Consider the following 288,358-nt stretch of genomic DNA (forward strand, 5'->3'; position numbering starts at 1 on the left):
GCCTGTAGATGGGATTAGAGCTGCCTGCTGTGATGCTTGCATCCCTGGATGCCAGGGATTCTTTGCTCCTCTAACCATGTCCACAGATTGGAGCGTAGGCAATTTTTGAATTCCTCCAATAATACCACCTCACGCAGCCCCTCGTGGGTGAGTGGGATATTGGGGATCTTACCCATCGGATTTGCTTCAGCCGTTCGGACTCGATGTAAGTTAGTGTGGGCTTCTTACGAGCGTTCTGGAATTACTAATGAAATGCCTCTGGGATTAACTCACAGACACTGAGGATGGCAGCCTTGGTCTGCTTGTAATTCATAGACACATCGGAAGGCAGTAGACCCTGCGGGCTCTCCCTCAGAGCTGCCCTTGAATTAAAAATATCCAGATTTCTGATGGCTGCCCTGCTACTTTCTCAAAAGTGGCAAAAAATAAGCCTCTGCATCATTCTCTTCGAGTTTGGAACGTAGCTAGCATGCTTGAAGGTCTCAGAGATAGGTTCCAGGGCAGGGTGATACATTGTGCTTCCAGGTAGAGAGCTTTTCCCTTGCAGTTTTCAATTGTCTGGCTTCTCCTTCTCCGCCTCTGAGGTGCCACTTCCAATTTTTGGAGCTGGAATTTTCCTCTCTCTTTCTCCTGTTCCCTTGTTCACTTTCTCTTTCCTTAAATTCTAGCTGCATTCTCAGCTATTCCAGTTCGATTTTGGCTAGGGAGGGGATTTGGAGTCATGGATGGGTTCTGCATCTCACTGCTATATCGGTAATGTGAAATCCAAGTGTTCAACCCACAACTGGATCACTTCACTTTACTGGGCAACTTTAACTGTGGCCTCCCCAGAGCCACAGCTTTCTGTTGCTCTGTGTTAAGGGAAGCTAACGTTCCATTGTTCAAATTCCCCTGCTGGACAAACACCTGGGTATCAAAAGTTGCCATTTTTGTAATGTTAGGAAAGGGAATTTCCTGTAGTAACTTGCATATGTCTTAAAATATCACCAAGGTTTCCTCTTAGTTTCAAACTGCCTCTTTTGTAACAGGTTTGGCTCATCTCTTAACTTTGATTTTGCTCAAAATCAAGTGGGTTATCCCAGATTTGGGTTCCCAAATTTTCATGTTCAGGAGTGGTCCTGATTTTTCCTCTTACCACCTGAGTTCCTGAGATTGTTAATGCTCCACCAATTAAGTCTTAATAGGAGATTGTGAGTCGGCTCTGATTGATCAGTCTTGGCTTATGACGTGCAGATGGCCTTCATATAATTCCTTTTGAAATTTGTCTCTGTAGTTCACAGGGTCATTAACGAATCTTCAGGGATTATCAGGTGAAAATAAAGGTTTTTTGATTTTTCCCTTTATAAGCAGTGGTGCATTTCCCAACCCCTTGGTTTCCATGTAATCCAATTTCTATCAATAACCCCACAGCAAACTCGTGATAGGATGAACTCAGAGGGTTCGTTTATGAAATGCAAGAGAGAGGGTAGCAATGTTACCTCCTTTTCATACATATAATAAAGGTGGGACAGAGAAAGAAAGATTTACAGCGCAAAGACCACAGAGAAAAGAATTATTGTTTAACATGTGTCCAGAATCAAAGTCCAATGGTGTATTCCTTCACGGAGGTCAGTAGGCTGACTTTATGCTGGATAATTCACTTTTCCAGTAAACCTGACTTCCATGATAAGATAGGGACGTAGAGATGAATCAGTGTTGTAGGCACTGATTCAGAAGTTCCAGTAGAAACAGTGTAGATGGGCCAGGCATTCAAACCTCTTTCCGCGCTGCTGTTGTTTGCTAAGTTGAATGATGGCAGTCTGAGCTTTGCAGCTCCACAAGGCAGTATTGCAGGTTCCACCAGCTTGGGTGAATGTAACATGCCTTCCACTTCCCCACTTCTGCTTTGATAAAGAGTATGACAAACCCTTTGTCTGGGTTCCTGAGATTGTTGATGCTCTACCTATTAAGTCTTAATAGGAGATTGCAAGGTCCTACGTCTAAGCAGATGACTCGGCTCTGGTTGTTCAGGCCTGGCATATGAAGTGCAGATGGCCTTTGTATAATTCCTTTTGAAATTTGTCTTTGCAGTCCACAGGGGTCATTAGCATATCTTCAGGAATAACGAGGTTTTTGAAGGAGGTGCAGACAGAACCAGATCTGGATCCTGGAACTTTTAAAAGGAGTTATTAACATTGGAAGATAGGATGATTTGACCTTTTTTATAAGAATGTTGTGGGTTGCACTATTTAGACTGTTTTTTGAAGGGGTAACCAAGAAGGTAGATGAGGGCAGTACAGTTGATGTTGTCTACATGGACTTTAGCAAGGCCTTTGACAAAGTAGGTTGTTGCATAATGTTAAATCTCAAGGGATCCAGGGTGAGGTATCTAAATGGATACAAAATTGGCTTCTTGAGAGAAGCCAGAGGGTGGTTGTAGAGGGTTGTTTTTCAAACTGGAGGCCTGTGACCAGCAGTGTGCCTCAGGGATCAGTGCTGGGTCCACTGTTATTTGTCATTTATATTAATGATTTGGATGAGAATATAGGAGGCATGGTTAGTAAGTTTGTAGATGACACTAAGATTGGTGGCATAGTGGACAGTGAAGAACGTTATCTCCAATTGCAACAGGATCTTGATCAATTGGGCCAGTGGGCTGACGAATGGCAGATGGAGTTTAATTTAGACAAATGCGAGGTGATGCATTTTGGTAGATTGAACCAGGACAGGACTTACTCAGTTAATGGTAGGGCGTTGGGGAGAGTTACAGAACAAAGAGATCTAGGGGTACATGTTCATAGCTCCTTGAAAGTGGAGTCACAGGTGGACAGAGTGGTGAAGAAAGCATTCGGCATGCTTGGTTTCATCGGTCAGAACATTGAATACAGGAGCTGGAATGTCTTGTTGAAGTTGTACAAGACATTGGTAAGGCCACACTTGGAATACTGTGTGCAATTTTGGTCACCCTATTATAGAAAGGATATTATTAAACTAGAAAGAGTACAGAAAAGATTTACTAGGATGCTACCGGGACTTGATGGATTGAGTTATAAGGAGAGGCTGGATAGACTGGACTTTTTTCTCTGGAGCGTAGGAGGCTGAGGGGTGATCTTATAGAGGTCTATAAAATAATGAGGGGCACAGATCAGCAAGATAGTCAATATATTTTCCCAAAGGTAGGGGAGTCTAAAACTAGAGGGCATAGGTTTAAGGTGAGAGGGGAGAGATACAAAATTGTCCAGAGGGGCAATGTTTTCACACAGAGGGTGGTGAGTGTCTGGAACAAGCTGCCAGAGGTAGTAGTAGAGTCGGGTACAATTTTGTCTTTTAAAAAGCATTTAGATAGTTACATGGGTACGATGGGTATAGAGGGATATGGGCCAAATGTGGGCAATTGGGATTATCTTAGGGGTTTTAAAAAAGAAAGGGCGGCATGGACAAGTTGGGCCGAAGGGCCTGTTTCCACACTGTAAATCTCTATGACTCTACGTTAGCAATTTGTTTTAGTATATTGTGGGTTGTTCCAGCTGCTGGGGTACAACTTGTCACAGCTGTCAATGTGAGGGCAGCTTTCAGAGCAGTCTCCGCACCCACTTGCAGGATATCAGAGCACATTGTTGGATGTGGATTGGCCTGATTCCTCCTAATTAGGATGGAAGTTCTTCACAATAAAAATATTTATTCAGCTTTGCAGTTTACAGAGCATCGGCCAGTGTGTTTTATATTGTGTCCAGTTAAATGGTATCAAGTGCAAAAAAAAAATCAGTTGCGAAATTAAAATAAATAGAAAACTAAAATGCTTCAATTTTCATTTCTTCAGGCAGGAAAGTTTGATATTGTCCCAACAATTATCAATATTGCTGCAGCTCTCACATCTATTGGAATTGTAAGTACTTTCTGGTTTTCTTTACATTATATAAACCATACTAGTCGATCCTCTGAGGCATTGATGTACAGAGTACATTCTACATTGTGCATCATGTGAGCTAATACTTCTGCCAATGTATTACTTTGCTGTTGAGGTGAAACTGTGTTTAAGTAGGCCTGTAAAGCCTAATTGCTGTAAGTAAACATACCCACAGGCCACTCAGAGTTCAATTGCTATACGGGACATTTGGAGACTGGCGGGTGTCTGTAATTTCTGGGTCCAGGTCAGAAAACATTAAGTGCTCTATGACCATAATCATCTGAAATACTGGGGGAAACTTGTTCTACCCAAGAAAGAATCAGGTCTAACTGCTCTCTATGGTTGAGTAATGTCACTGTCCAGCCTCATGTATGAAGAATAACGACTTGGGAGCGGCATTAGACTAACCTACCCCATGCAACTGTATCCCAATGTATCTGCATTAGGTGTCGAGAAAACTGGAGCAAAAAACATGTACAAACAAAATGCCATTATTGCACTGGGCGGGTAATAGCTAATGCATTTATACTTTTTATGAAAATTGAAGTTACTTTTGGATTATTTTGACCCCGTGGCTCTAAATTGTGTCATTGTAATGCAGATTTACCTTCCACTCATCAAGGTAATTAAGATGCCATTGTTCTTGTGTTCCTTCCCAAAGGCAGGTCCATGGCAATTAGTTGCTGAAACATGGCAAAGTGCTGTGACATTTTACTATAAGTAGGACGAGAAGGCAGGCCTTTATTCTACCTCAGCTGGAAGAGGGATTGAACCCCATGCTGTTACCGATAATCTACACACTAATTGTCTAACCAAATGAGTTTACCAGTTCCCCATGCTGAACATAAAAGCCATATTTCAGGATTGCCAATCATTGCCATATATAAACCACAACAGCATGTCAATAATCAGAGTTGTACATAACATTTATTGTCTAATTAATTTGTCTTTTCTCAATTTAGGGCTCATTCCTGTGTGACTGGATCTTGTTAACCTTCATGAACAAGAATGAAGTCTATAGTGCAAAGAAGTTTGAAGAGGTGAAAATTCAACTAATCAGACTCAGGGACATTTTCTGATGGAATTCATTGAGATTGTTTGTATCTTTCTCATCTTGGGACTTAGCAGCGGACCTCTCCATAGCTGCTGTGGTCAGCTGGCAGAAGGCGTACTTCTGGGTGGAACGGATTTTGCCCCATCCAGGAGCGCAGCTCAGAATTGACAATATTCTGGTGGCCTCAATGGTATAGCACAACGAGCTGTATCACAAAGATGGCACTTTCCAGCTGAAAAGTTAAATTAAACTCCATCAATCACCGTGGGTGAACATGAAAGATCCCATGACACTGTTTTAAAAAAAACCCTCCTGTTGTGTTGGTCAATATTCTTCCCGCAGCCAAAAGATAGATTGTCCAGTTATTCAACCATTTGCTGTCAATTGGAGCTTACTGTGCACAAATTGGCTGCTGCATTTACTTAACAATAATGAGTCTACTTCAAGATTAATTAAACAGCTGATGAGTATCTTAAGACATCTTGAAGACATGATAAGTCACATTATGTCTTCAAGAAATTTTTTATGTTTATCTGAACTAGTAGATATGGTTTCAAGTGTAACTTTATTTGGAAGATTGTATCTCCAACCATGCAGCATTCCTGCAGTACAGCACTCATGCAGTACAGCACTTATGCCAATCTGGGCTTTGTGGAGATAGAATTGAGATCTGTTCTCCTAATCCACCACATAATAAGGTATACCAGGTGACAATGAATACCCAGGTAGCAGAGAAAGAAGTCTTGGTCAGGCTTCAGAGGAAGGTGCAAAGGGCAGATGAATACCAGAAAGTGATCTCCAGGTTACCCATCTTGTACAACTGGTTACATTGCATGACTGATAGTGGTCTTTGTTAATCAAGGTGCATGGCATAGGGGAAGCATCAGCAAAAAGGAAACAAATGGCCCATATATTGAAATGGCGAGAAGATGAAAAAGCATCAAATGTTAAAAGGCCATTGAATTATTCCTGCTATAGAAAGTCAACAATCTGTCCTACTGTAGATACTCAAATACCTTCAGGAAGTTCAGCAAAACTTCTCCATCTCTCATAAGTAATCAAGCAAACCTCTATACCACAAATCGAAACAGAAAGTGCTGGATAAACCTCTAGACAACGTATCCATCACAGTACTGGTGCCAAGTACAGCACAGTTTCCTGTGCTGTACTGTTCTTTGTTCTTTGTTCTTGTTTTCCATGGGTCCTAGCAGCACACAGTATTGTGTTCCACGTGTACTTATTATTTATCTTTATCTCCTAGTCTATACACCTTCAATCCTTTTGTTAATTAGCCATTTAACTAAGTTAACAAATGCAACATTGCTTCTGAGGGTCTGTTCCACATCTATAGGAGTTTAAAATCTCATTCTCTCGTTCATATGTTCATTTTATATATGTCTGCTAGCCTAACTCAGTCTCCTTATATCCAGATTAACGATGCTTTTTGTAATTTAAACACTTTCTCCCAATAAAAAGTAGCTGTAGATCTGTGAAACTCTCCTCATAATTTGAAATCCTGGTAAGTTCCTTGATGATCATGCTGCTTGCAGGTCTCTCAAGGTCCTAAAAGTACGGAGCTCAACTTACCATGCAAAGTTGCAAACATGTAACCACTGATTTTAAGTTGTCGTGAAATTTTTGATGCATTGGATTACCAGGTCATCATCAATAACAGCTTCACAGCCAGGTGTTCACTTTCAAGGAATAGTCAGTAGTCAAATCTTGATCCTTTTCTTTACAAATTTGCTGTATAATTGTTTTAATTTGCGCCACTTACATTTACCTGCATTTAAATGTTATTTCTTACGCAGTTGTTCAGTATTTGTCCAGATACCTTTTAATGCTGTCATTCCTCCTTTATGCTTCTCATCTGACCCAGTGTCATCAACAAATTCAGCAACATTATGACAAGTACCTTCTGTGATGAATCAGAGATCATCCCTTTTCATGTATAGTAAGAATTCTCACAACACCAGGTGAAAGTCCAACAGGTTTCTTTGGAATCACGAGCTTTTGGAGCGCTGTTCCTTCATCAGATGAGTGAATTCATCACCTAATGAAGGAGCAGCACTCTTTATTTGGAATCACAAGCTTTCAGAGTGCTGCTCCATCGTCCCTGTCCTAGATAGAGAAACAAGTAAATGTCAACTGCCAGATCTCAAACACCAATGTTGCTTACCTGTCTGCAGAAAAGAAACACAGTTGCTAGTTTGTTGCACAAAAAGATCCTTCAAGAAATTGCTTTCCCTGAAAGGGATGAATGGCCAGTAAAGGGATTGTAGGAAGCCAGTTTGAAAGGTTGTGCAGATGTCTGTGTGGGAAAAAAATCAGCCTATTTTGCTTATTTCCCTTATCCACGCTTTAGCTCTCTTCCAAAAGAATTTTCAGTAGAGTTATTGCTTTTAGCTTCTTGCTGACGACTCCTTTTGCTCTTTGGGTAAGCATAACATTTGAGCATTTTCAACTTTCAGATTTAGATTAAATGGAGCTATAATTACCAGACTCGAGGGAAATCTTGATTCCACTTTCCCTATTCATAACGTCACTGGAGCGGAACCTCGATGTCTCAGGCAAACTTGCACAAAAAGTCTGCTCCCATGCTGTTTCTAACAATTAATGGGACAATAATGTCCATACAGCCACCTCCTTTTACAGTCTGCAAGAGTATGCATGCAATTCCATGAAATGTAATTTAAATTTGAAAAGCTTTGAAACTACTTACAAAGATTTAGACATTTATTATCTCACAAAATTAAGACAGCCTTTTCATGGTACAATGTGCAATCGTTCTATTTGCATTTACTACTTAGGACATGATTATGAAGCACACACAGACCGACTCATTAACCCTTTTTTTACTACATAGGTTCTTAAAGAAAGAATTATACTGGCAGTCAATGAGCATGGAGCTTCAGAACAAGAACTGAGAGCAATTCAACCAGAAAATTGCAAACATTGTTGATTTCCTTATTATGTTATCCATCGTGAAGTGGGATGCAGATAAGGTATTCAAAAAAAAAACTGAATGGGCCTTGGGGAATTAATTAAAGTAGAAAATCTCCCTGAACTTTCTTGGTTTCGCTGACTGGGTGAAAATTGTTGACACTATAAGACTCTTTAGATAGATGATGATGCTTGCAATCATTTTAATATTTATAACACATCTTCACCGACCATCTCATTGAGAAGTCAAACTAATGCAGCCCTGAAACAATCGCATGCTAACACCATCGTCAAGATTCAATAATAAACATGATCACCCAATTTTAACACTCTAGTATTGAAGGGGAATTGGTACTTGTGCTAATACCTTATAGGATAGCTTATTAGGTATGTAAGATAGGAGTGAACAAAGATACCAATTTTTTTTTAAGTAAAATACATAATTTTACAATGTATAAAAACTCTCCATGCTGCAATGTTTGCTGCTGTCCAGTGGTCAGAATGACAGTGTCTGAAGAATGGGCTGCTTTAGGCTCATCATGGAATCCATACAATGCAAAGAGGCTATTTAGCCCATCATCATTACACCAACTCGCTGACAGAATATCTTTTCCAGCCCCCCGCCCCCTCATCCCGGTAACCCCACACATTTCCCATAGCAAATATATCTAATCGAGGAGGCGGACATTTGGCCAATCGAGTCTGGACCAACAACAATCCCACCTAGGCCCTATCCCCGTAACCCCATGTATTTAACCTGCTAATCCTCCTGACATTAAGGGGCAGTTGAGCATCACCAATCAACCTAACCTGCACGTCGTTGGACTGTGGGAGGAAACCGGAGCATCCGGAGGAAACCCACGCAGACATGGGGAGAATGTGCAAACTCCACACAGACAGTGACCCAAGGCTGGAATCGAACTGGGGTTGCTGGCGATGTGAGGCAGGAGTGCTAACCACTGTGCCACCCCTACACATCTTTGGACACTAAGGGGCAAGTTAGCGTGGCCAGTCCACCTAACCTGCACATCTCTGAACTGTGGGAGGAAACCGGAGCATCCGGAGGAAACCCACGCAGACACGGGGAGAATGTGCAAATTCCAAACCCCACACAGTCACCTTAGGCTGGAACTGAACCCGGGTCCCTGAGCTTTGAGACAGCAGTGCTAACCACTGTGCCGCTCTTCAAAAATTGACAAGAAGGGAAAGAGCAGCTGATCCATCAAGCCTGCCCTGGACTTCATGATGACACAACCATCTTAATTAGACACTTCCTTATCCCCCTTCCCACAGCCATGTAAGCAACGAGAGACCCAGGGCCAATAAGAAAAAACTTACTCCGGAAAACTCCTCTCCAACCCTCTCAGATGATTAAAACTATTGAAGTGATCACATGGATCAAGTGCTATCTAGAAAGACACTTAAAAATGATACAATCTCTGCCTGCAGTTAAGAATCAGTTTCCCATTCCTTAGAGATGAACAGAGAGCCAGTACCCACCACAGCAGCTAGCAATGTATTCCAGCCTCATTACTCTGGGGAAAGACGAACCCTTAACATCCAGTCTATTCCATTCTTGCATAGTTTAAACTCGTGTCCTCTCCTATTAAGTTACAGTATTTCCAATGTGTGTGCTACTTGTGCTCTGCTTACTTTCACCTCTGCAATAACTTGAAACACCTTCCTGAATCTTGTGATCGATTTATTGGCGACCAGAGAACTAAATTAACCTGAGCTCTTATTCAAGTGAATACTCGGCATTTTACTCTGGCCCGTTTGGCTTCTGTGCCAAATGACTACGATCATCAGAGTGTAACTGAGGAAAGGGATTACCAGAGGGATTGGTATTGGGGCAACTGACCTTTTTGATATATATTAATGATCTGGACTTGGATACTAGGGGTACAATTTCAAAATTTCCAAATGATCCAAAAATTGCAAATGTAGTGAACAGGTAAACTGTAGCAGACATTAGGACAACTTACACGGATCAGTGAAACGGACAGACATGGTGGACGGAGTTCAATAAGAAGTCTCACAACACCAGGTTAAAGTCCAACAGGTTTATTTGGTAGCAAAAGCCACTAGCTTTTGGAGCGCTGCCCCTGAAGGGGCTTGTGCTACCAAATAAACCTGTTGGACTTTAAACCTGGTGTTGTGAGACTTCTTACTGTGATTACCCCAGTCCAACGCCGGCATCTCCACATCAGGACGGAGTTCAGTGCAGAGGAATGTCAAATCAGGAATTTTAAAAGAAAAAATCTAAATGTTTTAATTTTAAAAGCGGTGCAGGAACAGAGACACCTTGAGGTTCACTTATACAAATCTTTGATCATGGCAGGACAAGTTGACAAAGCTATTTATAAAAAAAAGTGTTATAAATAAGGACAGAGCACAGAAGGACCAAAATTATTTTTAAACTTCATAAATCATTGATAAGGTCATTGCTAGATATTGGGTTAATTCTGGGCACCACAGTTTAGGAAAGACATCCAAGATCTTGTAGAGGGTGCGGATGAGATTTATCAGAATTATATCAGGCATTGGAGACAACAGTTACGTGAAGAGAGGAAGGAATTGATCAATTAAGAGTACAGAAGACCAAGTGGAGGTTTAAATGAGGTAATCAAAATCATGAAGCGATATTGTTGAGTAAATAGGGAGAAACGGTTTCCATTTTCAGTTCTGGGATGACCAGTAAGCAAGGGGACAGATTTAAGAAAATTGTCAAAAGAACAAGAGGGAAGTTTAGGTTTTTTTTAAGCACAGTATGTCGCTATGATCTGGAATGCGCAATCCTGAAAGGGCAGTGGGAGCAGATTCAAGATTTACTTTCAAGAGTGAAATGGGTACATACTTGTAAAGCGAAAAGAAAGCTAAGGCCTTGGGGAAAGCAGAGTAATGGCATTAATGGGATAGCTCTTTTGAAGAATTGGCACAGGTACAATGGCCTGAATCGTCTCCCTTTGTACTATAAGGTTCTATGATACACTGAAGCAAAATGAATGCTTAGTCTTGTCTGTTGCTTGTTTGTCAGAGAATGTGAGATAAAAATAAATTGTTTGTTTCTTTATTTTTCAAAATAAAAATACAAATCAGATAAGAGTAAATTACTTTCATTTTTCACCATTGCTCCATTCACCATTGCATGTGTATCACAGCAGCAGTTAACCACAAATCCACACAATCCTTTGAGGGAAGCACTCCACCTCTAATTCAAAGACATATGTTTAAGATCACTAACACCACATTATTCAAAATAATACGTTTGAAAATATTATCTTTTCTCAATTATGTCTGTTTTCAAAATATTCAAAAGGTTTCACATTACACATTTGTGTGGCAACCAGAACATCTTTTTTGCTGGATGGCAGCATCCTGTTCGGGAAAATAGCACTCGTGTGGTTGCTCTCCTTTTATACACTTATAAAATCAATGACAATGTTTTTATATTCCTGGTTGGTTTACTCTCATTCCAGTTTTCTCCTCCTTATTAATCAACATTTTGATCACCTTTTGCTGTCTTCTAAAACTCTCCCAATCTTCAGCTTACTATTACTCTCTGCAATATTGTGTTTCTTCTTTTTGTTGAAATTTTGATCTTTAATGAAACATATTTTTGTTGAACAATTTGAATTTCTTTAAATGTTTCTGACTTTTATTTATTGCTATGCCATTTATCCTATTTACCCAATCAAGCAACTCTCCCTTCTTACCTACATAATTGGTTTTCCTGTTTGGAACAAAAATTTAATTAATTAATTTAAGAAAATTGTCAAAAGAACAAGAGGGACATTGGATAATGGTGGATCCAACATAGATTTATCTCGAGTGGGTTCTACAACTTATTGTCCGAGGAAACTGTCACAAAAGCATTCAACAGACTCATCTTCCAGACTACCTTTGACAATTGACTTCCTCCGGTTAATAATCATGGTGTGCTTTAAATTGTCTTTGTTACAACCATTCATTATTTCTTACTTAATGTTGCATTCAATTGTATAATTACAGTTATGGAGCTGATAAACTGCTTTGAGCAGTGACCTCTGGCCTTTTATTCTTAATCTCCCCCTATACTGATTCTACCAACTGATTTTGCGAGCCAAGGTTTTTCTTACTAAATCCTGATATCTTTTATAACCGGAGCTACTCCTCATACTTTCCCATTCTGTTCGTCTTTTCAAAATGTTAAGAATGTTTATTTCCTAACTTCATTCACGTGCATCCATGTCTATGTCATGGTGGTCAATGGGCCAAATGGCCTCCTGCGCTGTAGGATTCTATAATTCTGAGAGAAAAGGTAACAGCACATTTTACAACATCTACTAAATTAAGCCTCCCCCACCAGTACTACACTGATTAAGCATAAAGACAACAAAGAAGTCCAGCCTTTTCCAAATTTCCAAAACCAGTAAGAGGATGTTTCAACTCAGCACCACCGACATGAGTATCGGAGGAATGAATGCTTAGTGCTAAAAGGGATATTTACATGTTGAAAAATTAAGAATGACATTGGTCTTGCAAGAAACAAGATCAGACTGGCTGCAGCAGGATGAGAGAGGTTGTTTTCAATATATTATATACATAGGGCCCGATTTTACCAAAATTTCCAGGTGCGAATTCATGGTAAAGTTGGGCGTTGGGCCTAAAACGCGGTCCAGACCCGACCCAAGGCCAATCGCGCCGTTACCAACGGCCGATCCGGGCGCCGATCCGGCACGTGTGCGAATCAGCCAGCGGGCCGATTTAACTGCATGTGCATGCATTTAAATCAGCATAATGAAGCCCGCGCCCAACTTACCCAAGGATTCCCACTTTACGAGGCTCCGATCCGATCGGCGCCCGCGCATTTACTGTGTTGCTGAATTCAAGTCCGATAGGGTTTCACCTCAGCAACTGAACCTCCGAATTGCCCCCGACCACCCTTCGCGGACCGTCGCCGCGAACCACCCCGGCAGCCCACCGCCCCCCCCCCAGGATCGGACCACCCTGGGATGCAGGCCCCGCCAGCAGGCACCCCCCCCGGGATCAGACCCCCCGGCCCCCGACCTACCTTGATCGCTGGTGTCCGTCGAAAGCATCTTGTGATCCTGGATCCTGGCCTTGCTCCAGGGGTCCTGATGTAGGATGACGTCTCTTCACTGGGGGGGGGGGGGGGAGTAGGGGGGGGATGTGACATCTCTTCCCTGAGGGGGCGGGGGTAGGGGGGGATGTGACGTCTCTTCCCTGAGGGGGCGGGGGTAGGGGGGGATGTGACGTCTCTTCCCTGAGGGGGCGGGGGTAGGGGGGGATGTGACGTCTCTTCCCTGAGGGGGCGGGGTAGGGGGGGATGTGACGTCTCTTCCCTGGGGGGGGGGGGTAGAGGGGGATATGACATCTCTTCCCTGGGGGGGCGGGGGGGGGGGGGAGATGTGACGTCTCTGCCCCGCGGGGGGGGGGGGGGGGGGGGCGCGGAGACGTTACATCCCCCCCACCCCCCCCAGGGTAGAGATGTCACATACCCCCCCCCTCAGAGAAGAGATGTCAGATCCCCCCCCACTCAGGGAAGAGACGTCACATCCCCCTCCCCCCCTCAGGGAAGAGACATCACATCACCCCCCCCCCCCCCCCCCCCCTCCCTCAGGGAAGAGATGTCAGATCCACCCCCTCCCCCCTCAGAGAAGAGATGTCACATCCCCCCCCCCCCCCCCCCCTCAGGGTAGAGATGTCACATACCCACCCCCCTCAGAGAAGAGATGTCAGATCCCCCCCCCTCAGAGAAGAGATGTCAGATCCCCCCCCACTTCCCCCACTCAGGGAAGAGACGCCACATCCCCCTCCCCCCCCCTCAGGGAAAAGACATCACATCCCCCCCCCACCCCCACCCCCCGCCCCCCCCAGGGAAGAGACATCACATCCCACAAGTCAAAAGTCTCTGTGCACTGTTTGAGAGCACATTTCCACTCCATCTGACGAAGGAGCAGCGCTCCGAAAGCTTATGGTATTTGCTACCAAATAAACCTGTTGGACTTTAACCTGGTGTTGTGAGACTTCTTACTATCTCATAGAAGACAGAGGGTGGTGGTGGATGGAAAACTTTCAGACTGGAGACCAGTTCCCAGTGGTGTACCACAGGGATCAGTGCTGGGTCCTCTGCTATTTGTGATTTTTATCAATGACTTAGAGGAGGGGGCTGAAGGGTGGGTCAGTAAATTTGCTGATGACACCAAGATTGCTGGAGTAGTGGATGAGGTGGAGGGCTGTTGTAGGCTGCAAAGAGACATTGATAGGATGCAGAGCTGGGCCGAAAAATGGCAGGTGGAGTTTAACCCTGATAAGTGCGAGGTGATTCATTTTGGTAGGACAAATTTGAATGCAGATTACAGGGTCAACGGCAGGGTTCTGAGGAATGTGGAGGAACAGAGAGATCTTGGGGTTCATATCCACAGATCTCTGAAAGTTGCCACTCAAGTGGATAGAGCCGTGAAGAAGGCCTATAGTGTGTTAGCGTTTATTAACAGGGGGTTTGAGTTTAAGAGCCATGGGGTTATGCTGCAACTGTACAGGACCTTGGTGGAACCACATTTGGAATATTGTGTGCAGTTCTGGTCACCTCACTATAAGAAGGATGTGGAAGCATTGGAGAGAGTGCAGAGGAGATTTACCAGGATGCTGCCTGGTTTGGAGGGTAGGTCTTATGAGGAAAGGTTGAGGGAGCTAGGGCTTTTCTCTTTAGAGCGGAGGAGGATGAGAGGTGACTTAATAGAGGTTTATAAGATGATGAGGGGGATAGAGTGGACGTTCAGAGACTATTTCCTCAGGTGGATGTAGCTGTTACTAGGGGGCATAACTATAAGGTTCATAGAACATAGAACATAGAACATAGAACATTACAGCGCAGAACAGGCCCTTCGGCCCACGATGTTGCACCGACCAGTTAAAAAAAAAAACTGTGACCCTCCAACCTAAACCAATTTCTTTTCGTCCATGAACCTATCTACGGATCTCTTAAACGCCCCCAAACTAGGCGCATTTACAACTGATGCTGGCAGGGCATTCCAATCCCTCACCACCCTCTGGGTAAAGAACCTACCCCTGACATCGGTTCTATAACTACCCCCCCTCAATTTAAAGCCATGCCCCCTCGTGCTGGATTTCTCCATCAGAGGAAAAAGGCTATCACTATCCACCCTATCTAAACCTCTAATCATCTTATATGTTTCAATAAGATCCCCTCTTAGCCGCCGCCTTTCCAGCGAAAACAATCCCAAATCCCTCAGCCTCTCCTCATAGGATCTCCCCTCCATACCAGGCAACATCCTGGTAAACCTCCTCTGCACCCTCTCCAAAGCCTCCACATCCTTCCTGTAATGTGGGGACCAGAACTGCACACAGTACTCCAAGTGCGGCCGCACCAGAGTTGTGTACAGTTGCAACATAACGCTACGACTCCTAAATTCAATCCCCCTACCAATAAACGCCAAGACACCATATGCCTTCTTAACAACCTTATCTACTTGATTCCCAACTTTCAGGGATCTATGCACACATACACCTAGATCCCTCTGCTCCTCCACACTATTCAAAGTCCTCCCGTTAGCCCTATACTCAACACATCTGTTATTCCTACCAAAGTGAATTACCTCACACTTCTCCGCATTAAACTCCATCCGCCACCTCTCGGCCCAACTTTGCAACCTGTCTAAGTCTTCCTGCAAACTACGACACCCTTCCTCACTGTCTACCACACCACCGACTTTGGTGTCATCAGCAAATTTGCTAATCCACCCAACTATACCCTCATCCAGATCATTAATAAATATTACAAACAGCAGTGGCCCCAAAACAGATCCCTGAGGTACACCACTTGTAACCGCACTCCATGATGAATATTTACTATCAACCACCACCCTCTGTTTCCTATCCGCTAGCCAATTCCTGATCCAATTTCCTAGATCACCCCCAATCCCATACATCTGCATTTTCTGCAGAAGCCTACCATGGTGAACCTTATCAAACGCCTTACTAAAATCCATATATACCACGTCCACTGCCTTGCCCCCATCCACCTCCTTGGTCACTTTCTCAAAAAACTCAATAAGGTTAGTAAGGCACGACCTACCTGCCACAAAACCATGCTGACTATCACCTATCAATTCATTACTCTCCAAATAACTATAAATCCTATCCCTTATAATTTTTTCCAACATCTTGCCGACAACAGAAGTGAGACTCACCGGTCTATAATTCCCGGGGAAGTCTCTGTTCATGGTGGGAGATATAGGAGGGATGTCCGAGGTAGGTTCTTTACTCAGAGAGTGGTTGGGGTGTGGAATGGACTGCCTGCTGTGATAGTGGAGTCAGACACTTTAGGAACTTTCAAGCAGTTATTGGATAGGCACATGGAGCACACCAGAATGATAGGGAGTGAGATAGCTTGATCTTGGTTTCGGACAAAGCTCGGCACAACATCGAGGGCCGAAGGGCCTGTACTGTGCTGTACGGTTCTATTTTCTATGTTCTATTTTTGGTTCCAGCGTGTTGAAACATAAAACAATTGCCTCAGCCCCGCCTCCGCTCTAAGTTCCTGATCCGAAAAATGGTGCATCTCTGGAAGAACTAGAATTACTTGCACATTTTCCAGTGGTCAGTATGGAATGCTGGAGTCAAATCCTGGGAAAAGTTGCAAAGGAACATAATAAAGGAGCATGATGGAATATAATGCTTGCAAAACTAGACACTCGCTACAATAAGCTGGTGAACTGCATTAAACTGCCAGCTCAATGCAATAAGCCTGTGTATGCATTCCTTTAGTGAACAGAAATTGGTCTAAACACTAACTGGTTCATCTTCCTCAGAAGTTAAATACCATGAATTACATTGTGTGTCGCAGTATTCTTCAGGATGAACATTCAAACACCCAAAGCATCAGTTTCATTTGATTGCTATTGGCACGCAGCCGGTTTTCAGCCACAGTTTTGTTGATTTAAGACAATAACAGGACCTAGTTTGTTACTAATCTGGCAAAAGAAAATGCACTCAGATGGCAGAGAGTGACAGAACAGAGCTTCATATGCAAGACTCTTCCCGTACAATCTTGTCGAGCAACAGCCTGTCAGTCATAATCACCAAATCAGACGTTACAATCAATGTCCTGGACTCCTCCAACATTTCGTTGGTTTGGTCCTATTTACAGTGGCACAGTGGTTAGCACTGCTGCCTCAGTGCCAGGGACCACGGTTCGATTCCCGGCTTGGGTCACTATGCTGAGTCTGCACAATTGTAATAATGTTGGTGGAGGTATACACTCTGAGTGACCTCTTCCCTCGTTGCCCAAGGGCGGAGTTTACTAGCCGTCAGTGTCAGAGTTTGCAGCTGCTAAATTAATGCAAATCGTAACAAGTTACATCGAAAGTCAAGAAAATAAACAACTTCTGCCTCCCCCAAGGGCAAAACGCAAACAAGTTTCTCCAGTCAGTTTCAGTGAGTTTTGAAACGAAGTTGCTGGAAACTTGCTCTATTCAGCTCCTGATATTGATGTTTCAATAGACTCCTAATGCCACAGTAGCTGCAGAGTGGTTTCTATACTGTACACCCGGTAAATGCAGTGAGAACAAGCAGCACAGAGTGAGGTGAAGCAGAGGAAGCAGATGAGAGAAAGATAGCAGAGGGATTTCCGAGTGAATGAACAAGGGAGTGGATGATGCATGAGAGAGAGAAGGAATGTGAGGATCTGTCATTGCAAACCTTCTCGCATGTAGCCTTCCCGGAGATGTCTTGTGTACCCCCAGAAGTTCCCAAACTGTGATTGGGGGCCCCAATCACAGTTTGGGAACTTCTGCACTCAATAACTTATTAGTACAGAATATTATTCAATTGCGTATCTATTAGTGTTCGCATGCTTAAAAGGACCAATTTAATTTTAAAAGTCTCCCTCAAGTGGATGCAAAGAATTGAAATGGTGATTAATTTGTTCTGGAGTGTCGCCAGCTTTGTGGGTAGGGTCAGTTTCTCGCACATAGTTGCCTAGACAAATACAGGAGATTGTGGAAATTTGATTTGTACAGGATGTGATCTGTGTTTGAAATTCTGCAATCTTTTGCACAGGTTTGGACAATTTTAAGCAAAATCTGCTAGAAATAGCAGCATAACCGTTCGAACTTCCTTCTCTATTTGTGTCCTTTGCCACCTGTCCTGTTACTCACTTCTGCTCAGAGGAGAATGTGTTCAACGATACACCAGGTCATTTTCAAATCCGATGGGGCTCCCTTGGTGCTTTGCAAGGTAAAACTGAGTGATATTGTCACAAAGATTTTCCTTATTCCCCTTCCTGGATTCTAACATCTGGCAGGTCCAAGAGAAAAGACAAAGGATAAAGATTAAGAAGTAACTGGTATGCCAAATACATGCCAGGTCATTTTTTTTTGTTTTGCAACGAGTGATGTTCAGTTCCTGAAGTGATTGCAGTGAATAAGGGATAGAATCATACAGTGGAGAAGAGGCCCTTCGGCCCATCGAGTCTGCACCGACAGGTGTGAAACATCTGACCTCCCACCTAATTCCATTTACCAGCACTTGACCCAAAGCCTTTAATGTAATGATGTGCCAAGTGTTCATCCAAATACTTTTTTAAAGGTTGCGAGGCAACCCGCCTCCACCACCCTCCGTGAGAAATCAAGAAGTCAGCTACACGGGGTGGCACTGCTGCCTCACAGCGTTAGGGACCTGTGTTCGATTCCCAGCTTGGGTCACTGTCTGTGCGGAGTCTGCACGCTCTCTCCGTGTCTGCGTGGGTTTCCTCCAGGTGCTCCTGTTTCCTCCCATAGTCCGAAAGTCGTGCCGGTTAGGTGAATTGGCCATGCTAAATTCTCCCTCAGTGTACCTGAACAGGCGCCAGCGCGTGGCGACTAGATTTTCACAGTATTTTCATTGCAGTGTTAATGTAAGCCTACTTGTGACATTAATAAATAAATTTAAAAACACTGTTAGCTTGGATGAGGTCTTCCACATCCTGATTTTGTAAATTGTACAGCCCTACGATTTGGAGAGGGAGTCGAGGATATTGAGAGTGTGGTCTGGGTGGCTCTGGGGCCTCCTGTGTGGCTGCAACTCCCTCATATATACATTCTTCTCCTCCAAGAAGAAATACAATAAATAAAAGACCTGAGCAGGAGAGTCTGGTAGCCACACTCTGATACCAAGTGTGGGTATCAAACTCATTCACAGACCCATGTAAATGAGTCTGATACCCATACTTGGGACAATGACATGAACACACACTGGGCTGTTGTAATAAACGGCAGGCTTTGACAGGGGAGCAGTTATATAGAATGAAGTGTAAAGAACAAGGATGGTGCGGTCTTCTTGCTGTTCAATAGCCAAACAGGTGACGTTTCCAAAGTAGTGACATGACATGTTCTTCACAACAAGAGATATATTGGCATTTTCTACTATAGCATGGCTGGTGAGGTTCTCTGTTTCTTTCAGCACTGCGGGCCTATCGTGCAGTTTTTGCTGCCGGAAACCTCTTTGTTCATATGAACTGGACATTTCTCCAACACCAAGCTTGATGCAACAAAATTTCCATGACCATATTCCTAAACTTGATCCTTCTGCCACTTTCCACTACTCGTTGGTATCCTTCTGAAACTCCACACAATTGTCGCTCCTTTTGCGGTCAGAAGAAGTTCCTCTAAGTTTCTTGCAGACCTTATCGCAGCTCCTTGCAGGCAAGCCTCTCATCTGAGGCACTACTGACATGCGCAATTGATCCATAACATGTAAATGGTGCTGAACCCAGAATCTTTGCTGTTTCAGCATTGGGAAACTTGGGTGGATGCTCATTCTGTCATGACTAAATCGTGCTGACTCAAAGCTGACAATCTAAAATGATCATTCAGAATAAAACAATTGAAATAACATTCACAGTAGGTCATCTTTCTTTTCGTGGCAGTTTCTTGCTTAACTCTGACTTTTTATTATTGAAAATGCAAAGCTTCATAGGAAAGTAGAGAAAACTGTAACTTTGTGATAGTTTAACACTACACCATGTTGCAAAGTTCTATATTAAACTACAGAGCAAAAAGTCACCTGGTTTAGTCTGAGTAATCCTTAGCTCAGGGCATAAAACACATTCCATTTGTCTGAATTATCTCGGATTGAAAAATTTGAAAAACAGTACTCTAGAATCACACCCTTCCCATTAACCCTTGAAGCAATTAAAGCGAATCCATCAAGCATTACTCTTTTAATAGAAACTGCCACGAAAAGAAAGATGACCTACTGTGGATGTTACCCAACTATCACCTAAGCCTAGCCCAATAAAGGGCATCTCCAATCAGTTGCACAGTAATTTAGCCTTACTCTTCCAAAGAAACTCCAGTTTAAAGTTTATTTATTAGTGTCACAAATGGGCTTACATTAACACTGCAATGAATTTACTGTGAAAATCCCCTAGTTGCCACACTCCACCACCTGTTCGGGTGCACTGAGGGAGAATTTAGCACGGCCAACGCACCCAGCCAGCACGTCTTTCAGACTGAAGATATTGAAAATAAGCAAAGTAAAGCAACACTTTACTTATCAATTAACAAAATACTTTTCAATTAATTAATAAAAAGAAAACAGAAGTATACCTGTGAATAATGCGTGATGGACTTCATTACTTGAAATGGATGGCCAGTCCAGAAGAAGCAGAAAACTACTTTGGTCCCTTGTGCCAACAGGGGTTTCCCTTTCTGGCTCTTTCAGACTGTGGGAGGAAACCGGAACAGCTGGAGGAAACCCACGCAGACGTGGGGAGAATGTGAAAACTCGCACAGGTAGCGACCCAAGCCAGAAGGTCCCTGGCACTGTGAGGCAGCAGTGCGAACCACAGGCAGTTTATAAAAACCCTTAGCCTGCAATTTCTACAATTATATCAATAACTTGCAATTCTTTCATGGTTTCAATTTAGTATAACATCCCACAGTGGTTCACAGGAGTATTATCAAACAAAATTTGATACCTAGCCATATAGGCATCTATTGGGACAGATGACTGAAAGCATAGCCAGAGAGGTATGTTTTAAGGAGTATTATAAATGAGGGAAGAATCTAAGGAGTTTAGGGAAAGAATTCCAGTGTTCAGGGCCTTGGCAGCAGAAGGCATGAAGCCAGTGGTAGAGCCATTCAAATTGGAGATTGGGTATAAAAGGGGAGAATTGAAGGATCCCATGGAATTGCTGGGCTGGAGGAAATTATAAACTTGGGAATTGGCAAGGCCATAGTGGGATTTGAAACAATAATGAGAATTTTAAAATGAGAAGTTGCCAGCCTTGGAGCCAATGCAGGTTTGTAAACATGGGGTGGGATTCTCCCAAAAAAACTTAGTTCTGAATTTGTGTAAAAACTGGAGTAAATCCTGCTGGTATTTTCAGCGGGATTTATCTCCCACACTCGGTGCTCTGAAGAGGTCACTAGCGTGAATTCATTAAAAATCAGTGGGCAGGAAATTCCTGGTGGAGGGGTCGACGGCATAGCGCTGAGTGGGCCACTGCGCATGCGCCAAACTGTCATAGTGGAGATCGGCGCATGCGCAGTAGCCCCGCACTGCCAGCCTCCTGATCGCTGGCCAGTCCCACAAGGCCCCCTCCACCCGATCACTGGCCTCCCTGACGTGTCCGAGACAGACTCGACCCCCCCCCCCCCCCGACCCGGCCCGCCTCTCACCACCCCACCCCCCGCCTTCCCCACCATGTGCAGAGTGCTAGCGGGACCACCCACCCCCACCGATCTCCCTCCTAGAGGCCCCACCCTCTGGGAGACCCCACCCCCTTGGGACTGCCCGATGCCTGGTGGGCAGTGCCAAGGTGTCCCCGGGCATTGCCACTTTGCCCCTTGGGCAGTGCCAGGGGACCAGGCTGGCCGCAGCCAAAAGATAGATTGTCCAGTTATTCAACCATTTGCTGTCAATTGGAGCTTACTGTGCACAAGTTGGCTGCTGCATTTACGTAACAATAATGAGTCTACTTCAAGATTAATTAATCAGCTGATGAGTATTTTAAGACATCTTGAAGACATGATAAGTCACATTATATCTTCAAGGAATTTTTTATGTTTGTCTGAACTAGTAGATATGGTTTCAAGTGTAACTTTATTTGGAAGATTGTATCTCCAACCATGCAGCATTCCTGCAGTACAGCACTCATGCAGTACAGCACTTATGCCAATCTGGGCTTTGTGGAGATAGAATTGAGATCTATTCTCCTAATCCACCACATAATAAGGTATACCAGGTGACAATGAATACCCAGGTAGCAGAGAAAGAAGTCTTGGTCAGGCTTCAGAGGAAGGTGCAAAGGGCAGATGAAGACCAGAAAGTGATCTCCAGGTTACCCATCTTGTACAACTGGTTACATTGCATGACTGATAGTGGTCTTTGTTAATCAAGGTGCATGGCATAGGGGAAGCATCAGCAAAAAGGAAACAAATGGCCCATATATTGAAATGATGAGAAGATGAAAAAGCAGCAAATGTTAAAAGGCCATTGAATTATTCCTGCTATAGAAAGTCAACAATCTGCCCTACTGTAGATACTCAAATACCTTCAGGAAGTTCTGCAAGACTTCTCCATCTCTCATAAGTAATCAAGCAAACCTCGATACCACAAATCGAAACAGAAAGTGTTGGATAAACTTCTATACAACGTATCCATCACAGTACTGGTGCCAAGGATGCTTGTTTTCCATAGGTCCCAGCAGCACACAGCATTGTGTTCCACATGTACTTATTATTTCTCTTTATCTCCTAGTCTATACACCTTCAATCCTTTTGTTAATGAGCCATTTAACTAAGTTAACAAATGTAACATTGCTTCTGAGGGTCTGTTCCACATCTATAGGAGTTTAAAATCTCATTCTCTCGTTCATATGTTCATTTTATATATGTCTGCTCGCCTAACTCAGTCTCCTTATATCCAGATTAACGATGCTTTTTGTAATTTAAACACTTTCTCCCAATAAAAAGTAGCTGTAGATCTGTGAAACTCTCCTCATAATTTGAAATCCTGGTAAGTTCCTTGATGATCATGCTGCTTGCAGGTCTCTCAAGGTCCTAAAAGTACGGAGCTCAACTTACCATGCAAAGTTGCAAACATGTAACCACTGATTTTAAGTTGTAGAGAAAATTTTGATGCATTGGATTAAGACAGCCTTTTCATGGTACAATGTGCAATTGTTCTATTTGCATTTACTACTTAGGACATGATTATGAAGCACACACAGACCGACTCATTAATCCTTTTTTTACTACATAGGTTCTTAAAGAAAGAATTATAGAAAGAAACCCTACAGTACAGAAAGAGGCCATTCGGCCCATCGAGTCTGCACCGACCACAATCCCACCCAGGCACTACCCCCATATCCCTACATATTTACCCACTAATCCCTCTAACCTACACATCCCAGGACACTAAGGGCAATTTTTAGCATGGCCAATCAACCTAACCTGCACATCTTTGGACTGGCAGTCAATGAGCATGGAGCTTCAGAACAAGAACTGAGAGCAATTGAACCAGAAAATTGCAAACATTGTTGATTTCCTTATTGTGTTATCCATCGTGAAGTGGGATGCAGATAAGGTATTCAAAAAAAAAACTGAATGGGCCCTGGGGAATTAATTAAAGTAGAAAATCACCCTGAACTTTCTTGGTTTCACTGACGGGGTGAAAATTGTTGACACTATCAGATTCTTTAGGTAGATGATGATGCTTGCAATCATTTTAATATTTATAACACATCTTCACCGACCATCTCATTGAGAAGTCAAACTAATGCAGCCCTGAAACAATCGCATGCTAACACCATCGTCAAGATTCAATAATAAACATGATCACCCAATTTTAATGCTCTAGTATTGAAGGGGAATTGGTACTTGTGCTAATACCTTATAGGATAGCTTATTAGGTATGTAAGATAGGAGTGAACAAAGATACCAATTTTTTAAAAGTAAAATACATAATTTTACAATGTATAAAAACTCTCCATGCTGCAATGTTTGCTGCTGTCCAGTGGTCAGAATGGCAGTGACTGAAGAATGGGCTGTTTTAGGCTCATCATGGAATCCATACAATGCAAAGAGGCTATTTAGCCCATCATCATTACACCAACTCGCTGACAGAATATCTTTTCCAGCCCCCCCGCCCCCTCATCCAGGTAACCCCACACATTTCCCATAGCAAATATATCTAATCGAGGAGGCAGACATTTGGCCAATCGAGTCTGGACCAACACCAATCCCACCTAGGCCCTATCTCCGTAACCCCATGTATTTAACCTGCTAATCCTCCTGACATTAAGGGGCAGTTGAGCATCACCAATCAACCTAACCTGCACATATTTGGACTGTGGGGGGAAACCGGAGCACCCGGAGGAAACCCACGCAGACATGGGGAGAATGTGCAAATTCCAAACCCCACACAGTCACCTAAGGCCACAGTCACCTGAACCCGGGTCCCTGAGCCTTGAGGCAGCTGTGCTAACCACTGTGCCGCTCTTCAAAAATTGACAAGAAGGGAAAGAGCAACTGATCCATCAAGCCTGCCCTGGACTTCATGATGACACAACCATCTTAATTAAACACTTCCTTATCCCCCTTCCCACAGCCATGTAAGCAAAGAGAGACCCAGGGCCAATAAGAAAAATATTACTCTGGAAAACTCCTCTCCAACCCTTTCAGATGATTAAAACTATTGAAGTGATCACATGGATCAAGTGCTATCTCGAAAGACACTTAAAAATGATACAATCTCTGCCTGCAGTTAAGGACCAGTTTCCCATTCCTTAGAGATGAACAGAGAGCCAGTACCCACCACAGCAGCTAGCAATGTATTCCAGCCTCATTACTCTGGGGAAAGACGAAACCCTTAACATCCAGTCTATTCCATTCTTGCATAGTTTAAACTCGTGTCCTCTCTCTTCTATTAAGTTACAGTATTTCCAATGTGTGTGCTACTTGTGCTCTGCTTACTTTCACCTCTGCAATAACTTGAAACACCTTCCTGAATCTTGTGATCGATTTATTGGCTACCAGAGAACTAAATTAACCTGAGTTCTTATTCAAGTGAATACTCGGCATTTTACTCTGGCCCGTTTGGCTTCTGCCAAATGACTATGATCATCAGAGTGTAACTGAGGAAAGGGATTACCAGAGGGATTGGTATTGGGGAAACTGACCTTTTTGATATATATTAATGATCTGGACTTGGATACTAGGGGTACAATTTCAAAATTTTCAAATGATCCAAAATTTGCAAATGTAGTAAACAGTGAGGTGAACTGTAGCAGACATTAGGACAACTTACACGGATCAGTGAAACGGACAGACATGGCGGACGGAGTTCAGTGCAGAGGAATGTCAACTTAGGAATTTTAAAAGAAAAAATCTAAATGTTTTAATTTTAAAAGCGGTGCAGGAACAGAGACATCTTGAGGTTCACTTATACAAATCTTTGATCATGGCAGGACAAGTTGACAAAGCTATTAAAAAAAAGTGTTATAAATAAGGACAGAGCACAGAAGGACCAAAATTATTTTTAAACTTCATAAATCATTGATAAGGTCATTGCTAGATATTGGGTTAATTCTGGGCACCACAGTTTAGGAAAGACATCCAAGATCTTGGAGAGGGTGCAGAAGAGATTTATCAGAATTATATCAGGCATTGGAGACAACAGTTATGTGAAGAGAGGAGGGAATTGATCAATTAAGAGTACAGAAGACCAAGTGGAGGTTTAAATGAGGTAATCAAAATCATGAAGCGATATTGTTGAGTAAATAGGGAGAAACGGTTTCCATTTTCAGTTCTGGGATGACCGGTAAGCAAGGGGACAGATTTAAGAAAATTGTCAAAAGAACAAGAGGGAAGTTTAGGTTTTTTTTTAAGCACAGTATGTCGCTATGATCTGGAATGCGCAATCCTGAAAGGGCAGTGGGAGCAGATTCAAGATTAACTTTCAAGAGTGAAATGGGTACATACTTGTAAAGCGAAAAGAAAGCTAAGGCCATGGGGAAAGCGCAGTAATGGCATTAATGGGATAGCTCTTTTGAAGAATTGGCACAGGTACAATGGCCTGAATCGTCTCCCTTTGCACTATAAGGTTCTATGATACACTGAAGCAAAATGAATGCTTAGTCTTGTCTGTTGCTTGTTTGTGAGAGAATTTGAGATAAAAATAAATTGTTTGTTTCTTTATTTTTCAAAATAAAAATACAAATCAAATAAGAGTAAATTACTTTCATTTTTCACCATTGCTCCATTCACCATTGCATGTGTATCACAGCAGCAGTTAACCACAAATCCACACAATCCTTTGAGGGAAGCACTCCACCTCCAATTCAAAGACATATGTTTAAGATCACTAACACCACATTATTCAAAATAATACAATAACTCAATCAGAAGTTTGAAAATGTTATCTTTTCTCAATTATGTCTGTTTTCAAAATATTCTATTTTACGTGTTAAATAAATAAAATTGGTTGGTCGTACAGAATATGCCTTGCTGAAAAAAAGAGACATGCTCTCAAAGCTTTTCGACTTGCACTCATTGGGACAGGTGCAAGAATGCCAAATTTCAAAGTGTGGAACAATTAAACTGTATGAAGAATGAATGTTGATTCGTTGGCAAGTTAACTCTGATCAGTTGAGGCATTCCCATGAAGAACACACCAGGGAGTTATTGTCTCCTATCATTTAAAAAAAGATACAATGCTTGATCAGATTCCTTTTGCCTGCAGCGGACAGATTTCTGCATATGAATATATGCAGCTTCCAACAAGCATGAGTTTGTTGGGTACGCTGAACGTCCGACTGATAATCTTGAATTGTGTTATTTAGTACACTCAGGATTGTTCAGCAAGTGTTGCCCAATCATGTAATCGTATCGAAAGTTAGACATTATGTTCTGAGTTTTGTAAGCACGGTCTGCTTGAGTACAGTCAATGCTCTGCCTATTGCAAATAGTCAAAGAAATGTGCTGTTTGATATGACCTGCCAGTTGTTGAGATGGATGGCTTACACACGTGTTATTGCACCTGTGGTGAAAAACATATCCCATTACACATTTGTGTGGCAACCAGAACATCTTTTTTGCTGGATGGCAGCATCCTGTTCGGGAAAATAGCACTCGTGTGGTTGCTCTCCTTTTTATACACTTGTAAAATCAATGACAATGTTTTTATATTCCTGGTTGGTTTACTCTCATTCCAGTTTTCTCCCCCTTATTAATCAACATTTTGATCACCTTTTGCTGTCTTCTAAAACTCTCCCAATCTTCAGCTTACTATTACTCTCTGCAATATTGTGTTTCTTCTTTTTGTTGAAATTTTGATCTTTAATGAAACATATTTTTGTTGAGCAATTTGAATTTCTTTAAATGTTTCTGACTTTTATTTATTGCTATGCCATTTATCCTATTTACCCAATCAAGCAACTCTCCCTTCTTACCTACATAATTGGTTTTCCTGTTTGGAACAAAAATTTAATTAATTAATTTAAGGAAATTGTCAAAAGAACAAGAGGGACATTGGATAATGGTGGATCCAACATAGATTTATCTCGAGTGGGTTCTACAACTTATTGTCCGAGGAAACTGTCACAAAAGCATTCAACAGACTCATCTTCCAGACTACCTTTGACAATTGACTTCCTCCGGTTAATAATCATGGTGTGCTTTAACAACCGTTCATTATTTCTTACTTAATGTGGCATTCAATTGTATAATTACAGTTAAGGAGCTGATAAACTGCTTTGAGCAGTGACCTCTGGCCTTTTATTCTTAATCTCCCCCTATACTGATTCTACCAACTGATTTTGCAAGCCAAGGTTTTTCTTACTAAATCCTGATATCTTTTATAACCGGAGCTACTCCTCATACTTTCCCATTCTGTTCGTCTTTTCAAAATGTTAAGAATGTTTATTCCCTAACTTTATTCACGTGCATCCACGTCTATGTAATGGTGATCAGATCAAATTGTGCTGTCAGTTCATCTGTGGCACAGCAGCACAGTGGTTAGCACTGCTGCCTCACAGCGCCTGGGACCCGGGTTCATATTCCCAGCTTGGGTCACTGTCTTTGGGAAGTTTGTCCGTTCTTCCGTGTCTGCGTGGGTTTCCTCCAGGTGCTCCAGTTTCCTCCCACAGTCTAAAGACATGTAGGTTAGGTGGATTGGCCATGCTAAATTGCCCCTTAGTGTCCAGGGATATTAGCTAGGGTAAATGCGGGGTTACGGGGATGAGGCCTGGGTGGGGTTGTGGTTGGTGCAGACTCGATGGGCCAAATGGCCTCCTGCGCTGTAGGATTCTATAATTCTGAGAGAAAAGGTAACAGCACATTTTACAACATCTACTAAATTAAGCCTCCCCCACCAGTACTACACTGATTAAGCATAAAGACAACAAAGAAATCCAGCTTTTTCCAAATTCCCCTGCAGAAACCAGTAAGAGGATGTTTCAACTCAGCACCACCAACATGAATATCGGAGGAATGAATGCTTAGTGCTAAAAGGGATATTTACATGTTGAAAAATTAAGAATGACATTGGTCTTGCAAGAAACAAGATCAGACTGGCTGCAGCAGGATGAGAGAGGTTGTTTTCAACATATTATATACAAAATGTATTTCAAATGTGGGAAATGTGAATTATCAGGACATTAATATTAACTTTATATATTCTGAATATAGAAAAAAGTTATGAGGGGCATAGATAGAGTAGACAGGAAGAAACGTTTCCCCTTGGTGGAGGGATCAATGACAGGGGGTCACAGATTTGAAGGTAAGGGCAGGAGGTTTAGAGGGCATATGAGGAGAAATTATTTCACCCAGAGGTGTTGGGAGTCTAGAACTCACTGCCTGAGTTAAGAAGTATTTAGATGTACACTTGTGATGCCAAGGCATACATGACTATGGACCAAGTGCAGGAAAATGGGATTAAATAGGTCATTGGTTGTTTTTGACTGGCACAAACATAGAAACATAGAAGCTAGGAACAGGAGGACATTTGGCCCTTCAAGCCTGCTTCACCATTCATCATGATCATGGCTGATCATCCAACTCAGTAGCCGAATCCTGCTTCCTCCCCATAACCTTTGATCCCATTCGCCCCAAGTTCTATATCTAGCCGCCTCTTGAATACATTCAATGTTTTGGCATCAACTACTTCCTGTGGTAATGAATTCCACAGGCTCACCACTCCTTGGGTAAAGAAATGTCTCCTCACCTCCGTCCTAAATGGTCTACCCCGAATCCTCAGACTGTGACCCTGGTTCTGGACTCCCCCACCATCGGGCCAATGATGGGTCGAAGGGCCTTTTCTGTGCTGCTGACCTATATGACTCTATGATACAGATATTTTTGTCAAGTCTTCACACACAGGATTCCTCCAGCTGTATCAAATGTGTTCACTTTTTGTGGGGTTTGGACTGCCTGGAATCTGCCAACAGATACATGACCATATATGAAGTTTCTGGGCAATTTCTGTGTTAGTTACTGATACATCAACATTTTTGGTTCCAGCGTGTTGAAACATAAAACAATTGCCTCAGCCCCTCCTCCGCTCTAAGTTCCTGATCAGAAAAATGGTGCATCTCTGGAAGAACTAGAATTAGTCGCACATTTTCCAGTGGTCAGTATGGAATGCTGGAGTCAAATCCTGGGAAAAGTTGCAAAGGAACATAATAAAGGAGCATGATGAAATATAATGCTTGCAAAACTAGACACTCGCTACAATAAGCTGGTGAACTGCATTAAACTGCCAGCTCAATGCATTAAGCCTGTGTATACATTCCTTTAGTGAACAGAAATTGCTCTAAACATTAACTGGTTCATCTTCCTCAGAAGTTAAATACCATGAATTACATTGTGTGTCACAGTTTTCTTCAGGATGAACATTCAAACACCCAAGGCATCAGTTTCATTTGATTGCTATTGGCACGCAGCCGGTTTTCAGCCACAGTTTTGTTGATTTGAGACAATAAGAGGACCATTGATAATCAATCCTAATTTGTTTCTAATCTGGCAAAAGAAAATGCACTCAGATGGCAGAGAGTGACAGAGCTTCATATGCAAGACTCTTCCCGTACAATCTTGTCGAGCAACAGCCTGTCAGTCATACTCACCAAATCAGACGTTACAATCAATGTCCTGGACTCCTCCAACATTTTGCTGGTTTGGTCCTATTTACAGTGGCACAGTGGTTAGCACTGCTGCCTCAGTGCCAGGGACTAGGGTTCGATTCCCGGCTTGGGTCACTGTCTGTGCTGAGTCTGCACGTTCTCCCCGTGTCTGCATGGGTTTCCTCCCACAGTCTGAAAACATGCTGGTTAGGTGCTTTGGCCGTGCTAAATTCTCCCTCAGTATACCTGAACAGGCGCCAGAGTGTGATGACTAGGGCATTTTCAAAGTAACTTCATTGCAATGTTAATGTAAGCCTACTTGTGACACTAATGAATAAACGTAAACAAAAATCTATTTCACCAGAACGACTGTCCCATGTTATGAACAATATTGTTAAGAAAAGTAAAAATAGTTTCAGTTTCATTTTGTTTCTAAACCTTTGTGCCAGGAGTCTGGATAGACTTGTGACTCAAAGGTTTCAGGTCTTTTGGGTTTGTTTGTATTTAACCATTTTTAATAAGGTCTTACAACCCCTGAAGTTAAAGAGATGGGTTAAAAGGGATTGCAAGTTGTGATTCTGAAAACAAAATGTAGAAAAGCTTTACTCTTGTCTAGCAACAGTATCCAGTGACACACAAAAGGCAGCAGTTGAGAGGGGGCGGGGGGGGGGGGGGGGGGGGGTGGCACGTGGGTGTTCATCTATCTCTCACTAATGCATTTGTCCATGAAAGCATTGATTGGAGGGACCACTGCAGTGTCCTTGTAGAGACAAAATCCTGTCTTCACACTGAGAACAATCACCACCGCGATGTCTGGCACCACCAGTTTGCTAAATTTAAATTCAGAACAGATGCAGCAGCTCCAAACTGGACATCCACGAGACCTGGGGACTATCAGCAATATTGTATTCCACCACAACCATAGCCCGGCATATCCCTCACACTACTATTAGAAAAAAAACAGGGGATCAAACCTGGTTCAATGAAGAATGTGGGACAGCATGCTAGGAGCAGCACTTGTCATATCTAAAAATGAGGAGCCAATCTGGTAAAGATACAACACAGGACAAAACAGAACAGGACACAAGCTTTAAACAGAACTCCCGATCCCACTACCAAAAGGTCAGATCAAAGCTCTGGAGTCCTGACAGATCCAGTGGTGAATGGTTAGTGACAGATAGTCAACTACCAGAGGAAGAAGGGCCAAGGATATGCCCCCCCGCCATCTCAATAAAGCATGTGGACAACAGAGGATAGCACTGCTGCCTCACAATGCCTGGGCTTGGACAGGGTTTAATTCCAGTCTTGGGGACTGTCTGTGTGGAGTTTCCTTATTCTCCCTGTATCTTCGTGGGTTTCCTCCGGGTGCTCTTGTTTCCTCCCACAGTCCAAAGATGTGCAGGTTAGGTGGATTGACCATGCAAAACTCCCACTTAGTATCCCAAGGTGTGTAGGATAGGGGGAGTAGCAGAATAAATGCATAAGGTCTAGGGCAGGGTGCGAGCCTGGGCAAGATGCTGTTGGAGAGTTGGTGCAGACTTGATGGGCCGAATGGCTTTCTCCTGCACTCTGTGAATGATGAGCGCAAAAGAGTGGATGTCCCATTTTGGTCTCATCTTGAGTTCCCCATCATCATAGATGCCAGTCTGCAGACAATTCTACTCACCTCACATGATATCAAGAAATGGCTGAAAGCACTGGACACAACAAAGGCACTGGGCCCTGATAACAATGAGCTAGAATATTCAAGGAATATTTCAAAGCTAGCTGCGTATTTAGCCAAGTCATTCCAGTACAGCAAGAGCACTAGTACACACCAATGTGCAAAATTCCCCAGGTATATCTGTACACAAAGCAGATGTAATCCAATCTGACCAGTTGTCATCCTATTAGTCTACTCTCAATTATCAGCAGTGACGGAATGTGTCATTGATAGTTCTATTGAGCAGCACTTACTCAGTAATAACTTTAGTTTAGGTTCTTGGCTTCATTACACTCTTAGTCCAAATATGAACAAGAGAGCTGAATTTCAGAGTGACTTCCCTGGACATCAAGGCAGCGGTTGAGTGTGACATAAACTAGCCTGATCAGAATTGAACTCAATTGTAATCAGGGTTGACTCAGGAGGTTAACAGGTTAACCTCCTAACAGTTAGAAAGGCAAGATCATAAAGAGCAGGTAGGCTGAAGTACTGGGGTCTCAATGTTTTTTCCAGCTAGAAACAATAGTAGTTCCCCAAAATTAAGGAATGTTTGAGCTGTGGAATCCAGAGTCATGAGGTCAGAAAAGAAAATGTGGAGGGTCACATAGACAAAAAGCTAATGGAAGGACACCCTGTAGAATTCGGCTTTGAAAGAAAAAGTAGAACTGAGTTTACATTTGGGTTTCCATGAGCAATAGGCTCAAGCTAATAGTGTTTAATTTATTTAAATGTTTTTGATATACAATAAAGTTTGTTTTTGCTGAAAAGTGTGAAATCTTGTAGTGCAATTTTGTCAGTTAATTGATGGGTGTTTGGATTTCTTCTTTAAATGTTAATAGTCCCCAACAGGACTGTAGCGCTGCAGTCCACAGTTCTCTACCTCATTTTTAACACAACCATTTTTCTATCATCTGCAAACTATTTAATCATGCCTCCTACATTCAAGTCTTAATCATTGATATATAACACAGTAAGGAAGGGATCTTCTATAGTCCTATCAATCCCACTGGATTTCAATCACAGAAACACCCAATGACTATTCCCCTTTCCTTCCTGTAGTTTGCCTACTCCCCTAACCATAGAACACAGTAGCTGACTAAAAGGTTGACCTTTGACAAAGGGTCATCTGGGCTTGAAACATCCGCTTTTTTCTCTCCTTACAGATGCTGCCAGACCTGAGATTTTTCAGCATTTTCTCTTTTGGTTTCAGATTCCAGCATCCGCAGTAATTTGCTTTTATTAAAAGGTTGACCTATACTTCACTCAGCTGACTGCACAATTGCGTTGTTTATTTTGTTCATTCACGTTTGCAATATTAGAACATAGAACATAGAAAGCCACAGCACAAACAGGCCCTTCGGCCCACAAGTTGCGCTGATCATATCCCTACCTCTAGGCCTATCTATAGCCCTCAATCCCATTAAATCCCATGTACTCATCCAGAAGTCTCTTAAAAGACCCCAACGAGTTTGCCTCCACCACCACCGACGTCAGCCGATTCCACTCACCCACCACCCTCTGAGTGAAAAACTTACCCCTGACATCTCCTCTGTACCTACCCCCCAGCACCTTAAACCTGTGTCCTCTCGTAGCAACCATTTCAGCCCTTGGAAATAGCCTCTGAGAGTCTACCCTATCCAGACCTCTCAACATCTTGTAAACCTCTATCAGGTCACCTCTCATCCTTCGTCTCTCCAGGGAGAAGAGACCAAGCTCCCTCAACCTATCCTCATAAGGCATGCCCCCCAATCCAGGCAACATCCTTGTAAATCTCCTCTGCACCCTTTCAATGGCTTCAACATCTTTCCTGTAATGAGGTGACCAGAACTGCGCGCAGTACTCCAAGTGGGGTCTAACCAGGGTCCTATAAAGCTGCAGCATTATCTCCCGACTCCTAAACTCAATCCCTCGATTAATGAAGGCTAGTACGCCGTACGCCTTCTTGACCGCATCCTCCACCTGCGAGGCCGATTTAAGAGTCCTATGGACCCGGACCCCAAGGTCCTTCTGATCCTCTACACTGCTAAGAATGGTACCCTTCATATTATACTGCTGCTTCATCCCATTGGATCTGCCAAAATGGATCACTACACACTTATCCGGGTTGAAGTCCATCTGCCACTTCTCCGCCCAGTCTTGCATTCTATCTATGTCTCGCTGCAACTTCTGACATCCCTCCAAACTATCCACAACACCACCTACCTTGGTGTCGTCAGCAAACTTACCAACCCATCCCTCCACTTCCTCATCCAGGTCATTTATGAAAATGACAAACAGCAAGGGTCCCAGAACAGATCCCTGGGGCACTCCACTGGTCACTGACCTCCATGCAGAGAAAGACCCCTCCACAGCCACTCTCTGCCTTCTGCAGGCAAGCCAGTTCTGGATCCACAAGGCAACAGCCCCTTGGATCCCATGCCCTCTCACTTTCTCAAGAAGTCTTGCATGGGGGACCTTATCGAACGCCTTGCTGAAGTCCATATAGACCACATCCACCGCTCTTCCTTCGTCAATGTGTTTGGTCACATTTTCAAAGAACTCAACCAGGCTCGTAAGGCACGACCTGCCCTTGACAAAGCCGTGCTGACTACTTTTGATCATACTAAACTTCTCTAGATGATCATAAATCCTGTCTCTCAGGATCCTCTCCATCAACTTACCAACCACTGAGGTGAGACTCACCGGTCGGTAATTTCCCGGGCTGTCCCTGTTCCCTTTCTTGAATATAGGGACCACATCTGCAATCCTCCAATCCTCCGGAACCTCTCCCGTCTCCATCGACGATGCAAAGATCATCGCCAAAGGCTCCGCAATCTCCTCCCTCGCCTCCCACAGTAACCTGGGGTACATCCCATCCGGTCCCGGCGACTTACCAACCTTGATGCCATTCAATAGTTCCAACACATCCTCTTTCTTTATGTCCACATGCTCGATCCTTTCTGTCCACCGCAAACCAGCAGTACAACCACCCAGATCCCTTTCCACCGTGAATACCGAGGTAAAGTATTCATTAAGCACCTCCGCCATTTCTAACGGTTCCGCACAAACTTTTCCCCCTTCACCTTTTAAGGGTCCTATGCCTTCACATCTCATCCTTTTACTCTTGACATATTTGTAGAAAGCCTTGGGATTCTCCTTAATCTTACCCGCCAAGGTCTTCTCATGACCCCTTCTCGCTCTCCTAATTTCCTTCTTAAGCTCCTTCCTACATCCCGTATACTCCTCTAAATCCTTAACACCTCCTAGCTCTCTGAACCTTCTGTACGCCTCTCTTTTCTTATTCACCAGGTTCATCACAACCTTCGTGCACCACGGTTCCCGTACCCTACCAACACCCCCGTCTCATCGGAACGTTGTCATGCAGAGCTCCAGACAAACATTCCTTGAAAATCCTCCACTTTCCTTCGGTACTTTTCCCCAAGAATGCCTCCTTCCAATTTACCCGTCTAATTTCCTCCCTGATGACACTGTATTTCCCTTTACTCCAGAGAAACACTTTCCTAGCCTGCCTGATCCTATCTCTTTCCAATGCTATTGTGAAGGAGATAGAATTATGATCGCTATCCCCAAGATGCTCACCCACCGAGAGATCCTCCACCTGTCCAGGTTCATTAGCCAGCACCAGATCAAGTACAGCCTCTCCTCTAGTAGGCTTATCCACATACTGTGTCAGGAAACTCTCCTGGACACACCTAACAAACTCCTCTCCATCCAAACCCCTAGCCCTAGGGATATTCCAATCTATGTTTGGGAAATTAAAATCTCCCATCACGACAACTCTGTTATCCCTACATCTCTCCAGGATCTGTTTCCCCATCTGCTCCTCAACATCTCTGTTACTATTGGGCGGCCTATAGAAAACACCCAGCAAAGTTACCGACCCCTTCCTGTTCCTAACCTCCACCCACAGAGACTCCGTAGTCAATCCCTCCACGGCGTCCACCTTCTCTACAGCCGTGACACTATCCCTGATCAACAGTGCCACTCCCCCCCCTCTCTTGCCTCCCTCCCTGTCCTTCCTGAAACATCTAAAACCCGGCACCTGAAGCACCCAGTCCTGTCCCTGAGACATCCAAGTCTCCGTAATGGCCACCACATCACAATTCGAAGCAGCAATCCACGCTCTAAGCTCATCCACTTTATTCACTACACTCCTGGCATTAAAATAGACACATCTCAGACCTTCAGCCTGAGCACTTCCCTTCTCCATCACTCGTCTAACCTCCCTCTTACCCTGTCTACATTCCTTATCTATTTGCGAGCTAACCTCCTCGCTCTCAGTCCCCTCATTTCGATTCCCTCCCCCCAACCTTTCTAGTTTAAAGTCTCTCCAGTAGCCTTAGCCAACCTTCCCGCCAGGATATTGGTCCCCCTGGGATTCAAGTGCCACCCGTCTTTTTTAAACAGGTCACACCTGCCCCTAAAGAGGTCCCAATGATCCAAGTACCCAAATCCTTGTCCCTTGCTCCAGTCCCTCAGCCACGCATTCATTCTCCACCGATTCCTGTTCTCACTCTCCCGCGGCCCAGGCAGCAATCCCGAGATTACTACCTTTGCATTCCTCTTTCTCAGCTGTCTACCTAACTCCCTATATTCTCTTTTCATGACCCCTTCCCTCTTCCTACCTATGTCAGCAGTACCTATATGCATCACGACCTTCGGCTCCTCTCCCTCCCCCTTCAGGATTTCTGGGACTCGACCAGAGACATCCCGGACCCCTGCACCAGGGAGGCAAACCACCATCCGAGAGTCCCGTCTGTGTCCGCAAAAACGCCTATCTGACCCCCTCACCGTAGAGTCCCCAATTAGCACTACCCTCCTTTCCTTACCCTTTTGCACTACTGGGCCAGGCTCAGCTCCAGAGACACTGCCACCGCTGCTTCCCCCAGGTGGGCTGTCTTCCCCAGTAGTACTCAGACAGGAGTACTTATTATTAAGGGGCACATCCACCGGGGTGCTCATGTACTGCATTACTACGCAGTTTGATTTGAATAAAAGTCATTCATTTGTCACATTCGCCACTCTGCTTTTATGTGTTGCTAATTGCCACATACAACCACAGATAATTTATATCAAAGATGCCACACGTGATAATTTTATCCACAATTCCAACATCAAGTCCCTTAGCAATTGATCAGATACTACCCAATCAGTGATTTAAGAGTAAATGTTAAATACATGAAGTCGCTAATATTTGTAGAGAACAATAATCTTTTCAATTGTTCACAGATAATGTGGGACTTAGCACGTAGCTTGTGAGTAACTGATGGGCTTGAGGTCAGCAAGTTAGGAAGTGATACTTTCTCAAGCTTATAATGACACTGGAAGGTGATGCTTGCAAGTCATCACTTAAAGCTGAACAAATACATAACTGATCAATTCACTTGACCAGAACCGATAAGGAACTGTCTGATGGAAAGGTGGATCAGTTGTGGGTGCAGTCTTGGGTTTTAGATTTTATTTTAGTGGTGTTTAGGTTGTCTGCTTAATGTGACCATTTTATTTTAAAGGCTTTTTACAAAAAATGGATTCTGCAATAATCCACCTCGGTCAAGTCGTCATTTTTACCAACACATTATCAGAAAAAAGGCCATGTTAATGTTGCTAACCTTTTACAACAAAATAACTTAACATAATGCTGTGAAGTAGTCACTGATCAGCAACAGATGAGTGTATTCGAAGAAAGTACCTCAATTATCCTGTAATTGAAGGATAGGTATTTAATAATCAGTTAATGAGACAGATTATATTTATGTCTGCATATCTTTCTAATATTCCTGTATTAGGATTAAAGTCGGAAACTTAAAAAATGCTGTAATAATAGCTGTGAGAAAGGAACTTAAACTATCGAATAGTGGTCCCTATCAGGACACCCTGTCCTTGGCCTAGCCCCAGTGCTAGTGCAATCTTGAGGTAAAGAATACATCTAGAAATAATCCATTGTCTTGGGTTTAATCAATGTGAGCAAATGGCTAGAAACAATGGAATTAATCTGTACATTATTGACCAATCGACTATTATCAACACCTTTGATCAAGGTGGAGTGATACCAGAATTAGGTGTAAAAGGTTTTGGGAACCATTTTGTTTGTTTACACCAAGTAGAGGGAAACCAGTTTGATTGACAGATCCTGGCGGCGAAGGAAGGTCCTGTTAACACAGGGATCAGTAGTGTAGCATCGGGCTATGAACAAGACAAAATTCCTATCAGCATGGAGCCCGAATAGTGGAGGTTCCTTTGGAGCCAGAAAGGGAAACACCAGTTGGCACAAAAGACCAAAGTTGCTTTCTGCTTCTTCTGGACTGGCCATCCATTTCAAGTAATGAAGTCTGTCGTGCATTATTCATAGGTATACTTCGGTTTTCTTGAAAAGTATTTTGTTAATCAATAAGTATACTGCTGCTTTACTTTGCTTATCTTCAATAGCTTCAGTCCGAAAGACGTGCTGGTTAGGTGCATTGGCCAAGCTAAATTCTTCCTCAGTGTACCCGAACAGAGTGTGGCGACTAAGGGATTTTCACAGTAACTTCATTGCAGCATTAATGTAAGTCTACTTGTGACACTAGTAAATAAATAATCTTGGGTATTATTTGCTAATTCAGTGTCTGAGTCTTTGCCTGATGGTTATATCTCTGTCAAATTTAATCAGTTTAAAGAGTTAACTTGGGATCCAATAATCAGGCTGTATCCAACTAAATTATATCAAGTCTAAATGTATCAAAACACCCTTTTTAAACATTCATTTGGTAATTTAAAACGTCATAACATCGAGTAAGGTGAGTAGATTGGTAAATTTAGAAGACCTTTATTTCTGTTCTATTTAAACCATTCAAACCATTTACATCTGGAAAAAAATAGATCCAAATCCTCCAGTATACCTCAATAACATCAATGGAAACTCAGTGTAGGGGTTCAATAAAAGTGTAAGGAATCAGTACATCAGGCAATACAATAATACTGCCTCAATGTTTGTCTTAAAATCTGTTAAAATTAATCTGATTAGCATATTGTCCTATGATAAGTATCCTGCAAGAAAGTCTGCAAAAGGGAGAGACACTAAGTTTCAAGATAACAGTCAGTAATTTAAGTTTAGCTCTGATTAGTGGGTGAAAAAAATCAGAAATTGGAAATTCCTGACTGCCATATTAAACAACCTCCCATAGCAAAGAAAATACAAGAGCTGAAATGCAAATCAATTCTTCCCTTCTTTCACAACCCATTAAAATTGTTAACTCCATTCCAAAACTGGCATGAAAACAGCTGGTTAGAAACCCCTGACAAAACTCTAATTACCCAAGCAAACTCAGCATCATCCAGTGAAATTTCAGTTGATATCAGGATTGGATTGGATATCCTTTCCCTGGCTACTTTCGAAACACGCACAACACAGGCAGTGGTTCTCTAACACAGTGGACTTAGAAAAGATCATTCCAATTCTGAGCGAGACCAGAAATAGGGTCATAAATATAATCACCGGTAAATCCAATTGGGAATTCAAGAGAAACTTCTTCACTTGGAGAGTGGTTAGATTGTGGAACTTGTTATCATAAAGATTAGTTGAGTCTAATGGCATAGTTGCATTTGAGGGGAAGCTAAATAAAACACTTGAATGAAAAATGAACAGAAGGAAATATTAATGACGTTAGGAGGGGAGTTGGGAGCAGGCACACCTGCAGCATGAACACCAACTGGGATGCACAGGGTTGAATGGCATTGTAAATACTATTTGATGCCAATGAATTGCTCCATTGTCACTAAGTACCACTGATGATTGGTATACAAGTTGAAAACAAACCACTCTGAAAGTGTGAGGGTGTCCCAAGTTTCACAGAAGTGTTGATATTTTATTTGTATTACACTGTTAAAATATTCACACAATTTCAGCATAAAGTTCAATCACAGTGAAATTAAAATTGTCCTTGCTGTGTTTATCAACTGCAGCACTCTTTACTGTAAACAACCCGATAGTAAAAAAACTGTATTTACAATTATAGCCAACTAGCTCTCTGCAGACATTTCCGAACATCAAGAATTCAAACAAAGATAGAAAAAGGTTGGAGATTCTGCTTACACATCAAGATATAAAATTGTCAATATGACCCGATAAAGAACAAGGACTCTGCCTTCAAACTCTCTCTCTCTGTTGGGATCATCTTGCCCCAAGGAAACATGACCAAGTAAAACATACCCGGTTAAACTGCAAGCTGGTGGGTTTGAAACCAGAATATAAATAAAAAAGACAGTGATTAATTTGGTTTGTTTAGAAATGCTGCTTAGGTTGAAATATCAACTCAGACAAAGCAGCAAAGATTGTGCCAGTAACAGAGATTAATTATTCTTCTAACCAATGGTTCTTCTTAATAACAGCACAATGCTTCCAGCAAACATACTTTAAAACGTTTGGACAAAAAATTAAAAATTCTGCCCAAACATTAGGGGCTGTGCCATAAATAAACTTGCTTTCCAGCCACCTAGTCTGTCTTCAGAGTTAAATGTCACAACGCCACAGGCCCAGATGCATAGGTCTATTAACATTAGTCTGCATTATTGTTAATCACAATTAGTCAACTTTAAAAAAAATGCTGCCATAATATTTTTCCTTACTTAAGCCTCATGTTCAAGGTGATTTTCCAGCTTATGTCATGCAAGATTGGAGGGGGAAGGTCATTAACTTCTACATAACTCATTATAATTTTTGACTTTAAAGAAATTGAAGATTAGAAAATACTTAAGACTGACTGCTACGCAGATTGCAACTAATCATCAGTCTGCAATATGATTAATGAAATATTTGAGCCACATAAACAGAGCACAGCTAACAGCGATGTAGACACTCGCAACCTAATTTAAACAGAAAATGTTGGAAAATCTCAGCAGGTCTGATAGCGAGAACAGAGTTAATGTTTTGAGCCTGGGTGACCCTTTGTCGAAGCTCTAATGAAGGGTGATCCAGACTCAAAAGATTAGTGCTGTTTTCTCTCAGACCTGCTGAGATTTTCCAGCATTTCCTGTTTTAGATCCCAGCATCCGCAGTAATTTGTTTTTATCATGGCCTAATTTAGTCTGGTTACATAAATCAATTAGCAAACTGAACCTACTGCAAACTAAATTATTCAATTTTATTCACTTCCTCTTGAACTCTAAAAAAATGATTTCATGGCTTTGTGGTGAAAAATATGTTTGTGAATATTTTTTCCACAGTATTTTGCTTTTATTTGAAAACGTAGACCAGTTGTAGGAGTTATTAGCAACATCTTGTTCAATGCTGGCTGTGCGAATAACTAATCTAACCACAGCTATCACGATGCACGTGCTGGTGCATCAGCAGATATGATGAACGCATACTTGAGAATATCTTTTCACAGTTGAATTATTAGTATATCTAATACAATTTAAATCTACAAGATCACAAATGAGAATACTGGGCAATTCCATCGCTGCTGCCATTTTTCAGCGGTTTACCTGGTGACTATGTCTAGGTGGACTCTTTTGATTTCTCACATACAATCGATGGCTCACCGCGATAAAATCAGATGATCCTTGGTACATACATTACTTAGAACTAGCACAAGGGCATACACGAGCTGATCATAATCTACAGTTTGGAAATTTTCCCATCAGCTCCTCCACACAAAGTATGACTGATCCATGATCTTTTTATAAACCTGGGTTGAATATTTTGGAAAATGAGGAATAATTCCTGTGAATGTTATTTGAAACTGAAATTCCCTCCAGTATTTCCACAAAAGGTCTCCATGAAGCTTTACACACTATATAAATTAGACAGCATATACCAGGGACAGCATTCAAACACAGAACTTCTGTTCCAAGGTTCAAGTGAAATTTCTTGAGCTTAATCGAAACAATTTGAGACTTAAAATGCTTTTGAATATATTACAATATGACAATACGGTGACTAGAATTTTCCAGCTGTTCACGCCAGCGGAATCTTCTGGTCCTGCTGACAGCACCCCCTCCCCCCGCTGCAGGTGTCCCAGTGGCGTAGGCTGCAGTCAATGGGAAATCCCATCAACAGAGGTGGGACCAGGAGATCCCACCAACAGCAAACAGCACACTGCCTCCCGATATCTTTATCACCTACCAGTGGTGTAGTACTACATCTAGTAGTTAGTGAGCTAACACGGATGTGAACTGCAAGCTACTTAACTAGGTAATTAAGTTAATTTACCAGGATCCAAGCTCAAAGAAACCAGGTTGTAGCTTAAGTTAGATACTCAATCTCAAAAACCCCATTTTGTGATCCAACAGTTCCATGGAGAGGATAGTTTTGTCTGTAAGCAGTAATTGTTGTGTTTAACTTGTACCCTCCCAATCAGCTGATTGCTACTCAAACCATGTCAGCCATTAGAATGGAGAAATGCTGAGGTTGTGCTGGGATCAGGGAAACAGATTTAAACAAGTACTTCAATGTAGAAAGGGTTAACTCCGAATGCACCTATAAACACTGATGTCCATAACTTCATTCAAATTTGTTCATCTTGGTAATGCTTCATGGCTTCAAGTGTGTATTCATCCTAAACATCCAATCAACAGTCTCCAAAAGGAAGGGCATGTTGTAGTGTCTGGCAATATTTCGGAATACCTGGATTTGCTCCATAAATCCCTATACACAGAATAAACAAAATGCATGTATTAAGCCATTTTATTATATAAACGCAAGAGGGTTTACAATACAGTTAGATATTCAGTTATATTTTGGGAATGTGTGGTGATTGGGAGTAAAGGACCGCAGCGACAAAATTAAAATAAGTCTGGAGATGCTGAATACAAATTCTAGTAATTTTTAGATTTTTCCAAAAACTCTTGGGGAAAAAAATCAATCAGATAAGAGGAAAAAAAGGTAATTATTTTCAACCAAAACCAGCTAAAACATCTGACACGTCCGCCCAACTTTGATCCAAACAACATCATAAAATGCTGGTTTGGAATGACGCATACCTTAATGGAAATGGTCAAATTGAAGTCCCGGGCACAGCTGCAATAAATTGGCATGTTGGCTTCTTTAATGCCTTTACATTTTGAACAAACCTAGAAAGAAAACAAACAGGAAATTAAATTTTTGCCCAACAGTTTTTTAAAAAAAAGCTTAGTACATTAATTGGAAGATATGGTAATTATGATTTTGGTTTACATTTAGTTCCCACAGATCAACAACAACTGCATTCAAATAACAAAGAGATTCAATGCCAAAGTGTAAAGCAGCGCAATCAATCAAAATTAAAATGCAAGGTTTTCGAGTGAAGCCCAGAATAAACACTTCTTTCTCCCGTGCCACCGCCACTAACAGACCACATCAACTAAATCTAGAAGAGACAGTCTGGCTCAAGTTCAGTGATATGTCTTCCAGTGGATTAGGTAAAGAGACAAACTGTACAAGAGTTGGAATAGCAGACTGGGGTGGGGTAATACGGAGCAGGTCACCCACAAGATTTGTGTTGGGACCACGACTGTTTCAATTTATATCCACGACCTGGACTCAGAAACCCAGGTGGGGGAGGAGGAGCAGTCAAATCAGCTCCCAAATTACAGAATTAGTTGGCAAAAATATGTAAATGGGCAGCTAAACAGGTGTAAGTTAATTCTGATAAATATACTGAACATAGGGTTTATGCTTATCTCTCCTGGATGTTGAATTGCTTAAAAATATTAAACCTATAGCCTTGCAAACTAAACAGGTTATTTGGTGTTATCACCGTTGGATTATCACCAGGTTTCTGGCGCTGGGTTTCCATTCAGATTCCCAGATATGTATAATTCAGGATTACTGTGCATGGTCAAAGTGAAAAATATAATTTACAACATGTTAGTTGACATCTATTCAGAAATCAGCAAGATTGCGCCAACCCTTTAACTAGCGGGTGTGGATTCCATTATTTGATGCAGGTAGAATTAAAACAATGTAAAGATGACTCAGCCATGGGCTACTTCATAAATGGACATGCATTAACGTACCAAATCCTGAAGGGTATAGGCCATCATTTTCTTCTTCAGTGCTTCTACTAATTCCATTTCTATGGAATCTGAGTCATATTCAGTCTGGCAATTAGAGCAGCACCACTTTGGTAATATAGTGCCATCCTGCCAAAAGTAAGAAGAGTTAGAATCACTGTCTGCTAACTTGAAGCTCAAGCCCCCAAAACACAAGGAACAAGAGCTAAAGCATTTAAGGACATAATGCAGATAATCATAATTCAAAAACAACTTCCAAAAGAAAACTGAAATTTTAATCTTGAACAGAATCACAAGAGTTAGGATCTTTAAAGCATTTCAAATTAGAAACTGTATCTTCAATTATTTTTAAATATTAAAATGGAGAAAAGAAAACATGCCTAAATGACAGCATAGTGAGTCTGTACATAAATAAATTTTAAAAAGATATGAATCATTAAAATTTTTTACACCTGAGCCCTACCATATTTTATACAATTTAGAAATAAACTGTACTATCCATGGTCAGCAACTGTTATTGTTACTGCATCACTGAACCAATTTTAATGTGGAAAAAAAAATTGGGTTACGGTGCCACCAGCAATTGCTAGCATTTATTGCTTATTCCTAGATTCCCTTGGGAAGGTGACAACGAGCCATCTTCTTGAACTGCTGTAATCCATGTTTGGAAGATACTTCCACTGCTATTAGGAAGTTTCAGGATTCTGACCCAGTGAGGATGAAGGAAAGGCCAAAATCAGGATGGTATCAAGCTTGCAGAGGGGAACTTGGAAATGATGGTTTTCTCATGCAACTTCTGTCTGTTATTCTAGGTGATGGGGTTATGGATTTGCTGTTGATGAAGTTTTGCAGTGCATATTTAGATAATACATACTGATGTGCCATGTTGTGCTGCAGTGAGGGATGTTTAAGGCTATGATTGGGCTGCCAATCAAGTGAACTGCTTTGTCCTGGATGATCAAACTTCATCAGCATCCACCCAGGGGAGTGTACCTGATCATATTCCTGATTTGTGTCTTATGGAAAAGCTTTAGGGAATCAGGTGGTGAGCCACTTGCTGCAGAATTCAGAGCTTTCAGCTTTTTCGGGTAGCTATGGCATTTTTGTGGTTGGTCCAACTGAGTTTCTGTTCAATGGTTAGGACTTTAGCAATGGTACTGCCACTGAATGTGACGGGAAGGTGGTTAGACTTTTGTTAGAGATGGTCATTAGTTAGCATTTGTGTGCAAATGTTACTTGCCAGTCCGAGGGGGGGGGGGGGGGGGGGGGGGGGGTGGAGGAGGAGAGAGAGAGAGAGAGAGAGAGAAAGAAGGGGGGGGGGGGGGGCGGGTGTGGAAGGAGGAGGAGGAGGAGGTCACTGACCAAGCAGATGGTTAAACTCTGGATACTGCCTTGTAGGGACTCCTGCAGCAATGTCTTGGGACTGAGGTGATCAAGCACAACCATCCACTCCTGCTAGTGGAGTGTTTCCTTCCTGATCTCCTTTTACTTCTCTTTTTACTAGAATTCTTTGTCCCATATTCTGTCCAAAGCCGCTTTGATATTATAAAGTGCTGTCACTTTCACCTCTGGAATTTAGCTCTCATAATTGGACTGATGCTGTCATGAGATCTAGAGCCAAGTGGTCTTAAAACCCAACTAAGCATCAGGGAGCAGATTATTGCTGAGTAAGTTCCACATGCTACACCTGTAGTTGACCCATTTCATTTTTCTGCAATGATTCAGAATAGCCCGATAGAGATGGCTGCATTAAAAACACCTTTAGTTTGCAGGGAGAAGTTGACAAAGCTGTTACAAAAAAAATCACACAGGATCCTTTGCTTCCTAAGCATAAGCAAAAGCAAGGAAGTTATGCAAAAACATTCACAAGTCACTGGGTAGGCCTCTGTTAGAGATTTTTAGAAAGAATATCAAGGTTTTGGAGAGGGTGCTGAGGAAATTTACCAGACTTATACCAAGGATTAGACACTTAAGTTATATAGCAAGACTAAAGAATTGAGATTGTTCTCCTTGGAGCAAATTATGAATGATTTCAATAGAGGAAATAAAGATAAACTGTTTCTACAGGTAAGAGACCAAATTATTCAAAGGAACCAGAGAGATTAGAATATGTTTAGAACTCAAGTTAGGATCGAATTAAATTGCTTAAAAAACTTGGAAACATATTCAATAGTAACTTTCAAACGAGAACTGGATATACAAATAGAAAATAAAAAAATGGAAGAGCCTCTGGAAAGAGCAGCGGATTTGCACGAATTGGATAGATCCTTCAGTATGCAGATACCCATTGAGCTGGACAGGTTTTTTCTGTACTGTATGTTTCAATAAATTTCATCAACATTGGATGATTTTTCCATATCACCTTTTTAAATTTTGATTTTTAAAAATGCAATAAGCACATTTTATAGAAAAAACAGCTTTTTAAACAAAATATGGCTTAATAAGTGTGACCCTTTACTTCTGAAAATACAACACTCTGCACTATATTGCATACAATAGTTCAGATGTTGATGAAAAAGTAATCAATTCCCTCCATTGTTCATAACTGGGTTACGTCAAGATCAGACTCTCAGTTGCCTGCTTACTGTAATAACAATGCAAGAGATGTTGAATCCCTCCTTACCTCCTGCAAGATGGAAGGGTCTTTACAAAGGTCCAGGTCATGGCAAAAGTTGCAATTCTTGCAGATAATCTCAGGTAGTATGTAGGACTGGCAGGGGTCCTTAAACTGAGCTTCTTCAGAGAATTCCCCTACATCAATTAGACGTAGAAGATCCCGTTTCAACTTGTTAACCTGGTTAGTTATGTTCGAATCCAGAGACAGTATCTATTTGAAAACAAGAGTACATTGCAATAGTGGTGTTTGTATCATGTACATATAGCAAAGAGCAATGCCATTTACTGTCATTTAAATACAAGATCACTGATACTTAGGCAAACATGGTGCTATAAATGAAAACACAGGAGAATGAAATATTTTCAATTTCATCTTCTGACAATCTAATTCCCGGTTCCTGTTAATATTTTAGAGGTAATGTTTACTTCTGGGAAGGTTGTTGTTGTGCAACTAACTGAAGAGTTGGGTTTTAGAGATTTTCAGAACATCTAGAAGAAAATGGCATTTCAGAAGGTTACCCACGTTTGTTCATTAGAATCAGAATAGCAGAGACAGAGCTGTAAAACAGTAGGTGGCTTTACTTAGCTGGAGAACTGGAGATGTGATGTCTCCACTTCTTGCTTGAAAAGGAAAGCAGTACAGAGAGACATTATTTTGGGAATTAGACCTCAACAGTTTAAAAGCATTCAGTGAATCTTGAAAAGCTACCTCCTCATGCAGATGGGTGGAGCTTAAGAAGGTTCTTTGGTTTCAATTGATCTGTCTGCTTGTTGGGAGAGGGGGTTGTTTACATAATGGACTGAGTGTTGTTTGCATTTTACAGAGAAGCTCCAGACAGTTAGGGCTCAGAGAAGTTCTGGGGAATGGAGGTGTTGGAAGGTCACTGATTCTGTGCTAGAAAGTTAGGGCTCAGAGTAGCCCTGGGTGTTACTGATAGCTTGGTGCAGCCAGGAGATGGATGTTTGGAGAAACCCAGGAGCAATGCTAGCTTAGCAAGCTGGTGGGGCACAAGAGTTGGAAATAAGCCGTTATTTGGGACTGGGGATTGCAGCTTTGTGAATTCCAAGGAACAGTCTCAGGAGGAGAGATTGAACCATCGGGAAGTGAGCAATCATTGAGGCAGTCTAAGTCAGAGCGGCTTTTGAGGGAATTCAGACGCTAGATCTTTGAAGGTAAAGAGCTCAAATCCCTTCCAAAGAATACAGGGTAAATGAGATATTATGACTCCCAGTCAAGGATAGCAGAGTTAGATTCAAGTTGCCCTGCAAAGATTTGAGGACATAATTGAGGCTGGCATCTCAGTGCAGTCCAGAACCATAAAAGTTGCTGTCTTTCAGACAAGATATTAAACAGAGGCACATCCACCCGAGTGTGGACTACTAACGTTTTCCAGGCGCCATGGCCGAAGATTATTGCTTAACCAACATCAATAAAAGTAGACTACTTGGTCATTTATCATTTTACTAATTGTGGGACCTTGCTGCGTACAGACTTTCCCTTGCATTCCAATAGCTTACCATACTTTGAACGTACTTTACAATATGTTATAATTTTTAGCAGTTAACAAACTTGTGAGTTCCAAAAGATACACAGTTCTCAAAAAGGATAATAAGCAGTTTTGTGTAATTCCTAAAATCGAAATGAAGGCAGTTCTATTAAAAACGTAATTGTTTTGTCAAATTTTGATCTGTGGCATCAGTTAGAAACTGATTTTGAGCAGGTTAGGTCTATACCCATTGGGATGTAAATCCAGGGGATTTTCACACTAAGTTCATTGCAGTGTTAATGTATGACTACTTGTGACACTGATAAATACATTTTATTGCTGTTTAAAAAAAATGAGAGGTGAACTTATTGATGCATGCAAGATCCTGAGAGGGCTCAATGCTGAGAGGACGTCTCCCCTTACAGGGTAGTCTAGAACTAGAGGACAGTTTAAACATTAGGGATTTCCCATTCAAGACTAAGAGAAGATTTTTTTTTCTCTCAAAGGGTTATTAAGACTCTTCCCGAGAGAGCAGTGGAGACTAGGTCATTGAACATATTCAAGGCTGAGTTAGATTCAAGGAAGTCAAGGGTTATGAAGGGCAGACAGGAAAGTATAGATGAATCACCCACTCCTGCTCTTAATTGCAGGAGTTCAGAGACTCACTAAACCCAGGAAAGAAATAAAGAACAAAGAACAGTACAGCACAGGAAACAGGCCCTTCGGCCCTCCAAGCCTGTACCGCTCATTGGTCAACTGGACCATTCGTTTGTACCCCTCCATTCCCAGACTGCTCATGTGACTATCCAGGTAAGTCTTAAACTATGTTGGCGTGTCTGCCTCCACCACCCTACTTGGCAGCGCATTCCAGGCCCCTACCACTCTCTGTGTAAAAAACGTCCCTCTGATATCTGAGTTATACCTCGCCCCTCTCACCTTGAACCCGTGACCCCTCGTGATCGTCACCTCCGACCTGGGAAAAAGCTTCCCACTGTTCACCCTATCTATACCCTTCATAATTTTGTACACCTCTATTAGGTCTCCCCTCATTCTCCGTCTTTCCAGGGAGAACAAGCCCAGTTTACCCAATCTCTCCTCATAGCTAAGACCCTCCATACCAGGCAATATCCTGGTAAACCTTCTCTGCACTCTCTCTAAAGCCTCCACGTCCTTCTGGTAGTGCGGCGACCAGAACTGGACGCAGTACTCAAAATGTGGCCTAACCAGCGTTCTATACAGCTGCAACATCAGACTCCAGCTTTTATACTCTATACCCCATCCAATAAAGGCAAGCATACCATATGCCTTCCTCACCACCTTCTCCACCTGTGCTGCCACCTTCAAGGATTTGTGGACTTGCACACCTAGGTCCCTGTGTTTCTATACTCTTGATGGCTCTGCCATTTATTGTATAACTCCCCCCTACATTAGTTCTTCCAAAATGCATCACTTCGCATTTATCTGGATTCAATTCCATCTGCCATTTCTCCACCCAATTTTCCAGCCTATCTATATCCTGCTGTATTGTCCGACAATGTTCATCGCTATCCGCAAGTCCAGCTATCTTCGTGTCATCCGCAAACTTGCTGATAACACCAGTTACACCTTCTTCCAAATCATTTGTATATATCACAAATAGCAGAGGTCCCAGTACAGAGCCCTGCGGAACACCACTAGTCACAGACCTCCAGCCAGAAAAAGACCCTTCGACTGTTACCCTGTCTCCTGTGGCCAAGCCAGTTTTCTACCCATCTAGCCACCTCTCCTTGTATCCCATGAGCCTTAACCTTCTTAACCAACCTGCCATGTGGGACTTTGTCAATTGCCTTACTGAAATCCATATAGACGACATCCACGTCCCTTCCTTCGTCAACCGCTTTTGTCACTTCCTCAAAAAACTCCACCAAATTTGTAAGGCACGACCTCCCTCTTACAAAATTAGCTTTCTTTAAGTTGATGATACACCTGAAAAGACTGTTGCAACATTATAAGAGACATCCACCCTCTCTGACCATAGAATAAATACTCTTCTTCCTTTGCTATTGATTGAATTTGAACCTGGATCTCTGAAGTGAAAAAGAAAATGTTTTGAACGTTATACTTACCTGTCCCATCCCTCCCCATTTCAAAACAGTAAATCCTAAACACTTTTATACTATTCTTGGTACCTTTGCAGCTCTATTTGCCTTACCTTACAGACTGATTTGATGAATTCCAGTGCTGGGTTGTTGAATGGAAGGTAGGACCCTGGCAGAACTGGGAACATCTCAGAGGGTTCAGTAGAGTGTCTATTGCCGCTTACCTTCTTCTGAATCTTCTGAGTGATAGTGAAAAAGTTTTGTGTGAGCTCATTAGATACATACTCCTGAGAGAAGGTGATCATTCCTGCAGAACAAAATAAAACATTGATGTGAAGTCAACAACACAGAAATAAATAGATCACATGGTCCAACTGATCAATGCTGCTATTAATGGTCCATAAGACATAGGAGCAGAATTAGGCCACTCGATCCATCAAGTCTGCTCTGCCATTCAATCATGGCTGATATTTTTCTCATCACCATAACCCCTGATACCCTTATTAATCAAGAACCTATCTTTCTCTGTCTTAAAGACACTCAATGACCTGGCCTCCACAGCCTTCTGCGGCAATGAGTTCCACAGATTCACCACTCTCTGGCTGAAGAAATTCCTCCTCATCTCTGTTTTCAAGGATTGTCCCTTTAGTCTGAGGTTGTGCCCTCTGGTTCCAGTTTTTCTTACTAGTGGAAACATCCTCTCCATGTCCACTCTAGTCAGGCCTCGCAGTATTGAGAGTTTCAATAAGATCCCCCTCTTCCTTCTAAACTCCAACGAGTACAGACCCAGAGTCCTCAACTGTTCCTCTTACGACAAGTTCTTCATTGCAGGGATCATTCTTGTGAACCTCCTCTGTACCCTTTCCAAGGCCAGCACATCCTTCCTTAGATACGGGGCCCAAAACTGCTCACAATACTACATGAACCTTTGCCTCCCACCCATGTTCATTTCACCCAATTAACATATCTTCCTATTCATTTCTTGCCCATGCATGGATTTCGCTATCCCCTATGCAATTCACCTTAATTACTTCTCATGGCGGGAAATTCAACATTCTCACCACTCTTGGGTAAGGGTTTTTTTTCCCGAAATTCTTATTGGATTTATTGGTGACCATCTTATATGGACAATCAATTTAGTCTATTAGAATTGTATTGTGGCTGATCTACACCTCAACCCACTTTATCTGCTTTGTAAAACATCAAGATCCCATGACCTCCAAAGTGCTTTACAGCCAATAAAATATTTCACAAAATATAGTCACTGTTGTGAGGTTGGAAATGTGGCAGCCAAATTGTGCAGAGCAAGGGTCCACCATAAGCAATGTAACAATAACCAGATAATGTTTTTGTTAATGATGTTGACTGAGGGATAAATCTTGGACAGGATATCATGGAGAATTCCTTGTTCTTCTTGAAATAATGCCACAAGATTGTTTTATGTCCAGCTGAGTGGGCAGATGGGGCCTCAGTTTAATTTCCCTTTTTGAAAGATCACAGCTCTGACAATACAATATTCCCTCAGTACTGTACTGGACTGTCAGGCTGGAATGGAACTTGAACCCACCAAGTCCTTGACTCAGAATTAAGTGTGCCATCATTCAGCTATATCTGGCACCAATAATTGAGGGTGGGTGGGGTGGAACCCACAATAATACTAAAACCACTAAAGCTACTGGATGAAAAATGTTTATCTGCATAGAAATTTTAGTCAAAAATAGGATGTTATTGCAATTAATGTCATTTATAGACAATTTCTTTTTGCTCTTTTCAAGTTACATTGGGGCGGCACGGTAGCACAGTGGTTAGCATTGCTGCTTCACAGCTCCAGGGTCCCGGGTTCGATTCCCGGCTCGGGTCACTGTCTGTGTGGAGTTTGCACATTCTCCTCGTGTCTGCGTGGGTTTCCTCCGGGTGCTCCGGTTTCCTCCCACAGTCCAAAGATGTGCGGGTTAGGTTGATTGGCCAGGTTAAAAAAATTGCCCCTTAGAGTCCTGGGATGCGTAGGTTAGAGGGATTAGCGGGTAAAATATGTGGGGGTAGGGCCTGGGTGGGATTGTGGTCGGTGCAGACTCGATGGGCCGAATGGCCTCCTTCTGCACTGTAGGGTTTCTATGATTCTATGATCCATTATTTTTCATACAATTTAAATATCCACGCTAAGGCATGTAGACTTATAGAAAAAAATATTCACCTTAAGGTTATTCTAGCTTAAAACATATATCTATTGATTAAATTGCAGTTTGTTTAATTTGCATTCCTCACATCTAACAAAGGTTTTCTTTTTTTCATTTTCCATAGGTCAAATCATTAAAGCTATTTTAAAAACCAAATAAATTTAACAAATGGTACTGAAAACTAGTGGTCGCTCTGAACACTACTTTCTGCACTTTTAGATTCTCCGGCCATTCATGCCCAGCCACCTGCTACAGGTGAGATCTGAGAATCTGGTTCCTAGTTTCTCACCTGCTGAAGCACCAGTTTCTCCTGCTGGCTCCTGAGAGATCTGGCTGGCTCCTCGTCGCTTTATAGGGGTACATCCTGGAGCATTGCGTCTCAATTCCTCCTTCATACTGTGGTATACAGCTACAATATAAGCTGAAAGAGTTTGATGTGATGAGCGCATACAACAGCAGAAAGAAACTTTGTAACAATAGTCGGCTTCCAGCATTACTTTAGTGATTTTTATTTAGTGAATGAGGACAGGGAATAAATCAGTTACAACAATGGGGAGGGAAAAGCCATAGGGTGGGGCAGGGCCATGAAGGACTCAGAACTTAAACACATGGATGAGAAGTACCAGCCTTAAAAAGGAGTGGATAGTTATCAGCTGAACTTCACAACTGTACTCCAGGCTACAGGTTGTTCATGAGCATATTAGAGAGGATCGGGTAACATTTACTATAATTGTTGCCTAGCTGTTGGTCAGGGGACTGCACTAAAAAAAACCCCCAAAATTATTAATAGTAAAGGCACAATACACTGAATGAAGGTTTATCCTTCTAAGCAACATTCTATCCTTTGTCCCTTTACTCATGGTTAGCTTTGAACACATTACCATTTGAAAAAGGGTGATGCTACATTTGGAAGCAAGTTTAAAGTCTATAATTAGTTAACTTCGCTTGCCTCTTTGATAACTAAAGCTAATCAAATAATTGAACATCGGGAAGAAAGCTGGTGGAAAAATAGAAAAATAATCCCAAAATGTCAGTAATGCAACTTGAGAATGAACATCTGATCAACATGTTTAGCAAATGAAAAAAAAAATTCCACTTTTGGATTTTCAAATTATCTAGAGTTTAAAATGAAAAATCCTGCCAATTTTATACATTAAATACAGGTGTAAACCATGATTCAATCCATATAATATAAACTTAAGTTTAGCTTAAATTTGCTTTAGAATTAAAAGTGTACAAGAAAAGTTGTGCTCAAATATCTAATGGCTATATTTATCAAGTAATGAGCCAAAAAGATCAGGTGCAAAGATAAATTTTGGATGACTGAAAAGGCAAGTTTGGGCTGAAATAGTCAGTCTACTGATACTGTCTTACAGCAGCCCACACAAAGATAAGCCATTTGGGTGAGGCAAGAGAGAACTACTGATGTCCACAAAACTCTACCCAACCTTCAGGCAAGGAGGGATGGCCAATTTAAAGAATTCCCACTTAGCATTGTGCAGGTTCAGAGCATGCATGAGCAAAGTTTGCTAGGAGGTGTGGTTCTTCAGGTTCCGGGTGCTCCAAACAACATACTGCAGACACAAACAGAAAATGCTGGAGAAACTCAGCAGGTCTGACAGCATCTGTGGAGAGAGAGAATAGAGACAACGTTTCGAGGATAACCCTTCGTCCTGACTCAATGTTGGCTCGACTCTCTCTCCACAGATGCTGTCAGACCTGCTGAGTTTCTCTAGCATTTTCTGTTTTTGTTTCAGATTCCAGCATCCGCAGTATTTTGCCTTTTAACACACTGCAGAAGGTTGTTTGATGGGAGCTATAACTCCCACAATGCAGGACGCTCCCATATTAACAGTGACAACAGTGTGAATGAAACATGGAAGGGTGACAGCAACTGCTGATAATCCAGCACAGGCTTGCCTTTAGATCTCTTGTTCTGCTGTCAATATTGAATTCAGACTGAGTTTATGCTCAGTAAGGAACCAGCGTGGAATAGAGACGACTGTAAGTTAGGATGAGACAATTGATAAATTTATTACTTTTTTGCCAATGTACTTAATAAATGACATTTTAAAGTTAATTTTGCATGATGTCTGAGCTCGGAATTCAGGGGCCACTTTATTTGCAAAGGGAATTGGATTAAAATACATTACAAGTCAATATACTGAATGTTTATGCTGTGTGGGGTCTGGGTTTTTATAAATATTTGCACCTTCAACGCTTCATCTGCTGTTCCTGTGATTGTGCCCGTCAACAGCAGGGCTTGCCCGAATCTGCGAGGTTCATTAACTTATCAATTGAACAACCTATCTGGATGCTGTTGCAAGCAAAAAATTAATCACAGCCCAGTTCATGTTGTTACAAACACCAAATAAAACAGGATTCTTGCCAATCAGATTTTTGGCAAGTGGAATCTACTGCAATCAGAGCCAGATGATGACGAACTGGCATGAAAGAACTCACAAACTTTTATTTTAAAAAAAGTGCATGTACGTACTTGTCAGAATCAATTAGCTGCTTTATAGTCATGAAAATAATTGGCAACAGCATTCTTCAACAGCAAACAAGTTATTCGTTCAGTGCTTGTGTGTATGATGTAGATCAGTAGACAATGAATCAGAGAAATAAACCCACAAAGTTAGAAGGCCAGATGTCCAGTTTTGAACCAGACAGTCCAGTTTTAGCCAGTCCGGCCACTGTCTGTTACCAGATGGCTTCACATCCAGTATCTTGATTCTTTGTCCACTTACCGCAGTACAGCACCCGCATCTTAGCAAAGCCTGTTAATTTCTCAGTTTGCAGCAGCCTCATTGTGACGGGGATGCAAAAGCCAGATTTGTTTTAATACAAGGGCGTTTGGTTTTGATGGCCTCCAGCGCTGGCCACCCTACATAAGGTTGTAACAAAAACAGAAAATGCTGGAAAATCTCAGCAGGTCTGACAGCATCTGTGGAAAGAGAAAAGAGCCAAGGTTTTGAGTCAGGATGATCCTTCGTTAGAGCTCTATTCTCTCTCCACAGATGCTGTCAGACTTGCTGAGATTTTCCAGCATTTTCTGTTTTGGTTTCAGATTTCAGTGTCCACAGTATTTTGCTTTTATCTACATAAAGTTGTGTTGGGTTCGTAACTAATACATCAATTATCTTGTTTCAAAAAAGATCTGGCAATTTTTAGGCCATGTTGCAAATTTTGAATGATTATAGCAACAGCTTAAAACAGATCTTGAGGAAATACCCATATTAAATATGCAATTAAAGCCAAGATGAACACATTTTTTTAAATCACAAAATTAATCATAATTTTAAAAATCATGTGACTTTCTAAAGCGATTGCTTATATAAAAATAAAGCACCTTGGGCAGCACGATGGCACAGTGGTTAACACTGCTGCCTCACAGCGCCAGGACCCGGGTTCGATTCCTGGCTTGGGTCACTGTCTATGTGGGGTTGGCACATTTTCCCCGTGTCTGCGTGGGTTTCCTCCGGGTGCTCCGGTTTCCTCCCACAGTCCAAAGATGTGCGGGTTAGATTGATTGGCCATAATAAATTGACCCTAGTGTCAGGTTATTAGCAGGGTAAATATGTGAGGTTGCGGGGATGGGGCCTGGGTGGGATTGTGGTCGGTGCAGACTCGATGGGCCAGATGGCCTCCTTCTGCACTGCCGGGATTCTATGATTCTAAAAATGTGTTGATAAATACACATACATACATAGCTGGCCTATAGATCTGAAATTTGCAGTACCTGAGACAATCATGAGGAAGTAGCTCTGACAAGAGGATGCTTGTGGCAGGTAATGCATGATATTCCAGTTATTGTCCAAAAGGTCTTCAACATTAGTGCCACCTTCCTCATCTTCAGAATGAATCTCTTCATCATCATCGTTGCCATCTTCACCACGTTCCTTTGTTTCTTTCTCATTCCCCACCTTGACATACACATTATTACATGTTGCCCATTTTTATCGTGACAATGAGACTTAAAACAGAGCATTTACTGTTCTAACGAATAATTTTGTCATAATTTAGACATTTTCTTTACAGCTTAATTGCTGATTATTTCTTGCAATACAGGATTACCCTGGACATATTTTTTTAAAAGCAGTTGCCTGGGTTCGTTCTCTCTTCTGTAAGGAAGCATCTGTTCTCTAATTTTTACCTACCCATAGAAGTTTAGCAATTTCCTTTAATACCTCATAAGTACGGACGAGGACGACCATTTTCCCTCACAATTGCTCTTATTGAAACCAATACACCGCTCAAAGCATCCAACCTCCTCTTGAATTATTCCAGATTTTTGCCCACCATAACTATACCTAGAGCCCATTTAGATATCAATCACTGTGAGCAGAGAAATATGCCCCAACACCAATCTTGAATTTGATTTCTCGAGCTTGTACTTACATCTGCTTGCCTTGCAGTCATTTCGTCTAGAAATCATCCTCCAGATTTGCCTTTTCTATTTCACTAAATATCTTACATCTCTTTATAAAGGATCCCTTTCATTCATCTTTAATGTTGACGAGTCAGAATTTTTTTCCCCCCATTGGCCAAGTGCTTCTTTTCTACACTGTTTTCAGAGCTTGGATATTCCTCTGGTGTTTTAGTGACTGTAAGCAATGTGGGAGCATTGCACAGCTCCAGCATGGCAACCTCATTTATAATCCACTGGATAGGTAATATAGCTCAGCATTCTGCTTGCTTTATTGCTTGAGACAAGGCACGGCCAGTGTTGAGCCCATCAGATGTCTTTCAATTATTCCTTTGGTTTTGTTCTGATGTTGAACAACTTGCATGTCTCAGTCCTAAATGACATTTGGCACAGTTCTTTCAACTTGCAAAATTTGTGTTCTTCTGTACTTTTTTCACTGCTTCATCAGATTTGATTGCTGTTCTCTCCTAATTTATAATTTCTCAATGCAAGTTTATGAATCCAGGTCACTTATGCAAATAAGAAACAATGGACTAATAGCACTGATCCCTGGTACACTTCACTCTGTGTATCTTTGCATTCAAAATCACATCCCTGATAGTTATTACTTCCACTCTTGCAACCAATTCTTCCCTCACTTCCCTTCCCAAGCATATCCAATGCCATACATTTCTGTAGCAACCGTTAATGCAAGACTTTCATCAAAGACTATTGCAAAGCCCAGGTATACTACACCATGAGGCTTTCAAAGTCAAAAGATAGCAACCATGTCTTATCAACCTATAGTTGTAAACCTATATGTAAGCCATTAGGTTATTTTCATATAGGTAATCTTTAAACTGGTTCCTAATGATCAGTTATGTTGATTTGACAATTAGTGATACAATACTCACATACAGGCATTAATATGGTTATGTTTGCCATCTTGATTGAAAATAAATACACTAACATACTTCCAAAATGTGGAAACTTCCTTGTATTCATATGCTTTGTTGCTTTTATCCTAGTTTTATGTGCAACACCCAAGTGCCAACACCCATAAAGGATCTCAAATTTCCTTTGATAATCCTATTCCTATCAAGTTACTTTTGAATTTGGCTTCTATAACAATTGTTCTTTTCTGGATGTTCTAATATTCTTCCTACTGAATTAAGTAAAAGTTCCTACCTCATTCTCTTGAAACTGCCTTTTCAAAATTGTATATCTGGTTAATCGGCAAATTTGGCCGCAAAATCATTATAGAGTGGAAGAAAGCCAGTCAGCCCACCAAGTTCAGCAGCTTTCTATAGAACAATCTAATCAATTCCATTCCTCTGCTCTACCCCTCAGCCCTGCAAATTTATTTTCCTCAAGTGCCCATCCAATTCTTCATTTGAATTCAGTGATTGTCGCTGCTTTCACCATCCTGGTAAGCAGCATGTTCCAGGTTATTACCAGTTGCTGCATGATTTGTCTTCTTGCTCAAAACCTTAAATCAGAGTTTCCTCATCCTTTCATTGTCAGGTAATGAGAACAGCTTTTCTCAGTCTATCTGATCTCAGCCTATTATAACTTTGTATATCTGCATCAAATCTTCCCTCAACCTCCTTTGCTCCAAGGAGATCAACCGCAGCTTCTCCAACCTACCCTTGATTGCTTCATCCCTGGAAATGTTCTGGCAAAAATCCCTTTGCAACTCTTGACACAGTTGCTAGTGTGGTGACTATAACGAGATGCATATTCTAGCTGTGGTCTAATCAGAGTTTTAGTAACATCCAGCATAATTTACCTGCTTTTGTTCTCAATACCATCACTTGTGAAGTCCAAGAAGCCATTTTCTTTATTAATTACTCTCTCAATACCTCCGGCCACCTTCAGAGATCTGTGAAGACCCAGGTTCCGGCGTCCCTGCACAGGCCTTAGAATTGTGTTACTAAGTCTATGATATCATTCCTTACCCGTCTGCCAAAATGCATCACCTCACACTTTTATGCCAATTCTGCTAGCCTATGTCTGTCCTGTTGCAGTTGATTGGTATCACCCTCACCACTATATAGGAATACAACAACAGTAGCTGTTCTGGCATTGACTCCAAAGGAACACCAGTGTCTAATATGCTCCAGTCTGAAAAGCAACCATTTATCATGACTCACTGTTTTCTGCACTGAAAGCTATTTTTCGTGCAAGTGGACACCAATCCTCCTGTTCCATGAGCTTCAATTTTGTTAATCAGCCTGTTATGTTATACCTTGGCTTAAAATCTTCCCATCACCAGCCTTCTGTTACTTAATTTAAAATTTAAATTAGATTAACCAAACATGATCTGCCTTTTACAAGTCTGTGCTGGATTTCCTTAGTTAACTCAAATCTCTCCAACTGCCTGTTGACTTTACCCCTGATAATTGTTTTGAAAACTTTACCCATCAGTGATGTTAACCTAACTGGCCTACATTGACTAGGAAGGTATTTATGCACCAAGATATTGAGAGTATTAGTTGTTTGCTTAGGAGGGACTACATACAGCATAATCTTCAAGACCAGTGTTCTCAAATTGAACTAACTCAGAGTCATAATCTAATTTGAATCCAGCTATTGCAATGCTGTTACATTTCCTATATCAGGTTACTGTGCCATTAATGATACTCTGACAAGCAAATGTATAGTTAGGAGACTAAAGGAAGGTTGAGAAATACAACTTTGTACCCATTCATTTTATGATCTTGGTAATTGAAATGTTAAATGGTTTTCAATCGATACTGCACCTTATTCAAAACAACTGGCTTTTGATAACCGTAATGACAATATTCTGTCCATTTTCAGGTTGGTGTATATGGGACCAACTGATAAGGAGCTAAATACAGCATCATATATTTAAAACACTGGACATTTTACAGGTTCCATACACTGTGCATATTGTAATATTAGATTTTCGAGCTTATTATTCCCCCTAAGAAGAGTCTTAGAAGATTGAACATCTAAGGTTTAGGTTCAAGATGTGCATCCCTACAATAATGGTGAACAGATCCTGAACCCTGCAACACATCTAGCAGTGTGACTGCAGATGTTTTGCGTCAGTCAAATTGTCACACCGCTCCCCTTTACTTACCTTAGTTAGGAGCTGTACATTTCATGCCTGACCTTCCGACTCGGCTTTCCTCAAATGTGCAGCGCAATGGGTTTCCATAGTCCAGTGCATCAGTGTTAGTGGAAAGGAAGCCCGATTCTCTTATTATGGCACTAGCTACTGTTAGTTTACAGATCCCAGCCACATTGAGAATCCAGGGAAAAGGTAAGGTAAGAGAAGTGTGTAAGCCCCATGCTTCTGATATTTGGTCAGCCAGTGTGGAGATGGGTAGAGAGGGAGAAGGACCTCCTCGTGGGGGCCTGGCCAAGGTGGCCATTAACAGCTTCAGGCAGTGGGCAGTCCCATAGAAGAGGTGATGGCCTAGTGGTATTATCACTAGACTATTAACCCAGAAGTTCAGATAATGTTCTGGGGACCTGGGTTCAAATCCCACTGCGGCAGATGGTGGAATTCAAATTCAATTTGTTCTTTTCTAGATAGCCACATGAACAGACTGGGAATAGAGGGATACAAACGAATGGTCTAGTTGGGCACATGAGCGGCACAGGCTTGGAGGGCCAAAGGGCCTGTTCCTGTGCTGCATTGTTCTTTGTTCATCCGACCCGGCTGTTTGCTCCACTGCTGCAGTTATGTTCATGGAGGGTGGCCCCAGAGAGGAAACACGTGGTGTCTACACACCTTCTATGACAAGTGGCGCCGCGGGGGTTGGGTTACATCACCTCTAGAAATGACGGAGGCGATTCTCCCATCCTGACCTGCAACTTTTCTGGCGGGTCGGGGTGAGAGACGCGCGTTGCCGGCCTTGTTCCGGGATTTGCACGTGCATTGGGAATGCATGCGCATCTCCCCGAGCCAGAGAACAGTTGGAGACCAGACCTCGCTGGAACCCGGCGGGAAGACAGGTAAGTCATTGGAATCTTCTTTTAATGTATTTTAAATATGTTTTACATTTCATTATCGGGAACTTGCCGGTCCCGATTGAATCTCTCACCCTGCCAGGAATACTTCATTCCAGTGGGGTTTAGAGTAGCTCCCCACATTCGGGGAACTAACGGGAGATCCCGCTGGAATGAAGGGGGGGACAACTGGGGCCTCCCAGGGAGTCGTGCAGCAGGGGGTGGTGCCCCCTGGGCATGGGCACCCTAGCAGTTCCAGCTTGTGCCCCCAGCACTGCCCAAGGGGAAAGTGCCCATGCCCAGGGGCACCTTGGTACTGCCCATCGGGCACTGGGCAGTGCCAAGGGGTGGGGCCTACTGTGGGCGGGGCCTTGGGGTGATCGGTGGGGTGGAAGGGTCCCGCTGCCACTTTGCATGCGATCGGTCTGGGATGGAGGGAAGTGGTGGTCTGTCGGGGGAGGGGGGGGTGGGGGAAATCACCACTGCTAGGTGCGGGTGGCTGGACATTGGGGCGCTCAGAGGCGGGTTGGGGAGTGGGGGGGGGGGGGGGGGTTGGAGGAGCAGCACTGCAGGGGTCCTAGGCTGGCCAGTGATCAAGCTGGCCAGCAATCGAGGAGACTGACAGATCGGGGCCACAGCACATGCGCAGAGTTCCAGAACTGTCAGACTCCAGCGCGAACAGCCCCTCGGGTTTTTAATGATATTCATGATTGAGACCTCTGCAGTGCACAGAGTGGGGAGATTCTAGTGTGAAGTTGAACTGAGAAAACAGTCGTGATCTAAAACAGTTTTCCCACCAATTCAGCACCTTTGGGAGAATCGCCCCCGACATTTTTGTTTCGTTAGTCAAGTTTGTTTTGAAGTTTTGATTTTTTGTTAACAATTCCCCATCAGGTGTTTCCGATGGGCAATTCCGCTGCAGTCCTTGCGTGGGCCTCTGGAGAGGCCTCATGGGTACAAATCCTCAGGAAATTTGGAAGTTCTGGATCTTAATTCTTTTGGTAAATAACCTGGCACATCTAATAATGCAAGGGTTGAGCTTGGTGATTATAATGTTGTCAGCAATGGTGGGAGCAATTTGAGGAGATCAATTAAAAGGAGCACTCAACCCTAAAGAGCAAACATGTCTTATTAGAAAGTGCATCAAAACTAACATTCTTAATAATCTTTGAATACACTGAGTGCAGATCTTTGAAAAGTCGATTCACTAAATCACATCTTTGCGCACAACTTTTAAATTCCTACAAGTGTGACTATGAATTACAAATACTACTCAGCAACTTTAAAACAAAGGAATAGTCCCATACCTCTTCACTGAGAATGCTGGAGGGAAGTTTACCCTTAATGCCACCGTAATTGGCTGGATCCATCCAAAGCAGAAATTCCCAGCAGCGAGAAAATGAGATGGAGAGGGAGTGGAAAATCTCACGGGAATGAATGCTGCATTTTTGAAAACAAAAAGAATGAATTACTCAAACAACCCATTTATTTCATGCATGGCACCCTGATTCTAGCACCACTCACTAGAGCTGGAATCTTATCACCGTTCAGCCCGGCGAGATTTTCCCACCCTGCTACGGTGAATGGAGATTTGGCTGGCCGCCAAATTTTCCGACCTCGCTGCATCAAAAGCGTGGCGTGAATGGCAAGCAGGCAAGATCGCGCCCTGGAACTCCAAACCCAAAGTGCTAGAATTCTCAACCTGAGTGGTTTTGAAATTTCCCAGACATCTATCTCAGGTAACCTGTTAGTTTAATGCCAGCTTTTGGAACTATTTTGTTTTACTGAATCACATATTCAGCCCAGTAAAAAAAAAATCAGTAAAGGCAGCCAAATCAGACACTTCTAAATATATAATTACTGTCTATGTAAAAAGAAAATGTGAACAATTACTGCTAAAACAATTGTTTTTGCAGGTCTACACAAGGGGTTCATACAATATTACATTTCATCTCCACTTGTCCTCATTTACACCATAGATAATGTCGGAATTTATCATTCAAATCAGCGCGAGCATTGAGCGAGTATATATTGGGTCTGCTCAAGGCAAAGATAACAGACATGTAATTATATCACACTGTCTCATATACACAGGGTGTTCCAAAGCCTTTTGCAAATAATGCATTGTTTTCGAAGTGCAGTCCCAGTTAATTGGGCAAATGTGGCAGCCAACGGTTCACAAAAAGTAAACAGACTAATGCTTATATGAACCATTTGTGGTGGCAGATGAGGAATTAATATTGGATCCTTCCATCTTTTACTTTGACCTGAGCAAGCAAACCTGTCAATAATGAAATAATGAAGTGCCTGTGACAATTCTCTTCTGCTCTGAACCACAAGTATAGATTCTGTATTTAAATGCAGTGGGTTTGACTGAAAGCCATCTGTCTCAGATGTAGAAGTACGACCAAGTGAAACACCTCAGCCAGAAACAATGGGAGCTTCGGAATTTGGGTTAGGGATAATTAGATCAACTACAAAACAGGACAATGATACCACCCAAGTGGGAAGAATGTCACACAGTATAAAATTAATTTTTTAAAAATGCAACATTTTTATTTGCCAGATTTGCAGCAGAAAATTACAAAATTAATGATTTTATCTTCAATTTAGAAAGTACAAGGTCTTTAAAAGGGAAAAATATTTTCCAGATTTAAATAGGATTACTGACTGATATCTACCCTAGATTTAATCTCAAGACGCTACCCAAGATAATTAAAAAATGTCCATTTCTGTAGGAATGCAGACATTACCTCTTTGTGATGTATTCCACATATCCTACTGAATCCTCAATCCGCCGCTTCTTAGTGCACAGCATTATACGGTTGAAATTGGCATAGATCACAGATGAACCCAACCTTTTAAACTCTGCTACAAGCCTATGTAAAATAAAAACACATAAATGAGGCAACCACTGTACCAAATCACATCTAAACCATTTGGATGGGATACTCTGTTGGTTGTGCTTTTTTATAACAATAGCAGTAATTGAACCCGGGTCCCTGGCGCTGTGAGGCAGCAGTGCTCACCACTGTTTTCCTCTCGATTTCCACTGACTCCAGTTTTGCTATGGCTCTTTGATACCGCACTCAGTCAAAGACTGCCTTGAAGTTTAGAGCAGTCACTCTCATCTTCCTTCTGGAATTCAGCTCTTTTTTCCCCCATGTTTGGATTAAGGATGTCATGAGGTCAGGAGCCAAATGGCTCTGGCAGAACCCCAAGCATTGGTGAATAAGTCACAGTCCAGAGCAAGTGCTGCTTGACAGCACTATCAGTGACACCTTCCAACACTGTACTGATGAATGAGAGTAGTCTGAATTTTGCCTGGACAAGATATACCAGGGCAATTTTCAAAATTGTCAGGTAGATGCCAGTGTTGGAGCTAGTCTAGGGGTGGCTAGTTCTGCAACACAAGACCTCAATATTACAGCTGAGGATTTGTCAGAGCTCACAGACTGAATACACAGTTCATTCAGCTGTTTCATGCATTAATATGGAGTGAATCAAACTGGCTGAAGATGGGTAACTTGTGATGATGGAAAGGCAGAGATGGGCCATCCACCTTTGGCTGAAGATGGTTGCAAATGGTTCAACATTGCCTTTGGCACTCACGTGCTGAGCTCTGCCATGATAGAGGATAGGAATGTTCATGTCGTCTCCTTCTCCAGTTAGGTATTTAATTTTCCACAACCATTCACAAATGGATATGGCAGGGACTGCAGAGCTTTGATATGATTCACTGGTTGTTGGATTGCTGAGCTCTGAGTGTAAAATGTTCTTTTCACTATTAAGCATGCATGTGGTTGCAAATTCACCAGATTGACACCTCATTTTTAAGGTGCTGCTCCTGGCATTATCTCCTACACTCCTCATTCAACCAAGGTTGGTTCCCTGGCTTGAAGGCAATGATAGAGTAAGGAACATGGCAGGCCTCAAGGTTAATATGATCACGGTGCCGTTTATGATCCTTGGCCAGACCTCCAGGTTGTTGGTGAGATCTGATAAGATTGAGATTTAAGACACTTGTTCAGTGAATAAAGCTCAAGAATCCATGAGTTCTGAACAAACAAAAATAGACTTTACTGCACAAGGCCAGAAAGATAAAACAATTTACAATATGTATCGAGTTACTCTAACATTCAGGATTATGAATTAACAGACAAATTGGTCCAACACACCACATTGCACAATGAATGTCAAACGTAACCAAAACAGTCTCCACAGATTTCTCAACAACTCATCCAGTAACACAGTCAACAATCTCACTCAAACTCTGTCTCTCTCATAAGGGATTCCAATCTTCACCTTCAAAGATCTTGCCTTGGAATTCTCAAAGTCACTTCAACTCAGACGGTTTCAACAACGGCCCACTGCAGGATTTCAATCCTGTCTCCTGAAATTCTTTTCACCTGGATTGCTGAGTACTCACTCAAGCACCAACTCACAAGTGCAACCTCAGCTTTATGGACATGCCATGTAGGTAGAACACTAATGCTCCAAAGGGGAACCTTTGCTCCAACAGCCCTATTCAATTACCAGGGTTTCTCCAGAGCCCTCTTTACTTAAAGTCAGTCACCTGTAGCCTTTTCGCAACTTGAAGTCTGTTTCTCTGCCCTTCTCTTAACTGAACTTTAGTGGGAGTTTCTCTTCCCCATCTCTGTCCCCTTCATGGGAGACTTCCTTTTGGAACTTTTCCCTACCGTTTCTTCCCTTTTGGGATCTCTCCTTGCACTGACTTGAGGCACTACCCTTGCACGGCACTTTGCTCCCAGTCACTGGACGTGGGCTTTCACACCTTTACTCCCCTCTCTCTCTCTTTCGGTGCAAGCATATTGGGCCTGTTCTGGACCCAAAGAAATTACAAATTGCAGCATTATGCATGTGCAGTCCCCCTTTCCTGCACAGAAAGTCTGCAATCCGTCAGAAGTTGAAGTTTCTGATCTCTGAGCTTACCATTATTGGATTTCAGAAGTGTCACACAACACAACGGAGATGGCCCCATAGTGAAGATGGGATTTTGCCTCCAGGAGAACTGTGTGGTGGTGACTTCTAACAACATTTGGCTATGATGCTACTGCTGGTATCAAATCAGCATTTCTCAGAATATCACTGACCTCATCTTCCTGGAGCGTTTCCCTAAATTATCTCCAAACTCACACAGGCGGCTTCCATCTCCTTCCCAACATTCACAAACAGGACTGCCCTGATAGACTCAGCATTCTAACCTGTTCCTGCTGCAAGGGACTGAGTTCTTCCAATCTAGACTCTATTTCTCTCCCTTTTGTCCAGTATCTTTCCAGCTTCATCCATTCTTCCAAAGTCCCCCACCAGTTTAAAAGCAAATTACTGCGGGTGCTGGAATCTGAAACCAAAAGAGAAAATGCTGGAAAATCTCAGTGGGTCTGGCAGCTTTGACAAAGGGTCATCTGGATTCGAAACGTCAGCTCTTTTCTCTCCTTACAGATGCTGCCAGACCTGCTGAGATTTTCCAGCATTTTCTCCTCCACCAGTTTAACAGTTTCAAGTTTTCTATCTCCTACAAAGGAGGCAAACGGGGAATATGCGAGATAGCAGACAGTGGAATGAAACTCTCCAGGCTGAAGAGGTCAGTGACAGTCTGGGAAATGCTGATTTTATACTCGGCAGTAGTATCATGGTCCAAGTGTTGTAAGGAGTGACCACCACACAGTTCTCCATCGCGTTGTATAGCACTGTTCTGAAACCCAAACATGCTGAGCTCAAGAAGTCAGGAACTTCAACACCTGACGCACCTCAGACATTCTGTGCATGCACAGGCTGGGAGCAGATTCTTTTCACCATGGATGATCAAACCCTCTACAACTCCATCCCCAATCAAGGCAGCCTGAGGGTTTTTTGTTTCTTCTTTGAACAGAGGTCCAATTAATCTTCATTCACCACCACACTCCACTAACTGGCTTAACTTGTTCTCACATTGTACAACTTCTTCCTTTGCTCCACTCACTTCCTCCAATTGTTGCTATGGGAACCCCTGAGTTCTAGCTATCCCTCCCTTTTTGCAGAATATGTTGAACATTCTTTGCTCCAGTCCCAGGTCTCCTCTCTCTTTGTGCCATTTGTATTTGTCTCAACCTATATCATACAACATCGGCTTTTAATAATAGCACTTGCCAGTCAGTACAACATATAGAATTTTGATTTTTTAAAATTATAACCACATTGGCTTCAAGTGCCAGAACACTGCAACCACACCTTTGCTAGCATATAGGGTACAGGAATCTTATGAAACATTTATTCTGTGCTTTCATTAGCGATCTAGAGAGAGAACAGAGTATGCACTCAGTGACAGCTTGAAAGCAAACATTCAAAATTTTAAAGGAAAGAATGTGTACATACATAAAAAAAAACCTATAATTTTCAGAAAATGCGGATGGGTTTCACAAGATGCTTATACTTTATTCTTAAGGCATCTGTTCTCATACCCTGTTTTTCAAACTTACTGCAGAAACAGCTTCTTCATCATGTTGTGGAGAATACGGTGTAATGCAGGGTCATACAGCAGTGATGAGGGCGATCGCAGCCAGCGGTAGAAGTGCATCACTTGGTTATCAGCATACACATTCTGATAGTGAGTAATCTCTTTCACCCAGCCAACAACCATACTTTTCAAAATTCTAGGAAAACAGGAATACACTCATTAGCAGTGAAACTAAGGTTTAAGCTGGAACAGTAGCAAAAGATTCAATACTAAGCTCACATCACTGCTTTGATCCTCCATGTTGCAGCGAAACCATTAAGAAATTACTAACTGGTGGCTAGAGGGTTGTGGAAAATAAAGCGTTATGATGGTGTCAGTGTGACCTCCCCGGAGTATCAATGGCAGAGGGGCACGAAGGCGCCCAGTCAACCGCATGTTTAAAAATTGTAAAGCCCAAAAGGAAGTTCCCAATAGGCATCAGATCACCCACCTTCATTAGCTGTCATTGCTGGTTGTTTGCAGTTTAGAACACCACTACAGTAAATACTGCACAGTCTTGTACAAGGGAGAGTACCAAGAGTTGCAGTTCAGTGCCTTCAAAAACTGTTAAATATTTAGTGTTCAAGTAATAACCCACAGGGTACAGAAAGAAACTCACATAAGACTTTATAAGATCACCCCCAAGCCTCTTAAATTCTTACTGCCTTCTCTCCTGTCATCTTATAGGCCGGTACGAATAGGCAATAGTAGGCTTATGTCCCATCAACACATAAATCAGTATATTATTGAACAATTTTCATCATTTACCTTTCAATGAGCTAACACTAAAAGCAATAATTTACTTAAACATCTGAAGAATTAAGATATATGCAAATTAGTTTTTTGACCAAAAGAATATTAGATTGATCAGGGTCCCAAACCCTGATATAGGGACCCAGTGAAACTGCTGACAACCTGCCTGCTCTGCACAGAAATACCTGAAAGTGTTGGAGCACAACGCTGCCTCATCATAGCTGGCCAGTGCATTAGCTGCCTGGTTACCAGCCATCATGTCTTCGAGTGAAGCTTGCTGGATAACATCGAAGCTGACACCAATACTGGATGCTCCCTCCATATCGTTAATGTGATGGGACTGAAGGATAGTATTCACAGCCAAGCTCTGAATATCCAGCTCCACAGAAGCTAAGGAGAGAATGTTTTAAAAGTTACTATTAAGGGGAGCCACTATGTCAATATAACAATATTTAAAGTGTCATAAAATTCACAATAGTGACTGAATTCTATTCCGAATTAAAACAGAGCAAGGTTTTAAGAAGGTAAATTCTTGGAAAAAGGCTGGTTGCGCCCCTTCCAGATAACTGAAGAGTTGCAATGTAAAGGTTGCAACACTCAGCACCAGGAAATGCAGTTTGATGATGTCTTGACAGGGATAAATAAATAACTGGTGGAGGAGAACATTTCATACTACTTTAAGAAAAACCCACAAAGAACAATTAATAGCGAGAGATAAACAGTTACAATACTGCAAACTACGGGCAATAATGAAAATCAGTGGAGGCAAAACAGGGCTCCAACACAAATTTGGTAATCTATTTGATAATTCTATGCAGAAATGTCAACAAGGCCTCCAATCATGGAGAGTAATTTGCATTATACAGGCAACTGAGCTACATATATACAGGGGTATGGTAGAAAATGGTTACATGACTGAACTAGAAATCCAGAAGGCTGGACTATTGTACAGTGATAGAGGTTCACAGCATGGAAACAGGCCCTTCGGCCCAACTTGTCCATGCCGCCCTTTTTTTTAAAACCACTAAGCTAGTCCCAATTGCCCACGTTTGGCCCATATCCCTCGATACCCATCTTACCCATGTAACTGTCTAAATGCTTTTCAGAAGACAAAATTGTACCCGCCTCTACTACTACCTCCAGCAGCTTGTTCCAGACACTCCCGTGTGTGAAACAATTGCCCCTCTGGACCCTTCTGTATCTCTCCCCTTACCTTAAACCTATGCCCTTTAGTTTTTGACTCCCCTACCTTTGGAAAAAGATATTGACTATCTAGCTGATGTACGCCCCTCATTATTTTATAGACCTCTGTAAGATCACCCCTCAGCCTCCTACGCTCCAGAGAAAAATGTCCCAGTCTATCCAGCCTCTCCTTATAATGCAAACCATCAAGTCCTGGTAGCATCCTGGTAAATCTTTTCTGCACTCTTTCTAGTTTAATAATATCCTTTCTATAATAGGGTGACTAGAACTGTACACAGTACACATTATCTCAAAACAGGAGTTGAGATTTGTAATGACTCAGGAAGCTCAATTGTGAAGGAGGGAGGGAAAGATGGGTAACTGTCTGCAGTTTTGAACAACTTAAAAGAAAAGGGTGAAACTATCCACGCAAAGAAATACGTGTTGCTGCATTGCAGTCTACGTACTTGTAGAGTAACATCCTGGATTGTTAATCTCAACTGTTGATCTCTCATCAAATTCCATCACCAGACGATTATCGTCTGCCTCTTTCCCTCCCAGATCTGGCCGAGATGTTGGGGAAAGCCACAGGAGATGGTTGTGTCGTCTAAGATGTCTGGAAAAGAAGAGATCTGATCCAAAAGTTGAGATGTCATCTGGAAGGTTTCCAATGGGAATGTGGTAATATCTGAAAAGGAATTATACATTTTGTGTTAAACAGCATTTGGTTCCTACATAGCAATTTGCTCACAGCCTTCAACGCTCTTATTCCATCAGACTTTTCCAATGCCATATTAACATCTTCAACCAAATAGATAGAATCTGAATAGATCGCATTCTGCCAGCATCAATTAGTCATCTTTGGATATACACAAGAAATCTGAGTGTATTTTTTTCCTTTTGAATTTTTGTTTTAAAGTTTCACCTTTCAACTTTGAAAAGTATCTCTCCACCTTTGGATGTCCCTGAACCATGCAGCTCCCAAGCTAAAAGGGCCATCGAGGAGCTTTCTCCAATGTTATTGTATAACTGGCACTTGGGAGGTGTACAAGAGCAACCTAGGATTACACGTGCTCAGATTTTCTCAAACATATGGACAAGATGGCTAAATCGTTCTGGCAAATTCCACCAATATATGGTAGGTTCGAACAGGTTTTCCTCTCCAACCTTCTCTGCTTTTTGCCTGATGACACAAATTGATGTGTAGTAATTTATTCACATGGTCATGAGCCTTGACAGAGTGTCAGCAAGCCATTCCATGTTGGGGGTGCAACAGCAAAGAGCAATCATATCCTTACGCAACATCTACACAACCACATGCCTCAAAAGGTCACTGGATGGGTAGAGTAGAAGACCTCTTGATTTTCACCCCATCCCACACTATCCATCCTGCCCCAACCTTGAAATGCTGGGGCAAATTGTCGACTCTGCTACAGCTGTCCTGCCTGAGTCAGCACAGTGCAGAGATCTCCTTTATCATCATGGTACTGGGCTTTGAACTCACTCAAGTTCCATGCCAAATTTTAGTTCGTAAATGATAAAATGGGGGAAAATAAGCAATGTTTTCTGGTGGTTGTATGTTTAAAGGAAAAACAAGCTATTTTTAAAATGTAAATTGGAAAAAAAGACAGATTGGCTGGGTGGGTGGAACTAGGGCTTTGATATGCTGATTAGCCTAGCAACACTGCATGTCAAAAGTTAAAGTTGAGATGGTATGGTAAAAGCTCAAATGAAAAGATAGGGTGAATTTCACATTCACATTCTAAAAGGTGAGCTATGTAATAAAGGTAACTAAATGGAACATCTGAGAAGGTTAGTTCAGGTAAGGGAAAATCAAAAGGAAAAAAGCGCACATCAGAGGCAAGTTCACCAATGCATGGTTGTTGTTTTGAGAACACAGTCCACACAGCAGGAAGTTGTGTCCACTTCCAACAAGCTGTGCACGGAGAAAACCTATTTTTAGATGCCAGCGGTCTCCAGTCTAAATCAGAAACAACCCCAAAAGACGCAGGTACCTGTTGTGTGGCAACTATTGCTGGATTTTGCTTATGCTTTTAAAATCTATGGGATGTTGTTTGGGGAGATTTACCTCTGGGTTAGGAAAACAGAGGGATTTGCAATTGGGTATATTTAAATAAATTGTGGATAGCTATTAATGTAGATAAGCGTAATTTTAGTTGATGTTCTTGTCTGTTTTACTGTTTAATACACATACATTTCGTTTAGGATCACCACAAGAGAATCAGGGACACCCTTCACTGGTCTTCACATCTTTCCTCATGTTATACGAAATTGAAAATACAGCTGAGAGCAGCCAATCCAAAGTTCCCTTCTGGGTCTTGGAATATTCTAGTATTTATCAGCTATGCCCTTAACATAAGCCACTGAAAGAGCTTGACAGGAACAAAATCAATTTCACAGACATGTTGCATTATCTATTCACTTTCAGGAACTATAAATTCTCTTACCTGGCCATCTCAAATGCCTTGGACAGAATGCTATCTAGGCTGAGGTAGTGTCTGATCATTCTACGAACACCATGACGCTGCCAATCCAATACACCATAGCTAATATCATCATTCACATGAACAGGCACCAATGGAAACTCATCCAGAACTGGCATTCCATTTGTCAGCCTCTTCAGGTCCCACTTCGATTGTACAGCAATGAGAGTTGGACCTCTTCTTTCATCCTTAAAAATACAAATTAAAATCAAAATCAGCTTCCTTCCACTCCTGCACAGACTGTTGCATTAAGATGAATCTTTAATTATCTCCCATCTCTATTTTTAGTAAGAGATACAGCAGCAGGTAACAGATCGTCATTTTATTATCCTTTCTGGAACTTACTGCAGCAGCACACAGCTGAGTACAGTTACCATACTATGCAAAGGAAGTCACAAGGTTGCAATTAAATATTTAGAATGCACAAATATATGGATAATAGTGTGCAGCTTTGACCTATTACTAAGTAAAAATCAAAATGATTCAAATTGGTATCCATCCTACAAAATTGCTTTGGAATAATCTGTCTATATTGTCAATTTGTAATGTTAGGAAAACAAAAGGTAGTTTAGGGATTTATATTTGTATTGGCAAACATTAGAAATAAGGTATATAGTTTTAAAGTGGGTTTAATTTAATGTTTCTTTACAATGGAGAGTGAAACCTATAGTTAGATTCATGATGGACAAAGGGATTTGTGCGTGTGGGGTTGGTCAAGTTCCAATTGTGTTTCTGTTGTGCTTAGAGAGGGCTACAGTGTGAGGAGTAAATAAACTAACAGTGGTTGCTCAGCAACTGGGGTCCTCATAAGGTAGAAAAGCTTTTAAAGTTTTAGTTGAATATGTAGCAGTTGAAAGCAGGACACCAGGGAGTGAACATCTCTCAACTTTACCAGAGCATGGTAACTGCAAAAAGGAAGGATTCCTAAAGAACCAGGGAATTGGGACGGAAATAATGTCTTAAGATGACTTGAGAACAGAGATCAAGGTATTGTTGAGGAGAATTCAAGAAAGTGTAAACAAAGTGTTCTGAGTTAAAGAGACAATTACAGTAATCAGATTTAAAGTGGAAAAGCAGACTTGAGGTAAATCAAACATTTGATGCTTTTTTTAAAGAGTCTGGAAATCCAGAGTTAAAGCAATTGCGAACAGTTTTAATAACTGGTGCTCAGTTAAAAATCACACAAAACAAATGCATTTAAAATACCGGAACACATGCACACAACATTTATTTTAAAAAAGGAAGTGTGTTTTCTGTTTTAAATTTGGAACTCCAACAGTGGGAAAGAAAACCTACTTTTTAAATTGGTGTTTTTCCAACACTTCATCCCAATAGAAGTCATTACCTTGTAGCTCAGCAGAAGCCGTTGAATTGCTCTGTAGACTAACTTTGGGTCCTTTTCTGCCTGAACTTCAAACGTGTGCTTATCAGGTGGCAGCAGTTCTTCATCCAATTTCTCCAGCATAGCAGTACGCTCAGCTGCGTACAGGTTATTCAAGTTCGGCATCTGATTACTACGCACCTTTGGTAAGATTAGAAACAGCAGCCACTGAACAAAATTGTATACTCCATCAAAAACCTTCATACTTTTAAACAATACAAAGAAAAGGCCTACTATTTTTTCAGAAAGCAAGTGACTGCAACAAGTAGTCCCTGATCAAATGCAGCACAGGGCATTTCTGTGTACTCTACAGTCTTTTGTATCAATGTGACATTTTGCACACCAGTTATCAATTTAGTGATAATTAGACTCATTTTAATGAGAATTTTGTTTGAGATCCAAATAGCAACCACTTTTGTTACAACACTAAAGCAGTTCAGTTACTTTGCTGAGCTGCAATGCAAGTAGTTACAGATCGCAATTTGCAAGCAACCCTGATCGCCAATGCAGCACAGGGTCAGATGGTGATGCCCATGCAATATTAAATCTTAAAACCTTCCTGGCTCTCGTCCCTCTCCTCCTGATGCATTTCCCCACCTCTCATCCCACTCCGCTACCTTGATGTACCTCAGCCTTCCACTGTTGCTCGTTGCATCTTCCCAGCTTGCAGCATTGATTAAAGAATCATAGAATCCCTACAGTGCAGGAGGCCATTCGGCCCATCGAGTCTGCACCGACCACAATCCCACCCAGGCCCTATTCCCGTAACCTCACATATTTATCCCCCTAATCCCCAAGACACTAGGGTCAATTTAGCACAGCCAATCAACCCGACCTGATGTTAAAGTTTTTCAAGTTCCTCTTGTAAACATCTTGAATTCCAGCCAAGGTCAACCCAACAACCTTGAAACACATTAAAGTTCCTGATACAAGAAGTCTTTTGGAATATACTCAACTTCCATCAGATATAAATGATTGTGCCTCTGGAGGCATTTACGTATAAGACTTTATTAGACTTGCTTTTCTTAAGTACTTTGGTATTCATCACTTTTGCTTAAGGTACTAGAGACTTAATAATGCCTGTGGCACCATACCTTGTAAAGAGGTAGAAAATTCTAGAATGTAGTCTTGAAAGATATAGGGGTAAAGTCACTCTTCTGTCAGGAGGAAGGAAAACAATATACCATGGATGGAACTTTCCCTTCCCACCTGATGTTTTTTAAAAATATATAATGGACAGTGGGTGCAGGGAGAGTTTAGCTTTCTCAAGCCAGGTGCTGGTGATCTTGTTGTCATGGACACACATTTCTCTCAGCAATATTTTGGTGCCTGATGCTAATTTCCTATTATTCCCACAAATGTTTTGTCAAATAGTCAAATATGCATGGTGAGCTGCATGTGTGAATTTTGTTAGTCATCTCGAGGCAAATTAACTGTTAAGATTGATCCTAGTGGAGCTTGTGTACAACTTCTCACAGGGCACTTAAACCTCTGGTGCAATCCACACAAATGGTTAATCTTTAATTTGAATGTTAGTGAAGTCAACTTTTCTGGATCAGTAGATAAAATGAAGGCCCAAATTAATGTTCTCCATTAATTTAGTTGCCACCATAAACAATCATATCTTCTCTACACGCACTCTCCACCTTTCACTAAATACATTTCTGAAAGGAAACAAAGGATGCTAACATTGATTAACCAATCAACTGAACAGAATCCTCAAGCTAGTGGCTTATAACTGGATCATGAATCCACATTTGCTTTTATTATTCCCACCTCATTAATTTTAAATGCACCCAGATTGTTCCACAAGTGTTGTCCCCTTCTTTAGGTCTCCCACCAACAACAAATGGTTGTCTTTCAGCTCCATTATTATTACCCTATAACCAGCTTCCAGGTTTATGCACAGCATAATTCCAGCCATCAGCTTCTGTTAAGACGATCCTCAATACAGACTGCAAGGGGATGACATATTTGAAAATGTCCATTGTATTGAGATAGCAACAACTGCTGTAAACTCAGAGGGAACAGAATATTAGTTATTAGTTTCATGGCGCTGGCAAAGACACAATATCCATGGTATATTGTTTGCCTTCCTCCTGACAGAAGAGTGACTTTACCCCTCTATCTTTCAAGACTACATTCTGGAATTTTCTACCTCTTTACAAGGTATGGTGCCACAGGCATTAGTAAGTCTCTAGTACCTTAAGCAAAAGTGATGAATACTGGCATGAAAGTAGAGTCTTAACATGTGCACGTTCAGTGGGAGTCACTGCTAACAGTTAGGAAATAGTGGTCATTTTTACTCTCAATAGCCCAAGTGTGCAATAGTTGACTGTCCTTACCCGAGATCAGCTAGTACAGCATGGAATCAAATATGATCCATTTTTGATCTTTATAATATATTTAAAGCAAAAAACCTTGGTTATTTTATGGAACAAACATTCTTTCTTGTAGTAATCTGTAGTTATCTAGAAGGCTGATTCCCTTAGAATGACTTACAGTATCAAGAACAAATATACAGGCCTTCCGTTGAGAGGGGATGAACAGGCCAAACAGGGCTTTATTCCCTTGAGCATTGTGATAAAAGTACATGTGTCGGATGCTACCTGCAGAAACAAGGAGGAAGAGATTATTTTGACTGTAACCATAATGGAATTTGTTTTTTTCTCACCTGTAGATACCCAAGACCCCAGCTATTTCACTCTGTCAATGGAACACACAAATGACTGGCTATCGGCATAATCATGGTTTTCCTTACAGAATCAAGTTGATTTGAAAATTACTATTTGGGCTTTTTGTTTTTAAGGAGCCACAAGTTGCTGGTGTTTTGGGTTATTTCAGGCCACCAGGTTTGAAGGAGTGCAGTTTAAGATGGAGCCATATACTCAGGAATAGTCCCTGCGAGTATAAGTCAACAAAATTTGAAATAGGAATGTGTGCAATGGGCTTATAAAGAACTCTGTTATTCTAGACAGATACTATATCTATAGTTTGAATAAAAGATGAGGAACTATAGTCAATCACTAGCTGAGGCAAAGAAAGAAGCTCTTAATAGACTTTTCACAACCTCAATGTTCCACAGTACTTCGCTGGTTGCGAAATGCAGGGTTGGATTATATGTTCAGTAAGTAGTCTCACAACATCAGGTTAAAGTCCAACAGGTTTATTTGGTAGCACGAACTTTCGGAGCGTCGCTCCTTCATCAGGTGAAGGAACGACACTCCGAAAGTTCGCGCTACCAAATAAACCTGTTGGGACTTTAACCTGGTGTTGTGAGACTACCTACTGTACCTACCCCAGTCCAACGCCGGCAACTCCACATCAGGATTATATGTTGAGGGAGAGAGCTCCCCACACCCTAACTTGACTTTTGGGGACAGCCCACCTCTGTTTGGCTCGCTTTCCTCACTAAGTTTTTTGAGCAATGGTTCCTTACTTAGTACGAGTCGGGATTTCCTTCCGTCTCCAGGAGGAAGTCTCACCTCAGAGCTGTCGGCCAATTGAAGGCTAGAGAGTCTGCGTCAGACAAGGATCTGTAGCTACTGTGGCTATTTTAGGAGTCCTGGGAGAAAGGGGAACCATGGATGTCCCCAAATCCTGTTAGGTTACTGGTCCTCCTGGGGCTAGGTTGGCAGGCCAAGGATGGGAGGGAAGCTGTTCTGATTTGATACTGTTCTGAGGGTATCCAAAGGGCTACTAGAAGTTATAAGCTGAGAAGTCAGGGTTTCAATTCTCCAACCGAAGGACTCAGTTCCAATATCACATGAGCATTAGTCTTTGCTGCATTAAACCTGTGGAAAGGGCTTCTTTGTTTATGGGGAGTTTTGTTTGAAACATCTTAGATATATTTGTTATCGTGGTTGTTTTGTTTTTGTTTGTAATTGATAAAGGTTATTACTAAATTTCTTTCCATACAGGTTAACTATATTCTTTGTTTGATAAAAACTCCCCATGGGTCATTTGAATCATACCCGAGGTGAAACATATCATGCTGTCCTAGCCAGATTCAAGGTGCAAAACCTATGATCCAAGCGGATTCCATTAAACACTTGAGTTTCTGACCTGAACCATACCAATACATACACAATAACCCTAATTTAGATTTTGTTATTCTGACTTCACCTATTAACTTACTATTCTCCATACTAGTCTCTCCCAATATTGTGTGCATCCTGGGATTCCTCTAGAATATTCTCTCTTGGTTCCCACACCCCTGCTGAGTTGGTTTAAAGCCCACTTAAACAGTATTAGCAAAAGACAAGGAAGTCAGTCCCAGCTGTGTTCAGGTACAATCCATCTGGCTTATACAGGTGCCATCTTACACAGAGCCAGCGTCCCAGGAATCTAAAGCCCTCCCTCCTGCACCATCTGTTCAGCCATACATTCATCTGCCTTATCCTTCTACTTCTGTACTCACTTGCATGTGGCACTGAGTGTGATCCGGAGATTATTGCATTTGAGGACCTGGTTGTGAATTTCCAATCTAGCTCCCAAAATTCTGTTTGCAGGACCACATTCCCATTTCTTAAGTCATTGGTACCAAAGCAGACAATGACCTCTCCCCCAAAATGTCCCGCAGCCACTATGTGACACCCTTTATCCTGAAATCAGGGAGAACAAACAAAGAACAAAGAACAGTACAGCACAGGAAACAGGCCCTTCGGCCCTCCAAGCCTGTGCCGCTCCTTGGTCCAACTAGACCAATCGTTTGTATCCCTCCATTCCCAGGCTGCTCATGTGACTATCCAGGTAAGTCTTAAACGATGTCAGCGTGCCTGCCTCCACCACCCTACTTGGCAGCGCATTCCAGGCCCCCACCACCCTCTGTGTAAAAAACGTCCCTCTGATGTCTGAGTTATACTTCGCCCCTCTCAGCTTGAGCCCGTGACCCCTCGTGATCGTCACCTCCGACCTGGGAAAAAGCTTCCCACTGTTCACCCTATCTATACCCTTCATAATCTTGTATACCTCTATTAGATCTCCCCTCATTCTCCGTCTTTCCAAGGAGAACAACCCCAGTCTACCCAATCTCTCCTCATAGCTAAGACCCTCCATACCAGGCAATATCCTGGTAAACCTTCTCTGCACTCTCTCCAATGCCTCCACGTCCTTCTGGTAGTGCGGCGACCAGAACTGGATGCAGTACTCCAAATGTGGCCTAACCAGCGTTCTATACAGCTGCATACCATCCTGGAGTCATGTCTATGGTCACAGAAACGCCTGTCTGTTTCCCTAACTAATGAATCTCCTATCAATATTGTTCTTCCTTTCTCCTTGCTTCTCTCCTATATAGCTGAGCTCCTTGTGATGCCACGCACTTTCTTTTGTTTAGTTTTAAAATAATCACTGAAATGCTGAGGGCAAACCGGTTTCCAACCAGTACAAGTGAAGATGTTACTCATCAATCAAACAGCTCACCAACTAATCATTAAAGTTTTAAAATTCACATGGCTACTTTGACAATCGTCTTCAGTTACAAAGCCGATTAGTGTTATTCCACACGAGCTAGAGAGTCAGTTTCTAGACATTTAAGCACCTTTTAGAGCTAAGAAATTTAATTTTGGATGTTTTCTGCTCCCTCTTGGTAGATATTTAACAGCCTTACTGCTATTTATCAAGAGACTAATGCCACTTAGGCAGATACTTGAAGAACAAATACCTTCAATGCTGCATTTTAGCAATGCATTAGGTTAAACTCGTATCAGAAGGCTCATTAATTTTTTAAAAATAAAATTACAGTCATCACAGTAGTGAAATTGATCATTTATTCAGGAGATTTCCCTCTGGCTGTGGAAAATCCATTTCAATATATCAAGTCTAATTAAATTCACTGCATTCCTTGTGAGTCAATTATCTACATAAAATCTTCAACAGAAGAGATTATGGGTTGCTACTTTGATTCCAGGAGGTATTAGGGCAATGGGCAGCATCTAATCTTCTGAGCCAAAAGCTCCTGATTCAGGTTCCAAGCAGGTTGAGTATCAATCTGAAAATCCTTCCATAAAGGCAGCACAGTGGTTAGCACTGCTGCCTCACAGGGCCAGGGACCCGGGTTCAATTCTGGCCTTGGGTGGCTGTCTGTGCGGAATTTGCACATTCTCCCCGCGTCTGTGTGGGTTTCCTTTGGGTGCTCTGGTTTCCTCCCAAATATGTGCGGGTTAGGTTGACTGACCATGCTAAACTGACCCTTACTGTCAGGAGGATTATCAGGGTGAATGTGTGGGGTTACAGAGATGGGACCTGGGTGGGATTGTTGTCAGTGCAGGTTTGATGGGCCGAATGACCTCCTTCTGCACTGTAGGGATTCTATGACTCTCTGACTTCTATGCCAATGGTAGGGGCTAAGAACAGGAGAGATTACTGGTTAGCCATACAATGGAAAGAACTTTGCAGTCTCCAACATCACTATGCACAGCTAAAGACTACAACATGAATGCAAAAGCAACTCAGACTACCTGAGGGAACTATGACACACATTACCACTTTGATTCCAAGTAAAGACTTCTGTCAAAAGCCTGCTAGAAGGCAGGGATAGTTTCTAGAGACAGGATGAGGGCTGGGTCGTGAGTAAAGGAACAGGGCAGGGCAGGCAAGCAGAATAATCTAAGACGCTGAATCAATATAACTACCAAAACAATATATGCATTGTACAAGAACTGTTCAAGATCCACAAAAAAACCAGACAGCATTTATCATTACTACTTGCTGTATAGGTATCCATTATAAAACCTACTTAGAGCCAAGTCGTCTTTTATCCTTTCCTTCCCGTACAAAAAAGAACAGGACTTCTACTGTAACCTTTCCCAGCTGTCTCTGATGAATCTATTCACTGCGTAATTCTGGGAGCCAAACAGATGATTCAACACATCACAGAAAGTGCTGGAAAATCTCAGCAGGTCTGACAGCATCTGTGGAGAGAGAATAGAGCCAACGTTTCGAGTCTGGAGTCCTTTCTCCCAGGACTCCAAAATCTGCTGAGATTTTCCACCATTTTCTGTTTTGGTTTTGGATTCCAGCCTCCTCAGTACATTATTTTGATTCAACACATTCACAGTTTTCCACATACCAAATGCATATTCGAAGGTTTGCAGTTTGCTTACTTTGCCCATCTTCAGAATTGAAATGAAGAATCAAATCACTAATTTTTCTTAAATGGTACGAGACACCAAACAAATTAAACCGCACTATAATCTCGATATAAAATGCTGCACTTAAAGTTTGAAGCACTAAGGGAAAAAAAAAGAAATATACAGATACAAATCTGTGCCTATTCCACTTACTTTGGGCAATGCTTTCAATTCTATATCGCATGTAAAATCCATAATTGAAAGTCCAGAATAAAGAAACATTTATCTGCACATCATACAAGAACCGTCCAGTAACAATGGAGAAAACGGATACCATTTACCCACACAAGTTGACAATGTTAAAATAAGTTACCCTCAAACACCAGCACAATGTACCCTACAACAGCTCTTGTGATGCAATAAATGGTAATGTGCATGAGTTTATAGTGGATTTGCACGAATTACAAATGATAATTACACACACACTGTTACAACCTTCCTCTCCCAGTGCAGAAACATTACAAATCTTACTAAATTATCTGGCATTTTTGAAGATGAGTAATTACCTGGTTCCAGATAATTAAATTGTGCTAATGAGCGCATTTCCAGTTGTTCCAATTCAAATGTTTCTGCTTCTCGTCCTGCAAGATAGAGTGATAGCTGCCTATTGACCATACAGACGCATCCGAGTTGGACGAGGGCACGAAAGAGCAGGGGAACCTAGGAAAATACATCGGAAGAGTCTGGATAGTAAAATTAACTTTGCTTATCAATACCACAACTATTTGTTAAAATCAACTTGATTGTGATATTAGCAGGGAATTAGATAAACACTTGAAAGGCCAGGGGTAAATTGGGTTAAAGTAAAGAGCACTATGATGGAGACGGCACTGGGATAATGATGGGACAGCCTGGCTCTTTTTTGGTGTTGGACAATCAGTATTGCTCGAGTGATTGAATTTTTTTGTTGCATGACAACATTCCACACATGATAGATCACTTTGCCAACACCTAGCTCCAAATACTTGAATATAGCCCAGAAAAGCTCACTCCAGATACAATTGCAGAAAGTCTCCATTCTGATCTCCACTTTTGCAGTCTTATAGAATCATAGAATCCTACAGCACAGAAAGAGGCCATTCAGCCCATCGAGTCTGCACCAACCACAATCCCACCCAGGCCCTATCCCCATATCCCTACATATTTACCCACTAATCCCTCTAACCTATGTATCCCAGGACACTAAGGGGCAATTTAGAATGGCCAATCAACCTAGCCTGCACATCTTTGGCAAGCAGTGCACTGTTGTACCAGGTCCATGTTCCTCTATTGAGCACTCCTTTCATGCTCCATTGAAGGTCTTGTCAAGATAAGCATGCACTTAGATCATAGAAAGATCATAGAAACCCTACAGTACAGAAAGAGGCCATTCGGCCCATCGAGTCTGCACCGACCACAATCCCACCCAGGCCCTACTCCCATATCCCTACATATTTACCCAACTAATCCCTCTAACCTATGCATCTCAGGACACTAAGGGCAATTTTTAGCATGGCCAATTAACCTAACCCGCACATCTTTGGACTGTGGGAGGAAACCGGAGCACCCGGAGGAAACCCACGCAGACACGAGGAGAATGTGCAAACTCCACACAGACAGTGACCCAAGCTGGGAATCGAACCCAGATCCCTGGAGCTGTGAAGCAGCAGTGCTAACCACTGTGCTACCGTGCCGCAGAGGCAAATTCTTACAATCCTATGAAGGTTATTATAACATGCAGTGCTTTTGTTCGGACTATACAGAACATTGAATACTAGATCTGGAAACATTGAGTTGGAACTATTAGCCTGTCTTTCTCTTTACAAATGCTGATTATGTCAACATTTTCTGATTTCAGTTTTTGAGGCTTTGCAGATTTTTTTTTCATATTGAAAGTGTTCACGCATGCTACCTGGCTCTTCTGGTGCACCAATCTATTTGTGCTCAATTGGTGCGTACACATGGTTTGCAGAATTTCAAATCAAAAATTGCAAATTTATTTTTTGTAAATCAAAGTGGCTCAAGCCCCACTCAACTCTCAAAATGTTAAAATCTCTTCAAAATCAAAATTGCACAATTGATAGTTTTAAAGGTAATCATTACTTGAGATAGCAATTGGAATCGAATTATTTCATTGCTTTATTGAATATTCTACAACATTTGCTGACTTCAAGCAGCTTTCCTTAAAAAGCTAAAGCAGCAAAGAATGTGAGTCCAGATGGCTGTTGCCTGCCTGGTGCCAGGGTTCAGGACATCTGCTCAGGGCTAGAGAGGAACTTGCAGTGGGAGGGGGAGGATCCAGTCGTGGTCCATCCACAGGTAAAGCTAGGAAAGAGGTTTTGCACAGAGAGCACGGGGAACTATTGTCAAGAGTATGAAAGTGAGTGTTGGTCCTCTGGAGAGTAGAAATGGGGAGTTAATGGTGGATAATGAGGAAATGGCGGATGAAATAGATAGATACTTCCTTCAGAGGTAGATTGATTCTTGTAGGGCAAGGGAATCAAAGGTTATCAGGGATAGATGGAGAATGTGAAACTCAACACAAACAGATCAGTCATTATCTCATTTAATGGCAGAGCAGGCTCAAGGGATCGAATGATCTAGTTCTCCTGCTATTCCTTATGTTTGTATGTTCATAAAATAGGCACTATTCCAGACATCACAGCCTAAGGACGTAAAAAAAAATCACAGAATACTTGTGGACATCTGGTTGAGTTTTGTCTGAAAATACAGTGATATCAAATGAAAGACAAAACAAGGGATGTAACGAACACAAAGATTAAACTAACTTGCAAAAATTAAAAAAGCCTAATTTCTACATATAAATATGAGCATTCATTACTCAAATCCCCATTATCTACCAGAATTCTCACAGGACAAAGCATTGCATGAGACGTTATCGCAATGCACAGCATTTTATGCATTGTATCGAATCTTGGTGCTTACAGAATAGGTTCTTTCTATTTTATTGGTTTTAATTTCCAGACCTAGGGCATTGCTATGCCAAAAATGCAAGCAAAATGTTTAATTATCTCCTTAATAAATCCCCTCTGGTGGATAATGGAGTTTGACTACAATACTGTACTTATTTTCCTCTTCACTATCCAGCACCTTAAACAGAATGACACAAATAAGAATTTGTTTAATTGGTTTACATAGTCAGGTTTTGGAGAAAAGCTCCAACTGCAAGGCACAAGTTCGAGCTACAATATATAAATTCCATCCATCACCAAAAACTATTCAGACCTGTGTTTCATAGACTCCCTCAATGTCTGGGGCAGAGAGGTCAGCATTAATCTCATTGATGTGCTCTTGGTACATATCTTCCGGCACGGAATATTCATAGAGGTTGTAAACAATATTGGAACGAGGAAGGATACGGTTAACCTGCGAACATGGAAATAAATTTAAATAAACTGGGGGAAAAATGTGCTAACATATAAACTAGTAAATTTGGCAAAAGTTACTTCTCAAACTGTCCAATTAAATAGCACTTGCATACTTAATCATTTATTGCTTCAGATGGTGATGAACCCTTTCAGTACATTTTGTTTTGAAAATACGTCACTAAAAGCTTAGCCCTCCACTTTATTCAATATTTTCAATTCTGATACCATATATGGAAAGTAAGATTTGTTTGGCGAAAAGTGAAGGAGGATGAGGAAGGAATATGCTATACTTACTTTCTTGTAAACAGCACTATCATCTGCCTTAGGGATGCGTTGGTTGACGTAGAACACTCGAGGGATGTTGAGTTTGATGCAATGCAAATCATTACCAACAACAGCCCACAGTTTGAAGAAACCAGGCTGACTTGTTTCTGCAATCTGAACCATTGAGACACCAATTTTACTTAAGGTACTACAAGAGCTTTTCATACCATGATCACACGATTCAACCAAGAATCAAATTTTTTTTTGTTCATTTCATGGGACATGGACATTATTGACAAGTCCAGTAAGTGGAGCTGAATCCACGAAAAGATCAGCCATGATCTTGTTGAATGGCGGAGCAGGCTCGAGGGGCCAGACAGCCCACGCCTGCTCCTAGTTCTTATTTATTACCCATTGCAAATTGCCCTCAGGAAGGCAGTAGTGAGCTGTGTTTTTGAACCATCTGTGTGGTAAAGGCATTCACACAGAACACTGTTAGAGAGGGAGTTCCATAATGCCGACCCTGAGGCAAAAAGAAAATAAGGATTCACAGACTAAATTAACTACACAGAAAGAGAGCCAACAGGATGAAAGGTGGGCAGTGGGAAATTAACAACTCGTAATTATCTAGGGGATTTTCACAGTAAATTCATTGCAGTGTTAATGTGAGCCTACATGTGACACACATTGGTATAAACGACATAGGTTTAAAAAAAAAGGGGCGAGGTCCTAAAAGCAGAATATAGGGAGCAGGCTGAAAAGTAGGACCTCAAAGGTAGTGATCTCAGGATCTGCCATGTGCCAGTCAGAGTAGAAACAGCAGGATACATAGGATGAATATGTGGCTGAAAGGATGTTGTGAGGGTGAAGGTTTAACATGGCAGTGGGATGGGAACCTTTGCAAGGATTCAGAGCAGTGGAAATTAAGAACGAGAGGAAAAGACAGTGTGGAGAATAAGGAAAGTGACAGACAGAGAAATCAAGGGCCAGAGTCAGACAAGGACCGAGTAAATAATAGTACCAAAGGGAAAAGAAACATCAAAAAAGTTCACCTTAAGGTTTTGTACCTGAATGCTCGGAGCATTCAAAACAAAATGGATAAATTAGTTGCACAGATAGATGTAACGGGGTATGATATAGTTGGCATTACGGAGACATGGCTCCAAGGTGACCAAGGATGGGAACTAAACATTGAGGGCTATTCAGTGTTTAGGAAGGACAGACAGAAAGGAAAAGGTGGAGGAGTTGCATTGTTGCTCAAAGATGGTATTGATATGATATTGAGAAATATTTAGCATAGATGATGTGAATCTGTATGGGCCAAGTTAAGGAGCAAAAAACATTGGTGGGAGCAGTATACAGACCACCAAACTGTCGTGGTAATGTTGGGAAAAGCATTAGACAGGAAATCAGAGATGCAGGTGTTAAAAGAACATCCGTGATTATGGGTGATTTTAATCTGCATATAGATTGGGAGAGTCAAATTAGTCACAGTACAACAGAGGAGGAATTTCTGGAGTGCATAAGGGATGGTTTTCTGGAGCAATACGCTGAGGAATCAACAAGGGAGCAGGCCATATTGGACAGGGTGGTGTGCAATGAGAAGCGAGCCCTTAGGGATGAGTGACCAAAATATAGTAGAATTCTTTGTCAAGGTGGATAGTGATATAGTTGATTCTGAAACTAGGGTCCTGAATCTCAATAAAGGTAACTATGATAGCATGAGGCATGAATTGGCTATGATGGACTGGGAAACATTACTGAAAGGAAAGACAATGGATATGCAATGGCAGGCATTTAAAGAACGAATAGATGAACTCCAGAAATTGTTTATTCCTGTTTGGCACAAGAGTGGTCAGGGAATTGTGGCTAAACCATGGCTTACAAGGGAAATTAGAGATAGTATCAGATTCAAGGAAAAATACAAATTGAAAAAGCAATAAGCCTGAGGATTGGGAGCAGTTTAAAATTCAGCAAAGGAGGACCAAGGGATTGATGAAGAAGGGAAAAATAGAGTACGAAAGTAAGCTAGTAGGGAATGTAAAAACTGATTGCAAAAGTTTCTATAGATATGTAAAGAGAAAAAGACTGACAAAAACAAATGTAGGCCCGTACAGTCAGAAACGGGAGAATTCATAATGGGGAATAAAGAAATGTCCAAGGAATTAAATTTGCACTTTGTTTCAGTCTTCACAGAGGAAGACATGATTAACGTATCAGAAGTGCTGAGAGGAACAAGTTTTAGTGAGGTGCTGAAGGAAATGAGCATTAGCAGGGAAATGGTTTTGGGGAAATTGATGGGCTTGAAGGTGGATAAATCTTTAGGCCCTGATAATCTTCAACTCAGAGTACTTAAGTGGCCCTGGAAGTAGTAGATCAATTGGTGATTATTTTCAAAATTCTTTGGATTCTGGACTAGTTCCTACAGATTGGAAGGTAGCTTATGTGAGCCCACTATTCAAAAAGGGTGGAGTAGCCTCCTCCTTCTGGGTCTAATGCAGGGAGTGGTTTCTTCATTCATAGTCAAGTACAACCTTAAATTGTTTCACAACCCAACAGATCCCAGAGATCCAATTGTACAAATTTAACAGCACTTTACCTGAACGATTTGCCATGGCATATCTAGAATGGTACGGGCAGTTCGACGCAAAAAGCTGCTGAGGCTGGTTGTGGGACCACCTCGAATGGGTCTACCTGGTGCAGCTGCCCCATCATCAAGCTTTCTCCTTTTTCTGCGGGCCCGTCTTTGTTTTGACTGTAGCTCCCATTTCTTCTTCTGGTATCTCAGCCACACTAACCGTTCGTTCTGGTTCAAAGTTTAATGCAAGTTGGGAAGTTAATTTTAAATTTGCAAGGTTATGTGAAGTCCTAGGCAGTGTTATCAATCTGAATCAAATTCAAACTTCAACTCTGCCAAGCACAAACATACTTTCCAATATAAAGCATGAACTAATCCCCACTAATCCCCATCTTCTGTAAACTTGAAGTTCCAGGTGGGCTGACTCTCAAGTGAGATGCTGTTTAGTGTATTTCAGTGATAGACTTCAGCAGAGTGCATGGTTTTACTGGGCTGTTTGAAAATCAAAGAATCCTGCATGCCAATGAAACTCTAACTCAAAAGCAGAAAGAGGAGATCCATTCCAGTAACACTGGAAACAGAAAATGTTGGAAACACTCAGCAGCATCTCAGAGACAGAAACAGATCTTTTAGATGACTTTTTCAGCAGAATGTTTTCTCTCCACAAACGTTGCCCAATCTGAGTATTGCTCGCATTTTCTGTTTCCATTTCAGGTCTCCAGTACTAGCTGAATTTTGCTTTTGTAACAGAAATTCTGGAAATATGGCTTGGAGAAAAAATAAATGGAAAAATATTATAACAGACAATACCTTTCTATCTTTAAATAGTGTCTAAAGAAAGTGTAGAAATAAGGGAACAATTTCTAACTTTGATTTTACAGTGTAGCGGAACTTATCCAAGACATCAAGATAGACAAGAGAGCTGTTCATTTGATTTTACACAAACAGGTGCCTCACACTAATCTTAGATCTTAAAATAACAATGTTTAGGAACACAGATTAACAGTGGCAAACCGTTAGTGGTAGTTGCAACTGAACAATGAAAAGAATTTCCCAGGAAGAGTAACATCGTCTAACAAAGAATAAACTGACAGGTTTGTCGAGTACATATAAACGGTTGAAGGTCAAACATATAGTTGAGGGTCATTGTGAGGATATGAACTCATGAGGGTATAGGCATTCCAAGTGTTAAATAACTAAAAACATTTTGTTAGAACAGGTGTTTAGCGAAAAACAATGGCTTCCTGACTGATGACAACTGATTAATGTTCAGCACCGTTGAAAACTCCTCAGATATTGAAGCAGTAAACGTCTGTATGCAGTAAATCCATATGCAGTAAACAGTCAGGCTTGGGGTGATAGGTGGCAAGTAACATTCGCACCACCAAGTGTCAGTGACCATCTCTAACAAGAGAGAATCGAACCATCTCCCCATGACATTCAACGGCATTATCATTGCTGAATCCCCCACTATCAACATCCTGGGGAGACCACTGACCAAAACGGAACTGGACTGGCCATATAAATGCTGTGGCAACAAGAGCAGGTACAAAGCTGGAAATTCTGGGGTAAGTAACTTACTTCCTGTCATCCCAAAGTCTGCCCACCATCTGGAATGCAGAAGTCAGGAATGTGATGGAATACCATCCACTTGCCATGTTGATTGTAGCTCCGACAACACTCAAGAAGCTTAACATTGTTCAGGACAAAGCAGGCTGCTTCATTGCACCCCATCCACCACATTCAACATTTACTGCCTCCATCACTGATAGACAGCGGCAGCAATGTGTACTGTTTGGAAGATGCACTGCAACAACTCACCAAGCAGCTTTCAACAGCACCTTCTAATACCTCTACTGCTTAGAAGGACGAGGGCAGCGGAGGCATGGGAATACTACCATCTGTTAGTTCTCTAAGTCACACACCATCGTGGCTTGGAACTATATTTCTGTTCCTTCACTGTCGCTAGGTGAAAATCCTAGAACTCCATTGCTAACAGCACAGTGGGGATACCTACACCACATGGACTGTAGTGATTCAAGAAAGCAACTCACTACCGCCTTCCCCTGTTGCCCATCGCTAACTGCAATTAGAGGTGGGCAGCAAATGCTGACTTTGTGAACAATGTAAACATCCCCAAAAGGATAAAAAGAGGGACGGTGTATGATCACAAATGACCTTGTTATTACAAAATGAAGTTACTGTTAGAACAGAAAGGATAAATAGCATCTACAACATTATCTCTTGACTCTCCAGTTGGCAGCAATGTGCTGAGAACTTCTAATATTTGTTGAAATATAATCAAATATAATGCCCTTTTTGCTATTTTTCAGCATTGCGTTTTGCAAGATTGCAATTTAACATCAAGGTTGCTAATCCAACGGTTTCCACAGATATATTTATTATGTTAAACTTAATGAGAATTTTGCTAAAATCTAGATTTTAAGTACAGTTGGAACTTTTGTTGTCCTCAAGGTCCTGAATTGTGTTATCAACAATGGAAAAAGAAAATAAACCCAGAAAAATGCTGTGCCAAGGCTGAAAAGGAGATAAGGTCAGCCCAGGCCTCAACACAGAACTTGCTGAATCCATGAGTCTCCAGTTTTGGATTTTCCCCCTGTATAAAATCCTGGTGGGTTTGAACCATCCTCAGTGCAGAATGGCCAGGGGCAACACCAGACAGCTCCAGATGCACACGTGAGCAGAAGGAACAGTAAATGACTCATCCCTTTTAGTCAAAGGACAACTGCTGCGTGAATACTGAAATGCATCAAGTTTCACTTAAGCTTAAATAAAATCAAAGCTGACTCCACATCAGTAACATTTGAACACAGTCCAACGGAGCTTCAAACTTATTACGCTATGTATACAGGGTCTCCCTGGAAACAGATTTAAACTTTCCATGCAAGCCCCAAGGCTCATTTATAGAAAGGTTCCAACCTGGCTCACTCAAATATTAGTTCCTGGCAGACAGCTGCACTAACTGGAATTCACACAGATGAGGAGATATGAAAGCACTTTCAAGTTTTTAATATTTTCTGAGATATTAGTCCTGATCAAAGTCAGAGGTATCAAATTTGGAGATTAAATTCTCAGAGAAAACGCTGGAAAATCTCAGCAGGTCTGACAGCATCTGTAAGGAGAGAAAAGAGCTGACGTTTCAAGTCCAGATGACGCTTTGTCAAAGCTTTGACAAAGGGTCAGCTGGACTCGAAACGTCAGCTCTTTTCTCTCCTTACAGATGCTGCCAGACCTGCTGAGATTTTCCAGCATTTTCTTTTGGTTTCAGATTCCAGCATCCGCAGTAATTTGCTTTTATTTTTATTAAATTCTCTGACTCTGGGAACCCCCGAGCACATCAAATTATAGTGCAATAAAGTTCACTCTAATCCGACCCTAATTTACTAGAAGACCCACTATTGCAAGTACATGCAACCTACAGTCCTGGCAATTCAGCATTCAAATCCTGGGTAACTCAATTCTGTTATTATTTGCTGGTTTACCTGTTAGAAAGGCCCCATTGGCGGATCCTAAATCCCAACAATAAGACCTGTTAGTATGAACAGTTTTGATGTTCATGTAAATGAAAAAGAGCCCTAATTTAAACTTCCTGTGCAACCCCCCCCCCCCCCGCCTCTCTGCACCAACCACCCCCACCTGCAAATATTTCCACCTCCACAGTTGCCAACACAACCAACCGGAATTTCCTGAGCATATCCTGAAGTGCACATGTTCAAAATTGAAGATTAACCCTGGCCAAAAGGGATATCATGGAAAAATGTCATAAATGATTAGTTGGGCCTGGTAAGCTTATTTGATTGGCATGTCAACCCCTACAAAGTTTGAATTCCTCAAAGGTTTTAATTAATTTTCATTGGAACAACACTACAATTTATTTGCTCTCAAGAGCCACAAGTTCAAACAGTAACTTGCTCAAGGGCCATGCACCAAAAGTCTCCAACTTGCAGGTTGGTATCCTATGTTTGAGGTGGTAATTGCCTGGTTTCAGTCATGCTGCAATGACTATCTGCGAAGTGGCCCTTTTGTGCTATGGATCTTAGAAAAGCCACATCTCTTAATAGCACAACGTAAAATAGAGAGGAGAAAAAGGCTTTACACTCCAGTCATAATAAAATTGCAGTGGCAACCGGACTATGAACAAAGGCCAGGGACAGATGGATTAGAAGATTTGCCAAGGGTTAGAGCTGATACATAAGCAGTCACAAACTGTTGTGCTATAAGAAAGTAGTTTTCAGATGGATAAAATGGAGGGAGATTCAGTGACCTATTGTAAATTGCGACATTCCATTCAGATTATTTTAACACAACTTGAGGAAAATCTGCAAGCAGGTTTTTGAGAAAACTTAGAAATACTAGTTAAATAGATGTCCAACCTGTCAGCAGAAGACCAGTACATACATGGATGTACAATGGACCTACTGAAAAATGTGACAGCATAATTATTAGCAAGTGTTAAAGTTATCATTCCAGTTCTAGATTACCTTTGTAGTTCCCAGTGGTGGAGGGGGTCCCAATATCTCTCTCCAAGACTGGGTTAATTCCAGGTCTTGTGATATCTCCTGACTCTCATCATTCATACCACGTCTCCTCTTTGTGCTGATGGGGATAACTGGCTGTCCTTTACGTTTGGAGACACCAAAATCTTCCAGATCACCAATCTCTGATTGTTGGTCATTTCTTAAATGCTGATTGGATGTCACCTGAAACAGAGAGACTATATTTAGAACAAAATTTAAAAACTGGTTTCAGCTCCACCATATTCTCAACCTAGAGAAACACACACACTAACCAGCCCCATTGAACCTGAACTAAACAATTCCAGCTTCAAGATATTTGATTTCTTAAAGTGATGAAAAGAAAGACAAGGAATCAGAAACTTTAAGAACATTTAAGAAGCTATTGGATAGGCACATGGAGTACTTCGGGATGATAGGGAGGAATTAGCTTGATCTGGGTTTCAGACAAAGCTCGGCACAACATCGTGGGCCGAAGGGCCTGTTCTGTGCTGTACTGTTCTATGTTCTAAGGAATCTTAAATTAACGACGTGCTGAAGGTACATAATAGGACCACCACTTTGGAGACATAAAGAAGATAGCGATTGGAGAAAAGATCACATTGACATTTGTAGAACACAAGCTAAATGCTCTTGCTTATTAACTAACAACATTAATTGGAGAATACAAACCTGCCTGACTCCAGTGTTAGTGAAGAGTTCATTAATTTTCTTTTGTTTGTAAATATCGTTCTTTTCTAACAGTTTCTTGTGAAGCCAGTCAGGATGCCGGACCCGTGGAACTGGATTCTTCACCTGGAAGGGAATGACACCCATTTGTCCCAAACTGAACAAGGATAAGATCTTAAGTATCGCTGAACAAAGAGATATGCTCCCCACAGTTTATGTTCCCACCAGTTATCATCAGTAAACTATGTTACATTATTTTCTGTCTCTTCGTCAAAATCACTATATAGATTGTAAATAGTTGAGACGCCAGCACGATCCTTACAGCACTCCACTAGTCATTGCCTGCCAACTTGAAAAGGCCGTTTATGTCCATTCTCTGCTTTCTATCGGTTAACCAATCCTCTACTCATGGTAAAATGCTACCCTAAACTCCAGGAGCTCTTATCGTGCCTGTTACCCTTTTGTGTGGCACTTTATCAAATGCCTTTTGGAATCCAGGTATACCACATCCACTGGTTCCCTTTTATCTATCCTACTAGTTACATCTTCAAAAAGCTCTAAATCAGCTTAAGTAAGTTTATTTATTAGTCACAAGTAGACTTACATTAACACTGCAATGAAGCTACTGTGAAAATCTCCATGTCACCACACTCTGGCACGTGTTTGGGTAGACTGACTCACCAACTTTTCCAGATGCACCATAGGAAAGCATTCTTTCTGGTTGTATCACAGCTTGGTATGGCTCCTGCTCTGCCCAAGACAAGGAACTACAAAAGGTCGTGAATGTAGCCCAATCCATTATGCAAACCAGCCTCCCAGCTATTGACTCTGTCTACACTTCCCGCTGCCTCAGCAAAGCAGCCAGCATAATTAAGGGCCCCACGCACCCCAGACACACTCTCTTCTACCTTCGGGAAAAAGATACAACAGTCTGAGGTCATGTACCAACCGACTCAAGAACAGCCTCTTCCCTGCTGCTGTCAGACTTCTGAATGGACTTATCTTGCATTAAGTTGATCTTTTTCTACACCTTAGCTATGGCTGTAACACTACATTCTGCACTCTCTTGTTTCCATCTCTATGAACGGTATGTTTTGTCTGTATAGCACGCAAGAAACAATACTTTTCACTGTATGTTAATACATGTGACAATAATAAATCAAATCAAATTGAGGGAGAATTTAGCATGGCCAACGCATCTAAACCAGACATCTTTTGGACTGTGGGAGGAAACCGGAGCACCCAGAGGAAACACACGCAGACACGGGGAGAATGTGCAAACTCCATATAGACAGTCACCCAGAGACTGGAATTGAACCAGGGTCCCTGGCACTGTGAGGCAGCAGTACTAACCACTGTACTACCGTGCCAGATCCTGTACCATTCACTAAATATTGCTCATAAGTTGCATAAGGCACAGTCTGCTCTATATGCTAATTAACTGTAGCTTATGAGGACAAATATAGAAGTAGCTGGCTTCAATTTAATACATAAATTCATAATTCCAATAAAAGCTAGCCAATGTCTACGTTTCAATGGTAAAACTGCTTTACCATTAACAGCAATGATAAATTGGCACTTAACTGTGAAAGAACTTGCCCCCTCCCTTTGCCATCACTAGCGCTAACCATCACAAGCTTAAAATACAGAAATTTTTAATGTAAATAAATGTAGAATTTCAAGTAATTAGTAAATAAAGCAGGAGAATGAGAAGTACTAACCTGCTGAAGGGCTGCAGGGATGGTGATAATCTTCTGGATGGCGCTGCCAAGTCGCTCAATGTAATAATCCCAGTCCAGAATCTAGAAGAAACAGACCTGTATTGTAATATAGGTGGATTCTGTTGACAAATTGGGAGGGTGGGTAATTCTATCGGTTTATACTCTTTCCTACCCTTTGCCCAGCTTCCTCGTCTATTTTATTTGCCATGGCAGTGTTATCGTAAATAATCCCAATTTCTCATCCTTTCTCTACCTCTCTTTTCTGCTTGTACTTCCAAAGTATCCATTGCCCTTTTGAACATTTCAATTGGCTATCTATAGCTTTCTGGGACAGTGCTTACAAATTTTTATCCCTTTGGTTTGAGCAAGTTCTCTACATTCTGGTGGACATTGCATCTCATTGTTCAGGATTATACTGATAGAGAAGCAGTTGTTTCCTTGTTGAATCTTTTCAAGATGTCAAACTTAGCTTGCCCCTTTACTTAGTCACTTACTCATCACAGGAAAATCTCTTTACCCCAGGAACCATTCTGACAATCTGTCACTGCCACAGTGCTTCAATAAAGGCTAACCAATGCCCTGTACACCTGTGCTAATACTTTGCTTGCTTTTATATTCTATACTGTATGCCAAAACTCAGCAACACTTGTCATTTTGGTGTCTGCAAGTTAGCTTTTAATTGCATGCACATACCTGGACCCCAAAGGCATGCCCTCATTTAGAATGGATTCCAATCAGCCATTCTTAAGCATGGTGAATTGCCTTACACTTTGAAAGATTGAACTATATCGGCCATCATTCCTCCCACTTATTTAATCTATGTATTTTCAGTTTTTGTTCTTTTCATGACAATTTGCCAGATTTTCTAGCTTGATGTCGCTCATGTGCAAACTTGGATGTACCAGAACTTTAGATATTGAATTCAGCATGTTTAAATTTAACATTAGCAAAATGGTTACTTGGCAATTACCGAATACTTGGAATAAAAACTCAAAAATTTCAAAGCTCAAAGTAAATACCTAAAATTAACGTGATAAAGAAGAAAGTTTTCTCTAGGGAAACTTACTAATCGAATGTCCAGGTCCTGCAAGGAAGGACTCTTTAACCACTTCCTCAGATAGTGCTTTTTAACACTTGGTTCGGCTTGGAAAATGGCCAGTGGAATCGCTCTGCAAGGGAGAGTAAGTATTGCACTCAGACTGTGTCTTTCACATTCTCAAAATGTCCCACAGCATTTTACAACCAATGGATCACTGCCCACTGATCCTACAACAATTGAATTATATTTTTGGTTTGATTTTAATTGAGGAACATGGGAGTAGGAGGCCGTTCAGCCCATTGAGCCTGCTCCGCCATTTAACATAATCATGGCTGATTATCCCCACACTATTCCCAATGTCCCTTCATGTCACTGACATTTAGAAATCTGTCAACCTCTGCTTTAAACATATTCAATAGCTCAGCTTCCACAGCCCTCTGGGTTCAAGAATTCCAAAGATTCACAACCCTCCAAGTAAAAGTATTTCTTCTCATCTGGTTTCTAAGTTGCTTCCCCTTATCTGGAAATTTTGTTCCCTGGTATATACACCCCAACCAGAGGAAACATCACATCTACCCTGTCGATCGCTTTAAGTATTTTCTACATTTCAATGAGATCATCTCTTATTCTTTGAAACCCTCGAGGATACAGGCCTAGTTTCCCCAATCTCTTTTCACAACAGTCTCGCCAGCCTGGGGACAAGTCTGGTTAACTTTTTTTGCATTCCATCTGTGGCAATAATATCCTTCCCAAGGTAAGGGGACCAAAACTGTACAATGTACTCCAGGTGCAGTCTAACCAAGGTTCCATACAACTGAGACAGGACTTTGCTGCTCCTGTACTCAAAACCCCTTATAATAAAGGCTAACATATCATCAGCCTTCCTAATTGCTGCACCTGCATGTTAGCTTTCAGGGACTTATTGATGAGGACAACCAGGTCCCTTTGTACGTCTACACTTTTAAAATCTTTTGCCATTTAGGAAATATTCCGCGCATCTGTTCCTCCTATCAAACTGGATAAGCTCACATTTTTCCACATTATATTCCACCCGTCATGTTCTTGCCGACTCTCTTGTCCAATCTCATCCAAAGATTGAATGAAGCCATTTTGCATCTTCCTCACAACACACATTCCTACCTGCCCATTAACTAATCCTTAATCCATGCCAGTATGCTACCTGCTATCCGATGTGCTTTAAATTTTACAACTAACCTCCTGTGGGGGAATTTTATTGAATGTCTTTGGAAATCCAAGGACACTACATCCACCAACTCCCCTTTATCAACTCTGCCAACAGATTCGAAAAGTACGATTTCCCATTCATAAATCCATCATGGCTATATCCAATCATTATTATCCAAGTGTCCATTTATCACATCCTCTATAACAGATCCTATCACTTTTCTTACTACTGATGTAAGGTTAACAGGTCTGCAGTTCCCTGTTTCCCCCTTCCCTCCCTTCTTAAATACCGAGGTGCCATTTGTTATCTTGAGGAAGGAACGCTGCTCAAGACACTGGATAAAAGCTTTGACAAAGGGTCGTCTGGACTCAAAATGTCAGCTCTTTTTTCTCCTTACAGATGCTGCCAGATCTGCTGAGATTTTCCAGCATTTTCTCTTTTGGCTGCTCAAGACACCTTGTTCTTCTTTATGGTGCTATTTGATATTTTCTACCTGGACAAGCCCACATTTAATATGTTCTGCGAAAGATGATTGACAGGGGGAAGGGTCCGGAGATATCTCAATATACTGGGAGATCGGTGCGTCCTGTGCAACAGTGCCCCTGGAGTTCAGCAGCCAGCTTCAATGTGCTTAGGCTCCACCCCTCCGCCAGCGGGAACTGCTTTGTGGCACTAGTGCCATAAGATTCAATTTTTAAACTTGCCCAAAAAACAAGTCGGAAACTCTCCAGTTTTCGCACTCATTCAGCACTTCAAATTTATTTTGTAAAATTACGTCCATAGAATTTTTTTCATAAGATCACGCTTCTAGTGTCATAACGGCAAGAAAACAGCAGAGATCTGCGTTGGGCGTGCTCTGCATCACAATCTTTTGACATTGTTACTTTTTTGGAGAGTTGGGAGTTTGGCGGGGGGCGGGAGGGAGAGAGGAGAGGAGAGAGAGAAAAAGAGAGCCTAAATGTGCTGATGAAACCGGCTTCAGAGTGCTCGGCCACCATTCTGCTCGGGCGCCTCGATCTCACGGCACCAGGAGACCCTCTCTCTCACGTCGGAACTCTCCCACTTCGTTGACAGCATGTTCTCTCCCCAACCCCAACACAGGTCACCCGCAAACAAATACACATCCAAACTTAGAATTTCAGTTTCCTCTGGCAAACTCAAAATCATAGATGATTGGGCAAAAATTCATTTTAATAGTTCCGTAAAACTCCAACTTTCACTCCATTCACGATTGTAAATATTCACTCCCATCTGAGCATTATACTTCTGACTTTGATAGTTTTGTGGCTTGTTCTAATATACAAATAACTATTGCAAGAAGCCATGGAGCCAATTAGGAAGGAACATTCCTACGTTTGGCTTCTCTTACCTTTCAGTGACTGGGGACCCCTCTGGCTTCTTGGAAATGATAAAACGGCAACTCAGCCCTGCATCTTTCACCATTTGATCCCCAAGAAATTCGGCGAGCCTTTTGGCTGTGCTTATCGAGGTGGACTTTTGTTCCCCATAATCCTCTAACTTACGGGACATTGATCGATTCTCAGAGATCAATTCAAACAGCTCCAGGTCAGGCATGTTAGCTGCCTAAAAATTGAAACAAGGAGATCAAATCACCAATAAGAAACTACTTTCTCAGGTTAAGCACGTCTTTCAACATTCACACTTCCATTCGGAAAAGAATGAACTCTCATATAAATGGTCCACTCTGCTCAGGTACTAAACCCCCATTTCAAAACAGCAGAGCGGACTCCAAAATTTAACAAACTGACTCTGAGTGAGGAGATGGACAGATTTTTAATTAGTAATGGGGGAAGGGTTACGGAGAATGGGCAGGAAAGTGGCGTTGAAGCAGAGATAAGGTCAGCCATTGAATGGCGGAGCAGGCCTGAGGGGCTGAATTGCCTACTCCTTGCTCCGAGTTAGTATGTTCTTGCAAATTAGTGATATCGTGATGATTCAAATTTGGTTGACACAAAATTCTGGTCCCATTGAATTCATCAGCCATTCCCGCCAGCAGAATTGCAAAAACCATAAAATAATGCCTGTGGTAAGCTGAAACTCTGCACCAGTAGCTTTGGATTAGCCAAACTTGTCCAAGCTTGCCAGATGACTGCACTGATTTTTTCTTTCAGTTCTTTGGTAGTACAGAACTTTATTATAGAAAAGGCACAATGTATGGACATGCTCCTTCTGTCTGCAAAGGATAGGACCCTGCATGTGAAAGTATGTGGCTTACAGCAGGTGTAAGTGAGCCTCACTGAGAGGCCAACTGATAATCTGATAAAGTTTGCACTTCCAGGCAATTGCCGGGCAAATCTTAACTGGGAACTTAACAAAGGGATTCCCCAGCACATCTTGGGGATAATTCTCCCTTCCCCATCTGGAATTACTACTTCCAGTGACCCTAAAGATATTAAGCGGCCACCACCTGTTAATGCCAACCTTTGGTGATGTCAAGCCAAAGACATGGGGTTAATGTACACATGGATGTTGCAACACTCAGCTCCATCTTTTCACCTCTCCACTTCATCTGAGCAGTTAGACCAGTCTTGAGTAATCCACTATTTTGCCTAGCTAAACACTGGGAAAATAGAAGCCACAAAGTCAACATGCTTATCATTTACTTAATCTCCTGGCACTGGCCTTAACCTCAATTAAAATGTTCTCAACCTCAGCATTGTATTTGAAGAGGTGCCTGATTTTCAACCTCATAGCCTGTCTATCACAAAGTCTGTCTGCTTACACCCACAAAAACACGAGTGCTTCCCCGCTCTTCCCTCAGTTCATCTACAGTTGAAACTCTCATCCATGCCTTCGTTGTCTCCATGTTATCCCAATGCTTTCAAGTCAGGCCTTCCATCTCCACTCTGTATGAACCTCAGCTCATCCAAGTTAGTGTTGTCCCACCGTACCACAAACCAAATTTCACTCACCCATCTGTTACCTCCATTAAGTACCAGTCCCTCAATACCGACAATTTAATATTTCCATGCTCCTTCTGCAACCTTCTCAGAAATGTACATTCCTCCAACTCTGGGCACTTGCCTCAACCATTTGAGCCACAAATTCTGGAATTCCCTCCTTAAATTCCTCTGCCTCTTAACCTCCCTCTCAAAAAACATACATCCTTTAAAAAGTCTTTAGCCTTTTGAAAGTTCTATACTAACATCTGCATACCACTAATAAAATGGTGTGCATTCATTCTGGAACAGTTAGGATTAATGGACTCTAGGAGCATGATGGGATACTTGACATTCTGTAACCGTTCACAGCCTGTGCAAACAATGAAGGGAATTCAATTCCACATGGGACAGGTGGGTTCAAACTAAAAGATGAGAAAACACCTACTCTTTATGCACTGTCTCACTGAGTAGGTCAAAGAAACTCACTCGGTGAATAATGTTTTAGAGTAACTAGCCATTAGTGGCTACTAACAAGATCGTGTAGCCATTAGTAGCAATTTAACTTAATACTTGGTTGACTTAGGAGCTTCTCCAGGCATGATTGAATAAAGTTGTTTTACTTACTTGAACCTCTCAAACTCCAGAGTGGATGTTTTACACCACAATGGTAAAAATGTGCATGTACGGGCTGGTGCTCACCTTAAGGATGAACAGCATGCCAATATTGCAACATATACTTCAAGGATCAACTGAAAATAAATTCCTTACTATGTATAGCAGAATGTAAAGGGAGGAAATCATAGAAACCCTACAGTACAGAAAGAGGCCAATCGGCCTATCGAGCCTGCACCGACAACAATCCCACCCTATCCCCGTACCTCCACATATTTACCCTGCTAATCCCCTCAAGACTAGGGTGAATTTAGCATGGCCAATGAACCTAACCTGCACATCTTTGGACCAGAGCACCCGGAGGAAACCCACGCAGACACGGGGAGAATGTGCAAACTCCACACAGACAGTGGCCCAAGCCGGGAATCGAACCCGGGTCCTTGGTGCTGTGTGGCAGAAGTGCTAACCACTGTGCCACCATGCCGCCCAAAATGTTGCTGTTATTTTGAAAAAAGCTGCAAATACATTCAAACAGAGCACAGGCAGAATTTTATGTCCATTGAATAGACAGGACTGGAAGACTGCACCAGTGGGGGGAGCTGTAAAAATCTGTGCCGCATTTAATATTTCACCAGAGATACCAAAATGGAGAAATTTTCACTCATGCATTTACACTGCATAATTGCTTCACAGGGCAATTAAAGAAAATTAACCTGTTGCCATAACTCAAGTTTTTCTGCTAGAGATTTCCTCATCGACTGACACTCCCATATAAATAGATCTCCTCTCCTGACCTGGACTGCATTTGTATCTGTCCAACATCCAGTCAAAGAACAGCACGACTTGAATCACAACAAAGAACACTTGCACTGTACACCAGCGACTGATACTTATGCTGGAAAGAGAATACCCCTCTTTATAAATGTTGGATATAATGAGCACCAACTAGACAAAGCACTGACTTCAGACCTCGAAGTGACTTACGCAAGACAAATTATCAGACAACATACACATTTTGTAGAATATCATTGACTCCCCCCGTGACTTTCTTGTCATTAACATAGGTTAATGACAAGAAAGTCACAGTTAATTTTCTCTCTAAACAGCAGGAGATAGAAAACAAGGGAGCAATCTATTTTAGATCTGGAATTGCACAACGAGAAATGGTTAATTAAAGAATTTGTCGTAAAAGTGCCTCTGGAGAAAGAGATCATAATGACAGAATTTTATATTCTGTTTAAGAGAGATTTAGTTAAGCACGACACGTGGATCTTAAAAACTAAACGAAGCAAATTATATAGGAATGAGGAGAGATCTGCTCAAGATAGATTGAGAAACTGGATTAAAAAATGACGGTAGATAAGCAATGGCAAACATTTTAAGATTCATTTCATAATTTGTAACTAATGTACACTCCCTTAAGGAATATAAACGCCATAGGAAAAGAGATCCAACTATGCTCAACAAATTGAAAAGTGCAGGCTTATAATACTGTCAAAAATAGAATAAGCCTGAGAATTGGATTTAGAAATCAGCAAAGGATAACCAAGAAATTGATAAGGAAAAGAAAACTAGCAAACAAAGCAAGCATACAAACTTCTAGGATCTGTTCAACAGTGACAGCACTTTAGAATTACTTAATTGGCTGTAAAAGGCATCAAACAGTGCAAGTTTTCTAAAGAGGACGAGATTTGCAAAGGTAAACTTGAGTCCCTTTGAGACAGGGAGGGGGAACTTTGATAGAGTATGAAGAAATAACAGAGACATTAAACAAATACTTAGCATCGGTCTTCATGGTAGAAGAGACAAAGCATCCCATAAATAATAAGGAACAAATGAAATTGGTCATAAATACAAATGTTCAAGCGATTAAGCTGTGCAATGACATAAACTAGCAATTTCTAGGCTTTAGTTCTGGAATGAAAAACACAAATGCAATATTTTATAACTTTTGGGACCATTATTTCAAATCTGAATAGTTCAGTTTACCCATAGGAAAACCGCCGCTGCGGTTAAAAAACATTAAAATGCTTAAATAAGAAAGCTGTTGAAAAACTGCATCAAGGGGAGTACTTGTGTATTATTTAATTAAAGAGATTTTAAATGGCACACAACTAACATGACTAAGTTTGGCAAAACTTAATTTGATCTCATTTACCCACAATGATGACTCAAAGTTTCAATACATTCTAAATGCACTGTTCTGTAAAATGTTCTCATACATGCAGTTTTCTAATCATCTATTTACATAGAATTCTGTCACTCCAGGTTAGTTATTTTGACCAATTCTAATCTTGTCCTTTTGTTTGCTGGAAAGTAACCTCAGTAAATGGACTTTAGGAATAACAAAAGTAATCCTCAGCAAACCAGAGTGGTTTTAAAAAACAAAGACTCTGGTCTAAATGGGGGCCATTGTAGAAAGGTGGATTGCTTCAGTAACAGCTAAATATTGACACCCATACCTTGCTGTATAGTACGTCCAACCAGTAATCTGCTACCTTGGCAACGGACGCATACACTTCTTCCAATGTGGTGCCTTTCAGAAAAGCCTCAAAGACGGATGACTGAAAAATCTTGATGAGCTGCAATTCCCCGCGGCGTTTCACTTCAAAGCCTTTTAGTTCAGCCAGTGAGCCATCCTCATTAAACACTGCATATCTGCCAAAAACAAGAAGTGACCAGGCTCTCAGAAAAACACACTGATGATAGTTGTTACCCAGTACCCCAAGTTGCCTTCGAAACAGGTTCTCTCTCTCGGGATAAGTCAATGCGGCCCTACCTTGCCAAACAGTCCATCAATCTCACAGTTTAGGCATGTACAAAGATATCCCACTTAGTAAGGGATTGAGGGGGATAGCAGTACCTGTGGAACATAATGCTAAAGCAAAATTTTGCAGACGGTGGTAATCAGAAATAAAAACAGAAAATGCTGGAATAACATAGCAGGTCTGGCAGCATCTGAAAAGAGAGAATCAGTTAACGGTTCAAGTCATATGACTTCTTCAGAGCTCTGAAGCCATACATTCAGTTGTTAGCTTATGCTGGAATATTGCTCGTTTCCATTTGTGGGCTTGGACTTTATTGTGTGGTGGAAATGGGATTTATTACAAATTCTTTCATATTTTCTGGGAGAATGAAATTGAAGTGGTCCAAGCGCTGGAAAATGGGATAAGGCTCATTTCCCGCAGAGCCTTCTTCCATGCCATTAATTTTTTTACATTTTTTAATAATCTAAATATCCAAAAGGAGGAATGTGCAGGGATGTAGGGAGAGGGCAGTACACAAACTGCTCCTTAGGAGAGTCAGCATGGACACAATGGGCAGAATGGCTTTCTTTCCGTGCTGTTAAGATTCTATGACCGGCCGCCATAGTTTACCAAGGATAATGGTGCCAGTAACTAGGAATTCCAAGTCTCTAATGCTTTTGTAGTGTTGGTACATTGCAAGAAACCTACAGAAATATTAAAAAAGGCCTTGACTGTTTGAAAGGTGGTTGCATGGAAACATGGCAGTACATGACTGAAAGACCTTCATTGGGGATATTCTTGCAAGCAATTTGAAATGAGAGGAGCTGAAACCAGAGTGCTTTGCCAGCTGCTTTCAGTACTGAATTCATCTCATTTGACATTGCATCTTACACAAGAACCAATGGCCGACTCTGAAGCAGCCAAGCACCGAGTGTACGTTTCCTGGTGTCAGTGGCAGCAGTTCTGAAGGCTGCTTAGGTCTGAGCATCGGGATTGCTAACTGAAAATATGCAGGTGACACTGCTGCAAGTGTGTGTGATTGAGGATGGGGTTCAAGCAACAGAATCCAGTAAGTGGGGTAAAAGAATCAGCCTCCATAAACATTACAGCTTCCAATAATAGGTGACTTGGTGAGGAATGGCCAACAATTAAGAAAGATGCACATTTTTCTCTCTGCACTGAGCAGAATGGTCAGTTCTGTGGATGGTAGCACTCTTGGCAGGGAGCAAGTGTCATGTACTTAAGAAAAACACAACCTTGCACTTTACAAATCTGTACCATGTTTATGTTTCAATTGCATTTCATCAGTTGCTTTGTCATGTTTTTGAGTGTGCCTGTAGTATTTAGTGTGCTATTTTGCACTGCTACATAATCCAGATTTCAGTCAAAACAACTTTAAATGCAAAAGATTGGATGCAAAACTTACTAACACTACAACTCTAGCATATACAATTCTGGACTGTCAATTACATTTAAAAGCCAGGCATTTTATCCAGTATTCTGACTTGCAGCTTGCTATTTGAACATTAATCTACAAACTTCCCTCAAACACATTTTGCACCAACAGTTCGACTCAAAGGGACACATCCTCATCATAAAATGCTGTAATAAACTGTATGCTATACAATAACAAGTACAGGATGTACTGTGCTCTGGTGTGCTGTTTTATTAAACTGTATAAAAGATACAAGGAAAGACTGAAAATATTAAAAACTCTTTCAAAGACCTCAAACAGAAGAGACCTGCCACAGAGCCAAATACTGTCTTGTACAATTCCATGATTCTAGCAGTATAAATCATGTAACATATAAAGCATTCAACTAAAATGGCTGGATTTAAGTTGACTATCCATTTGGATCACAACTGGATTACCCTAAATAGGTACATTAGGGTCAGGGTGCATCAACATGGTAGATGAGGTCACTGCCCAGGATCCCCAACCAATTGTGGGGCCACCAGCAAAACTCTCCAAAACACAAAAAGGTTGTCAGTGAATTTAAGCATATTGTGATATTTGCAGGATGTTAGCGCAGGGTACAAACATTTTATGGACCTCACTTGGGGGTAAGTGATTTGTGCTCGAAGGGGGGGGTAACGGAGAAGAGAGGAGGGGCACCAAAAGTTCCTGGTGCTCATGGCCTCAAGAACTCCCAATTCTGCTCTGTTAAACCGAAGTTGACAAAGAAATGGTTAAGAAGTCATACAGGCTCAAACGCTGTTTCTCTCTCTCCACAGATTCTGCCTGAGCTTTTCCAGCATTTTGTTTTTATTTCAGATTTCCAGCATCTGCAGTATTTTGCTCTTATTAACCAAGTTCACAAACTATAAATTTCAGGTATTCGAGGAAGTGACGATGATGATTAATGAGGGTAGGGCAGTGGATGTTGTCTACATGGACTTCAGTAAGGCCTTTGACAAGGTCCCTCATGGCAGACTGGTGCAGAAGGTGAAGTTGCATGGGATCAGAGGTGAGCTGTCAAGGTGGATACAAAACTGGCTTGGTTAAAGAAGAGAGGGTAGCAGTGGAAGGGTACGTTTCTGAATGGAGGGCTGTGACAAGTGGCGTTCCTCAGGGATCAGTGCTGGGACCTTTGCTGTTTGTTATATATATATATATATATATATATAAAATGATTTGGAGGAAAATGTAACTGGATTGATTAGCAAGTTTGCGGACGACACAAAGGTTGATGGATTTGCGGATAGCGATGAGGACCATCAGAGAATACAGCAGGATATAGATCAGTTGGAGATTTGGGCAGAGAGATGGCAGATGGAGTTTAATCCAGACAAATGTGAGGTAATGCATTTGGAAGGTCTAATACAGATAGGAAATATACAGTAAATAGCAGAACCCTTAAAGAGTATTGATAGGCAAAGGGATCTGGGTGTACAGGTACACAGGTCACTGAAAGTGGCAATGCAGGTGGAGAAGATAGTCAAGAAGGCATACGGCATGCTTGCCTTCATCGGCCGGGGCACTGAGTTTAAAAATTGGCAAATCATATTGCAGCTTTATAGAACCTTAGTTAGGCCGCACTTGGAATATAGTGTTCAATTCTGGCCGCCACATTACCAGAAGGATGTGGAGGCTTTGGAGGGGGGATAGAAAAGATTTACCAAGATGTTGCCTGGTATGGAGGGCATTAGCTATGAGGAGAGGTTGGAGAAACTTGGTTTGTTCTCACTGGAAGTCTACAAGACTAGAAGTCTACAAGATTATGAGAGGTATGGACCGAGGGGATAGTCAGAAGCTTTTTCCCAGGGTGGAAGAGTCAATTACTAGGGGGCACAGATTTAAGGTGCGAGGGACAAGGTTGAAAGGAAATGTACGAGGCAGATGTTTTACACAGAGGGTGGTGGGTGCCTGGAACTCATTGCCGGGGGAGGTAGTGGAAGCGGATACGATAATGACTTTTAAGGGGCGTCTTGACAAATACATGAATAGGATGGGAATAGAGGGATATGGTTCCCGGAAGGGTAGTTAATTCGGGCAGTATGGTCGGTTAGGCTTGGAGGGCCGAAGGACCTGTTCCTGTGCTGTAATTTTCTTTGTTCTTTGATATCATGCATACATCAATCTTAAACATCAAATCACGATTTGGGGATAAAAACTATGCAATTTCCCATACCCATGCCTTAGACCTCAGAGCACCAATGCATATCACCACAGATCAACTTGTTTTACAAAGAACAGCTACCAAGGAAAAGTGCAATTCTACTTTTGTTAAACCTTTTTTTGAGTTTCTTTCCTTCCTCTTTGGAAGCTGGCAGAATCATGGCCAAATAAGGACCATCAACCTCAAAAAAGATGCTGTTTTCTAAACGTGTGACATAGGTCAATGTTGCAGGGTCAACAAGCTCCTGATATTGTTCATTGGTGAATCGCTCCTGTAACAGAAAGGAGTTAAACGTTTAGCTAAATAAATTTACCCGTTCAGCAATGTTACATATCCAGTCTACTGAAGGCATAGAATAAGCAACGCAACTGGATAGTACTGACAGGTGACACAATTTGGCATTTGTGTCTCTCTCTCTCCCAAAACACAAATTCTGAGTCTGAGCCGCTGAAATTAGAAAATGGCCCTTGAGCAGTTAAGAAAAGAATAGCTCAATAAAGTGCAGTTTAATATTTAACTTTGGGGTTCGGTGCATACCTTTCTAACACTATCTTTCCATCTACAAAAACACTGTAAAAAGTAAAGTTTAGAAATACAAGAGGACTGTAGTATAGTACAGTAGTGAACATCCTATGTTATAATATTCCAGAAAGTCTGCTAGTGAAGGATTATACTTAGTCTTATATTTATTTGGAGTCAGACATTACAAGCATACATCTCCCATCTCAACCACACCACAGTTTCAATAAGTGTCTCTTTTTATGAACTCGAATGAAACGCCAGTTAATGGACACTACTGCATACGATTTAGTACAATTCAATATTCTCTTGCCCTCCGCACCTCAATCCCAGCACAATCTATACACTTTAATCACATCATTGCAGTAATATTTAAAATGGTCCCTGAGCTGGTTTTATCCTTACCTTCACCAAGATATTAAGCATGGCACCAGGGTAGGAGATTGTAATCTTGGGCTTCTTAGGATTGTTTGATTTGATGACAAAGTTCTCTGGGAAAGAATTAGGAATGACACACCAAATACCATCAGTGTCCAGCTCCAAGGGTCGCCTGTTAACAGAAACACATCTGTTGAGTGATTTTTGTTTATACTGAGGAGTTCCTTCCCATCTTCAGACGTCACAAATATCATACTTTACCATAAAACAAAGCAACACAAAACCAGTTACTGGCTTTCTCAGTGACGAACAGTCTGAAATCAGCAAAGCTCAATCCCTCAGGCACTAAGTATTACTCTACTCAGATTCAACTTGTGTTTGGTTAATTTCCCTCCTTTACCCATTCACATAGACAGCCAGCTAGCTCAGTTGGTGAGATGGCTAGAGTTTGGTCATCCAAGGAACCCTATTGTACTTCCCTTATCCTTCACCCTTGTTATAATGCATTGAGTCTGCATCTGACGCGCTACTTAGAACACATGAAAGTACAGCACAAGAGCAGGCCCTTCAGCCCTCCAAGCATGTGCCGATTATAATGCCCTAACTAAACTAAAAAAAAAACCTTCTGCCCTTACTCAGTCCGTATCCCTCTATTCCCTCCCTATTCATGTACCCATCCAGATGCCTCTAAGATGTTGTTAATGTGCCTGCTTCCAGCACCTCCTCTGGCAGCACGTTCTAGACACCCACCACTCTCTGCGTGAAAAATCTCCCCCGCACATCCCCCTTAAACTTTCTCCCTCTCACCTTGAACCTGCCCCCTTGTAATTGACACTTCCACCCTGGGAAAAAGCCTCTGACTATCCACCCCGTCTCGGTCTCTCATAATTTTGTAGACCTCTATTAGGTCTCCCCTCAGCCTTTGTCTTTCCAGGGGAAACAATCCTAGTTTATTCGACCTCTCCTCAGCGAGGCCAGGCAACACCCTGGGTGAAACTTCCTTAAAGATCACCCTAATTGATATTTGGGAAATATCAATTTTTAGCCCATCCTGTTTATCAATTATCTCCTTTTTTCCCTAGGACCTTGGTAACAGCTTCCTCCTTGGTAAAGACAGATGCAAGTATTCATTTACTAACTCAGGTCATATCTTCTGTCTCCATGCATAGATCTCCTTTTTGGTCTCTAATCTGCCTTGTCCCTCCTCCTTTCTTTCCTTCCCTATCTTTCCTGAACAACTTGCATCCAGGAACATTTAGTACTCCGTTCTGCCCATTTTCTTGCTAGCTCTCGATTATCTCGACATCATCATTTTCTCACTTGGCTGTGTGTATACCTGCAGCTCTTTTTCAGCACTCTGGGGCGGCACGATAGCACAGTGGTTAGCACTGCTGCCTCACAGTGCCAGGGACTTGGGTTCAATTCCGGCCTCGGGTCGCTGTCTGTGTGGAGTCTGCATTCTCCCCATGTCTGCGTGGGTTTCCTCCTGGTGTTCCGGTTTCCTCCCACAGTCCAAAGATGTGCGGGTTAGGTTGACTGGCCATGCTATCAGGGGATTAGCAAGGCGAATATGTGAGGTTACGGGAATAGGGCCTGGGAGGGATTGTGGTTGGTGCAGACTCGATGGGCTGAATGGCCTCCTCCTGCACTGTAGGATTCTATGGATTCCACAAAGACAGGCCGTTGGCGATTATGGTGAAGTGATTTGACTTTTTTACTACGGGTAAGTGAGGAGGCTACTTCCTTCTACTGCCACCAACCATGAAATTCATACAGGTAGTCCTCGACTTTACAACATTTAAGTTACAATGAAGGGAATTATGGCAATTATAAACTATCACCCGGTTTCGACTTTACCACAACGTCACACCAGCAAACAGTTGATCTTTACCAACAGTTAAATTCCTTTATGTTCTGCCTTTCACTACCACTGAATGGGCAAATTGCTTCTCAGATACAGTGTAAAAGTGTCTTTGAAAGTGTAGGCACTATTACATCATGGGAGATGCACAACTCTAAGACAATTATACTGAAGCAAGATCTCACAAGCTTTTCACTATTCAGTGAAAATAAGGTATCATACCTTGGTTCAGAAACCTATCCCCCATTTATAATATTGTTCCAAAGGGGAAAACCGGTTCTGACTTACAATTAGTTCCTGAAAACATTGTGTCATTAGGCTGAGGACTTTCTGTACTTCATAACTCCTTACCCGATTTGTTCGATCAACTCTCTGGCCTGTGTGATGATATTAGCTCCAGTGTGACAGACAATCCCGGCCATTTCCATGGAATACCAACGAGCTCTGTCAGTCAGAGAACACACACAAAAAAGTTACTTCCCCAGATTTCATGACTATTTTGATTTTAGCAGCAGTAAACTATCCTCTGGGGTTGAAAAGATAAAATGGTTCTGTTTTAAGCCTCTCCAGATGCTACAATCAACAGTTTTTTTTACCAAGTGTTCCATGTGGTCTGACCCCAGTGACTACAAAATGCCTTATGCTATCTGGCATAGCATGGAGATAGAGCCATACATGTTCAAGTAGAAACTGTGTGGTAGATAAAACATACAAATCTATATGTTGAAATCATTCAACAGATATTTTATCAGTCATCCTCCTAATGTTAAGATTTATATTAAAATAATGTTAAGATTTGTCTACACTTCCGCTGGCTCGGAAAAGCAGCCAGCATAATTAAGGACCCCACGCACTCCAGACATACTCTCTTCCACCTTCTTGTCGGGCAAAAGGTACAAAAGTCTGAGATCACATACCAATCGACTCAAGAACAGCTTCTTCCCTGCTGCCATCAGACTTTTGAATGGACCGACCTTGCATTAAGTTGATCTTTCTCCATACCCTAGCTATGACTGCAACACTACATTCTGCACTCTCTCCTTTCCTTCTCTATGAACAGTATGCTTTTGTCTGTATAGCGCGCAAGAAACAATACTTTTCACTGTATACTAATACATGTGACAATAATAAATCAAATTTCATTAGAAAAATTTGTGAGACAAACTTATTCTATCCCAGTTCAATTTTCTTACATCAGATTGACTAATATGGAAAATGCCCAATCCCAAATGTACTCATTCTAACTTGGTCAGTTGCAATTTATTTTTAGAAAGGCTAATACAAAACAAGTTACAGGTTTTTCATGCACCATTTTCCTCTTCAACCAATTCCACTGAATTCAAACAAAATGGGCTACAACATTTTTTTACCTTACTGCAATTAGTAGAAACAACTCTTGGAAGGATGACTGGATTAAATCAAGGCATCAGGTGGATTTAGGTACAGCAGACCAAGAATGAATCAAGATGGGCTGATCCTGCCAAAAAGCTGGTCAGCTTATTGTAATTGAGTAGGGAGGACAGGTGGGATCAGAAGGAAATACACTAGCTATAAATGACATGGATTTTAATGAGGAGAATCCCAGGCATTTGCAAAAGATTAAAAAAATTGACCTAATAATTCAAGCTCTATAGACTTTAGCATTGGGCTGCCAGCATACAGGACTCTAAGAAAATGTTTTCCAGGAATTTACACTTTAAGGATCACAGCCTTTTATTCAACATTATTTAATGTTATATTGTTTTCGCCTGTTTTAAACATTACTTTTACTGGTACAATTATCAACTGGCAGACATATAAAAGATAGCAGTTCAAATCGACTTAAAATGTTTGAAGTAATTTGACTTTTGCTGCTTGCCAATAATTGCAGCAAATTGATGGCCCAATTTAATGTTTTCATTATTCACCGACTGTTCAAATAAAAGACAGTGCGATTCATTCATGTTCAGTTAATTGCATATTTAGTCATTTCAGTCAGAGTTTTAACAACACCAGGTTAAAGTCCAACAGGTTTATTTGGTTTATAAACCTGTTGGACTTTAACCTGGTGTTGTTCAAACTCTTAGTGTGTTTACCCCAATCCAATGCCGGCATCTCCACATCATATTTAGTCATTTAACAGAGAAGCCCCCATTTCAGTCAGTTATTCACTAATTCTTGCCCAGCCTTGTGAAGATCTGGGATGAAACAACCTTCAAAGTTTTGATGTAACAGTTATGCACCGTACATAAGACTACAGAGAGAAAGATTTAGTTATTTCACTCAGTTTCCAGGAAAATAAAACGGCAATTAGACTTACTAACAGAAACAATCTCATTTGATCCTTTAGAATAAATTACATTTTCAGCACCGTGTTATCACTGCACTTTTTGATAATGGAGAAGAAAAAGAAACAGCGCAGGTATAGTTCACAAAATCGCAGTCTTACAGCATCAGAATAGAAATTCAGTCTATTGTGTCCATGTAACTCCATAAAGCTACTCACAGTTATTCCTACTCCCCTGCCTGGTCCCGGTAGCCCTGTATTTTTTTCAGATTTATCAAATTCTCTCTGAAAAGCCTTGATTTGATGCGACTCCACCTCATTCTCAGGCAGTACATTCCAGATCCTAACCATTCATATGAACATATGAATTAGGAGCAGAAATAAGCCAGTCAGTCCTACAAGCCAATTCCACCATTCACTACGATCACATCTGAACTGATTGCCACGTTCCTGCCCAATATCCTTCAACTCGGTTGATAGCCAAGAAACAATCCATTTACCTTTGCCTTAAAAATATTTAATGACCCAGGCTCTACTGCTCTCCGGGGAAAAACAAGTTCCACAGGCTTATGACCCTGTCAGAGAACGTCGCCTCATCTCAGTCTTAAGTGAGACACCTTTATTTTTGAACTGTGCCTCCATGTCATAGCCTCTCCCAGAAGGGGAAGCATCCTCTCAGCATCCAATCTGACCTGTCAGGATCTTATGTTTCACCTCTTCTTCTAAACTCCAATGGATACAGGTTCAATCTGTTCACCACCAGGAAACCTGCTAATAAAGAGAAGCTTTTCCTCATGTTGCCTTAGGTTCTTTTGACATTCACCTTAAATTTGTGGTCTTCGATTGGCAACAGTTTCTCACCATCTCCTCTGGCCAGATTGCTCAACATCTCTATCACATCTCCTCTATCACATCTCCTCTCAACCTTCTCTTCTCCAACCTATCCACTAAATGAATTCGGAGGCCTGGAATCATTCTCCTAAATCTTTTCTTTACCTTCTCTTAATGCCTTTGTATCCTTCCTAAATCTAAAGCTGAACCGACAGAAATCCTTTCAACTGAGGATTACTTGATTTTGAAATTGCAAGTAGGGCTATGAGCCTATGCTCCAATCCATGATACAATACACCAATCCAATATGTCATTGGGATCCCTCATATGTTAAGGGGCATTACTCTCCCTTCTTTCTAAACCACAAGGAGGCACTGAGGCTCTATTCATTTTTAAACATTGATGATGCATTAGAATTGGCAATCTGATACCAAACTCCACCCAAGTCCTGAGGTACCACAGGCTGATATTCCAATGCATGGTGCCTTAAATATTACTGTTATAACAGGCTGTAACTACCAGTGTGTCCACTTGTATTGATTTGGTTACCAACCCTTTGCGCATGACATAGCCATAGAAGGAGTTTAGAATACACTTGTGGGCCAGCTGCAGAGACTCGTACAAGATCTCCATGTTCTTGCAACGCTTGATTTCTGTAGCATCTCCACTTTCAATGGCAGCTGACAGCTTTTTCTTCCAAACCTAGAAAAAAGTTAAGTCAGTGAAGGAAGTGATCAGCAAAAATAAAAATTTGCACTTGCATATCAACTTAACACACATCTCAAAGTGCTTCACATATAATTACTTTTCAGTGCAGTGACCTACAGCTCCAAATGTAGATGGGCCTCAGAGTGACGATATTTCCAATAATGCACCACATTCTCAGTACTGCACTGGATTATCTGCTTAAGTCCCAGAGCAAGACTTCTTAATTTAAAAGGAGACAGCAGAAAAATGATACTTGCATTGAGTGTAATTCCTGAGGGCAAAAAATTAAAGACTTAAAATAGCTAAGATGACCCAGAGATAATCTGTGAACTTAGTCAAGTATAGGTAAGCATTTGTGCGTGGGTAAAAACAAAAGGAGACCACAAATAAATTGGATCATGGATATTCCAAAGGAAAAAAAACAAATATTTATCAATGCTGAATTCACTCTATATTGAATTACAAGGCTTTGATCGCGAAGAAAAACTATCAAGGAAGTACAGTATCTTGCCTTGTGTGAACCTTTAAATTCGTAGCGTCTGTCACGGAAAGCTCGCACTGTATCTACATAGAAAGAATTTTCACGTTGGCAAATTGTTGTTATTCGCTCCTCTACCTTAGTGATGTGGATTTTCTTGTAAGCTTTGCGGCAATAGTCTGAAATAAATGGAGAGCTGCATTAGAGGGAATTGCAAGTTGCAGAAACTGAACATTTTTTCTAGGAAGATAAAAATGTCTGAGTGAGCTAATTTCCATCAAGAATCATAAATCATTGAATCCCTATGGTGCAGGCCATTCAGCCCATCGAATCTGCACCAACTCTCTGACAGAGCATCTTACCTAGGCCTAGCCCCCCCAGCCCTATCCCCTAACCTCATGCATTTACCCCATTAACCTACACATCTTGGGACACGAAGGGGAAATTTAGCATGGTCAATCCATCTAACCCGCACATCTCTGGATGTGGGAGGAAACTAGAGTACCTGGAAGAAATCCAAGAAGACATGGGGAGAACATACAAACTCCAAGGCTGGAATCAAACTCAGGACCTTGGCGTTGAGAGACAGCAGTGCTAACCACTGTGCCACCCTGCTGTAATTACTTGAGATACCTTAAGAAAACCTTCTTCTAGTAGTTCTGACCAATCGATCTGTCCCAACTTTTCCTGGTTCTCTGAACAGAGGTCTGTTCTGCGGTAGTCTCTGATCACCGAGTTTCAGATGTTCTGAAATCTTCATATTACAGCTCTCAGGATCTCTGGAGCTTCAACTAGTTCCCATCTAGTTCTCTCTCCAGAATTCTAGCCCTGGCTAGATTGTTCCATTAAAATATTCCAGCTTCAAGCTGACCTGCGAGATCTATCCTTTCTCTCCTCCAGTCTCCAACTCAATTGACTGCTTTTCGCCACAGATTTTAAGACGAAGGAAACAGTCAGCTTCTCCCACAGGTTGCAAGGCAATTATCAAGAGTCTGCATTCCAAAGCTCTAAAACACAACAAAGTCTCAGCTGCATATTGGATGAAACCCCCAGAAGAAAATTGTTTGCTGGGCCTGAAAACTAATTACAATTTCCTTGCAAGCATAGAAACATTAAACCTACCCAAGACTATACCTTACTTATTTCTGAGCTCTGACGAAGAGTCCTCCTGACTCGAAACGTTGGCTCTGTTCTCTCTCCTCAGATGCTGTCAGGCCTGCTGAGATTTTACAGCATTTTCTGTTTTTGTTTCAGAATCCGCAGTATTGTGCTTTTATCTTATTTCTAATGTTTACCCATTCAAATATAAATTCCTTACAACTAACTCGGGTTTCCTAACACCAAACATAAACCAGCAACACCGGGCCCTATTTTACCATTGCGTCGCGTCGGTTTTCGGGCATGAAAACGTGGTAAAGTCGGGTGTGAGGCCATTAACGCGATCCACGCCCGCGCAGATGGCCACTTTACCGAAACCCGGGAATGGCGGCGATCCGATTCGCGCCCGAAGCAGGCGCAAAGGTGATTTAAATGCATTTGCATGTATTTCAATTGAATTAATGAACTGCCTGCCCAACTTTATCAGAATTTCCCCCTTTACCACCGCGTTCGCCAATCTGGAATCGGGGGGGGGGGGGGCATGTGCAGTTCAGAGCTCCGATCGTTTCGGGCGCACTAAGCCCTGCCCACAGAGCGATTCAGACCCGCAATTTTTTTTCCAGGCTCTGTGTGTATGGGGGGCGCCTGAAAGCAGATTTTTAAGTCGGATCTGAATTACGCCCAGATTCAGCACTTGGAATGAAAATGGTAAAATCAGGCCCACTATCAATGAAAAATTAATTCAGATTTACCTGCCAGTCGCTTCTTTTCATATTTTGCCTGCTCTTCACGAGATAGCTCATGGAAAGCTTGTGGTTGTCCATTTGGGAAAGCAGGTGGGAATTTCTCAGATTCAAGCTGCTGTTGAATACGATGATACTCACTGCGTGAGGCTGGCACTACAAAGACATTAGCAGATACAATTAGCAGACCATTTTAAGAAGCATAATTTACATGTTTAAGCTGGTACCATTGTTTTTAAAACAATTGCACGGGAAGAGGGCAAGAAAGTAGAGCTGAAGTCAAAGACCCATCATGATAGTATCGAATGGCAGAACTGGCTCAACGGACAGTGTGGTCGACGGCTGCTGCTCCCACCTCTTGTGTTCTTGGAAAATCAAGTTCAGGGTAAATTTAAAATCTTTTAGAACATTAAAAATGTTAACATTATGGAGCAATTTTAGTGAGTTTGCACGAACAGGGTATGTCAGATAAAACACGAACAGGAGTTGAGATCCAACCTTTCAAAAGGAGTTCAAGTTGACCTACAATTCCTATTAAGTTTCATATGCTTACAGAGGAGGATCATAGAAACCCTACAGTGCAGAAGGAGGCCATTCAGCCCATCGAGTCTGCACCACAACAATCCCACCCAAGCCCCATCCCCGTAACTCCACATATTTACCCCACTAATCACTCTAACCTACACATCCTGGGGCACTAAGGGAAATTTAGCATGGCCAATCAACCTAACCCGTAACATCTTTGGACTGAGGGGGGAAACCGGAGCACCCGGAGAAAGCCCACAGACACAGAATGTGCAAACTCAACACAGACAGTGACTCAAGCAGGGAATCGAACCCAAGTCCCTGGAACTGTGAGACAGCGGTGCTAACCTCTGTGCCACCATTCCGCCCAAACAAAATGCTTTTCAAACGCTTTCTCTCCAAATGATTTATTAAAACAGCTGTTAAAGCAAAGTAAAAAAAGGGCTGAAAATCAGTGGTCGAAAACAAAAAATTATATGATAGCCATCATGTAATTGTAGTGCTTATGATTTGTAATGAATGCAAATGCCTCTAAGGCCATGCAAATGGGTTAAATTATTAGACTTCAGGTGTGTAGAAACATTAGTTTTCCCTTTTGTTTATCTTCTGTTAGCGTCAAATCACCCAAGTAACCACAGCATTTCAAATTCAATGCAGTTAGTGCATGTGTTACAGGATGAAGTCAGCACTAACACCAGAACATGACTTTGCTAGATAGCATACGTGTGGAGGGAATCAGAGGACTACAGCATTACTTTGCAAACTATTTTCCTATGTGACCCCATTTTAATTCACCACCACCTTCTCAATGTTAGGGATGCCAACAAAGGATGGCTTTGCCAGGGTTGCCCATATTCCACAAGCAGATATACATCGAAAAAACTCTTTAGAATTAACGTGACACCAGATGCCAATAAAAAAAAAAGCAATAAAGCAACTTAATAACATTTGGCACTTAAAGTTCAGGTATTATAGTTCAACATATAATAAAAATATGAAACATTCAATTTTTAAACTACTAAGCAAAAATATATTTTAAAAATATACTCCTAGGTTTCAGTCAGACTCTCCATATTCCCTAGTGACAGAAGACTCAGTGAAGCTTCCCCCCACCGCAAACACACTGCCATCAGCCCTCTCCCCACAACACACACATCTCTTTCCAAGCATCTTCTCACCACACACTCACAGCCTCTCACTCACTCCTGCTCCCTCTCCACCCTCCCCCTGTATTTGGATATCTCTACTTTGCCAGGATGTGGGAGCGCTGGAGGGGAGAAAAGCAGCTGCTAAGGCCAAAACCCCAGATCCCAGGCACATTGTTCCACCCTCACTCGCTCTCAGTCCACCCAATTTTGGTCTCACCCCAATCCAGCAGCGTCAACCTCTACAGCAGAGTTGACACCAGAAAAGCAATCCAAAGTTCCCTGCAGGCTGCACGTGGGAACAGCAACTGGGGACATGGCCTCTGCATCTCCCAATCATGGAGTCAGAGTGGTGGCACATTCAAGAGAAAGGAACTGAGCGATGGCTCCCCCGGGCCAGGTGGAGGATAGAAACAAAATTAAAATGGTAGCCTTCCGTTTTCCAAAATTCTGAATGGCAGAAATTTCTCATCCTGAATGAATGGAGCATAATTCAGAATCCAGAAGTTGCACCTATTCTTGGAGGTGTCGGCATGAAAAGAGGAGATAAAAATGGAAGGCTAAGGGGAAAATAAATAGAAACAGGAGGGAGAAATGCAGTAGTTTGAAGAAATTACTGCCAATGGTGTGACTGAATGGGCATGAAAGAATAAGTCATGATGTGGAGATGCCGGCATTGGACTGGGATAAACACAGTAAGAGTTTTAACAACACCAGATTAAAGTCCAACAGGTTTATTTTGGTAGCAAATGCCATTAGCTTTCGGAGCGCTGCTCCTTCGTCAGATGGAGTGGATATGTGCTCTCAAACAGGGCACACAGACACAAAATCAAGTTAGAGAATGCTGATTAGAATGCGAATCTCTACAGCCAATCAGGTCTTAAAGATACAGACAATGTGAGTGGAGGGAGCATTAAGCACAGGTTAAAAAGATGTGTATTGTCTCCAGACAGGACAGCCAGTGAGATTCTGCAAGTCCAGGAGGCAAGCTGTGGGGGTTACTGATAGTGTGACATAAACCCAAGATCCCGGTTTAGGCCGTCCTCATGTGTGCGGAACTTGGCTATCAGTTTCTGCTCAGCAACTCTGCGCAGAGTCGTTGAGCAGAAACTTTATAGAAACCATAGAAACCCTACAGTGCAGAAAGAGGCCATTCGGCCCATCGAGTCTGCACCAACAACAATTCCACCCAGGGACACTAAGGGGCAATTTAGCTTGGCCAATCAACCTAACCCGCACATCTTTGGACTGTGGGAGGAAACCGGAGCACACGGAGGAAACCCACGCAGACGCAGGGAGAATGTGCAAACTCCGCACAGATAGTGACCTGAGACAGGAATCGAACCCAGGTCCCTGGAGCTGTGAAGCCAAGTTCCGCACACCATGAAACTGATAGCCAAGTTCCGCACACATGAGGACGGCCTAAACTGGGATCTTGGGTTTATGTCACACTATCAGTAACCCCCACAGCTTGCCTCCTGGACTTGCAGAATCTCACTGACTGTCCTGTCTGGAGACAATACACATCTCTTTAACTTGTGCTTAATGCTCCCTCCACTCACATTGTCTGTATCTTTAAGACCTGGTTGGCTGTAGAGATTCGCATTCTAATCAGTATTCTCTAACTTGATTTTGTGTCTCTGTACCCTGTTTGAGAGCAGATTTCCACTCCATCTGATGAAGGAGCAGCACTCCGAAAGCTAATGGCATTTGCTACCAAATAAACCTGTTGGACTTTAACCTGGTGTTGTTAAAACTCTTATTGTAGTTTACAGGCAGTAGAGACAAGCCAGGACTGAATGATAAATGTACACATAAATTTTAGCAGTTAAAGGAAATAATGCTGAGACATGTAATGTCAAGGAGGTGAATGCAACTGAGGTGATGGGAGTGAAAGAAAACCAGGCTTGGGTTAAAGCAGCACACAAAGTTCCCACACGTGTATGCTTGATGGGGGGCAGTAACAAGGAAAGATCAAAGTCTTGCGATCTCAAGTCACACAATAGTATTTTCCATGTACGTACACTTTCTCTAAAGCATTAAGAGCCAATTTACTGTCCAACTTGCTAAGTACTTGGCTGTAATGAGACATTAACTGGTTTTAAGTGCGCTGCTTGCTAAAGCTCTGCATTTCACAATTCCTCCAGTACAAAAAACAGAGCAAATTTCTGCAGTACGTGGGAAGGAGGTTAAATTACCATGCTGTTAAAATTATGGCACAGCAAATTCAAACATAGCAATTTTTGGATTCAAATTTTACCCAAACAGAAGTATGATCTTACCCTAATCCGGGAGTGCGAGAAGTGTTTCTGCAACACTTCCCGGCTTCATTTTTCATTATAAAAAGATAGTGCGTCTCACTGAAAGTAAACAGCACTTGAAGGGTCTGCAATTCACCAATGGCAACACAAATCATTGACATCCATTTCACCAAACATGGCCTTTGAAAATTCAAGTTTTCCATTGGCAGTTTCTCAGGTTCAGCTGGATCTGTCAGCTCACAAGTGGACTGAGGGCCTGATTTTACCATTTTCATTCTAAGTGCTGAATCTGGGTGCAATTCAGATCTGACTTGGAAATCTGCTCTCAGGCACCCCTGTATGCACCTAGCCTGAAATAAAATCACGGGTCTGAATCACGCTGTGGGCGGGGCTTACCGCGCCCAAAACAATCGGAGGTTTGAACTGAGCATGTGCAGTTAGAAAAAAATTTGAAAAAGCGCGCCCGTGACACATCGCTCCCGGGCCACAAAAAGCAGATAAAGCGGCCGGGGAGCGATGGCCCCCACAGACATCGCCCCACCCCCACAATATAACTGTCCCCCTTATCCACCCACTCACACCCCCACCCCCCCACTACACAGACCGATCGCAAACCTCTGCCCATCTCCACATCGTGACCCTTTCCACCCACCAGGGATCCATCTCTTCCCCCCCCCCCAAACCAGAGATACATCTTACCCTCTTCCCCCCAGAGAATGATCGGGCCTCCCCCCCCCCCATCAGAGAATGATCTGACCCGTCTCCCCCTCCCCCCCACCACCGATCTGAGTCAGAGAGCCAGTGGAAGCTCTGAACTCACCTCTTCAGAAGCTGGAGTGCCCAAAACAGACTTTTATTCAGTAAGTCCATTTTGGCACGATTCTGGATCGGCGACGCGGTGGTAAAGGGGTAAATGCTGATAAAGATGGGTGGACAGTTCATGAATTCTATTTAAATGTATGCAAATGCATTTAAATCGCTGTTGCGCCCGTTTCAGGCGCCAATCGGATCGCGGCCATTCCTGGGCCTCGGTAAAGTGAGCATCTGCGGGGATGTGGATGCGGATCACGTTAATGGCCTCACACCCGTCTTTACCACATTTTCGCGCCTGAAAATGGTAAAATCGGGCCCCGAGTGTCTTACTTTCAAGGGCGTTGACTCACAGGCCGGAATTTTACTGGCACCCCTGTCCCGATTCTGGGGCGGACGAGGCTTGGAGAATAGCATTCCCCGTTGGCCTTGGGCGGGATCGTACAAACATCGGGTGGACTTGTCAGTAAAATTCCATCCACAATGTCCTTATCTAGTTAGACTAAGGTTTCCAAACCTTTTCCAGCCATGGAACCCTTTTGACAACACTCTTAAGGATATTGACTAATTGCTCTGATTTCAGGACTATACCACCAAAATCCTGTATCAGCAAAACAGGAAGTTTGGCAGAAAAAAAACGCAAGTGTTAAATGTATCCAAATGATTACAGGTCACTGAAGGTACATGAGAAATGGACTAGACACAGCTCCATATGAATATCTGTACTCACTAAATTCTCCTCGCCATGTCCAGGTCATCTTGCGCTGGCAGTATGCACCTGGTTTGTTGAAATCACAGGCTGCACAGATGGCTTCATCCACAATGGCAGAAGGCTGTAGGAAGAAGGAATACTAAGCGGTGAGACAATTTAACAATGCACACAGATGGAAGCTTTACCTAAAAGCTCTCAGCAATTGACTACTCAACAATAAGACAAGCAATGGACAACAAACCTGCCTGGGAGCGCAAACACACATAGATAAAGATAAGAGATTTTTAAAATATTAATTGATGGGATGTGGGCATCGCTGGTTGGGCCAGCATTTATCGCCCATCCCTATATTGCCCTTGAACTGAGTGCTTGCTCGGCCATTTCAGAGTCAACCACATTGCTGTAGGTCTGATGTCACATCTAGGCCAGACCAGTCAAGGACAGCAGATATCCTTCCCTAAAAGGACATTAGTGAATAAGACAGGTTTTTACAACAATTGATGATGATTTCATGGTCACCATCAGACTTTTCATTTCAGATATTTATTGAATTTAAATTTCACCATCTGCCATGGAGGGATTCACATGCTGGTCCCCAGAGCATTACCCCTAGTTTCTGGATTACTAGCCCAGTGACAATACCACAACACCACCATCTCAATTAGTTAGGCTCCATTTGAGCTCCAAAACAACCAAAATAAAGTTGGTGGATCTCTGATCAACAAGGAACAAAGATTGTGTCAAGCTATCTTTTAGTTCTCATGGCAAAGGATAGCACAACTGAACTGGAATCAATTTTCCATATTGAGCCTATGGTGCCTCATGAAGTTCTCCAAGAAACATAAGCAGAACTCTATCGCAGCATTGAGGGAGATCATTGGAATCATCTTAGCAGCACCAATTCTTGAAAGTAGTCAAGCAATTAGCTTCCACTTCATGCCCTTCAGAATTGTTATACATTTCAATACTTCCCTTTGAAAAGCTATAGTGAAATTTTGCTTCCAGCATTTTATCTGGAAGGTTATTCCATGTTTTTCTAACCTTATGCATAAAAATCTCTTTCCTATTAATATCAACAAGCTCTGTTTGGGTCTGATATGACTTAAATATCCAGGAGAAAGGGAGATGCTAGTAAAACACCTACTGCTCCTGAACTAGTTATTAGTTTCTTCAAAGAAAAACATTTTTCCCTCTTGGACTTCAACTGATGCAGGCTTTTAAACAGAAAATATCATGTCTAATATCAAAACATTTGATCCAAGGGTTCAATAATGCATTCTCAACATGTACAAATCTACAGTTAGATAGCATTTTCCTCCTAGGAGAAGTTACATTGAATTACAAAGCAATAAGTCATAGAAAAGAGGAACCAACAATGTGGATCCAAAAATAGGAAAACAGTTTTTATTCTGGGTGGCTTTTTGAATTACAGCGTCACGAGATGGGGGCAATGCAGTGGACATAACACATTTCAAAGAAAGACCTTTGATAAAGTGCTTCACAGCAAATTCATGACCAAGATTGTAGCATGTGAAGTCAGAGGATTAGTAGCAGAATCGATAGGAGAGAGGTGGTGTTCAGGAGAGATTAGTGCTGGAATTGATATTGACAACTTGCATCGATGATTTGGACACGGGAATTGGAAGCACAATTTCAAAATTGGTGGATGAAACCAGATTAGAAGGTGTGGTTCATACAAAGAAAGTTAGTTAAAAACAAAACAGGAAGGCATCGTTAAGCTTGAAAGATGCAACTGTTAATAATTTAAACATAGATAAGTGCGAGGAGATGGATTTTGGTAGAAAGAATGAGGAGGTCACATACTGCTGAGATCAGACTTTTCCAAACTGTGGTCCGTGGGCTACAATGCAGCCCATGGACCCCATGTTTAAAATAACTAAGTAAAATTTAAAAATTCTGAGAGCTTCTGAGCCTCTAATCACAGGCTGTATCTCTCCCACATTGACAGGTTCACGGGTAATCCTGTCAAGTGCAAAGGTGAGAGCGAACCATCTTTGACTGGACAAGCAGCTTGTTTCAGTTGGAGACCAGAAAAAACAGCGCCACAGCAGCAATGGGTCTGTTGGGGAGGGAGGCTCTCTTGGAACGGTTATAGAGACCGGGGAGAGACTGGTGCCTGTGGGGGCGGAGGGTGAGAGTGAGACTCACCCTCACACACTTGTAGCAACTCACATTGTAGGTGAGTGAGCAAGCAACCAGAGACTGGGAGCCGGATAAATAATTTGACCCCCTCACACTCAAATGGTCATCTTTATTCATTACTCATTTTTGTAAAGGACCGATTTATTGCTTTGACAATGCTTTATCTTTTTCCTCAGCAAGCTGGCTTTTTTCCTCTCATACCGTAGCATTTTATTGAAATTCATGTTCAAAGTGCCAACATAGACCAGTTGGCCGAATGGTGTGTTTCTGTGCTGTACACTCAATGTGGAACAAACTTGAATGGGATCAGTGTAGAGATTATAACAAGCAAGTCTCCAAGTGAACAGATATCAAATAAAATTTTATTCTGACATTTTGACTGCTGGCCAAACCCAAGCACAGAATTTCTCCTCCTTCAGCAGAGCGCTGATTCTTCCAGTCGAGGCAAGACTAGGAACTTGAAACATGATCAACTCGTAAACTGTTTTAGGAGCTTCCCGCAGTACAACATTCAAACAATATTTACCACACTGGACACCTCAATTATGCACCATTCTGGTTTATTCAGCATTTTTAGAGTCATCAGCAACATAGTAGAACTACTGGTTAGACAACAACTAATGGTAACTAGATAAAAGGCAAATTTGGATATCATGCAAAGATAATTTAGTTAGAGAAAGATATTCCCTCACTGAAACCTCAGGCTAACATTATATTAACACGGTACCTGTAAGCGGTTGGTCAGAATGATATTAGGGTACATTGCCCCGACATCCAAGTGGTAAATGAGCGGACATTCAATCCTGTTGGGAACTTCTTTCAAACAGTTCAGTTTCTTCTTAATCTCATCACAGACCTACAGGGAAGAAATTAAATTTCTCAGGAGGTTGAACTATTGTTGAGCACAAGCTACTCACAACATCAGTCACAACCCAAGGTATCTACAGTTCAACTTCTTAACTTCTTCAGCAGCACTGACTTGTATGTACATCGAACATAAAAGAATCATCAACCAACACCATCAACCTTTGTGCATTCAATTACTTTTCTCAACAGTGTGGGAAACAAGAGAATCACAAAACAAACATTGGAGGGAAAAATCATAGGTTAAACTAAAAATGGTCTGAACTGAATTTACTATTAAACAGTTAAAATATATGAAGTTTGCTACTCAAAAGATGCAAATCCTTTGAAATGTTTGCACAATATTCGGCCCCAGCTTTTGAGGATAAACTTGAGGTTGTGGAAAAATCTGTGAATAAGTTATGAGGTGATAGCAGGGACGTAGGCAGTGAAGGCGGCAAATGGTATGCTGACCTCCATTGCAAGAGGTTTCGAGTACAGGAGCAGGGATGTGTTGTAATTATACAGGGCCTTGGTGAAGGCTACACCTAGAATAGTGCAGTTTTGGTCTCCTTTTCTGAGGAAGGATGTTCTTGCTCTCGAGGGAGTGCAGTGAAGGTTTACCAGGTTGATTCCGGGGATGGCGGGACTGATGCGTGAGGAGAGATTGGCTAGGTTAGGATTGTTTTCGCTGGAGTTCAGAAGAATGAGGGGGGGGAATCTCATAGAGACTTTAAAATTCTAACAGGACGAGACAGGGTAGATGCAGGGAGGATGTTCCCGATATAGGAGTGTCCAGAACCAGGGGTCACAGTCTGCGGATTCGGGGTAGACCATTTAGGACGGAGATGAGGAGACATTTCTTTACTCAAAGAGTGGAATTCATTAGCACAGGAAGTAGTTGATTCCAAAACATCAAATGTATTCAAGAGGCGGCTAGATATAGCACTTGCGGCAAATGGGATCAAAGATTATGGGGAGAAAGCAGGATTAGGCTATTGAGTTGGATGATCAGCCATGATGGTGATGAATGGCAGAGCAGGCTCCAATGGTCAAATGGCCTCCTCCTGCTACTATCTTCTATGTTTCCATGTCGGGGCTAAGCTGTATTAAGAAGCTGGATAACTTGGGTTATCTTTCCCTGGAAATGTCAAGGCATTTAGAAACATTGTAAAGAATGGCAGGTCAAACAGGGAGCAGCTTTCCATCTGGTTGAAAACGCCAGTAAAATGGGGCCATAGTTTCAAAATTCGAACTGAAGTAGTTAGATGCAAATGAAAAATAAATTTATGGAGTTTGATTGCACGAAAATGAAATAACGTACAAGAGTCAATTGCAATATGTACCCATAGGCCAAAGATTTTTACTTAAAAACAGTGGCTGAAATTGAACAAATACACCACACAATCGTAAAAAAAATTAGAATACTGACCTCTTGGAAATTGGTAACCTGCTCCATGGGAACTTTCTCCTCCTCCTCAATGGCATGTCGCATGGTGTGTTCCACTCTCTGCAGCAGGAAATCAAATGCCGCCGGGTTCTAAAAAAGACAATGCGAAATTACAATGAAATCAACAATGTTATGTCTGACAAACAAAATACCAACACAGCATTATAAAGAACAAAGAAAATTACAGCACTGGAACAGGCCCTTTAAACCTGCACTGACCATGCTGTCCGTCTGAACTAAAACACCCCTTACCCTTCCAGGGACCATTTCTCTCTATTCCCATCCTATTCATGTGTTTGTCAAGACGCCCCTTAAAAGACAATTTCTTTTAAATCTCTAGCCTAAATTCCATACCAGTGCTGCTTCATTCTTAATTTACATATAAAATAAAACTGATAGAAAACACATTATAAAAAAAAGATAAATAATTTCTTGTTCCTGACTAAGATGGCAGACAGCAGAACGATGCTGAAACTTTGAAGCAGTTCAACTCCCTACTGCTAATATCCAAGCAAGATTGTCAGAGGAGGCAGCAAGAGAGGAAAGGACATGGGCTCTCCCATAGATTTTCCCTTGTTCTCATGCAAAACCTTCAGATCCCTCTCAGTAATTGGGTCCCAAATATTCTCCTCCAATTTTATTGCTGCTCATTGATTGCAAATATATTGATAGCGGAAATTGGGTACTAAGGCAATGAGTTCAGAATTTAACTGAAGCGGGTCACGCGTTTGACTTACAACCACAACCCAATGTTCAAATTCTTCTTCTAAGGAAGCAAGCACAGCCAGAGGCTCTGTTCTGAGGAAGGGAAATCATGCAAGACTGGCCTTGCTAATCAGAAACATTCCTCCTGTCAAAGAATTATCCTGACAGAAGTCTTCAAGATTATTAAGAGCTGTAGTGATTAGTTGCTCATACAAGCAGATGAGGCTGTAATGAGATGGTACACGTTTAAGGGAAATAAATCACAGGAATTTAAAGAGGAAGTTTACGGAAATAATTTTCCATACAAAAGGTGATTAGAAAGTAAAATTAATTGTTGCAAATGAGGCTGAAGCACAGTCCATAATTTCTTTTAAAAAGGATGTTAGATAGTTATGTAAAGAGAATATTAAGAGTGAACGAGTGATTTAAGATGACAAAAATGGCATGGATATGATGGACTGATTCACCCGTTTGTGCTAATAACACTGGGATTCCAAGTACTTATCAGCACAATTTAACATGAATGGGGACAGTGAACTCATATCTACCCTTCCCCGCTAGCAGGAATTGCATCGATAGCAAAACTTGTATGAAGCTGCATTCCAGCATCTGAAAACAGGGTTACAATATATTGCACTGATCTTCGCTGCCAGTCTGCTATGCTGCAGGTGCAGCTCCACATTGATGTCAGATAAAAACGATAATTTCTGTTGCGCATTTAAATCTGGTGGCATAAATCCTAGTTTTTGATACACACCATTTTGAATCGGCATGGTATGTCACTGCGAAAAACGCCCGATTCCAAAGCCTCCACGTGTCCTCCGACGTAAGTCTCCGAATCAAGCACGTGACCGTCGTTTGTTAACTTATTGAAGACTTGTTCTTGCTTGTTTGGGAAGATTATGTTGGCGTGAAAAGCCTGCACCATCAGGAGTGCCTCACAAAGTGTTCCAGACCCTTTTCGTAACACCTGATAGCGACAAAGCAGAATGAAAATGCGGTTAATTACTAAACTGCATGAAATCCTAACACTGAAAGATAGAAATTGGCTGCATCAGGTAAATTAACAAATCTTATAAGTGTGTTGTTACATATGAAATGCAAACAGTCTTATTATTGATATTGTAAAACCTCAGTGCCATCTGGTGATCAGAACTGTGCACTGCAACAGTAGGGAGAAGGAATCTGGAAACGGGTTTGGGCCGTTCAGCCACTTGAATATGCCTCACTACTCAATCAGATCTTGGTTGATCTGCGCTTCAACTCTATTGATTTGCCGTTTATACCCCTGGATACCCTTATCTTAAAAAAAAAATCAAAACTCACGAGTTGAAAAAATTCAACTGATCAATCCAATCTCCTTTTGGGGAGAGATTTGAAGTCTCACGAACATTTTGTGAAATGATGCTTCCAGATTTTACTGCCGAGTAGCTGAGCTCTAATTTTAAGATTTTGCTCCTATTTTTTCTGGATCCCACCCACCGGAGGAAATAGTTTCTCTGTTTGTACCCTATTAAATCCCTTTATTATTACATATAACTTCATAATTATCGTTCACAGTATGCAAGTGTCGCTTGTTTGGACGGAATTTGTAACCTATTCCTCGAGTGCCCTCGAGAAGGTGACGGTGAGCTTCCTTCTGGAACTGCAGCAATCCATGCGGTGTCGGTACATCCGCATTGCTGTTAGAAAGGGAGTTCCAGGATTTTGGCTCAGTGACAAAGAACAGCACAGGAACAGGCCCTTCACCAAGCCTGCGGTGACACACGCCTTTCTTAGACCTGTGCCTCTATGCTGTCCTTATCCCTCTATTCCCTTCCTATTCATGTATCTGTCAAGATGCCTCTTTAGCACTGTTATTGTATCTGCTTCTACTGCCTCCTCTGGAAGCACATGCCAAGCACTTACCACCCTCTATGTAAAAAACTTGCCCCTCATTTCCTTTAAACCTTCCCCCTTTTATCTTAAACCTATGTCCCCTAATAATTGACATTTCTACCCTGGGAAAAAGACTCTGGGTATCCATGCCTCGCAATTTTGTAAACTTCTATCAGGTCACCCCTCAGCCTCTGATATTCAAGTGAAGACAAACCAAGTTTGTCCAATCTCTCCTCATAGCTAATACCCTCCAAACCAGGCAACATCCTAGTAAATCTTTTCTATACCCTCTCCAAAATCTCCACTTCCCTCTGGTGGTGTGGCAACCAGAACTGTGTGCAGTATTCCAATGTGGCCTGAAGTTCTATATAGCTGCAACATGACTTGCCAATTTTTATACTCTATGCCCTGACCGATGAAGGCAAGCATGCCATAAGCCTTCTTGATCACCTTACCCACTTGCATTGCCACTTTCAGGGAACTGTGGACCTGTACGCCGAGATCTCTCTGTATGTTAATGTTTCCAAGGGCTCTGCCATTTACTGTATACTTCCCTCTTGCGTTAGACCTTCCAAAATACATCATCTTGCATTTGTCCAGATTAAATTACACCTGCTATTTCTTTGCCCAACTGTCCAGCCTGTTTATATCCTGCTGTATCCTCTGGCAATCCTGCTCACCATCTGCAGCTCCCCCAATCTTTGTGTCATCAGCAAACTTACTAATCAGACAACCTGCATTCTCCTTCAAATCATTCATATATATTACAAACAACAGGGGTGCCAGCACTTATCCCTGTGGAACACCACTGGTCACAGATCTCCAGTCAGAAAAACATTCATCCACCTCTACTCTCTGTCTTCAATGGCCAAGTCAGTTCCGTATCCATCTTACCAGCTCACCGTGGATCCCATGTGCCTTCACCTTCTGTATCAGCCAGCCATGAGTGATCATCTCAAAGACCTTGCAATTATCCACTTTGAAAAGCACCTTGACCATGGCACACACAAAAATCTTCCATGTTTTCCTATTGCATCCCCTTTTGGGTCCATTGAAATTTAATAACCTCCCCTTATTTACTTATGAAACCTTTGTATGTTGAAGTCCCATACTCCTTGTTGAAATTTAACAATTCAAAAGCTGAGTCCCTACCTATCTCCCAATGTAAATTTCTAAATCTAATCTTTTCCTTTTAAATTCACTTCACTATTGCCTCTTTCAAATGTATGGATTTAGTACCTTTCCTCCTTTTATCTCTCAACTCTCCCAGGTGTCACACACATATACAGCCTTCCTTACAGAACACAACAATATTCCAGAAAAATATTTAAAAAAATAATATCCACCCCCTCAATATCTCAAAATCAGCTTTTAATGACTTGCTTATGTTGGCACCCAAATCTCTGCTCCTCCATAATGCGTAACTCTCCCCTTTAAGAAAATATTCTAATCTATCTTTCTCAGAGATCAAATGGATGGCCCATATGTAACAGGAGTTGGTCATTCTTGTTGAAAGCCCCATCACTGCAGGAGCTCCTCAACCTAAACATTTCCAGCTGTTTAGGTGCATGCAACCACATCACAAAAGGTGCTACCATAAGATATAGGAGCAGAATTAGGCCATTCAGCCCATCAAGACTGCGCTACCATCCGATCATAGCTGATATGTTTCTCAACCCCATTCTCCCACCTTTTTCCCGTAACCTTTGATCCTTTTACCATCAAGGTAAGACCACAAGATATAGGAGTAGGATCCATGACAGAGCAATGCACTTGACCGGTGAAGTAAATGCCTGACAGACATGCCAATGTACGTAGCATTAGCATGCAATGATTTATAGCAGTGATGGACAACCTAGGCTAGTGAGTGGGCCACGTATCATCTCAGTGGGCTGCAAGATTGAAATCAGGCTTGTTCACTAACCATGACCCCATGAATAAGATTAAATACATTTAATACACGCCAAATATTTCGTACTGAGTTATAGAAAATACTTAATTATTTACATCTTAACAGATGTGTCATCAACTTCAAATGGTAAAAATAAAGAAATATTTACACTTTGACATGAGGCTGGAGTGCACAGCTCTTAGTGTCAATGTTGCGTGCAATCAGCACACTTCTCGCTTTATGTATCACTCCAGTCATACCAGTATGGAAAGCTACATGGACAGAAACAAGCGGAATCTGGCAACCCTGCGAGCTGGCAACGGTCAACAAAATATCTTTTGGGCCACAGTCAGAGCCCAGAGGGGCCGCATGCCGCCCCTGAGCTGCAGGTTGCCTACAAAGAACTTACCGAGATCATTTCAACAACAGTTTCCTGCCCTGCTTTCCAACCACCAGGAAGAACAAGAACAGCAATGTCGCAACCATTATCGCAAGTGCCATTCCGAGACTGATCTAGTGCTACCTTTTCTTGTTCGCATGAATTTCCTACTAAAGATCATTATAGGAGCTCCATCGAAGCAGCCATTCAAGACGACACACAAAAACCTCTCAAGGCAAGAATGATGGGCATTAAATGTGTAATTGCTGGCATCTCTAAACCCTGAGAACTTATTCAAGAAAAACTCAAGACATCATACACATACCTCATCAGGCTCCATGGGGATGATGGTACACAAAGCAAAAATGAAGGGGTGTACGTACTTCATGTACATGTAATAGGTAGCCACAGCATCAGAGACTGAATATGTGGCTAAAGTCTGCAACAGAAAATAAAACTCCATTAATATTCTAGGAATGTATACTCCCACTGCCGTTTGGTCAGAGGTCTTAAAGATCTTAAAATGTTTAATTGTAAATGAAGCAATACAAATGATTTTAATTGTATTCATTTTTACATTTCAGTTAAAATACAATTTAAAACATTCATAATGGAAAAATTTGTTTGTTAAGAAATTAAGAAACATTTGCATTGTTCTAGTTGTAAACAGAGCTGTGAAGTAGTAAACTGAACCCCAGGCCTCACAAGAATAGTTTTCGGGCCTCACTTCTTCAAATCGGGTCACTGTCTGTATGGAGTTTGCACGTTCTCCCCGTGTCTGTGTGGGTTTCCTCCGGGTGCTCCGGTTTCCTCCCACATTCTGAAAGTGTGTGGGTTAGGTTGATTGGCCATGTTAAGTTCTTCCTCAGTGTACCCGAGCAGGTGCCGGAGTGTGGCGATTAGGTGATTTTCACAGTAACTTCTTGCAGTGTTAATGTAAGCCTACTTGTGACACTAATGAATAAACTTTAAACTAATAAATAAACTTTTCAGCTCATCTGTTTTCCAGCAATGTAGCTTCCTTTGAGATACCCCTGTTCTTTTTTCTAATACTCCAAGTTCTGCTCATCATCTTTTAGCACTTTTCCATGAAATTATTGCAAAGTAGCCTGCGATTTCATCTTTTCTGAACATGTACTAGTTTATCTGTTGTTGTTACCTGTGGCTCCTCAGTGGCCATTCGGCACATATCTTCGGGGTCCAACTCCACAGGATCATATCCCAGTTTGGCCTTAGCTGCAGCCTTCAAGTTTTGACTACCCACAGGGAGGTAACTATCTCGCTTCACCCACCTGCCACACAAAGAGCACTCAATTTAAAAGTTGATTTCAGGTTATCAGCAAAAATAGAGAGGAACTGCTGCGTGTCATTCTGAGCACATGGAACAAAGGTTCCTAAAAGAAAATGCAAGTATCTATGCACTGTCCTTTCAAGATGGGGCACCTCTCCATTACTTTTTAGTGTAGGTGTTGAGTTTTCTGTATCAATTTGTCCCAAAGTGCAGTGGGTACAAAAATCACTGCTCACAACAATACTACATGTGAGGGACCGATTTGTTTGACTTAACAACTTATGATCATATAGTATCTTTAAAGTAGTAATCCTCCCAAAACAGTTCACCACAACATCATCAAAATTGGACACTTAAACACCTAAAGAGATAATAGGGCAAACAGGGCAAGAGTGTGCATGCGAGAGAGCGCGAGTGCGAGACAGCACGCAAGCAAGAGCACGCGCAAAAGAGAGCACGGGAAATGGATGAAAACGTTTAGGGAATGGAATGCACTTATAAAATTCATAATAAAATAGATCAAAGCCGACAAAAGGAAAAGTTTCCACTTTGGGGACAAAGTTGAAATTAAGCATTCTCAAATGTAATATAAAGGAAAACGTATCCAATCTTAAGACACCTATGTGAACTACATTATAATTAAGTTCCCTTCCACAATTAAAGAGAACTGCATCAACCCAAATCCAATACCTGTAGCAGTCCATGTGAATGCTCTGACTAGCTTTGAACTCATTCTGAGTGTCCTTCTGAAAGCCAATCTCTTTGTACATGTTCAAACCATGCACGGCAGCTCGTGCCTCCACAAATGGCCTAGAAAGCAGAGCAAATGCAAATTACAGTTCTGAAGAAAATCTTGTACTTATACTGTCCAACTTCCCAGCGCAAATTAAACTATTGCAAATGTTACCATTGCATTGTGTATTCCCCCTACAAAGTATTCAGAAGACATCTAGTGGAAGGAAATCAACATCGCAACTAACAGGCTGCATGTTAAGCGGGGCATGCTCGAAGGGCCAGATGGCCTACTCCTGCTCCTATTTCTTATGTCTGAGGGGGAAATTCTTATTCTTAATGGCAATCCGGTTCCATTAGTTTCCAAACAAGTGCTGAAGAAGGATTAGAAAAAGTTTGGACTGGATGAATTCCTGTAAAAATAATTTTGCTTTGGTAGCAATTTTGACCCAACGAGAAATTAAAGTTAATAATACAGGGTGACACAGTGGTTAGCACTGCTGCCTCAATGCCAGGGACTTGGATTCGATTCCTGACTTGGGTCACTGTCTGTGCGGAGTCTGCACATTCTCCCAGTGTCTGCATGGGTTTCCTCCGGTTTCCTCCCACAGTTCAAAAGAGATGCTGGTTAGGTGCGCTGGTCATGCTAAATTTTCCCTCTGTGTACCCAAACAGGCACTGGAGTGTGGAGATGCGGGATTTTTCACAGTAACTTCATTGCAGTGTTAATGTAAGCCTACTTGTGACACTAATAAATAAACTTTATACATGAAATTACATTATATTCATATTTGAGGTCAGACAAGGCTTTTACTGTTAATTGTAAATTGCTGTAAGGAAATTGGAATACAAAGAAATGATTGTAAAATAGAAATCAAAACTCAGATGCATATGTACAGAATATACAGCAGAAAACAGACCATTTGTCCCAAAAGCTCCACATTCCACTTAAAAGTCTCCTCTTATCTTAACTATTCCAGCAAACTTCTCTACTCCTTTCTCCCTCATTTGCTAACTTAGCCTCCCCTTAAATATATTAATATAATTTGTCTCAATTATTCCTCACAGTCAAGAGTTCCATATTTTCTAAGTAATTAAACTTCTTCTGAATTCCTTATTTGATTTGTTGGTGACTATATTGTAATGCTGGCTTCTAGATTTGCTCTTTCTCCACAAGTAGAAACATAACCCGTCTTATCGATGAAAACCCTTCATAAATTTTAAAGACCATTAGGTCACCTCCCAGTCTTCTTTTTAAAAAGAGACCCAGCCTGTTCAGCCTTTGCTGATAAGTATATTTCTCACATTTCTGGTATCATTCTTGCAATTTTTTTTCACCCTGTACAATATCTCCATCGTTTTTATAATGTGGTCAGAACTGTACACAGTGTTTCAAGTGTAACTGAAACAAATTATAATAGAAGTTTAGTGTAACTTCTCTGCATTTCATTTCTATCCCTCTAGAAATAAACTCCAATTTTTGGTTTGCTTTCATTGGGGCCTCACTGACTTTTGTTGCAACTTTTAGTGATTTGTGGAGTTGTACGCTTGGGTCCCTTTGTTCCTTAACTCCAATGCTCCCTCAGCATTGTTTCTCACTCTGATGACAGGTCATTGACTTGAAGCATTAACTCTGTCCATCATGCTGAGTCTTTGCCTTTCTCATTGCCGTTGCTGGACATCTGAAATATTATGCTTTTGTCTTACTTTGTACTTCATACAGTTAAATTTACGATTGGCGTGTAAAAGGACTCATGAAATGCCTTTCCTTCAAGGTGTACAGGCTCCTTTCAGAGGCTGAAATACCTGCCCCTGGGTAAGGTGGATTTTCATTTGGCAATTATATGCTCATTTTGCATAATTTTCTTCTCATAATACCCCTCCACTGCACCCACCTTCCCCATCCACCAGTTTAGAGTCTGCAAGCTCAGAAAATGCGCTTTTGATTCCAAGATGTAAATCGTTAATATAGATTGTGAACTGTGGTCCCAGCACTAATCTTTATGGCCTTCTACTTCCCATCTAAACCAGCACCATTTTGTCCCAATTTTTTTTATTTCTCTTTCAGTCAGCCAACAATCCACTGAGCTAGACTTGTTGCGTTTTTCCAAAATTTTCTGTTTCTATTGTCCATCATGTGCCTCATCAAAGGCTGTTTAGAAATCTAGGCAGATCACATCAATCATCTGACCCATGTCGACTCGTTACCTCACCAAAGCATTCATTGAGGTTGGTCAAGTAAAACACTTTGTGAAATCCAGTGACTTTCAATCTTTGGTTTCTAAATGCTTTTCTATGAATTCCTTTATTTTTTCTTACTATTGATGCCAAGCTGACTGGTCCACAGTTCCCCGGACATGCTCTATCCCCCCTTTTTAAATATATTTATAAACTTAGCTATCCATCAGTCATCTATAATACAACTTTTTTGATTGAACTACGAATAATAATCCCTCTTTTATCTCTGGATTTATTGGCATACGCTGATGCAATCCATCTGGATCAGGGTTTTATCATTTTGAATTTGATGAGTTAATATTTCTTTCCTTTAAAATGTTAAATAAATAATATCTAATCTCATCTTCAGATGCCATGTCCAGTTGATTTGGTAAAAACAAAGCAAAATATATATAATTTTTATTTCAGCCATTTCATTATTGCTCTGTGATTGCATGAGCGTCCTTTAATGGCCCTATTCCTATTTTCCTTAATTATGTGCCTGTAAAATGTGTTACTGTTTTTGTTTTATGTTCACTGACTTCATAGTCTCTGACTTCTCGAAGTCTCTCTGTACTTTGCCATGTTCCCCTCTCCATTTGTCTATGGTGGTTTGTTAGTGCTTAATTTGTTCTTGTTCTGAATATATTCCCCCCCCCACCCCCAAGACTTTACTGAGCACCATTTTAAATGTTTCCCATTGCCATTTTATATCACTGTTTGCCAATATTGTTGTTGATTTTATTTTCTCAAGTTCTATTCTCCATCTCTGAAAATCAGTTTTTTTTCTAATCTGTTATCTTGGTCTTTTGCCATTCTTATATCCTTCTTAATTATTATTATCCTAGCCATATTGTGGTCACTATTAGTGATCTCCTATTTCTCTTATATGCTCTGGTTCATTTCCCAATCACCAGATCCAGTGATGAATTTTCCCTTGTTGGTCCTCTGAAAGGAGCCTGTACACCTTGAAGGAAAGGCATTTCATGAGTCCTTTTACACGCCAATCGTAAATTTAACTGTATGAAGTACAAAGTAAGACAAAAGCATAATATTTCAGATGTCCAACAACGGCAATGAGAAAGACAAACACCCGCAAAGACTCAGCATGACGGAGAGAGTTAATGCTTCAAGTCAATGATGTGTCATCAGAGTGAGAAACAATATATACTTGCGGAAATACAGGAACATTCAATGCTTAAGAGTCTAAGCTTTTTTAAAGGCTGATATTATTTCTAACATCTTCCAGCTCTGATTAAAGATTAGCGTTAGGGCTAGAAGTACTCTGCCTCCCTGTCCCTGTGTGACGGGGATTAATACCCATACTAACAACTATGGAGGAAAATAATAGCCACATTAATAACTGTGTCCAGTGAAAGGGTTAACAGGGACAAATCACCAAAGCTTATACAATGTTTAACTGCAGGATAGTAAGCAGCTAGTTCCAGACACCTGACCTTCAGATAACGAGAGAGAAAAGATACTATGCTGGGAGAAATCATGCATTGGACAAGGGAGTGATCCATGTTCTAATATCCAGATACAGTTGGAATGCCTAAAGATAGGGGAAAACAGTACTCAATTGAGGCAAGTAAAAACCTCATTGGATATTATAATTAAGTGTAGGTTGATTATGATTGGTTTTAAAAACTACTTTTATACGATGTTACATTAATTAATAACTGTGATTGGATGGAGATAACTCCTATTCGAGCCATAGGGGTTTACAGCAATGAAAACAGGCCCTTTGGCCCAACTTGTCCACGCTGCCCAGTTTTTAATCATTAAGCTAGTCCCAATTGCTGGTGTTTGGCCCATATCCCTCTATACCAATTTTATCCATGTAACTGTCCAAATGCTTTTTAAAAGACAAAATTGCCTCTACTATGACCTCTGGCAGCTAGTTCCAGGCACTCACCACCCTGTATGTGAAAGAATTGCTCCCCCCCCCTCCCCGACCCTTTTGTATCGCTCCTCTCTCACCTTATACCTAGACTCTCTAGTTTTAGACTCTCCTACCTTTGGAAAAAGATGTTGACCATCTACGTTATCTATGCCCCTCATTATTTTATGAACCTTTATAAGATCATCCCTAAGCCTCCTACACGCCAGTCTATCCAGCCTCTCCTTATAACTCAATGCATCAAAGATTCTGTTATCAGTATATGCTAATTACTTGTAATCGAGGCTGAGACTTTAATTGCCTTTGTATTTCTGAATTTTTCACTCTGAATAGTTTCATTCAGAGTCCTATAGCTATAGTATATCATCTTAAACCACTCTGTGACTTTGTCTGGTTACTTGAGGGGAAATGATAGTTTTAAATTAAACAAGAAAACCATTGAAACAGCCCCATAACACTGTGTCACCTCCTGGGTGGTAAACACAGTGCTTAAATGAAAACAGCAAAAAGTAAACGTTTCTTTTATTCTCAGCCCCTTAGTTGCTAATTCAGCATGCTCATTGTGATTTATAATCCCATTCCAGAAGGGAAAATACATACCCTGCCTGTTAGAAATGCAAAGAGAACCCATCCAAGGAAACATAAAATTCAGGATCATTCTGAGTTCGGTGTCACAAAACTGTAACATTCTTCACATGTACAACAACTGAGTTAACGTGGTCCCACGTCAAATAAAATCTCATAAACCTCTGTACTTTATTCCATGCAATACAATTTGCTGCTCAAGTACAATTCTTTTTCATTAAAAGATTGGCTGCTGTAACAGAGGGACTGCAGGTACCTAGGAACAGGCAATTTTAATTTGCTGAATGGTTAATTTCAGCTTAATTTATCATTGATAAGTCTCAGAAACGGTGACAATATCATAGGGAGCAAATCTGAACAGATCACTTGTCCTAATTATAAAGATTCTGGGGCAGTCACTGCAGTATCAACAATAAAAACATACTCACCAATCAAAAGAGTCACCGTTATAAGTCACAAGTATGTTAGGTTTAGTTTCCTGGACGTGTTCAAACCATCTCCGAATTAAGCTCACCTAAAGCACAATAAAAAGTAAAACTCACCAGCTGTTTGCAAAACTCAAAAGTTTTTTTCATAAAAAGTGATTTCTGTAAAAGGGGAAAGACAGAAACTGCACAGAAGTAGCACCGGTGAAACTGGGTCTCCAGCTTTAAACGGCCAGCGCTATACACATTCTACAGCTAGACTTTGGTGTAAAAAGCTAATCTAGTAAACAAAACACTTTCAAAATGTGCAGTACCAAAAAGTATCAAATCAGTGAATAGTTAATCAAACAGATTTCACCCACCTCATCTGGTTCATTAAATACACAAAAAGGACCCTCATATTCTGGCTTTGGTGTAAACTCAAAATTTTCAATATCTTCAGATACAATTTCTCTGTTTGTAATCAAATATCCCTGTAAAGAGAGACAGAACTAAATTTTAGGCACAGTGGTTAGCACAGTGCCAGGGACCCGGGTTCGATTCCGGCCTTGGGTCACTGTCTATGTGGAGTTTGCACATTCTCCCAGTGTCTGCATGGGTTTCCTCCGGGTGCTCCGGTTTCCTCCCATCCTCCAAAGATGTGAGGGTTAGGTTGATTGGCCATGCTAAATTGCCCCTTAGTGTCCCAAGATATGTAGGTTATGTGGATTAGTGGGGTAAATATGTAGGGTTATGGGGATAGGGCCTGGGTAAGATGGTCTGTTGGAGAGTCATTGCAGACTCAATGGGCCGAATGGCCTTCTTTTGCACTGTAGGGATTCTATGATTTTATATGCTAGTCATTTCACGGTATATTAATACAGCAACAGCTGACAAGACTCCAACAACTTGGATTTGTATAACATGGGAAAACATTAAGATATATTAGAAGCATAATTAGAAGAAAATAGATGCCAAACAAAAATGAATATGAGAGGTAACTACAGGCTTGGTCATACGATGTGAGGATTGTAGGGAAGAAATGATAGAGCATGGGGTTTAGGTGCCTGAAGGCACAGCTGTTAATGGTAGAGGGGTTGAGTAAGAGGCCAGAGTTGGCGAAACCAAGAATTGTGTCGAGGAGGGGGGAAAAGTGAATGGAAACAGAGTTACATAAGAGAGGGGTGAATCCAGGAAGGATTTATGAGGATGAGAAACCAGAAACAAAGGCACTGAAATAATCAAGTCAAGAGGTGGTGGGATGTTGTTTTTAAACAGAAAGTGGGCTACCGTGAGACAATATTGAAGATGAAAGGATATGGGATCAGTTCAGCACATTTTTCAATAAGATGCAGAGCTCCCAAACAACTCAATTCAATGCCAAAAGCAGCAGTCGAAATAGGTGACAAGGTTACAGTTTGTGGAGAAGGCCGAAGACAACGGTTTCAGTCTCACCAACGTTTAACTGGACTCCAAATTCAATTGCAGACTCAAGCTGTGGTGTTGAAAAGAGTATTTAATGTGTCTCCTTTTCATACACATTCCACTATTGCTTGGTGCATTTTCCAAGCTCCACTCTATAGTTGACACCGAACTAAACAAAATCTAAGAGTTGCATTCCATCGCTATTCCATACACTAATCAACCTACTCTCCATTTTAACATTTCACTTTTATTACAAATACATAAACTACCTGTCCATCAATCATGTAGGAAATCATCATGATCTGATCATTTTCAGCATCTGGGAATTTCAATGGCAATTTTGTAGTTTCAATGTCAAATGCCAAAACAACAGGATCCTGAAAAAGACAAATATAAATATTTCATTCACTGACAAATATTCCAAGCAGAAAGAATTTGTTTAAAAACTGACAGAACTCTGGATTTTCACGTTTGCTATTAAGCTGATATTTATGCAAGTTTCTAAAATCACTGTTAGATCCAAGCAATTTTAAAAAAATTCTTAGTGAGCTCATAAGTGTCAAATTGTGTTCCTTCAAGTCAAAAATGCAACTAAATGTTATTGACAAAACGCTCAGTTAACAGTAAACAAAACTTGGTCTATCAGATTTGGATAAACCTGTGCATTCATTTGCTACTTACTGGTCGCTCAACCAAGTCGTCCCTACGTATAATTTCAGGAGGATAGACACCACCACGAATTCGTATATTGTACCAATGTGCCTAGGAAGTAAGATGAGAGTCAAACACGTCTAAAGAATCCTAATTAACCCATACTCAGGTTGACACTTCCAAAAATAAACCACGTAACGTTTACATTTAAACAAAACTTTCAAAACCTTGCTTCACTCAGATTTTATCTAGATAAGTACAGATGCCTTTAATACTAATGGTAATCATCCAACAGGAGTCAACAATAGGGTTAGAATACTACAGTAATCTCTATTTCAGGATGATGTCTTCATCCTTAAATATATGTTGGGAAAATTCCACCCCACGCGCTCAAGTTAATTAAAACGGAAAGGGAAATTTAACCAAAGGAATGCTTTCACACACCTCCAGGTTGCTCAATCAAATAGTGCTGAAACAAGTTTGGGATCAGGTTACCAGCTAATCTCTTTTCCACAAATGGCACAAGACCCAGGAATTTATGGAGAGGAAGAAATTCATAATTTCACAGAAATTATGCAGTAACCCTGGATTTCAGATTCAATTGATTGCTTTGTATTATCCCAGAGAAAGCTTTATTTACACATCACTTAGTAAATACTAGCAAAACATAAATGCACTCACCACTTGAATCTTTAGATCAATGGATACTCGAACATGATAAGGTACATCATATTCCCGGATGTCAATTATGTTTTCCATTTGATCAGAAATTTTTTTAGATGTTCCTTCTTCTTCCGTCACACTGCCCCCAGCCAAGGCACTACCATTACAAATAAATATTAAATGTAACAATACAGAAATGCAGTAAAGGGTTCAGCAGCAAAGCAGATACAAGAGGTGACAAGACAGGTTGAGAGCGCATTAATAAAGCTTACAGTATCGTAGGCTTTATTAACAGGAGTATGAATTACAAGAGCAAGGAATTTATGTTGAATTTGTACAAGATGTCAGCTGCGTCCAGTTCTGGGCATTGCACTTTAGGAAAGATTGGAATTGGAAAGAGTGCAGGAAATATTCACGAGAGACGAAGAACTTCAGTTATGAAGACAGAATGGAGAAGCTGGGACTGTTTTCCTTGGAGAAAAGGCGGCTGAAAGGAGATTTGACAGAAGTGTTCAAAATAATGAAGGGTCTGGACAGATAGGTTGAAACAGTTTTCACTTGTCACACATTTTAAATCAATTGACAAAAGAAAACAACATAAGGAAAAACTTTTTTATGCAGCGAGTATGGTGGAAGCAGGTTCAACTGAGGCATTCAAAAGGGATTTAAACCGTGACCTGAAAATGAAGGATGTGCAAGGCTACGGGAAGGTGGTGAGGGAATGGAACTCTGAAATGTTTACACTGAGAGCCAGTGCAGACAAATGGGCCAAAAGCCCTCCTCCTGTGCTGTAACAATTCTGTGATTCTGTGAATTGCCACGAGATCCGATTCAGTGCAGGGAGAGCTTTATAGAAACTTACCTACACACCACTGAGCATTCAGTATTTTTTTAATAAGCGATCCACAAATCGCAAAAATGATCTATAAAAATGTAACTAAATAGTGACATGTGATTTTAGTTGTAAATTTTCCTACTCTATTTAGTCTGCTTTGTTTTTCAGTAGTTGGGATTGGGCAGCTATATTTTATCTTTTGAGGAAACAGGAGGGGCAAAAAAAAACTTAAGTGCAAAACACCATCATGACACACCTTCCAAACGATTTTGATAAAAGGTGGACCATTCCTAACTTGATCTTTTTTCTTGTCTTTAGCAAGTGGCAAAATTGTTGATTACTTCCAAGCTTGCTGCTAAATTTGTTCAATTTGTATTCACAACAACAGTATTCACTGTTGTAAGGTAGGAAACAAAGTCACCTTGGGGTGTACATTTAAATACATTAAAGAAGTGGATGATAATAAAGAAAAAGTCACCAAGCAAGTGCCCACAATCAGCAATATGCATTGACCAGATTATTTTTTGTGATGTTGATTGAGGGGTAAATATTGATCAGGATACTGGGGATAATTCCCCAGTTGATTTTTGAAATGGTGCCATGGGATCTTTTATGCCTGAGAATGCAGATGGGTCACTGGATTAAGAAACTGAATTCTTCAAAATTGCTCCTTGTTGTAGCAGCATCTGTTTCAAAAACTGTATTTTGGTCTCGAAGAAAACTAACAAGTATGATTAAATGTTGTGTTCCCGGCTTTAAGCTAATCCATATCTGAAGGATTCATCAATATTTATGATGTGTGGATATTTATTATGGCAATTTCAGGACACTCTGTTGCAACCCAAGAGTGTTACTTATTACAAAATTAGCCTTAAGAAAACATTGAAAAATTATAGGAGATGGTAAACGTAGAAATGCGGTATTGTAATGATAAAAACATGACAGAAACACCATCAATGGTGGAATTACCTGGATAACATAACAGTATAGGCATCATTTGATTTCTCCCTCTCCTTGTTTTTCCTTACGGCTGGTGAAATCTCTTTTCGTACTTTTATCAAGTCATCAACTGTATTAAAGGCGAGCTTAATGTAGAGTCTCTTCAAGCCAACTAAGTGATTAGGCTATAGAAAAAACAATTTAAAAGATTATATGATACCACCCAAACATTTGTGAGAACAGTGAAAGGAAGCAGAGCGCAAGAACAAAAACTCACCAGATCCAAATCCTCTTTTGGAATGGTTGATATTTTACTTATTTTGCCTTGAAATTTCTTGGATAAGAATGATGAAACCTCGCGCTCACAGCCCTGTTTTGTTTGAAAGAAAAGTTATTTTCACTTGAATCTACTACATGATTGAGTTTTCTATTTTAAAAAATCCTTTGGCCATATAATCAAAGCAATCATTATTCTTAAAACCGCTCAAAAGTATTTTTGTCCTATTACAGTAGCAATTTATTTAAAACAGAGCCAGCAGCATTCCACAATCCAAAGTTGCATTCATACCCAAGCATTTAAATTTTTGCTTAAAAATCAAAAGTTAAAAACAAAAATTTTTGGAGGTCACCTTATATACTGAGTATACGTGTGCATAAAAATACTTTTGCGACATATATTTGACTTATTTTCATTTTTGGCAAGGTTCATGGGTGATCTTCTACAAACCTTTTTTGTGGCAACGTAGAAATAAGGCTTGAAAGGTAGAGCAACCTGAAAAAACAAGAAAATTGAATAAATTGCGTTAGATGTTTTTTTTTTGAAGTTTATTGCCAAAGACAAATAGAAACAATAGGAAGAGGTGGAAATAAAGATTTTAAAAACTCTTTGCTCCTTACCATTTTAACCAGCTTGGTATTGTTTAAACACGCTCTGTTTTTGTTATTTTAACATTAAATTCAGGCACATCTATTCAGTGGTGCAAGCAAAGCAAAGCTAACTAATTGGCAAGCCAGTACCCATCCTGTGATTCCGATAGTCCATTTAATGGTACTTGGCGACCCAAGATTATTACATTTGCTTCTTTTGCAAATCACTTTAAATTTGTGCCCTCTCATTCTTGATCCTTTTACGAATGAGAACAGTTTATCCCTATCTACTCTGTCCATCCCCTTCGTGATTTTGAACATCTCGATCAAATTTCCTCTTGACCTTTTCTCTCCAAAGAGATCAGGCCCCAACCCCTCCAATCTGTCCTCATAAATTAATTTCCTCATCCCTGGAACCATTTTTGTAAACATCTTCTGCACCCTCTCCAACGCGTTCACATCCTTCCTAAAGTGTGGCATCCGGAACTGTACACAATATTCCAACTAAGGTCTAACTAGTGTCTTGCATAAGTTCAGAATAACTTATTTGTTCTTGTACTCTATGCCACCTTTACGATACTGTATGCTTTGTTACCTCTACCTGTCCTGCCCTTTTTAATGACATAAGCACATGTACACCCAGGTCCCTCTGCCCCTGCATGCCCTTTAGAATTATACCCTATTTTGTCATCTGTCCATGTTCTTTCTACCAAAATAAATCACTTCACACTTCTCCATATTGAACTTCATCTGCCATCCATCCACCAACTTGTCCTTTTGAAGGTTCTACACTGCCCTCCTCAGTTTATAATGCTCCCAAGTTTTGCATCATCTGCAAACCTTGAAATTGGCCCCTGCATACCAAGATCTAAATATATTATCAGGGAAAACAAAGGTCCCAATATCGACCACTGGGGAACTTCACTACAAACTTCCCTCCAGCCCAAAAAACAATGATTAACCATCACTCACTGTTTCCTATTCCTCAGCCAATTCTGTATCCACATTGTTACTGGACCTTTTATTCCATGAGTTATAATTGCTCTCAAGTCTGTTGTGTGGCACTGTATTGAATACCTTTCAAAAGGCCATATACACATCACAGCATTATTCTCATTGACCTTTTCTGTTATCTCTTCAAACAACTCGAGCAAGTTAGTTGAACACACTGTGCCTGAACGTTTTATTTTTTGAAAATAGCCCATTGTTCAGTTGCAGGTTTTCCCACCAAGTGTTCATTCCAGTCTGTCCTGCGTAGCTCCATTCTTGCCCCACAGAAATCAGCTTCCTCCCAGATGATTATTTTTGCTCTGGATTGCCCATTATCCTTTTCTACCATCATCCTAAACTTTATGATACCACAATTACTGTCTCCTAAATGCTCCCCCATTGACACTTGATCTAACTGGCCCACCTTCGCTCCAAGAAACAGGTCTATTAGTGTCTTCTTTCTTGTTGGACTGGACACATACTGCTGTAGAAAATCCTCCTGAACACAACCTTGAATCATTTTCCCCTCATTGCCTTTTGCACTACCACTGCCCAGTTTGCATCTCTCTGAAATTTCCTTGCAGATTTGTTCTTCTACATCCTTCCCACCAGTCAGTCTATGGGCCTCACCACGACATTAAATTGCACCCATTTTAGTTCTTTAGCTCTAGTCAAATGTTCCTGAATCCTCTGGAACATCCTCTTTCTCCAGCACAGCAATGCTCTGCTTAACCAATACTGTCACCCTCCTCCTTTCCTACATTTACTGAACATCTTATTAACCAAGAATTTAATAGTCAGTCCTGCTCTTCCTTAAGCCAGGTTTCCATTATTGCCACAACATCATAATTCCACGTGACAATTTGGACCTGTAACTGTGAATATAACCCCCTAAATATGCAATAATTGTCTAAAAAATTGGGGCTGGATTCATATGCATATGGATGAAAAAGTTGACGTGAAAGGAAAGATTAAATAGTTTGGGCTTATACTCGCTGGAGTTTAGAAGGATGAGGGGGATCTGACCGAGGCATATAAAATTCTAAAAGGGATTGATAAAGTAAATGTAGACCAAATGTTTCCCCTCGTGGGACAATCTAGAACAAGAAGTCATGGGCAGAGGTTGAGTGGTGGTGAATTTAAAACTGAGATGAGAACTATTTCTCGCAGAGGGTGGTGAATTTGTGGAACTCGCTGCCCAGTGGAGTCTGAATCATTAAATGGTTTCAAGAAGGAGATAGATATGTTTTTGATTTTTAAAAAACAGGTTAAAGGGATATGAGGAACAGATAAGGAGGTGGATTTGAGACCAGGGAGAGATCAGCCAGGATCTGATTGAATGGCAGAGTAGGCTCAAGGGGCTGAATTGCCTATTTCTGCTCCTAATTCCTAATGTTTCTAAGCAGATTATAGGCCTGAACATGCATTTTGATGTCCAGATATGCTGGGACAACTTGTATGTCATGGTCTACAGTTAAATAATTGAGTTGGAGATCACAAGATTACATTGAGCATTTCAAACATAGAAAAAGAAAAACTGAAGTATTGAAGTTAAAATTTGATGCCACATATACATCGTATAGACAGGGAACATCCTACTGCATGAACATCTCAGAAGTTGACCAATTTTCATTATACTGCAGTATAATTAATTCCAAGATGATGAATTCAATCATAACCCTACAAATCAGTAACTAGTCACAGAGTAATTGAAGGGGATGTATCCTGTTTCAAATTAATTTCAGGGACAGATTAGGCACAATTTGACTGAATGGCAGAATAGACTTGAATGGCCTGTTTCTCTTCCTATGTAATAAATGATTAGTTACTCCACCAAGTATGTATCAATATATTTACACACTAGAATTTGGTAAAAGTGCTATAAGTGCTATAATATAAAATGACCTAAATGCCACATAAAAAAAACAGGTAACTTAATGACTGCACGTGAAACCCTTCTACAATGTGACTATTTGATTTTTCTTTAATGGAGTTCCAAGATAACTCTTGATCTAGGTGTACAAGGTAGAGTAATAGGGGTAAGCGTGCTTACATATATTGTTACACACCTTAAACCTGCTCCCATCTTCCTCGACAAAATAATAATCCACAGCACTAATCATTCTCTTGTCTTCATCCAAGATTTCAGCCTATAAATCAAAATTAATGTACATTCAGAACAGAAAATGGCAACTATCAAACATAAGTCATGTCGGTTAACTTTTACACTGATGCATACAAATTATTTGATTCCACGAAGCCTGAAAAGGTACTCAGTCACTGTAAACCATATAAACAACAGATATGTGCAATCTGAATTATCAAAACATCCAGGATTACAGTGTAGCAATCATTTCAAACAGAACCAAGGTAATCTTAGAAGGGTAACTGACTGGGTGCATGTTGATAAGCCAGCCAGTCTTCTCGCCTGGATCTTTGAGACGGTCAAATCCAAACCTTGCATCCATCTCATCTGTGTACTGACTGCGCTCCAGGCGCTTGAGTGCAGGAAGGGAGGAGCCATCATCACTGAGAGAACAAAAACACAAGAGGTAGATTGATATAATCTGTTAACACCCATTTCATAATTTAACACAAGAGTGGAGATGGATGTTTACTTGCTCCTACTATTTTGGATTCAAGGTATCAATGAGAGATGCAGTCCCAACCCTGCACTACAGAAGTAGAAATGGTCGAAAGCTTCAGGTTTTTAGGTGTCCAGATCACCAACAACCTGGCCTGGTCCCCCCATGCCGACACTATAGTTAAGAAAGCCCATCAATGCCTCTACTTTCTCAGAAGACTACGGAAATTTGGCATGTCAGCTACGACTCACACCAATGTTTACAGATGCACCATAGAAAGCATTCTTTCCGGTTGTATCACTGTTTGGTATGGCTCCTGCTCTGCCCAAGACTGCAAGAAACTACAAAAGGTCGTGAATGTAGCCAAAACCGTCATACAAACCAGCTTCTAATCGCTGTCTACACTTCCCACTGCTTCGGCAAAGCGGCCAGTATAATTAAGGACCCCACGCACTCCAGACACTCACTCTTCCACCTTTTTCCATCGGGAAAAAGGTACAAAAGTCTGAGGTCGTGTACCAACTGACTCAAGAATAGCTTCTTCCCTGCTGCCAGACTTTTGAATGGACCTACTTCGCATTAAGTTGATCTTTCTCTACACCCTACCTATGACTGCAACACTACATTCTGCACTCTCTTGTTTCCTTCTCTATATACGGTATGCTTTGTCTGTAAAGCGCGCAAGAAACAATACTTTTCACTATATACGAATACATGTGACAATAATAAATCAAATCAAATCAAATCAAATCAGGACTATATTTCATTCAATGGCTGCAAAGCAATTTCGGACATCACAAAGTCATGAAAAGTACTATTTAAATTCAAGTTTTATTTTATTCACAATAAAAATGTCATCGACATGTATTAACGCTGCATGTTCTACTCAGTATATGTATGGTATTGATGCTTAACAGTGAATCAGAGATTTTATACCAAATAGCATCAAAAAAAGGTCATCAAGCTGAAATTTTAACTCTTTCTTTCTGCACAGATGCTCCCTGACATTCCAGCTTTTTGTTTTTCCACTACAGTGACATCAGAAACAATTTTTAGTAGGATGAGCACAGATTACATTTTATTTAAACTTTGGAAAGGGAAAGGAGGTTGAAGGTGGAATTATAGATTGTGACAAGATGGGTCAAGGATTTGTTTTTATATATTTGAAGATGACGACTGAATAGCACAATTTCTGAAAGGGGGTACAAGAACAGAGAGATCTCGGGATTCAGATTCCCAAATCTTAGTAGGTGGCAGGACATATTATCACAGAATCATTGAGATCGTTTGACCCAACTTGTCTACACCAGCTCTCTAAATGAGCATTATGCCTTTGGGCCATTAATAGAATCCCTACAGTACAGAAGGAGGCCATTTGACCCATCGAGTCTGCACCAACCACAATCCCACCCAGGCCCCATTACCGCAACTCCACACATTTACCCTGCTTATCCCCCTAACACTAAGGTCAATTTAACATGACCTGACCAATCAATCACGTCTTTGGACTGTTGGAGGAAACCCAGGGAGACAGTGACCAGAGGCCGGAAGTGAATCTGGACCCTTGGCACTGTGAGGCCACAGCGCTAACCACTGTGCCGCCCCATTCTCCTGCTTTTTCCCTGTACCCTTGCACATTGTCCTTATTCAAATAATCATCTGATAATATTGATAAGGTTTCATAAATAGAGGTACCGAGTACAAAAACAATGAAGTTATGGTAAGCGTTTTTAAAACTACTGGTTCAGCCTCAAATGGGAGTACAAGTCCAATTCTGGGCACTATGCTTTAAGAAGAATACATAAACCCTGGAAAAAGTGGAACGGTTTACAAATGGTACCAGAGTGTTCTGGGCACAATCTTACTGGCCGTTTGATTTGATTTGTCACTTGTATTGGTATACAGTGAAAAGTATTGTTTCTTGTCTGTATAGTACGCAAGAAACAATACTTTGCATTGTACACCAGCACATGTGACAATGATAAATCAAATCAAATCATTCACGCCACCCTCCCAATGCAGCGAAATCGGAGAATTTGGCACCCAGCCAAATGTCCATTCACTGCAACGGGATGGGAAAATTGCGCCAGCATGAATGGTGATCACCTTCCAGTCTGAGAATCTGGGATTGTTTCCTCACTGAAGAGAATAGATTCAACCCATCCATTCAAAATCATGCGGGTTTTTGGTAGAGCCAGAGGTCAGATTTAGCATTGTTGACAAGAGAATCAGGAAACTGGAAGACCATTTAAAAAAAAATAAATGCAACAAGTTATTGGGGAATGCGTTGCCTGAAACTAGGGTGGAATTGGATCTCTATTTAAAAAGGAAAGGTTTGAAGAGGGGCAAGAGCAGGGAAGTGGAACAAATTGGATACATCTGTCAAACTGACAGGCACAGTAAGCTGAATGGCCCTTTTTCTATGCTGCAGGATGGTTTGAAACTTGCAGGAGAGTCTGGGAGGACCACTTACAATACAAATTGCAGTCAGGAAGTTTTGGTACTGAGATAAAATGCCTCTGACGGGAGACACTGGCCCCAAGCTTTCCAGTTATAAGATTATGTTGAACAGTTAACTAGTGACGGGGTGGGATGAAAACACTGGGTGACTGGAATGGCGGGTGGTCAGAGTGCGGGGGTTGCTGCTGTCAGTTATCGCTGGCTCGGCGGGAGCTGTCTCCCCTCCTCTCAGGGAACTGGGTGCTGGTAACTCACGGGTAGTTGCTGTCGGCCCCCGGCCCTCGCTCCGCTCTCAGTCTGCCGCTGTTCCACAGCACCATTTCCCCGCCACTCGCGCGCTTTCCACAAACTCTCGCGGCGCCTCACATCGCGAGATCACCCACCCGCGCACTGATTGGACCACAGCAGGAGCTTTCTGATTGGACTGTAGCAGGAGCTTTCTGATTGGACCATAGCAGGAGCTTTCTGATTGGACCATAGCAGGAGCTTTCTGATTGGATGACACGTCGCCTCCCTCAGAGTCAGTACCGTACTTCCCCGAGTAAAGTATAAGCAGGCGGGGTGTTAATGTGGGGCAGAGCAGAGATCTAGCACAGGAGGAGAGGCATCCATCCATCTCTGTATAGTAATCAATGAGAAGCTTCTGTCTCTCATTTTATCTTAGTCATGATGTGGAGATGCCGGCGTTGGACTGGGGTAAAACCCAGCACTCCGAAAGCTAGTGGCTTTTGCTACCAAATAAACCTGCTGGACTTTAACCTGGTGTTGTGAGACTTCTTACTCTCATTCTATCTAGCATCTTACACGTAGGCATCTGGCTAAAAACATTGGCAGCACGGTGGCCAGCATTGCTGCCTCACAGATTCCTGGCTTGGGTCACTGTCTGTGTGGAGTTTGCACGTTCTCCCCGTGTCTGCATGAGTTTCCTCTGGGTGCTCTGATTTCCTCCAATAGTCCGAAAGACGTGCTGGTTAGGTACATTGGCTATGCTAAATTTTCCCTCAGTGTAGCCGAACAGGCGCCGGAGTGTGGCGACTAGGGGATTTTCACAGTAACTTCATTGCAGTGTAAATGTGACTAATAAATAAACTTTACTTTTTACTTTATTCATGGGACATGGGCATCTCTGGCTAGCCATCATTTATTACCCATCCCTAGGTTCTCTTGGAGGGCAGCTTAGAGTCAACCACATTGCTGTGGCTCTGGAGTCACATGTAGGGCAGGCCAGGTAACAACAGCAGATTTTCTTCTCTAAAGGACGTTAGTGAACCAATGGGTTTTTCCAACAATCGACAATGGCTTCAGCAGATTCTTAATTCCAGATTTTTTTTTATTGGATTCAAATTCTACCATCAACGCTGGTAGGATTTGAACCTGGGTCCCCACCTGAGTTTCTGGATTAATAGTCTAGCAATAATGCCACTAGGCCATTGCCTCCCCCTGTTAATCTCAGTGGTGATTTGAATTTGTGACCAGACCAGAACTCTGCCCAACAATAGGCCTTGTTGACAAGACTGTGTATTATTAAACAAAGGTCCAGGTTGTTTTACTGGGAAGAAGATGTAAGGTGCTTACACTTGGAGACAATGGCAACAGTATCTGTGTTTACAGTGGTCAGACTTATATCTCCAACATCCCAGGAAATTTCTGAGAATATCAAGTTGTAAATGGTTATATTTTAAGCTGTCCAATTATTGCTAAGCTAAAAGGGAGTTGGGGGTCAAAAGAGTGGCTAATTAGCCTTTTTACCTGGATGCAAGTTTCTTATGATTCAGGTTGCCATTGAGATGTATTTTGAGAGGGGAGGACTTTCTAAGATATCCCTGAAAACTTAGATACAATCTGTCCACGAGAGAGGGAATAGCCAGAGGCTGAAATTTACTAGGGTTCACTGCACAATAATGCAAATGTGAGCTTGGAATTAGATTGAAAATGCTAAATTTGTGAGGATTTGCAATGTGGCAGAAAGATTTGCCTAGCTTGTGCTCGAGGGAGAATCAACAGTAAAAACCCTCTAGGGTTAAAAGTTACCAGGTTGGGAAAGGAAAAGAATGGAAGTAAACCCTCGGAAGCCAAGAATCATTGTGAATTTGTTCCAGGAAAATCAAATGACTAGGAACAGTGTAAAGTGCGTTTAGTGGTTGTGTTAAATGTGAAACTTCTGTCCTTTAAAGTATAAATTGCTTATAAAAAGTGTTTAGTCTGTTGCAGTAAAAGTCCTCAAACGTAGCATCTTGTTTCATCCTTTCAGCTATCAATTAGAAATCTGAACTTTTTAAAAAAGTAATTAATCTGTAAGGGGATTGTAACGATATGCTAATCAAATTAGTCACAAAAGCTAAGAAATGCAAAAACACTGGATTTATTGTAGTCTTTTATTGCTAGAACATTTCTTCCTAAATTTTGCAGAAAATCTTATACAAATTTCCTGTCTTTTGTAGAAAAAATCCTGGTATACAACTGCACATATGGTTGAAACATCAATAGGTGATGCCGTAGAATCATGAATGGCACAAAAGGAGGCCATTCAGACCATCAAGACCATGCTAGCTCTCTGTAACTTAATTTCCTGTGTATTATTTCCAAGATATTAGTTATGGTTATTGTGCATTTAAAAAAACATTTAAATGAAAAACAAGTCCGCATCAAATCAACTGCATGTCATAATTAGGATCATAGAAGAATCTAGGAATAACAGTAGGCCATTCAGCCCCTCGTGCCTGTTCCACTATTCAATAAGATAATGGCTGATCTGTGGTCTAACTCCATGTACCTGCCCTAGGCCCATATGCCTTGATACCCCTGCTCGATAAAAATGTGTCTATCTCAGACTTAAATCTAACAATTGAACCAGCGTCCACTGCAGTTGAAGAAGATAATAGAAGGGGGAGACCATTAATCTTCGGTAGAAGTCAATGCATCACAGTCTCCTTTTAAAGTTTTCCCTTTAAGCACTTGTCCAATACCATTTTGCAAGTCACCTACTATATTGTGTGTGGAAGGGAAGTTTGGATGATCAATCATTTGAAAGTAATTTTTAAAGAACATATTCGATTGTTTTTCATTTTCAAATTCCTTCCTCTTGCTGAGGTTGGATTTAGCATTGTGCCAGTGGCTTCTACAGGAAGCAATGTTTTATGACCAGGTTTCATTGCTAACTATGGGATACCACTCAGTATGGTCCCAGTCTTTTTTGAGGTGACTGGTGGACACATGTCTTGCTGGTGTCCAACTTCAGAGCCACTGTCTTCTTGTAGGATAATCTGCCTCAAACATCAGATTTCGTGCACTTAGAGAAATGATGTCCTAAGCCAGCTGAAGCTGATGATACCTTCATTTAGATTAGCTCATCAGCCAAGAAAAGGTACTAGGGTATGCCTGCTGGTGTGAATTAGCAGCCAGTTACAGATGGAGCTGAGAGCTGAAGACACTGTTGGATACCTGTGAGCCTTACCCACATTAAAAACTGAAGTATGCAGCTGGCAATGCTCAGAAATCCTAGAAAACCACCTGATAAATCTTATGTATTAATAGTCTGTCAGTATTGTTAGGAAATAGAGATAGTTTTAAGGCATTTACATTTGTGTTGAGCATAAGCTATAGTTTTAAGTTTAAGGTTAATTTATATTTCTGCAGTTGTGTGAAGGAAACTTGAGGTTTAGTTTCACTTTAAAAGACAGCTGCATTTTAATGAGCTTTTAAAACTCTGAAGGAGGGGGAATTTATTATGTTGCCTACCAACAAACAGCTTACAGTGACAGCAAAAGTAGTTTCAGTTCAGAAGTAAGCAGCATTCCACAGAATTTGCTAGAACAGACATGGAGGTGGACTACGGAGAACAGGTCCCATGCTAAAGAACAGAAAGACCCCAAAACCAAGGAGAGAGACAGAAGGAAGTTCAAAGAGGACCTTCTATTCAAAGGAAAAGAACAGGAACCTGGAAAAAAAAAGTCCTGTTGAGTGAAGTTAAAAACGAGGAGAAGAGGCTCCCAAGTTAAAAGGCAGGGTTGTAAGTTGCAGACCTGAACTAATGTGGGCTTGCGAGAAGCCAGAGATCCAAAGATTGGTGACTTACTATGACTTACTTATCTTACTATGGGCCTGTGAAGCAATGGTGTTCTGTTGGCATATCTGCGTATCTGAGAGATAGGCAAAGTTTGAATGCATGAGGCACTCTAGGACAGAATAACATTGGAAAGAGGTTGAAACCCTCGAGGTGCATCCTTGGTGAAGACATCTGAAAAAAGCATCGTTTGGGAGAACATTCCAAGGTCTGTTCTTTGAGTGAAAAACAGTGACCCGTTGCCTCACAGTGTGACTAGTGTCTGGGGAGAATTGATGAGAAATCCTTAGAAGTTATTTTGTTGGCATCTACTATAAGGTTTCAGAATGTGGGGTGTCTGACCACAGTTTGCCTATTGGTTTACAGTGTATACTTACTGTGAATATTAGAGTGGATATTGTAACTTGTATTATCCTTATGAATCTGTTTATATCTGTAAATGTATAGTTGGTGTGAAGTAGTGTAATATAGTTCTTTCCTTGTTTAATGCATGTTTTATTATTTTGTTAAAATGTTCATCAGTTGACTCCTGTGACTCTGTTCAGTAGCCACCCTCCACATTTCTAAACAAAAAACAAAAGTTAGGATCTATCAAGCCGGGTTCCACCCCCAGTTGGCTTAATGGTAACATTAGCTGGGATCCTAACTGTATATAGTGAACTGTATATAGTATATAGTGCGCAAACTGCTCAGGGCGAGGCAGTGACGCAATGGTATTGTCGCTGGACTAGTAATTCAGAGACCCATGGTGGCACAGTGGTTAGCACTGTTGCCTCACAGCGCCAGGGACCTGGGTTTGATTCCCAACTCACTGTCTATGCAGAGCCTGCACATTCTCCCTGTGTCTGCGTGGGTTTCCTCCCACAGTCTGAAAGACGTGCTGGTTAGGTGCATTGACCTGAACATTGACCTGGAGTGTGGCGACTAGGGGAATTTCACAGTAACTTCATTGCAGTGTTACTGTAAGCCTACTTGTGACTAACAAATAAACTTTAAACCCAGGGTAATGCTCTGTGGACTTGGGTTTGAATCCTACCACGGCAGGTGGTAAAATTTGAATTGAATAAACATTTGGAATTAAAAGTCTAATGATGACCATGAAACCATTGTTGTAAAAAATGTTCACTAATGTCCTTTAGGGAAGGAAATCTGTCGTCTTTACCTGGTCTGGCCTACATGTGACTCCAGTGCCACAGCCTCTGAAATGACCTCAGGGATGGGCAATAAGTGCTGGTCCAGCTAGAGTCGCCCACATCCCATGATCGAATAAAAAAAATAGGTAGATGATTTTTTTAAAAAGTAAGTATTTAATTGGCATACATACTAGGGATTATTTTGACAAAACAATCTTAGTGTTTACACGGACCTGACGCAATTGCCTACAAAACAGTGCTGGTTTCCAAAAATTCTCTGAAAGTAGGATCGAGATTAGTTGGCACGCAGTTGCGGTTATTTACGGTAGCCGGCCGACCATGTATCAGTTCAGTCCAAAGTAGACGGAAACAGCGTGAGTGCGGGGTTGTAGAAGCTGCAATAATGTCGGGACATTCCACATCGGATCGGCCTTTGCACCGAATCCTGCTGCATCAGTACTTGTTCCTGCTAAAGAAGTACCCGATCCTGACCAAGTCAATCACTAGGTAAAGCATATTTTAACCCGATTGTGTTAGGGAAATGCCTGCCATCAGCTGCTGGTTTATACTGAGGTTTCATCAATTTCATCACACCCCGAATCGGCAAAATACTCTCAAAACAGAAAGATGTGTGGCACAATTTTCTCACAGGGGGTGTTTTATTAGCTCAGGAAGATGACCAATTATAATTATTTGAGAGGGCATCAAAGTAGCGAATGTGAAAGATGAGCCGCAAACATTGTAACACTGGAGACTGAGGGAGATATGGGTCGCAGCTTCGCTATGAAACAATGGGAACGGATGGTGTGAATCAAGTTTATCTTCACAACATGCCACACGTCTTCCTATAGCCTGGCCAGGAATTATATAGAAATGCACAGAGCTTAAAAAAAATTGATGGATTTCGCCACAGTTCTAAAAATAACCCTTATATTACACATCACTTAATTGCTTATTTTGTAAAACAAATCCAGCTTTTTTTTGAATTTGCTGACACTATTGTCTCCATGCTTGGTCTGATCTTACACACTCGTTACCCCTGTATTAAATAGTTAAATTTGAACAGTTTACCTTCTCGTTCCGAGCTTGAGCCTTGGGCAGCTGAGAGCAGTTTGTAGTTAAGTCAAATCATTTATTCGTGTGTAGTTTATACACATTCGAATCATAAAACCTCCCCGGAAGCCTCCCGGAATCATCTCCGCCCGAGTGTACATTCTGAGCTTCCTTTTGTTTCTGTAGCTTTAATGTCTAATCTCTGGACAGATCAGTTTTGGAGAGGGTACACAAAGTATAGACCTGTGTTATGCAATAGAATTAGTGGACTAAGCGTTAATTTTAGTGAAAATGTCTCGCATCCCTTCATTGGTTTTGCTGGTTGTCTGCAGTAGGCCTGGAGAAGCTTTTGTTTGCTTGATGAAGCTGATCGCGGTGGTTTTTCCCTCTTCATACAATCTGTGCTCCCACGGTGTCGAGGTTAAATTTTTCACCCGCCTTGCACACCACTGAGCAACACACCAAACTAGTATTTATAGATAGTGTCTTCTACAGGGGGAAACGCCCTTAAGTACTTCAATCGGACGAAAATTGGCACCGAACCAAAAGAGAAAACAGGGTCAGAGGCAGACTTTGTGGAGTCTTTTTTGACAGTTAGGAGATTTGCGCCGCGGGGGAGGGCGGAACCCAAGTACACCGGTAAAGGCGGCTTCAGAGGCGCTCGGGCACTATTGCGCAGGGCACCCTGATCTGCCAGTGAATCAGGAGACCTCCTCCCACCCACCCCACCATCATTGGCGGCATTGTTACCCTCCTCCCAACCCCCCACACCAACACTGCTCACGAGCATCAGGACATCAGGACCTTCCAATAAGTCCCCTGGTGGACCCCTGACATGGCCCACCCTTGTCATGAGCCCCTGCAAGACCACCACCGAGCTCACATCCCCCCACCATTGTGCATACTCCCACCCCCACTTAGGCCCCACCCCCTTGGCACTGCCCTGGGACACTTATTGTGCCCAAGGGGCACTGTCTGGCCATGCCCCTGATCACCCTGAGGCTTCAATGGACCTAGTTCCCCCCGCCCCCCCCCCCCTCCCCTCCCCTCCTCCCAGCATTGTCATGGCATCGGATGACCGCTATTGCAGAGCAGCAATGATTCTCACCAGCATGATATCTTACCAGCAAGGAGGGAAAGCATCCTGGAGGGCAGGAGCAGCTGTGCCGAACCTGGCAAATATATTTAAATATCATCATTTCTATGTAAATAGGCTTTGCACCCTTTATGTCAGTAAATTGGGGACAGGAGGATAGCAATCCAATTTAAGAAAGCCACTCATTGTTTTGGCCTCTCAAGCTAACTTCCTGGCTCCCACGCTGATCGACCAGCAAGGCGAGCTGGTTAAACTGCTCCCGTCGAGTCTGTTTCTCTGTCCATAGTTTGCAAGGTCTACCGAATATTTCGACATCAGCAATATTTTTCCAGTCAACACAGCAAGGACCTTCTTACTAACATTTGGAGATTAATACCAAACTGAGAGACCTGTTCCACAAACTAGTCAAGTAATAACTTGACATAGTCGTATGCAGAGAATCATTCATTTCAGCTGACATCCCAGCCTCTTCCACCATCAGAGGTGAGGACAAGGTGCCATACAGTCAGGAAGGAGTAGCCCAAGAAGTTTCCAATGTTGACTCTGCAGATCATGAAATCTCAAACATGGGCAAATGAACCATCTGCTGTTTTTCAGCTACTGCCTCTCTCAGCTTATGAATTAGTATTCTTTCATATTGAACATTAATTACAAGATACATTGGGATTGGCAAAGGCATGGACTGGGATTTGGATGCCCTTCACTAACAGTGAGAGTGTTGATGAGCTGACTACCCCAGAGCCTTCAGCCTTCGATTGACCATCTACAAAATGCATTGCATCAACTAACCAAGGTTTTTATGAGAACACCTCCTCAATCTGTGATTTCTATCACCTAGAAGGACAAAAATAGCAAGTCCCACCGCTCCCATTTCTGTTCCAAGTTATACAAAATCCTGACTTGGAAATTTATTGCCGTTCCTTTGTTATTGCTGGGAATCGTCAAAATATTAGAGCTTCCTCCCCGGTAACACTGTGGCAGTCTGTTCACCACAGGAAATGCAGTGGTTCACGAGGGCAATTCACCATCACAAAGGCAATTAGGGGTGGGCAGTAAGTACTGACACGCCAGTACATTTGTGAATGAATGAACAAAATCCAATTTCAATGTAGTGACTCCTATTGGAAAGAAATCTACATTGGGTGAGGACAGGATTGATGCGTCCCATGATTTCACGTCTAGATGCGCACACGAAGATGAGTCACTTCGGTATGGTGCTACCATCTATGGAACTATATCCAGCAAGAATGGCTTCAGGAGAGAAGCTGACAAAAGGGTAAAATTCAGGGAAGAATTATTGTCAAACTTGTATTTTTTGATTCATTGATTATTATTACCACAGTATCCATCCTGATAGCCATCAGCAAAAATTTACTGGTAAGGTTTCACAGAAATTAGGCTGGAATGATTTTTAATTGAAGCATATGTGTTCTTTGTGCAGTTTTAGTACCAACAACATTCAACAGCAGTGGAACCCTTGAAGGAGAAATTAGTTGAGTTGCACTGAAATCACACATTTTAACCTAAATCTGGGGAGGCATGGTGGCACAGTGGTTAGCACTGCTGCCTCACAGCGCCTGGGACCTGGTTTTGATTCCTGCTTGGGTCACTGTCTGTGTGGAATTTGCACATTCTCCCCATGTCTGCATGGGTTTCTTCTGTGTGCTCTGGTTTCCTCCCGCAGTCCAAACATGTGCGGGTTAGGTGGATTGGCCATGCTAAATTGCCCCTTAGTGTCAAGGGGACTAGCTAGGGTAAATGCATGGGGTTAGGGGGATAGGCCCTGGGTGGGGTTATGGTCGGTGCAGGCTCGATGAGCCGAATGGCCACCTCCTGCACTGTAGGATTCTATGTGAAACTCCAGAACACAGGGGTCACTATCATTACAATTAATCATTAACCACAGAGTCACTGACAACATTTTCAGAAATAAAGTTAAACAGAAGTTATCAATAACTGCAGTATGCAGAAAGCCGAGCTTGTAGAACTGATTACTGTCAAAGCCACTCGACTTATTATCATCTCTTATGAACTACCATAATCACCAAAGATCAATGCTGGAATCCTGTGGTTTTTTTTCTCTGAGGATATAATTACAGAGAAGGGAGAACTTTCCAATTTTTGGTCCTGGTTGTCACCATCAGATATTCCCAGATCAGGTACAGAACAGATTAGATGAGAAGTAGAATACTTGGTGTACATAAAGTTGTTTCAGGTCATCTCTGCACTGGCTGGAGAAGAGTGGGTATTTCTTTGTCGTACAACAGAAAACCAACCCCTTTGCAATCCTACAGACCTCTGATTAATTATTAACAAACAAACATGTCACATCTACTTAACTTGCATTTATAAAGCACCCTTCACTCCCCCAGGACATCCCAAAGGGATTTGCAGTCAATTAAGTACTTGGAGTGCACTTATTGTGTAGATAATATTTTAGTGATGTTTGTTGAGATTCATGACTCTCAGGACACCAGGGCGAACCCACTAACCTTACTTCAAAATGCTTTAGGCCCTGGAAGGGTAGATGTTTCATATTATGAAAGGTGGCAGTACCCCTCAGTACTGTGCTGAAGAAGCAGCCAACATTGTGTTTAGGACTGTGAAGAGGGAGTCTGAACTGGGACTTGAACCCACAATCCTGACTCAGAAGTGATAGTTTAAAGGTGTCACTCAGAGTCAAGAGAAACAGTGAATAGTGTAGATGGGAACAGAAAGTTACACGGAGAAGATGATCCATCCAGCCCAATCACCTAATCTATTAATGTGAGAAAACGTGCAATCACCCATTTGGACCAAAATCGGAATATTTTTTGTAATGGTATGAAGCTCGGAACTTTGGATCAGAAGAGAGATTTCAGGGTCCAAGCATAGAAATAACTAAAAGCTGGTGAACAAAATGTACTGAACTTAAAATGTTGGTCTTTTTCTCAGGAGGCTAATAAAATGTTGGTCCTTATCTCAGGAAGGGAAAATATATTACAACAATATATTACCGATCAGACTTCAATCAGGACACCACACCTCAGGAAGGATATATTGGCCTTCGAAAGAATGATACAGTGGTTGAAATGGCTAATATTTGAGGACTGGTTGCATAGGCCACATTTGAAGTTTATTTATTAGTGTCACAAGTAGGCTTACATTAACATTGCAATGAAGTCACTGTGAAAATCCCCTAGTCGCCACACTCCGCTGCCTGTTCAGGTACATTTAGGGAGAATTTAGCATGGCCAATGCACCTAACCAGCATGTCGTTTGGGCTGTGGGAGGAAACCAGAGCATCCAGAGGAAACCCACGCAGTCACGGTGAGAACGTGCAAACTCCGCACAGACAGTGACCCAAGCCGGGAATCGAACCCGGGTCCCTGGCGCTGTGAGACGGCAGTGTTAGCCACTGTGTTACCATGCCACTGAATGAATATAGAAGTTCAAAGGTTTTCCAAGATGGTTAAACAAATCAGTAGGGTAAATAGGAAGAGATTTCCTCATGTAGGAGTGTCTAGAATAGGGAGAAGTGTTTGGGGTATGGCTTTAAGATTAGAGCATGGTCATTCAGGGTGATTCAGGAATGCATTTCTTCAAACAAAACAGAGTGGAAATCTGGAACACACTTTCCTCTAATGTTTGTTATAATATAAATACATTTCTTAAAGGCACAATGTCATCACAATAGAAATTAAAAATTAATGCTTGACTCTATGGGTGGGATTTTCCAGCCGCACTAGCCCCGAAACCCAAAAATCCCACCTGAGGTCAACTATACTTTCCATGGTCTGCCCTTTGCCCGCTACGATTCCCATGGCGGCGGAACGGGAAAATTCACCCCTATGTGTGTATTCTTCCACTGCCTTCCAATTCAGCTTTCCTAGTCTTTCTAGTGCCAGAAAGGGGATTTGCCTTCTGAATTAATGTGTTGATTTGTTTTACTACTTTTTCCTCACAGTGGCATTCTCTCAGGACTTGGAAATATTTTGTCTCAAGTTATGGAGCAGCGAGGTAAGGAGTCAAATACAAAGAGTCTCACCTTTGATGGTCCAGCTAGATTTGGAGTATTTGGGTAAGAAGACTGATTTAACAATGGTGTTTTGTTTTCAACTCTGCCTTTAAGTATAATATTTGAATTTGCTTTTACATTCGCTCTCCTGTAAAATTTTATTGCAGTTGTTATTTGGACACAACACAGTTAGATATTACATTCATGCTATGCAGGATACTAAGCATTGTCTACACAGTCGTTTACAGCATTGTTTGGAGATGTAGATAATGCTGGGGACGGATTCAGGTAATGCTAGTACCCCATTACATATCTTTGTATTTGGCCACTGTGTATGTCTATCACCAGCACTTTGCTTGTTATACTGTTTGTATAAGTAAAGGTTCTAATTATCCCGCCTGTACTTTAACACTTAAATCTATTTGAGCAAAATAAGCATGTTCCTGGGCTTCGAATTTTCCCACATTTTAGTGTCATTTGGTTTTGGAGACTGTAAGAGGGATTCTCTCTAGTATGCACTCTTTGATTTAATCTTGTATCCATGGTTACTCATTATAGTCCCCTCAATTAATGAAAGTAGTCTGTTTTTCTTTACCTTGTTCCAAGCGTTGTGTCCTTTGTTTATTTCTTGTTAAATTCTTCATCAGAGACAAAGGACTTTACATTTAGAATTTCCTTTTATTTGCCTATTAAAGACAGAAGAGGAAGATCAGTAAGACCAGAGAGATAAGGGAGGCCAGGTTTAACTAGTACCACAGGTACCAATATATAACACTCCTTCTCCTCAACCACAATATCAACTTCACCCTTCCTTTTTGTGAAAACCGATGCACAGTAACATTCATGCCACACAAGTGCCAGGGGATGATCATTTCTAACAAGAGAGAATCGAACCATTCCACATGACATTCAGTAGAATTATTATTGCTGAATCTCCCACCATCAACTGGGGGTTACCACTGAGCATAAACTGAACTGGAACAACCATATTAGTACTATGGTTACAAGAACAGATCTGAGGCAGGAAATTCTGTGGTGGATAACAGATCTCCCTGACTTCCCAAAGCCTGCCCACCATCTACAAAGCACAAGTCAGGAGTGTGCTGGGATATCCTCACTTAGCTGGATGACTCCAGTAACACTCAAAAGCTCACCACCATCCAGGACAAAGCTGTCTGCTTGATCGGCACCCTATCCATCAAGGTGAATATTTACTCCTTCTACCACTCGTGCACAGTGGAAACAGTGTGTTCTATATATAAGATGCATTGCCGCAACTCACCAAGACTCTGCCAATAGCACTTTCCTGTGATTTCTCCCACCTAGAAGGACAAGAGCAGCAGATGCATGAGAACACCACTATCTGCAAGTCGCACACCATCCTCATTTGGAACCATATCACTTTTCTTTTACTGTCATTGGCTCAAAATCTTGGAATTCCCTACCAAACTGCACTGTGGGTATACCTGTACTAGATGAATTGCCACAGTTCAAGAAGGTGACTCGCAACGCTTTCTCGAGGGCAATTAGGGGAGGGCAACATTCCCTAAAGGTGCCGCTGGTTGCTAAGCGACAACTTTGTATTTCTGCCGGCTTGTTTACTCATCTCAAAGCACAATAGATGCAGTTTTATGAGAAACCAAAATGCCCAGGTGCAAATGCCTTTGTCTAACATGAATCTAACTTAAAACTATAACTTGTTTCTAATATTTACCAATACCAATAAAGATCACTTAAAACCACCTCCACTTTCCTGACAAGTACTAAGTCTTCCACTAGCAAGAGACTTTAATGAAACAGTAGCCTCAAAGTATAGGACAAAAGGGCAATTTCTTTTAGACATAGGGAACAGGATTTTCTGGCTGCGCTTGCCCCAAGACTGGAAAATCCCACCTGAGGTCAGTGGACTTTTGTATGGTCCGCCCCCACCTGCTACGATTCCTGTGTTGGGCGGGACGGGAGAATTCTACCTCGTGATTAAATTCAGTTTGATAATAGTGATCTTTAGGGAAAAAACGTAACTATTGGTAAAATAATGGAAGGATATATAGGAATGGAGGCTGGGAGCATCAGCTAAATCCTTAATGGACGATTTGCCAATGATGAATTCAGGAGTCTGTGTGAAAATTTGTATATTGTAGCAATGCACACAGCAGCAGGCAGTCCTATTCAGAAATGGGATGTGTGAGAGAAATCATCCTACACTTTGACATACAAAATGTTCAGAAAAGTTTTAGCTGATCAACCAAATTGTAAATTGACAACTTGCAGTACGTGCAAGAAAACTTGCTCCAGATGGTTGAAGGCTACAGCCCCTAACAATTAGTTTAAGGCAGGAGTCCAAGCATACTTTGAAATATTATGGGTCCGACCCTGCTTTGGAGGGGTCTACCGTTAGTTTTCTTTTTGCAGAACCGTCAAATGTCACGCATGCAGGGAGGAGAGCATTTATTAAGGTTGAGGTTTCAGAAAAAAAAAAAATCAGGAGAGCTTTAAAGTATCAAATCAGGTCACCAGGAATAAATTTTAAGCCCGGGTCATGTCTTGTTATGAAAGAGAAGGGCAAAAAAATGGAGAGGTCTAGGAAGGGTTATAGGTACTAATGGCAAAACAATAATCAAACTGTTAGAATACATCCCATGCAGTGTATTGGCACTGTTTGCACATTGACAGAACCTGAACAGAAGATTGAAACTGAAGTTGCACCATGCACTTCACACACAGGCAGATCGGTAGCACAGTGGTTAGCACTGTAGCCCCGCAGCGCCAGGGACCCAGGTTCAATTCCAGATCACTGTCTGTGTGGAATTTGCACATTCTCCTGGTGTCTGCGTGGGTTTCCTTTGGGTGCTCCAGTTTCCCCTCACACTCTGAAGATGTGCAACTTAGGTTGATTGGCCATGCTAAATTGCCCCTTCGTGTCAGGGGGACTAGCAGTGTAAATCTTTGGATTACGGGGATAGAGCTTGGGTGGGATTATTGTTTTCGATGAGCCAAATGGTCTTCTCCTGCACTGTAGGATTCTATGTACGAAAAAGAGATTGTGATAGATAATGGGTCGACTAAGAGATAATAAAGATCAGGATAGGGCCATTTATCACCAAAAATCAACTGCGAATATTGGAAATAGGGTCGCATATACGCCATAAGGAGCTAGTGAGTGGAGGGAAGCCACCACATGGGTGGTTTCAGGTGTAGTAATAGTGGGATTCTTGAAGCCTGAGCTTGCTGAACTCGATTTCCCCTGGTTTTACCGGGTACTGACGGGTGGTGTGACTTCAACACTGATCCACGACCACCCTTGGATTCCTTGGACTCTGCCTGCTGAGCTAGATGGGAAGAGACCACCAGGAACTTGAATTTCATCCATTCCAGCCAGAAATGCTGGAGGCTCCGACTCCACTTAGTGCAGCCCAGCAATGAGAAAGGTGCCCTGGGGAAAGAAGTGAAAAAGCAAATAAAGACAGATTGGAGAGCTTTTTGAAGGCATTACAATTTCAGGTCATGCCCAAAACCCTTCACTGTAGTGGGATTGGATAATGCACAAAAAAAATCAAGCCCGGTACTGTGGCTCACTATGACAACATTTTTCCTGAGTTCCTCAGACACGTCTGCCACTGTTTGGCTCAATTCCTCAAGGGTTATCTGTGACTGAAGACTGCTAAATCCGGGCACATGTGCAAAGTTATCGGCCACCCAAAACCAGGCAAAGACCCGAAATTATCTTCAAGCTACCAACTAATATCTCTGCTCTCTGCGCTGAAAAGTCTAGAGTGTCTCATCTTAGAGCGGATAGAGCCAAAAGGTGAAGAAAATCCTGAAAGCTGAACAAGCTTTCTTTCGGTGAGGGCAAAGCACTTGGAACCAGGTTCTTGTCCTACTGCCTTAATAGAAAAGGTTTTGAAAATAACTTCTCAACAGGTGCTGTCATTCTCAATCTTACTGGAGTATAGGACATGGTCTGGACACACTGGAATCCTTGTCAAAATCTCAAGAGTCTTCCCTCCGTGGGTTATTGATGCTATCAAACTATCATTCTTGAGATCAATGGTTTAAGGTCCACATGGGTGACGAGACACGCACCTGGAGGAAACAGTCCAACGGGCTTTCTCAGGGATCTGTTTCAGCCCCAGCCCTTTTCAATCTCTATATCAACTATCTGCCTCCAACCCTGTCTCAGAAATTCATCTATGGTGACGATATTTGCCTCTTCAACTGTAGACATTTTCTAAGCTAGAGGCAACACCAAACAATAATGTTGCAAAGCTGGCCAACTACTGTAAGGTATGGCGCCTTCAGCCTAGCAACAACAAACAGTCTCCAGTATATTCCACCAACATAATGTCAGTGCTAAAGGGGAACACAACATCTCCCTGAATGGCAAGAGACTGAATCACTAACATACCTTTTATCTTGGTGTTACCTTTGACTGAATACTGACATACAAAACACATCTGAGCAAGACAGCAGCAAAACAACCTCCTCAGCAAACTTGCTGGCTCTTCATGGGGTCTTCTGATTGCAGAGTAATGCACACCAATATGAGAATCTTAATAGGATCCCAAATAAATCAGGCCAAATCCACTCAACATGAAAACTTTACAACCCAGGAAGGAGCAATCAAGATTCTTGATTGAGCAGTTAAATTGGTTATGTACACAAACTAGACTGAATGTGTGATATATTATCAGAATTGAGAAATGCTGACATATACTACTGTTAGGGAAGTGCTAAAAGCAAATAAGACATTGAAGAATGTATGTTCAGATTTCCAGACCTCCGTGACCCATGATATGAGATTGGTAATTTTTAGTGACTCCTCCCATGCTAACCTTACCAATAGTTGTTCAAGTACAACATGGTTTATTATACTTTTTGTGGGAAGAAACAGTAAATGTATCTGGGAATTAAAGAAAATAAAAAAAGTACTTCAAAGCACCTTGGCTGCAGAGGCACTTACACTGGTAGAAGTGAGAGACATGGCTATGTATTTATCAAGAATTTTAAAGGAACTCCTAGATAAGGGGCAAGCAGGGAAAATGTGCTTACAGAATGCTATATCACCATTTATTCTGGGACAATGTCCAGGAGAGAGAGTGTCACAGAAAAGAAATTGAGGATTGATCGCATAGGTATAAAAGAAATGTGTAAAGATTTCCAAAATAACATGGGTCGACACAAGTTACCAGTTGTCAGATTTTGCAGTCGCAAAAAGAACTACTTGAGCAAAGAAATTGTTGGATATCTTCAAAGAGCGCTGACTTTTGTTATAATGGATTATGAGAACAAGGAAATGTTCATGTCATAACCTTATTAATTATTTTTTGTTTTCAAGATCGGGGGAGTATGGAGTTTGTTAAACAGTGATTGTACAATAAGATAAAATGTATTATCATTTTTTATTTTTCATATGAATAATTCATGTTTTTGTGTCAAATAAAGGAGAGGGGAATCTTATCAGTGTTGTGACAATTGTATTTGAGCAATGTTCTTGTGCAAGATTTGTTGTAGCAGTATTATGCACTTGGAGCTGCTCTGTCTACCAACACCCTGTATTGTTGCGACAGCATAATTACTTCTAATAGCAAGAATGTTGGTTTTAATCTGAATTAATGCTGTTCTGCTGTTTTCCCCTGGGATTTTGCTGATTGGGGCTTGATTGGGATGATTGGCAGGTGTGGTCATCTGACAGGAAATCTGGGTTTACACAGAATATTCAATCTTAGATGCTGCTTGTGGATTTGAGAAAGTGCAGTGGTTCTTTTTTCCCCTCACTGAAGTTGGAGATTGGAATCTGCCAGGAGATAAGTTTCTTTCCTGGAGATTCTGCTGTATGATAGTGGATCTTTCTCTGAGAGTTGCTGTTTTGAAAATTGCTATCTGGATCTCTGTCCAGAAACATTAAAAATCTAGCATCACATGAACATACTTGTTTTTGTGCTAACTAATTCTGAAGAAAGTTGTATGTAACTGAATTCGTAATGAAGTTTATTTTGACACAGCTGCCTACTTGAATCATACCTGGAATGAAACACCTTATGCTCACTATCAAAATCAAATGTAGAAGCTAGGGTCTAGGCTAACTTCATGATATACCTTGGAATTTCTGTTCTGGGCCGTTATAATATCTAATAGGTTTTGTTGATGGATGTAAAATACCTTGTAGTTTAAGGTTAATAAGTGTTGGATATTAACTTGTTAATTATACTCCAGCGCATGTTTAAAGAGTCAGCCAGCACTGACAGAGATTGTGTTAAAGTGGAGAAGTGGGCTCTAAAATAAACTGTTTTTACCAAAGCAACCAAACTTGGGCATTTCTCTAACAAACCTCTACCCACCTTGTATTCTAACCTAGATTTAAAGACCAATATTCAATTCAACTTTTAAATATTTACTGTACCTGTTCCTATTTACCTGGAGCTCCAAATTTCTTTGGCAAAAGTATGCAGGAGACAGACGTTAAGGGAATGCTCATGGGTAATTAGTTGATGTCAGTATGGAATATTGGATGGTTTGGTTTATAAAGGTGATTTTAGAATATTTTATTTGATGATTTTTATTTCAGCATTGTGATTAAGGATGGTCACATTGGATGGTCAGTAAGAAAGGGTAGGCAAGGTGCGGGACTGTTAGCAAATGGGGAATTATGCTCGAGTTTACTTCTGCAGTTAGATGCTTCCTCCTCCACGTCATGCTCCTGCTCCTTAGCTATGTGCCTTACACCTTGTTGCATTTATAACAAGGTTGTAAAGCATGAGGCAGGTTGTAAACTATGATAAATCGTGCAGTGTGCTGTTGTGATTTGAGGCAGCAAAAGCATTGTATAAGCACCTCAGCATTTTGCTTCACATTTCATGTGGCAGTATTGCTTTCCTTATGTACGATCTTGCAAACTTGTGGTTTGTTGTGATGGCTCAAATATAGATGAACTGCTGAGAATGAAGGCATTGTGACTGCCAGATGTTGAGTATTGACCTGCACCATGGGGGAGGCATGTAATCCTGACAATGCTGTATGATTGCTCTGTTTCCCTCTGGTACAAGAGAATGAAATGTATTCAGATGCCTTTTGCATACAGAGCCTCAGTGATCTTCCTTATGCAATAGTAAATGGCCAAGTGAGAGGTGTTTCGAAGATCACCTGCTCCAGCCTGGAACGAGCCTGATCCTTTGGTCACAGCCACTGACAGTGCTCTCCTCACCCTGCTGTAAGACTGCAGTTCAAAAGGCAGAGTTCAGTGATGACCTCCTTGGTGAAGTAAGAGATGTTTGATATGCTGTTCCTTTATTGAAGTGAGGTAAGAAAATTGTTTCCTGCAGACCCTGGCTAATGTGACCTCCAGCTGAGAGTCTCTCCTGCCTCTTTGAGCAGCTTGTCCTTTCTGGCATCTCTACTTATTCTCCCTGCTGGGCTGCAGGGGAGCAAAACTAGTGCACCTATGGCCAGGATTTAATGTGGGGTGGTATCCAAAGATTTGCAGGTTAGGTGGATTGGCCATGCTAAATTGCTCCTTAGTGTCCAAAGATGTGTAGGTTGGGGGGATTAGCTATACTAAATGTGTAGGCGTATGGCGAAGGGCAGAGGGATGAGCCTGTCCGAGAGTTGGTACTGACTTGATGGGCTGAATGGTCTCCTTCTGCACTGCAGGGATTCTATGATGGTACCACTGGCATCAAATCAGTGTCCTGTTTCATATACATCTGTGCCCACTCCCTGCCCCCGTGCAAATTTACCAAAATGGGGTAATGCAGAGCCATATCATGTGTGGTATGCATGAACACCATTTGGAACTGAAACAGCACTTGTAGTGCCAGAAAGTTGGGTGTTAATCAACCAAATTTTACAGCCATTGCCTTTTGGCCCCACTGCAAACTCTGCTGCCTTGTCACTAATTTCATTTCCTTTTGTGGCCATTATTTCAGGCTGAACCTGACAAGATTATTTGAGTAAGAAGTTTAACAACACCAGGTTAAAGTCCAACAGGTTTATTTGGTAGCAAAAGCCACACAAGCTTTAACCTGGTGTTGTTAAACTTCTTACTGTGTTCTTTAACCTGGTGTTGTTAAACTTCTTACTGTGTTTACCCCAGTCCAACGCCGGCATCTCCACATCAAGATTATTTGAATCATGGGAATCCTATTTGATCTTGCTTGGGCTTTCAGACCTCTTCCTTCCCATCACAGAGACAGTTTCTGCCATCTCTGCAGCATTGCCCAGTTTTATTTTAGTCCCTTTTTCCACTGAAACCATTGTACATATTTTGTTGTATTGCTTCTACTAAATACAGAACAGCTTCACAATAGGAGAAGTTGTAGATTAGATTCTCAAGTGCTAATTCTGTTTCAGTAAGCATTTTATTCTCTCGGGCTTGGTCTTTAGTTCAATTGTATGGACCATTAACAGTAACCTTGCTCTGTCATTTTTGCTACAGATGGACTGATTTGTTTAATAATTTTTTTCCTAGCGTTTTCTTGAAGCCTAATAAGAAAGAATATAAAATATTTCAGGTTATTTTGCTTCACTAAAAAAATGCTTTTATTTTCTGTTTCAGGTTGGTCTTCACGGGCCCACTAAGTCATTACTTTTACCACTATCTGGATAAACTGATTCCATCCAATGTTCCCTATTCCCAGATCAAGAGACTTCTGTTGGACCGTCTAATGTTTGCTCCAGCATTCCTCGCTCTTTTTTTTGTAGTTATCAGCCTACTTGAGGTGGGTCTTAGGGTTCATCAAATGGCCAGAAACTTATCTTGGGATAAGTTGTCATTGGTCCCTTTAAAAAAAAAAGCTAATATAAGATTAAGAGGGCTAAGAAAGAGGTTGTGGGTCTGTGAAATCTGCAACAGATGGTGTGAAGTTATGAAGATATGACCTAGGAGCAGTAGCAGGCCACTCAGTCCTTCAAGCCTGCTCTGGCATTCGATAAAAATATGGCTGACTGTAATCTCACTCCTATCCCCAGTAACCCTTCACCTTCTTGTTTATCAAGAATCCATCGACCTCTGCCTTGGAAACACTGCTCTTACTGCCTTTTGAGTTCCAAAGACTCTGTTCTCAAAGAAAAAAAACCTTCTCCTCTCAGACTGAAATAGGGGACCCTTTATTTTTAAACAGTGACTCGTAGTACTTTAATTCTCCCACAAGAGGAAACATCATCTCCATACCGGCTCTGTCAAGACTGCTCAAAATTTTGTATGTTTAAATCAAGTGTGGAGTTGTGAAATGTTAGATATTGTCGTTGTGTGCTCTGAATGAGAGTGTAATGATGTTGTGGTAAGGGAGAATGATTGCAGTTTTGGGGGCCTTTGAGAGAATAAGCACAGAGTTGAGATAAAAAAATGTAAAATTACATTAATAAATTCTATATTAGAATAGGCACAGTGGTTAGCACTGTTGCCTCACGCACCAGGGATTCAGGTTTGATTCCATCCTTGAGATTGTGTAGGTTAGCTGGATTAGCCATGATAAATACGTGGGGTTATGGGGATAGGGTGTAGGGGAGAGACTGAGTAAGATGTTGTTTTGGCAAGTCGGTACAGACCCTCTTTCTGCCCTGTAGGAATTCTATTCTAACAGGGGGAGGCAGTGGCATAGTGGTACTAGCTCTAGACTAGTAATCCAAAGACCCAGGATAATGCTCTGGGAACCTAGGTTCAAATGCCACATAGCAGATGTTGAAATTTGATTTTAACAAAAAGAATCTGGAATTAAACAGTCTAACGATGACCGTGAAATCATTGTCAATTGTCATAAATGCCCATCTGGTTCACTAATGTCCTTTAGGGAAGGAATCTGCTGTTCTTACCTGGTCTGGCCTACATGTGACACTGGACCCACAATAATAGGTTGACTCTAAAATGCCTTCTGAACGGGCCTAGCAAACCATTCAATTTGAGGACAATTAGGGATGGGCAATAATTACTGGCCCAGACAGCATTGTTCACATCCGCTGAAAAAATAAAAAAGTCACAGGGCCGCTAATTAGATTTAACAACAAGAAACAAACATTTATTAAACGTGAAAAGTTGGAATATCATAGATTCCCAACAGTGCAGAAGGAGGCCATTCGGCCCATTGAGTTTGCGCCAACTCTCTGACAGAGCATCTGACTCAGGATCACCCCGCACCCCTATTCCCATAACCCCACACATTTCTCATGGTTAATCCATCTAACTTACACATCTTGAGACACTAAGGGCCAATTTAGCATGTCCGACCCACCTAACCTGAACATCTTTTGAACTGTGGGAAGAAACCGGAGCACCCAGAGGAAATCGATGCAGACACGGGGAGAACATGCAAACTCCACACAGGTGGCCACCCAAGGCTGGAATGGAAAACAGGTCCCTGGCGCTGTGAGGTGGCAGCAGCACCATGCGGCCCATTGTATAAATCTCCTTTCTCCCCTTAGTTTAACAATTACACACACGTTTTAGGATGAACATGATTACAAAGTACATCTTAAGCTACAATGGTCTCATTAACACACACAGTCCCTGCTAAGCACACAAGAAGAAGTTTAACAACACCAGGTTAAAGTCCAACAGGTTTATTTGGTAGCAAAAGCCACACAAGCTTTCGAAGCCTTAAGCCCCTTCTTCAGGTGAGTGGGAATTCCGTTCACAAACAGAGTTTATAAAGACACAGACTCAATTTACATGAATAATGGTTGGAATGCGAATACTTACAACTAATCAAGTCTTTAAGAAACAAAACAATGGGAGTGGAGAGAGCATCAAGACAGGCTAAAAAGATGTGTATTGTCTCCAGACAAGACAGCCAGTGAAACTCTGCAGGTCCACGCAACTGTGGGCGTTACAAATAGTGTGACATGAACCCAATATCCCGGTTGAGGCCGTCCGCGTGTGTGCGGAACTTGGCTATCAGTTTCTGCTCAGCGACTCTGCGCTGTCGTGTGTCGCGAAGGCCGCCTTGGAGAACGCTTACCCGAATATCAGAGGCCGAATGCCCGTGACCGCTGAAGTGCTCCCCAACAGGTCTTGCCTGGTGATTGTCGAGCGGTGTTCATTCATCCGTTGTCGCAGCGTCTGCATAGTTTCCCCAATGTACCATGCCTCGGGACATCCTTTCTTGCAGCGTATCAGGTAGACAACGTTGGCCGAGTTGCAAGAGTATGTACCGTGTACCTGGTGGATGGTGTTCTCACGTGAGATGATGGCATCTGTGTCGATGATCCGGCACGTCTTGCAGAGGTTGCTGTGGCAGGGTTGTGTGGTGTCTTGGTCACTGTTCTCCTGAAGGCTGGGTAGTTTGCTGCGGACAATGGTCTGTTTGAGGTTGTGCGGTTGTTTGAAGGCAAGAAGTGGGGGTGTGGGGATGGCCTTGGCGAGATGTTCGTCTTCATCAATGACATGTTGAAGGCTCCGGAGGAGATGCTGTAGCTTCTCCGCTCCGGGGAAGTACTGGACAACGAAAGGTACTCTGTCCACTGTGTCCCGTGTTTGTCTTCTGAGGAGGTCGGTGCGGTTTTTCGCTGTGGATACAGGGATAACATGCAAACTCCACACAGTCAGCTGGAATTGAACTTGGGTCCTTGGTGCTGTGAGGCAGCAGTGTAAGAGGTAAGACACACTCCTCTCTGAACCCAAGTGAATGTCTGTGAATTTCTCCTCAAAATCCCCTCGGGTGATTCTTATACCACGAGCCACCTTGTCTCACTGAACTCCGGCTTCCACAAGAGTGATTTCAAACTTCACTTTCAAAAGTCACATTTGAAAATTTTCTTTTAAATTATGCTTTCCATCCACTGCTCCATCAAGGTCTCGCTTTCAGATTTTAACACCTCTCCTTTCAGCTTTCTTTTGCCTTAAAGGCTTTTACACAAACTCCAAGGTCCACCCACCAATTTCCACAATTGTTTCAAATAATGTCTCTCAAGCTTTAGTAATTTCTCACAAACCTTGGCTCTACTGCAGATATCTTTTTTGGTGCCTCACAATTCAATTGCCTTTTCAACTCTGTGACTTTACTAAGCAGTAAGCTGTTCTGGTTCCCAATTTCCTCTGTTCCATCAACTCCAGACTTCTTTAAAACTTTTCTTCTTTTCTTTCTTTTCCTTTAATTAGCTGGACTTTACATTTCCGACATCTGTTTTGGTATAGTATGGCTTTTCTTCTAGCAAGGCTGAAAAAGGTGTTTACCCCCTGGGAGCTGCCTTCTCCCTCACTACTTATGTTCAACTATCAACGAATTCGATTAAAATTTAAAAGCTTTTTAAAATCCTTACAAGGATCTCCAATTGCTAAGCAGCCCTGCTAGTTCTACTTATTCTTCACACCTCTCTAAGCACAGTAAAATCACAGTTGGAACTTGACCCAGCCCCACATAAGGGCAGCACAATGGTTAACACTGCTGCCTTACAGCACCAGGGACTAAAGTTCAATTCCGCGTCACTGTCTGTGTAGAGTTTGCATGTTATCCCCGTGAGTTTCTTCTGGGTGCTCCAGTTTCCTCCCACAGTCCAATGATGTGCGGGTTAGGTTGATTGACCATGTTAAATTGCCCCTTAGTATCAGGGGATTAGTAAGGTAAATACAAGAAGTTACAGGGATAGGGTCTGGGTGGGATTGTCATCGGTTTAGGCTCAATGGGCCAAATGGCCTCCTTCTGCACTGTAGGTATTCTTTATAAAAACTCCTTTTTCCTGCATGAATCTAACTATAGGTTTTACCCTTCCAGGCACAGAACATTAAATTAAACTCACTTAAAACTATACCTTTGTGGTCGGTTTTCCGATTTTTAGATGAGTTGGGGAGCCTATTCACTTAAAAAGTAAACATTTAGTGAATCACTCCATTTATAACTTGCTGTAAGAAGTAGTGCACCTCCCATGTAGGTTTTATTATTTATTTGTTAGATTGGAAAAGTTGCTTGTTATCATCAAATAGTGTGAACGGATTCATCATTTAATGTATCATTTTTTTAGGACTGGTGATAAATGAAAAAAATCAGTAATTAGCTTTACATTGCAGAAACAGTGTAGCAGTGTTGGAGGGATTCAGATGTGATGAATTAGGCTGTAAACTAAAAATCAGTTTTATTAAAAATACAAATTAAATAATAGCAGGAAGTTAATTAAACAGAATTCACTTGATTACAGAATGTTTAATTTAAACTTGCTCTTTATATATTAAAATATATGACCTTTAACCAACTTTTAAAAATAATACCAAACCTAGACCAGTGTCAAAGCAAGCACACATTTATCCCACAGAATCTTTGTGTCTACATGTCTATCTGAAAAGAATTGTGATTTCAATTACATGCTTTGAAGTTAAATCTGGAAACCAAAATTCAAAAGGTGTCTCCACAACTTAACAAGGTTTATCAACTTAGTTCACAGAACTTCAGCTTGACACACTAGGGCAGCATGGTGGCACAGTGGTTAGCACTGCTGCTTCACAGTGCCAAGGACCTGGTTTTGATTCCTGGCTTAGGTCACTGTCTTTGAGTTTGCATGTTCTCCCCGTGTCTGCGTGGGTTTCTTCTGGGTGCTCTGGTTTTCTCCCACAGTTCGAAAGACATATTGGTTTGGTGCATTGGCCATGCTAAATTCTCCCTCGGTGTACCCGAACAGGCGCCGGAGTGTGGCAACTAAGGGATTTTCACCATAATGTTATTGCAGTGTTAATGTAAGCCTACTTGTGGCACTAATAAATAAATCTTTAAAAAAATGGCATATTAAATTATTTTATTTTAGGCAAAACAAGGACTGAAGTGGTTTATATTTGTTTTGCAGTCAAAGAGTATTTACCATTGCCTTGTCTCCGATATGAACATGAAAGACCAAACTCGAGAACTGGTTGAAGTAAACAAAATTTAGGGGCCAATCACACCTCAAATTAGATGTTCAAATTGTAAAGATTTTCTTTGGCTCCTTAAATGTCACTTCAGAAATGGGCAGTATAAGTTGGCCATCACAGTTGGAAAAGGGGTATAGGATCAAATTGATACTAGGCAAATTTAGGACTGCTGTTAGAAAGTACATCACCCAAGGATTAATATGCATTTGGAATAAGCTTTTGTATCGTGAAGGCAAGAACATTAGTCACTCAACAGTCAGTAAAATTCTGTAGTGGGGGAAGGATTGTGGATTTTTGGTTTTCAGTGGATAATGATGAACCGCGACCTTTTGTTTGTATTTATTTTGAGATCCTCAAAAAAGGTACAATATAGGATCAAGAGGAGGGTTTTAGTGTTTGCATGACTCAGCTGGTAGCAGTTGTGTTTCCACATCAGACTGTTGTGGTTTCAAGTTTCACACTAAGACTTGAGTACATAATCAAGACTGACACTTCAGTGCAACATCGAGGAAGTGCTTGAGATGCTATCCAGATTAAATGATAAACTAGGATTTTTTTCTTCCTGTTCCAGTGATTTGGGTGAACATCAAAGATTCCATAGAACTACTCAACAGAAAATAATTTATTTGGGCAATATTACTTACAACCTTTTTGTGGGTGATTGATGTAGAATGTTTCCTCTTGTGACTACATAACCAAAGTAACTCTTAAAAATTCATTTTGTGAAGTGTTTTTTCAAATATTCTATTTTTTTGAATATCAATTAGTTATCCTGAGAGGAATGATCCATTTAAAATGACCAGAAATATTGTTTTTAACAGGGGAAGAATCTGAAGGCACTGAAGGATAAGATGCAGACTGGATACTGGACAGCACTGAAAATGAACTGGAAAATTTGGACAATATTCCAGTACATTAACATTAATTATGTGCCTGCACAGGTAATGTATGTTTACTGTTGGAGAGGCCGATTTGATTGTTTCATGACTGGTACAATGTCTATATGTTTTTCCTGTACTACTGAGTTCTGCTGACACATAAAAGAAGCAACAGCCATATTTTCAAGGTTCACCTGTGTAATATTGTTATATGTCCAGCATGCTCAAATGTAATGGGTGATGTGAATTTCATACTCATTTAGGTAAAGAATATTAAAGTTACAATTCCAAATATGCAACTCTGTCACCAAAACCCAAGATTTGGGTTGGGGTGTGGAATGGACTACCTGCAGTGATAGTGGAGTCAGACACTTTAGGAACATTTAAGCAGTTATTGGATAGGCACATGGAGCACACCAGGATGATAGGGAGTGGGATAGCTTGATCTTGGTTTCAGATTAAGCTCGGCACAACATCGTGGGCCGAAGGGCCTGTTCTGTGCTGTACTGTTCTATGTTCTATTTGGGTTAACTGCATACCCTGAGTGGCCTATGTCAATGGAGCTTTCCTGATGAAGGCAGAAAATTTGAGCAGCCGCCTGCCACTCCTAATAGGAAGTCAGAGCAAGTAAATGGGGCATGAGAAGTTATCCTATGGGTAATGTTTTATTCAACCATTTTGGGACATTTGGAGGATAACAGAAACCACCCCTAAGCAAACAGGGTTTTATTGAGTCTTATCAGGTCACATACTTGGCAGAAATCCTAGAGAAGTTCATGAAATTGTGTAGCCACATCCCCATAATGTACTGGGTCAATATACATTTTCCCTGTGTCTGGAAATTCCTGCTGGGATCCTCACAGAACCAGATTTTGCCCCAGTATCTGGAACCTGCTCAGTGATTATGTTGGAGGTATGTCCAGGTCAAGGGCAGAATTTCAGGACACATATCTATTTTTTTCTTTCTTCATTATTTTTTTATTCATTCATGGGACATGGGCGTCGCTGGCTGGCCAGCATTTATTGTCCATCCTAGTTGCCCTTGAGAAGGTGGTGGTGAGCTGCCTTTTTGAATCTCTGCAGTCCATATTCTGTGGATTGACCCACAATACCATTAGGGAGGGAATTCCGACCCAGCAACTGCGAAGGAACAGCGATATATTTCCAAGTCAGGATGGTGAGTGGCTTGGAGTGGAACTTGCAGGTGGTGGTGTTCCCATGTATCTGCTGCCCTTGTCCTTCTAGATGGAAGTGGTCATGAGTTTGGAAGGTGCTGTCTAAGGATCTTTGGTGAATTGCTGTAGTGCATCTTGTAGATAGCACACACTGCTGCTACTGAGCGTCGGTGGTGGAGGGATTGAATGTTTGTAGATGTGGTGCTAATCAAGTGGGCTGCTTTGTCCTGGATAGTGTCAAGTTTGAATGTTGTTGGAGCTGCACCCATCCAGGCAAGTAGGGAGTATTCCATCACACTCCTGACTGATGCCTTGTAGATGGTGGATAAGCTTTGGGGAGTCAGGAGGTGAGTTACTCGCCGCAGTATTCCTGGCCTCTGACCTGCTCTTGTAGCTACTGTGTTTATGTGGTGAGTCCAGTTGAGTTTCTGGTCAATGGTAACCCTAAGGATGTTGACAGTGGGGGATTCAATGATGGTAACACCATTGAATGTCAAGGGCCAGTGGTTAGAGTGTCTCTTATTGGTGATGGTCATTGCCTGACATTTATGTGGTGCGACCTGCTGTTACTTGCCGTTTCGTGGCATTACTTGCCACTTGTCAGCCCAAGCCTGGATATTGTGCAGATCTTGTTGCATTTGAACATGGACTGTGTCAGTATCTGAATTACTATTCGGTGTTTCAGAGGAATCGATACAGTTTACTAAATTCCCTCAAATGTGTTACTTCTTTGGGGATTTTGTCATGTGATGGTGCTCTGTACAAGCACCAAGTTATAGGTTGAAGATCTGTAACTGCATAATTCCCTGCAGATTCATAATTCCAGGTGTTCCTGCAGTTGGATGTGCTGAACTTGCTTTATTATAGAGAGGAAGCATTGCTAATGGGGTCACTCTCGGCCAGTCAGGCATCTCCCAGCAGATACAAAACAAATTGAGAGATCATTTTAAAGCAAGAACACACCATCGGTCTTCTCACTTGAAAGATGTTCTATGACATGAGGAGAGGTTTTTAATGTTAAGGATTTTATATGAAAAATATATTATTGTTTTGTGTCTTGAATGTAATAAGATATCCGTAGGCACTTCACAGGAGCATTACAAAATCTAATTTGACACCAAGCCATATGAGGAGTCATTAGGTCAGATGACCTAAACCTTAGTCAAAGGAGGATAGGGGGGACAGGTTAGGAAGGGATTTCCCAGGCTAGTGGCCCTCCCAACAGTGGAGCAACTTAAAGTGGGATGCTTGAGTATCAAATTAGTTGAGTGTAGATATCTTGGAGGGTTGTTGGGGTTGGAGGAGATTACAGGTACAAGGAGGAGCTAGGCCATGGAGGGGTTTATAAACAAGGATGAGAAATTTAAAAGAAGATTACTTGACGAATAAGTCAGTGTACACAGGGATAATAGATGAATGGGACTTGGTGCAAGTTAAAACATGGGCAGTCGAGTTTTGAATGACCGGAAATTTACGGATGGTAGAATGTGGAAGAGCAACCAAAAATGCATTGCAGTAGTCAAGTTTAGAGGCAACAAAGACTTGAACAAGGGTTTCAGCAGCAGGAGAATTGAGACAGGTGATATTAGGCAATGTTACAAATATGGGGTGGAATTTTACGATCTCGTTGCGCCCGTTTGGCAGCGGGAAAATTTCGTAAAGTTGGGCGTAAAATAGCTAGCGGGAATGGTGCCTGTTTTTGTGCCCATTCCCATTTTAACATTGAAAAAAAATCGGCACGATTGGGAGCCAGCCCAAAATGGGCGAGATGTCAATTTACATATTTTTGTATTCATCATAATGTCATTGAGAGCTTCACACCCAATCGTCCTAGCTCTCCTGTCTTTATGGCCTCGTTTGCTGTAGCTGGATCGGTCTGGAAAACACCTCGTCTATAAAAGTTGCATTCTGGCACTTGATCAGTGAGGGTGAGCGAGGAGTTAAGTTTCTGCGTTCAAACTGCTCCATGATGCTCAGAGTGGGTTGTTTCGTGGCAGACATGTTGCATTTTGGGTAGGGGGGTGGGGTCTGCGAGTGTGTGGGGGTGGGGGGCTGTTAATCACAGAGAAGGAGGAGGGAGCAGAGACCTCAGTATTCTGTATGTGAATGTCCTTCGAGCAATTGTCGGACATCGCTTGCCACTGAACCAGGTGGTGGGTGGTGGAAGAGGGCGGCTGCACCCATTCCCTGTGGCTGTGAAAGTGACAGCTGCCTTAAACTTTTATGCCACCGGCTCCTTCCAGATCACAGACCTTTGTGGCATTTCACAATCATCCGTCCACAAGTGTGTGAAGGAAGTCACGGGTGCCCTGTATGCCCGGGCTGGCCAGTATATCAAATTTGACCTGGACCAGACCCAGCAGAAAACCCAGGCTTCAGGATGCACAGCCAACACGGAGATGCCAAATGTTTAGGGGACTATAGACTGCACTCACGTCACCCTCAAGGTGCTGGTCAGGAATCCAGGAAGATATATGAATAGAAAGGGCTTCCATTAAATAAATGTGCAATTGGTGTGTGACCATCAGCTCAACGTTATGCACGTCTGCACCAGACACCCTGGCAGTGTGCATGACAACTTCATATTGAGGAGTTCTGATATCCTGGAGGTCTTTGAGGAGGAACTCTGGGTGCAATGATGGCTCGTGGGGGACATGGGATACCCGCTTCGGACTTGGTGGTTGATGTCTGTGCGGAGACCTGAGACTGGGACCCGATATAATGAGGCCCACGTTGCCACCCGTTCAGTAGTGGAGCGGTGCATGGTGCTCCTCAAGCTGCGGTTTAGGTGCCTGGACCACTCTGGTGGGAACCTTCAATATAGCCGCCTGATGTTGTCACGCATTGTGGTGGTGTGCTGTGCCTTACACAACCTGGAGACCTTGAGGAAGACATGGAGGCCGACCAGCCGGGCATCACTGGGGTGGAGACCACCGAGCAGGGGGAGGAGGACAATGACAAAGAGCAACACCACCCATGCACTGGTGGCAGCAAGGGTCAGGCATGAGGGCAGTGAGGGAGGCCCTGATCAACATACGTTTTGGGCAATAGGAGGCTGTGTTGCCGGACCTACCTGTGCTCCGCATGCACGCTGGCACCTGGGCCCACATCTCACTAGTAAGGGATCATTAAACCCCCATACAGGTTCCTGGGGCGGGTGGGGTGGGGGGGGGGAATCTCTCATGGGTTCTGGTTAGCCATGGTAGATGGTGCAAGTTGCTGCCAAAGCATGCCATCCACTGGGAACCACGCAAGACGGGCAATAGCTGCTCTACCTGAATGCTTTGGGACTCCTCCCATCAGCCTCAAATTGATCCAGTGTTGCTGTCAGCCCGTCCTGCATTCCCTGGCTCTGTTGCTGCATCTCCAGCAGCTGAGGGAGAAGTGATTGCAGAGGCTCAGCATACAGCCTGGGGCCAGCTGAGTCCTCTCCTGTGGCAGGCCCCCGCATACCAGAGGCCACGGATGTTTCCTCCTCCACCCGATGTACATCAGCAGATGTGTCTTGCACACCAGAGAGTGACCCAAATGCCTCGTCACTAACTTGACCCACCGATGTCAGAGTCTCTGTGGTGATTAAATCATTTTGCTTAATTCAATAATTTTGTCTTGGAGAATGGTTTACAAAGTCCATTAATGGAAGCATTTGAATCCATAATGTCAAAGGATGCTAGTCCAGCTATGGTATTGAGCTGTTTTTAATTTGAATACTGATGATTGGCGTATGAAAATCATGACTATTAGGATGAAAGACTGTTAATTACTATTTTTTAAAATTATTTTCAGTTCCGTGTGCTATTTGCTAATCTGGTAGCTCTTTTCTGGTATGCATACCTAGCTTCAATCAAGAGATGATGCTGTATTATTAACACTGACCAACATCTGCTAGAATGATTTCTTCATTCTTCTGAGAAAACTTCGACTTTGGAAGAAGAATCCAATAAACAGACCGTGGCCAAATCTTCAATCTAACATAATTTTATATGTTTTCACTAAATATCTAATGAATCGTCATTTGTTCAGAGAAGAAGCTGTGAAATGTGTTGTGACAAAAATATAGAATAAGCCAGACTATAATTAACAACTTTTTTTAAGTATGACTTTGCTGAACATTCATTAATTCTGTAATTTATTTTGTGCACCACGATAATTTGGGCAGCAACTGATCAGTGGGTTCAATTAAGATTGTAAACTGTTGGATCAAAGCAAGAAAGCAATTTGTTATTCCACCCTGTCTGTTTTTACCGATTATATGAATACTGCATTCAGGAATCTTATTTAAGGTACTCAGGAATTTTATTACATTGATAAATTAATTGACGGAGGTAGTTTTGTTTTTCACAGATGGCAGACTCTAATCAAACCATATATCTATAACTGAAGTGCTATGCTAAAATGTGATTGTCAATGCAGTGATATGCTTTATGTATGGAAACAGCTAACCATATACATTATAATACTGTATAAAATAACTTGCTTCATTATCTTGTGCTGCAGATGAACTAAATTTGCTCTGGAACAATAACATACATTGTCATAAACATAACCCTAATGTTAAAGGAGTTTTTAAAAATAAATTAATTCTTGTTAATTTCTTAATGTTCTACAGCCATGCATTTGATTGTTAGGGGTTTCCATTTCAATTTCTTTGTGGTGTTGAGTAACAATTGCCTTTATGGTCTCACCGGGAGAGCTTCTCTCCGGAGAGGAAAACGCCTCCGCCCTATGAACGGGGGACAGTCGTATTGGCCTTGTCAGTGGAATTGGAGGCCATTAAGGCCCACCAGGGAGGCTGAGGCAGTGTTGAGAGATGTTCACTCCTCAGTATACTGTCTTCAACTGCAATATATCCAGCTAAAGCTAAATTCAAAAAACCCATTCTTTCTTAAAAGGCTCCCAATCGCTAAGCAACAGCCACATGCTTCTGTCTTTTATTTACTCTTTATGCCATGACCCTCTCTAAGCACAGTTGGAACTGAAACCAACTCCCACGTATACAAATACCTTTGTCTAGCATGAATCTAACTATAGGTTTTACCATGCAGGCACAGAAATATAAAATTAAACCCACTTAAAACTATACCTTATTTCTAATGTTTACCAATACAGATTTAAACCCTATAAAACTACCTTAGTTTTCCTAACACTGTCTGCATTCTTCCTATCAAAATACATCATCTCACACTTTTCTGCATAGAACTTCATCTGCCACCAATCTGCCCACTCCACCAACTTGTCTATGTTGTTTTAAAGTTCTACACTGTTCTTTAGTTTACAGTAGTTCCAAGTTTTGTCTCATTTGCAAACATTGAAACTGTCTCCTGCAAACCAAGATCTAGATCATTAATATATATCAATACCGACCCCTGTGGAACACCGACAAATTTTCCTCTAGTCTAAAAAATATCCATTGACCATTACTCTCTGCTTCCTTTTAGAAATCATAGAATCCCTACAGTGCAGAAGACCATTCGGCCCATCAACAGTCCCATCCCCGTAGCCCCACGTATTTACCCTGCTAATCCCCCTGACACTGAGGGAGAATGGCCAATCCACCTAACCGCACATCTTTGGAATGTGGGAGGAAACTGTAGCACCCAGAGGAACCAACACAGATGCAGGGAGAATGTGCAAACTCCACAGAGACAGTCACCCAAGGCTGGAATTGAACCCGGGTCTCTAGTGCCATGAGGCAGCAGTGCTAACCACTGTGCCACCATGCTGCCCTAGATTATTCAGCTAATTTTGTATCCATGTTGCTAATGTCCCTTTTATTCCATGAGCTTTAGCTTTTCTCACTAGTTTGTTTTGTGGCACTGTATCGAATGCCTTCTGAAAATCCATGCACACCACATCAATTGCGTTACCCTTGTCAACCCTTTTTTGTTGCCTCCAGCAAGTTAGTTAAACACGATTTCCCCTTTCGAAATCTATGCTGGCTCTTCCTCATCAGCCCACATTTTTCCATGTGGAACTAATTCTATCCCAAATGTTTCTTAATAACTTGCTCACTACTGATATTAAACTGATTGGCCTGTAATTGCTGATGTTATCCTAACAAACATTTTTGAAGTAGAGCATCGCATTTGCAATTCTCCAGTCTTCTGACACCTTCCCTGAGTCTAGAGAAGACTGGAAGATTATAGCCAGTACCCCTGCAATTTCCACTCTCACTTCTGTCAATATCCTTTGATGCATTTTATCTGGTTCCTTGTCAACTTTCAGTACTGATAGTCTATCCAACACTTCCTCCTTATTAAATTTGAACCCTTCTGGCGACAGAACCTCCTGCTCTGTCACCAAGGCCTGGTTTGCATCTATCTCCTTGGTAAAGACATATGTAAAGTATTAATTTAAAACCTCAGCCATGTTCTCTGCCTCCAACTGTAATTTTGTTTTTTGATCCCTAATTTGGACCCTAATACTCATTCTTTTACCACCTTTTTACTATTTATATGCCTCTCGAAGACTTTGTGATTATGTTGCCTGCCAGTCTTTTCTCATAATCCCTCTTTGCTTCTCTAATATGCTTTTTCACCTCTACTCTGAACTTTCTGTATTCCTCTTGGTTTTCAATTGTATTTTCTATTTGACACATGTCATAAGAACACTTTGATATCTTAAACTTTGATATCTTAACTCGTCCATTCTATATTGCAAAGAAAGCATGAGGGACTAAATTGGACAGAGTCCAATGTACAGCACTCATGGCATAACTTTTCCTTGCCACAAATTGCTTGGAATTTTTTAAATGCATAAATAATTGTGAATTAGCTATTGTATCTCCAATGTCTTCTGATGTTGTTTGCCTTTATCAGTCTTTTAATTCAGTTTTTAATTACAGAATCAATATAAAATTAAGTGTTTTAAAAAATTACTTCCTTCACTATTTCTCAATCTTAAACTCTAACCATTGGAATGGGAGCTAGGCCTTAGAATGAGAGACTTCAATCTGTTAGCAAGTATTATGAGATCTGAAACAATTGACTGGCATTGCCAAGTGATTTGATTGTGTGTGATATCCCAGCAGTATTGCTTGATTATTGTGTTATGGAATATGCATCTGTTATTCAGCTAGATGTCCTGTTACTTCATTTGACAATATACTTGCCTTTGCTAACCTCTGAGGTCATTAAACTTCTATCAATTCTGCAAGAGAGTCATTGGGGATTATGGACATCCGGTTCAGAGCATAGCATATCTGCATTCTTTAATTTGGCAGAACAGTTCTTCAACATCCAAGAAATTGGATGTTCAGCATTTTCCTTCCGTTTTTGCAGCCTCTTCATTCCTTCATGCAAAAGGCAAGAGGAGACCGGTCACTCTGATAACCCACAGTTATCTAAATTATAATATTGCATCTTGTTCCAATCCATTTACTGTGATCGGAATTATGGGTTTATGCAGCATTTACAACTCCATTTTCAAGTTTTCTGATGACACCACTGTAGTGGGTTGGATCTCCAATCAATGGCGAGACGGAGTACAGGAAAGAGATAGAGAATTTGATGAAATAGTGAGTCAACAATAATTTCTCCCTCAATATCAGTAAAATGAAGGTGCTAATCATCAACTTCAGGAAATGTAGTGGAGGACATGTCCCTTTCTACATGTGGAGCTTTTCTACATCAACAGTGATGAAGTGGAGATGGTCGAGAACTTCAAGTTTCTAGGTGTTCAGATCACCAACAACTATCCTGGATCTGCCAAGTCAATGCTATAGTTAAATAGTTCATAAATGCCTCTACTTCCTCAGAAGGCTAAGGAAATTTGGCATGTCCACCAATTTTTAAAGATGCACCATAGAAAGCATCCTATCCCAATGTATCACAGCTTGGTATGGCTTCTGCTCTGACCAAGACCACAAGAAAGTACAACGGGTTGTGAACGTAACCCAGTCCATCACGCAAACCAGTCTATTATCCATTGACTCCATCTCTTTCCTTGGGAAAGCAGCCAGCATAATCAAGAACCCATGCACCCCAGATATACTCTCTTCCACCTTCGTCCATCAGGAAAAAGATACAAAAGTCTGAAAGCACGTACCAACAGATTCAAGAACAGCTTCTTCCCTGCTGTCATCAGACTTTTGAATGTTCTGTCATATATTAAGCTGAAATTTCTCTTCACCCTACCCATAACAGTAACACTATATTCTGCATCTTGCCCTTTTCTCATATGTGCTTTATAAATGGTATGTTTTGCCTTATAGCACCCAAGAAACAATACTTTTCATTGTATCCCAGTAGATGTGACATAAATCAAATCATAATGGAAATTAGATGACTCCTGGACTTTTCACAGGGTCAATTCCTCAGATGTTGGTGTCGTTATGTCTTCCTCTGCTGCAGTTTCACCATTACATCGGAAACCTTACAATTTATGGATCTTACAAGAATTTGGATCTACCTGGGAAGTTAGGCATCTAAATCATCTGCGCCACCTACCAGTTCCCAGTTCTTTGAACAAACTGCAGATCGGATGATTTCATAGTCCAGTTTTAGGTGTGAAGATAGAAAATTTATTTGCTTGATCTGAAGGCAACACAACAGGTGCTCACTGATTTTAGATCCTCCCAGGAGCCTTTTAAGTTGTATTTTTGGTCAAAAGGGCAATGATCCCTTCATATTTGAGCTTTAGTCATAGAGTCAGAGTTTTGTAGCACGGAAAGAGGTCGTCAGTCTATCATGTCCATGCCGGCCATCAAGCACCTTATTTATTTATTTATTTATTTATGTATTAGTGTCACAAATAGGCTTACATTAAGTCCATTTTCCAACATTTGGCCTGCAGCCTTGTTATGGTATTTCGAGTGCTCATCTAAATACTTCTTAATTTTGTGAGGGTTCCCGCCTGCATCACCCTTTCAAGCAGTGAGTCCCAGATTCCCATCACCCTCTGGGTGAAAAAGGTCTCCCTCACATTCCTTTAAACCTCCTACCCCATTACTTAAATCTATGCCTCCGGGTTATTAATCCCTCTGCTAAGGGAAAAAGTTCCTTCCTATCCACCCTATCTATGTTATTATTTTATTCAGTCAATGAGGTCCCCCCTTAGCCTTCTTTGCTCCAAGGAAAACAAAGCAGCCTATCCAGACTTTCGAGACTGAAATGCTCTAGCCCAGGCAAAATCCCGGTGAGTCTCCTCTGCACCTTTTCTAGTTCAATCACTTCCTTCCGATTTTGTGACGACTAGTATTGCACACAGTACTCCAGCTATGGCCTAACCAGCATTTTATACATCTTCATCATAACCTCCCTTCTCTTATATTCAGTGTCTCGGTTAGTAAAGGCAAGTATCCCATTTACCTTCTTAACTACCTTGTCTACCTGTCCTGCTGTCTGCAGAGATTTATGGAAATGCACACCAAGGTCCCTCTGATCCTCTATACTTCCTAGAATCCGACCATTCATTGTATATTCCCTTGCCTTGTCAGTCCTCCCAAAATACATTACCTCACACTTTTCAGGGTTAAATTCCATTTGCCACTGTTGGATCCAATTTTGGATCCAGTTTGCCAAATTGCCCTAGATCCCATGGGCTCTTACCTTCTTCATCAGCCCCTCATGTGGGACTTTGTTAAAAGCCTTACTGAAATCTATGTAGACTACATCAACTGCACTACTCTCATCTACACACCTCATCACCTCCTTGAAAAATTCAATCAAATTTGCAAGACATGATCTCCCTTTGACAAAATATACAGACTATCCTTGATTAATCCTTGCCTCTCCAAGTGCAGATTAATTCTGTCCTTCAGAATTTTTTTCAATAGTTTTCCTAATACTGAGGTTAGACTCACTGGCCTATAATTTCCTGATTTTTCCCTACTTCCCTTCTTGAATAATGGTGCCACATTAGCTGTCCTCCAGTCATCTGGCACCTCCCCTGTAAACCTGTTGGACTTTAACCTGGTGTTGTTAAACTTCTTACTGTGTTGACCTCCCCTGTAGCCAGAGATTTGAAAATTATTGTCACAGCCCCTGCAATCTCCACCCTTGCCTTTCACAGCAGCCTGGGATACATCTCATCTGGGCCTGGGGGTTTATCCACTTTTAGTCCAGTTAAAACTGTTAATACCTCCTCTCTCTCAATGTTAAGTTCATAGAAGCCCTACAGTGCAGAAGGAGGCCATTCAGCCCATCGAAACTGCACCGACCCTCTGACAGTCTTACCCAGGCTTCATCCTCGTAACCCCAAGTATTTACCCCACTAATCCCCCTAACCTAGACACCTTTTGACACCAAGGGGCAATTTAGCATAGCCAATCCACTTAACCTGTACATCTTTGGGTTGTTCAAGTTGTTCAAGTAAATCACAATGTCCCTCCCTGATTTCTATACCTACATCATCCTTCTCCATAGTGAACACAGATGCAAAGTACTCATTTAGAAGCTCACCTGCATCTTCTGGCTCCACACATAAATTGCCATGTTGGTTCCTATTGGGCCCACTCTTTCCCTGGTCATTCTCCTGCCCTTAATATACTTATAAAACACCATTAGAGTTTCCTTTATTTTACCTGCCAGTGTTTTTTCCATGCCTCCTCTTCGCTGTCCTAATTTTTTCTTTTAAGTAACTCCCTGCACTTTTTATACTCCTCTAGGGCTTCCGCTGTTTTGAGCCCTTGGCATCTGTCAGAAGCCTCCCTTTATTTCCTTTTCTAACCCTGGCATCCCGAGTCCTCTGGACTACTTGCTCCCACCCTTCATTTTCACAGGAACATGTTGGCCCTGTGCTCTATTTCCTTTTTGAATGAATCCCACAGCACTGATGTAGATTTTCCTAAGAGTAGCTGCTCCCAGTTAACTTTGGCCAGGTCTTGGCTTATCCTATTAAAATTGGCCCTCCCCCAATTCAGAACGTTTAATTCCGGTCCATCTTTGTCCCTTTCCATAACTACCTTAAATCTTACTGAGTTATGTCACTGTCACCAAAATGCTTCCCCCACTGAAACTTCTACTACTTGCCCAGTTTCATTCCCTAAACTAGGGCCAGCACTGCCCCTCTCTTGTAGGACTTATATGCATTGGCATAAAAAGCTCTCCTGGATGCATTCCACACTCTCTAAGCTTTTCACACTTTGACTAACCCAATTAATGTTGGGAAAGTTGAAATCCCCTATATTATTCTCATAATTCTCAGAGATTTGCCTACATATCTACCCTTCTATCTCTTCCTGACTGTTCGGGGACCTATCGTACGCTTCCAGCAATGCGATTGCCACCTTTTTGCTTCTAAGTTCTACCCATATGGCTTCATTTGAGGAACCTTCTAAAATATCATCCCTCCTTGCTGCAGTAATTGACTCCTTGATGAATATTGCAACGCTACCTCCTCTCCACCCCCCTCCCCCACCACTCACCTGAAGATTCTATAACCTGGAATATTGAGCTGCCAGTCCTGCACCTTCCTCAACCATATCTCTGTGATAGCAATAATAGCATATTCCCATGAGTTAATCAAAACCCTCAATTTATCTGCCTTAATTGCAGATGAGTTGAGGTTTTGATTAACTTACTTACAAGTTTTCTTGTATTAAAATGCCACACAGACTTGCCATGTTACTCCCCTGCGACTTAACTTGTCTATAATCACTCTGCCTTCCAGACTGGGTAGCTATACCTTCTATGTTTGGCTGTGCATCACCCCTTACTCTACCTCCAAGCCGTATCCCATCCCCCTGCCGTATTAGTGTAAAACCCCCTCAACAGCAGTAGCAAAACTCCCTGCAAGTATGCTAGTCCCATTCCGGTTTCAGTGCAACCCATCCAACTTGTACAGGTCCCTCCTCCCCCAGAAACAGACCCAGTGATCCAGGAATCTAAAGCCCTCCGTCCTACATCACCTCTTTAGTCACGCATTGATCTGCTCTATCCTTCTAATCCTATAGTCACAGGTACCTAGCACTGGGAGTAATTCAGAGACTCGAACCTTTGAGGTCCTGCTTTTCAGTCTTCTACCTCGCTCCTTGAATTCCTGTTGCAGCACTTCTTTCCCTTTTTACCTATTCCATTGGTACCAATGTGAACCATGATCTCTGTTCGCCCTCCCCCTTCAGAATGCCCTGCAGCTATTCAGTGACATCCCTGTTCCTGGCACCAGGAAGGCAACACGCCATCCCGGAGTCACATCTGCGGCCACAGGGCTTGCCTGCACCCCTCAGTATTGAGTCTCCTATCACTACTACTACTCTTGCACTCTCAATTCTCCCCCATTGTGCAGCTGAGCCGCCCCCCTGTGCCGTGAACTTGACGCCGGCTGCACTCCACAGAGAACCGTTTTCGTCCCAACGTTTTCGTTCCAGCAAACCTACCACATTTGAAATAATTAGTGGGCCGAGAGTTGTGTTTTCCTGGAGTTGTGTGTGTCTCCTAAATAGCCTCGGAGTGAGGCCCAAAGTCGCAAACACCCCCCAAAAAAAAGCTTTCCAACGAACCGGTTTGGGACACTCGACGTTTTTGGCATCAAAGGCCCAGGACAGGGTGGTTTGGTCACTCGCCCTGTCTTGTCAGCCTGGATCTGAAATGTCTCAACTCGTTGAGACTCTGAATTGGATTTGATTGAATTGGAAAAGTATAAAAAAAGACTGGGGCGTTAATAAGGGCTGACAGCTCCGTGTCACGTAAAATATTGACGTAACTTCTTTTTATTGCTCTATATTTTCTCTCTGTAGGAAATATTCGGAGTGCAGAGCACTCCTTTCGCTCCCCCCGCCCGGAGGGGTTGCGCAGCTGAACGCGCAACCCCTTCATTTAAATAACAGACTCAGCACGCGCCACCGTTTGACGGTTGGCACCGCGTGCCGGAGCGCATGGCTGTCAAGACCTGGGCGGGCACCGCTTCAGCTCGAGGGCGGCTCCCGGGAACACAACGGGCAGCTTTAGGAAAGGTGGGGCGGGAGGAAAACTTCTCACAGTGCCCGACAAGTAAAACTATCAGCCGGGTTTCGAGTATTATATTTTTAAAAAAAAAGAGAAATATCCATTATTACTTTAAATCAGGATGTTTGACGACAAAGATAGTGAGTCAAACATCTTTGAGTTAACTGTTGTGATGCTGGATGGAAGTCAGGTCATTGTCGATGTGAAACCGACCGAAACGATAGAGGATGTGAAAATAAACCTTATCGAAGAGTTTAACAGAACATCTTATGAACAGACCCACTTGGACCCCCGACAGTTGATGCTATTGCATGGCCACATAAAGCTGGAGGACGACAACACGGTTGCAGAGTGTGGACTTGGAATAGCGTCTACGATTGTTACGGATACTAAATGTATGTACCCATTTGTTTACTTAATTCCAAAAAGTTTCCTCATGTTAGAGAAGGGTGGCATCTAACCATTATTAACATCAAGACAAAACACATTAAGCCAAGGGTAAGAAGGGACGGCTTTCTTAAGATAATAGTGCGGTGAAATAAAGGACAAATGAAGGCCATTGGAGCCCAAATTTTAAGTAGGTTCAAAAAGACATGCTTCTGGAGAGGAGTAAGATGAATAGGTGAGGTTAATCTATGAGACAGGAATAGGGTTATTTGGGCATAACACTTCCACTAATTTTGGAACTAGTTAATTCTTATTACTGGACGCCAATTGGCTGTATTTGTGGCTAATCTGATTAATAAATTGTTATACAATGACCAAGTCTATATCTTCTAATTCACAATATATTTTGTGGCTGCTGTGTGCATGTGAATTAATGACTTATTTGAAAACCGGAAAGTCTAAATAGCTATATGTAAACATCAAACAGAGGAGTATCATTCTTCCTGGGAATATCCAGAAGATCTTTTATCAATATAAAATTCTAAAAGGGATTGATAGAGTAAATATAGACCAAATGTTTACTTTTCTGGGGCAATGAGGCACAAGAGGTCACAGGTATAGGTTGAGAGGCGGTAGATTTAAAACTGAGATGAGGAGGAACTACATCTCGCAGAAGGTGATGAATTTGTGGAACTCGCTGCTCCATAGTGGGGTGGAATCTGAATCATTAAATGGTTTAAAGAAGGAGATATATATATTTCTAATAAAAAATGGGTTAAAGGGAAAGGGGGAACAGGTAGGGAGGTGGATCTGAGACTAGGGTAAGATCAGCCATGACCTGATTGAATGGTGGAGTAGGCTCGAAGGGCTGAATTTGTCTACTTCTGCTCCGAATTCCTATGCTCCTATGTTCTGTCTCCAAGTCTGATATATACCATTATCATTTTAGTTTGATGAATACTACATTTTGTATATAATGTAATCTTGTATTGTGTACAATACAATCATATATATGATCTTCTTGGGCATTGCACAATATGCCATGTCCTTATTCATTAGAAACATAGTGAGGACCAATTGAGATATTGGAAAATATTAATATAAGCATATTGGGGCAGTAGAAACATAGAAAATAGGAGTAGGAATAGGGCATTCAGCCCTTTGAGCCTGCTCAGTCGTTCAGCACGATCATGGCTGATCTTCTGTCTTAATGCCACGCTCTCCCCATGGGCAGCATGGTGGTACAGTGTTTAGCACTGCTGCCTCACAACACCAGGGATCCGAGTTCAGTTCCGGTCTCAGGTGATTGTCTGTGTGGAGTTTGCACGTTCTGCGTGTCTGCGTAGGTTTCCTCCCACAGTCCAAAGATGTGCAAGTTATGTTGAGTGGCCATGCTAAATTGTCCCTCAGTGTCAGGGAGATTAGCAGGATAGATACATGGGATTACAGGGATAGGACCTGGATGGAATTGTTGTTGGTGCATGCTTGATGGGCTGAATGGCCTCTTTCTGCACTGTGGGAATTCTGTTTACAATGATCCACACCTCTTGATGTCTTTAGAGTTTGAAATCTAACTTTTTTTTCTTGCATGTATTCAGTACTTTGGCCTTCCAAGCCTTCTGTGATAGAGAATTCCATCGGTTCACCACCCTCTGACTGAAGAAATTTCTTCTCATCTCATCTCAGATCTACCACCTATCCTGACACTGTACCCTTTGTTCTAGACCCTCCAACTAGAGTAAATAACATTTTTGCATTCAGTCTGTACAGAACTTCATATGTTTCAACTAGGTTCACTTTCATTCTTCTAAATTTCAGTGAATACAGGCCCTGTCAACCCAATCTCCACTCTTATGACAATCCTGCAGTCCCAAGAGTCAATCTGGTGGACATTTGCTACACTCCCTCTTTGGCAAGTATATCCTTTCTCAGATAAGGAGACCAAAATTGCACACATTACTCCAGGTTTGGTCTCACCAAGGTCCTGTACAGCTGCAGTAAGATATCCTTGTTTCTGTACTCAAGTCCCCTTGCAATGAAGGCCAACATACCATTTGCTTTCCTAACTGCTTGCTGCATCTGCATGCTTGCTTTCAGTGATTGGTCTACCAGGACATCCAAGTCCCTTTGTACATCAATATTCCCCAATCTCTCACCATTTAAATAATATTCTGCCATTGTGTTTCTCTATTCTAATTAATTTCATATTTATCTGTGTTATACTGCATCTGCCATATTTGCCTACTCATTTAACTTGTCCCAATCACCTTGAAGCTTCTTAACATCCTCCGCACCATGTATTTTCTCACCAGGTTTTGTATCATCAGCCAACTTGGAAATATCTGGTCTGAACAATCCCCATCCACCACCACTCTCCTCTGTCTGGCTGAACTGGTTCTCTCACTCAACAATTTCTCTCACTCAACAGTTTCTCCTTAAACTCGTCTCAATTACTCTAAATAAAATGTTTGGCTATGGGCACCCGCATGGGTCCCAGTCATGCCTGTTTCTTTATGGGTTATGTGGAGCATTCCCTGTTCCAGTTCTACTCTGGCCCCCTCCCACAACTCCTTTATTGATATATTGACGATTATTTCGGTGCCACTTTGTATTTTCGTCTAGATCTGGAAAAATTGATCAATTTTGCCTCCAATTTCCACCCCTCTAACACCTTCACATGGTCCATCTCTGACACTTCTCTTCCCTTCCTTGATCTGTCTGTCTTCATTTCTGGTGATAAACTGTCCACTAGTATCCATTACAAGCCCACTGACTCCCACAATTACCTTGACTACAGCTCTTCACACCCCACATCCTGTAAGAACTCCATCCCATTCTCTCAGTTCCTTCTCCTCTGCTGCATCTGTTCAGATGATGCCACTTTCCAAAGTAGTGCTACCGATTGCCTTCATTCTTCCTCAATTGTGGTTTTCCACCCACTGTGGTTGACAGGGCTCTCATCCGCATCCAACCCATCCCCCGGTCCACTGCTCTCACCCCCTCCCCTCCCTCCTTGAACCAGGATAAGGTCCACCTCATCCTTACTTTTCACCCCATCATCCCACCAGTCTCCACATTCAAAGGATCATCCTCCACCATTTCTACCAACTCCAGCATGATGTCTCCACCCAACAGCTCACCCCTGCCCACGGAACCTTCCCATGCAATTGTAGAAGGTGCAACACCTGTCCCTTTACCTCCTCCCTACTCAACGTCCCAGGTTCTAAACACCCCTTTCAGGTGAAGCAGCGCTTCACATGCACCTCCTTCTATCTAGTCTACTGCATTTGCTGCTCCCAGTACGGTCTATTCTACATTAGAGAGACCAAAAGTAGACTGGGTGACAGCTTTGCTGAACACCTTCGGTCCATATGTAAGCAGGACACAGACCTTCCTGTCATTTGCCAGTTCAACACACTACCCTGCTCTCCTGTTCACATGTCCATCCTTGGCCTTTTGCAATGTTCTAGCAAACCCAAACGCAAACTGGAGGAACAGCACCTCATCTTCCGATTGGGCATTTTACAGCCTTCTGGACTGAACATTGGGTTCAACAACTTCATAGGATGGACTCTCTCATCCATCTTCACCCCATTTCCATTTATTTTATTCAATTTCCTTTTATCTCATTCACGTCATCCATTTTATCATCCTCTTTTCACTTCTATTTTTTCCACTTCTCCATTCCAGCTCTCCTTCTTTCCACACCCATCTGTTCTGTCCTCACAGATGCTGTCAGACCTGTTGAGATTTTCCAGCATTTTCTTTTTTTGTTAAAAATATCTGTTTTGGTTCCCTCATCCAAATCATTGATGTACATTGTGGACAGCTGGATCCAAACACTGATTCCTGTGGGACCCCACTAGTCACTGCCTGCCACTTTCAAAAATACCCATTTATTTCTACTCCCTTTTTTCTGTTTGCTAATCAATTTTCAATCCATGCCAATATAGTACACCCAATCCCATACACTTTAATTTTGCACACTAACCTCTTTTGTGGGACTTTATCAAAAGCTTACTAAAAATCCAAATACACCACATGCATTGGTTCACCCTTATCTATTCTACTGGTTACATCCTCAAAAAACCTGTGTAGGTTTGTCAAACATTTTTTCCCTTTCATAAATTCATGTTGTAATCTTGTTGATATTTTCTAAGTGCCGTATTATCTCATCCTTTATAATAGCACTTTTCCTACTACTGATGTGAGGCTAACCAGTCTGTAATTCCCTGTTTTCCCCATCCCTCTTTTTTTAAAATAGCGGTGTTGCGTTTGCCATCTTCCAATCCCAGAATCTACAGAAACAAAGCATCCACCATTTCTATGGCCATCCCCTTTTAGCACCCTGGGATGTAGATTATTGGGTTCTGGAAATTTATCGTCTTTCAGTCCCATTAATTTCTCCAATATTATTTTTCTAGTAATGCAAATTTCCTTCAGTAGACCCTTGATGCCTGAGCATTTCTGGGAGGTTATTTATGTCTTCCTCTGTGAAGACAGCACTAAAGTAGATAGAATCATAGAATTTTACAGCACAGAAGGAAGCCATACTGCCCATCGTGTCTGCATCCCTCCTGAAGGAGCTACCCAACTAGTCCCATTCTTCAGCCCTATTTCTGTAACTCTAAATTCATCATTTTCAAAAATGTATCCAGCTCTCTTTTGAAACCTCCTATGGGATCCGCCTCCACCACTCTTCCCAGCAGCGCATTGCAACTCCAAACAACTCGACGTTTTTCCTCATCTCCCTCCTAGCTCTCTTGTTGACCATCTTGAAATTGTGACCCCTAGTCACTGACATATCAACTAGTGGAAACAGAATATACTTCTTTACCCTGTCAAAATTGTTCATAATTTTGAATACCTCAATAAGATCACCTCTTCATCTTCTCTGCTCCAAGGAGAATAAGCCCAATTTCTCAAATCTTTCCTTGTATCTAAATTTCCTCATTCCTGAATCTCCTTTGCATTCTCTCTCGGGCTTTAATGACCTTATATAAGGTGCCCAGAACTGAACATAATACTCCAAATGTGGTCAGACCAATGATTCACAGAGGTGTAGCATCACTTTTTCATTTTATACTCTAGGCTTCTATTTATAAATCCAAGGATTCTATAAGCCTTCTTAACAACTGTTTAACTTGCCTGGCTACCTTCAGAAAATTCTGAACTTGATCCCGAGGACCTCTACTCCAGTACTCCTCTCAAAGTTGTGCCATTGAGCCTGTATTATCTCCCCATGTTTCTTCTACCAAAATGCATTACCTCACATTTTGCTGTATTGAAATTCATTTGCCAGGTGTCTGCCCATTTGGTCAATTTGTCAATGTCCCTCTGAAGTCACTCAGCATCATCTTCACAATTCACTTTTCTCCTGAGCTTCGTATCATCTGCAAATTTAGAGATTTTTCCCTCAACACCCATCTCTAAATCACTCATATACATCAGAAAAAGCAAGGGTCTCAACACCAATCCCTGGGGAATACCACTTTCAACTCGTCTCCAGTCTGAGAAATGCACATCTATACCTACCCTTTGTTTCCTATCCCTTAGTCAACTTCTAATCCATGCTGCCAAAGACCCATCAATCTCAAACATTTCTAATTTGCTAACCAACCTTCCACGTGGCACCATCTCAAATGCTTTCTGAAAGTCCAAATATGCAACACCCATAGCACTGCCTTCATCCACTGCCTATGCCATTTTGTCAAAGAATTTAGTTAAATTTGTCAGACATGACCTGCTCTTAACAAAGCCATGTTGACTGTCTTAAGTTACTTTTCTGTAAGCATATATTTATGTTATCCTGTATTATAGTCTCCATCAGTTTCCCCACAACTGATGTTAAGCTGACAGGTCTGTAGTTTCCTGAGTTATCCTTTGCCTCTTTCTTAAACAACGGTGTCACATTCAGGCATCACATTTGCAATCCTCCAGACCACCAGGACCAATACTGTGTTCAGAGAGGCTTGGAAAATTTCTGTCAATGGCTTGAAGTTTGCTCCCTTATCTCTCTCAGCAATCCAGGATGCATCCCATTTGGGGCTGGCAACATCTCTACCTGGAGTGCTGCCAATCTTATAAGCACCTCTTCTTTATCTATAACCATACTGTTCAGTTGCTCCACAGCCTGATTTTCAAGTGGGCCATTGTTACCATCTTCTAATTTGGTAAAGACAGAAGCATTACTTATTTAGTACCTCTGCCATACCCTTTGCTTAAGTGAGCAGTTTACCCTGCTTGTCCCTGATGGGCCCCATTCCATCCTTCACTAATCTTTTACCATTACTACGTTTGAAGAACGTTTTACTGATTGTTTTACCACAGCCTGCCATCTTTTCCTCATGCTTCTTCTTTAGCCTTCCTTATTCCATCCTTAGCCTCTCTTCTGCATTTGAAACACTCTTCCTGATTTCTATTGCTATTATTATTCTGGCATGCATCATATGCTTCTTTTTTCTTCCTTATTTTCTCGTTAATATCCTTAGTCATCCAGGGTACTCTAGCTTTGGATACCCTGTACTTATTTCTCATAGAATGTACCTAGCTTGTACCCTATTCATCTCTTCTTTGAAAGTTGCCCATTTTGCATTCAATGTTTTATCCACCAAAATGTGTTTCCAATCAACCTGTTTCAGTTCAACTTTTAGACCCCTAACTTCACCCTTTGGGCGGCACGGTAGCACAGTGGTTAGCACTGCTGCTTCACAGCTCCAGGGACCTGGGTTCAATTCCCGGCTTGGGTCGCTGTCTGTGTGGAGTTTGCACGTTCTCCTCGTGCCTGCATGGGTTTCCTCCGGGTGTTCCGGTTTCCTCCCACAGTCCAAAGATGTGCGGGTTAGGTTGATTGGCCATGCTAAAATTGCCCCTTAGTGTCCTGAGATGCGTAGGTTAGAGGGATTAGTGGGTAAATATGTAGGGATATGGGGGTAGGGCCTGGGTGGGATTGTGGTCGGTGCAGGCTCAATGGGCTGAATGGCCTCTTTCTGTACTGGAGGGATTCTGTGGTTCTTTTCTAGTCTGAGATCTTAATCCGTGACTGATTTTTATCCTTTTCCAATTTAATATTGAACCGTATTATTTTATGATCGCTATTTCCCAACTGTTCCCCCATGCTATTTAATTATACTGCCATTTCCTTGTTCCCTATTATACATTTTTCTGTTTTGGATTGTTAGATATTTTTCTTTTTATATACTTATAGAAGCTTTTACAATCTGCTTTTATGTTGCTTACAAGTTTGCACTTACTCTAGTTTTCCCATTTTAATCAATCTATTTGTCCACAAAGAACAGTACATCACAGGAACAAGGCCCTTTGGCCCACCAAATATGTGCCGACACAGATGCCCCTCTAATCTAATATTTTCTTGCCTATATGTGATCCATATTCCTCTATCCTCTGCCTATTCATTTATCGATCCAGATGCCTCTTGAACGTTGTTATGGAATCTGCTTCCACCACCTCCTCCGGAAGCGCGTTCCAGGAATTCATAGAACCCTACAGTGCAGAAGGAGGCCATTCGGCCCATCAGGCCATCAACAACAATTCCACCCCATCCTAACCCCACACATTTAGTCCACTAATCCCTTTAACTTACACATCGCAGGACACTAAGGGGCAATTGAACATGGCCAATCAACCTAACCCACACATCTTTGTACTGTGGGAGGAAACTGGAGCACCTGGAGGAAACCCATCAGACACAGGGAGAATGTGCAGAGTCTGCACAGGCAGTGACCTGCACTGACAGTGACCCATGCCTGAAATCGAATCCAGGTCCCTGGAGCTGTGAGGCAGCAGTACTAACCATTGTGTCACCGTGATTCATTCACCACTCTCTGTGTGAAAATCTTACCCCTTACGTCTCTTTAAAATTTTCCCCTTCTCACTTTCAAACTATGCCCCTGAATAATTGACCCATCGATCCTGAGAAAAAGACTGACTATTCACTCTATCGAAGCCTGTCATAATCTTGTAAACCTCTATCAGGTCTCCCCTCATCTTCCAACGCTTCAATGAAAACAATCCAAGTTTGTTCAACCTTTCTTCATAGTCCATATCTTCCAAACCAGGCAACTTCCTGGTAAATCTCTCCTGCACACTTTCCAATGCATTAAAATACTTCCAGTACTGTGGTGACCTAAATTGTACACAATACTCCAAATGCGACCTAATCAAAGTCTTATACAGCTCCAACATGATTTTCCAATTCCTATACCCAACGCCCCGACTGATGAAGGCCAGCATGCCATACGTCTTCTTGACCGCCTTGTCCACCTGAGTTGCCACTTTCAGGGAACTGTGGATCTGCATGCCTAGATTCCTATGCTGTATCATCTGCAAATTTATTAATCAGACCACCTACATTTCCTCCAAATAGATAGTCAATATCTTTTCCCGAAGGTAGGGGAGTCTGAAACTAGGGGGCATAGGTTTAAGGTGAGAGGGAGAAATACAAATGGGTCCAGAGGGGCAATTTTTTCACAAAGAGGGTGGTGAGTGTCTGGAACAAACTGCCAGAGGTAGTAATAGAGATGGGTACAATTTTGTCTTTTAATAAGCGTTTAGACAGTAACATGGGTAAGATGGCTTCAGAGGGATATGGGCCAAACGCGGTCAATTGGGACTTCATCATGTGTTCTGTTTCTAAGGCTAAAAACAAAGGGGCGGCATGGACAAGTTGGGCCAAAGGGCCTGTTTCCATGCTGTGAACCTCTATGACTCTAAATCATTTATATATATTACAAGCAACAGGGGCCCCAGCACTGATCCTTGTGGACCACCGCTTGTCACAGACCTCCAGTTAGAAAAGTACCCTTCCACTGCTACTCCCTGCTTTCTATGCCCAAGCCAGTTTTGTATCCATCTTACCAGCTCACCACGGATCCTATATGACTTCACCTTCTGTATCAGTCTGCCATGAGAAATCTTTTCGAAGGCTTTGCTAAAGTCCATGTATACAATATCCACTGCCCTGCCCCAGCCAATTTTTCTTGTCACTTCCTCAAAGAACTCAATCAAGTTTGTGAGACACGATCTCCCCTTCACAAAACCATGCTGCCTATAGCTAAAATGCCTATTCTCTTCCAGATATGAGTACATCCTGTCCCTAAGAATCTTCTCCAATAATTTCCCCACCACTGATGTAAGGCTCGCAGGCCAATAATTTCCTGGATTGCCTCTTCTGCCCTTCTTAAACAAAGGAACAATGTTAGCTACTCTCCAATTCTCTGGTACCTCACCCGTGGCTAAAGTGGATACAAAGATTTTGGCCAAATTTCTTTCCTTGCCTCTCTCAGTATTCTGGGATAGACCCTATCTGGCCCTGAGGATTTGTCCACTCTAATGTTTTTCAAAACCTCCAATACCTCATCCCTTTCTATCTCAATATGTCCTAGAATATCAACATCCTCCTTTCTACACTCATCATCCACCACATCCTTCTCCTTTGTAAATACTGATGCAAAGTACTTGTTAAGGACCTCACCCACCTCATCTGGCTCCACACACAAATTCCCCCCTTTGTCCTTGAGTGGACCTACCCTTTCTTTAGCTACCCTCTTCCTCCTTATATACTCATAAAAATCCTTGGGATTCCTTAATCCTGCCTGCCAAGGACATTTCATGGCCTTTTTGCCCTCCTAAGTCCCTGTTTAAGCTCTTTCCTGCTATCTTTGTATTCCTTAAGAATCTTATCCGTTTTCAATTTCCTGAAATTTATGTATGCCTCCTTCTTCTTTTTCACTCAGCCCATAATCTCTGTTGTCATCCAGGGTTCCCAATCTTGCCATCTTTATCCTTCATTTTTACAGGGACACGCTGACTTTTAAAAGACTCCCACATATCTGATGTGGATTTACCCTCAAACAGCTGTCCCCAATCTACATTCTCTGGCTCCTGCTAATACTGTTGCAGTTAGCCTCCCCCCAGTTTAATACTTTCACTCTGGGATTACTTCTATCCTTTTCGATTAGTATCTTGAAACTTATAGAATTGTGATCACTGTTCCCAAAATGGTCTCCCACTGAGACATCAATCACCTGTCCGGGCTCGTTTCCTAGAACCAGGTCCAAGATAGCCCCTTCTGAGTTGCCTCAAAAAGCACTCTTGAGTGCTCCTGAATTATGCTCCTCCTTTGCTGAATTCTGAACATCCCCTAATCCTCAGGCTTGCTACTTTTTCTCGCAACTTTATAGGATCCCCTTTTGGATCTAATACCATCCTTAATTTCTTTTCTAAGCCATGGTTGGGCCTCTTCTCTTGTTTTGTTTTGCGCCAGAAAGGAATGTATAACCATTGCAGTGCATACGTTCCTTAAATATTAACCATGAATATTAAAAATTAACCGTCATGCCTTTTAGTGAAGTTCCCAATCTATCCTAGCCAACTCTGCTGCCTATGTTTGTAGTTTTCTTTGTTTAGGTTTAGGACCCTTTCAGATTGGACTTCTTCACTTTCCAGCTTAATGAAGAATTCGATCATGTAATGGTCACTGTTTCCTAAAGGACGCCTTCTCATTGAGTAATACCAAATTAAGGATAGCATGTTCCCTGGTTGTTTCCTCAACATACTGGTGTAAAAGAAATATCATACACACTCATCTGACACAGTATTGTTGCTAATTTGCTTTTCCCAATCTATGTATAGATTAAAGTCCCCCATGATTAATGTAGCACCCTTGTTACATGCATCTTGAATTTCCTGTTTAATGCCATCCCTTATCTTCACTGTTTGGGGGCCTGTAGACAACTCTCATAATGTGTTCTGTCCCTTATTAATTCTTAGCTCAAACCCAAACTGAGTCTACATCTAGATTTCCTGAGCCTATATCCTCTCACACTATTGCACTGATTTCCTCCTTAACTAACAACGCCACCCCACCTCCATTCCCTTTTTGTCTATCCTTCCTAAATATTGAATACCCTTGAATATTCAGTTCTCAGCCTTGGTAACCGTGCACCATGTTTCCGTAATCGCAATTACCCGTATATACCAATTTGCACTGTTAATTCATCTACGTTATTGAGAATGCTCCATGCGTTCAGATGTAGTGCCTTTAGACTAATCTTTTTAATATTTTACATATGATTTTTTGTACTGTGGCTCTTGTTGCTGTTAGCCCTTATTTCACCTGCCTTCCACTTTGGCTTTCTACTTTTCTATCTTTGTTTCTCTCTCTGTGTAATTCCTGCTCAGGTTCCTATCCACCTGCCACTCCAGTTTAAACCCTCCCCAACAGCACTAGTGAGAACCTCTGCAAGGATACATCTCCCGAGAATCGGTCCTAATGCCTCAGGAATCCAAATCCCTCCATTGTCCATCATCTCTCCAGCTGCACATATATCTGATCTATTGTCCAATTCCTGCTCTCCCTAGCACCTGGCAGTAATCCTGTGATTATTATCTTTCAGGTCCTTTTTAATTTATTGCCTTGCTCTCTATATTTGACTTTCAGGACCTCATCCCTCTTCTTACTTATGTCATGGGTACCAATATGGACCTCCACCTCAGGCTGTTCATCTTCCCCCTTCAGAATGTCCTGAAGCCATTCAGTAACATCCTTGACACTGGCACCAGGGAGGCAACATACCATCCTGGTGTCATATCACTAGCCTCAGAAACATCGATCCATTCCCGCAATGATAGAATTCCCTATCACTATTACTCTTCCACTTTTTTCTCTCCCAACCCTGTGCAGCTGAGCCACTCGTCATGTTCGCAGGGATTCACCTGGCAGTTAATATGTCAGACCTTCCCCAAAGGAGGTGATGTGGAGCTATCAGACTATAAAAAATAGGAACAGGAGTGAGCCATTCAGCCTGTTGAACCTGCTCCAACATTTAATAAGATTGTGGATGATCTAACACTAAGTCCATTTTCCTGCCTTATCTCCATACCCCTTAATTTCTCTACTGATCAAAAAACTATTGATCACATTCTTGAAAATGTTCAAGGACTTGGCCTCCACAGCTCCCTGGTAAATAATAAGGAGATATATAAAAAAAGTTTAAATAAAAAAAATTAAAAACCAAATTAAAAACTAATTAAATAAAACAGAGGTAAGAGGCTCAGGTGATGTGTTGTTCATGCATGCTGTGGGAGCTGGTGGACCCCATTGTGGTTCCCAATGGGCACGTGTGTAGTAAGCGTTGGTTGCTTGAAGAACTCCGGCTCAGAGTAGATGAGCTGGATTCTGAACTTCGGACGCTGCAACACATCAGGGAGGGGGAGAGATACCTGGACACTGTGTTCCAGGAGGCAGTCACACCCCTTAGATTAAATAGCTTGAATTTGGCCAGTGGGTCAGGGACAGGAGGGGGTGTGTCTGCGAGTGAGGCAGGTAGAGGGATCCAGGAGGTAGAGTTGCAGGAGCCTCAGTCCCTGAACTTGTCCAACAGTTTCGAGATTCTTGCTCCTTGTGTGGATGGGAATGGGTACTGCAGAGAGGATGAACAAACTGACCATGACACTATGGTACGGGGAGCCGTTCAAGTGGGGGGGGGAGAAAAAAGAAATGTAGTCGTAATTGGGGATAGTATAGTTAGGGGCATTCACATTGTTCTCTGTGACCAGGATTGAGAATCCCGAAGGTTGTGTTGCCTGCCTGGTGCACGGGTTCAGGATATCTCATCTGGGCTGCAGAGGAACTTGGAGTGGGAAGATAAAGATCCAGTTGCCGTGGTCCACGTAGGTACCAACGACATAGGTAGAACAGGAAGAGGAGTTCTGCTAAGGGAGTATGAACGGCTAGGAGTTAAATTAAAAAGCAGAACCAAAAGGGTAATAATCTCTGGATTACTACCTGAGCCACGAGCTAATTAGCACAGGGTCAATAAAATTAAGGAAGTAAATGTGTGGCTCAAAGATTGGTGTGGGAGGAATGGATTTGAATTCATGGATCATTTGCACCAGTATTGGGGAAGAGGGGACCTGTTCCGATGGGACGCTCTTCATCTGAATCATGCTGGGACCAGAGTCCTGGAAAATCATATAACAAGGACTGTAGATAGGGCTTTAAACTAAATAGTTGGGGGGAAGGTTCAGTTGTATGGAGAGGGTAGAAGTGTAGGTTAATGATGAAGACTTTCAACTCGTTAAAGGAGGCGAGAGCTCAGGAGAGGTTAGTAAAGTACCCAGACCAAGTAATAGAACAGAGAGTATAGAAGGTGGCAGGAATCTAACCTCAGGCAGAGCAAAAAAAGGTGACAAATATGACAAGAGAGGTGGTCAATGCAGGACTGAGGGTGTTGTACCTAAATGTGTGCAGTATACGGAACATGGTAAATGAGCTTGTTGCGCACATTGAAATTGGCCAGTACGATGTTGTGGGCATCACAGAGAAGTGGCTGCAAGGAGATCAGGCTGGGATCTAAATATCCAAGGATATGTGTCCTATCGAAAGGACAGGTAGATGGGCAAAGGGGTGGGTTTGCATTGTTAGTAAGGAATGAAGTTAAATTGATAGGAAGAAGCGATATAGGATCAGAAGGCATAGAATCTCTGTGGAATCGCAAAGGTAAAAATACCCTGATGGGAGTTATGTACAGTAGTGGTCAGGATGTGGGGCAGAAAATAAATCAGGAGATAGAAAAGGCTTCTATATGCAGGTGGACTGGGAAAATCAGGTAGGTAGTGGATCCCAGGAAAAGGAATTTGTGGAATGCCTCAGAGATGGTTTTTTGGAGCAGCATTGACAGAGCCTATTAGAGAACAGGCAATTCTGCATTTGGTGATGTGTAATGAGGCAGACTTGATCAGGGAACTTAAGGTGAAGGAACCCCTCGGGAACAGTGACCCAATATGATAAAATTTACCCTGCAGTTTGAGAGGGAGAAGCTAGAATCAGATGTAATGGTATTACAATTAAATAAAGATATCTACAAAGACATGAAGGAGGAGCTGGCCAGAGTTGATTGGAAAGGGAACCTAGCAGGGAAGACATTGAACAGCAATGGCAGGAGTTTTTGGGGTTATTGGGGAGGCACGACAGAAATTCATCCCAAGGAGGAGGAAACATGCTAAAGGGAGGACAAGGAAGGCATCCATGGCTGATGAGGGAAGTCAAGGACAGCATAAAAGCAAAAGAGAAAGCATACAAAGTGGTGAGGATTAGTGGGAAGTCAGAGGATTAGGAAGCCTTTAAAAGCAAGCAGAGGACAACTAAAAAAGCAATAAGGGGGGAGAAGATGAAATATAAATGTAAGCTAGCTAGATAAGAGAAGATAGGAAGAGTTTTTTTCAATATACGAAAGGTAAAAGAGAGACAAAAATAGATATTGGACCACTGGAAAATGAGGCTGGAGAAGTAACAATAGGAAACAAAGAAATGGCAGAGGAACTGAATAGTTACTTTGCATCAGTCTTCACGGTAGAAGACACCAATGGGATTCCAGAACTCCAGGAGAATCAGGGGGATATTAGAAGATGAGTGTAATGGCCATCAGTAAGGAGAAGATTCTGGGGAAACTGAAAAGTCTGAAGGTGGATAAATCACTTGGACTGGATGGACTACACTCCAGGGTTCTAAAAGAGATAGCTGAGGAAATCGTGGAGGTATTGGTGGTGATCTTTCAGGAATCACTGGAGGCAGGGAGGGTCCCAGAGGACTGGAAAGTAGCTAATGTAATCGTTGTTTAAGAAGGGAAGGAGGCAGCAGAAGGGAAATTATAGGCCGGTGAGCCTGACTTCGGTCATTGGCAAGATTTTAGAGGCCATTATTAAAGATGAGATCGCGGAGTATTTGAAAGTACATGATAAAATAGGACTGAGTCATCACGGCTTCGTCAAGGGGAGGTCATGTGTGACAAATCTGTTAGAGTTCTTTGAGGAGGTAACAAGGAAGTTAGATAAAGGAGAACCAGTGGACGTGATTTATTTAGATTTCCAGAAGGCCTTTGACAAGATGCCACATAGGAGACTGTTAAATAAGTTAAGAGCCCATGGTGTTAAGGGTAAGATCCTGGCATGTATACAGGATTGGCTGACTGGCAGAAAGCAGAGAGTGGGGATAAAGGGATCTTTTTCAGAATGGCAGCTGGTGTGCCTCAAGTATCGGTGCTGCGACCACAACTTTTCACAATATACATTAACGATTTGGAAGAACGAATGAAGGCACTGTTAGAGTCATAGAGGTTTACAGCATGGAAACAGGCCCTTCGGCCCAACTTGTCCATGCTGCTCTTTTTTTTAAACCCCTAAGCTAATCCCAATTGCCCGCATTTGGCCCATATCCCTCTATATCCATCTTACCCATATAACTGTTGCTAAGTTTGCAGATGATACAAAGATATGTAGAGGGACAGGTAGTATTGAGGAAGCAGGAGGGCTGCAGAAGGACTTGGACAGGCTAGGAGAGTGGGTAAAGAAGTGGCAGATGAAATACAATGTGGAAAAGTGTGAAGTTATGCATTTTGGAAGGAGCAATGGAGGCATAGACTATTTTCTAAATGGGGAAATGCTTAGGAAATCAGAAACACAAAGGGACTTGGCAGTCCTTGTTCAAGATTCTCTTAAGGTTAACGTGCAGGTTCAGTTGGCAGTTAGGAAGGCAAATGCAATGTTAGCATTCATGTCGAGAGGGCTAGAATATAAGAGCAGGGATGTACTTCTGAGGCTCTATAAGGCTCTGGTCAGACTCCATTTGGAGTGTTGTGACCAGGTTTGGGGGCTCCGTATCCAAGGAGGTTTACAAGAATGATCCCTGGAATGAAGAGCTTGTCGTATGAGTAATGGTTGGGGACTCTGGGTCTGTACTCGTTGGAGTTTAGAAGGATGGGGAGAGGGATCTTACTGAAACTTATAGAATACTGCGAGGCCTGGATAGAGTGGACGTGGAGAGGATGGTTCCACTAGTAGGAAAAACTAGAACCAGAAACCACAACCTCAGACTAAAGGGACGATCCTTTAAAACAGAGATGAGGAGGAATTTCTTCAGCCAGAGTGTGGTGAATCTGTGGATTTCTTTGCTGCAAAAGGCTGTGGAGGCCAAGTCATTGAGTGTCTTTAAGACAGAGATAGATAGGTTCTTGATTAATGAGGCGATCGGGGTTATGGGGAAAAGGCAGGAGAATGGGGATGAGAAAAATATCAGCCGTGATTGAATGGCGAAGCAGACTCGATGGGCTGAGTGGCCTAATTCTGCTCTTATGGTCTTAAAGAATTCCAAAGACTCATCAGTCTTTGAGAGATCAAATGTTTCCTCAAATTTGTCTTGAATAAGCATCCCCTTACTTTGGGACTGTGCCCTCTGGTCCCTAAACTCTCCCATGAGTGGAAACATCCTCCCAACATTTACTCTGTCTAACCCCCTAAGAATCTTATATGCTTCAATCATATCACCTCTATTCTTCTGAACTCCAAGGAATACAGACCCAACCTGTTCAATCGTTCCTGATATGGCACTCCCTCCATATCCAGGATCATCCTAGTAAATCTCTTATCTACTGCCTCCAATGATAATATATCTTTCCTTTAGTATGGGGACCAAAACTGTACACAGTGTTCTAAATATGGTCTCACTTGTACCTTGTACAATTGCAGCAACACCTCTTTACTTTATACTCCAGCTGCCTTGAAATAAAAGCCAGAATCCCATTTGCTTTCCCTATTACCTCTGTATCTATATGTTAGCTTTCTGGGTTTTGTGAATAAGGACTGCCCAAGTCACTTTGTGCGACAACTTTCTGCAGTCTTTCGCCATTTAAATGATAAATCACCTTCTCGTTCTATCTTCCAAAATGAACAATCTTACATTTTCCCACATTGAATTTCACTTGCCAATTTTCTGCCAGCTCATTTAACCTAATTTAGTAGATAAGTCCCCCGAGCTTGATGGCCTACATCCAAGGGTATTAAACGAAGTGGTGGCGGAGATAGTGGATCCATTGGTTATACTATTTCACAATTTCCTGGACACAGGAAAGGTTCCAATGGATTGGAAAAATGCTAATGTAACGCCCTTGTTCAAAAAGGGAGGGAGGCAAAATGTGAGAAATTACCGACCAGTTCGTTTAACATCTGTTGTTGGGGAAGTGTTAGAATCATTTATCAAGGAAGCAATATCAGGACATTTGGAAAGTCAAAACGCTATCCATCAGAGTCAGCCTGGTTTTATGAAAGGCAAATCATGTTTGACTAATTTGCTAGAGTTCTTCGAGGATGTAACAAGCAAAAGGAATAATAGGGATCCTGTGGATGTAGCCTATCTGGACTTCCGGAAGGCATTTGATAAGGTGCCGCACAAAAGGTTAACTCACAAGGTTAGATCACATGGGATTTGGGGTAATTTATTAGCTTGGATAGGTGACTGGTTGATGGACAGAAGACAGAGTCGGCATAAATGTTTTTTTTTGGATGGCAAGAAGTAACTAGTGGGCTGCCACCCCTTGGGCCTCAGCTATTTACAATCTATATTCACAACTTGGATTCAGGGATAGAAGACCCGATAGCCAAATTTGCAGATGACAGAAAAATAAGCGGGACAGTAAGTTGCAATGAAGAAATAAGAACCTTGCAAATGAATATAGATAGGTTAGGAGAGTGGGCCAAAATGTGGCAGATGGAGGTTAATGTGGATAAGTGTGAGGTCATGCATTTCGGTTGGAAAAATGGGTAGGCGACTTATTACCTAAATGGGGAGAGACTTTGGGGTGCTCTGGTGCAGAAAGATCTGTCTTCATTCATGAGTCACAGAAAACTAGCATGCAGGTACAGCAGAAAATAAAGAAAGCAAATGGAATGTTGACTTTTATAACTAAAGAAATAGAATATAAAGATAAGTATATATTGTTGCAACTAAACAAGGCATTGGTGAGGCTGCTCCTGGAGTATTGTACACAGTTTTGGTCCCGTTATTTGAGGAAAGATGTAGTGGCATTGGAGGCAGTTCAGACAAGATTCATTGGATTGATTCCAGAGAGAAGGGGTTTATTGTATGAAGAGAGATTGAACAGTTTAGGCCTATATTCTCCGGAATTTAGACGAATGAGGGGAGGTCAAATTGAGGTATACAGGATGATAAAAGGTCTGGATAAAGTAGACGTGGAGCGGATGCTTCCTCTTGTGGGGCATTCTAGGACGAGAGATCATAGTCTTAGGATAAGGGGTAGCAAATTTAATACAGAGTTGAGGAGAAACTACTTCTCCCAAAGGGTTGTGAATCTGTGGAATTCGCTACCCCAAAATGCGGTGGATGGTGGGACAGTGAGTAAATTTAAGGAGGAGTTGAACAGGTTTTTAATTAGCAATGGGTTGAAGGGTTATGGGGAAAAGGCAAGAAAATGGGGATGAGGAGACAATCAGCCATGATTGAATGGCGGAGCGGACTTGATTGTCCTAATTCTGCTCCTCTATCACATGAACCTGTTAATATCTTTCTGTAAGTTATTGATATCCTCACTATCTGCCTTCCCTCCTTTGCATCCTTTGCATCATCCACAAATCTGGCTGTTCCATCCTCCAAGTCAAAGAACAATGAACAGTACAGCACAGGAACAGGCTCTTTGGCCCTCCAAGCCTGCGAAGATCACATTTACCTATCTAGGACAACCGCTTATATCCCCCTATTCCCCGTTTGTTCATATGTCCATCAAGATAAGCCTTAAATGTGGCTAACGTAACTGCCTCAACCACCTCACTTGTCAATGCATTCCAGGCCCCCACCACCCTCTGTGTAAAAAAAAAACTTCCCCCGCACATCTCCACTGAACCTTTCCCTCCTTATCTTGAACTTGTGCCCCCTTGTAATTGTCATTTCTGCCCTGGGAAAAAGCTTCCAACTGTTCACCCTATCTATACCTCTCATAATTTTATAAACTTCTATCAGGTCGCCCCTCAGCTTCTGTCTTTCCAGGGAGAACAATCCCAGTTTATTCAATCTCTCCTCATAGCTAATACCTTCCATGCCAGGCAACATCCTGGTAAACCTTTCCTGTACTCTCTCCAAAGCCTCCATGTCCTTCTGGTAGTGTGGTGACCAGAATTGGACACACAATTCAAATGTGGCCTAACCAATGTTTTATCCAACTGTAACGTTGTTTGCCAACTTTTATACTCGATGCCCTGTCTGATGAAGGCAAACATGCCACATGCTTTCTTCACCACCTTTTCCACCTGTGCTGCCACTTTTAAGAATCTGTGGACCTGTACTCCCAAATCTTCTTTGTATCTATGCTCTGTATGGTTCTGCCCTTTATTTGAGAGCTCCCACCTGAATTGGATCTACCGAAATGCATCACCTCGCATTTGTCCGGATTAAATTCCACCTGCCATTTTTCCACCCAATTTTCCAGCCTATCTATATTCTGCTGTATTCTCTGACAATCTTCATCAGTATCCGCAACTCCGCCAATCTTAGTATCATCTGCAAACTTGATAATCAGACCAGCTACATTTTCTTCCAAGTCATTTATATATATTACAAACAGGAGTGGTCCTAGCACTGATCCCTGCAGAACACTACTAGTTGTAGATCTCCGTTCAGAAAAACACCCTTCCACCGCTACCCTCTGTCTTCTGTGGCCAAGCCAGTTCTGAATCCATCTAGCTAGTTCACCCCTGATCCTGTGAAATTTAATCTTTTGCACCAGCCGGCCATGAGGGACCTTGTCAAATGTTTTACTAAAGTCCATGTAGAAAACATCCACAGCCCTTCCCTCGTCAATCATTTTTGTCACCTCCTCAAAAAACTCAATTAAATTAGTGAGACATGACCTCTCTCGTACAAAACCTTGTCTGTCGCTAACAAGACCATTCAGTTCCAAATGTGTATAGATCCTATTCCTAAGAATCTTTACCAACAATTTCACCATCACTGACGTCAAGCTCACAGGTCTATAATTACCCGGTTATCCTTGCTACCCTTCGTAAATAACGGGATAACATTGGCTATCCTCCAATCCTCTGGGACCTCACCAGTGGCCAATGAAGAAACAAAGATTTCTAATAGAGGCCCAGCAATTTCATCTCTTGTCTCCCTCAGTAATCTGGGATATATGCCATCTGAGCCTGAGGATTTGTCTACCTTAATGCTTTATAATTCACCTAACACTTCATCCCTCGTAATGATGACTTGTTGTAAAGGGTTTACACACCCCTCTGAGACACCATCAATTGACGTGTCCCCCTCCTTTGTGAATACCGATGCAGAGTACTCATTAAGGATCTCACCCACTTCCTTTGGTTCTACACATAATTTCCCTCCTTTGTCCTTAAATCATTAATACAAGTTGTGAAGAGCTGTGATCCCAGCACTGATTCTTGTGGCACTTCACTTGTTACTGCCCCCTAGCCTGAGAAAGAGCCCCTTATTGCTACTTGCTGCTCTTATCAGTTAGCCAATCCTCTATCCATGCCAGAATATTACTTCCAACACCATAAGGGCCTATCTTACTTAATAGCCTTTTGTGTGGTACCTTATTAAATGCCTTTTGAAAATCCAGATATACAACATCGACTGGTCCTCTTCTATTTATTCTGGCTGATACCTTGTCAAAGAACTCTAGTAAATTTGTCAGACGTGATTTCATCTTCATGAAACCATGCTGACAGTGCTTGATCAGATTATGACTTTCCCAAATGTACTGCAATTCTCCCTTAATAATCGATTCTAATATTTTTCCAATAACTGAAGTTAGACTAAGTGGCCTGTAGTTTCCTGCATGCTGCCTCCTTCCCTTTTTGAACAAGGGCACCCTAGTGGCAATCCTTTGGCACACTTCCAGAATCCAAGGATTTTTGGAAAATGACTATCTATGCATCCATGATTTCTGTAGCTCCCTCTTTTAAGATCTTGGGAGGCATACCATCAGGTCCAGGGGACTTGTCAGCCTTTAACCCCATTGGTTTGTCTAGAACTAATTCTCTGGTGTTGGTGACCATACTTAATTCTTCCCCATATTTTTTTACTGTTTTTGAGATGCTTGGAGTGTCTTCTACAGTAAAGACCGATGCAAAATATTTATTTAACTCCCCTGCCATTTCTTTGTTCATGATGTGGAGGTTTGTTCCCCATAGTTACTTCCCCAATTTCATTCTCTAAGGGGCCAATGCTTTCTTTTACTTCTCTTTTCTTTTTACTGTACTTAAAACAGCTCTTATTGTCTATTTTTGTATTCTTCATTCTCCAGCCAATGGTTGAGATCTGCATTACATTTTATTCTCTTCTCCCGGACTGTAGGAAAGACAAGTATGGGCCTCAAGCTACCTGAGGGCTATGTAGTGAATACTGCTGTTTTAGAAATTGCTGCACCCCGAGCCAAGCTTTTTCAGTACAGCTACAACACTGGCATCTATCTACTCGGCAATGTGGAAAAGTTCCCAGGTATGTCCTGTACACAAAAAGCAGGACAAATCCATTCCAGCCAATTACTACCGCCCCATCAGTTTATTCTCGATCATCAGTAAAGTGATGGAAAGGTTCACCAACAGCGCTGTCAAGCAGCACTTGCTTAGGAATAACCTGTGCATTGATGTTTAGTTTAGGTTCTGCCAAGGTCAATGGGCTCCTGACCTCATTACAGCCTTGGTTCAAACTTGGACTAAAGAACTAAATTCTAGAAGAAGGCCCTTCAGCTCATTGAGTCTTCTACCTGGTCCCACCCTCTGCTTTATACCCGTAATCTTGCACATTATTTTCAGGGAGCAATCCTATTCCTTTTTGTATACCTCAATCAAGCTTGCCCCCAAGCCCCTCTCAGGAAGTTTGTTCCAGGCTGCAACCACACTCTGTGTGAAAACAATTTTCCTCACATCACTTTTATCCCTTTTACCAATTATTTTGACAGTTTAGTTAATTCTTGATGCTGTCTTGATTGGGAACAGTTTTTCACTGTTTACCTTGTGCATATCCCTCACGACCTTGAATGCCTGTCAAGTCTCCCCTCAGCTTTCTTTTCTCCAGGGAAAAGTGTCCCAATCTCTCCAACCTATATCCATAGCTACAGTTCTTTGTCCCTGGAATCATTCTTGTGAATCTCCTTTGCACTCTCTGCAATGCCTTCACATCCTCCTCAAGTATGGTACCCAAAACTGGGCACTGCACTCCAGGTGAGACTTAATTGGTGTTTTATACATTGTCAACATGAGTTCCTTACCCTTGCGCTCAATGCCCCTATTAATAAAAATATACTATATGATTTATTAATTACTCTCTCAATATGCCGATCTTCAGGTTTGAGGAAGGTCAATCAGAATAGAAGGGAGTGAATTGTAAGGTTGAGGGTGAAGAAGAGGAAATGAAAGAAAGAGAAGTAGCAGGATAATGGAGGAGAAATAATGGAAAAATGAAAGGAAACATTGAAGAAGGGGAATGTAGATGAAGTAAGAAGGAAAACAGATAAGAGATTGAGGTAGAAGGAGAATGCATCAAGCAGGTAAGAAAGGAGAGACATGTGGATGGAGTGGGCATGGGAACAGGAGGAGGGTGAATGCCGAAGAGTGGAGGGATTATTGGGAAGAGAAGTGGAAGGGGATGTAGTGAAATAGAGAGAAGGGCGAGGAGAAGAAATGGGAGGAGAAAGACGAGGTGGGGAGGTGATTAAACAAGGGAGGAGGAGATTGAGAGACAGAAATAAAAGAAAGAACCTGGACCAGAGGGCAAGGGAACAACTACGAGCAGAGGTGGGGAAAGATAAAGAAAAGTATAAAGGGAGCAGAAAAGATCAGTAGGGATGGGAGGGAAAGGAGGAGACCAGGATGCAGAATGGAGAATATTCAGGAGAGTAATCAGATAGGATGGTAGAGAGGAGGGAATGGAAGGATACATGTATTCATGTTTTCTGAAGTTTAGAAGAATGAGAGGTGAATCATTGAAACATATAATTTTTTAGGGGGCTTCTGGGGAAATGCTGTTTTCTTTCGCTAGAGAGTCTAGGAGTAGGGATCATGGTCTCAGAATAAGGGATCAACATTTAGGACTGAGATAGGAATTTTTTTCCATTCAGTGCGTGCTGAATCTTTTGAATTCTGTAATCCAGAAGGCTTAGTCGATAAAAATATGCAATTCTTATGTTTTTAGATGCTGGGGAAATCGAGCACTATGGGATGAGAGTGGGAAAGTGGAATTGATTCAGGAGTTAAACATTGCAGAGCAGGCTGGATGGGTCATATGGCCTATGCCTATTTCACAAGTTCTTAGTAAGGGACAGTATGAGAGATTTTAGGGAGGGAAGGGGAAGAATCAGAGCAGCATGGCAAGGAATGGGTTAAGATGGAGAGTCAAAGAGAGAGGAGTGTGGAGAGAAGTGGCGTAAGAATAGGGAAGAAGGACCAGGAGGTGAGAGAAGGACAGTTAAGGAATATTCAGGAGAATAATCAGATAGGATGGTAGAGAGGAGGGAATGTAAGGATACATGTGTTCAGCAGAAGGTTTAAAGCAGAAAAGGTGGAACAGAGTAAATTCATTATTCCCTGCATGTGGTTTTTTTGTTTCTGGCTTGGCTTCAGCTGGAGTGTTGTGTGAAGTTCTACGTGTAGTCTTTTTATAGGGATGTGAGGATGTTGGGGATGGTGCAGAAGAGATTCATGACAGTGGTCAGGGAATCAGGATCTTTGCTTACATAGGTGGATTGGACATGCTGAGGTTGAACTTGAAGAGCTCTTCCTATTCCCTTTTCTCTGAGAGAAGCAGAAAGGGAGAGACAAGTTAACATATGTCAAAGGAGAGATGCGAATGAGATAAAGTAACAGACAGAGGTAAAAAATAGCATGGGGAAGGCAGGAGAGATTGTTGAGAGAGAGAGAGAGACCATTTTCTCCAACTGATCATGCAGAAATAGTTAGCGCAACTCTGATAATCTGCTTCGGTATTCTATCTTATCTAACAAAATTCTATCAGTCTCAGTTTTGAAATTTCAATTGATTTAGCCTCCACAGCTCTTGTGGGGAAAAAGTTTCAGATATTGTTAGGGTACTAGATCAGAAACCCCAAGGTGTATTATGAAGCCAGACTAGATCCCAAAAATGTTTCTATTTTGGCATTAATGTGAGGATAGGATGTTTCAATCCATGCAATTGGGGAGACTGTGGCCTAGTGGTATTATCGCTGAGCTATTAATCCAAAAACTCAGCCAATGTTCTGGGGACCCAGGTTCAAATTCTGCCACAGCAACTGATGGGATTTGAATTTAATAAAAAATATCTGGAATTACAAATCTACTGATGATCATGAAACCAATGTCAATCATCGGAAAAACCCATCTCGTTCACTAATTTCCTTTAGGAAAGGAAATCTGTAGTCCCAACCTGGTCTGGCCTACATGTGACTCCAGAGCCACAGCAATGTGGTTGATTCTCAACTGCCCTCGGGAAACTAGCGATGGGCAATAAATGCTGGCCAGTGAGAGACGCCCATGTCCCATGAATTAATTTTTAAAAATCCAGACACGATTCTGCTGACAAACTAGGCAACTTTTATCAAAACAAGCTTTATTTAACAAAAGTTTATTTGTAAAAACTGTATTATCTTAATTTTTAACAATTGAACAATACTTAAAAATGACTAGATGCACTTCTCAACTGATAGCCTATCATTATTGGTTCCAATAAAGCAATATTTCTCTTGCAGATTTAAACTCTCTTTAAAATTAGTTAGTGAAACATTGGCATACGTGCTTTGACTTAGGTTAACAGTCTTGGAGCTTTCAGAAAGCCTCTGGAGAGAGAGAGAGTGAGATAGCAAGATTCTTCTTTTTTCAAACAGCTCCAGGCAGCAACTGTTCCTCACTTTAAAATGAAAATGAAACCGGTCTTTCCTGCATGCCTAGCTCCTCCCATTAACCACATGATTCTGTCAATCAACTTAATCAAAAACTCACATGGCTCTGCATACCTAGTCTAAAATCCCAGAAGAACATAATTCAACAAAAGGTCCATTGACTCTATAAGTAACACATTCCTAGCTAAAATCAGTTATTACCCTGCATTCTGAGCATTTGAGCTGCTTTCCCAGACAAATCAACTCTTGTAACAAAACACTACCTCTTAAAGCAGGTTTACCTTAAACATAAAATATATCAAAATAGCACAGTGCCATCACAATCTATATTACAATTTGTGTTAAGAAGTGCTTCCTGATATTATTTCCTGAATGGTCTAGTTGTTATTTTAAGATTGGGCCCCCTCTGTTCTGAACTGTCCCACCAGAGGAGTTACTCTCAATCCACTCTGCCAAATTCTTTTAATAACCATAAACACTTATATACGATCATCGTTAATATTTTGTACTCAGGCAAATAAAGGCTTAGATTTGACTGTACTGCACTACTCTTCTTATTGCTATAAACCAGGCTTGTCCAACACCCAGCCCACAGGCTGATCCACAAAACATCTCAATGTGGCCACTGGAGCCAGTTTTCAAAATGCCTGTAAGTGGAATTTAAGTTTCTGAAACAAACAATCACAGACTATTTCTGTGGGAGGGACGAGGCAGCATGAGATACTGAAATGATGCGTACATAGGCAGTTCAGCCTGGTTTCTCTTTTGATCCAGATGACATAGGGAATTTAAACATGAAGAGTTTGTGATCTTTACTAACTGAAAGTGTGATTATTAACAACATCTCGGAACCAAAAAAACAACTAGAACCCATAGCACTTACTTTCCTACCTTCTGCCTTTTTCCTCCTGTCTGTTGTCCTCCAGCCTTCCTGCCTTTATATGTGCTGTCCTTCCCTCTTCAGTATCCCATCCCATTTCCTGTTCATTCACCCTAGACATTCTCCACCACCCGTCCTCCACTGATGTACAGTGGCAGTATTATGTCCCATCCACAAGGTGCACTTCAGGAACTTACCAAGGCATTAATGCTGGCCTAACCAACAATGCCCACATTCCATGAGTGAAAAAAAACTCCTCTCCTGTCCTATTCTTCTCGAATGACTCATTCACCATCCTTCTCCAGTTATTTCCCCTTACGTCATCCCTGACCCTCTTATTCCTCCCCCTCTCATCTTCCAATCCACTATTTTCCTTTTTCCTTTTCTTCCCCATCGTTTCCTTTTTGCTCTTGCTTTTCATACTGCCATTTTTTTCTGTTCCCTTAATGATCTCCTCTCCATCTCTTCCTTTCCCTTTCAACCCCCCTTTTCATTCTTCTCCCATCACCATCTCTCACCCATCCACTCCATCTCCCATTCCCTCCTCAAACATCACTTCCTCTCCATCCCTTTCCCTTTCCACCCCCCCCCCACCTCCTAATACTCCTCTCTTTCTTACACACTCTATCAAACTATATCCTCATCTGATCATTTGTCTAATATAAAATCCAATTATTTATGATACCACTTAAACCATTTTTCAATACAATTTAAGTAGATAAAAACATGTGCAAATACAAGCTATGAGTTCTTAGCGATTATCTAATAGTATCTTCTGTCTATTTATTCCTTTAAACATAGAAAATAGAAGCAGGAGTAAGCCATTCAGCCCTTTGTGCCTTCTCCGCCATTCATTTTGATCATGGCTGATCATTCAATATCCTGATCCCGCCTTTCCCCCAAGTTCCCTCAAACAGAAAATGAGATTAATGACCAGAAACAAATGATGACTAAACAAATCCTAAAATTATTCATGCTCTTGATTTTTTTTACTTGCCTATATTTTACATTTAAATTCAGTTGATTCTCTTCCAAAATTAAGCTTAGTAAAATCATATGTGGTGCCTCTAAATGCATGATTATATTTTATGGATGCAAAATTATATGAATTGGAAGCCAAATATGCAAAAGGAAACATTTACCAGAATGAGGAAGTTACCAAATTACATATCATAATCAGTCCATTATTTGATCCATCTGCGTGTCTCAGATATTTCATTGATTCATTCTGGTTAATTTAATTTTGTTATGTTGGAAATCTTGCGTTGTTGTTTAACTTTAAATATCAGTTCAAACAATTAGCACAATTCGTGAATGTAAATTTATTCACCGTCCTGCCATTCCTGAAATATGGAAATGCAAAGTTTTGGATGCATAATTCTGCCACATAAATATCAACTCAATAATTGTCATTAGTAAAAGTACAGTATTTAAGTACTGTTGTATCTTTTTCACACCAATAAGGAACATTCCATTTTTTACCACAACTACCAAATTAAGCTGCAAATCCTCTTTTTATATTTAAATGATTCATGTGTTTTTTCAATCCTGGGAAAATCCTTTGCCTTTTTTAATCTTTTAGGAACAGACAAAGAAGGATTTACTTAGAGCTCCAATCACTTTGTAAACTCAGGCCATCAGCTTTCTAATTCCATTATTTCCCCCCCTTGGTATTCCCACTTCAACTTCAATCAAATACCTTTGACATTTCTCCTTTGTCACATATCTTGCCATTTTTCCATCCCCTAGTGCCAGCAACTTGTCCCATTTGCTGATCCCTATTCCTACTTATTGCTTCTTGCTGTCTGCACCTCTCGATTCCTTATGTTTTTCTCCTCCAACAATGTTTTACCAATGTTAAAAATGTGTACAGGTGCAATGGTGACAAATTCAATAAATACATGGCTTCATTCCAATACTGAAATAAGGATCCGATTACTTTTCCAGGAAACTTCCTTGAAGTAGTGGAAGTTTGCATGGCGGAAGCTCTGACTAATTTAGCACTTCTGGTACCTTCTGTCAGTTGTATCTTCCTGCCCTAAAATCTTACTTCCTTCTGCACTCATGAATTGAATAGCAAATTCAATAGCATACAATAATCGTCAATGCATTGGACTTCAGCACCAGGATAGAGAGGGACTTCCTAAATTTTGGACCTCATTGTAATAAAACTAGTGAGCTTATTATACCACTTATTATGCCACTGGCCTATTATAGTCTCTGCTACGCTTAGCTCTATATTAAGTTGGGTAGAACAGGCTACCTGCTGGTTTATCAATGGTCTCTGCAATGCACGTAACATTAGTCAGAGCTTCTGCTGTGTAAACCTCCAATAATTTGAGTAAGTTTCTGAGATATATAATAGGACCCTCATTTCAATATTGGAAGAGTCCATGTATTTGTTGAGTTTGTCACCATTGCATCTGTTTTATGTCTGTAAAATTAAACATTGTTGAAACTTTTCTGCTTTTATCATTGGGATGGGTCTTTAGTGACTTGAAGGTGGGCACAAGGACTGTATCCAGCGAGTGGAACCATCTTTGAGAAGGTCTTCCCTGCGGTCATCTGGCTAAACTCCATTATTTTAAATAAATAGCAGTATATATTTTGAATGATATATAGGAGATTGTGTGAAAATTGTTAGATCGAGATTCAGAAAAACAGTTTTCAAAAGTTTTTGTCTAATACTGTTAATAACAATGTTACGAACAAACCTTTCCATGCATTTTTTTCTTTTGCAGATCCAGATGGATATGGAACCATCGATTACACCAGTAATGTGCCTTTGTTATACTTTGTTATTCATTTTGAAAATGTATATAATATTGCCTACATAATATTTTGATTCATAGTTGTTGATATTTACGTGACTTTTGATACATTTTGTTAAATATACTATGTATATTAACAAAATGTTAACACAAGTGATATATTAGCTGAATTTGAACTTCCAGCGAACATGAAAACAGCAAAACTGTGAAAGAGTGAAGCAGCTATGTGCACAGTAATCTTCAGTACATAGTCTTTTAAAAAAAATCAAGCATATTATTAAGACCAGTTAAGTAGCCGTAGTATTCTATTGGACTGTACCTGTAGGTAGCATTGTGAAGGCTATGCAATATGACACATTAGTTAAAATAGGATTCGATTTGATTTGATTTATTATTGTCACATGTATTAGTATACAGTGAAAAGTATTGTTTCTTGCGCACTATACAGACAAAGCATATCATTCCTAGAGAAGGAAATGAGAAAGTGCAGAATGTAGTGTTACAGACATAGCTAGGTTGTAGAGAAAGATCAATTTGATGCAAGGTAGGTCCATTCAAAAGCCTGATGGTAGCAGGGAAGAAGCTATTCTTGAGTCGGTTGGTATGTGACGTCAGACCTTTGTATCTTTTTCCCGACGGATTTCTCCTTATGCTCGATGACGCATTACACAACTTTCCATTTAACATTATGGGACAGGGTGCTCAATTTTCCCATGCCCCATGTGTCATTTGAACATTGCAATTATCTTTAATTTTAAGAAACTTTCTTTAAATAAGCATTGAAGCCCTTACAGTCCATGGAAAGTTAAAGACTTTGGACAAGGCATTAGTGCAGGGTAGCAATGTGGTCGGTGATAACCAGATTTTGATTTAGTTTGATTTATTATTGTCACATGTGTTAGTATACAGTGAAAAGTATTGTTTCTTGTGCACTATACAGACAAAGTATACCGGACATAGAGAAGGAAAGGAGAGAATGCAGAATGTACCATTACAGTCATAGCTAGGGTGCAGAGAAAGATCAACTTAATGTGAGGTAGGTCCATTCAAAAGTCTGATGGCAGCAGGGAAAAAGCTGCTTTTGAGTCGGTTGGTATGTGATCTCAGACTTTTGTATCTTTTTCCTGATGGGAGAAGGTGGAAGAGAGTATGTCTGGGATGCATGGGATCCTTGATTATGCTGGATGCTTTACCGAGGCAGCGGGAAGTGTCGACAGCGTCAATGGATGAGAGGCTGGTTTGAGTGATGGACTGGGCTTCATTCATGATGCTTTGTAGTTTTTAGTGGTCTTGGACAGAGCAGGATCTATACCAAGCTGTGATACAACCAGAAAGAATGCTTCCTATGGTGCATCTGTAAGAAGTTTGTGAGAGTTGCAGTGGACATGCCAAATTTCCTTAGTCTCCTGAGAAAGTAGAGGGATTGGTGGGCTTTCTTAGCTATAGTGTTGGTGTGGAGGGGCCAGGACAGGTTGTTGGTGATCTGGACACCTAAAAACTTGAAGCTCTCGACCATTTTTACTTTGTCCCCATTGATGTGGACAGGGGCATACCCTCTACTACGCTTCCTGAAGTCGATGACTATCTCCTTTGTTTTTTTGACATTGAGGAAGAGATTATTGTCGTCGCAGCAGTTCATCAGATTCTTTATCTCTTTCCTGTACTTTGTCTCATCATTGTTTGAGATCTGAACTGCAATGGTGGTGTCATCAGCAGTCTTGAAAATTGATTTTGATGGGGAATTTGGCCATACAGTCAATGGTGTATAAGGAGTATAGTAGGGGGCTAAGGACACAGCTTTGTAGATGTTGAGGATGATCGTGGTGGAGGTGTTATTGCCTATCCTTACTGACTGCGGTTTGTGGGTCCTGTTAGGATCCTGTTGTAGAGCCGGGCCCCAGGCCATGAAGTTTGGAGATGACTCTCGTAGGAACAATGGTGTTAAAGGCTGAGCTGTAGTCTATGAATAGGAGCCTGACATAGGTGTCTTTGTTATCTAGGTGTTCCAGGGTTGAGTGTAGGGCCAGGGAAATGTTGTCCACTGTGTACCCTGTCCTGGCAATAGGTGAACTGTAGGGGATCCAGGCAGTCTGGCGGGCAGGAATTGATTTGTGCCATAACTAATCTTTCGAAGCACTTCATAATGATGGATGTTAGAGCACCGGATGATAGTCATTAAGGCACTCTGCCTGGCTTTTCTTTGGTACCGGGATGATGGTCATCTTCTTGAAGCAGGTAGGGACCTCAGATTGGTGTAAAGAGAGGTTGAGGATACCTACGAAGATCCCTGCCAACTAGTCCGCGCAGGACCTGATTGCTTGTCCGGGTACTCCATCTGGGTCAGTTGCTTTCCATGGATTGACTTTTGAGAAGGCTGTTCTGACGTTGGCAATGGTGACTTTGGATACAGATTCGTCCGAGGCTCCCGGGATAGAGGACGTGCTCTCGCTGACCTCTTTCTCAAAACTGGCCTAGAATGCGTTGAGCTCATCGGGGAGGGTTGCATTGGATTTGGCCATTTTACCTGCTTTCATTTTGAACCCTATTATGTCTTGCAGATCTTGCCATAGTCGGCGGGAGTCCATGTGGCTAGCCTGGGATTCTAGCATGGTTCGCTACTGTCTTTTGGCATCTTTGATAGATCTCCATAGATCATATCTGGCTTTATTGGATAGGTCAAGATTGCCTGACTTGAACGCCTCTGACCTGGACTTCAGCAGGCAGTGGATACCCTTGTTCATCCATGGTTTCCAATTGGGAAACACATGGATTTGCTTCTTTGGCACACAGTCTTCTACACACTTATTAATGAAGTCAGTTATTGTAGTGGCGTACTCGTTCACGTTGGTCGCAGGGTTTTTAAATACTGACCAATCTACTGACTCTATAAGCAGTCCCGTAGGAGATCATTCGATTCTTTAGACAACATTGCATGACGTTCTTTGATGGATTCCCCTGTTTCAGTTTTTGCTTGTAATTCGGGACCAGGATCACAGTGTTGTGGACTGATTTACCAAAGTTTGGGCCTCTGGTGGAACAGGAGATGTGTTGCTGGTATCTTGGTAGAACGCTCTTGAGCTTGTCCTAATTGAAGTCCCCGGCCATGATGAAAAAGGCCTTGGGATGTTTTGTCTCAAGGCTATTTGTGGTGGTTTATATTTCATCCAGCGAGGTCTTCGCATCCGCATGGGATGGGATGTAAACTGCTGTCAGGATAACAGAGGTGAACTTCCATGAAGGTAGTAGGAGTGGCGTTTTAGCGTCAGGTATTCTAGGTCTGAGGAGCAGTAGTGTAGATATGTCTAGACACCACGAGGTGTTGATTAGAACGCAGACCCCATCTCCCCTGGTCTTGCCTGAGGCCACTGTGCGGTCCATTCGGTGGATTGAGAAGCCCTCTGTTTGTAGGGCACAGTCTGGTAAAGCAGGAGTGAGCCATGTCTCAGTGAAACTGGATGTGGAGATGCCGGCATTGGACTGGGGTTAAACACAGTAAGAAGTCTCACAACACCAGGTTAAAGTCCAACAGGCTTATTTGGTAGCACAAGCCACTAGCTTTTGGAGCGCTGCCCCTTCATTAGGTGAGTGGGAGTTCTGTTCACAAACAGGGCATATAAAGACAAAAACTCAATTTACAAAATAATGATTGGAATGCGAGTCTTTACAGGTAATTAAGTCTTAAAGGCGCAGACAATGTGAGTGGAGAGAGGGTTAGGCACAGGTTAAAGAGATGTGTACTGTGTCCAGCCAGGACAGTTAGTGAAATTTTGCAAGCCCAGGCAAGTCGTGGGGGTTACAGATAGTGTAACATGAACCCAAGATCCCGGTTGAGGCCGTCCTTACGTGTGCGAAATTTGGCTATCAGTCTGCTGCTCCTTCCCTATTGAGCGAGCCTACACTCACCTAATACGGGAGCTTGTATTCCAAGAGGCCAATGGAGAAATCAATTGACAATCCCCCGTGGTCATCATAACATCCCTACCCTCTCAAGTCCATTTCCCGCCCCGGAGTCTGGCACAGGATGGGGGTGGGGTCTTTTCCACTGTTTGACGATCCACGAGATGGTCAGTTGGACGGAGGACCAGATCGGCAAGTGAAGCGAATGGGAGATCTTTGCTTCTGAAGAGGGCGCTGTAAAGCCATTGGCTCTGCCTCCACTTGCCTAATAAGGGAGTTCGTATTCTATAAGGCCCATGGGGAGATCTGTGGACAATCCCCTGTGGCCATCATAACAAAGAGTTAAGCTCGTAGGCGAAATACTTGGGACTGCAAATAATAAATAGTGTCCAGCAAAGATCTGTATTAGTGCCTCAACTACTCACAACTTAAATGAGAGAACTGAAAAGCTGTGTGGGTGAGGTTGATTGGCCATGCTAAATAGATCCTTAGTGTCGGGGGATTAGCAGGGTAAATGGGATTACAGGGATGGGCCTGGGTGGGATTGTTGTCGGTGTAAACTCAATGGGCCGAATGGCCTCCTTCTTCACTGTAGGGATTCTGTGATTCTATGAAAAAACCAATTATTGAAGTTTACTGATGTCCTGGAACCTGCTCAGGTGTGTATTGCAGTCAAGGAAGAATAAATTACATTTCTTGTGATATCAAAACTCTCAATATATATATACTGTGCAAGTATGTGGGAGTTGTGAACCGGAGTCGTGAGCCATGTTGTTCATAAATATTGTAGCTCCTGCTGCGCTGTACATCCAGTACTCTTTGGTTAGCCTTGAAATAAAACTGGCATCGCAGATTACAGCATATCAGAATACTGGACATTGATCTTCACAATATAATACCTGTGGTCAAACACCAGCTGGATGTTGAACAAATGGAGCACCTTCCTGTTCTGGTGCATTGCAGAGTTGGCATGCGATGCCCACAAAGCGAAGTGCATGGAGTCAATGGCACCCTGCACCATGGGGAAGCTTTGCAAAACCTCTTGCTTGATGTGCCAATAGAAGCCATCCCTGTTTGAATAGAGAGTGCAGTAACAGTTTTAACAACACCAGGTTAAAGTCCAACAGGTTTATTTGGTAGCAAATACCATTAGCTTTCGGCATCTCCACATCATGAATAGAGAGCCTCAGTTCTCTCCACAACCCCAGCACTGAACTGCAAACTGGAGATGTTGCTAATTTCTCCACTAAAGTGGAAGGAATGAGAATGCATAAATGTTAATAGCTATAGTGCCTTCACCGGCATTGGCTGTGTAGCCTCCTCGGGGATTGGCGATGTGGCCACATTAATGACCACATTTTGGTAACAAGCTCATTAGCAAAATTAAGATATCTCAAACATTGATCATGACTGAGGTTCAGATAGGTGAATTGCTCCCTGTAGACTCTGGGCATATGTAGTTTCCTGCTGAGAAGTCACTCTCCTTTCTCCCACTCTTGTCAAACAGCTTGTCCTGCTTGGCATGACTTTTGATCATTCTCCAGTCATGCACTACTCCAAGAGGAAGGCCTACTAATACACCCGTGTTTGGGAACAACTGGTTTATGCTTGAAGCCATTCTTATGCATCTAATAGCCAGAGTATCATTTGCAATAGATTCTTTTCTCATTCCCACACCATGCCTTCTGGTCTTCCCAACAATCTGTTCTTGCCTCCCTCCTATTTCTCATATGAATGGTGCCTTGGTGACATTATCCAAAACATAGCAGTTGTTTTCACCTGTTGGCTGATGATATCAAGCTGTCCCTTTCCACCATCTTTTGCAATGTACCACTGTCATTAAACTCAGTTTAGCATCATTCTACAAATTTACCAATATTTATTGAGGTTCTGTATCCAAATTATTGATGTAAAATAGTGGTCCCAACGATTATCACTGGTGTACCTCATTCAGCAAACTCCATCCCCAAATCAATAAATCTTGTTTACCAAGTAACTCCCCTTCATCCAATTTCTTCTTAATTCTGAAGCAGGATTGGCTTGTTGCTAATCTGCTGACAGCTTTTTATCCAGTGATGTCCTTATGATCGATTGTTAACCTGCTGCTATTTCTTCTTGAACCCTAGTTGTATGCTTCATGCACTTATTATTCATCCCAGGTGATTCATTTTCTTTCAGTCTTCCCTCGATTGTCTCTTGATGCAGACACAGTGCTTATGTCGTCCCTTATGAACACTTGTGGGATTATTTGGAATACTTACTTACTGCTGCTTGTCCTCCGTTTCAAGTTTGTTTACAGTGTTCATAAATCTCAATCTAACTTCCCTCTTAATACTGAAGTGCTGAAAAAAATTCTGACATGTTTTGCCTCTTGCAGCTACACCTTTCACTTTGCCTGACCTTATTTTTAACATTTATCCTCTCGTGAAGCTTGGGGGAGGCAATGGTTTAGTGGTATTATTGCTAGATTATTAATCCATGGCAGATGGTGGAATTTGAATTCAATAAAAAAATCTGGAATTGAAAATCTACTAATGACCATTGAAATCATTGTTAACTGTCGGAAAAACCCATCTGGTTCACCAATGTCCTTTAGGGAAGGAAATCTGCCGTCCTTATCTGGTCTGGCCTACATGTGAATCCAGAGTCACAGCAATGTGGTTGACTCTCAACTACCCTCTGAAATGACCTCACAAGCCACTCAGTTCAAGGGCGACTCGGGGCAATAAATACTGGGCAGCCAGCGACACCCAGGTTCCATGAACAAATTAAAAAAAACCTCTTTTCTCGTCCATTCAGGTTTTACTGGACATTCATAAAATAAAAATTGTTCTGAATAACTGTGTTAAATGTTTCCCATCATCTGGTTTCTTCGTAACATAAAAGAGAAATATTGAATTGAAAACAGCAAAGTTGGAGAATTTGGCACCCAGCCAAATCTCTGTTCACTGCGGCGGAATGAGAAAATTCCAGTTGTAGGTGAGGCCAGAGGCCCAGCCCAAACTTCTAACTGCATATTTCAACTGAGATTATTTTTGGTCTTCTGTAATTTTGTTCTGAAGCAACTGTAATATTCTGAGTGAACTTTTAAAAATATTCATGCTGTTACATTAATGTTTACTGTAAGATAGTTTAACAGTTCAATAAATACAAAATGGTAAACAGTAGCCTTTGATCCAAGAGATTAATAAATTCCACAAAAGCTTTGGCAATGAATAGGATGTAATATGATGGAATGATTAGGATTTTAATAAAATGATAGTGAGGCAATAAATATTGTGATTTTTATCACTGCCAATTAGGATTTAAAGCAATAAAATTTATTTATTTAATTACTGGTCAGTTAGTTTTTAATTGTATACAGCACCTCACAATCTATTCTATTTCTTTTTTATATAGTTGCAGGCAAATTTCCCAAAGGTACATCAGCAGGTAATTACATTTTCAACAATTGTACTTTATTTAAAGTTAAAGATAATTAGCATGTCGAGATCACAGTCCAAACTAGTAACACAGAGGAAAAAGTTCAAATTTTTGCATTCAAGTGACTGTCTACAAAAATTGACAATTTGTCATTTTGCACCCCTGTGTAGCAGTAATCATGATATGATTTAGTTTCTCATTCAATTTGAGAGAGAGAAGAGTGGGTGTAAGATGAGTGTTTTAAACTTTAATAAGGGCAAATATGAGGATAAGAAGACAGATCTGGCTGAAGTAAATTTGGAAATTAAATTAAGGGATAGGTCAGTAGTGAAGAAGGGAAAGTAGTGAAGAAGGGAAAGGGTTAATGTTTTTTTGTACTCAATGTATTTTGTACCTAAAAGGTTGAACTTTGTATCTGGAATGTATCACAAACATAACCCTTCCTTATGGCTAGTCTCCCCTTTGTTTATATTGCTCCTGGCAGTCGTATATGGTTCCCTCGCTTGTTTATATCATTCTGATAAAACAGACAGTTAAATATAGATGTTGGGTGTTAAGTCTTGCTTTCCCGTAGGCTTGTGTATGATTTAAACAAAGGAAGCAGCTACCAAATGGTAGAGTGCGAGAATGGCCATTTGAAGGAGGACTCCCACTGGGACAGCTGCAGTCGCACACAGTCACTTCAAAGGAAAGGCCGTGGGAAGAACAGGGGACCAGAGGTTGCATCTTGACTACAACTACCAGGAGAATTGTGCTTTTTGACCCAAGGATACCAGATAGTCTCTAACCATAAACCAGAGTGCATCAGAAGCTGTTAAAGGAACTATAATTTATGATCAAGGACTGTTAACTGGACTTTGCTTCATGACTTGTATTGGGAACCCTGATGTATAAAGGTCCACGCTTCTTGTGTTCAGAGAGAACTTTGGCTTCTGCTTTCAAGGGGTCAAGTTCTCCCACAAGCTTGTGAGAATAAAGCCTACTCTATTTTGACTCATCCCAGCCTCAAGAAGTATTTTTACTGACTTCAGTAGAAATGCAGTACATTTGAGAAGATATTTTGTAACAATCAGCAAATATACTTTATAGTGGGGAAGAAAGATTCCACGAGAAGGATGCACCATCAATGTCTAACTAAGCAAGTTAAAGATAGAATCAAATTGAAAGTAAATGTGTACAATTCTATGAAGATTAGTGGCAGTTCAGAAGCTTGAAGATATAAGACAAGCAAAGATCAGAAGATTGAACATATAAGAGAAGTAACGAATGACTAAAAGAATAATGCAAAAGGAGAAATTAAGAGTACAAAAGAAATGTATCTAAATATAAAACAGTTGGTCAGTTGGAAAAGAGTACGTAACGGGAGCATAGATCCACTGAGAGTGAGTCTGGGAATTAATCATGGAAAAATTAGGAAATGGCAGATGAATTGAACATGTATTTTATGTCTGCCTTCCCTGTATAAGGTACAAATAACATGCCAGAAAGAATTGAGAGGGATGGAGGAACCTAAAACAAATATGATCACTCGGAAAGGGTCCTGAGAAAAGTGTTCAAACATAAGGCTGACAAATACCCAGGTCCTGGTGGACTTCATCCAAGGGATTAAAACAAGTGGCTGCTGAGATGATAGTCATTGCGATAAGTTTCCAGAATTGTTTGGATTCTGGAAAGGTCCCATCAGATTTGAAAATAAGAATGTATCTACTCAATTCTAGAAAGAAGGGAGACAGTGGCCAGTTAGCTTAACATCTGTCAGGAAAAATGCGAAAATGTTATTATTAAGGAGGTTTTGGCAGGGTGTTTAGATAATCTCATGCAATCAAGTAGAGTCCACAATCGAGTAGAGTCAACGTGTTTTTGTGAAAGGAAAATAGTGTTTGACAAATTTATTATTTGAGGAGGTAACAAGCAACTTAATAAAGGGGTGCAGTGGAATTGGTGTATTTAGATTTCCAGAAGGCATTTGACAAGCTGTCACATCAAAGGTTATTACTCAAAATGAAGTAGGGGGAACATATTAGCATGGATAGAGATTGATTAACTAACAGGGAACAGTGAATAGGCACAAATGGTTGACAAGATGTAACGTATGGAGTGCCACAGGGGTCTCAACTATTTACAGTCCATAGTAATGACTTGGATGAAGGGACTGAATATATTGTTGCTAAATTTGTTGACAACATACAAATAAGTAGGAAAATAAGTTGTGAAGCGAACATAAGAGGCGGAATTTTACGAGAAAAATTCTCAGTGCTGAGCTAGTGTGAAAGTGGGAGTTTCAGATCAGTTTTTTGGGCGAGTCTAAAATCAGTTTCTTATGCGCTTACTCAAATAGTCCGGGTGGTAGCGTAGGCCTCATTGTATTGGGTCTCCGCCTTAGTCTCAGGCCTCTGCACAGGCGTCATCAGCCAAGTCTGAAGCGGTTACCCCATGTCCCTCATGAGCCGTCATTACACACTGAGCTCCTCCTCAAAGACTCCCGGAACATCAGAGCTTCTCAATGTGAAACTATCGTGCATGCTTCCGGGGTGTCTGGCGCACATGTGCATGATGTGCAGTTGATGGTTGTATACCAACTACAGATTGATGGAATGGAACCCCTTCATGTTCATGAAGAGTGCTAAGTTCTTCTCAGGGGACTTCAGTGACGATGTTGCAGTCTTTAGCCCCTGCATGTTCGGTATCCCCACAATGGCCGCAGATCCTGCAGCCCGGGCTTCCTGCTGGGCCTATCCCACGTCGAATTTGATGTACTGGGTTGCCTGGGCATATAGCGCATCCATGACCTCTCTTGTGCACTTGTGCACAGAAGACTGCGAGGTGCCACAAAGATTCCCAGTGGAGGCTTGGAAGGACCCAGTGGCATAGAGGTTTAGGGCTGCCGTCACCTTCACAACCACTGGGATTGGCTGTCCTCCTGTGCCTCAAAGTGTCAAGTCCTGCAGCACATGGCGCAGATGCCGCACTGTCTCCTTCCATAGATGAAGGCATCGGCGACACGATATGTCCGAGGGTTGTTCAGTTGTTCAAAGGGCTCATCCAGAACTGCCGGGTTCCCTTGTTCTCCTGCCACCCTCCAACCCCGGGCACAGATTGCCATACACCATCACTAGTCTGGAGGGGAGGGGTAGTGTTGGTTGGGGGATGGAGAAGCTATAGAACTCTGTGCCCCCCCCAGACAACCTCCACACCCTGCCAATCCCCAGACAATCCCCACACAAGCCCCCCCCCCCCTCCCCCCTCCACCCTCCACCCCCACTCACCCTCCTAGACAAGCCATAGAACCCTTGCAGTAGTGGCCTGAGCCAACGCTGTTTTACAAGCCCAGAAGATGTAGCACTGCCGTTATGAGTCTTTCCCCTCCATCCCTCACCCCCAACATTGCTTGCTGCTGCCAGTGCTAGGACCCAGAGTCAGTGCTAAGAACTGAGGTCAGCGCTTAGACCCGGGTTAGCTCTGAGACCCCAAGGTCTGATCCTGTGACCAACATCATCCCCCCCATCCCCCAACCCGAAAAACACCATGGCCGCCACGATAAACCACCCCCCCTCCCCCTTCTGCAGCATGGAACCCTGTGTTCAAAGCAACCTACTTCCTTGCTCACCTTCGATACTGCTGCGCCTGCAGCAGACTTCTATACAGCAGGTGTTTTACTCGGTGGTGCAGCTGCCAAGGACACTCTGATCCGGAACTGCCGGGTTCCCTCGTTAAGGCAAGTGAGGTGGGACGATTGCAAGTGAAGCCGGTTAATAACATTGAAATAAATGCAAAAAAATGCAACTTGACGTCTGGCCCAATTTCAATGAGCTTCCGATCGCAGCCATTTTTTTTGCTGGTACGATGGGAATGGATGAAAAAACAGGCACCTTTCCTGCTAGTTCGCTCACTCCCAATTTTACAACCGTAACTCATTAAAAAACGGGTGTGATGAGGTCTTAACATCGCCCCAAGGCTTCTGCAGAGGGTTATAGGTAAGTTAAGTGAATGAGCAAAAATTTGGCAGATTGAGTATAATGCAGGAAAATGTGAATTTGTCCACTTTGGCAGAAAGAGTAGAAACATAGCAGGTTATGTAAATAGAGAAAGATTGCAGAATCAAGACGTCCAGAGGCATTTGGGTGTCTTGGCACATGAATCACAAAAAGTTAATATGCAGGTACATCAAGCTTTGAGGAAGTCAAATTGAATGTTGTCATTTATTGCAAGGAAATGAGAGATAAAAGTAGGGGTATTTTGCAACAATTGTACAGGACATTGGTGAGACCGTATCTGAAATATTGTGGCACAGTTTTGGTTTCCTTATTTAAAAAGGAACATGAATGTAAGAGAAGCAGTTCAGAGAACGATTACTCAACTGATTCCAGGGATGAGGGATTATCTTATGAAGAAAGGTTGGACAGGTTGGCTTGGTTGGAGTTTAGAAGAACTAGAGGTGATCTTAATGAAACTTCTAAGATCCTAAGGAGTCTTAACTGAGTGGATGCTGATAGGATATTTCTTCTTGTGGGAGAGACCAGACTAGTGGATACAGTTTAAAATGAGGGGTTTTCCATTTTAGATGGAGAAAGGGAAATTTTTTTATCTGCAGGTCGTGGGTTTGTGGAACTCTTCTCCAGACAGTGGTGGAGGTAGGGCTGTTGAATATTTTTAAGATGTGGAGATGCCGGCGTTGGACTGGGGTGAACACAGTAAGAAGTCTCACAACACCAGGTTAAAGTCCAACAGGTTTATTTGGTAGCAAATACCATAAGCTTTCGGAAGGAGCAGTGCTCCGAATATTTTTAAGGCAGAGGTAGTTAGATTCTTGGCTAATGAAGGTGTCGAAAGGTATGTAGAGGAGGCAGGAGAGTGAAGTTGAGACCACAATCAGATCAGCCATGATCTTATTGAATGGCGGAGCAGGCTCAAGGGGCTTATATTGCTCCTAATTCAGATATTCATATTATCGTTCAAGTTAATGGAGAATTTTTGCCATTCCCAAAATTTGATATTGCTTTCTATGAATTGACATTAACAGGTCTCAGGAGCAATTGAGTGGAGTTTGTTTCATCCTAATTAAATGCCGATTTGGGATAAGTCCTGTTAGAAAAGGCACAAATATTTTCATCTCACTTAATGTATTATTTGATTTTTAACTTAAAACTATTTTTCGGATTAAGGAGCAGAGCTATGTGCTACAGTTAAGATGAAAGGAAAGATAATTTTAACTTGTTTTTGTTTTGATGTTTAATTTTGAATCTAAAAGTACTTTTTAAAATCCATCTTAGATTGGAGCCCTCCTTCAAAATTTGAAAGCAGCATACTAGGGAAAGGTAGGTCATATCCATACTTGCCAAATATCTTTTGTGATATTTTTAAAGCAGATTTGCAATGTGTGGACCAAAGATACAGAAATATTGCACTATGGGCCGTAGGTGGGTGGGTGAATTGTTGCAGATATGAGTGATATTTGAATACTCTAGCACTTAGAATCTCATTAGCTCCCAGGAATTCCATTGTGCGGGCATCATCCTCATTTGTTTCCTTCTTTACGTCTTTTGGAACCTTAGCATAAATATTACCTGGCCTTTTTAAATCTTAGCACACCTCCTCCCCCTCCTTTAACATAACTGTCTACCACATGGACTTTAAAATCCTCTGACACACTAGGAGTGATCTTGAGCCCATGGTTGCCATCCATGTGAATGCCAGTGGGGGCTCTTGATCTGGAAGTTGCAGATCTCCCCACCCTTCACCGGTGATGTCATCAGGTTCATAATGGATGTGAACCTGCTTTATGTGAATTTGAATGGATTTTAATATTGTTAGCCCGCCCCCTCGCCGTACATTGACCCACCTTGTGTTGATACCGTGCCAATGTCACGTCACGTCAGTGCAGTTTACACCAGGTTCACCTAGACATGAACCTGTGGTGGTGTTTCCTGGGGGCATATAGGTGAGTATAACAGGGGCATGGGCCGATGATTGAAGGTTGGGAGAGATGATCTAGGGAATGGGGGGGGCGTGGAGAGAAGTGCCGATTCGGGGTGGGGAGGAGAGCCCCTGAGACCTCTTTTAGGCTGCGTGTGGTAAGATAGGGAGAGAGAACTGCATGTTTCTCTGGCAAGAAACGCACCGGTTGCCTTGCTGGAAACAATACTGCCATTTTTTGGTAATATTCCCCCACTGAGTATACAATAATTGAATAATAAGTATTATGCTCTCTAAAAAGTAAATTCATGTAACATTTAAACAACATTTGCTTTATCATTCTATAGATTTCTACATTAAAAGAGAGAAAAGAAAATAACAAAATTTTCCCAAAACTTGTGTCCTGAAGAACTGGAATATTCTACTTTTGATTTACATGCCATTGTTTGCTGTTAATTGGCTTGCAAAGTTATTGCTTGAAGAATCATAGAAAACATTATCAACAGACAATTTAAACAGGAATGCTAATTGTTATATTAAGAAAATGAATCCAATAAGAAACTTAAGCTTCTTTACCTATTCACAGGACAAATCGGATTTCGAGAACTTAGTCGTCACAAGTTAAATTCTTGTGACATATGTGGATTCAAAAATGTAAGTTAATTTAGATTTGAGATCTTCTGTTTTTTGCAGTACTATCTGTTTTCTTATCATTTGCTTTATATTCCCATTTCCTTAAGGATGACGTTAAATGGAGAATCATAAAACCTAAGGTCTCTGAGCCTGACATGTATTATAGGTAAAGTATGACAAAAGCGCATTTGTTAGTCAGATTCTAAATTCCCTATTACAAATTCATAAATAATTATGTTTCTTTGTAGGATCTTCCTTCCGGATGAAGGGTTTTACGAATGTTCCATAACTGGACTAAGATGGGAAATCAATAAAGCAATAACTATTGATTACAGATACTGCTCATGGAAAGATTATGCTCCTATTATTGTTATAAAGCAATCGCAGTTCTCAGGGCCATTGTTTAATATCGTAGCAGAAGCCGACATTGTTACAGCTATTCATCTTCCACATTTTATTTGTTTGAAAGGTACACTCATTTCTGTTGTTTCTGCATGGTAGATGCTCCACATAAAAATATTCAGAATGGTACTTATTTTCTCTTTGAGAAAAGAAAGTACTTTCAATGTGCTTCACAGCCAGTTTATTACTTTTGAAGTTTAATGTACCAATGTAGTATTCGGCATGAGTAAAAAATCGGCAGACTGTTTTACTTCCTACTTTACTTATTTCTCAATTGTGAAAATGATTTTGATTTGTTATCTGTTAATTTGCATTAGTGCCAAAGACTAATATTATCTCTGTAATCTCTGTTAATATGTAGGTAGCTACAGTAGCTAATGTGTAATTTGCAAGGACCCACAAAAAGCAAATGTTTGTGGGATAAATATTGACCAGGACATTGGAAAAGCCTTCTTACTCTTTTCACAGACGAGGCTTTGGATCTGGGGAATGACCAGTGTCAATTTTGAGGGTCAACCTTGTATGTCCAAACAGCATTCAGAAGCATGACCGATGCATTGTTTGTTGAATTGTGTGGTGTAGAGATGATCGTGGCAACAATCTGAGATTGTGTTCTTTAACATTCCAGTAAGGGACAAAACTTCTGTTTTAGGACCCTAATTGGAAATTTGGTTTACCTTAGGCCTGCTGCTTTCGAGAGTACTGAATCTAAGTCTTGTATGGACAGTAACCTTGAAAGGGCCACAAGGAGATTTAATCAGAAAAGTAAATTTGGAGATCCAGAAACTTTTCTTCCAATTCAACATTAAAACCATGGATTGCAATCGGATAAGTACCCCTTGTTCCCTCTTGTTGCCTACCCTCATGAACTTGTTTGAGGCCCTAGGTCAGCATTATATTATGGGTGGCATTATAGGCAGCACGGTGGCACAGTGGTAGCACTGCTGCCCCACAGTACCAGGGACCCGGGTTCAATTCCAGCCTTGGGTGACTGTGTGGGGTTTGCACGTTCTCCCCATGTCTGTAAAGGTTTCCTCTGGGTGCTCCAGTTTCCTCCCACAGTCCAAAGGATATGCGGGTTAGATTGATTGGTCATGCTAAATTGCCCCTTAGTGTCAGGGAATTAGCAGGATGAATATGTGGGGTTACAGGGATAAGGCCTGGGTAGGATTGTTGTTGGTGCAGGCTTGATGGGCCAAATGGTCTCCTTCTGCAGTTTAGGGAATCTATGATTTTATGATTATATCTGGCTAAATTGACTTCACCCGCCACCCTCCTCCTCCACACCCTGAACAATGAATAAGCTGACTTTGAGGTGCGACTGGTGGCCATGGCTCACTGTTAATATTCCAATGACGCAAGCAGACTCAATTACCACGATGTTAAGATCATACGTGTTTCAGGCATGTTCCAAGTTCCAGGTGTATGTTTTGTCTGAAAGACATGGGGCACGATCTTTCCGGCCTACAGCGTCGGTTGATCGAGTCAAACTGTGCCAACTCTGCCTTCTTAAAGCTGCGCTAATGTGATTTTGACAACAGGAACCTTTGGAATTCAATAAGGGTCCTGGTTTATAAGGCAGTTGTGTTGACCATCCTGGACTGTTTTGGTGTCACATTTGGTGTCATAGTCAACCGCCTATCAGCAGCCCAATGTAGGGTGAAACCAATCTGTGATTAACTTTAGGATAGTAATGGACAAGGATGAGTGCTGTCCTACGGGCAGGGTGCTAAATTGGGGGAAGGCTAACTATAGCCGGATTAGGCAGGAATTGGTGGACGTTGATTGGGAGAGGATGTTCGAGTGTAAGTCCACGTCTGGCATGTGGGAGTCTTTTAAGGAACAATTGATAAGGCTGCACGATAGGCATGTGCCTATAAAAAGGAAAGATAGGAAAGGTAGGATTCGAGAGCCGTGGATAACCAGGGAAATTGAGGATCTGATTAAAATGAAAAGGGAGGCGTACATTAAGTCCAGGCAACTGGAAACAGATGGAGCTCTGGCGGAATACAGAGAGAGTAGGAAAGAACTCAAACGGGGAGTTAGAAGGGCAAAAAGAGGTCACGAGATGTTCTTGGCAGGCAGGATTAAGGAGAATCCTAAGGCATTCTATTCATACATTAGGAACAAAAGAGTTGTCAGGGAGAAAATCGGACCTCTCAGGGACAAAGGAGGGGAATTATGCTTAGAACCCAAGGGAATAGGGGAGATCCTAAATGAATACTTTGCATCGGCTTCACGAAGGAGAGGGACATGTTAACCGGGAGTGTCTCGGAGGGAGGTGTTGACCCGTTAGAGAACATCTCCATTACAAGGGAGGAAGTGTTAGGTTTTTTAGGGAACATTAAAACTGACAAAGCCCCAGGGCCTGATGGCATCTATCCTAGACTGCTCAGGAAGACGAGAGATAAAATTACTGGGCCTCTGATGGAAATCTTTGTCGCTTCTTTGGGCACAGGTGAGGTCCCTGAGGATTGGAGGATAGCGAATGTGGTACCGTTGTTTAAGAAGAGTAGCAGGGATAACCCGGGAAATTATAGGCCGGTGAGCTTGACGTCCGTGGTAGGGAAGTTGTTGGAGAGGATTCTTAGAGACAGGATGTATGTGCATTTAGAACGGAACAATCTCATTAGTGACAGACAGCATGGTTTTGTAAGAGGGAGGTCGTGCCTTACAAATTTGGTGGAGTTTTTTGAGGAAGTGACACAAACGGTTGACGAAGGAAGGGCCGTGGATGTCATCTGTATGGATTTCAGTAAGGCATTTGACAAAGTCCCACATGGCAGGTTGGTTAAGAAGGTTAAGGCTCATGGGATACAAGGAGAAGTGGCTAGGTGGGTGGAGAACTGGCTTGGCCATAGGAGACAGAGGGTGGCGGTCGAAGGGTCTTTTTCCAGCTGGAGGTCTGTGACCAGTGGTGTTCCGCAGGGCTCTGTACTGGGACCTCTGCTATTTGTGATATATATAAATGATTTGGAAGAAGGTGTAACTGTTGTTATCAGCAAGTTTGCGGATGACACGAAGATGGCTGGACTTGCGGATCACGATGAGCATTGTCTGGCAATACAACAGGATATAGATAGGCTGGAAAATTGGGCGGAGAGGTGGCAGATGGAGTTTAATCCGGATAAATGCGAAGTGATGCATTTTGGAAGAAATAATGTAGGGAGGAGTTACACAATAAATGGTAGAGCCATCAAGAGTATAGAAACACAGAGGGACCTAGGTGTGCAAGTCCACAAATCCTTGAAGGTGGCAACACAGGTGGAGAAGATGGTGAAGAAGGCATATGGTATGCTTGCCTTTATAGGACGGGGTATAGAGTATAAAAGCTGGAGTCTGATGATGCAGCTGTATAGAACGCTGGTTAGGCCACATTTGGAGTACTGCGTCCAGTTCTGGTCGCCGCACTACCAGAAGGACGTGGAGGCGTTAGAGAGAGTGCAGAGAAGGTTTACCAGGATGTTGCCTGGTATGGAGGGTCTTAGCTATGAGGAGAGATTGGGTAAACTGGGGTTGTTCTCCTTGGAAAGACGGAGAATGAGGGGAGATCTAATAGAGGTGTACAAGATTATGAAGGGGATAGATAGGGTGAACGGTGGGAAGCTTTTTCCCAGATCAGAAGTGACGTTCACGAGGGGTCACGGGCTCAAGGTGAGAGGGGCGAAGTATAACTCAGATATTAGAGGGATGTTTTTTACACAGAGAGTGGTGGGGGCCTGGAATGCGCTGCTAAGTAGGGTGGTGGAGGCAGACACGCTGACATCGTTTAAGACTTACCTGGATAGTCACATGAGCAACCTGGGAATGGAGGGATACAAATGATTGGTCTAGTTGGACCAAGGAGCGGCACAGGCTTGGAGGGCTGAAGGGCTTGTTTCCTGTGCTGTACTGTTCTTCTTTGGATGAGCAGAATGTTATCAGTTGCTGGGGAAGTTTTGAATATTTTTGTTTCTGGCTGGGGTTCATGCAGAATGGTAAGTTCACTGGGAGTTGGTGGGCCAGAGGTGGTGGAAAGCAAGCTGGGTGGGGGTGGTTGTCTCTTCGGAAAGTGACCAGGGTCCCAACCTTAGGCTATGGCCCGAACTCCGACTTCCGGCAGCAGCCGGGGCCCTGACCTCGGACATTGATCCCGGTCCCAACCTCGGGCAGTGGCATCAGGCAATGGCCTGGGTGCTGACCTTGCGCAGTGGCCTGGGCCCTGACCATGACCTCTGAGTGGCCCTGACCCTGATCATAATTCCTGAAAGCAGCCCCGACCCTGACCCTTGATAGTGGCATGGGCCCCGATTTCAGGTGTAACACCCTTGGTACAGGCAGTGCCTCCCATCCTGATATTGGGCAGCGATGTAGTGCCAAATCCAGAAATTGGCACTGATCTTGGACAGCAGCTCGGGCCCCCATCTTGACTTCGGAATACAGCCCTGGTACCAACATTGGGTAGAGGCCCCAGCCCCGACCTTGGACAGCGGTCTCGTTCCCAACCTTGGCAATAGCTCCAGCCCAGACCTCTGACGGCTGCGTGTGCCCCAACCTCAATCTCTGGCAGCTGCTTGTTTCCCGAGCTTGACCTCAGAAAGTGGCCTGGCCTGACCTTGGAGAGCAGGGGCCCTGGGCCTGATTTTGGAAAGAGGCCTTCGGCCCCAACCTTGACCCGAGTAGCGGCGCCAACCTCAGACATTGGCCTTGATCTCGGACAGTGGCTCAATTTTAACCTCAGACAGTGGTCCCAACCCTGGGCAACCTAATCTACTTTTGCTGGAAGGCGCTGTAAAGGAACGAGTACTGAGATTGGCAACTGAGAGAGGGTGAGAGAGGGCGAGTGGCTGGAATTTTGCTGTCCTGCCCTTCATGGGAATCATGGTGGGCAGGACACGGACCATGAAAAGGTCCATTGACCTCGGGCGAGATTTTCTGGATTTGGGTTGAGCGCGGTTGGAAAATCCCGCACAGCGTGTGTCTGAAAGAGAGAAGGTAGAATTCTCCCAAAAATATTATAAGTGCCGAATTCACGAAAAACTGGAGGAAATCCTGTTGCTTCTTTCAGCGGGACTTTCAAAATGAATCTCGCACACTCTGCATCAGAGCCCTAGCGTGATTTGTGATGAAAATCAGTGGGCATGATATATTCCTGCTGGAAGGCTGAGAGCATCGCGCTGAGCGGGCTACTGCACATGCAACGATCTGTCATAGCGGAGACCACGCATGCACAGGAGCCCGCAGTGCCCGATTGCTGGCCTACCCTGCGACCCTGCATCGCTGCTCCTCCGGCACCTGCACGACCCAATCGCTTGCTTCCCGGACGTGTCTGGGCCAGCCTTGACACTCCCCACCACCGGCCTCTGCCCACTACACAGTCTCCGCTTGAGTATCGCCCCTTGTGTGTATGTGAAAGAGAGAGTGTGTGGATGTGAAGGAGAGAGAGTGTACGGGTGTGAAAGAGAGAGAGTGTGCAGGCATGAGAGAGAGAGAGTGTGCGGGCGTGAAAGAGAGAGAGTGTGCAGGCATGAGAGAGAGAGAGTGTGCGGGCGTGAAAGAGAGAGAGTGTGCAGGCATGAGAGAGAGAGAGAGTGTGCGGGTGTGAAAGAGAGAGAGTGTGCAGGCATGAGAGAGAGAGAGAGTGTGCGGGTGTGAAAGAGAGAGAGAGTGTGCGGGCGTGAAAGAGAGAGAGTGTGCAGGCATGAGAGAGAGAGTGAGTGTGCAGGCATGAGAGAGAGAGAGTGTGTGCGGGTGTGAAAGAGAGAGAGTGTGCAGGCATGAGAGAGAGAGAGAGTGTGCGGGCGTGAAAGAGAGAGAGTGTGCGGGCGTGAAAGAGAGAGAGTGTGCGGATGTGAAAGAGAGAGAGTGTGCGGGTGTGAAAGAGAGAGAGTGTGCGGGTGTGAAAGAGAGAGAGTGTGCGGGTGTGAAAGAGAGAGAGTGTGCGGATGTGAAAGAGAGAGAGTGTGCGGGTGTGAAAGAGAGAGAGTGTGCGGGTGTGAAAGAGAGAGAGCGTGCGGGCGTGAAAGAGAGAGAGTGTGCGGGTGTGAAAGAGAGAGAGTGTGCGGGTGTGAAAGAGAGAGAGTGTGCAGGCATGAGAGAGAGAGAGAGTGTGCGGATGTGAAAGAGAGAGAGTGTGCGGGTGTGAAAGAGAGAGAGTGTGCGGGCGTGAAAGAGAGAGTGTGCGGGTGTGAAAGAGAGAGAGTGTGCGGGTGTGAAAGAGAGAGAGTGTGCGGGTGTGAAAGAGAGAGAGAGTGTGCGGGTGTGAAAGAGAGAGAGAGTGTACGGGCGTGAAAGAGAGTGTGCAGGCGTGAGAGAGAGAGAGAGTGTGCGGATGTGAAAGAGAGAGAGTGTGCGGGCGTGAAAGAGAGAGAGTGTGCGGATGTGAAAGAGAGAGAGTGTGCGGGCGTGAAAGAGAGAGAGTGTGCAGGCATGAGAGAGAGAGAGAGTGTGCGGGCGTGAAAGAGAGAGAGTGTGCGGATGTGAAAGAGAGAGAGCGTGCGGGCGTGAAAGAGAGAGAGTGTGCGGATGTGAAAGAGAGAGAGTGTGCGGGCGTGAAAGAGAGAGAGTGTGCAGGCATGAGAGAGAGAGAGAGTGTGCGGATGTGAAAGAGAGAGAGTGTGCGGGCGTGAAAGAGAGAGAGTGTGCAAGCATGAGAGAGAGAGAGAGTGTGCGGATGTGAAAGAGAGAGAGCGTGCGGGCGTGAAAGAGAGAGAGTGAGCGTGCAGGCGTGAAAGAGAGAGAGCGTGTGGGTGTGAAAGAGAGAGAGTGTGCGGGCGTGAAAGAGGGAGAGCGTGCGGGCGTGAAAGAGTGTGTGTGAAAGACAGAGTGTGTGTGTGTGTGTGTGTGAGAGAGTGGGGGCAATTCTCCCAAAAGAGTTCTGATTGCTGAATTCACTTGAAAAATGGTGGAAATCACGATTGTTTTTTCAGTGGGAGTTGAGACTTGAATCTACCACACTATGTACTGCAGAGGTCACAATTATGAATATCAGTAAAAGCTCAGGAGGACGGGGCATATTCACACCAAAGAGGCTGAAACCGGCGGGATGACACGAACCTGCACATGCGCACATCTCTGAGAGATCGTTGAAAAGACCTCCTCCCAGCATTGAGATCATTGCCCTTCAACCCCCACAGACGTTGCTGGAACCTCACCTCGGCCCGTTTCCCCCCCCCTCCCGTCCCTGTCCCCCCTACCCCATACAGGCATGGCTGGGCGGGCAGCCACTCACCCCATGCCCCCACTGAGCTGGATAACGTGGGTACCCCATCCTTTCCCCCTCCCCCATGAACATACTGACCTTACTGCTGCCCTGCACACAACTCGTGCTGTGCTGCCAATGCACACCCCAGCTTGAGAACATTCCCTCTGTTGAATGGGAGCCCTGAGCATTGCATCACCCCTGGACACAGCAGCTTATTGATTGGGAGCCTTGAAGATTCCCCCCCATCCCTGGCACAGCAGCTTCTTGAATGACAGCCAGTCAACACCCTGAGAGATGCATGACACTCAATTGAAACCAGCCTTCAAAATTTCTCACAAGGAATTGTTGCCATCCGGCCCATGATTAGCCAAAGTCACCGCACTGGCACTCCCCTAACAGCCAGAGCTGTATATAAGCTGCAAGAATCAACACACAGCCAGTCACGCCACGAAGATGTAATTGAAGAGACCAGCCCCAAGATTCACCGAGGCTGACCAGGCCCGCCTGCTTGATGCTGTGGAAGAGAGGCGCCAGCAGATCTTCCCCAATCAGGGCCCTCGCCTGAAAGGTTGAGTTGCCAAGGCATTGTGAGAGGAGGTGGCAGATGCAGTACAAGCCAGGAGCCCGACACCTCAGTTCAGCCAGCAGTGCAAGAAGAAATGACGACCGTCTTCGGGCAGCAAGGACCCAGTTCGGTTTGGAGAGGGAGTGGCGGCTGCACTTGCTCCTGGGGTGCGGTGGGTGTGTGTTGGTTGCAGCCCCCTCACTGCACAGCACCAGCCACAGTAAGAAGTCTTGCTTCACCTGATGAAGGGGCAGTGCTCCGAAAGCTCGTGCTACCAAATAAACCTGTTGGACTTTAACCTGGTGTTGTGAGACTACTGTGCCTATCCCAGTCCAACGCCGGCATCTCCACATCACAGCACCAGCTAGGTGAAGCAGGTTGCGATTAAAGCGTTCCTTGCGGCCCTTCCCTGCCGAACACCTGTCCTTCCCTGCCTGCCCTCCTTCCTCTGGCTCCTCATACAGCAGGACATCCACCTCACCCGCTCGCTGCTCCTCCTCCTGCTCGAGCTGGTCTCCGCGCTGCTAGACGATGTTGTGCATGAAGCCTGCATAAGGTCATACTGCAGAACCCCCCCAGAGCGGTCCAGGCAGCGGAACTGCATTTCAAGCAGGCCGATGCACCGCTCGACTTTGGACAGCGTGGCAACATGGGCCTCGTTGTAGCGGGTCTCGGTCTTGAGCCTCTGCACAGGCGTCATCAGGCACGACCTTAGCGGGTAACCCTTGTCCCCCAGGAGCCATCCCAGCAGTCTGGGATGTCTGACTGCCTCAGGACAAAGTTGACATGGACACTCTTTGGATGGCATGCATCGACCTGCATGATTTGCATGAGATGGTCACAAACGATTTGCACATTCAGGGAGCGAAACCCTTTTTCGAATGGCTGCGGTGCTCCATGTGGGCCTGCAAGGCGAAATGTGAGCCGACCACGGCTCCTTTTACATTTGGCATCCCTGCAATGGCTGCGAAGCCTACAGCCTGGGCCACTTGCTGTGCACAGCCCACATCAAAGTTTATGTACTGTCTGCCCAGGCATACAGGGCATCTGTGACCTAGAATCATTGAATCATAGAATCTCTACAGTGCAGAAGGTGGCCATTCGGCTCATGGAGTGTGCGCCGACTGCAATCCCATCCAGGCCCTATTCCTGTAACCCCACATATTTACCCTACTAATTCCCTGTCACTAGGGTCAATTGAGCTTGGCCAATCAACCTAACCTGCACATCTTTGGACTGTGGGAGGAAACTGGAGTACCTGGAGGAAACTCACGCAGACACAGGGAAAATGTGCAAACTCCAGACAGTCACCCGAGGCCAGAATTGAACTGGGGTCCCTGGTGCTATGAGGCAGCAGTGCTAACCACTGTGCCGCACACATCTGTGCACAGAGGCCTGGGTGCCTGAAATGACCCAGTTGTATATAAGTTAAGGGCAGCTGTTACCTTAACTTCCACAGGGAGCAGGTAGCCACCCCTCCCTTGAGGTGCCAGCTGTGCGAGCACCTCACACAGGTGCCGCACCGTGTTTTTGGAGAGCCAGAGCCGGCGACAGCACATCGCCTCTGAGAGACCCTCAAATGAATTCTGGGGCCTGTACCTCCTTGCCCTCTGCACCCTCTGCCTTCTGGGCACCCTTTTGGGATACTGCTCACCCACCTCTTGGCTCTCAGTGGCAGCCTCCTGCCCTCCTTCCTGAGGGACTGGTATTGGCTGCTCCTGCGGTTGTCTCCCCATGCCCTCCACTCCCTGAGCTGCCTCCTCCTCATCCGCCACCATAATGGCCAGCTCCAAATCGATCAGTCTAAGATCCATCTGCACAGTGGGGTTTAAAAGACCAAAGAATGACAGATTAATGTTGTTGGCTGCATAGACCCAGCACCACCCCAATCCCTCACTTGGGTAAGTAACCCCACTTGTAGGTGCAGGCAACACCACACAAACCATGGTGCCATGTGTAACCTGTTCAGGTTGTGTAAAATTGTCATCATGACAACAGCTGGCACACAGATTATGCAGGTTGGTGTGCAGCCGTGGGCACTGTGCACCCTTGAGCCATTGCCATGTGTGCAACTGCAGCATCCGTTCCAGGCATGTGTTGTTGGTCAGGGTCATAAGGCAGGGACAGACTGCTAATTATCACCAGATGGGTGCCCAGTAGATTCCATGCAGCCTATATCTGAACCTTGGCACCCTGGACTGGAGCACCAGCTGCTTGATCTGGTTAGGCCTCAGTCAACATATGGTGCACCCCCCCCCCCCCCCCCCCCCCCCCCGCACCCCCCAAACCCCCGCACTATATGCAGTCCCTGACCACACCCTGCAACAAGACAATGCCACTGCACAGTGGCCTCAAGGGCAAGGCTGAGCAGGACTCCTTCAGGGCTCCTCTCCCACATAGCTATAGCAGTGCCCTCAAGGGGAAGGCTAAGCACGTTGACCTCAAAGTTTCTCAGAGTCCTGCCTTTTAATGCTGCAGATCAACTTATCGCTGAACATATCTTCTAAAACTGCTCTGAAATCACGGTGTTCTGAAAGCTGGCTTAATTCAGCTGCAAAGCTAGCTACCCATTGACCTGCTTTTCGAAAATAACAATGAAATTTAAGTCTATCAACAATCACCGAGGGCTTCAGTTTATGGTGAATCTGGAGCAACATAATCTGCAAATGAAATCTCCTCTGGCTTCCATGGTGTGGCAAGATTCCCCATCAGCTTATAAGTCTTTGTTGCACACAGTTAGGAGAATCAAGTGCTGCTTCGCCTTACCTTCTGTTCCATTTGCTAAAAGGAAATGCTGCAACCTCTCCACATATTCAGTCCCGTCCTCGCTTTTCTCATTGAAATGACCAACTGTTCTGAACATAGCCGTAGTGCTGCTAACTTGAAATTCCGCCGAATAAACCCACGATGAAAACTAGCTGCTCACAGTCCTTGTATTGCCACATTGAACATCAAAAAACATTGTTTTCTTGCCATTTTTTTCCTCTTCCCATAAAGTTGTGGTGACTTGCGATCACAATTAACTAGTCAACTGTGTTGTTTAAAAGAAGGAACTTCTTTATATAAATAAATGACAAAGTTTAACAGTAACAGTAACTGAGCAGAACAGTAATAACTATGAAAACAGGAGCTCTAGTAAAACATGCCTTTCTTACAGGTCACCCTCTTGTAGATTGCAAAGCTTTCACATGCTCAGAACCCTCAACAGAAGCCAGTAAAACAGTTACATAGGAGAAAGGCTTATAAGAACACTCTGTACTCAAAATGACTCTCTCACACCAGGAAACTGCTCTTACGGATGCATACAGCAGAAAAATAGAGTAATTGGAGGAAAGCAATTCCCAGAAACTAAAGAACAGATTGTTCGAGAAACTAGGGAATGAAGAGAGATCCCAGGAAGATTGTAGTCAAAGGGACAAAAGAACTAGAACTTGAACAAAATACTCTTCATTAGAGTTCAAATAAAAGGCAGAAAAAGGGCTCCGAGTTAAAAAGATAGCTGCAGTAACCAGACTTAAAGTGAGGAACTCAACATCAGAGGTAAATCAAAAGTTTGGTGACACCTTATTGCAGCTGGGGAAGTTCTATTGGTCTGTCTGGATACCTGAGAGATTGTGTGGAAGCTTGAATGCATGTGTCCATTCAAGGCAGAGGAATACTGAAAGGAGAGTTGGAACTCCTGGAGGTGGATCCTTGCTGAAAACAGTCGAGGGAAGTATTGTTTGGTACAAATTTCTGTAGCATGTCTTTTTGAGAGTGGAATTTGGGGAAACACTCATGTGGAAGCCGGAACCTAGTGAGACAAGTTGGCTCACAGTCTAATAATCATCTGGGGGATTTGAGGAGAAATCCACATAAGTTCTGCCACTTGATCTCAGAGTGGGACGTGTCTGACCACAGCTAGTCTGTTGGTTTACAACTGTGACTGTACAACAGGGATGGTGTATTTACTATACAATAGCATTATAAATAATATATATTTTGAAATCTGTATTATTCTGAAAATCTGCATACATCTGTGAAGGGATAGGTGTGGTGAAGGAGTATTATTATAATCCAGATCAGAAACTCCAAGGTGTTTTATGAAGTCATCCTAGACCATAAGTTTTGCACTTTGAATTTGGCATGGGTGAGCATACGATGCTCCACTCCAGGTATGATTCAAGTGACACTAAGACGCTTTAATCAAACAAAGTTTAGTTAAGAATACAGTTGAACTATAATAAGAAAATTCAGCAATAATCTTTACCAATTACCAAAAAAACGCAACTATAACATTGTATAAACAACAGCTAAGTATACTGTTCCAAGCTAAACAACCCCCATAAGCATACACCCCATTCTAAGCTTACCACAGAAAGCAAGCATGCTCATGTGATGCTGGATTTTGCATCTTTCCAACACTACTGTGTATTACTCCTTTAGATGTTGACTTGAAAATGCTGAGGCCTTCTCAGTCGTGGAACCTCCAGCGCACCTTGAGACACACACAGATACTGCTCGCCTCTAGCTTCTAGCTGCATCTCACAGACAGCAGAATTATCACTCCAGAGAGAGATAGAGAACCCTACTTTCAGTCTGCAATCCAAACAACTTCTCACAAACTGAAACTAAAACCCTTGGATTTCTCCTATGAAAAAAGAACTGTCATTTGTCACAAATCCAACAGTTACAATGGGTCATAAAACTCCAGGACATTGTATTAGTCCAGATTAAAAATAAACAAGATGCCCATTATATTGCTTCAGCAGCAATTAGAGGATAGTGGCTCAAACATCATGGTGCCAAAATACAAAAAGGCCAGGCCTGCTTGAAAAACTGCAGAGAAACATGATTAAAATACATTTCTTAAAGGCACAGTAGTTTTACAGTATTGTGTTATAAATAGTCAAGCTTTTCATGTTTAATGTTTTTTCTTATTGTTGAATACTAATCGGCACTCCTTAGACTCTCTACCTCCATGTTTCCTAAAAAAGTAAACGTTCCTGTCTTTTGAGCCACGGTTCTATTCTGAGACCTTCCAATCCAGTAGTAACATCAATTGGACCGTCACACTATTGCCTTTGCCAAGTCCTCCTCAGTAAGTGATTAAGAAGCTGTTTGTCCTGCATCTCTGAAGAGAGTGGAAGATTAAAGTGGCTGGCACACAATCAACACTAATGCCCCACCTATTTGTGTGTGACATCCTTCTACAATTTAACTCTTAGTCTCTAACCCTCTAACCCTGATGCCTTCATGAGAGTAAAAATAGACTGTGCTCTTACCCTGTCGGAGTGCAGAAGATTATTCATCCTCTTACGACACTGTAATCCGGATCTTTTCTGGGCCCTATGTGTGCTTATCACACTGTGACCACTTCCTGTAGTAAGATGGCAGGGCCTGCAGCAGTCATCATGAGGAAATCATGGGGCGGCACGGTAGCACAGTGGTTAGCACTGCTGCTTCACAGTTCCAGGGACCTGGGTTCGATTCCCAGCTTGGGTCACTGTCTGTGTGGAGTTTGCACATTCTCCTCGTGTCTGCGTGGGTTTCCTCCGGGTGCTCCGGTTTCCTCCCACAGTCCAAAGATGTGCGAGTTAGTTTGATTGGCCATGCTAAAATTGCCCCTTAGTGTCCTGGGATGCGTAGATTAGAGGGATTAGCAGGTAAAATATGAGGGGATATGGGGTAGGGCCTGGGTGGGATTGTGGTCGGTGCAGACTCGATGGGCCGAATGGCCTCTTTCTGTACTGTAGGGTTCCTATGTTCTTTGAAATCCTACCAGCTTTTCTGGAGAGCCTGGAGGAGAATCTCCAGTGAGGCATTGTTTGAACTATAGAACAGCAGGTTGCTTTTCTCTCCGACATTTTTTGGAAGGCAGATACTGGAGCTCCTGGCCTGCAGTGAGTGAATGGCTGTTCGGGTGCTCTTTAAATATGGCAGCCACATCTTCAGCCCCATTAGGTAACAGCAAGGATGCTGACTTCTTGCCCATTCCCACCACAAAATTCATGGTGCTGCACAAGGGTGCATAAGTAATGAGATGAATAACACAAAATGACACATGTTTAGTCATCACATCCGTTCCCCGACCCTCCTGCCCAAGCAGCAATCATCTCTGACCTCTGAACTTAGATTTCAGAGTGAAGGATTTGGCCCCTTGAAATGAACCACCAAGTAACTTAAGAAAACATATCGACGTACTTTCTGAGTTAAAAGCTAACTTATTTTTGGCAAATGGACTAAAGTCTGCATTTTTAACAAATTTAATGATTTTAAACTTCGTAGAGAAGATTATGTTTGGTAGCCAGCAAAGATTGTGTAAAATTGTACAATTTATTTTACAGATTCAGAAAGAGATGTAAAGTATACATTTGCAATTTTCCATGTGAAAGAACGTTCTTACCATGTACAGAATCCATCAGGAGTCTATCAATCTCATCTTGCATTAAAAGAGCCAACATTTTCTCTTATGGGGGTTATTGTTGACAAACATTCATCGTTTTCATTCCATAGCGTGGCAATGATTTATCAAACACGATATACTGATGCTCAAATTCTCCATGTCTATGTTGTTCCAAATGACTTCTCAATAATACAGGTACTATCAAAAAACATCACATTTGATAGTTTTGTGACAATATTCCTCATTGGATTTTGCATTACAGAACAAAGATTCCTTTTCCATTTTGCAGGCAGTTCACATGCAGGAATCTCAATCCAGGTTGCTTGAGTATCCTTCAGTGATAAAATCACTTTACTTTGGCAGAAGGTATTCTTTGTTTAGCCCTTCAGAAGTTCTGATATCGCCAGAAGTAAGTAGTAGCAATATGTACAATTGAAAGTTGTATTCTTGAAAATGTTACATATGTTAATGTATTGTAAACATGAGAGAGTTGAATACTGAATTGAACTGCATATAATGGGCAGGATGAACCAGCATGGCTAGCGGGTAAGATAGGGCAAGAGGCAAAAAATCAGGCTTGCTTCTGATTTCTCGCCTCTTGCAATCTTTCTGGCCCTGTTCTGCCAAAAGCATTATAATTTAAAAATTAATGACATGTTTAGCATGTTATTAATGAGCCCTGGATGCAATGGTCCAGGCTCACTTGTACTTAGCCATTTGCCAGTTGAGGTCTTCACTGGTGAGGGGCATATATGGTCCCCACCAATGGGGACGAGATGTGATGGCTTCGCTGGTGGGACTGGAAGCCCCAGGATGGTTGGGGGTAGGGCCGGGCAGTACCCATGGGGCAGTGCCAATCTGGCACCCTGACAGTGCCCACTGGGCACCCCCACTGGGCAGCCTGGAACTGCCCACCAGGCACTGGACAGTGCCAAGTGGGTGGGGTTGAGGGGGTTCTAATGGAGTGGAACCTGAGGGGGCGGGACATAATGGCAGCGGGACCTTGGGAGGCATGGTGAAGGTGGCATGGAAGCTTCATGGGGGGAACGGGAGTGTGGTTGACCAATTTGGCAGCAATTTTGGGGGAACAATCGAGGAGCCGATCGGCCGGGGCCATGATTGGGGCAGTGATTGGCCAGGGCTGCAATCAGTGAGGTGATCGGCTGGGCTGCGATGGAGGCGTGAGGGGAGATAGATGTTCGTGGGGGACAGTGGAGGGGGTGACAGATCTCTGAGTACACTATACCCTATACACAGTTGTGGGGGACAGTGGAGGGGGTGACAGATCTCTGAGTACACTATACTCTATACACAGTGTACACAGTATACTGGGAGTTTGGGCACCTGCGCAAAGGTACCTGTAGAGCTCAGCAATCGGATGAAAATTACCATGACTTGTTGAAAAAGCTGGTGAAATAACCTCCAGTTCTGTTGCCCATTTTACACTTAGAATTCTTTTGAAAAAATTCCGCCCAATACCTTAGGGATGAGGAAGAGACCATGGGCCTGATTTTACGGGCGCAAAATCGCGGTAAAGTTGGGTGTCGGGCCTTTAACGCGGTGCGCACCCGATTCCTAGCAGAGCGTGGCTTTACCAACACCCGATTCTGCGCCCGGATCGGGTGGCCCGCCGATTTAAATGCATTTGCATGCATTTAAATCGACTTAATGAAGCGCGCGCCCAACTCTACCACCAAATCCCACTTTACCACTGTGCGGCCCAATCCGCGTCCGCGTTTTTAACAACCTGGTAAATAAAAGTCGGAAGCTGGCGCTTCCTCAGTGAGGGTTGGCGAGGACGTAGGCGCGTTGCGTTCAGAGGCTCCCCGGTACTTACATGTGTCTTGTGTCGCGGCCATTCCGCTGTCCCAGGTCTGTGGCGTATCTGCGAGTTGTGTGTGGGGGGAGGGGGGGCTGTTGCTGTGCACGAACTCGGATGTCCGTGTGGCAGCACGGACCTCGGGTCCTGCAGTGCAGCTGGGCCCTAGCATTGCAGGTCACTTCAGGCTGAAGGCTGAAGATGTGCACACAGTGCAGATCGCACTGCTGCAGCCTTCCAATGTTACCAGGGGCTGTGACTGTGTGCTGCATGTGGCTGGGGGGCATGGGGGGGCGGATGGACTTGAGAGAATCTTGCAAACTGCAAATAATATAGCATCCTCTTTGTGCTACCTAATTATCTATGGGAAAGGTAATTAAACTACAGTGTCCTAGTGAGCAAGTAGTGACCTGTATAATACATTTGTGGTCTGTAACTGGATTGTTGATGCTCAAATGTTCAGAGTCCTGTAGTGAACTTGGCAGAATTGTCTCCGTGGTGGAACTTGGTTAGAAATAAGATTCAAGGAGATTACTACATCTGGGATGAAAAGAAGCTTGTATTGGCAACTCTTCTCTCACATGCCATGGCAGATGTGCCCCTTCTTATGAATGTGACTTGCATGGGCAACGTTGGTGCAGCTACTCTGGCTGTGGAGCAGCCTTGGATCCTTTGTCATCTTGTTTTCATCTGAACATTGCACAGAATTAGAGGAATCCCCTTTGGAAGATAATGTCAAAGTTATAATTGCAGGAACTAAAAACCTGACAGTCAAAATTCTGGGATAATATTTCAAAATGTATATCCCCCGATCCGTGTTCTGGGGGTCATTATACAGGTCACTACTTGCTCACTAGGACACTGTAGTTTAATTACCTTTCTCATAGATAATTAGGCAGCACAAAGAGGATGCTACATTATTTGCAGTTTGCAAGATTCTCCCAAGTCCATCCGTCCCCCCTTTTCTGCTCTCTCTGCTGTTTTGTATTTCGCGTCCGGGTGCACTGCTTCGGATTTTTTTTTAACTGCGCATGCATTGGGCTGGAGCCGGCAAAACGTGTATGGCGCGCTGCAAAGAGGATTCCGGGCTCGGACCCGTATTACGCCCGGATCCCGCCCTTAGGCTCCGATTGGTAAAATCAGGCCCCATGTTAAATTTTTGTGGGAAAGCTCTCCTTTAGCTTTTTGGAAGTTGGAAACAAAATTGTGCAATGTGAGATTCATATTCAGATTCTGCAAATCTCATTTTTCTGTGCCTTGGGGAAAGTCGTTTGGATTGCAAAACCAGATTTGTTGCGTTTTGGATTTTGTGACTTTCAATATATCGTGAGCATTTGAAAGAAAATAATTAGACTACTTGCTTTGAAAATGCAGCAAGTTCATAGAAAGTTTTAGATTTTAAACATATATCTTCATAATTTTACAAGGAGGGAAGGAAACATTTTTTTTGTGGAGCTGATTTCCGAGGTGCAAAGAGAGTAAAAGGAATTGAGACCCATTGGGGGTGATTCTCCGAACTCGCCAGGCCTGGCACAGATCGCTCCGATTCTGGAGAACAACATGCTGGCCTAAGAATTGATTTTGCACCTGATGCCAGACAGTTTTCGATTCTCCTGTCCCTTTTCTAATGGCGCAAACTGCATCACGCCCAGAAAGGGTGCGAGGCCGATTTACCTGAGATTGACTGGATTTCAATCTCATTAATGAGTTTGCCACATGATCCTTCCCCCTCCTGGAATGCTCCCACCTCTCCAGCAGGAGGTCACAACGGCACGAATCACTCCTGGTCGCCACTGGACCTGGCGTGATGATCGGGATGGGGGGTGCCTTGGGGCCATTGAAGCCTCTGGGTGGTTGGGGGCTTGACCAGGCAGTGCCAGTTGAGCAGTGCCCACCTGGAAATGCCCATTTGGCAAACTGGCAGTGTCCAACTGGAACACCAGCAATGGCCACCAGACACCCAGCAGTGGCTACTGGACATCCCAGCGATGCCAGTTGGGCACTGCCAGTGTGCCAGGACAGTGCCAAAGGGGTGGGGCCTGAATGGGGGCCATGATGGGGGGGGGGGGGGGGGATAGTGCAGGGGTGGATCACAAAGGTGGTCATGATGAGGTGCATGTTGGCCACCCGTGCCGGGGAGGGTTTGGGGGAACATAACACCTATTGGGAGGATGGGGTGTCTGTGAGGGGGGTGGGGGTTGGGGGGGGGGGGGGGCGGTGGGAAGAGGGGGTCTCCCAGTGCATTGTGAGATCGGGTGCCCTTGCAAAATGGTGCCCGAGCGCTCTGAAACCAAACTCACCGGCATATTTAGGCCCTATTCCCCTGGTACTGGCGCAAAACTCCCAACTTTCCAAAAAAGTGGTTGAGTGTGACAGTTTTGCCGTGCGGAGTGTGTCTGACAGGCTGGCATAGATTACTCCATTATTCTCGGCGTTATGACACTTAGGGCGGGATTTTACGGCCTCACTTGTCCCAAAACCGTAAAATCCCATCCGAGGTCAATGGACATTCCCATGCTCCTCTCCTTGCCCACTTCGATTCCTGTGGTGGGCGGGCTGGTAAATTCTGGCCTTAGAAATTTTTTGTGAGAATTCTTATGTCAGGTCTCCGATCCAACTTTGCAATGCTAGGGTCTTAAGCATCTCCATGTTGCTGAAATTGATCCTGAACCTGGAAGTAGGTTCAGGCCCAACATATTAAGTAGTAAAGGGAGTGTCAGTAATCCTAGTACCAGACAGATCAGGCAAAATCAAGACAGAGAGCAAGAGAAGTCCAGATTAAACTGCATTTATTTCAATGTAAGAGGCCTGATGGGCAAGGCAGGTGAACTCAGGACATGAATGGGTACGTGGGACTGGGATATTATAGCAATTACTGAAACATGGCTAAGGGAGGGACAGGACTGGCAGCTCAATGTTCCAGGGTACAGATGCTATAGGAAAGATAGAACAGGAGGTAAGAGAGGAAGGGAAGTTGCTCTTTTGATTAGGAAAAGCATCACGGCCGTACTGAGAGGGGATATATCTGAGGGTTTGGCCACTGAGTCTTTATGGGTAGAACTGAGAAATAAGAAGGGGGAAATCACTTTGATAGGGTTGTACTCTAGACCTCCAAATAGTCGGTGGGAAATTGAGGAGCAAATATGTAAGGAGATTACAGATAGCTCCAAGAAAATAGTCAGAGATTTTAACTTTCCCAACATTGACTGGGACAGCCATAGTATTAAAGGTTTGGATGGAGAGAAATTCGTTGAATGTATTCAGGAGGAATTTCTCATTCAGTATGTGGATGGCCTGACTAGAGAGAGGGCAAAACTTGACCTCTTGGGAAATAAGGAAGGGCAGGTGACAGAAGTGTTAGTGAGGGATCACTTTGGGTCCAGTGACCATAATTCTATTGGTTTTAAGATAGCTTTGGAGAATGATAGGTCTGGCCCAAAAGTTAAAATTCTAAATTGGGGCAAGGCCAATTTTGATGGTATCAGGCAGAAACTTTCAAAAGTTAATTGGGGGAGTCTGTGGGAAGGCAAAGGCACGTCTGGTAAGTGGCACGCTTTCAAAAAGTGTGTTAACCAAAGTTCAGGGTAAGCACATTCCTCTTAGAGTGAAGGGCAAGGCTGGCAGAAGTAGGGAACCCTGGATGACTCGGGATATTGAGGCCCTGGTCAAGAAGAAGAAAGAGGCACATGACATGCATAGGCAGCTGGGATCAAGTGAATCCCTTGAAGAGTATAGGGGGTGTAGGAGTAGAGTTAAGAGAGAAATCAGGAGGGCAAAAAGGGGACACAAGATTGTTTTGGCAGATAAGGCAAAGGAGAATCCAAAGAGCTTCTACAAATACATAAAGGGCAAAAGAGTAACAAGGGAGAGAGTAGGGCCTCTTAAGGATCAACAAGGTCATCTATGTGCAGATCCACAAGAGATGGGGTGAGATCCTAAATGAATATTTCTCATCAGTATTTACTGTTGAGAAAAGCATGGATGTTAGGGAACTTGGGGAAATAAATAGTGATGTCTTGAGGAGTGTACATATCACAGAGAAGGAGGTGCTGGAAGTCTTAAAGCGCATCAAGATAGATAAATCCCCGGGACCCGATGAAGTGTATCCCAGGACATTGTGGGAGGCTAGGGAGGAAATTGCGGGTCCCCTAGCCGAGATATTTGAATCATCGATAGTCATGGGTGAGGTGCCTGAAGATTGGAGTGTGGCAAATGTTGTCCCTTTGTTTGCAGGGAAAAGCCTGGGAACTACAGGCCAGTGAGCCTCACATCTGTGGTGGGTAAATTGTTGGAAGGTATTTTGAGAGACAGGATGTACAGGCATTTAGAGATGCAAGGACTGATTAGAGACAGTCAGCATGGCTTTGTGAGTGGAAAATCATGTCTCACAAATTTGATAGAGGTTTTTGAAGGGGTAACCAAGAAGGTAGATGAGGACAGTGCAGTTGATGTTGTCTACATGGACTTTGACAAGGTACCGCATGGTAGGTTGTTGCATAAGGTTAAATCTTAAGGGATTCAGGGTGAGGTATTTAAATGGATACAAAATTGGCATCTTGACAGGAGCCAGAGGGTGGTCGTAGAGGGTTGTTTTTCAAACTGGAGGCCTGTGACCAGTGGTGTGCCTCAGGGATCAGTGCTGGGTCCACTGTTATTTGTCATTTATATTAATGATTTGGATGAGAATATAGAGGCATGGTTAGTAAGTTTGCAGATGACACTAAGATTGGTGGCATGGTGGACAGTGAAGAAAGTTATCTCCAATTGCAACGGGATCTTGATCAATTGGGCCAGTGGGCTGACGAATGGCAGATGGAGTTTAATTTAGACAAATGCAAGGTAATGCATTTTGGTAGATTGAACCAGGACAGGACTTACTTAGTTAATGGTAGGGCGTTGGGGAGAGTTACAGAACAAAGAAGTCTAGGGGTACATGTTCATAGTTCCTTGAAAGTGGAGTCACTGGTGGACAGAGTGGTGAAGCAGGCATTCGGCATGCTTGGTTTCATTGTTCAGAACATTGAATACAGGAGTTGGAATGTCTTGTTGAAGTTGTACAAGACATTGGTAAGGCCACACTTGGAATACTGTGTGCAATTCTGGTCACCCTATTACAGAAAGGATAGTATTAAACTAGAAAGAGTGCAGAAAGGATTTACTAGGATGCTACTGGGACTTGATGGATTGAGTTATAAGGAGAGGCTGAATAGACTGGGACTTTTTTCTCTGGAGCGTAGGAGGCTGAGGGGTGACCTTATAGAGGTCCATAAAATAATGAGGGGCACAGATCTGCTAGATAGTCAATATCTTTTCCCAAAGGTAGGGGAGTCTAAAACTAGAGGGCATAGGTTTAAGGTGAGAGATACAAAAGTGTCAAGAGGGACAATTTTTTCTCACAGAGGGTGGTGAGTGTCTGGAACAAGCTGCCAGAGGTAGTAGTAGAGGCGGGAACAATTTTGTCTTTTAAAAAGCATTTAGATAGTTACATGGGTACGATGGGTATAGAGGGATATGGGCCAAATGTGGGCAATTGCCATTAGCTTAGGGGTTTCAAAAAAAAGGGCATCATGGACAAGTTGGGCCGAAGGGCCTGTTTCCATGCTGTAAACCTCTGTGACTCTATGCATCAAAATGAGGCAGAATTGTGCTTTCCACAGAGTGGACCCACACTTTAGTGTATTTGTGATGAGAAAATAACCCATTGTATGAAAATTGCTCCCTTTCCCTATATTCTCTGCATCTTTAGGCACCTAAAATGGAAGTGCAACCGAATGCTTCCACACAGAGGGGTTATAATTCATATGCTCTAAGCAAGTGAAGATTTGCCTTTTGACATTTTACCTTTTTCATTTTTACAATTCTTTTGTATATTGTACACTTGCTTGTAAATCAGTTTTATAAAAAATAAATTTTGATAGATATGAGTGCGAATTATATTTATTGCAGGAACTTAAATTTAATTACACTGATATGGATACAAGGCGGCCATTCTTTGAAGTATTTATTAAAGATGATCATAGTAATCTTGAATTAAAACTCACAAAGAGGAAGAAGAGTGATCCTTTATGGAAAACCAATCTGAAAGTTGGTAAGTATTAAAAAAGTTAGAAAACTTGCTTATACAAAGCTTCATAACAAATGACTGATCTCCCATTGATGTGGGGAATTTCTACCCAGTTAAGGTTTTTAAACAGTGGACATTAAGGCACTGATAGAACTACCAGCTAAGAGTTAAATGATTCTCAAAACAAGATTATAAGCTAACAAGAGCATAGTTTACACATGTGTGAATGCAGTAAGAGAACTAAACAAATAATTACGATTTAAAAACATATGTGCTGATATTTTTAATGTATTTTAAGTATTGAATGAATCATTTTTCACTTCAGCCAAAGGCAAATTACCTCAAGATGTGATTGTAAAGGCGAATAGTTCAGAACCAAAACCCTGGGAATCCTACAGTTAGCAAAATTCATATCAGAAAGTATCTTATGCGGGAACACATATTGTAACTTCATGAATTGGTGTATTCATGTGGCCAGCCGCTGGATCAGGTGGCTATCCAGTTTGGCAATGATCCAGTGGGAACAGTCACTTTGACCCCTGTAGTGAGCAACTAGGGTAACCTGGCAACCAGGAAGTAACTTTAGCCAAGATGGGAGTTAGAGTTCAGTTTTAATGGACGAATGAGATATTATTTTGCTGGATGGTGAGAAGCAATTGGCTGAGGTACATGACAGGGATTATTATTGATATGTGAACATTAAAGATGATTGATTTTAAGCTAATGTAAGGCGGGAATGATTGATAAAAAAGCCTATAATTGATCTGTTTAGAATTGTAAAGATGTGGAAATGCCGGCGTTGGACTGGGGTGAACACAGTAAGAGTTTTAACAACACCAGGTTAAAGTCCAACAGGTTTATTTGGTAGCAAATACCATTAGCTTTCGGAGCGCTGTTCCTTCGTCAGATGGAGTGGAAATGTGCTCTCAAACAGGGCATACAGAGACACAAAATCAAGTTACAGAATACTGATTAGAATGCGAACCCCTACAGCCAACCAGACTTTAAAGATACAGACAATGTGGGTGGAGGGAGCATTAAGCACAGGTTAAAGAGATGTGTATTGTCTCCAGACAGGATAGCCCGCAAGTCCAGGAGGCAAGCTGTGGGGGTTACTGATAATGTGACTTAAATCCAACATCCCGGTTTAGGCCGTCCTCATGTGTGCGGACCTTGGCTAGAATTGTAAAGGTCAGATCTATTCGGAGTGGTCCAGCTGCTCCATCTGAGAGCTGACTCGACCCTCTGATGATCTCCTAGCAGCTGCTAGTTAAATAAAGTTACATGTTTGGTTCAGAAAACCTGGCTTTGTGTGTCTTGTATTGTCTGAGTTTTCCTGACAGTATTGGTCACCTCAGGTACCCCACCAACACCAATGGTTTTGTACTCAAAGGTTTTTTTAAAAAAGTGCATGTCTTTTTCTATAGCTTTATTTTTGCATCTTTTTCATTTTAATTATTTTGTTTTCTCTTTGTTCTCTTTTTTTGTGCAAAGTTACACACACTTTGGTTGTTTAATTCAACTCTTTAGGAGGAAGATGTTGGGAAGGAAGATTGAAAGCTAGGATTGGGGAATAAGTGTTAAAACCAGAAAGTCCTGGACAGCTCAGCAGGTATGGCAGCATCTGTGGAGAGAGAAACTGAGATAATGTTTTGAGGCTATATCACTCGAGGGTCAGATGGTGTTGAAATGTTAACTCCATTTCTCTCTCCATGAATTTTGCCAGACCTGCTGAATTTTCCAGCATTTTCTGTTTCCATTTCGGATTTCCAGCATCCGCAGAATTTGGCATTTATTTCAGGAAATAACAGCAAGAGTTGGAAGGCTGTACTTGTTCAAGAAGAAGCGCCATCTTCACCTTCATTTTAATCAGTGTTAATTTTTAAAACAATTAAAACAAAAATGCTGGAAATAGCAGATGAGACAGTGGGCTAAACTGTATCAAAAAATGGCAGTGTTTCCTGCGAGTGTTTTCTCTCCAGATCTTAGGACATTCTGCCAAAAAAAATCAAGGGGGCATCCTTCACATCACCATACAGAGAGATGGGCTTCAACATGCTGGCAAAACCTGGCTGCACTGAAAATGGGGCACCATCTTTAAAGAGCCTGCTTAAGCCTCCCCACCAGCCCACCACTGAGGTCTCAGGCTCCCCTCCCTACCCCTGATTGGACTAGGCACTTCTCTACCAATTCCCCAACCCCCTGACCATTGGTCGCTCCCCTCCTAATCATTGGCCCCTTCCTCCCCCCCCCCACCCCCAATCTGAGCTGGCACCCACCTCCACTATCTCCCCAATAGCCATCGCTGGCATCCCCAGCTCCTCCGTCTGCGACTGGCCCACACCACATCTAAATGAACCACCTCCAACCCCTCTGCCCCCATTCAGTCCATCCCTTGGCAAAGGTTGGCATTGCCAGGTTGGCATATTCACTGTCTGGCCATGTCCATCGCCTCTGGGGGCTATATTACCTTTGCGCCCCTGGGGAGACCCCCACAACAAGTTCACATTGAGGAGAACCTGTTGTAAACATGTCGGCGTGGTGTCAATATCTAGCGAAGGGGTGCGTTAATTATATCAAAAGCATATTCAAATGCATGTAAAGCAGGTTCACGCATTATAGACATGATCCTAATGATCGGCGGGTAAGATCTGAAATCCCCCCTAATGAGGGGCGGGTAAGATCTGAAATCTCGAACTCGCTCACGAGAACTGCGGGATGGTGAACAAGGGTTCAGGATTTTGCCTTTGGTCTTTGTTTCAGATTTCCAGCACTTGGAATATTTTGCTTTTGTAAGAAGTTTTAAGATGCCTGTGTTCTCATCCACTTTAAATTTGAAGGAAATTGCTACCTGGTTACTTAACAGTTGTTGATACAATTAATATATGCTCAGCATTGCAGATTGATGCTACCAAAGTTCACAAAAATGAAAAAAAATCAATGAGAACAAGATTAAAATGTATCAGTCAAAATCAGCAATCGCCCTTATAGCTGAATGCAATATTATTTTTTTGCAGAAAATGGTAATGTTACATCCTTAACAGATTCAGCAATCAAAGGTAAGTGTAGAAGTGCTTTGAAAGCATCAATTTAATTGGAGTTATTTTACCATCGAAAGGAAGAAGCAATCTGGGTCCAGGGCTGTAATGAGGAACGCACATTCGGGGAAGGAGGGAAAGCATCCTGCGCAGCATCGCACTTCAAAGAGGAATTAGGAAGAATGCTAAGCTGATGTTCACTTACATGCCGGACGCCGACCTGGTTGTCAGTCACCATTCTGACCATTGAATCACCCCCTGCCAGCTCCATGGCGCACTGCTCGAAGCCGGTCAGCAGCTGCAGTCTGTGCTCTCTCTCGCTGCTTGTGTGCAATTTTCTCCTGTGGGAACATAAGGTGGATTGCAAGCATTAATATATCGATGTGCATGGTGTACAATATGTGCCTGTGTTTCAGACCTTGTGTTGGCAGTTTCGGGGAAAAGGGTCACCACTGGGGGTGTTAGTTGAGGGGGGGTTAAGGCGTTAGATGCAGTTCTTGGGGGAGGGTTTTGCTGGATGCCCTTCAGGTGTCTGAGCATGGTTTCAGATCTGTGCCGAAAACATGCAGGTTTCAAAATGGGATGCACACTTACCCTTGCTGCCTGAAGAAGGTCATACAGTTTCTTCTTACACTGTTGCCCAGACCGCGATGTCAGGCTTCTGGCATTTAATGCAGCTGCCACATCCTCCCACAATTCCCTCGCGGCGATATCTCTTGGGTGACGGCCCTGATTGGAGAACAGCAGCTCGTGCCTCTGTTCCACTGCATCAAGCAGGTGGGCCTGGTCAGCCTCAGGGAATCTCAGTGCTGGTTTCTTGCCAGACATCTTCGTGGTGTGACTGGCTGTGTGTCCATTCTTGCAGCTTATAGACAGCTCTGGCTTGTTAGAGAAGTGCAGATCTGGTCAGTTTGGGCCAGTCATGTGCTGGATGGTAAAAATTCCTTGTGAGAAATTTGAAGGGAACCTGGTTTCAACAGAGGGGCAGCCATCTCTCAGGGTGCTGACTGGCTCTCATTCAACAAGCTCCTGTGTCCAGGAAATGTGCAATGCTTAAGGCTCTCATTCAACAAGCTCTTGTGTCCAGGAAATGTGCAATGCTTAAGGCTCTCATTCAACAAGCTCCTGTGTCTAGGAAATGTGCAATGCTTAAGGCTCTCATTCAACAAGCTCCTGTGTCTAGGGGGGTGCAATGCTCAAGGCTCTCATTCAACAGAGGGAATGCTTGCAAGCAGGGGGTGTGCATGGCAGCAAACAGAATGATTTCTGTGCAAGGCACTAGTGAGGTCAGTATGTTCATTGGGGGGTGGGGGGGGGCGGGGGTTGGGGGGGGGCGGGGGGCGCGGCGGGATGGCGTACCCATGATGATAGGGTAATAGGAAGGTATAACGAACCCAGAGAACCATGAATGACCAGAGACATTCCAGATACAATGAGAAGGAAAAGTGAGGCTTTTAACAAGTATAAGGGAAGTAAGTCTGTGGAAACATTAATGGAGTACAGAAAGTGCAGGATGGAGCTTAAGAAATCAATTAGGAGAGCAAAGAGGGGATATGAGAAAACTCTGGCTGGTAAAAGTAGGGAAAATCCGAAGATATTCTATAAGTATATGAATGGGAAGAGGATAACCAGGGAAAGAGTAGGGCCCATTAGGGACCAAGGGGGTAATCTGTGGTGGAGACAGAGGACATTGGTAGGGTGTTAAACAAATATTTCACATCTGTCTTCACCCATGAGAATGAGGAGGTTGTTATGGAACTCGGAGAGAGAGACTGTGAGGCTCGAGAGAAAATGATCATAGGGAGTGACAAGGTATTGGAGGTATTGGCGGGCTTAAAAGTGGATAAATCTGCAGGTCTGGAGGAATTGTGTCCCAGGTTGTTATTGGAGGCAACGGAGAAAATTGTAGGTGTTCTGACCAAAAGTTTTAATTTCTCCCTGGCCACCAGGGATGTGGAGATGCCGGCGTTGGACTGGGGTAAGCACAGTAAGAAGTCTCACAACACCAGGTTAAAGTCCAACAGGTTTATTTGGTAGCAAATACCATAAGCTTTCGGAGCGCTGCTCCTTCGTCAGATATCTGTTCTCCAACAGTGCAAACAGACACAAAAATCAAGTTACAGGATACTGATTAGAATGCAAATCTCTACAGCCAGCCAGGTCTTAAATGTACAGACAATGTGGGTGGAGGGAGCATTCAACACAGGTTAAAGAGATGTGTATTGTCTCCAGACAGAACAGCTAGTGAAATTCTGCAAGTCCAGGAGGCAAGCTGTGGGGGTTACTGATAATGTGACATAAATCCAACATCCCGGTTTAGGCCGTCCTCATGTGTGCGGAACTTGGCTATCAGTTTCTGCTCAGCGACTCTGCGCTGTCGTGTGTTATTAAGGCCGCCTTGGTGGCACAGTGGACAGTGAACAAGGTTATCTAGGATTGCAACGGGATCTTGATCAATTGGGCTAGTGGGCCGATGAATGGCAGATGGAGTTTAATTTAGATAAATGTGAGGTGATGCATTTTGGTAGATCGAATTGGGACAGGACCTATTCTGTTTATGGTAGGGTGTTGAGGAGAGTTTTGGAACAAAGAGATCTAGGAGTACAGGTTTATAGCACCTTGAAAGTGGAGTCGCAGGTGGACAGGGTGGTAAAGAAGGCATTTGGTATGCTTGGTTTCATTGATCAGAACATTGAACACAGGAGTTGGGACATCTTGTTGAAGTTGTACAAGACATTGGTAAGGCCACACTTGGAATACTGTGTACAGTTCTGGTCACCCTATTATAGAAAGGATATTATTAAACTAGAAAGAGTGCAGGAAAGATTTACTAGGATGCTAACTGGACTTGATGGTTTGAGCTATAATGAGAGGCTGGATGGACTGGGACTTCTTTCCCTTGAGAGTAGGAGGCTTAGAGGTGATTTTATAGAGGTCGATAAAATAATGAGGGGCATAGATAAAGTAGATAGTCAACTTCCTTTCCCAAAGGTAGGGGAGTCTAAAACTAGAGTTTAAGATGAGAGAGGAGAGATACAAAAGGATCCAGAGAGGCAATTTATTTTACACAGAGGGTGGTGAGTGTCTGAAACAAGCTGCCAGAGGCAGTAGTGGAGGACGGGTACAATTCTGTCTTTAGAAAAGCATGGGTAAGATGGGTATAGAGGGATATGGGCCAAATGCAGGCAATTGGGACCAGGTAAGTGGTAAAAACTGGGTGACATAGACAAGTTGGGCTGAAGGGCCTGTTTCCATGCTGTAAACCTCAATGACCACGGTGTCCATGACTTGACACAGCACAGATAGACCCTCCCTGAACTAGTTTCAGGATATGTGTGCCAGGCATAGCCTTGCAGCATGATGCATATTGCCCCGGAACCACTTTTGCTTTCTGCCGCAGAACATAGATCATAGAACCCTACAGTGCAGAAGGAGGGCCATTTGGCCCATCGAGTCTACTCTGATCACAATCCCACCCAGACCCTATCCCCAGATATTCCCCTGACAGTAAGGGGCAATATCGCACGGCCAATCTACCTAACCTGCACATCTTTGGACTGAGAGAAAACCACAGCACCCAGAGGAAACCTACGCAGTCAGGGGAGAACATGCAAAGTCCACACAGACAGTGACCCAAGCTGAGAAACGAACCTTGGTCCTTGGCACTGTGAGGCAGTAGTGCTAGCCACCGTGCCACCCAGTTTTATCTAATTCGCTCTTGCCATATATACACAAGCAGGCAGAAGGAGAACAAGGACTTACACAGATTGTAGGCTTCCCCATGGAACACCATGTCATTGATTGTGTGAACCTTGCCTTGGATGCACCATTTGTGAACTTAACATTTTTATGAACTTGTGCAGCCATGTGACCACAGACAGCTGAATGCGCTTGTAAATTCTCATTAACCTTGCAGTAATCGTAGTTCCTCAATTTCCCAGCAATATTGTGCTAGCTGTATTTGAGCAACCATAGTGGATCAAAAACAACATTCTCCAGGGTTACCATGGTTACCCACCCATGACTCCTGTCCAGAACCCCCACACAGGTGTCAGATATATATTGACTGCTAACATACCACAGCAGAGTTTTCGAGCACAACATCAATATTCATGAGCAATGATTTCATTGTCCTGGTCCACTCTTGAAGAGCTGTACTCATTTGGAAATATTATAGCCTCCCACTTGCTGCATAATCTGGCCATTACGAGGGAATTACTCCGACCACAAGCTACCAGACAAAAGGCTAAGGAGTACAAGCACAAGAGAAGAAAACTGTAGTAATTCAGCCAAAACCACTTTCCTATCACCAACCCCCTTTATTGTGCACCAAAGGAAAGGGCCGGGACTGTGGCTTACAGTAGATAGTCTAAGTAACAGGTTTAAGTACACCCACTGACCTCTTACTGCAGCTTGTATTCCATAAAGGCCACAGGGAGATCTATTGGTGATTCTTCATGGCCATCATAATCCCTCCCCTTAGGGCCGTGTCTTTCCCAGCACTCGCACAGAGGTCCGTCGAACGTGGGGCTGGGTTAGGCGGTGTAAACCGAATAAGGGACCTTCTCTTCCGGACGGAACATTGCAGGGTTCCTCTTTCGATTCCACTTTTGCCAGAGGCCCACCTCTTCAGCCTCCATCTCTGAGTCCATACCTTCACTATCCGGAGAGGCCAATGCGGAGCCAGCTTCGAGCTGAGAGCCGGCACTGGCTAATTCCATGGTCAGTAGTGTGGTCTGCTTGGCCAGGGACTCCTTGGTTCTGAGGTGATCCAAGTTCTTCTTTAGGGCTTTACCCTGAACTTTGACTTTGTAAGATACTAGTCCTGTTTTCTCTGTAATGATCCTAGGGACCTATCTGGGACACCCAGAAATATTTAACATCAAGTCCTGCTGTTCCTTGTGCCGTATCCCTGATTGTCATATATTTCCATATGGCAATTAGTGCCCGTGACTTTTCTAATCTTATTTACTACACTCAGTACATAAACATACATGGACAGTAATCCTGGTTTAGACGTCATTACTTCCTTTGATTTCACCTATGTTGGTAGTATCTGTTCTGTTCGGGTGCAACGGTCTGGCTTGCATAGATGCTTCTCCCCAGAGTCTGTCCCAGGAATCTAAAGCCCTCCTTCCTTTGCCATTTTTCCAGCCATGCCTTAATCTGCTTTATCTTCCCCTGCACATGGCACTGGGCATAATCCGGAGGTTACTATGTTTGAGGTCCTGCTTACTAATTTTCAACTTAGCTCCCTAAATTCTGAGTGCAGGACCATATCACCCTTCTTACCCAAGTCATTGGACCATGTGGACCACGATCAGTCTCCCCAGATGGGAGAGGCAGTGGTGTAGTGGTATTGTCATTGGACTAGTAATCCAGAGACCCAGGGTACTGCTCTGGAGACTCAGGCTCAAATCCCACCACAGCAGATGGTGACATTTGAATTCATTAAATTACAAGTCTAGAGGTGAGGCTATATTGGATCTGGTGCTGGGAAATGAGCCAGACCAGGTGCTAGACTTGGAAGTTGGTGTGCATTTTGGTGATAGTGACCACAATTCGGTTACGTTCACCTTAGTGATGGAAAGGGATAGGCATGAACCTCGGGCCAGTGGTTTTAGCTGGGGGAAGGGTAATTATGAGGCTATTAGGAGAGAATTAGGAAACATAGGTTGGACTAGGAGATTACAGGGACTGGGAACGTCCGACATGTGGAGTTTTTTCAAGGAGCAGCTACTGCGAGTCTGTGATAGGTATGTCCCTGTCAGGCAAGGAGGAATTGGTAGGGCTAGGGAACCGTGGTGCACCAAAAAAGTTTCTTTGTTGGTTAAAAAGAAAAAGGAGGCTTATGTTCGGATGAGACGTGAGCACTCGGGTAGTGCACTAGAAAGCTTTAGATTGGCTAAGAGGGAGTTGAAGAGCGAGCTTAGAAGGGCTAAAAGGGGACATGAGAAGACTTTGGCGGATAGGGTTAAAGAGAATCCTAAGGCGTTCTATAGGTATGTCAAGAACAGAAGGTTTGTTAGGGCAAGTTTAGGGCCAGTTATAGATGGCAGAGGGAAGTTATGTGTGGAACCGGAGGAGATTGGTGAAGCATTGAACCAATATTTCTCTTCGGTGTTCACGCAAGGGGACATGAATATAGCTGAGGAGGACACTGGGTTGCAAGGGAGTAGAATAGACAGTATTACAGTTGATAAGGAGGATGTGCAGGATATTCTGGAGGGTCTGAAAATAGATAAATCCCCTGGTCCGGATGGGATTTATCCAAGGATTCTCTGGGAGGCAAGAGAAGTGATTGCAGAGCCTCTGGCTCTGATCTTCAGGTCGTCGTTGGCCTCTGGTATAGTACCAGAAGATTGGAGGTTAGCGAATGTTGTCCCATTGTTTAAGAAGGGGAACAGAGACTTCCCCGGGAATTATAGACCGGTGAGTCTCACTTCTGTTGTCGGCAAGATGTTGGAAAAAATTATAAGGGATAGGATTTATAGTTATTTGGAGAGTAATGAATTGATAGGTGATAGTCAGCATGGTTTTGTGGCAGGTAGGTCGTGCCTTACTAACCTTATTGAGTTTTTTGAGAAAGTGACCAAGGAGGTGGATGGGGGCAAGGCAGTGGACGTGGTATATATGGATTTTAGTAAGGCGTTTGATAAGGTTCACCATGGTAGGCTTCTGCAGAAAATGCAGATGTATGGGATTGGGGGTGATCTAGGAAATTGGATCAGGAATTGGCTAGCGGATAGGAAACAGAGGGTGGTGGTTGATAGTAAATATTCATCATGGAGTGCGGTTACAAGTGGTGTACCTCAGGGATCTGTTTTGGGGCCACTGCTGTTTGTAATATTTATTAATGATCTGGATGAGGGTATAGTTGGGTGGATTAGCAAATTTGCTGATGACACCAAAGTCGGTGGTGTGGTAGACAGTGAGGAAGGGTGTCGTAGTTTGCAGGAAGACTTAGACAGGTTGCAAAGTTGGGCCGAGAGGTGGCGGATGGAGTTTAATGCGGAGAAGTGTGAGGTAATTCACTTTGGTAGGAATAACAGATGTGTTGAGTATAGGGCTAACGGGAGGACTTTGAATAGTGTGGAGGAGCAGAGGGATCTAGGTGTATGTGTGCATAGATCCCTGAAAGTTGGGAATCAAGTAGATAAGGTTGTTAAGAAGGCATATGGTGTCTTGGCGTTTATTGGTAGGGGGATTGAATTTAGGAGTCGTAGCGTTATGTTGCAACTGTACACAACTCTGGTGCGGCCGCACTTGGAGTACTGTGTGCAGTTCTGGTCCCCACATTACAGGAAGGATGTGGAGGCTTTGGAGAGGGTGCAGAGGAGGTTTACCAGGATGTTGCCTGGTATGGAGGGGAGATCCTATGAGGAGAGGCTGAGGGATTTGGGATTGTTTTCGCTGGAAAGGCGGCGGCTAAGAGGGGATCTTATTGAAACATATAAGATGATTAGAGGTTTAGATAGGGTGGATAGTGATAGCCTTTTTCCTCTGATGGAGAAATCCAGCACGAGGGGGCATGGCTTTAAATTGAGGGGGGGTAGTTATAGAACCGATGTCAGGGGTAGGTTCTTTACCCAGAGGGTGGTGAGGGATTGGAATGCCCTGCCAGCATCAGTAGTAAATGCGCCTAGTTTGGGGGCGTTTAAGAGATCCGTAGATAGGTTCATGGACGAAAAGAAATTGGTTTAGGTTGGAGGGTCACAGTTTTTTTTTAACTGGTCGGTGCAACATCGTGGGCCGAAGGGCCTGTTCTGCGCTGTAATGTTCTATGTTCTATGTTCTATGAAAGTGTTGTTGAAAAAACCCATCTGGTTAACTAATTTCCTTTAGGGAAGGAAATCTGCCATCCTTACCTGGTCTGGCATACATTTGACTCCAGACCCTCGGCAATGTGGTTGACTCTTAACTGTCCTCTGCCTGAGCAAGCCACTCAGGTCAGAGGAATTCTGGCAACAAATGGCCTTACAAGTTCTTACTGTGCTTACCCCAGTCCAACGCCGGCATCTCCACATCATGACTTACCAGTGACACCAGCATTCAATAAAAGAATAAAAAAGATGAATATCCTGTAGCCACCACCACCACCACCTACAAGTTCCTCTCCAAGCCACGCACCATTCCTTCGCAGGAGCGGCACGGTAGCACAGGGGGCGGCACGGTAGCACAGGGGGCGGCACGGTAGCACAGTGGTTAGCACTGCTGCTTCACAGCTCCAGGGTCCCGGGTTCGATTCCTGGCTCAGGTCACTGTCTGTGTGGAGTTTGCACATTCTCCTCGTGTCTGTGTGGGTTTCCTCCGGGTGCTCCGGTTTCCTCCCACAGTCCAAAGATGTGCGGGTTAGGTTGATTGGCCAGGTTAAAAATTGCCCCTTCGAGTCCTGTGTAGGTTAGAGGGATTAGCGGGTAAATATGTGGGGGTAGGGCCTGGGTGGGATTGTGGTCGGTGCAGACTCGATGGGCCGAATGGCCTCCTTCTGCACTGTAGGATTCTATGATTTCTATGAGGAGCTGGGTCAAAATCCTGGAATTCCCTCCCTAACGGCATTGTGGGTGAACCCACAGCATGTGATTGCAGCGATTCAAGAAGGTAGCTCTCCACCACCTTCTCAAGGGCAACTAGGGATGGGCAATAAATGCTGGCCAGCCAGCGACGTTCATGTTCCACGAATGAATTTTAAAAAAGCCATTTTGACACCTTTGACTCTGGCACCACAGAGGTAACATACTGACCTGGAGTCAAGCATACTGCCACAGAAACGTCTCTTCCATTTTTCTGCTCTCCTTCTCTAGAGTGAAACCACTCATGGTGCCACAAACATGGCTCTGACTGAGAAGCCAGCACCTTCACCAGCTTCCAAATGGAATAAACCCATTTGTAAGCTTGACAACACAGTCTCCTACTCTTTTGCTTTTATCTCCTGCACTACCTGCCTAGTCCTCTTGAACTGTCTGGCAGTCACACATTCCCTTTCTGCCTCCAGTTCCTTAAGGTGTGGTGTGATCATCTCTCTGAATGTGCTGTACATGCAAGTCTCAGCCACCCTGGTGCAATGAAGTGACTCCAGCTGCTGCTCAAGCTCTCAAACCCAGTTTCTGCAGCTGGCAGCACTTCCTGCATATAACGTAATCTTGGACACCAGTAGCATCCTTGATTTTCCCCATATTACAGGTCACCAATGCCACTTGACTGAGCTTATCACGTTCTGTCTAACTGTATAACTGTTCGGAGGCCTATAAACTATTACCACCAGTGTTCTGACTCTTGTCAGTCCATCATGATGTAACCTTTCTGAGGCCAGATCCTTTCCCACCAATGTCCTTGAGATCCTTTACTCTCAGGGGTACACGTCCTGTTTGCCCTGTTGTCTGTTTCAGAATTATTGCGAATAAAATACTTATTTCCCAACATGCAAATTAGGAACAGGAGTGCTCCACCATTCAATAAAACCTTGGCTGATCTAATTGTAACTTCAACCCCACTCTCCTGCCAACCCCCAATAACCATTCACCCTCTTGTTATTCTAACTCTGCTTTTAAAGAACTCCACTGATGTTAAATGCCAGGATATTCCAAAACTCAGCAGGGTAACTTGGAATAATCAGTTAGTACAAAAAAAAACATAGGCACATGTGGATGCTAGATTTCCTTTTAACCCTTCAAAGAACAGTTCAGCACAGGAATATGCCCTTCGGCCCTCCAAGCCTGCGCCAATCACGTTGTCCTATCTAGACCGATCACCTGTATCCCTCTATTCCCCACTTGTTCATGTGTTTATCCAGATAAGTCTTAAATGTCGCTAACGTGTCTACCTCAACCACCTCACTTGACAGTGTATTCCAGGCCCCCACCACCCTCTGTGTAAAAAACGTCCTCTGCACATCTCCACTGAACCTTTCCCCTCCTTACCTTGAACTTGTGCACCCTTGTAATTGTCATTCCTGCCCTGGGTAAAAGCTTCCAACTGTTCACTTTATCTATACTTTTATAAACTTCTACCAGGTCGCCCCTCAGCTCCGCCTTTCCAGGGAGAACAATCCCAGTTTATTCAATCTCTCCTCATAGCTAATACCCCCCATACCAGGCAACATTTTGGTAAACCTTTTCCGTACTCCCTCCAAAGCCTCCATGTCCTTCTGGTAGTGTGGTGACCAGAATTGGACACAGTCCTAACCAACGTTTTATATAACTGTAACATAATTTGCGAACTTTTATCCTCGATGCTCCAGCCGATGAAGGCAAGCATGCCATATGCTTTCTTCATCACTTTTTCCACCTGTGTTGCCACTTTTAAGGATCTGTGGACCTGTACTCCCAGATCTCTCTGTGTGTCTATGCTCTTGATGATTCTACCATTTATTTTATAATTCCCACCTGAATTGGATCTACCAAAATGCATCACCTTGCATTTGTACGGATTAAATTCCATCTGCCATTTCTCTGCCCAATTTTCCAGCCTATGTCCTGCTGTATTCTCTGACAATCTTCGTCACTATCCACAACTCCAGTAATCTTAGTATCATCCGCAAACTTGCTAATCAAACCAGCTACATTGGACCAGTCTCCAATCTCCAGAGAAAGAAAGAAAGAGACAGAGCTATTTCTCTCTGAAGATCGCAAGCAGCAACTTAGCTTGTGTCTGAGAGCCTAGTCCCAATCAGTGACCTGATTCTTCCTGTCAATCAATATAATCAAGCCCCATTCTGAAAATTGCCAGGGGAAAACACTAAATAACACTGCATTAGCCCAGATTGAAACAAACATTCCAGCAATTAGGATCAGTTACGCTTCTGCAACATCTACAAATAGACTGCTGGTTATAGACAAAATGGCACTGGTAAATAGAACTGACTCCTAAAGAAAGGTCCTGCACAAGAAACATACAAAATACATTTCTCAAATCCAGAAATCTAGTAGACACATCCATTATGGTCAACAAGTATTTATTCCCCTTTTCGTTTTAGGGACGGGTCTTATGCAATCAATTAATACCTTTGTAAAAGGTTCCTCAAATGCCGGAATGGGTATTAATGGTTTTATCAGTGCCTGAGGATTTCCTATTACCTGACGTGTGACATGTTTGGCAAAATTCAACTGCATCTTTATGCAGTCCAGGCCAATAATAATGTTTTGTATTTTTGCTTGAGTTTTCCTTATTCCCAAATAACCTCCTACTGGCATCTCATGTGCTACCCACAACACTTCCTTTCTATAACTCACTGACAATAGAACTTGAGAATTTCTGCCCATTTTTTATCTGCCTGAATATGTAAAGGTCTCCATAAGTTCATAAGATATAGGAGCAGAATTAGGCCATTTGGCCCATTGACCATCATCGATCATGGCTGATATGCTCCTCATCCCCATTTCCTGCCTTCTCCCTATAACCCTTCAACACATTACCAACTAAAAATCTGTCTAACTCCATCTTAAATTTACTCACTGTCCCAGCATCCACCGCACTTTGGGGTAGCAAATTCCACAGATTCACAACCCTTTGGGAGAAGTAGTTTCTCCTCAACTCTGTTTTAAATTTGCTACTCCTTATCTGACCTCTGACTCTGACCTCTCGTCCTAGAATGCCCTACAAGAGGAAGATCTGCTCCAAGTCTGTCTTATCCACTTCCTCATTAAGACAGCAATTTTAATGTAATAGCAGGATGGTATACACTCAGATTCTTCTGTGTATGCTTTCTGATCTTTGTCTTTACGCCTTAGTTGTAATTCTGCCAACTTTCCTGAACTAAAAATATTCACTTTGTCCTTGTTCTCTCAACCATCTGATCAAAAATGGTTTCTGATTATTGAACCTCAACTTCTTTATCTGTACTCTGATTTCTCCTCCTGTCTCAACCTGTTGCTTTGTGACCTTGTTGCCACTCAGTCAGGAAAAATCTCAGGATGTGCTTCCTGTAACACCTCAGTTGTTTGATTTTTCACTGGCTTTTCAATCACAGTAGGCATCACTCCCACCTGTGATCCAGATAAATCGTTACCCAGTATAAACTGTATTACCAGACAAGATAATTTATCTATTACTCCTACCACCACTTTTCACTGGACTCTTCAACCTCACCTTATTATAGGAATTAAGAGCAGAAGAAGGCAAATTCAGCCCTTCAAGCCTGCTCTGCTCCATATAATGGAACACTACACTTTTCACCATGAATTGCACATATTATCACCTTCTCTGGTAATACTCCGTCTGAACTACATATCTCCTCATCTCTCACCATTAAATGTTGACTTGTTCCTATATCTCTTAAAATCTTAACTTCTTCGATGGGCCGAGTGGCCTAATTCTGCTCCTATGTCTTATGGTCTTTACCTACGCCTTCTGGTACACATGAATAAACCTTACCCACACAAATAAATTCTTTAAAGAGATCTGGCACTCATTTATCAATCAACCCCTGACCAGACTGTACATTCTTTTGCACCTCTTAGCTTCAACTTTGGTTTCATTTACCACGTTAACAAACCCCATCCTGTTTTACCACTTCTGTCTTCCCAGTGCTTTTCTTAAACCACTAACACTGTGACTTTGTGTCCTACTTTATTACAGTGGAAACATCTGAGGCTTTTTATTTGTTTTCCACTCAATGGGTTTCCTTTTTAACCTGAGGTAAACTATATTTACCATCTCCCACAAGATCTCCTTTGTCCTTACCACCTGCGGATTTCTATTTCCCCCGATTTCTATCCTTCTTTCCCAGGTTGAAATTGTCGAAACCAAACTTTGATTTATGAACTAACTCATAATTATCTGCCATTTCTGCTGCTAAGCTCTCAGTTTTAACCCTCTGCTCTTCGAGATGTGTTCTTACTACTTAGGGAAGTGCATTTCTAAACTCCAAAATAACCGTTTCCCCAAGAGTGCATACATTTGGTCTATTTTCAATGCCCTTATCTACCTGTCAAAGTTTCTAAACAGTTATCTGTAGGCTTCTGGCACTAGTTTATATGCTCTCAAGATGGCTTTTTCCACCTTATCATAATCCCTAGACACCTCCTCAGCTCTATCTACCAACTTCATTTAAATTAACAATTGTCTGTGGCCATTTTATTTGTTTAGCTACTTTTTCAAATGAAATGAAAAAGGCTTCTACATCCTTGTTATCAAACCTTTGCAACATTTGAACATATTTAAACAGATCCCCACCAGGCCTTTGACTACGAGGGGTTAGTTGTTTCCCATTGTCCTCATCACCACTCCCAACTTTTCCCTCCGCCATTTTACATAGACATTCACTTTCAGTTCCATTTTCTCAAGTTCACATTCTTTTTCCCTTTTCTCTCTCGCTTTTTGTTCTGCCAGGGCTGTTCTCTTTCTTTTTCCACTGCAATTGCCTCTTTCTCTCCCTCTTTTTTCCCCTTGCCATTGTCTCCAATTTAAGTGGTTTCATTTGTAATTGAATTTTAGCCATTTCCAATGATTCCAATTGTTTTTTTGATAATTTTAAATGCCAAGCTACCACTGAAGTTGTCTCTGCCTTCCTCACCCTTTCAGGAAACGTCCCTGTTTGCCAATTCCAAAAGCTTTGCTTTAACCTGTTATAAATCGCTCAACTTCATCCACACCCAGGAAAACTTTAGCCAATGAAAGAGCTATTATTCTATAAGACACTCCCAATTTAAACTAACCAAAAGCAACACCTGAAAAGAAAATACACATACTCACTCATTGTTTTTGAGTCCAATAATCATAAACCAAACAAAGAATTATAGATTGTAATCCTGCAAGAGCCTCTAATTTGTTAGGGACCAGATCAGAAACTCCAATGTATGTTATGAAGGTAACCTAGACTCTAACTTTCTTATTTTCTCATTTGGGTGAGCATAAGGTGTTTCGCTCCAGGCACGATTCAAGTGACCCACCAGGAAGCTTTTATCAAAATAAACTTTATTTAAGAACAGTTAGAATATGACAAACATAATTAGCATAACTTTTACCAATTAAAATACTTAGACATGACAAAGTATAATCCTTAACAGCTAGCTATCTGTTGTTCCAGTTTAAAGTAATACCCCATAGACTGGTTCCCTTCAGTTCAAAGAACCAGTTCAAAGTTTCAAAGTTTATTTTATTAGTGACACAGTTAGGCTTACATTAACACTGCAATGAAGTTACTGTGAAAATCCCCTAGTCACCATACTCTGGCACCTGTTGGGGTACACTGAGGGAGAATTTAGCATGGCCAATGCACTTAACCAGCAGCTTGGTTAGGTGCTGGTTAGATTAGCACAGAAACCAAAGATGCTTATGTGATGCTGGATTTCTAGCTTTTTAACACTTCTGGACATTGGAGTTTCGGAGAAAGAGACCTATTTTCTGGCATGTCCCAGTCCCCAATCTCCAGAGAAAGAAGGAAAGGAGGGAGTATAGAGCTACTTCTCTCTAAAGATCCTAAGCAATTTAGTTAGTGTCTCTCAGCTTAGCCCCACCCAGTCATATGATTTTTCCTGTCAATCAACCTAATCAAGCCCATTCTGAAAAACCCCAGGGAAAAACACTGCAATAACAACACTGCATTAGCACAGAAATATGACGCAAATACATTTCTTAAAGACACAGTATTGTCACACCTTTGATATTCTATCTAAATAAATAACACCTTGGATCAGGCTTTTAGCACATGGGTGTAAATTTTATTTGTAATGTCTCCACTTTGATCTCATTTCTTCTACAGTTTTCACCCCCACTTCTGTACTCCATTGTTTACCCCCACTTCTATACTCCATTGATCACCCCCCATCCAGTTACTTAGTTAAACACTTGATTTCCTGCTTCTGAGACAATTCACATATCCCTTTAAACTGATGCACTTTTATCAATTTCTTTTTAATCCCATTTTTTTAACCTCTCCAACCTTTCCTGATAAGCTCATTCCTGGTATCAGTCTTCAAAGTTTATTTATTTATTAGTGATACAAGTAGGCTTACATTAACATTGCAATGAAGTTACTTTGAAAATCCCCTAGTCGCCACACTCCAGTTCAGGTACACTGAGGGAGAATTTAGTATGGCCAATGCAGCTAACCAGCACGTCTTTCGGACTTGTGGGAGGAAACTGGAACACCCAGAGGAAACCCACGCAGTCATGGGGATAACATGTAGACTCCGCACAGATAGTGACCCAAGCCGGGAATTGAACCCAGGTCCCTGGCACTGTGAGGCAGCAGTGCTAACCACTGTGCCAGTGAGCTGCTTCTAACATGGATTATCTTGCAACCATATCTCTGTAGTGGTGGTTAGATCTAAATCACTCCACTAGTTCACCTAATTGCAGCTGCCTCATGCATTTAGATAAAAAAAACTTTTACTTCTTTTCACTCCAATGAGCTTATTTGCTACTATACAGTTTTTAAATAAACTTTTGTCAATTTGTTATAATCTGGCAAATGTTAATTTTTGCACAAACAAAATCCAAATGGAAACATAGCCCACATATCACAATTCTTTCTTTTCATATTTTGATGACAAATAGATGAATTTACTGAGTTCAGAAGCCACAAATTCCAGTAACACTTCTAGGACTTTAAACATTTAATTAAGACATTTGTTAACAAAAGAAAAAATTAAAACACACAGAGTAACATACAGTTAAAATTAGCATTACTGACCTTTCCCTGCAAAAGACTTCTGCTCCAATATACACCTTGAATGAGTATGGCATCAAAGATTTGATTTGATTTAATATTGTCATATATATTAGCATCCAGTGAAAAGTATTGTTTCTTGCATACTATACAGACAAAGCATACCGTTCATTGAGAAGGAAAGGAAAGAGTGCAGAATGTAGTGTTACAGTCATAGCTAGGGTGTAGAGAAAAATCAACTTAGTGCAAGGTAGGTCCATTCAAAAGTCTGATGGCAGCAGGGAAGAAGCTGTTCTTGAGTTGGTCCTGACAGATGAAGGTGGAAGAGAGTATGTCTGGAGTGCGTGGGGTCCTTAATTATGTTGGTTGCTTTTCCGAGGCAGTCGGAAGTGTAGACAGAGTCAGTGGATGGAAGGCTGATTTGCGTGATGGACTGGACTACATTCGCGACCCTTTGTAGTTTCTTGAGACATTAGGCAGAGCAGGAGCCATACCAAGCTGTGATACAACCAGAAAGAATGCTTTCTATGGTGAATCTGTAAAAGTTGGTGAGAGTCATAGCTGACATGCTAAACTTCCTTTGTCTTCTGAGAAAGTAGAGGTGTTGGTGGGCCTTCTTAACTATAGTGTCGGCATGGGGGGACCAGGACAGGTTGTTGGTAATCTAGACACCTAAAAACTTGAAACTCTCGACCATTTCTACTTTGTCCCCATTGATGTAGACAGGGGCATGTTCCACTACGCTACCTGAAGTCGATGACTATCTCCTTCGTTTTATTTACATTGAGGGAGAGATTATTGTCGTCGCACCAGTTCACCAGATTCTCTATCTCATTCCTGTACTCTGTCTCGTCATTGTTTGAGATCCGACCCACTATGGTGCTGTCATCAACAAACTTGAAAATCGAGTTGGAGAGGAATTTGGCCACACAGTCATAGGTGTATAAGGAGTACAGTAGGGGGCTGAGAGCACAGCCTCGTGGGGCACCAGTGTTGAGGAAGATCGTGGAGGAGGTGTTGTTGCCTATCCTTACTGTTTGTGGTCTGTGGGTTAGGAAGTTCAGAGCTTAGATCTGACCCGTTGGTTGTGGGATTGCTTAGCTCTCTCTATCACTTGCTGTTTTGGCATTTAGCATGCAAGTAGTCCTGTTTGGTAGCTTCACCAGGTTGACACCTTATTTTTAGGTATTCCTGGTTCTGCTCCTGGCATGCCCTCCAACACTCTCCATTGAACCAGGGTTGATGGTAATGGTTGATTGGGAAATATGAGGTTGTAGATTATGCTGAAGTACAGTTCCACTGCTGTTGATAGCCCACAGCGTCTTATGGATGCCCAATCTTGAGTTACTAGATCGGTTCAAAGTCTCATCAGCAAACTTGAAAATTGAGTTGGAGGCGAATTTGGCCATACAGTCAAAGGTGTATAAGGAGTATAGTAAGGAGCTGAGGACACAGCCTTGCGGAGCACTGGTGTTGAGGATGATCGTGGAGGTGTTATTGCTTATCTTTACTGACTGAGGTCTGTGGGTTAGGAAGTCTAGGATCCAGTTGCAGAGGGAGGAGCTGAGCCACACGAAGCACGGAGATGACTCTCGTAGGAATAATGGTATTGAAAGCTGAGCTGTATCGGAGTCTTTGTTATCTAGGTGTTCTAGAGTTGAGTATACGGCCAGGGAGATGGCGTCTGCTGTGGACCTGTTGCGGCAGTAGGCGAACTGTAGTGGATCCAGGCAATCTGGCAGGCTGGAATTGATTCATGCTATGACTGACCTTTCAAAGCACTTCATAATGATAGATATCAGAGCCACCAGAGGATAGTCATTAAGGAACGCTGCTTGGCTTTTCTTTGGTACTGGGATGATGATGGTCTTCTGGAAGCAGATATGGACCTCAGATTGTTGTAAAGAGAGGTTGAAGATGTCTATGAATATCCCCACCAGCTGATCCGTGCGGGATCTGAGTACTCATCCAGGCCAGTTGCTTTCCATGGGTTGACCATTGAGAAGTCAGCTCTGACATCTGCAATGGTGACCTCAGATGCAGGTTCATCCGAGGTCTCTGGGGTGAAGGGCTTGTTCTTGCTGACTACTTGCTCAAAATAGGCATAGAATGCATTGAGCTCATCAGGGAGGAGTGCGTTGGAGCCAACAATTTTACATGCCTTCATCTTGTAGCCTTTTATGTCTTGCAGACATGTCACGGGATGCGTGTGGCTAGCCTGGGACTCTAGTTTGGTCTGGTACTGTCTTTTGGCATCTTTGATGGATTTCCTGATCATATCTGGCTTTTTGTGTATAGGTCAGGGTTGCCTGACTTAAACGCCTCAGACCTAGACTTCAGCAAGCAATGGATATCCCTGTTAATCCATGGTTTCTGATTGGGAAACATGCAGATTTGCTTCTTTGGCACAGTGTCTTCTACACACTTACTAATGAAGTCAGTTACTGTAGTGGCGTACTTGTTCATGGTGGTCACAGAGTTTTTAAATACTGACCAGTCCACTGACTCTAAGCAGTTCCATAGGACATCATCTGATTCCTCAGACGTTGCACGACTTTCTTTGATTGATTCTCCCACTTCAGTTTTTGCTTATAAGCGGGAGTAGGAGCACAGTCTTGTGGTCTGATTTGCCAAAGTGTGGGCGGACAATAGAGGGGTAGGCATATTTGATATTTGTGTAGCAGTGGTCTAGGATGTTTGGGTCTCTGGTGGAACAGGAGATGTATTGGAACCCTGGCAAAACTGGAGTCAATGTGAATCGGGGAAAACCCTCCACTGGTTGGAGTCATATCTGGCAAATGAAGATGGCAGAAGTGGTTGGAGGCTAATTATCAAAGTTTCAGGACATCACTGCAGGAGTTCCTCAGGGTAGTGTCGTAGGGTTAACCATTTTCAGCTGCTTCTTCAATGACCTTCCTTCCATCATAAGATCAGTAGTGGGGATGTTCATTGCTAACTGCATAAATGTTCAGCACCATTCACAGCTACTAAGATACTGAGGCAGTTCATGTCCAAATGCAGCAAGAACTGGACAATATCCTAGCTTGGGCTGACAAGTAACATTCGCTCTACGTAAGTGCTAGTCATTGATCATGTCCAACAGGGGAGGATGTAAGCATTACCCCTTGTGACATTACGATCACTGAATCCCCCACTGTCAACATCCTGGAAGTTATCATTGACAAGAAACTGAACTAGACTAGCCATATAAATACTGTGGCTACCAGAGTAGGTCAAAGGCTTAGAATCCTGCAGCAAGCAACTCATCTCCTGACTCCCAAAAGCTGTCCACATCAATGTAATAACTCAGAAAACCAGACTGGAAAAGAATATCGTTATTTACAGAACATAACATGGTATAAACACACACAAATACACACACACACCCCACAATGAGTAACACAGAGATTAATTTGTGAGTTCCCATGGACCTCATGGGGGGTTTCACAATCTACAAGGCACAAGGCGGTGACTGCCTCCCAGGCTGCATTGCCATCAGCCCCCTGGGTCTGCATCCTCCTGGGGGTAAGAGGGTTTCCCGCCTTGCCTTTGCCACATCCAGCAGCCTCCCCAGGTCGCCCTTAAGCACATCGGCTGGTTGTGTGGTCATTTTTTCCTGTACTGCCTGCCTGCCTGTCCATCCTCGGGCTTTTTATGGAGCTGACCCTCGTTAGGGCAGATCAGCTACAGGCAGTTTGGCAGAGCATTCCAGCAAGTTACATGCAGTTTGTTTGTTAGCATTGAGGGGAAGGCAAGTGAGAACTTGCAGGTGGGGGGGGGCTTCACTCTGCCTGAGATTGGTGGGGGGGCAAGGGGGAGGGTGGATCACTCTGCTTGAGATCAGTCGGGCAAGAGGAGTCCACTGCCACTCTGCCTGAGATCGGTGGGGGGGAGGGGCCCTCGATTGGTCTGGGTGGTGAGAGGGTGGAGGGATAAGAGGGTCAGTGATGTCTGTGGGGGCCAGGGGGAGACATTATCCTGCCCGGAAGGGATGTGGAGGCTAGCAGTATTCTATCTTTTTTTTCTGCGCATGCACAGTTGGAGGCTCCGGTTGGAGCTGCAGGGTTTAGGGCGCGTTAAGCCCCACCCACAGGCTTGTGCAGCGCGAATCGGACTCGCTAATATTTTTTCATGCAGAGTGCGTATGGGGGCACCTCAGAACGGGCCTAAAAGTCGGATCTGAAACACTCAAAGTTTTAAGTCCGCCCAGCAGTTAGAATCAAAATGGTAAAATAGGGTCCAATGTCTCTTCATCTTCAGTATCTCCTTCCCCTTCCATAACTGACTGAGATGATCCCAGATCTTAGGCATTCACAGTGAAAAAAAAATATTTTGTGTTGCAGTGAGATAAGAGGAGAATTTTAAAAATACAAATCCAAGTAATGCAGAAACCGGAACTCAACACAGAAAGTGCTGTAAATCCTTAGAATATCAGTGAAAAGTGATTGAGGGATAAGCTAGAGATAAGATGAGAGAAGGAGGAGTATGTTCTGCAATATCCTTATCACATATTGCTTCAATCCCACCATTGCCATTGCTTCAGTAATGCCCTTTCTTTTGATGGCCAGCACATTCCCCCATGGCTATTAAAACATACAGACATGATGTTCTCCTGCACATTTTGCTGTTGCCTGTTGTAATGCATTCCATTTTCCGACAAGAAAGAGGCAATTTTGAGAGTCAGTGTCCTGTTAAGGTGATGTGGGTGGGTTGTTATGGTTGTAAACCTTATTAGCTTGTGTATGCTGTGATTTGTGGGTTGCAAGATTTGCAGTAGTGTTAAGTACATGAAGATGAGGTAAAACATATGAATTGATATTGATTCATAATGGTTTTTGGCAGGTGAGTAAAGCGGGTATAGTGATTTGCGCTGTGGATGAGGCTTGTGATGCAACTGATATGACCTGCTATTTGAAGATGAGTAAGGAGTCTAACAACACCAGGTTAAAGTCCAACAGGTTTATTTGGTAGCAAATGCCCCTAGCTTTTGGAGCGCTGCTCCTTCGTCAGGTGAGTGGAGCCCATTCGTCTTGACAACTTATGTGAAATGTTTTACAAATCTTCCTACACTGCATCCGTAATCTTGGAGCAACAGTCCTAACATTGACCTTGTAAGTGGCTGTTCCCACAATGTACTTAGCAGCTGTCTGGTGAGCCCTCTGCCCCAATAGGACATCTCTTCCTTTTTCCACTGGGACTCCAGTGCAGTCATAAAAACCTTGCTGCACATTCACATGTTCAGCTAATATACCAGAGCATGGATACAGTTTTCAGATATTTCCCTAATTCTTCTCACAACCACAGTGGACCTCACGGCTAGGAGGTGCAGGCACCCTTGAAGCTGTCCTGATCACTCGCAATATGCATGTAGCTAGTGTGCAGTGAGAGTAGCCTTATCACATAGATCAATTATAAAAAGGAGCAACCAGCACAAATTTCCCATGCAATGCAACAAATAGGTGTGGGTTAATCGCATACTTACTGAACACATCAGTTTTCAGGTTTTCTTCTACGGTTTTTTTCCCACTGGCTTTCCAAAAACTTGTGTTTGTTTTCCAGCTTTGAATTTCAATATTTTTGATTCTGAGTTGCGGTTGGATTTGCAAAACAGAGGATACTCTTAAGTAGAAGAGAATATGCTCGCAATGAATACTGATGATGTGAACACTATATCATTTAATATGTTTCCCATGATCTTCAGCGAATGGTTTTCTATGATCGTTTTCCTCCAATTTTTATACATGTTTTGAAAAGCCCAAATATATATTGAAATATTTTTCAACAATTTTAAAAAAGTAGATCTCAGTATGATTTAAATATATTTCAGATACGGATACTGCTAAGGAAAACGAATCTCTATCTTCAAAACAAAAATCTTCGGCTGCAGTGTCAGGTAGCTTATTAATTTGTTAATTTTATTTCATTAGCTATCATTAGTGATTGCATTTCAATAATATGATGTACTAGAGAATCCTGAGATCTTGAAGGGCACTATATAATTTTACTTGACCGGATCTGTTGTTCAGCATAGTATGCATAGTGTTCTACAGTTTCACTGAAAGGCTGATAATAAGTATAGTAGCTGGAACATAAGAACAGGAGTAAACAATTTATCCCCAAGTTTGTTCTACCAAATCCATAATCTTGGAGCAACAGTCCTAACATTGACCTTGTAAGTGGCTGTTCCCACAATGTACTTAGCAGCTGTCTGATGAGCCCTCTGCCCCAATAGGACATCTCTTCCTTTTTCCACTGGGACTCCAGTGCAGTCATAATCTGTGACCTATCTCTATTCTAACCTCTAAAAATTGTGCAATGTCAGTATCTGAGCTGGTGACTGTAACATTGAGCAATATTCCAAGATTTGACCTCCACAATTGTTTGTTGCCACTGTTTCCTAGCAATTGTCTGGCAGGCCATCTGCTCCAATTTGAAGTACTCCAGTGTAGACTTAAGAACTTTGGTCCACACTCATTCAGTCAATGTATCAGAGCATAAACTGGGTTTTCAGATGACATTCCTATCACTTTTTGGCAGCCACAGTAGACTTCTATAAGAGATGCAGCTAGCCTTTAGGAAATTCTAGCCACTCATGATATCGAGCCCTGCGCTTATGCAAGCTGCATAAGTGTGAGTAGAATGGCTGCATGGAGCAATCATGTAGATGAAAAGGCAGCATGAATTCCCCATGTTTGTTGCAATGCAACAGGTGGGTTAATCACATGTCCACACATAATTTTTCCGAGTTAACTTATTTTCAATTGACTTACAAAAATATGTGATTTGCTTTGCAGCTCTAAATTTCAGATAACTCTCATCCTGAAGTGCTGAAAAAAAACCTGACAGCAAATAGAGAGTACCGTAGAATTAGGAAAGAGTACACTAATGACATGCAAATTATTTAATTTTGATGAATCCTTACACACCACTTTAGAAAAATCAAAAGTAAGGATGAATTTGTTTCAAAAATAAAAATAAAACACGCCTTTGTATCATTTAAATATATTTCAAATGTGGCTGATGTTCAAGGACAGGAAATTCAGCCTCCACAACAAGAATCTTTGGCTTCAAAGAAAGGTATATTATCAACATTGTCGATTTTATTTAATTAAAATACAATTGTGTGGTAAAACATTTTGCTGCTGGATATGCGCAATTTAGCTGTGACAAGAAATTACAGTTCAGTGGCTATGGCTGCACTGGTTCATTTCAAGCAAAGAACAAAAGTTCACAAGCTTTAGAAAACGCAACCATGATAGCGGCAGAATCAGGACCATGAAGCTGAAGGGCAGCTGACAGCCCCAAAGTTCCATATAAATAGGAACCTATAGAATCACTCAAAAAAAGAGCAGAATGCTGCTGTTTCTTTTTGAACAGGAAAAAAGGTTTATTGAAAAATGTCAAAGCAACCACTTTGCCAGTGAGTCCGCCATAACTGGAAAAGCACAGGAAACCTGCAGCAGTGAAAACTGACAGCTTGAATTTTAAAAATTGGTTACTGTCTTAAAGTGGCATCACATTTGAATGGGAACGCAGTAATTAATGGAGAAGAGAAAATAAAAAGGCTGAAAATGGCTACACTTAGCGGATCTTGAGCATTTCAATGTGCCTGTTGAATAGTGGGATTCCTACACTGAACACTTGAGATTCTTGTCCTTGCAAATAGAATTGAAAATGGTAGAATGGTGGTGGTAACTTTCAGTACAATGGGAGCACACAAGATAACAAGCAGCTGAGAATGTTATCGTTGTGGAAAGACTCGTCAACATCCATCTGAACGCTTGTTTTAAAGTTTATTTATTAGTGTCACAAGTAGGCTTACATTAACACTGCAATGAAGCTACTGTGAAAATCGCCTATGTGCAGAGACTGCTGTCAGTTTGGCAAGAACGGACTTCTTGAGTGTACCTATCAGCAGTAAATCAGAAGAGCAAATCAACAGTTTGGTGCAAAAAAAAATCTGTATGTCATACTTCCGGAAAAGGAGGGCCAAAGTGATTCTGCTGAGTTTGAAAAAAAAATGCCCCGATGACTGATGGTTCACAGGACTACTGGTTAACACTGTTGCTGAAGGACATAGATATGGAACTGGATACAGGGGCAACAGTTTCTATAATCCCAGATGCTGTGCATAAGAAGTTTAAACATTTTCCCTTGGACACCTGCAAAAACACAGGGGAATCTGTAATTTCCATTCCAACATCATAAGTAAAGTGGAACAAAATGGACAGACTGCTAAGCCAGCCTTGTTTATGGTGTTTATTGTTCATAGGCAACTGCACAGCTTTAGTTGGATAGTCATGATTCCAAAGATCTGGTTAAACTGGACAGAAGCATTGCAACAGAAGAAACTGGTCTGACAGCTGTTACAACAAAACATGCTGTTGTTTCCAAAGGATATTTTGGAAGTACAAAGGAATTACCATAAAATTGAATATCAAAGCTGACTCTCTACCAAAATTTCTGAATACCAGAATCATGCCTTATGCCACACAACCAAACATTTAAATGTATGTTGATGAGAAATCACAATATCATACCACAACACATAAGTGACTGTACAGGTATTGCTGTTTGCCTTTCGGAATAACATAGCCCCAGCCTTATTTCAGAGGGCCATGGACCAGACCCTGAGTGGCTTGCCTAGAGTTCAGTGTTATGTATGGTATGAGGATCATCTCAAGAAATTGGATGCTACCCTGCAAAGGCTAGAGAATGGCCTATGAGTTTGCAAAAACAAATACAAGTTTTTCCAGTCCTCTGTGGAAGATTTTGGGCATATCATTGATGCTACTGGGCTTCACATTCTAATCTCCAAGGTCAAGGCTATTGTGGATGTCCAGCTCCTCAGAATATTAGCCAGCTTTACTCATTGTTGGGTTGCTGAATTATTATGAGATATTTAATCCACAGTTGGCAACCCTGCCTAAACCCCATCTTGATTTCTGTGTCAGAACACAGCTGGAAATGGACAGAAGCTTGTGTTGCTACGTTCAAGGAGGCTAAAGCAGATTCTGAGGGACTGACACCTATTAACCCTTTTTTAACTGAACAAATTGCATGTTATTGAGTTGGGGCAGTGGTCTCACACATAATGCCCTCAGGTATGGAGAGGCCCATAGCATTCACTTCACAAGACTTTAAGCAAAGCAGAAAGCCAACATGCTCAAATTGAACACTGGGGATCATATTTGGAATCTAGAAATTTCATCAGCACCTGTTTTACATGAAAATCCATGCTGTTGACCTATCAACCATCGACCGGTAATTAGCGAGGAGAAAGGTCATAGATTACAGAATTATATAGATGGGCAAAACAGTGCCAAATGATGCTTAACCCTGAAGAGTATGAGGTGATGCGTTTTGGGAGGACTAACAAAGCAAGGGAATACATAATGAATGGTGGGATGGCAGGAATTACAGAGGGTCCTTGGGGTGCTGCTGAAAGATCCCTAAAGGCAGCAGGACAAGTAGATTAAAGGTGTTAAAGAAGGCATCTGGGATACGTACCTTCATTAAGTATAAGAGCAGGGAGGTTATGATCATCAGGCCACAGCTAGAGTACTGTGTGCAATTCTGGTTGCCACACTTTAAGGATGTGATTGCACTAGAAAGGGTGCAGAGGAGATTCACCAGGATGTTGCCTGGGCTGGAGCATTTCAGCCATGAAGAGAAGCTGGTTAGGCTGGAATGGTTTTCCTTAAAAGCAGAGAAGGCTGAGGGTGACCTGTTTGAGGCATCCTCATTGGGATGTATTTTTGCTTTGAGTCATGAATTATCTCCCTAAATGTCTGCCACTGCTCATCTATTGTCTTACCTACTAATCTGTATGACCAGTCCACTTTGACCAATTCCATTCTCATACCTTTGTAATTCCCCTTCTTTTAGATTAACACTGATATTTCAGTCCCAATTTTCGCAAAGCTATATTCTATCATACTACTTCTGAGGGCATCCTTAACTTTGAGATATTTTAAACCTACCTTATCCTGAACGCATTCTCTTTGCTGCCATTTCCAATTTGATTAGTCCAATCTATGAGAATTAAAATTGCCTAAGATTAATGCAGTGTTCTTTTTACATGCATTTATCATTTATGTTTTGATTCAAACTTTCCTACAGTGTGGCTGCTTTGGAGGACAATTGAAATACTCCTACTCCTCTCTTCCTTCCTTTGGTATTTGTCACTTCTACCTAAAATCAACCTGACCAAGACCATCCCTCAGAACTGTACTTATTTCTTCTGAGCAGAGCTACCCCCACCTGTCCTTCCCAAAATTCAAATAACACTGATCTCCTTGCAACCTTGTTTCAGTAATGGCTTTCAGATCATACCCGTATAATGCTATTTGTGCTATCAGTTCATTTCTCTTGGGTTTTTTTAATGTTACGTCATCAAGATACAGAATTCTTCATTTTGTTTTTCTACCACTTTTACTTGTACTAAGTCAACTCCAGGGACAAGAGAGCCACTGTTTGTTTTTTTGCCTTTTATTTCCATGTCCCTCTTCCTTGCTTTCACTTTTTCTGCTCCAGTTTCCATTTCCTCTAACTCACTGCTTGTGTATCCATTCCCTACCATACATGTTTAAAGCCTTCCCAGCAGCACTAGCAAACATTTCTGAAAGGATATTAGTCCCAGTCTTGTGTGTAACTCATCCAGTTTGTACAGGCCCTACTCTTCCCAGAACCTGTCCCAACATCTCAGGAACCTGAAAGCCATCATCCTACACCACTCCTCTAACCACACATACACCCAACCTAGTTCTGCTCTCACTAGCTAACACGTGGCACTGGGAGTAATCCTGAGATTACTACCTTCGATGTCCTGTTTTTTAACCCAACTCCCTGTATTCAACTTTCAGGATCTTAGTACCAATGTGGGCCATGAATGCTGGCTCTCCTCCCATCCCCTCCAAAATGTTCTGTAGGTGCTCTGACGTTCTGGACCCTCGTACCAGGGAGGCAACATATCAAAGAAATGCTTCTGTTCCCCTTACAATTGAATCCCCTATCACGATAGCACTACCCCTCTTTTCCCTCCCATCTGTGAAGTTGAGCCATCTGTGGCGTCAACGGAAATGGCTTTCACTATATTCCCCTGAGAAGTCATTAGTCCCAAAAGTATTCAAAGCAGCATATCTGTTTGAGGGGGCTATGGCCCTAGCAGACTCCTGTGTACACTTAACCTGAGGTGCGACTATCTCTCTAAATGTGCTATCCATGAAAATTGCAGCTTCACAGATGCTCCAGACTCCATCTGCCGCTCCAGCAGTCTGGGAACCTGCTGATTGCTAAGTAGGAACTGCTTCACAGCGATGCTGACCATAGGACTTCCTTCCAGAACTCACTGCCTGAAGGGTGGTAGAGGTGGAACCTCAACATTTAAGAAGCATTTAGATGAGCACTTTGAAATGCCATAGCATACAAAGCTACAGACCCAAGTGCTGGAATATTGGATTACAAGATGGCCAGTGCAGACACAATTTGATTTATTATTGTCACATGTGTTGGATGCAATAAAAAGTACTGTTACTTGCATGCTATACAGACAAAACAGTAGTCATAGAGTACATAGGGGAGAAGGAAAGGAGAGGGTGCAGAATATAGTGTTACAGTCATAGCTAGGATGTAGAGAAAGATCAGCTTAATATGTGATAGGTCCATTCAAAAGTCTGATGGCAACAGGGAAGAAACTGTCAGTTGGTACATGTTCTCAGACTTTTGTATCTTTTCTTCAACAGAAAAAGGTGGAAGGGAGTGGGCGAGATTTTTAAGCCTCGCTTGCCCTAAAACCAGAAAATCCCACCCGAGGTCAAAGGACCTTTCCATGGTCCGCCCCTTGCCCGATCCAATTCGTGTGGCGGGCGGGATGGTAAAATTTGCCCCAGTATGTCTGGGATGCGTGGGGTCCTTGATTATGCTGGCTACTTTTCCGAGGCAGCGGTTAGTTGCGTGATGGACTGGGCTACATTCACAACCCTTTGTATTTTCTTGTCGTCTTGGTTAGAGCAGGAACCATGCCAAACTGTGATATATCCAGCAAGGATACTTCCTATGGTGCACCTGTAAAAATTGGAGAGCGTCGTAGCGGACATACCAAATTTCCTTAGCCTTCTTAACTTTCTTAACTATAGTATCAGCATGAAGGGACAGGTTGTTGGTGATCTGTACACCTAGAAACACCATTTCCACTTCATCATCGTTGATGTAGACAGGGGCATGTCTTTCACTACGCTTCCTGAAGTCGGTAACTATCTCATTCATTTTGTTGACATGGAGGGAGAGATTGTCCAGACACAGGCATCCCTGTCGCATCCCTACAAACACAATGCAACATTGGGCATTGAAGAAACATACCTCAATTAGCACCCCTCCATACATGGGATTGACTGGAAAACCCTCGGCATTCACCCACATTGATTTTGCTGGTTCATTTGAAGGAGCAATGCTCATAGTGTTTGCTCATTCCTAATGGCCAGAAGTTTCAGTGATGTCCTCTAAACTGGCTGAGTATACAAATCACAGGTTAGGAGAAATGTTCAGTCATTACAACAGTGGACTTCACTTTGTCTTGCATGTGTTTTAGAATTTTTTGGGATGTAACAGAATTCAACAGATCACCTCAGCACTAGACAACCCATCTGCCAATTGATTAGCAGAGATTTGTTCGTATCATGAATCATTCTAAGACCAGCACAAGCACCTCTATTCAAAAGCATCTGGACACATTTCTGCTGATATACTAAAACACACCACATGCTACAACTAAAACATTTAAAGTATTCCTACTAATGGGATGACAGCTGCACATTGCCTGATATGCTGAAACCAAAAAAAAATGACAGGTTGTGCAAGATCAGCAGCAAGACTGAATGAAGAGTACAAAGATCAAAGCTAAGCATTTTCTGTTTTGAAGAGTTTCTAGTTTGTAATTGTGTTATTGGAGCTAAATGAGTTTCTGGGACTGTGATTGCTCAGATAGGACCCGTTTTGTACAGTCCAAACTGAATGATCTCACCTGGTGGAGACATGTTGATCAGCATTTGCCAGGTCAAGCACCATCTTCAAGTGAGCCACCTCCAAAGAAATGCCGATTCCAGCCTTACCTCCTTAGTCCAGCTCGCCTGAAGTTGAAGTAATCTCACCTTCAACCTATGTTTTAGACACAACTTCAGATTCTGCTACCAATCCTAAATTGTCATCAGTCTCCAATGCACAGTACTCTGTAAAAGGACCTGATGTCTACCATGACCCACACCAGAAGAGAAGACCTGAGCATCTGAGTTATAGTATAGGTGAACTCATGATTTTAATTTGGAGGCTAAACTGGTATTTCCAGTAAGGGTGGGGGTGGGGAGGGGGGGCAGGGATGGTAGGCAGGAGGAATATGTTATGTGGTGTATGTTGTAATAACTCAGGAAGCCCGACCATAAAGGAATGGGACGTATTGTTAAGCACAAAATAAAGCCACTACTCTGTGGTGTACATTCACATGTTCTTTTGGGGAAAACCATTAAACTAATTTATAAAAACTAAGGGACAAAGCAAGGAAGGCAGCCCCTTAAAGGGGGGAAATGCTCGAAATAAAAAAGAGACTTAAAACATTAAACCAAAAGGTGATTAAAAGGCACCCATCGAGCTTGGAAGGCCTCAATGGTGCCCATGGACAACACATGATTCCTCTCCAGGGACATCCACCTGCGAATATAGCCGCAGTAGAGGGACTTGGACCTGTTAATTGCTTTTGGTGAGGCCCAAGTTCACAAGGAGGGCCTCTTCTTCCCTGCATCTCTCCACACCAGGTGCCCATAGATAAGGAGTGTGGGGCTGAAGTGCAAACAAAATTAGCAAGTGCAGTCCAAAACAGTTAACATATACATGGTCCACAGACTCCACAAGACTGCAAAAAAGGCCAGGTTTCTTGGGAGCCTATGAACCGGTGCAACTTATGGTTATATGGGACTGCTGCATACACTACCCTCTACTCCAGGTCCCTAATGTTGAGGGGGCGGATCACTCCGTAGAGGTATTCCACTGGGGACCTCCACTGATGGATGGCAATGAGGTACGCCAAAGTGTTTCTGGGCAACGGGCAAGGGCACGAAAATGGAAGGTATGTAGCAGCAACCCATACAGGAAATCCCTCTGGCTGTGGCAAAAGGCATTTCAGTGAGGCAACTCAGACTGTGGGAATACAGCTCCAGGAGGGCAAGTCTGAGCTTGGGGCAATTCCATCCAAATAGGGGTATACTCAGTCGAGATCCCACTGCCTCCAAAACCATGTGAAATTAGGACCGAGCATGACTGTTTGTTGAGGTCACAGGTGGCATCGGTTGCGAGCTGAATGCGCACCACTTTGAGTTAAACCAACTCGTGAGGTGTCATCCAGCCCACTCCTCCACCACCCAACATGTCCCTGACCCTGGTCACCCAGCAGCCACAGCTCTTTTCTCCACCAGTCACTGGAATTGGTGTTGGTGGTGGAGTGGATTCCTGAGCAGCGACTGCCTGACAACTACCACTAGCCCAGATGGGAGAAAGCAGCAACATGAAGTGACCATGTCCCAGACTTTTAAGTAGGTCCTGGTAAAAATTAGCAAGGAGTTCCAAAGTCCCCTCAGGTCTATTAGCAGGAACTACACTTCATAATTCAGGCTGTGCACCAGGCAGAAATAATACGCTGCCAGGGCACACTATGGATAAATGTAAAAGGTATCACAGGGTCTGAAGGCAGAAGGTCGCCATCTGGGTGCAAAGGCACACAAGCCCCTGACCATCCTCCCTAAGCAGGAGATTTAGAACCTCAGTTGCAACCCAGTGCAGTCTTTTGTTCCAGAAAAATTGTGTGAGTGTCCTCTGGATGTTTGCGATAAAATCAGGAGGGGTCAAAGTGATCTGTTGGTGCCACAAAATGGAGGCAGTCAGCTGATTTATGAGGAGAACTTGACCCCTGTAAGACAGCATTTAGAACAATCCTATCCAGCGACTCAGGCGAGAGGTGACCTTGGCCTCCAGCTCTTGCCAATTTATCGGCCAGGATTCCTCAGTCGGGCAAAAGTGGATGCTCAAGTAGAGGAGGCAGGTCCTGCTTAAGTTGAAAGACCTGAGCATCTTTGGGAGGGGTCCACCTACCATGGACCAACCAGGAGCCCAGAATACTTGGCCGAGTTGATCCTGGAAGTGGACACGGCAGAGTACACAGCCAGGCACTTGTGCATCCTCTTCAGGTTAGCATTTCATCATCATATGTTGACAGCACCACTCTAATGTCCGGCCCACATAGACAATCCCGACAAACTCCTCCGCAAAAGACATAGGAATGGCTCCACGCAGATTGAATATAGTTGGCCACACAAAGGGAAACCCTGCTGCACTGACTCTCCCAAAGTGAAGGCGTGCTGTCAGGGACACGTTGACCTTAATGAAACACTCTGCAACAGTAATCGGAATCTGGGTGACAAAATGTGTCCCAAATTCGAATGCCTGCAGAATTCCAAATAAATATTCATGATCCACCCCGTTGAACGCCTTCTCCTGGTCAAGTGACAAGGCAATCGACAGACCAGCCCTCTGGGAGTGGTGGATAAGGTCCCCGACCAGACGAAAGTTTTGTTGTGAATGGTCCAGCACATGACGCTGAGGCGTCCATGGGCTAGGATTGCACAATGGTCATGGGCCCAAAGGTGTTCCTATTTCCCGAGCTGGTGGTTTGGGTCTGGGGACAGGGCAGTGCCAGCTGCGGCTGCCTTGGTGTTCTCAATGGCCTTGGAAGTTGGGGCAATTCTTCCAAACATGTCCCACCTCCTTACAGGCATGGCACCACATGCTATCTGCGGACCAAAAGACGCGGTAGGTGGTTCCTTCACATGGGACATTGAAGTCCTCCTCTCGGCAATCCTCCTGCACCAGGCAGACAAAAATCTGGTGCCGGAAAGAGTAAATATGCCGGAGGGTGGCCGGTCATGATAGCATCAGCCCAGATCTTACCTCCTCCAGTTGATGGGTGTGGATGAGGAGGAGCTCAACAGGTATTAGGGCAGGACATTGGAAAGGATAAATCTCTTTGATTTGATTTGATTTATTATTGTCACATGTATTAGTATTCAGTGAAAAATATTGTTTCTTGCGCGCTATACAGACAAAGCATACCGTTCATAGAGAAGGAGAGAGTGCAAAATGTAGTGTTACAGTCATAGCTAGGGTTTAGAGAAAGATCAATTTAGTGCAAGGTAAGTCCATTCAAAAGTCTGACAGCAGTAGGGAAGAAGTTGTTCTTAAGTCGGTTGGTACGTGACCTCAGAATTTTGTATCTTTTTCACGACGGAAGAAGGTGGAAAAGAGTATGTCCAGGGTGCATGGGATCCTTAATTATGCTGACTGCTTTTCCGAGGCAGCAGGAAGTGTAGACAGAGTCAATGAATGGGAGGCTGGTTTGCATGATGGACTGGACTACATTCACGACCTTTTGTAGTTTCCTGCGGTCTTGGGCAGAACAAGAGCCATACCAAGCTGTGATACAACCAGAAAGAATGCTTTCCATGGTGAATCTATAAAAGTTGGCGAGAGTTGTAGCTAACATGCCAAATTTCCTTCGTCTTCAGTTGGTGGGCTTTCTCAACTATAGTGTCGTCATGGGGGAACCAGGACAGGTTGTTGGTGATCTGGACGCCTAAAAACTTGAAGCTCTTGACCATTTCTACTTCGTCCCCGTTGATGTAGACAGGGGCATTTTCCCAATAAACTTCCTGAAGTCAATGACAATCTCTTTTGTTTTGTTGACATTGAGGGAGAGATTATTGTCGTTGCACCAGTTCACGAGATTCTCTATTTCATTCCTGTACTCTGTCTCATCATTACTTGAGATCCAACCCACTATGGTGGTGTCATCGGCAAACTTGAAAATCGAGTTGGAGGGGAATTTGGTCACACAGTCATAGGTGTGTAAGGATGTATAGTAGGGGGCTGAGGACACAGCTTGTGGGGCACCGGTGTTGAGGATAGGCAACACCTCTGTGGAAGAGGTGTTGCCTATCCTTACTGATTGTTGTCTGTGGGTTAGGAAGTTCAGGATCCAGTCACAGAGGGAGGAGCTGAGGCTCAGGCCACGGAGTTTGGAGATGAGTTTCGTAGGAATAATGGTTGAAGGTTGAGCTGTAGTCAATAAATAGGAGTCTGACACGTGTGTCATTGTTATCTAGGTGTTCCAGGGTTGAATGCAGGGCCAGGGAGATTGTGTCTGCTGTGGACCTGTTG

At 42.4% G+C, this 288,358-nt stretch overlaps 3 protein-coding genes across 5 annotated transcripts in view; 2 read left to right on the forward strand and 1 right to left on the reverse strand.

The window, feature by feature from the left end:
• Window positions 1–8,337, forward strand: part of p2rx2 (purinergic receptor P2X, ligand-gated ion channel, 2) — a 61,867-nt gene extending 53,530 nt beyond the window's left edge. For 2 of the 3 annotated variants that reach the window (XM_078227359.1, XM_078227358.1), the window contains exons 10-12: window positions 3,800–3,865; window positions 4,849–4,926; window positions 7,807–8,026. In XM_078227359.1, the coding sequence (XP_078083485.1) occupies window positions 3,800–3,865; window positions 4,849–4,926; window positions 7,807–7,902 (240 nt within the window). In that variant the 3' untranslated portion in view covers window positions 7,903–8,026. Of the gene's footprint in view, window positions 1–3,799; window positions 3,866–4,848; window positions 4,927–7,806 lie in introns of all 3 variants that reach the window. The other variant, XM_078227357.1, reaches the window with a different exon arrangement.
• Window positions 8,338–39,524: 31,187 nt separating this feature from the next.
• On the reverse strand, window positions 39,525–147,660 carry pole (polymerase (DNA directed), epsilon). The gene is made up of 49 exons (XM_078227360.1): window positions 147,566–147,660; window positions 144,659–144,794; window positions 144,335–144,415; window positions 141,136–141,180; window positions 140,686–140,778; window positions 140,439–140,593; window positions 138,653–138,791; window positions 138,002–138,082; window positions 137,590–137,697; window positions 136,279–136,389; window positions 135,920–136,005; window positions 130,745–130,864; window positions 129,923–130,055; window positions 129,089–129,202; window positions 125,373–125,585; window positions 123,893–124,000; window positions 122,345–122,473; window positions 119,473–119,575; window positions 114,011–114,157; window positions 112,194–112,339; window positions 111,528–111,676; window positions 108,229–108,321; window positions 106,044–106,188; window positions 105,233–105,390; window positions 101,215–101,410; window positions 96,607–96,821; window positions 94,079–94,181; window positions 93,013–93,093; window positions 91,295–91,417; window positions 90,590–90,808; window positions 86,109–86,315; window positions 83,540–83,683; window positions 83,103–83,243; window positions 80,384–80,537; window positions 75,250–75,356; window positions 72,712–72,888; window positions 71,331–71,554; window positions 69,330–69,550; window positions 67,866–68,070; window positions 66,911–67,084; window positions 63,185–63,310; window positions 61,739–61,871; window positions 55,785–55,968; window positions 52,332–52,463; window positions 49,979–50,172; window positions 46,308–46,511; window positions 43,688–43,813; window positions 42,674–42,763; window positions 39,525–42,338 (listed from the first exon to the last, which is right to left on the reverse strand). Exons 1-49 carry the CDS (start codon window positions 147,628–147,630, stop codon window positions 42,225–42,227), a joined length of 6,852 nt encoding a protein of 2,283 aa, XP_078083486.1. The 5' UTR covers window positions 147,631–147,660; the 3' UTR covers window positions 39,525–42,224.
• A 5,202-nt stretch (window positions 147,661–152,862) lies between these two features.
• Window positions 152,863–179,125, forward strand: pxmp2 (peroxisomal membrane protein 2). Its single transcript, XM_078227361.1, has 5 exons — window positions 152,863–153,013; window positions 158,602–158,715; window positions 167,204–167,366; window positions 173,299–173,418; window positions 178,317–179,125. The coding sequence occupies exons 1-5, from the start codon at window positions 152,910–152,912 to the stop codon at window positions 178,383–178,385; spliced, it is 570 nt and encodes a 189-aa protein (XP_078083487.1). The 5' UTR covers window positions 152,863–152,909; the 3' UTR covers window positions 178,386–179,125.
• The last annotated feature ends 109,233 nt before the right edge of the window (window positions 179,126–288,358 follow it).

Source organism: Mustelus asterias, chromosome 13, assembly GCF_964213995.1.
Source record: "Mustelus asterias chromosome 13, sMusAst1.hap1.1, whole genome shotgun sequence".
In the NCBI taxonomy this organism is placed as follows: Eukaryota; Metazoa; Chordata; class Chondrichthyes; order Carcharhiniformes; family Triakidae; genus Mustelus; species Mustelus asterias.

What these genes read in the sequence shown, in the direction of transcription:
- pxmp2 (XM_078227361.1), top strand. Translation starts at nt 152,910, where the DNA reads ATGTCGGGACATTCCACATCGGATCGGCCTTTGCACCGAATCCTGCTG. An exon ending in CTGACCAAGTCAATCACTAG is followed by an intron (nt 153,014 to 158,601) that starts GTAAAGCATATT and finishes TTTTCCTCACAG; the next exon opens with TGGCATTCTCTCAGGACTTG. An exon ending in GCTAGATTTGGAGTATTTGG is followed by an intron (nt 158,716 to 167,203) that starts GTAAGAAGACTG and finishes TTTCTGTTTCAG; the next exon opens with GTTGGTCTTCACGGGCCCAC.
- pole (XM_078227360.1), bottom strand. Translation starts at nt 147,630, where the DNA reads ATGGTGCTGTGGAACAGCGGCAGACTGAGAGCGGAGCGAGGGCCGGGG. An exon ending in AAGGCATTTGAGATGGCCAG is followed by an intron (nt 69,551 to 71,330) that starts GTAAGAGAATTT and finishes ATTCCTTTTCAG; the next exon opens with ATATTACCACATTCCCATTG. An exon ending in TCATCAAATCAGTCTGTAAG is followed by an intron (nt 46,512 to 49,978) that starts GTAAGGCAAATA and finishes GTTTTCAAATAG; the next exon opens with ATACTGTCTCTGGATTCGAA.